The following is a 247,570-nucleotide window of genomic DNA, read 5'->3' on the forward strand; positions in this document are numbered from 1 at the left end:
TGGTTGCCAGCCAATGCAACCAAGGATGTTTAACAGCATTGCTGACTTCTAACCATCAGCTACACATTTTGGTTTGGGATGACCAAAAATGTCTCCAGATACTGCCATGTATCCTCTGAGGGGACAAAAAAAATAACCTCAACCTGAAAAACACTGCTCTATAGAAAGTCCTCAGATACAAAATAGTTGATAGACTTATACAGCAGCACCCAGCCAAAAAGCAGCTGCAAAACTAGAAGAAAATGGTGACTCCAGTGTCCCAGGCTTGTTGCCCATCCCATCACTGTTCTCTACCTCCATGGAAACTTGTCTCTCACAAGTTTCACCCGTGTCCCTCCTTTATTCTGAACTAGGACTTAGTCGTCAGTGTACATTCTCCCTCATGTTCTACTGAACGGTTGGCTGTGCTGTGCCTATATGATTTGTTTTATTCTCCTGGAGAGCTCTATGGGAATTCTGAGCCTGACTTGTCTCTCAAAGGGAGCAAGTCTGTATAGCATGAAATAGATTGGCAACAACCCTGTAATTACCCATGCAGGGTCATTTTTAACTTAAAGCCTTTATTAAGTGCAGAGCTGTTGGTGGGGCAGGATAAAGGTGGGACAAGGGAGTCGACAAGATTACTTCACCCAGCAGGGGGACACTTTTAGATTTTGTTATCCAGCTCCATTATATTTTTTTTCTTGTCCAGCATTTCTTGGAAATGGTTGCAACATGTACATTTTGTTAATTGATTTATTTAAACAGAACATTTCATTTGCATACAAATTTTTGATATGTCAGTGCTTGTCTCTTGATAAATTATAAAATGCCTGCCCCTCCCTCGTCTTTATTCACATCAGCATGTGAACTTGTTGATCCTTTCAATGAGTCACTGAAAGCAGGCACAGATTAACTTGAGCAGTGAACCACCTCCAGCATTTTGGGAATAGGGACAGGTGTAAAAAAAATTTTTTTTTTCGTATAGCCTAACAGAAAAAACTAATGCATATGCATAAATAATTACTCGATGAGGCAGAAAGCAATCAGTGCTTTAAAAAGAAACAGATGAAGCATGTGTTTTTCAGCATTCACGATTTTGGGCCCCATGATACTACAAAGAATTAGGTTTTCATCACAAGGGGGACAGGTGGTATGTAGCAGAAGGTGCCCTAAATTTAGGGTCAAAAAATGGGAGCTGAAACATGGTTCTTCCATTTTCTAACTGCATATATTTGAGTGTGTTACTTAACTTTTCTGAGCCTCTTTTCCTTGTACCTACAAGGAGATCCATAGTGCCTCAAAGGGAAGTTACACACAGCATGGCTTCTGCTAAGCCTTCAAACAAATATTATAATTTCTAGGGTTATTAATTAGTATGGCTATACTTTGTCCAATTCTTACCTTCACAGAGTCCTTTAATATAGTACCTGTAACCTACATAATAATACTATGATATAAGCATCATTATTCCCTTTTATAAAGAAACTGAAGCCCAGAGAGGGTAGTTGATTCGTCTAATGTTGTACACTTGTGTTCAACAGGCTCTATTGAACCTACTGGACACCAGGTTACTGAACACCAGCTTACTGAACTCAAAAGCATGCACAATTTCCATATCACCAGGCTACCATTTCACCATAGTCCCTATTTTATGTAAAAGGACAACATGTATGGTTGAACAAGCTGACATGGTACCTGCTCAAATATAGGAACTGATTTTTTAAAAATCAAGGAAAATAGTATCAATTTACCATATTTTAAAAACAAAAGAAAAAATAAATATAGGTTACTCTCAACAGAATTCTTTTCTTTTTAGTATTTTACTTAATGAATTATTTTTTTGATGGGTCTGGGATTTGAACTCATGGCTTCACACTTGCAAAACAAGTGCTCTACCACTTGAGCCACACCCCCAGTCCATTTTGCTTTGGTTATTTTAGAAATGGAGTATAGCAAACTATTTGCCTGAACTGGGCTAGAACCACGATCCTCCTGATCTCAGCCATGCGAGTAGCTAGGATTACAAGTGTGAGCCACCCGCACTCAGCTCAACAGAATTCTTTGTGTGTGTGTGTGTGTGTGTGTGTGGTACTCAGACTTGAGCTCAGGGCCTTCACCTTGAGCCACTCCTCCAGCCCTATTTTCGTGAAGGGTTTTCAAGATAGGGTCTCACAGAACTATTTGCTCAGGCTGGCTTTGAACCTTGATCCTCCTGATCTCTGCCTCCTAAGTAACTAGGATTACAGGTAAGTAACTAGGATTACAGGTGTGACCACTGGCGCCCAGCCAACAGAATTCTTAAGAAATGAAACAAAACTAACTTTGAATTTGAGACACACACAATAAAAACCAGACATGAGGATGCTTACAGAAATCCTACCCTTTCTTTGGGCTGGTGAGTCCCCACATGTGAGCAGAATAGGAACGTAAAACCTCAGGAGCTTTTCAAAGTTAATGTTTGGGCTCAGAACCCAGTAGCTGCTCTCCCAGGATGGAAAGAAAGAAAAGACCAGGTAATTACTGTATTCCAGAGTATGATAGAAGAGAAAGAATTAGTTAACTCTTCTCCAGAAATGAAAATACAAGACTAGAGTAGTGGCTCAAGTGGTAGAACACCTGCTTTGCAAGAGTGAAGTCATGAGTTCAAACCCCAGAACCACACAAAAAGAAAAAAAAGCAATGGAAATATTTTCTTTTTGACAGATGACAGCATGACAAATCAAGTGGAAATAATCTACTTTTATACTTCACATACAGAAACTTGTTCTTCTGGAAGAAACATGGAAACAGAGTCATGAAAACTACTGAAGATCACTTAAAAATTAAAGCAACTCTCTCACAAAGCTGCATATGTTTATCTTATTTAATTCTTAAGACATTAATGTGAAATACATGCTGTATCACTATTTTGTATGTGAGAAAATTGAGGTGCAATGAAGCCTGTATTTTTCCCAGGATGTCTCAAGAACTCATTTGTGTGGCTTTGTGATGAATATCTCCACCATGGGCGTGTACCCTCTGACCCCACGTGGGTCTGCTTTTTCCCTGAGCACACATTCACATCCCACTCAACATGTACTACATTTCTCTGCACATCTTGCCTCTTGCACACAGAGGAAGCACCAGCTGACACATCACCTAGCGCTGAAGGTAATTCTAGTAGCTCCATGACCTTTGAATTGATCAGCATTTCATAGTCAACTCTCAATTACCTATGAAAGGTTTGCACATCTCCTTGGCAATGATTGCCCGATACAGAGCAATTGTTCCCATTATGTAAGGAGAACCTCTCCTTGGCCTAATCAGAGACAGGAAGAATAATCAGAAGGGAAAAGAGGAAACATGGTAGCCTCCAAGGTCAAAGAGAAATTTGTTCTCTCTGGGTTTTGTATCACTGTCTTCCACTAAGATACATAATTGGGGTTACCTGAATCCCTAACCTTACAACTCTGCTGAAACCTGGGCATTAGCCTATTTTAATAGATGATGAAAATTATTCTCAAAGGTTAAGCAACTTGCCCCAGGCCATACAGCTAGTAGGTGCCAGAACCCTTCAACCTCACTCACCTTTGGTGAGGCACTCCCTTCCTAGTAAAACAAACAGCAGTATGAAATGAAGGGTAAATGCTCCTCTTTTAAAAGCATGATTAAATCAGTCAGAATTTTTGGCTCAATTATTGAGCCGTACACTTCATCAATGACCTAGGGTGAATGTTACACTTCATTCTTTTCCTTGTACCTAGTAGGTTGCAGGCCCCTGTCAATGTATGTGCTCATTGACCAAAGGATATGATTAGCTGAAGCACCATGGCCCTGCAAAGACAAGACCAAAATGGGAAAACATCCAGAAACATGAGTCATTGCAAGTCCAGCAGAAGAGACTTTTCCACTTCAGACCCAAGCTTAAATCTGTTACTTTGCTGATGTCAATAATCAAAGTTGCCATTTAAGCAGTGATTTCATTAACTCTAAAAAGAAGAAATTATTATTCCTATATTAAGTTGAGAAAACTAAGACTAATCAACTTGATCAAGAATTACAGAATAAGAATTAGAACCTGAGCCGGGTGCTGCTGGCTTACACCTGTAATCCTAGCTATTTAGGAGGCAAAGATCAGGAGGATAACTGTTCATAGCCAGCCCAGGCAAATAGTTTGTGAGACCCTATCTCAAAACCACCTAACACAAAACAGGTCTGGTGGAGTACCTCAAGTGATAGAGTACCTGCCTAGCATGTGTGAGGCCCTGAATTCAAACCCCAGTACCACCAAAAAAAAAAAAAAAGAGTAAGAAGCAGATTTCATTGCTAGGTCCTGCTCACTTACTAGTCTGCACCCCTCCTCCTGGACCTATAACAAAGAGCTGCTGGCATGTTCAGATCCTCCTTGATCCAGCATAAAAAATAGAAAGTCATAAGATAGCAATCTGAATGCACCAGGGGTCAGAAACCTTCACCACTCTACTTACTGCTCTGAATTTTCACACTTTGTCAGTCAACTTTCCAGAACTGTGACAAAATACCTGAGATAAACCACTTAAAAGAGGAAAGATTCATTTTGGCCCATGACTTCCAAGGTTTCCGTCCAAGATCACCTGGCTCCATTGCTGTAGGACTGAGGTAAAGCTGAAATATCACATGACAGAGCAGAGATGCTCACTTAATGGTAGCCAGGAAGCAGAGATAGAGACAGAAAAGTGTCAGGAAGCAGTTATACCCTTCAAAAGCACACTTCCAATGTTGCGCTTCCTCCAGCCACAACACACCTCCTCCGAGCCCTTTCGGGATGAACTCATCTATGGATTAACTCATTGATGAAGTCAGAGCCCTCATGATCAAATCACCCCTCAATAGCTCTACCAGCTGGGGAGCCAAGCCTTCAATACACTGAGCCTTTGGGGGAAAAATTCATTGGCAAACCACAACACTTTCCCTCAGATAAACAGAATGGTTAAATGCAAGAGCAAATCAGGATAGATGGCAAAATAACCAGTTAACAAGGGGAGAAAGTCCCAAGAGTCACTCAAAATCGTTCTGTGTACTACTAGCAACAGGAAGGCATTGGAAACTCAAGAGAAGTAGGAAATTGTTTCAGCCTGAATGACCAACCCAACTGTTTGTCACACCTAGACTTGCTCTGGCTAGAGCACTTTCTCATATAAGGCCTGGAAAAGGGTTTCTGGAAATCTTTGTTGAAAGATTTTATCTAGCATTAGGACCAGAGTGTCTAGATACTAGTACAAAAATCTATTCAGAGAAAGGGATGCTTAAGTTGTTTCTTCAAGAAACAAACTGAGTCAAGTCCTGATTCCTCAGCCAGACACTTATTACTGCTTCAGTTCCCCAATGGGCAAATACACAGGAGTCATCCATGCCCAAGTGATTTGTTACCCACAGAGGTTCTGATCCCAAACTCCCTCTGCTGAGCTGGGTAAACACAGCCCCTCCATCCTAATTAAGACTTGGCTAGAAATAGGAAGAACTTCCTAGGCCAGTGGCTCTCCAACCTGCACTAGTGCCACCTTGAGGGCTTGTGAAAGCTTGGGCTTTTGGGCCCCACTCATAGACATTTTTATTTAGTGGATCTAGGCAGAGCCTAAGAATTTGCATTCCTTACAAGCTCTTTGATGATACTGATGCTGCTGGTTGTCCACACCTTGAGAATCACTGTGATAGACTCACACTCAGGGCTTGTCCCCAGGATTCTACCTCTTCAGAAGCAGGAGGAGACAAGTTCAAAGAAAGGACACTTCTGAACTACACAAACCCAAGTAGACTGAAGAATGTATTTTTGGATTATCAATGTATCATTGAAGAAATCAGGGAGAGAATTTTAAAATTCCTAGAATCAAATAAAAATGAAAATAGCTTACCAGAACTTTTGAAATGCAGTGAAGTTGAAGACAGTCCTGAGAGGGAAGAGTATGGCTATGAGTGCCTACATTTAGAAAAAATCAGAAAGATCTCAAATAAAGAACCTAATGATGCACTTCAAGATGTTAGAAAGAGGAAGCCAAACCCTAAAATTAGTAGTTGAAAAGAAATAGTACAGATCAGGGTAAAAATTAATGAAAGGGAGATGAAAAGAATAATATAAAGGATCAATGAAACAGAGTTGGCTCTTTGAAAAGATAAATAAGATTAACAAATTCTTAGCCAAACTAACAGAAAGGAAGGAAGGAAGGAAAGAAGGGAGAGAGGGAGGGAGAGAAGGAAAGAAGGAAGGAGGAAAGGAGGACAAATTTACTGTGAGTTCTACCAAACCTTTGAAAAGGAACTAAGACCAACACTCCTCAAACTATTCCATAAATAGAGAGGGAAGGAATGCTTCCAAACTCAATCTACAAAGTCAGTATTACCCTGATACCAAAACCAGAGAAAATTACAAAATGAAGAAAACAATAGACTAATTTCCTTGAAGAAAATACACACATAAATCCTCAACAAAATACTTGAAAACTGAATTCAGCAACACATTAGACAGATCACATACCATGATTTAGTTGGTTTAATTGGAGGGATGCAAGGAAGGTGTAACATATACAAATCAAATAATACAGTATATTAATAGAATCAAGGACAAATATCACATGATCATTTAATAGATACAGAAAAGCCTTGGATGCAATTCAACATCTCTTCATTGCAAAAGCCCTGAGGAAACTAAGATAGAAGAAACATAGCTCACCATAGTAAAGGTAATGCCTGAATGGGGAAAAAACTGAAAGCCTTTCCCTTAAAATCAGGAATGAGACAGTGTATCCACTCTCTCCACTCTTATTCAATATAGAGTTTGAACTGTTAACCAGAGCAGTAAGGCTAGAAAAGGAAATAAAGGGGATACAAATAGGAAAGGAAGAAATAAAATTACCCAATTTGCAGATAATACAATCCTATATTTAAAAATCCCTAAAAACTCCACCAGGAAATTCTTAGATTGATAAATACTTTCAGCAAAGTAGTAATATACAAAATCAACATACAACAATCAGTAACTTTTATATATGTCAATAACAAACATGCTGAGAATGAAATAAGGAAAGCAATTAGGACTCACAATAGCCTCAAAAAAAATAAATAATTGTAGTCCTAATCAAAGAGGTAAAAGACCTCTACAATGAAAACTACAAAACACTGAAGAAAGAAATTATAGAAGATACTAGAAAATGGAAAGACCTGCCATGTTCATGGATAGGCAGAATTAATACTGTGAAAATGACCACATTACTGAAAGCAATCTACATGTTTACTATAGCCCCATCAAAATCCCAATGACATTCTTCACAGAAATATTTTTTAAAATTCTGAAATTCATATGGAAGCACACACACACATAAAAAACAATTAGCAAGTAATTCTGAGCAGAAGAGCATTCTAGATTACAGATTACACTACAGAACCATGGTAACAGAGTCAGCATGGTACTGGCACAAAAACAAGCATATATACCAGTGCAATAGAACAGAGGATCCAGAAATAAGCCCACACAGCTACCGCCATCTGATTTGGAGCTAATACACACAATTCAGTACTATTCAGCATCACAAAGAATGAAATTGTGTTGTCTGCAGGAAAATGGATGGAACTGGAGATCATCATACTAAGCAAAATAAGTCAGACTGAGAAAGACAAGTATTGCTTGTTTTCTCTTATATGCAGAATCTAGATTTTTAAAAAAATGACCAGGAAATAGAAGGGGGCTATTTAGGATAAGAAGAGGGACTGGCAGGATGGGGAAAGGAGACAAAAGAGGGCAATGGGGATGAATATGATTAAAATACATTATATACATGCATAAATGACATAATCAAACCCATCATTTTGTACAATTAATATGCACTACAAAAACATTTTTAAAGACAGAAAGAGCACTTCTACAAAAGACAAGCACAGCTGGCCAGTGCCTCCTTTTCCCACAGCCCTACTTGAGTGTTTTGAGGACTTCCAAAGGCCCAAGGGCCTCTTCTAACAGACAGACAGGCTAACTTGGGCCCATCTGTCATTGCAGCAGATACTTGGGAACAAAAATAAGCTGGGCTCCCCTCCAAAGGATGTTCCAAGCAGTAGAGAGGGAGCCTCCTTGCTCCTCCTCCAGAAACTGACTATCTTGATGACCCAATTACTGAGCTTGCCTTTTGTGGAGGAGTAGAGTTAAGCTTAGATTTAGATGAGCCATTCACAAAGATTATAGTCACCTTCCTTTGCCAAATGAACTATATTTTGCAAAAGTATTTACCATTGAGTAAAAGAATTGACACATCTACTGAAAATATTGTTATTGTTATAATCAAAAAAATTGTCCTCAGAGAATCAGGCACAAAAGTGATCAACACTCTGAACACAGCGACTGCTAATTATTTTCTTTCTTTTCCTGTGGTTTTGGAAAGTGCTTAAAACTATGTAAATTAGTGAGACTGGTGTGAGTTCTGTAATTCGTTAGAAGTATGTTGAAATAACTATTGATTGTTTTTCACCTCAAATGACATTCAGTTAAAGGAACACGTACAAGTCATCACTTCTTCCAGTCGGAACGGTCACTAGTAAAATTTTAGGAGTTGGGACACAGAATATTTTTAGCTTGGAAGATCTGTTCCAGGCTGGAATGCTTATGGAAAATGTCCTCAACATGGGGAATTCCTGCTCCAAATGCCTTGAGTGATTAACATAAGTAGCTTTGAGGGGAAAGGGAATAGCATCTCAATTCTGGCAGGACCCTGGTAGGGTCCTTTGGAAATTCCAAAGCAAGCCAAACCCAAGCAAGCCAGGTCTCTTCCATTCATGGCTGGTCTGGTTCCAGAGAAATGCCTTGGACTTGGAATAGCTCAGGCAAGGCTCTGTTCTAATTGACAATAAACCCAAGCCCATTTCTTCCTCTGCTGCTTCCAGGTCCCCAGGGAGAATGAGTCAGCTTCAGAGGCCTGGAGGTGTGGGTTGTGACTGAGGAGACCTGGAGGGTCCTGTCAAGAAGGGTTCCAATGCCCTGCTCTGCAATGTGAGCCTCTTCTTCCAGAATTCCCAAATGGAATGAAGGATTATGGGAAAGAAATGTACTTGCTGAAAGTATCCTGCTGAGCTTGTTAGAATCGCTTTATTTTACTGAGTTCACACATTAACCCCGTAAGGCAGGGATTACTGACCCCTCTACAATACATGGAGAAAACATGGTGCTAAGGAAGGTAAAGTCACCAGCCCAGCATTGCAAAGAACATTAGTGACAGACCCAGGAAAGGGACCACAATCTGTTTCACTTCATAGTAACCATTTTCTCCACCAGATCCCTACCTACAGGAAGGGGGAAATTCAAACCAGCCCCACCCTCTTTGATTTCTTTAAGCCATTCAAACACTGAGTAGAGAACATGTAGTGTGCAGGTTTTTCCTCAAGGTCAAGATGTGATTCCCAACACCAGGTCCTTGAGCAAGACGGTGAAAAAGTTGGTATTGGGTTGGCAGCCTTCCTATGTCCCAGTCCCCTCTCAGGCCTCATCTGCCACCAAGGGTCTGCACTACCCCCTCTCAGCTTCACTTTTGCTCCTGAGTTAAGAAGAATCCTGAGGTAGCCTCCCACCCAGGGTCATGAAGGCCATACCGTTCTACCAGTGCCCTCTTCTTTGTGTAAGCAACCATCCCGTGATCATCTTGGAGGCAGATTCTTCTTGCTTTAAAATTAACCCTTCTCCTAGAACCACCAAAACCTTCCAAGGCTTCCACTTATCAGGGTTCTATGTGTGAAAAGAGAGTAAAATTGTATCTGAATAAGTTAATTTGAACCAAATTACTTAAATGACAAATGGGTTTCAACCGTTCCAAGAGATAACTGTATTTTATTTATTATTTTATAAAGAAAAAGTTTTTTAGTTCACAGTTTTGAAGGTTCAAGACATGGAGCCTGCATTGACTCAGTTCTGGGCAGCAGGACATCACAGCAAACAGCAATGGCAGGAGCAAACAAGGGATTACATCCTGAGGCAGGGCAGAGAGGCCTGGGTGGGTCTTGATAACTACCACAGGGCACATCCCCAGTGACCTAAGGACCTGGACCAGGTTCCACCTCGGAGGTTCCACCACAACCTAATTGCAAGTGCTCCCCTGTGGACCAAGCCTTCCATTTCAATGGACCCTTGAATGGACACTCAAAGCACACCCAAACCACAGGAGGGGAGCACATTCAAACTATAGTCCCTGCAAATGGGGTTATTTGCAGGTTTTTGCTACTCTGACCAGAGCATCTACTAACAAACTTCATATGTACTTCTGATGACAGGTAGAAGAAAGTCTCTAGAAACACCAAGAAGCAGAGTCAAGAAATAACTGTAATTTAAAGGAAGAACTTGTAATGAATTTCAAACTATGTGGAGAGTTTTCCAAACTGGGGAGTTTTTTCCAGATTTATTCTTTCCTGATGTCACTTTTGACCATTACCCCATGAGTTAAAGGGCCGTCCAACCCTTGCTGTCCTCAATATGGAAGTTTGCCAGCATCTGACTTAACATCACCAGGTTTTGACTTTTAGTGAGCCTTTTGGCTACTATCGTTTCTTCTGATTTATAAAGATTTAATATTGCCAGGCACCAGTGGCTCAGGCCTGTAATCCTAGCTACTCAGGAGGCAGAGATCAGGAGGATTGTGGTTCAAAGCCAGCCTAGGCAAATAGTTGGTGAGATCCAATCTTGAGAAAGCCCATCAAAAAAGGGCTAGTGGAATGGCTCAAGGTTTAGGTCCTGATTTCAAATCCCAGTACCACAAAGAAAAAAAAAAGATTTAATATTTTCATCAATAATCTTCTACCTAGGAGCAGAATAATGCCAAGAAGACTCAGAGCATTAAGACCCACATGACTTCTCCAAGTTTTAGAAAAATTGAATGTTGTATTTTCCCTCAAAATGTTATTTAATTAGCCAGATATGGTGGTTCACACCTGTAATCCCAGCACTTAGGAGGATGAAGCAGGATGATAGTAAGTTCCAGCCCCAGCCCTTTTTGCTTTAGTTATTCTTTAGGTAGTGTCTTGTGGTTTTTACTTAGGGCCAGCCTTGAAACATGACCCTCCTAGCTGTACCTCCCACATAGCCGGGATGATAGCCATGAGTCACTACACCTGACTTCCTTGCTGAGATGGAGTCTGCCTAACTTTCTGCCTGTACTGGCCTCGAACCAAGGTCCTCCCAATCTCAGCCTTCCAAGTAGCTAGGATTATAGATGTGAGCTACCAATGCCCAGCTGGGCTTTTAATGTTTTTAATGTGAAGTAGTGAAGTATGCTTTATTCAGACATGCTACTTACTAAGGATTGCTAAGTAACTGAGAAATAGTCCTTTTTTTTTTTTTTGAACAATATAATGCATCTAGCTAGCTTAGCTGTACCAATGTGGTTCTGAGAAACAAAAATGTTAAACTAGATATTTATTTTCAAAGCATAAGTTACATAAAGTTCCTTTATTTAGTATGAAGGAAAAGATGGCATGTGTATTTACTTTCTAAAGCAGAATGGATGAAGAATCCCATAAGTGTGGAAAGTCAAGCTTGCTTCCTATGAAAGTTGGAAATAGGAGAGGAAAATATGAATAGTGGGAAGAGGAAAGAAGTAGGTGAGGACTTAGGAAACACTGCCCCTCCCCACTTCTATCACCTAGTCTACACTCTGCCCAAACACTGCACCAAAGGACACCTGCTGTGTGGGACAGGCCAGGCCAGTGCTGTCAGAGCAACGATTCTTGCAAACTGTTGCCCCGGAAGTCTTACCGTTACTACAGTTTCGTCAGTCACTTAGCTACTTCCCTGCCTCTTCTGTCCCTGGGCCTCTGCTCAGGCTACTTCCTTCTCCAGCCACTGCTCACCCAGCCCTCAGTCTTCCTCCACTTACTACATCTTACTTATTTCTCAAGGCCTGTTTCAAGTGTGACATTCTTGGTATTTCCCAAAGGATCACCTTCTTTCCCTCAGATTCTCTCTCTGTATTTACACAATGGGCCTTGTATTATAGGATTCGTGTTCTGTGCTTGTCACCCCATTACACACACACACACAAGAAAAGGAGTCATGGCGTGAGGTCCAACACAGAAGATATTCAATGCACATGTTTGTCAATGAAAGTGAGAAGAAACTTGTAGACAGGTACAGATGAATAGCCCTTTTTCCTCCTTATGGAAAGGGAAAGAAAGGTAGTTTTTAACTTCTCACCGCCCCCCAGGACTCATCCCCTGCCAAGCTTGGGATATGAAATTCAATGTCTTGTTCTTCGCTGAGTTGTGCTCTACTCAGAGATGAGAATACACCCACGCAGATGGTTGACAGCAGGTTTAGGCGATGACTCACCATGTGGAAGGAATCCTAGAAGACCAGAATCTGGGCCATCAGCACTGTTTGTCTCCCATTCTGATTTGCCTGGTGGCCTTGAAAATCAATCTCTATATTAAGACTTTCTATTCAGTCCAAAAAGTTAATGTGTTAGTAACTTCCGTCTGGAGACCTCCAACAACAGGGTATAGTGTCCTGGGGCTTCACCCTGCCCTCTGTGCAACGATGTAGAACAGTCTATTTTTGTTTAACCTCAATCAAAATGTGAATTTGGGTAGCCATTGGGAAAGGTTTTCCTTGCTACTTTTTTTTAAAATGTTGCCAGATGACAGCATTTTGATTTTACTAACTTAGTAGCTTGTGCTACAGCAAGGGTATTTTTTCCCACCTCCCAGTTCTACCCAAATACTGCTGCCAGGAATTTTCTTTGCACACCATCCCTGCCCACCAGGCATCAGGGGCCCAGCCTTCTGCACCTAGAGACAGTGCCCTGATGGCCTATATGAGGATGAGGAGTCCACCGGGCATTTGCCACGGGTGGGGCTGTTTCCAGGAGACCTTAGCTCACGTTCAGGGATGAAGTGAGGTAAAGGAGAGGCTTGCACTTAGCTCCAAGGTTTTGTCCTGGACATTGCCAGACAAGTGTTCCCAGACAGCCTCCTTCCTCGTTTCCCACTACCCTGTGCACCTTGTCAACCCAGGCCCCAACCAGGTAACTCTTATAGTTACCCTTTGTCAGGGCATGAACTCCAAGGGATCTTACTAATCCGTTTCATTACCTGAAGTCTATCTAGGAAGTGTAATCCTAAATAGAACCTGTTTTTTCTTCTTCAGTTTCTTCACTAAATAGTCTGAAGTCTTGTTGCCTATAACCTCTTGGTTTTCCCAGGAGCAGGACTGTTGGAAGCTCAAGAAGGGCTGGGGGATGGGACTCAGTGGTAGACTGTGTGCTCGGCATGTGTGAGAGTCCTTGGGTCCAATCTCTAGCGATCAATCAATCAATCAATCAATCAGTGGGAGACTTGATGACATGGAGAATCCTTCTCCAACCAGGGGTCCCCAGGGGCACCTACTGGATTAGTCAGATTTGAGAAAAGAGGAGGTTCCTATTTGTTTGGTTAGCTAGTTAGTTAGAGACAGGGTCTTGATCTGTAGTCTAGACTGGCCTTGAACTCTTGATCCTCCTGCCTCCACCTTCAAAATACTGCGACTACAGGCAAGCACCACCACACCCACTTGGAGCTTCCTCTTCAGCTAGCTGGCATATATACTTCTACCATGAAAATGTGCATACACACACACTTGAATCAGATTCCAAACTTTTCAGCCTCAGGACTATTTCTCACAAGTCCTTCCCTCGGTTACCTGACAATGAAAACCAGGGTAGCAAGATGGTACCACTTTCTTACAGAGTAGTGGTAAAACACCCAAAGTCTCATATCCGTGGGCTTGCACCTATAAATAAATGGGTTGATGCTACCCAGATGTCAGAAGGATGACATCTGCCCACCTACATCACAGCTTTCCTGGGGCCACACCATGGGTTCCTCAGCAGTTTATCTTCAACTCTCCTTCCACAGGAAAAGCTGTGCCCAGAGGTGCTATCCCATGCACCTCCGTGGGAACACTAGCTGATGCCCATTCTCCAAAGACCGGTTTCCTGGAGTAGAAGGAAGACTAACGGGTCTCTTCTCTGTTCATTTCTCTAACCTTACTTTATGTGACAAATTCACAATCCAAAGTTAAGAGAATAAATGTCATAGCTAAGTGTGGGGTTTTATTGTCATTATTATTAATTATTATTATTGGAGGTCTCAAAGATTGGAACTGAGGGCCTCATGATTGCTAGGCAGGTGTTCTACACCTTGAGCCACACCTCTAGCCCTTTTTGCCTTGAGGTAGTCCTTTTTTTTATGTTAAGATCCCTCTTTATGCCTGGGTCAGCCTGAGCCACAACCCTCCTACTTATACTTCCTGCGTAGCTAGCTGAGATGACAGGCAAGCACCACCACGACCAACTATTGGTTGAGAACCTTTTGCCTGGGGTGGCCTGGAACCATGATCTTCTCCATCTCCACCTCTCAAGTAGACAGGATTAAATACCCAGCTCCTGATTGTGGAATTTTAAAGTCAGAAAAGTCTGGGTTCAAATTGTGACTCTAACTTAACAAGGCTTTTGTCGGTGAGCTTTCTCATGTTTCTTTGGTTTTCTTGGCCTTCATGTCCTCAGGTGAATAATAGGGGCAATGTCTAGGCACTATGGAGCCAATACATGTCCCCAGCATATTAAGGACCCAAGAGCGGCAGTTGAGTCTTTGCTCCCATGGGTGAGGACTCTGCTGCACATGCATTTATGTGTGCATGATGCTCCCTGGAGTTCTCAGTACACCTCCAGGGCCCTTCTGCCCTAAAGGTCTGGAAAGATGTAAGTACACATGAGGACCTTTTAAGTCCAGTCGAAGCTGAAGTTAGACAGCTAGTGGGTGATTCCCAGAAGCAGGAATTACGTGTTTAATTTTGCCTAATTATAAATTTGGTTCAGGATGATTCTGGAGCTAGAGAAAAGGATACTTGTTTTTATTATTTTTTTTTCTGCATCAAGGATATATAATGATACATTGCCTACCTTATTTAAAGGAAAGACTTGGATTTGTGATCAAATAAACACCTGGGACTTTTTTTTTTTAAGAACTTTATTAATGTAAATTCATGTCAGGAAACACTAAGTAGAATTTCTGAGTATGTAATGGGGTATGCAGCTGGAACTAGAGTACTGCTATGCAGATAAGACACAATTAAAGTTAAGGATAGGATCTAAAGGGCTGGTGGAATGGTAGAGCACCTGACTAAGAAACATGAGGTCCTGAGTTCAAACCCCAGTACCACCAGAAAAAAAAAAAAAAAGGCTGGGCTCTAATTGTTACCATCAAAAGTCTTCTAGTATAAGTTCAGGGATTTTTACCATGAGAATCAGAGGTGAGCTCTGCAGGACTCACAACCCTCAAGAAATTGTACACGCAATTGGATTTGAATTTGTGGGCAATTTCTGGTTAAAAGTTCCAGAACTTTCTTCAGATTCTCAAAGGTCTCCAAAAGAAAAAGATTAGAAATTATAGATCGAGACTTCCCACCACTCAGGAGGCTGAGGCAGGAGGATTACAAATTCAAGACCAGTCAGGGCGATGGAGTAAGTTTGAGGTGAACCTGGGCTACAAGTTGAGACCCCATCTCAGATTAAAAAAAAAAAGGCCAATGCGCTGTTTAGTTGTAGCAATTTTTTATGGCATTCAACAAAAACAGACTATTTACAGTCATCTAATTCTAGGTTTCTCACGCTGATGTGGAGAAAGAACAAACTTAGTTCTTGGCTTGCTGAATTTAAAGATAGCCTGCTCTTTCTTTCCTCTGTAAACATGTGATTTTTCAATACATTTGGATTTCACACAGATTGCTCCCAAGGCTTGTGCCAAGATGAAAGTTCCCCTCGGTATTACAGTTGGGCTGCTCAGAGCCACACAGTAATTGATAGCCAGCCCGCTGTGTTGAGCCTCCTCCCCGTATGACTAACAGGAAGAGACATTTGGCAGCAACGGGGCCTTAATGAATGAAAAACGCAAAGCTTGCAGATCCCTCTGCCCTTAAGTCCCCCAGAGACCTGCTACAGACACATTTGCAAAAAGCCTGCCTTTCCCAGTTGCAATTTACTGTCCTTAGAGGTTCCTTGTAGGCCACCCAAAGTACACAGGCCTTATTAAAACAGATTTTATTGGCCAAGCAAATGTACTGATTTTTTATTACAAAATGGGAAAATTGATGAAATGAGAAGCTTTGATGGGAAGTGATAAATCACACATAATTGTTGGCTGTTTCAATCACACACAGGTCAGGACAGAGGAGAATTGATCTCTCTGTCCTCACATTGCTTCGCTGTGTGCCACCACAGTATCCAGGTTAGTTGTTCCCTTGCATGGGAACATTCTTCACAAAAATAGATGTGCACCGAGGGACAGGCAATAGCTAGTCATTACTTCTCTCTTGTAGACTTGAACTTACTGAGGCAGAGACTCATGAAATCTTATCATCCTATGTTGGATACACATTGTAGTACAAGTCCAGAATCCATTCTTCAAAACCTTTGAGGCCAGGTGTGTTTCAGAATTTCAATCTTGCGGGATTTAGAAGGCCGATATGGGGCTTACGTTCCACACCTAGGAAAGAATGGGGCAGCACACCAAATTCAAATATTGTATCTGTGCCAGCTTTCTGTCACTGTGACAAAATACCTAGACAATCAACTTAAAGGAGGAAAGATCTATTTTGGCTCATGGTTTCAGAGGTTTTAGCCTGTGGTCAGCTGGTTCTGTTGCTTTTGGACTTGTGGCAGGGGTACTGTTTGGAACCTCATATCAGGAGACAGAGATGCATGGTGGAGCAAAGCTGCTCACCTCATGGGGTCTGGGAAGAAAAGAGAAGAAGGGATGGGGTCCCAATATTCTCTTCAAGGACATGCCCCCAATGACCTATCTTCCTTCCATTGGCCCCACCTCCTCAAGGTTCCACCACCTCCCAGTAGCACCACAAGCTGGAGACCAAGACTTCAGCATATGGAACTTTGGGGAACCTCTAGGACCCAACACATAAAAGCATGCTTTCTTTCTACCAATATTATGGTCTTGATCATCCTTTCCCTCGTGGTCCCAAAGTGGCAGTGGGTACAGCAGCTCCAAGTATGTTATTCTCCTATACAGGCAGGCAGCCAGTAAAGGGTCAGGGTTTCTCTTCATGTCTTTCTGCTTCATTGTGGATAAAAATTCTTTTCTGAAAGGCCCAGGATTTCCCCCAGCTACCACTGCCCAGAACTGCCCAGACATCATCCAGTATGAATTCCAGGCAGATTTTCATAGACTGCACTTTAGAGGGATACATCTCAGTTTCCTACTGCCATGGCTGATCAAAAGCCAGAATTCTTAAGCAAGGGATACGGAAGGAAAGGCATTGAGTAAGGCGATGAAGGGAGACTAACCCCAAGATTGTACCAGAGGGTCAAAGCAGGGTCCTAACTCTTAGAGAAGAAACAGCAGAAATTATCTAAATGACATGTGATTACAGTATTAACCACACTGGGGTTCTAATCTCTAACTTTTGTCTAAGAAGCACCTATGGGGGTTGGTGGAGTGGCTCAAGTGGTAGAGCGCCTGCCTAGCAAGCGTGAGGCCCTGAGTTCAAACCCTAGCACTGCTAAGAAAAAGAAAAAGAAGAAGTGCCCATGAACATTGAAACTTAGACTCAGGTGTACAAACTAGTCTGTACAGACTAGTTTTTATTTGTTTACTCAATGCTGGTTAGCATCCTATCTTGGGATCACATATGAAGGCATTGGGTTTTTACTGTCTCAGAAACGTAAGGGAAGGAACGGAAGTGGAAGAAGTAGAAAGAAGACAATGGAAAAGGAGACAATAAAGAGGACTGTTGTCCTTTAGAGCAAATTATGGCCCTTGGGCCAAAATGTAGCCTGTTGCCTATTTTTATAAATAAAGATTTACTAGCACATAAGAATGCCCTCTGTTTTGCACGTTGTCCATGGTTGCTTGTGAGCTGTAACTGCAGTGTTGAGGGATTGCCCCAGAGACTCTGTGGCCTGCAAAGCCTGAACATTTGCTGTCTAACCCTTCACAGAAAAATTTGCTGAGCCCTAAACCAGGCCAAATCAAGGAAAGGTCCTGGAAATATGAAGAGTGTGTGTGTGTGTGTGTGTGTGTGTGTGTGTGTGCACCCACGCACATGAATGCATGCATGAACGTGAATCCAAAAACTGAGCACAAGAAACCCCATAATTAGGGTGAAAGCACTACAGATGAGGAAACTGCAAATCAGGGAGACTTGGTGGTCATCATAGATGTGTATCACAAAGCCAGAGCCTAGACGTGATATCTGGGATAAGCCTGCAAGGGAGTTCAATAGTTATGCTTCTCTGGTTTGAGGGAAACCAGGAGCCACTGAGGTGATTCCTGTCTCAAGTCAGGATTGTTTCGGCAAGTGACCAGAACCAGGCTGTCATGGGAGAGGTCAGAGCTCACCTGAGTCCCTGGGCTCAGCAGAGTCAGGGAAAGCACACCTGAGCCAGGAGCTGATTGATCCTAAGTCTTCCTTTTAGGGATAGTTACTTGAAACTGTAGATCTAGAATCATCACCCACACACACACATACACCTTTGTATTAAGAAATGTAAATGATATTCCAACCCCCTTTTCTCAAGAGTTCTCTTCTACCTGTTTAAATACAAGCCCACCCTGTGTTTATTGATGTAACATGACCCAAGACTGTATTTTAGGTACAGGTTTCCTGGTGGTCACTGGAAAGGCTGGCCCCTGGATATCAATATTAAAAATACTTGGAAATTGCTTTGTGGAACAGGTTTCCTGTGGACCTGAATCTTCCACGCAGGGTGAGGATTCTTACAGTTCCATCAGAGAGGTTACTCCCTTCTGGAGGCAGTGTCCTCACCTCTTCCTGTCCTGCAGCCCAGAGCTCATTTGAAAGCTGCTCCGGTCCTTGGAGATTTCGGTAAACTGAGTTTGAACTTCCAGAGTGGCAGTTTCCAAGAATTCCTGGCTTTTTGACTCCATGATCCCCTCTCTAGAATCTTACATCTGTTTCTATAATCTAGCTCTTGTCCTGTTAAGGGTCAAACCACGTCCCTTAAGGAGATGTATTGAAGTTCTAGCCCCAGCACCTCCAAATGTGACCTTATTTGGAAGGAATCAAGTTACCATGTAGTCACATTAAGATGAAGTCATTAGATTGGGCCCTAATCCAACATAACTGATGTCCTCATAAAAAGGGAAATTGAACACAAGACAGACACATGAGGGAAGGGAAAGTGAAGAGACATGGGGGGAGATGACTATCTATAAAGTAGAGAGTGCCTGAGGCTACCAGCTAGGAAGATCCTTCTCTAGAGTCTTCAGAGGGAGAATGGCCCTGCTGCTGCTTTGATTTCCCAGATTTCTAGCCTCCTGAACTATGACACATTCCCTTGTTCCAAACCATCTAGTTTCTAATACTTTGGTACAGCAACTCTAGGAAACTAACAGACACAATTCTGTTAGGCTAGGCTCAAAGTGCTGCCCTCTGCCAGTGAGGCACCAACGAATCTGCTGATGGCAGATGTGTTAGTTTTCTGTGGATGATAACAAAACACCTGAAATAATCAACTTAAAGGAGGAAATATTTATTTTGCCCAGGGTTTCAGAGATTTTACTCCATGGTTGCTTGGCCCTGTGGCTTTGGAAAGATCATGGTGAGCAATGCATGACAAAACAATGCAGCCAGGGAGCAGAGAGAGAGGGGAAGGGGCCAGAGTACCAATGTTCACTTCAAGGGCATGCCCCCCAATGACCTAAATTTCTCCCACCAGAACCTACTTCTTAAGGGTTCCTCCCCCCTCCCAAAAGGCTGTCAACCAAGTCTTTAGCACATGGGCCTTTGGGGAACATTTAAGATCCAAATTACCATGCCTCCTTGAGTTTACTACATCCAGCTGCCAAAAGCAGGGTCAGCATGAGCTCCACACTGAAGCTTCTGCCTTCCCCACTACAGTGTCAGATCCTAGGGTTTCAGTTACTACTTACATCTGCACCTACTGCTTTGTAACTGAAAACACAAAAAAGCACACCAAGAAGACCTAAGAGTCACAATGATGAGAAGAAAGACTGGGCCTTTCAGCACTCATGACTTCTGTCTGACACACTGGGAAACTTCCACAGCTTGTGTTCCTTTTTTTGTTTTTTATTTGTTGTTTTTTGGCAGTACTGCTGGGATTTGAACTCAGGGTTTCACAGAAGCTTACAAAGTAGGTACTCTGTCACTTGAGACACTCCCCAGCCCTTTTTTGTGTTGGGTAATTTTGAGATAGAGTCTTGCCAACTATTTACCAGGACTGGCCTTGAACGGCAATCCTCCTGATCTCTGCCTCCCGAGTAGCTAGGATTCCAGGCATGAGCCAACCAGCTCCCAGCCAGCCAGTGCTTCTTTATCTGTAAAATAAAGATAAGAATACTTAACTCATTATTATTATTATTTATTAGAACTGCACGAGCTTGGGCTAGGAGTGTAGCTCAAGTACTACAGTAAGTATTGCATGTCAGATGTTTACCATAATCCTTCTGGTGGGGCGAGGTGTGACTATCAGTTGGTGTCAGGAATTGTGTTTGGTTGCTGAAAACAGAAACTTGAAATAACAGTGCTATAAACAAAGTTCTCTCTCTCTCTCTCTCTCTCTCTCTCTCTCTCTCTTTCTCTCTTTTTCAGAGCATCAGTGGGCAGAATAGGCAGGAATATGTCTCAAAGCCATCAGGGACCCAGGTCCTTACCATTCTTTGCTTGGACCCCTCATGTAGCATCTTTCCTCTAGTCCTCTTCATGATGCAAAATAAAGCTTTCAACAAGCCTCAGTATCATTGTATGCTATGAGCTGCTGTTTTGTTTTGGTTTTGGTTACTGAGATTTGAACTCAGGGCTTTTCACTTCTAAGCAAGCACTCTACCACTTAAGCCACGCTGCCAGCCCTTTTTTGCTTTAGTTATTTTTCAACTAGGATCTCAGGTTTTTTTCCCCCAGGGTGGCTTAGGACCTCAATCCTTCTTTCTGTGGCCTTTTGCATAACTGAGATGGCAGGCATGCACCACCACTCCTGGCTTGGTGGTTGAGATAGACCTTTTTTTTTTTATTGTATTGTTTTTACATTTACTCACATGTGCATACATTGTTTGGGCCACCCTCCACACACACACCCTTTCTCCTGGGAATGGAGTCTAGATAACTTTTTGCTAAGGCTAACCTTGAACTGAGATCCTCCCAATCTCTGCCTCCTGAGTAGCCGGAATTACAGGCGTGATCCCCGTGTGCACAACTTGGTGGGCTTTTTTTAATGCCTGGAAGTACTCCTCTACTTATGATAGGGTTGCAACCTGACAAACCTATAGTCATAAGTCAAAAAGATCATAAGCCCAGAATGCATTTAATACACCGGACCCACTGAACACCCTAGCTTAGCAACAGGGTGCACTGGAGAGCATAGGTCATTTCTCTCATGACTGTCCAGGAACTTTGGCTGCCCAATATTGCCAGAGAGCTTCATGCTTCAAATCACCAGCCCGGGAGGATATGTGGGAGGTAAATGAAGACCATCTGCATGGTAAACGGAAGCCTGGGTCTGAACTGGCTCCACCACTCCCTCAAAGGTAGCCTATAGCCAGTCCCTCTTCTCCTGAAGCCAGGAGGGAACAGGAAATAACATTGAGTGATTAAAGAAGAAGACGTTTTCAACTTTGTATTCTCCATATCATTCTATCCTCACAACAGGAGGTCCAAATCTTCAAGGTACAGATGAGTAAACTGAGGATGAGGACGTTACTTAATTTTTCCAAGACCTATCAGCTAGAAAGGGACAGAGCCAACACAGAAGCTTAGGTCTGGCCCCTTCTGTGGCCTCAGCTTTTACCTGCTACCATGGACTAGCTCCCTTCCCCCTCACATGGGTCTCTGAGTGAGAAAAACATGATCCAACCCACTGCAAGATGAAGAAACTGAGGCCTAGGAAGGTCAACTGGCTGAGCCACAACCCAGGAGTTCCTTCCCCATGGTTGTGCGAAGCATCCTCTGTTCTGTTTTGTTTTGTTTTGTTTGTTCGTTTGTTTGTTTTTTGCAGTACTGGGGTTTGAATTCAGGGCCTACACTTTAAGCCACTCTACCAGTCCTTTTCTGTTTGGGGTTTTTTCGAGATAGGGTGTCACCAACTATTTGCTTGGGCTGGCTTTGTATCTCGATCCACCTGATCTCCGCCTCCTGAGTAGCTAGGATTCCAGGCATGAGCCACCGGCCCCCTCTCTTCTGTTTACTTTGAGGGCTGTTGTTGCCTCAAGAATCATTTCAGTTGCTGCTGATAATGACGCTGATGAAAAAGGGGTTTAGCGGTCAACTGTGTTGAGAAACGCAGCACAGGCATGGCAGCTCAGGCCTGTAATCTCAGCTACTCAGGAGGTGGAGTTGGAGAGGATCTCAGTTCAAGGCCAGCCCAGGCAAAACAATTAGTGAGACCCCATCTCAATCATCTAGCTGTGTGTGGTGGTATACAGCTATGTGGGTAGCATAGGTAGGAGGAGGATCCAGGTCCAAGTCCTGCTTAGGCAAAAATGGTAAGACCCTATTAGAAAAATAAATGAAAACAAAAAAGGATGGGGATGTGGATTAAGTGGTAGAGCACGAGACCTGCACCTGCCTAGCAAGTGCGAGGCCCTTAGCTTAAACCCCAGTATTGCCAAAAAAAAAAAAAAAAAAAAGCACGGCACACAACACCCCTTCTTTGCTATTTTCCATGTTACAAAATCACCACAAACATTTGGTTTAATTTTATTAAATCTGGCATGTTTAAAACATATTCCTTGGGCTGGCAGAGTGAATCAAGTGGTAGAGCACCTGCCTAGCAAACACAAGGTCCTGAGATTGAACTAACCAAAATAAACAAATAGATAGATTAAAATTTTAAAACCATATTCCTTGTTCCAGTAACTCTTATCTTTCATATCAGAAACCATCCACCAGCTCACCCCCTGTCCCCTCTGACACATATATTTCTGGTCATCTCCACATCCTCACTTGTCACCACCTTAGTTTAAGTCACTCTAGCCTTCTGGTTTGTCCCCTCCTCTAGTCCATCCCCCATACCCTAGCGAGGGTAATCTTAAAGTGTGATCCCTGTGTGGATCACAGGGTCCAGAATTGCTAAACTGGCCCCAATTTTTTCTGGAAAGATTCACACAGGAATCTTTTCAGCCCTTCCTCCGCATCATTAAATAACATTTCAGGAGATCTTTAGTTTGGACTGAGCACCTGTGTTAGGCCCAATGAACCAGCCAAAATGGAGTCAGTCGTGCTGAAGTTAAGGTCCTTATCTGGTCTTCTGAGAAATCAGGAGCGAGATGACACCCAATCCCCAAGCAGCCCGTCTGCGGCCCAAATGAGCAGGAAGTCCTGCTTCAACTTCTACAAGAAAAACAACTTCAAAACCACCAGTCCACTTCTTGCTCTGTTTCTGCTTCCTCAACCCTTTCTGGCTACAAAACCACGGTCTGCTCCGCTCAGCAGAACACTCTATTTTATGGAGTGTGGTGTTACTAAATTCTAGAAATGGGAAAAAAAAAAACTAAGTAAGATCTTCAAGTTTGTTGTAGTTTGGGGGTTTTCCCTATCTTTTTTAATTAGCATGCAATAATAGTACATAGGGGTTTTGATTTTTGATGGCATAAACCTCTCATCCTGCTTTTTTTTTTTTGGTGGTACTGAGGTTTGAACTCAGGGCTTTGTGCTTGCAGAGCAGGTGCTCTACCGCTTGAACCACATCTTCAGTCCATTTTGCTCTAGTTATTTTGGAGATGAGGGGCGGTCTCAAGAACTATTTTCCAGGGCTGACCTTGAACCTCAATTCCCCCCAATCTTGGGCTCCCAAGTAGCTAGGATTACATGAAACACTGACACCCAGCTCCCTCAGCCTGCATTGCACACTCCTTTCTACCTCTTCATCTGGCCAAGTCCTACTTATCCTTTCGGTTTCAACTGAAGATTCACTTCCCTCTACCCTGAACAGAGTGCCAGTTGTGTCCCCTGGTTGCAGGTTCTCACCCATTCCTTGAATTGCTGGAAATGTCTTGTTAAGTTAAACCTATAGGAAGCCATTGATTTGACTGCTCCCCCACTAGGGACAGGATCTAGATCCCTTGACTTCTGCTGAAGTTCCCATGAAGTCCCCACTGCCAACAAAAGCCCCACACATCCTAGCTCTAAAGAAACATTTGTAACAATGCTGGAATGTTCTTGATTTGACCATAGACGTATGTATGGGTATACTTAGGCTAACCTAACCCACATTAGAAAATTATTATTTCACCTGTCAAGACCAATCTTCTTATCTGGAGTTCAGAGCTTCCCAGAATCCTCCTGTCACTCCAAGTCAATAGTCCCTTTCTGTACTTAAGCCTCGAGAACGTTATTCCCTCCACAGAGAATGTGAGGCTCTGCCTCTTATCACACCAAAACATAAACACCCACCAAAGACAGCTCAAACTCAACCTCCCCTGTGGAACCTGCCTTGTCAAGGCCAACTCGAATCCCTTGCTCTTCTGATTACATTGAGAACTACTAAAAGTCTGCCCCGTAACACTGCATTTAGTGTTCCCAGTCTTCTTGTACCACTGCTGTGAAAAACGCTGTCAAACACTGGCCACTGTTTTCTCTCTGGCCTTTCTCATTTCTTATCTCACTTCAGCACAAAGTCAGACCTGAACTCACATCACAGAGAAGGAAGCAGGAAAAAAAAACAATACTAATCTCTGTGCTTTGTCTTCCAGAAGCCTGAGTTTCTGGGTGGATGGATATATATATATGTGTGTGTATATGAATGTGTATATGTATAAATAGATAAATGATATAGATGTAGATATAGAATATTAGGGTTTGGACTCAGGGCCTTGCACTTGCCAGGCAGGTGTGTTACCATCTGCCCCCAGCCTTAGATCATAAGCTGCTCGACAGAAGGGATTTCATAAAATCTCCTCTTGGCATCTCCCTCCTGTGGCACGATAAAGGTAAGTGAACAACTGAATAAACCATGTTCCCTAGAAGGAAAATCCAGATCTCCCACTGGGGTCTCCAAGAGGAATATATCCCCTCAGGCACCCAGTGATGCCTGACTCAGGTTACTGCCCACCGAACCTGAGAACACGGGACGCAATTTCACCCACTGTGAGGAGAAACAGGTACGTTAACACTGAACCTGAAGACCCCTGTAGCTGTAGGGGCAGACATGGTGAATGGACCTGTGGAGGACACCTCTCACATCCTCACAGTTGTGCCTTTGTTGTGGGCTTGGGTCATGAGGCTCTCTCCTGCACAGCTACTCTTGGGCAAGCCTCAGAGTGGCTATTTTTCTTAGAGTCACTGAAAGAAATGGACCAAGTCTCTTCACTGAGTGTTTCCTGTCATACTCTAACTGCTAGTACTGAGTAACTTTCCATCAGCTTACTGAAGGTCTTTATGTAGTTATCTAAGTACAGGGATAAAAGAAAAGCCAAAAAAAGGAGGGTCTTGGGCTGGGCCCCTGTGGTTCATGCCTGTAATCCTAACAATGTAGGGGGCAGAGATCAGGAGGATCGAGGTTCAAAGTCAGCCCGGGCAAACAGTTTGTGAGGCCCTATCTCGAAAAAGTTCATGAAAAAGGGCTGATGGAGTGGCCCAAGGGGTTAACCCTGAGTTCAAACACCAGTACCACAAAAAAAAAAAAAAAAAAAAGGAAGGGTCTTGGATTGGAATATATTAGTGCTTGTTTAAATAAATGATCTCAGCAAAATTTTTTTAAAAGTCCTGAGAAATCATAAATAGATACTCCATTAGAAAAGAGCATCTATTTGTGTAGTAACTGCGTGAAAAATCCTAAGGTATGAAATATTAAGAACATAAAACCTTAACTAGAAAGCAATGCCGTTTTTGGAAATCACATTAGTGCACATTTAGAGGAGGGGGCTTTGTGCTAACAAAGCAGTCACTCTACCACTTGAGCCACACTTCCAGTTCATTTTGCTCTGATTATTTTTGAAATGGGGTCTTTCCTGGACTGGCCTTGAACTATGATCCTCCCAATCTCAGCCTCCCAAGTAGCTAGGATTAAAAGTGTGAGCCACCAGCAATGAGCCAGTGTACTTATTTTAAACTTGTTGACTTCTTTTTTACTGGCCCCAAAATAGCTCACAATTATAATAAGATAATAATTATTTTTGTTTATTTATTTTTTTGTTTGTTTTACAGTACTGGGGTTTGAACTCAGGATCTATGCCTTGAGCCACTCTACCAGCTCTTTTTTGTGTGATGGGTTTTGGGGGGTTTTTTTGGCCCAGGCTGAATTTGAACCCCAATCCTCCTGATCTCTGCCTCCTGAGTAGCTAGGATTACAGGTGTGAGCCACTGGTGCCCAGCTAACATGAGATATACTTCTTCTTTTTTGGGGGAGAGGGCGTTATTGGGGTTTGAACTCAGGGCCTCATGCTTGCTAGGCAGGTGCTCTACTGCTTGAGCCACACCTCCAGCCCAAGATGATTTTTGTTTATTTTTTTGCAGTACTGGGGTTTGAACTCAAGGCCTTGAGCTTGCTAGGCAGGCACTCTACCACTTGAGCTACTCCTCCATTTTTGTTCATTCTTTCCTCATTGCCAACTTCAACACTTTGTCATGCAACTGACAGTGTGAAGATTACTTATCACTTAACTCAAAAGATGTACAGCAATTTCCAGGTCAATACAGCAAGGTTTTTCAATAAGGAGAGCTCTGATGTTAAATTCTCATAAAAGGAAAACCTACAGTGAAACAAGTGGCTTAAACTGCATTTTTAAACCAGGAGGGCTTAGAAGCCTGGGGTGAAGAGTTGCACTCAGGCCATCCTTGTCACAGCGAAACACTGGTCAGATCTTCACAAGGCGCTTATGGGGTCTCATTCCACACCCTTGAATCTCATTCCAATGTAGAACTGCTATCTCATTTTCTCTCAAGCTTCCTGATCTTGGCTCTTTGTGGATCTATAGGTCTAACAGTAGCCAGGTCTTTGGTGGCTTTGTCTTTGATGTTGTTCTGATCAGTATTTGTATCAGACAACTTGGAGGAAGGCCAAGGGGAGGGTGTATCCCATGATTTGAAGGAGGGCTTCCCCACAGAGACCAGGGCAGAGGAGCCAGAGAAGCCACAGAGGTCACTCACACGCTCAAGCAGACAAGCAGAGTTCCTGTCTGAGTCTTCTTCAGTAAATCTGGGCTCCCGTCCTTACCCCAGGGTTAGTAAGTTTGCATTTGAAATTGCCTCTAATGTAGCTATCTCATTTGTTTTGTAATTCAGCTTTGCTCCTCTCTATAGATTTCTTTCACCTCCTAAACCCCATCTCAGTGTCTCTCCCAGGAATACCTGCTGCCAGCTCAACTGTTTGACCACAATCCAGGTTTTCAGATATTGGGCAAGATCTGATACCCAGCTGGGACTCTAGTCACTGATTGAGCATAACCTCAACTGGGATTCAAACAAGCCCAATCATGCAAGAGTGCAATGGAGCAAAATTTTCAAATCTCTGAATGACACAAAGCTAAAAGAGATGGCGAAGACGATGAAGACTTTTCAAAGCTTTTAAGGCCGTGGAAGGCTGGGTTCGAGAACAACAGAGTGAAATTTAACAAGCCCTATGTTTGGATTCCAAACACCATCTCATAAATACAGATGAAGGAAAAAATGGCTTGACTATTTTATGTGAAAAGACCTTCGTGTTTTTGTTAATCACAAGTTCATTGTGATGTGACTTAGTTGCTCTAAACACTAATCCTCTTGTGGGCAAATTAATGGGATCGAGTCCAAATCACACAAGGCGATAATCCCACACTTTGAACTGCGTACTCACGTTACCTCCATTTTGCAAGAGGGTCCCTGGTAACCACAGACAACTCGGGGGGAAGCAGACCATGATGGAGAGGCCTGGGATCTCCACCACAAAATGACTTGCTGAGACAACTACCTAACTAGAGCAGTTACTCTACATCAATTCAAACTCTTTGGACAACTCATTGGGTTTAGTCAAAGAGGGACTATGAATCCTAATGACAGACAGGGTGGCCAGTGAGATGGGATTCCTAGGTATGGCTAAACTAGTTGTTTACCTTTGGCATCTTCTAAGATTCTTTGATTCCTATACAGTACTGGCTTTAAATATTTTGACTATCACCCCTAGAAACGGGACTGGCTCATAGAATCCAAGGCTACAATACGAGTGAGCTGAGTGTAAGGGTTAGAGCCAGAAAACAGAATGACTGCAGGAAAGCTGGCAGTATTGGTTTCCGGTTTCTCCCCTCTGCTCCGTTCTTCTTTGTCTGTTTGACATAGCTTTTTTTAGATTCTAGTCCACTTGCCCAGAGAACTGGCTTTCCCTCAGCCCCAGCTCTGAGTCCCCAGTAGAAGAAATTCTGCTTGGCATAACTTGGATTATAGCCCTGTCTCCATCAACTGTGGTCAGGGGCAAGGGTATCTTAGACAAGCATGGTTGCTTGAAACCCTTCCCTGTCACTTAAGAAGGGGCAGTTAATGAGATCATTCTGTGGCAAGCTAATACCCTAAGCTTTTTGCACCAGTTTCTTAGCCATTTTTTTTTTCCAGTACTGGACCTTGAAATCAGGGCCTTTACCTTGAGCTATTCCACCAGCCCTATTTTGTGAGTTTGGAGATAGGGTCTCTTGAACTATTTGCCCCGGCTGGCTTTGAACCTTGATCCTCCTGATCTCTGCCTCCTGAGTAGCTGGGATTATAGGCATGAGCCCCTGGAGCCCGGCTTCTTAGCCTTCTTGAATATCAAAGACCTCCCTGTGAAGCTGGAGAAACTGTATTTTCTTCTACACAAATAAACACACGGTTTTGTTTATGTTCCTAAGAGGTTCCAGAATCTTGGGATGTATCCATTGATCCCAGATTAAGAAACCTTGACCTAGAGAGGGAAATGCCTGTGGGAGAAAAATATGACTATCTGACGTCAAATAGCTGAAGAATTATTGGGGAAGAGAATTACATTAGGAAAATGCATGCACAGTAAAAAGAATAGAGTGCTATATGCAGATGTAAATGTGCTTCTCTCTCTACGTAGCATAATGAATTCTTACTTTTTTTGTGTGTTTTTCAATTATCCTATGAGGCACATACATGGTCACTTTTATAATCAGATAAAGCATTTTTTTTTTCCTTTGGTACTGGGTTTGAACTCAGGGCTTTCCACTTTCAAAGCAGGCGCTGTAATGCTTGAGCCACTCCTCCAGTCCAAAGACAAAGCATTTTTTTTTAAAGGAAAATAACTAAATTTCCAGCTGTCCCAAAGGAGACTTTAGAACAGTCACACAGATTTTGACTCCATGATACTGGATGTCATTGGAATGATAACACTGTCCCTGCCTCTATCCTTGTTCTCCTATAATCTGTCCTTAAAACAGAAACCAGTTATGCTAACACATAGATTAGAGCCGATCTCTCTTCTCAGAGAGCCAAAGTCCCTGTGATGGCCTCCAAGCCTCCACAGGACCAGGCCCCTGTTGGGCCTCCAACCTCATCTCCAACAACTTGCCCTCCCACTTATCTGACTCCTCTGAGCCCCTCCTCAAGTGTCTCCAGGTGGCACGTTCCCAGTGAGAACCACCCATTTTATTTGTTTAATAACTTTTTTATTAGGATATATTCATTATACAAGGGGGGGGGATTCATAGTGACAATCCCTCAGCCTCCCCCCACCCCACTTAAAGCAATTGCAAGAGGTTTTCTAGTTCTATTTTATATACGTATATGAAGTCCATCAACCACATACTGTCACCTTAATCTCCTTCCTTCACCCCTCCCCATTTTAGATCACAGCCCCCTTGCCCATCACCACTGCTGCTCTCTGTGATCCTCCTTACTCTCCTGGCTTTCTTTTTCCCACAGGATTTCTCACCAACACATTAGTGGAAGTCACTTTTTTTTTTTTAATTTTTTTTGAGATAGGATCTCTCTATGTAGCCCAGGCTGGCCTTGAACCTGAGATCCTCCTGCCTCAGTTTCCCAAGTGCTAGAGTTATAGGTGTGAGCCAGCACAAGCAGTTCTAAATCACTTTCTTATGTCCTTAGTTACTAGTCTTCTCCTCACGGGACTGTAAGAGGAATTTCTTCTTCTTCTTCTTCTTCTTTTTTTCGTAGCACTGGGGTTTGAACTCAGAGCCTCACACTTGCTGCTTGCTTGGCAGGCGCTCTTACTGCTTGAGCCATTCCACCAGGCCCCTATTTTTTCTTTCCTTTTTTTTTGTCTGATTTGCTTAATCCAAGCACCCAGAATGGTGTCTAGTTAACAGCAAACACTCAGTGGACATTTATTGGAGGGAGGGAGGGAATGAGGGAGGGAGAGAGGAAGGTTAAGAGGGAAGAATAGAGGAAAGGAAAAAGGGTAAGGGTGAAGACTTGAGGTGGCCACACAAAAATGGACATGGTTTCATAGGAAAGGAATTCCTGAAATGAGGGAGAAATTTGGGTTGGCCAACTTCAAAGATTTACTGCAAATCTAAGATTCTACAATGATAGGACTCTTCCCTTCTGAGATCATAACTCAGATTCTTACTTAATTCCAACTTATTTGTTTGTTTGCTTCTTTGTCCTTGAGATAGGGTTTCACTATGTTGTTCAAGCTAAGCTGGAACTTCCGAGCTCAAGAGATGCCTCCTGCCTCAGTGTCTCAGGTAGCTGGCACTACAGGTGCAGGTTGCCACTGCACTAGGCTTTACTTCAAGTTATTGTTTGTCAAGTGTGTTCCACAGGAAGCATTTGAGTGCAAGAAAGAGAAACCATTCGGGTGATATTAAATCAAAAGAGAGGTTTTCATTTAACACAAGAAATCTCATGGGCTCTCAGGGCAAGAATTCCAACATGGGCCCTGGAAAGGCTGAAACCAGATGGCTTCAGTCCTTTTGCTGCTTCTCTTTCCCTCAGCAGACATTTCATGTCTCCTTACTGGGGTGCTACAAGATCTACCAGCTCCGGGGCCCATCACTAACTATCTAGAGTCACTGGTCCAACTCCAAATTCCTCAAGAACAAATCTAATTGTTGGCACAGTCTATCAATTGTTTTCCCATAGATGAAGTGGTACTGTGAGCTGTCACCAGAGACAGCAGCAGCAGGCAATGAAACCATGACCAAAGAGTCCGCCCTGTTGGGCTTAGGAAGGGAGACCTTTCCCAGAGAAGCAGCACATGGATTGAACCAGCAAATTGGCCAGCACGCCAAGGCACCACCCACTGGAATCTAACTGCATTAGCATTCTGAACCATCTAATTGCATTTCCTAAGCAATTTCCTGTCTGGAAGAGGTTGCTGATTTCTTTGAAGCTAAAATAGTCACATCCCTCACTTATAAAAATAATGAACAGCTTTCTGAGAAACTTCTGAGGAAATTTTTCTACCACCTGGAAAAGCACAGCAAGAAGATTCATCACCCAGAAGAGGAGTGGCAGTGACTTTACCCTGGAACAGAGCTGACATGTTGCAAAATTCTGCACCATGATCACAGATGTACATACAATTGCTTTTTTTAATATCAGAAATAAGCTTTTTGAATTGCCATATAACAAAAATACAGAAATGAGCACAAATAATAAGTGTTCAGTTGTATGAAATTCCAGAAGCAAACATACCCATGTAATCAGCTCCCAGACAAAAATATCAACATTATCACCCTAGAAGATGCAGTGCCCCTCCCCACCAGGTCACCAGTCTCCTGACTTCCTAGATTAACTTTGCCTAAAATACCTGTTTAAGACTTTAGTCTAACTCTATTGGAATCAGCACAATGAATCCCCCTGTAAAAAATATATGGTAATAAAAATGAAAGTAAAATTAAAAAAAAATACTTTTGTCATTTTTTTTCTCTAAGGTTGACTATATTTTAATTTTTTTAATTTTTAAATACTTTTTTGGTTTTGAAAGTTTTAAAATATGCATTTTTAAAAATTATTTTTGGTGGTACTGGGATTTTGAACTGAGGGCCTTGCACTTGCTAGGTAGGCATCCTACCACTTGAGCCACTCCACCATCCCCAGTGGAGGTGTCTTCTATGGATCCAACAAAGATGAAGAAAATTGCAGACACCTCTCCTGGGGAGTCTGTTACCAATGCTGTGATCACAGTGCCAGATTACTTTGCACTCGGCATCAGACAACCACAGACGCTGAAACTATTGCTGGTCTCATGATACGTAGAATTATCCATGAGCCAACCAAGCTGCCATCACTTACCGCTTAGAGAGGAAGGTTGGAGCCGAGAGAACTGTGCTCATTTCTTAATTCAGGAGGTGGCACTTTTGATGTGTCAGTCCTCACAATTTAGAATGGGATCTTTGAGGCCAAATCTACAGTTGGAGACACCCACTTAGGAGGAGAAGACTCTGACAACTGAATGGCCAATCATTTTACTGCTGAGTTCAAACACAAGGATGAAGATCATCAATGAGGAGAGGATCTGATGTCTCCATATTGCTTGTGAACAAGCTAAGCCTACACTCTCCTCCAGCTCTCCGACCAGTATTGAAACTGATTCTGGTTATGAAGGAATCAACTTTATAACTCCATCACTTGTGCTTAACTTGAAAAATTGAGTGCTGACCCGTTCTGTGTCATTCTGGACCCTGTAGGAAAAAGTCCTTCGAGATGTCAAACCAGACAAGTCACAGATGCACAATATTGTCCTGGTGGGTGGTTCCACCCATATCCCCAAGATTTGGAAACTGCAGCAAGACTTCTCCCATGAAAAAGAGATGAATAAGAGTATTAACTCCGATGAAGCTGGTGTTATGGTGCAGGTGTCCAGGCAGCCATTCTACCTAGAGACAAGTCTGAAAATGTTCAAGATTTGCTGATCTTGGATGTCACTCCTCTTCCCCACGTACTGAAACTGCTGGAGGCATAACTACCTCATCAAATGCAACACTGTCACCCCCACCAAGTAGACGACTACCTTCACTTCCTACTTGGAAAACCAGCTGGGTCTGAGGCTGTACCACCCTCACTGTAATTTTAGTTTTAATTTTCCTAATGACTAGTCATTTTGAGCACATTTGTTTTCTTTTTCATTAAACTAATAGAAATTCTTTCACAGTTTTGGAGGTTGAAGTTCACCATCAAGGTCTGAGCCACGCTCCCTTTGAAGGTTCCAGGGGAGAATTGTTGCCTGCTTCATTCAGCTTTGGGTGGCTGCAGTCTTCCCTGTTTTGGCAGCACAAATCCAATGTCTGCCTAGGTCTTCAGTGGTTTCTTCCCTGTATCCCTCTGTTAAATCCCTTTCTTCCTTTTTCTGATAAAAACACTGTGATAGGATTTAGGGCTCACCCTAAGAACAGGATGATTTTAATTACTTGCCAATATTGTTTTTCTGAATGAGTTCACATTCACAAGTCTGGGGCTTAGGATTTGGACATGTATTTTGAAGGGCCACCATTCAGAGCACCATACAATGGTACACTTGGTGGTGGGAAGGAATTAGAGGTTGAAAGTGTGGTCTTCCTCAAGTGTGCACTTCTGTAAGTGACTGTGCACACTACCACATTCAAGAGCACACAAGCTGAGTAGCCCTTCTCCAATATGCTTGGGACTATAAGTGCTTCAGATTTGGAAGTTTCTTGAATTTGGGAATATTTGCAGACACTTTACTTTATTGAGTATCCTGACACAAAAAATCTGAAATGCTCCAAGATCTAAAACTATTTTTTGGTCCTGGGGATGGAGTCCAGGGCCTTGAGCAAGCTAAGCATACAAGCTACCACTGCACTGCACCCTCAGTCCTACAAAGTCTGAAACTTAGAATAGCTTACAGAAACAACAGTAAGGTGGCCCACTCTGTGAGTCCATCTTACAGGTACCTGGATCCCACAACAGAGTGGAAAGAGAATGTTCTCTGGATTAGTCACACCTGGATGGGAACTGACTCTGCCAGTTACTGGTTGTATGACCTTGGCAATTTTCCTTAGGCCAGTCTAGTCTCTTCATTTGTAACAGGCCAGTCATGATACTGACCTTGGAGTGTCCCTGGAAAATCAGAGTTATTGTCAAGCCTGTAACACAATGCCCAGGTGTCTCCTGAACACACAGAGCCAGGATGCCTGTATTCTTTGCTGGTGCTGTTTCAGCATTCAAGTCTTGGAGCTCCCCAGCTATGGGAGAGGCTGGCTTGGTCCCTTATGTCCTACCTTTGCCAGTCAATCTACTAAAGTTTCCAATTAACTAAGTCTCTTACTGACTCTGGGTAAGAATGTAGTGACCTTTCTAGACTGTTCCTTGGAGCCCCTGCTGTTCATAAGTCTCAGTTACTCCATTCAGCTCCATAAACCATAGAGTAAGTTTGTGAGGAGTAAAAAGGTGAATTCCCTAGTACTCACCCTTAGCACGGGGTCCCTGGTGACAAATTCAAGTTCAGGGCTCGTCCATTAAGCCAAGCAGCCCATCATTTGTCAAAGTGAGAAGATGCTCATACCTGGACCATTCCTGCAGTCCAGGACCATTGAGTTACAGGGCCCATTGCTCCTGACTCCAGACCCTGATATGCATTCCATCACTAGCTGCCCCATTCGGTCCTCAGCCCTCAACTCCTCAATAAGCTGACTCCTCATTTTCAATTCACTGCTGACACATAGCCATCAGAAGCCCAGCTCTGAGTCTCCTCATTGACTAGCTCAGAGACGTTTGAATTTGTCACCAGGGACCCAGTGCTAAGGGTGAGTACTCGGGAATTCACTACAGTCTTACCCAGAGTCAGTAAGAGACTGAGTTTATTGGAAACTTTAGTAGATTGACTGGCAAAGGTAGGACATAAGGGACCAGGCCAGCCTCTCCCATAGCTGGGGAGCTCCAAGACTTGAATGCTGAAACAGCACAAGCAAAGAATGCAGGCATCCTGGCTCTGTGTATTCAGGAGACACCTGGGCATTGTGTTACAGGCTTGACAATAACTCTGATTTTCCAGGGACACGTGGGATTCTAACAAATCACTTAATTTCTCTGAGCTCCCCTGGGAATCTCATTAAAATGCAGACCTCCAGTCATCTGCTGTGGCTGGGTCCCAGTTCCCCAGTGATGCCACCACTGCTCATCAGGAGACCACAATGAACGACAGGGAGCAAGCAACATTTGGGATTCAGATTCTCTGGTTTCCCCAACAGTTCTACACTCAGGATTTCCTGAAAATTATTCATGCAACTTCTTTTTCTTTTTTGCTGAAAGCTATCTTCTTCAGGTCACATAGCTTTAGGGCAAGCCAGATAGAATGGAGGAATTCTGGAGGCTGGGAAGCCCAAGATCAAAGCATGGTTAGATTCAGCAAAAGATAGAGCCTTCTCACTGTGTCCTTTCATGGTGGAAGGGCTTAAGCACATCTTTTGATGTGTTATCTACCGTGTTTCTTGTTAAGTATCCGTAAATATTTTGCTCATTTTAAAATATTGGACGTTTTCTTTTCCTTTTTTTTTTTTTTGCTATTGACTTTTTATAGTTGTTTATATGTTCTGGATTTGGTCATTTATCAGATGTGATTTGTTAATGTTTTTTCCTCAGTGTGGAGCTTAACCATTCAGTCTCTCAACAGTGTTTTTCAAAAAACAAATATCCTTAGTTTTGAGAAAGTCCAGTTTATCATTTTTTTCTTTTTTATCTCATGCTTTGAACGTCAAATCCTTTGGCACTTTGCCTAGCTTAGTGTCACACAGATTTTCTCCTATTTTCTTCTAGAAGACTTCTTTTATCAGTTCTACATTTTGGTTTGTGGTCTATTATAAGTTCATTTGCATATGTGGTACAAGGCACAAATCAAAGTTTTGTGTTGGTTTTTTTTTGTCCTTGGCTATCAATTATGGAAAAGACTGTCATTTCTCCTTTGAATTGTCTATGCACCTCTGTCAAAAATCAGTTTGTTACATGCCGGTGTGGAAGTTGAAGCAGGCTGCCAGTGGCTCATGCCTGTAATCCTAGCTACTCAGGAGGCAGAGATCAGAAGGATCAGTTTGAAGCCAGCCCAGGAAAGTAGTTTGCAAGACCCTATCTCAAAAACCCTACACAAAAAAGGGCTGTGGAGTGGCTCAAGCTGCAGGCTCTGAATTCAAGCCCCAGTACCGCAAAAAAAAAAAAAGAACAAAAAAAATCAGTTCAACAAGCTGGGCACCAGTGGTTCATGCCTATAATCCTAGCTACTCAGGAGGATGGTGGTTTGAAGCCACTTGAGCCACTCCACAGCCCTTTTTTGTGTAGGGTTTTTTGAGATAGGGTCTCGCAATCTATTTTCCCGGGCTGGCTTCGGAACTTGATCCTCCTGATCTCTGCCTCCTGAGTAACTAGGATTACAGATGTGAGCCACTGGTATCAGGCCCTACATGAATTTTAGAATCAGCTTGTCAATTTGGGAGGTGAAATGTTTTTGACTGAGATAAAGGAATATAGATTGGAAATGTCTTGAGTTTATAGATCGATCCAAGGGAAAATTAACAACTTAATAATACTGTTTTTGGAAAGGATACTGGGGTTTGAACTCAGGGCCTCATGCTTTCTAGGCAGGCACTCTATCACTTGAGCCACTTTTCCAGCCTCTGATATTATCTTGATTCACAAACTCAGCATATCTTACTCAGTCTTTTTAAAGTTGTCTCAACAATGTTGTCTCTTGAATGTATGGGTTTATAATTGCCAATAAATTTGAATACTTTTTGTCCAGTATCTCTTTTAAAAAATATTTTATTGGCGGTACTGGGGTTCGAACTCAGAACCTCCTGCTTGCTAGGCAGGTGCTCTACCACTTGAGCCACTTCACCAGCCTCTTTAAACATGTATAATATCCCCCACATACACACAGCTTTGGAGACTCCAATTGCACAAGTATTAGACTGCTAGAAGTGATCTTGCTTTCTTCAATCTCTGTTGATTTTTTTCCAGACTTCTTTCCCTCTCTGCTGCATCTTGCTGTGTATTTAAATCCAATAATCTGTGGTGTCTCATCTACTGTTCATTCACACATCACATTTTTCATGTCAGTCCTTTTCATCTTTAGAAGTGTGATTTAGGTCTTTTATTGCTGCTGTTGTTGTACTGGGGTTTGATCTCAGGGCCTCACACTTGCTAGGCGGATGTCCTACCTGTTGAACCACTCCACCAGCCTCCAGTCCTTTTTGCTTTTAGTTTGTTTTTCAGATAGCGTCTCCTGATAATTTCCTGTGGTCTTCCTGTCTCCATTTCCAGAGGATCTGGAATTATAGGCATGGACCACCACACCTTGTTTTTGAGATAGGATCTTGCTAACTTTTGTTCAGACTGACTTTGAACTGCAGTCTGTCTCTGCCTCCTGAATAGCTGGGATTATAGGCATGAGCCACCATAGCCAGCTTGATTTAGGTCTTTAAAATATATTCCATGTCTCTATTTCATTCCTCTAGCTTCCTGAACATCTGAGACCTAGATGCTTTTTGTTTTTTTTATAGTGTTGAAGATCAAAGCAAGGCTTCAAACATGCTAAGCAACTGCTCTACCACTGGGTTACACACACACACACACACATACACACACACACACACACACACACACACACACTCACACACATGAGATTGAGTTATAACAACTGTTCTAATGTTTTTGTCCACTAATTTTTTTCATCTGTGTCATTTTTAGATTGGTTTTGATTGATTTTTCTCATTTTTGGGTCATATTTACCTGTTTCTCTTTCATTTCTTTTTCTTTGTTTCAGTACTGGGATTTGAACTCAGGGCCTAAACCTTGGAGTCACTCTACCAGCCCTTTTTTGTGATGGATTTTTTTGAGATAGGGTCTCATGAACTACTTAACCTGAACTGGCTTCAAACCAAGATCTTCCTGATCTCTGCCTCCTGAGTAGCTAGGATTGTAGGATTACAGCTTCTCTTTAATTTCTGATTGGATATTAGACATTGTAAATTTTATATTGTTAGGTAAGGAGTATTTTTGTTTTCCTATAAATATACTGAGTTTGGGGCTGGAAGCATGGCTCAGGTGGTAGCATGTTTGCCTAGCAAGAGCAAGGCTCTGAGTTCAAACTTCAGAAACTTTGTTTCTAGAACATGTTTACTTTGAAAACTCTTGAACCTATGGGGTCTTTTTTCTTAAGTTTTCTTAGGGAAGACCTAATCTAGGGCTAGTTTTAACCACTACTGATATAAAATCTTCAGAGAACTTTACAATACCCTGTAAATTATGAGGCTGTCTGTTCTGGCTGGGGGAAGAGAAACTATTTGCAAGCGATGTAACTGGTAGTTTTCAACCCTTCTTGTCCTTTCCAGTGTTAGCCTCAGGTAGTTTCTTCACCTGTATCTACTGATCCAGTATTCAACTGAAAACTTGAGGGTGACTGCTTGAGTGGGGGGAGCCCTCTCTCTGGTGTTCTTTCCTGCCTGGCAATCTATCCTGCAAGCTCTAAGGGCATCAGCCACCCCAGTCCCCCAATTCCTTTCTCTCAACTCAGAGAGACCTCCTCACTCCCCATGCTGTGGCATAGAAAGTCCCTGCAGACATGTCTGGGGGGATTATCCTCGGTTCCTGACTCTAAGCATTACTGTCCTCCGTTTTTGTTTGTCCAATGTCACAAACATTGTTTCATATATTGTGTCATCCTTTCTTTAAAAGTTGTTTCTTCCTTTTTTTTTTTTTTAAGAGTATAAAGCAAGCACAAAGCTTATTGAAAGGATAGCAAAGCACCCTGACAGGTGGGACTTAGTGGAAGAGCTAAGCACAAAAGTTGTTTCTTTTACTCCATCTCGGTTGGAGCTGAAGCCTTGGATTGCCTACATCTTCTTCTTGGTTCTAGGAGTATTTCATTTATTTCAGTCACAAGTTCTCTGATAAACGTATGCATTAAAATACCTTCCAGGCAGAGATGTGGCTCAAGTGGGAGAGCACCTAACTAGCAAGCACAAAGCCCTGGTTCAAACCCCAGTATTGCAAAATAAAAGCCCTCAAAAACCCTCCTTCCGTTCTGTAACTATTTTTGCACTCTCCTAAAGATGGCTTTTGATGGCTAGATGTTCTCAATCTTAATATTGCCCAATATGTTGCTTTATTTAGTTTTTGAACTCAGGGCCTTGATCTTGCCAGGGAGCCAATGTACCTCTTGAGCCCAATATATCACTTTTTGTTCTAGGAATAGTGTTTTGTGTCTGCTTACCTTTCCCAAAGTTAAGAAGTCAGTTTTCTATGTTTTTGTTTTTAAAATATTCTACTTTTCTCACTTTAATCTTTGAAAATTTAAAAATTTTTTTGCAATGCTAGAGATTAAACTAAGGCTTTGCCATGCAAGGCAAATGCTGTACCACTGAGCTACACGGGTCCTCAGTTTAACTTTTAAATCTACAATCCATCTGACATTGATTATTTTTTTTTCAGTCTGGGACTTGAACTCAGGGCCTTCACCTTGAGCCACTCTACCAGCCCTTTTTTGTGAGGGGTTTTTTCGAGATAGAGTCTCGAACTATTTGCCCGGGCTGGCTTCAAAACGTGATCCACCTGATCTTTGCCTCCTCAGTAGCTAAGATTACAGGCGTGAGCCACCGATGCCCGACTATAGCTGTCATTTAAGAATCCAAACTTAACTTTGATAGAAGTCCACTTGTGGCTGGGCGGGGCATGGGATGAATTCAAATTACTTCCCCCACCCCAGTTTTTTTTAAATAAGGAAATTAGGTTTGGTGAGTCCTGGAGAAGAGATCGTGATTAGGATTCTGTTTATTTTGTGGAGTCAAGTGCAGATGGACTTACAGACTGGTTGTTCAGGAGAGGGCTGGGTTAGAGCTGGAAATGCAGCAGTGTCTGTGTACAATCACCAACTGACAGCTGCACACCCAAAGAAGTACAGGAGGAGCAGAGAGAAGAGGTCCTGGCCCAGGAAAAGAAGTCTGCAAGTTGGGAGCTTGTGGCTCACATATGTAATCCCAGCTACTCAGGAAGGAAGAGATAAGGAGGATCAGGGTTCAAAGCCAGCCCCAGGCAAATAGTTTGTGAGACCCTATCTTGAAAAAAACCCATCACAGAAAAAGAGCTGGTGGTAGAGAGCCCGTCTAGCAAGCATAAATGAGGCCCTGAGTTCAAACCCAGTGCCGCCAAAAAAAAAAAAGGCTGCAAAAAACCCCAAGAGCCAGGAAGTAGGTAGGAAGACTCGAAACTGTGCTGTCTCAAAGACCAGGTGACAGAGTGACTGAGAAACATGAAGACTGGAGAGTTCCGTGAGAATTAATGAGGTGGAGGTCACGGGCAGCCTGAGCAAGAATCAGAGAGCAATTGGGATGGCGCCAGAGTAAGCAGGGAACAGAGGGATGGGGAAGGAAGGACCTAGAGGTGCAATTAGCAGAAGTCTGCCTGTGAAAGGAGAGGGCAAAGGTCACAGCTCAAAGGAATATAGAAGCTACAGGATAGCCGGGAGCCTCTGGCTCACTCCTGTAATCCTAGCTACTCAGGAGGTCAGGAGGATCAAGGTTTGAAGCCAGCCTGGGCAAACAGTTTGTGAGGCCCTATCTCGAGCTCAAGGTGAAGCCCCGAGTTCAAGCCCCAGTACCTCCAAAAAAAGAAAAAAAAAAAACCCAGAAGCAGATACAGTATATAGAATAGTACATTGTTTTGTATTAGAAGAGAAATCCTCTATGTTAAAAAATTTAAAAGGTGACAGATAATTTAACTAAGTTTTTTTTTTTTGTGTGTGGGACTGGGGTTTGAGCTCAGGACTTCATGCTTGCAAAGTTGGCACCACCTGAGGCACAAATCCAGTTCATTTTCTCTGGTTATTTTAGAGATGGGTGTCTTGTGAACTATTTCTCCAGGCTGGCCTCCAACCTCGGTCCTCCCAATCACAGCCTCCCAAGTAACTATCATGAGCTACTGGCATCCAGCTTTTAAATTAGTTTTCAACTAAAACTAAAGTGAACTATGATGTGTTGACTATAATTCCTTTCTTAAATGCAATTATTTTAATTATTCAGTGGTTTATTCAGAAGACTGGTGCTAGTATTAGGGAAGAATTACTTACAGGGTCTGGCTGTATAGCCCAGGCCAGACTCGAGATCCTTCTGGGATTACAGGCATGCTCCATCACAAATAACTAATCAGCTGATGGTATGGAAATACATAACTAATCAGCAGATGCCTGTTATCAACAATTTCATGTCACATTCAGAACAGTAACTCTCTAAAAGACAACTGACCCCATCAGGAAGAAGCTGAATGTCAGCTTCCTAGTCACCGCTGCTAGAAACCCATTGAGCTGGACAGTGAGGGCAAACTGTACTTTTAAATAAGAGGATATGACCACAGACGTGACTGCTGATGCTCTGGATGAAGAACAGGTGGTCTAGATCAGGGGTGGAAATGACAAAGTTCCCCATGAAGCCTGGGTCTTGACGCATGGCTGTGTCTGCCTGCTACTGGGTAAGGGCCTCCCTGGTCCAGACCAAGGAAAACTGGAGAAAGAGCGCTCCTCCGCTGGGGTTGCCAAGCCTGCCCTGGGATGTCACGCTGAGCTTGGTTTCTGTAGGGCGTTCCTCTACCTGTTCCTGTTCCTGTGCTCCTGTGCCTCGTTGCCGGGGGCTCAAAAGAGCCAGCAGAATCTGCAGACTTGTTCACCTCTCCAGAGAAGAGATGACGATGGCAAAGAAGGTGAGAAACCTGGGGGTCACCCCAGCGTGTCCGGCCACCCAGACACCAGCAGCATTGTTGTCCTAAAGACACAGCCTAGCAAGAGAAAATCAGGGAGACCCTGAATTCAGTCCCCAGTACCTCCAAAACAACAAACAATTGTGAATATGCTCCACTTTTGGACAAGAGAATGAAGGAAGCCAAAGCCAGCACCAAGATGACTGGCAAGAGGCATAGGCTGTCCTCTGTCACAGCTTCTAATTCTAATTCGGAGTCCAGGGAAAAGTAAGAATTTTGGCTCCTGAGCTGTAAGTGATGCCTTAAGCCTCCCTGCCCAGAGCCTGCCCCTCTCTCACTCATTCTTTCTCACTCTCAATAAAACTCTACTTTGCAAAAAAAAAAAAATAAAAAAAAGAATTTCGCCAGATGTGATGTATGTCTATAATCCCAGCTTTCAGGAAGTAGAGGCAGGAGAGTCTCAAGTTGGAGTCCAGGCGAGCCTGAGCAACGCAGTGAGACCCTGTCTCCAAAAACAACAGAGGCGTGGCTCAAGTGGCAGAGTACCTGCTTTGCAATTGTGAAGCCCTGAGTTCAAACCCCAGTCCCACCAAGAAATAAACAAAAACAAACATACAAAAAAGTAAGAATTTTCAGAAGTAAAAAAATAAATAAGATCAAATCAGGACAAATAAATATAAAAGGGCACAAAAGTAATGATTCACTTCCACTAAAAAAGTATATGGGGTGTGTGTGTGTGTGTGTGTGTGTGTGTGTGTGTGGTATGGGGAGTTGAACTCAGAGCCTTGCTCATGCTAGGCCAGTGCTCTACCATTTGAGCTATGTCCCCAGCCCTTTTGTTTTTATTTCTGTTTTTGAATCAGGATCTGTCTGCCACCTGTACATGGACTGGCCTCAAATTCATATTTCTTCTGCCTCCACCTTCTGAGTAGCTGAGATAACAGATGTGAGCCACTGCACCTGGCCCACTACTTGCTTTTATAAATAAAGTGTTATTGGAACACACACAAAGGGTGATGAAAAGGATTACATTGAGCATAGTTATACAGAGGTCATGGGGTGAGGTTGTGGCCATGGTGCAGTGGGATGAAGTCTAACAAATGCAGGGCACGCAGGGAGGGCTGGCCTGTGATTGGAGGAAGGCCATTGCCTCTGTTCGCCGGGGGAGGAGTCAGAGCAGTGGGGATGGTAGATAAGTCTGAAGGGCTGATGGCAAGAGGCTGAAGGAGATTCAAGCTGAGCCCTTCGGTTTCCTGGGGACAAGGTAAGACAAGATCTCCAGTTGATGGGAAGGGGGAGGGGTAGAAAATTGGTAGTCTGAGGGTTTCAGAGTCATTGAAAGAATTACTCATAGAGGAGCTAATACAGAAACCTTAAAGCGACAGAGGTCAACATGAGAAGGGGATCAAGAACCAGTGTAAAGATCAGTCAGAGATGAATCAACATGGGTTGTAACACATTTGTACATGGAAGCAATGCTAAGAATATTTCTGTATAGCTATCCTTAACTCAACTAGCAAAAACGCTTTGATTCCTTATTATGCTTATGTCTTCTCTTCAACAAAATTAGAGATAAGGGGCAGAACAAGTTCTGCCTGGAAGTGAGGGGAGAAAAGGGGAAGAGGGTGGTGCAGTGGGGGAGGGGGGAGAAATGACCCAAACAATGTACGCACATGTGAATAAATGAATAATAAAAAATGTTTAAAAAAAGAATTACTCATAATAGCAAAAAAAAAAAAAAAAAAGAAAGAAAGAAAAAGAAAACCAGGAAACAATCCAAATGTCCATCAACTGATGACTAGATAAGCATAACGTGCTGTATGCTACAACAGCATATGGCTTAGCAATTAAAATGAAGTGGGCTGGAGAAGTGGTTCAAGTGGTAGTGTCTGTTTAGGAAACGTGAGGCCCTGAGTTCAAATCCCAGTGCCACCAAAAAGAGAAAAAATGAAATGAAGGACTAATACAACATGGATCAACCTTGAAAACATTATACATAATGAAAGAAGTCAGTCACAGATTGTGTGATCCTATTTCTGTGGAATGTGTGAAAGAAGTAAGTACACAGAAATATTAGTGGTTCAGAACCTCAGGAAAGAGGAAACAGGAGGGATTGCCAAGGAGAATGCAGTTTCTTTGGTGGGTTTTGAAAATTTTCTGAGCTATAAATTCTAGCTACTCAGGAGGCAAAGATCAGGAAGATCGTGGTTCAAAGCCAGTCCCAGGCAAATAGTGTGCTAGACCCTATCTTAAAAAAACCCATCACAAAAAAGGGCTGGTGGAGTGGCTCAGGGCATAGGCCCCGAGTTCAAACCCAGTACTGGCCCCCCCAAAAAAGAAAGAAAATTTTCTGAAGTTAGTTGTGAGTTGGACAATTTTGTGAATATCCTAAGATCACTTTATTTATTTATTTAAACTTTTTATATTTTGAGGTACTGGGGTTTGAACTCAGGGCCTACACTCTAGGCCACTCCACCAGCCCTTTTTCGTGCCCAACCTGGGCAAATAGATCCTCCTGATCTCTGCCTCCTGAGTAGCTAGGATTTCAGGTGTGAGCCACCAGTGCTTGGTCTAAAACTACTTTAAAAAGGCAAATATTGTGATATGTGAATTGTATCTTCATAAAGCTAATAGATTAGAAAGAAAAGAAAAATCAGGCTGGAGGAGTGGCTCAAGTGGTAAAGCACCTGCCTAGAAAGCATAAGGCCCTGAGTTCAAGCCACAGTATTGTCTAAAAACTGAAGAACATAGGCAAGTGAACTGTCCAGATAAAGAAAATAGGATTGCAATTACGATATAGTGTAAGAACTTCTGGAAATGTCACAATGTACCTCCAGTACAACGGTAATTGGACGATTAGAAGAAAAGAAAGGAAAATAGGATTGGCGATGCTAAGGTCTGAATGCCTTGTGTTCCCCCTAAAATTCACATGTTGAAACCTAACCACTTAGGTAGAGCTTTTGGGAGGTGGCAAGATTGGTACCCTTATACATGTGGCCTGAAAGAGCTTTCTCATCCCTTTTGCCATGTGAGGCCACAGAGAAGGCACCATCTAGGAGGAGCGGGCCTCACTAGAGATGGATCTGCTGTAACCTTAATCTTAGATGTCCCAGCTCTCAGAACTGTGAGCAATAAATCTCTGTAGTTTATAAATTATCCAGTCTGACGTCTTTTGTTATAGCATCCTGAATGGGCTAAGACACCAGGAGACATCTATGAAGTGAATGAGGCTTAGCTCAGGGCCTCTCCTTGCACAGACCCCTGAGAGAGTAGGGAGCTGCAGGGAGAGGTGGAGTGTCCTCGGTGGGAGGGGGATACCATGCTGTACTCATGCATATAAGGATTCTGGAAATCACCTACAGCTGTGAGAAGAAGGTTGCTTGCAGTTCCAAGACTTCAGTAATTTGTTTCCTCACTCTAGATCCATACTGATCCAAATTTTGTACTTATAATTGCATATTCCTTTTCTTTAAAAGAACTCCCCAAACCATAGGAACTTCAGGTTCCAGCAAACCAAGGCCTGCCTTTGCAGAGAGCTGAGGGTCTCCCCACAGTCACTGAATATCACTGTGTGACTTGCTCCAATGGCATGTAGCTGCTTGGGTGCAGAAGACAGCAAAGTTGGGTTTGTCCAGAGTTTGGGTTTTGTGAGCTGGGACTGTGTCACTGGAAACGTGGACTAAAGAATTTAGGTGGGTGGGCAGCGGAGGAAGGAGAGGTGGGAGAGAGCAGGAAAAAGCAGAGGTGTCAATTGACCACAAGAGCTGTTGAGAAGAAAAAAATGGTTGATGGGAGAAATTGAACAATCGAGCTGGAAGAAGTGTGGTTTAAGTTGGGATTAAGTGGTGTACTGAGGGTTACAAGAGTGATTATTTGAGGTGATCAGAAGGTCACAGAAGAAAATATGGTCATTTGGTTTAAGGAAAAGTCTAAACTCAGGAAGATCTCCAGCTGAGTGCTGGTGGCTCATGCCTCTAATCCTAGCTGCTCAGGAGGCAGATATCAGGAGGGTTGCGCGTGGTTCGAGACCAGCCCAGGCAAATAGTTCAGGAGACCCTATCTTGAAAACACCCATCACAGAAAAGGGCTGGTGGAATGACTCAAGTGGTAAAGCACCTGCTAGCAACTGTGAGACTCAGTTCAAACTCCAGTACCGCCAAAAAAAAAAAAAAAAAAAAACAGCTCCCAAAACTTGCACCATCTTTCCTTTGCTGGCTTCTATAACCTCACCCAGTATGACAGCTCTGTCTCACTGAGCTACTTCCAGCCTGAGGACCTGCACCATTAGCAGTTCTTCTGTCTGGAATACACTTCTCCTGGCTGAGCCAACTTCTGCCTATCCTGAGCTCAGATGAAAGTTTCTTCCTCAGGGAAGTCTTTCCCCACCAACCCCTACCCCTGCTTTCACAAACAAGACTCTGTTTTTCTTCTAAAGCATTTTTCAACCAAATCATAGATATTATGGGGTTAATTATCTGTAAAAAAAGGTTTTTTCCAGGAGAGATGGGGGCAGGATAGGTCTTGCTTATCCCAGATCCTCAGGGATTAGGAAATATTAGACATTCCATAAATATTTGTTGTATGAAAAAAAATCTAAGATATTCATGTGTAACAGTTGCCAGCATACTCTTTAATGCATAAAGACGCCAAAATGCCATGTACTGTAAGCAAATAATGCAAATTTCCTTTTTTAAAATACTGGGGGGTGTGAGTCAAGTGGTAGAGTAGCAAGCACAAGGCCCAGAATTCATACCCAAGTACCACCAAATAAGCAAACAAACCTGTATATTTATGGAGACATAGCTGTCTTCAAACTCACTTCAATGCTGATCTGCTGCCTAGAAATATGACTCTAAAATAACATAAAGATTTCTTACAGAAAAATGAGATAACTGAATGTCTTTTTTTTTTTTTGGTGGTGCTTGGGTTTGAACTCAGGGCCTCACACTTGTGAGGCAGGCACTCCACTGCTCCAACCACTTCAGCAGCCCTTTTTTTTTGTGATGGATATTTTTGAGATAGGATCTCACAACTATTTGCCCAGGCTGATTTCGAACCTTGATCCTCCTGATCTTTGCCTCCTGAGTAGCTAGGATTGGCTTAATTTTTAGTTTTAAAAGCAGTTTATGACAAAAATGGAGGGAGTGCCCCCTCTTTGTATGCCGGGACTTTTGTCTTGTAACCATCCCAGCACCTAATTTCTCACCACCACCTATAAGGTTTGCAAACAGGAACTGCTGAATACAAATACTGTGTTTAGAAGGAAATGCCCGAGGTGATGTTTCTCAGAAATGCTCATTTAGCTCTTCATATTTTTAGCATTTTACTATATATATATTATCTTCTAAAATTTGTTCTGAGGTTTTGTTCCAAATACACTGGAGAACATAGCATCATTACAGATCATGTTAAACTCAGGACCAGGTATTAATTGTAAAGCAAACGAGTAGGCGAGGAGAACTAGGGCACCCAGTAAGGTTTTCTTTCCTAGCCAACGTGTCCAGGGCAGATTTTAAGTAAATACAAAATCAAGGGGAGGGAACAGCCAAGAAATGGAGGGAGTGTGAGACTAACATGTCCCACAGATGGATCCAACCAAGTCCTTCGGCCGAACCGGGCGCTCCCAGCTCTCTGACAGGACTGCTCTGGGGGTTCCCCGTCACCGCCATCAGGCTGGTCGCCATGGCGCGTTCCCTCGTCCTCCGGGTCGGAGCCCTGCAGTGTGGCGCTGCGGGGACAGGGGGATCGCTGTTTCCCTGCGGCCCTTTTGCTTTTCGGGCTGTCAAGTACAGAAAAATGCCGAAACCCCCGATGTCGTGCACAGTATAACTCGGAAATGACACCCGGGCAGAGCCAAACCCGGAGCGATCGGGCTATCGTCCCTGCTCCCCGGCAGCCCGGGCGGCGCTGCGCTCCCGTAGGGCTCGGCCACCTTCCCGGGCGCGATCCTGCCGGGGGCCGCGGGGCGCCAAGGACCCCGCTTGGCGTGCGAACTACAGATCCCAGGGTGCCTCTCGGACGGCCGCTCGCTCGCTCGCTCGCTCGCTCCCTCCCTCGCTGGCTCCCTCCCTCTCTCCGCCGCCCTCCTCCCCGGCCCTGTTGTTTGGGCTGGAAGCGCTCCGCGGAGTTTCAGAGAAAGTCTGGGCGCAAAGCTGCGCCGGGCGCGCGGAGGAGGAGAGGGGAGGAGGACAGGGAGGGAGAGGGACCCCGAAGCACACAGAGGAGCGATCGGGGCCCGGGACAGCGCCGCCCAGGACCTGCCTCGCGCCCCGGACTGGGGGAGGCGACGGGGGAGGAGCGCTAGGGGACGGGACAGCGGGATCCTCCCTGGAGCTGGGCCGCCCTGCGCCTCGTTCCTTCGCCGCTCCCCGCCCTCCCCGGCGGCCGCCAGCGCAGACCCACCCTCCGGCAGGACCTGCGACGCCCCGCGCCTCGCCGCCGACTCGGCGGCTCCCTCGGTGGCTCGGGACTTGCCCTTGTGGCCGCTGGCCGCCGGAGCTTCGCAGCTTCTTTTCTCCTCCCCGCTTCTCCGGCGCCGGGAGCAGCGACCCGCCCTCTCCGGGGACAGGATCGCGCCGGGCGCACCGAAACCGAGAGCAGGCGAACCGGAGAGGGCACCGCGCGGGGGCATTGTGTGTGCGTGTTTGTGTGTGTGTGGCAGCGTTGTGTCGCCTTCGGAAAGCGCTCTGGGGAGGTCCTGTCCCTAGGAGGCGGAGCGCACGGGACCAAGCTCCGGCTCCGTGTCGGGGCAGAGTCCCGCGGAGCCCGGACGCTGCCGAGGCGGGCGCACTGCACGGAGGCCGGCGAGTTCTCGGCCCCCGCGGGCTGCGCTTCGGCTCTGGTCGGCGGACCGGCGTTGGAGAGGCTCGATCGCGCGCGGCCCGGCCGCCCCGTCCAGGAGACAGCGGGGTCCCGTCCACGGCGCGCCCCGCAGGCGCCGTCTGTGTCTGTGTCTGTCCCGCGCCCATCGTCCCTCGGTCGCCCGACCCCGAGCCCGACAGGCGCGCGCCATGAGCGGCGGCGAAGTGGTCTGCTCGGGATGGCTCCGCAAGTCCCCGCCGGAGAAGAAGTTGAAGCGTTATGTAAGTAGAGCTCGGCGACCTCCCCTCCGCCCCTCCACGGCCCTCGCGATCTCCGCGCGCGGGGCTGAAGGTGCCACTCATCCCCGTCCCTGACCTTTGGCCTCTTCCTTTCCCCGTTCCCCTTCCCCTTCCCCACCCTGCAGGCTCGGGACACAGTGTCCACTTGGCCGGGCAACTTTCTTCCTCCGAATTCCAGATGGCCTCGTCGCCCCGTGGCAGGGCCCTGGTTACCAGCCCAGTGCCTGCTGCGTATTTTTGTTATTCCTTTTTAGCAGGGGTGGGGTGCGATGGGGAAGAGGAGTCGCCTCCTTTATGTGTGTATCTCATTGGGATGGAGCCCACGGGCACCAACATTTCCCGCACTGGGAAAAAACACGGGGTGGTGGACCTCATCAGTCCTCCCTGCGGTCCGCGCTCCCTCGCCTTTGCCCCTCGAGGTGGGTTGCGGGAAGCGAACGTGAGCCTGGGAAGAGGGTGGTAGAGGCGAGCATCGCAAACGCGCGCCCAAGAGAAAGAAAAAAAGTTATTTCGCGCCCTACAGGCTGCTTAGCAGGGTTCACATTTTCGCGGTTTTGAATCCAGGGACATTTGGAATTTGGCCCCAGAGCACTGGCGGTTTGATTCGAGAGGAGGGCGCTGGGGGGAGCCTGGTGGCTGGAGTTTGGGCGCTGGGGACTTGCTGTCAAGCCTTGCGGGAGGGGACAACTGGAGCCAGCAGGGATTTCTGTTTTGTCATTCTTTTCCAGGGCACCAGAGTGGCTTAAATGCTATCTGTGTAATTGATACAAGACACTGGTTGTGTGTGAAACCGTTTTAACTGTTAGGAGAAACTCTTCCTTGAAAGAATCAACCTTGCTTTAGTGGAAATCTGTGTCCTCTTCAGGAGTCTGCGATCTGATTCCTCCTCCCCATCGGTTCTTTGTCACAGCTCCCTGCCAAGGAAAAAAAAAATGACACTTTTGTCCTGACATCTGCAGCAAATATTTTCCCAGTAAAATGTGTTTCCAAAAGCAAAAGCTGTACCCTCCTAAATAACATGTTTGCTACCTGTACTAAATAGGAAAACCTGTTTCTTGTTGAAGACTATCTACACCCAGTCCCCAGCTAAATTAATCCTGTTAGTCACTGTTTGCTTCATAAAGCAGAGCAAAGTGCAATATTTAACTCCACTCACAACTCACTGACTGGTGAGTTTCTGATTTACTTTCTGCCAGAATTTATTCTAGACAAGTAATTTCGTTGAAGGACATGATGCCACAAATCAGAAAGCTCTCCAGAGATTTTGAATCCTTCCAAATTCTGTCTCTCCATCTGTCATCATTTGCCTAACTATCTTGGTAAAGATGCTAACTGTATTCCAAAAATTTGAAAGTGGCAGTGGTTGTTTTTTTGTTATTGTTTGTTTTTCCCCAGTTTTAAGGAAAAGGTTGTGTGTGTGAGAGAGGGGGAAGGGAGATAGAGGTATTTGTCTTGAGAAACCACAGTTTAGGAAAGATAGAGACTAAGTGATTGGGTTGGAGGGGGCACTAAAGAATAAATAATATTTGCTGGCTAGCTAGTGCTAATAGAAGTTGGATGCACTCTTTCACATGTTTGTGGTTCATATAAAGACTGAGCACTGTACATGGGCACCAACTGTAAGGTCAGAAAATACAGTAAGAAAAAAACCCTGCATCCTGGGCTTGTAATACAATGTAATATTAACCAAGAAGAGAATCAATCAAGAAGATTAAAAGGATCCTAAACCATCAAGCATACAAACAGAAGGTCTATATGTGTATATATTTGCATATATATCATTTGATGATTACAGCAGTTTTCTGAGGTAGGTATTATGTGGTTCACAGCAGAGAAAACAGGCTAAATAACTCACATATATCAGAGATGGGATTTGAGCCCAGCATTGCCTGCCTGACAGCTGTAAGAGGTTAATGAGTCTTGTCTAGTTCATTGTGAATGTGGAGATTAGGTCATCTCATCTCTTAGGGTCCTTCAGACTGTAACTTTCTGAGTCTGAATATTAGTTGAGAATGCAAGGAAGAGGTGTGGTTCCATCCCTTACACAGGCTAAAGCCACATAAAACCCAGAGGGGAGGGGCAAGATGGCCGAGGAGTAGAACCTTTCTCCGTCCAACCCTGTGAATTCAGAGTCTGGCTAACAGAGGGGTCTCCATACACAAGAGCCAAAAGAAAGGAAGAGCACTGAGAATCACAAAACATAAGACCCAGTCTCTGTCCTCCAGAAGCTTTTTGGGACCACCAGACAAACGTGAAAAAAGCCAGCCAACAGTGCAAAGTGCTTTATACCTGCATGTCCAAGTTGAGCAGCGTGTATGTTCATAGCTGCTTCGAGGGACAAGCCTTGTGATCCCTGAACTGTGTTTGCAGCAGAGGAAGAATATGTCTTAACAGCTGGCAAGAAGCAAAGGCCTTTCTTTACACACCAGTCAAATAGGTGGAGACAGCCCAGGAAGACAGTGGGCAGGTGGCTGTCAGGATTGAGAGGCCAGGAGGAGGATGTGGAGTGCTGAAGTAAAGTGAGGCTTACCTTCATTTCATCTGTCATATTGGTTGCCCAGATTTTTGACTTTCTCAGATTATTGAGCTTTTGGCTTTGGTAATCAGTTTTGGTTGTTTCTGGAAAAGCACCACCTTTGACCATGGAAGAGAGACACATATATTGTAGGCCCCCAGTAGGCAAAAGGTGGTTTGCTAATGGCTTTTATTTTGAAATTTTTTTGTGTTGCTGTTGTGTGTTCTACCCCCTGAGCTACCTCCCTCCCCGTAATGGTTTTCTTTTCTTTTTTTTTCCGGCAGTACTGGAGTTTGAACTCAGGGCCTACACTTGGAGCCACTCCACCAGCCCTTCTTTTGTGATGGATTTTTTTTTTTTTTGTGAACTATTTGCCCTGGCTGGCTTTGAACTGTGATCCTCCTGATCTCTGCCTCCTTTTTTTTTTGGGTAGGACAGGGATTTGAACTCAAGGCTCACACTTGCTAGTCAGGTGCTTTACCACTTGAGCCACTCTCCTGCTCCCGATCTCTGCCTCCTGAGTAGCTAGGATTACAGGCTTGAGCCGGCACCCTGACCCATAATGGTTTTCAATGAATAGACTCACTGTGAAAAGATATCCTGGATGCGTGGTACTCCGGTTCTTAGATGAGACTAATGAGCACCATGATTGTGCTGGGAAAAACGTTGCCCATGGGATTTTGACAGTTGTCTTGCTGTGTATAGTAATTATAGGGTAGTCCAAATACTGGTTAAGATGATTGTTAAGGGCTTGTAAGTGACAGAAAAGTTGTTTCAGTTTTATCTTTGAAGTCATCTCAAGTTATGGCCCCCAACTAACTCCATTTACAGCTCCGAATTTTGTCTGCTTGCTCCCAGCCAACTGAGGCAGCTCTGCTTTCTTGGCCTCCTAGTGTGTTCATCTATGGAGACTGTCATTGATCTTCCTAGGGAGGGAAAGTGGCATACGCATACGATAAAGCAAAGTGAGGAAGATCTGTGAACAGATTTCCCCAGTCCTTTCTTCTCTTTTTTAGTGTTTTCTATATTTGCAAAAGGATAAGAACATCTTGCATATAGTTCCTTCTCTGAAGTTTTTAAAGTCTGCTGAAACTGGAAGTGAAGACTTGCATATGCTTTCTTCATCGTTGCTGTGTATTTTTTCAGTGTTCAGTGTTTTTTACTGTGTTGCTGTTTTCATTCTGTCATCTATTAAGCAGCTGTGTTTTTTTTTTTTAACTTTATTAAGGACTCATAGTGGAGTCATAGACAGCACTGTCTCTGGGATTACAGAAAACAACAAAACTGGATGTGTACACTCAATAGTGGTGGCAGATTATTTTTTAATTTAAACTTGACTTTTTATTTATTTTAAATGGATGTATGTTGGAATTTTTCTTTAATATATTTCCTTTTCTCATTTTCTCATTTTTACATTTACCTACATGTATATACACTGTTTGTAAACCTCCTCCCTCCTCCCCCTTCCCTCCTCTCCGCCCCTGCCTTCCAGACTTAAATCTGACTTGTAACTGGCATGTAACAATTGTACATATTTATGGGATATTTCAATACATGAGTGTAGTGTGATGATCAAATCAGGGTAGTGGGCATTTTCATCTTCAACATTTACCATTTCTTTTTGTTTGCAACTTTTGAACACCTGTCTTCTAGTTTCTTCTAAAATATAGAATGAATTTTGATAGGTGTTCAGAGTTATCTAAACAAGTAATGGTGGGTTTTCAGCAGCACTTGAAGTCTTCGCTGAAATGAAATGTAAGTCTGTAAACAAAGGGTTGCTTCAAGCCAGCTGGCTACCACCAGCTGGCTGCAGGAGGGGCTTCCCTGTGGCCTGCCTCAAGTCTGGGCTCCTACATGGCCTGGCTATCAGCACTGGGCAGGGAGGCCATCTCAGCAGGACCACCTGCCTGGGAGACCACAGCGAGGTGATCTGTTTGCTCATGCCGGCTGGCAGCAAGGCCTCAGCTCAGTGTTGGGTGAGTGATCTGTAACCCAGTTTGAGATCTGTCTGCTCTGCAGCTGTCAATGAATAGCGCAGACACCCCTGGTTCTGGAAATGGGCCTAGAAACAGAAATAGCCTTTCCCACTGGGTGGGCACCTGACATCTGACATAGAAAGGGGAGCCTGGGCCAGCGAGTATCAGCATCTCCTTGGCCCAAGGACAGCCCAGAACCCAGGCCAAGCATGAAGTCTCTGCTCAACTGTGTCACTGCAACAGAAGATTGTGATGTCTGGAAGCTCTTCCTGGCCATTTTGTGATGGCCAGGAGCAGTTGACAGATTCTGAAGCTTTTACTTACAATTTTGAAGGAGCGTAATTATTCTGTTGGAGGAAATTTTTGCTTGTTATCCCCATGTTAGGAAACATTCAGCTGAAATTTCTGTGTTTAAGTATGAGGAATCATTGTTTCTAGTAGCCAAGGTCTTTAACTAGCAATTACATTAAGCTTTTATAATAGCTAATGATAGTTAATTCTTCTGTTGTGCCTGGGCTTAATGATAAAGCACACAGCTCTCCAGGGAAAACTCGCTGAGTCCCTAAATAGGATTGTTGTCTTTGAGGGATTTGAACTTACCACTTGGAAGTTGTATCCATTTGGAGGGGAGTTTGTTATCAGTTTTTAACCTCAAATTGGGTCCTTTCTCTCTCTCAGAATTGTGGAACCAAAAGAGCAGTTGAGCAGTGGAGCAGTGGAAACTTTGATTTTTCACCAAGAACAGAAGTGGGAGATACACTGGCGAGTCAACTTCTCAGTCCTTGGGGGTCAGGATGTAGATACAGGGCACGGAGGTGAAGGGAAGGGCTAAGCTAATAAAGGAGAAAGAAGTTATGTCTTTCCTGGAAATAGGAAATAGGCAGAGATTTCCCTGTAATCTGTGTGCCTTCTCTTTTTTATGTTTTTTTTCAGTCGTTGCCATGGCACTTGTCAACTGTTATGGTACTGGAGGGTGTGCATTTAGCATGCAGATGAGATTATAATGAAGGTACAGGTTGTTTGGGGTCACTCTGGCAGCCATCTTAGATCCAGCCAGATTGACTAGCTCACCTTGAAGGGAGACTTCTGGCCTTCAGGCATCTTGTCTTCAAAGATAAACACGATTAGGGAAGGGTAAAAATTCAGCTAGGTCACCTAGGGAGTACTCAGGGTGATGAGTTTAGAATTATGCTGGTTTACATTTTATTTTTAAAATCATCTTTGAGCCAAGCATGGTGGGAACTCTTGTCTCCTAGTGAGACAGGAGAATCTCGAGTTCCACTGCAGCCTGGGTTATATAGCAAGACTGTCTCAAATGACGACCACCATGACGATGATGGCGTGATGTTTTGTGGGTACTTTGTGCCATGGTGGAAGGAAACTCATACTGAGTGTCAGGACCCAGACTGTCCTTGGCTCTGCCACTCCCCATGCATGTGATCACTTGACCAGAGCCTCAGTTTTCTTATCTGTAGAGTGGGGTAGGGAAGGGCAGGAGAGCTACAACCTAAACTCTCTTAGACATTGCCTTGAGCTCGAGGAGCAGATGGGGAGCTGCTCGGTGGGCTGTGTTTTGGGAACTGTATATTTTATTGTTCATCTTCAGTAGTTTAGGGAGTATGTCAGGAATTCTTTGGGGACGCTCCAGGGTTTCTGTTTGCAGAATGCAGACGCAGAGAGCACAGGACCTTTGGCTGCTGTGCTCCTGAGCTGAGTGCTATCCCTCCAGCATTCAGGGCAGTACCTAGCTCAGGGTAGAAACTCGGCAGGTTATCTGTTGTTTGAATAAATAAACAGGTATTTTGGGGAGCTTTTGTAATGCACCACGTGTGGAATGTAATGAACAGATCCAGTCCTTGCCCTCAAGGGGTTTCCAATCTGTTTGTGGAGACAAGCTATAAATCATGAGCATTTAAGTGACTTTACAAGAGCTCTGTTATAGGCCATACCTGATTAATTTCCAAATGAGGCATATGGATAATAATTGACCAGGTGTTCAGACTGAGAGCAAAGGGGGAAGAGGGCGGCCAGGGAAGACTTCACAAATGTATGTCTTGGAAGAATTGAGGTATGGCCACAGCAATAGGAAAATCCTAGGGGTAGGCTGGCTTCAAAGGAAGAAAGAGGATATCCTAGTAGAAAGAAGAACTTCAGAACAGTGCAGTTTCATGTGTGCAGTGAGAATGTCAGCTGTAACGTCTAGCTTGAAAGTTTTTCTTTCTACAATCAGTGATCTAATGCTCTTGGTGGACCTCTAAACCACAAGTGCGTTTTCTGCATCCAACTAGAAGTAAACAGAACAACCTGTTTGGTCACCTGGACTTATTAAAATTCCAAAGGACATGTGTTATTTAAGATTTCTTTATGTCTGTTTTGAGCTAAATAATTCATTCTGGCAAGCATTTCGTTTACAGCAGAGAGGGAGCATGTTCTGGTGGGAGGAAGAATAAAAGACCCTTTGATTCGTTTGCTTCTGAGTTCAGCAGGAGGACCAGCGCTGCCTTGGGCTAGCGTCTGATTTTGGACTTTGGAAGCCATCTTAGCCCAGCTGTGTGAGTGCCAGCCAGAGTTGGAGGGAAGAGAATGAGGCCATTGGATCACATGAAACCCCTTCTGACTGTTGATGGAGGGGTTTCTCTCATTTCACATTCCTTGCTTTGACGTGGTGTTTCACACCAAGTTAGAGCTCCATCTGAATTTGCTATTTGAACTTGGATCGAAGTCACAACAGTTCTGTGACTGCTTTTATCTCAGTCGCTCTGTGGATGAAGAACAGAAAACTTATCAAGTCACAAGTCTCTTTATTCCCCTCTCTTGGACTCCAGCACAAATACAATTAGCATTCTTCTTTATGTTACTCTGATGAGAAGTGGCCCACTGTACTGTGAATTTCCACATTTATTAAATAAGTAGTGTCTTCCCTTGCCAACCTGATAGCTACAGGGGACTTCATGAATTGTAGGTGGCAATTTAGGACAGTAGAATTGCTGGGAAAAGTCATTTTAGGAGCTGGAAGGCTTTGACCATTTCAGGCTTGTATGAGTGAGTGCCTAAAATAATACAAGAATGTCTTAAGTGGAAGAAAATCTTATATTTTAAACTACTCTTATTCTTGCTGAGCAAAAATAATCTCTAGTTGAAAAGTTGTCACTGCTGAATGCATAGAAAGTAAGACCTAACAGGCTTCTGACCTCTTACAGCCTGCTTTGTAAAAAGTTAAGACTTCATTGTAATGCATATTTGGTTGTTATCTCTGTTACTTGAGCTCTTGAAACTTTCTGATTACAGCTTGTGGCCGCCAAGCCCTGGCCTCCGTATTATCTGGAACAAAATTTTCCACGTGGTTGTTTTAGCACAGTTGCTATAGGCTGAACTGCGCCGTCCAGGTGCAAGCTTTGAAGGAACAGAGCTTCTGGAAGGAAGTGTGAGTTATCTGAAGTTTTTTCTGCCATCTACTTGTTCTTTTCCTTACCTCTTTGTCTGTATTTCAGAAATGTTTACCATATTTCTGGGCTGAGTTTTCTTTCCTTTTAATATACTGAAAAGAAGGCCAAATCTAAGAAGGATTTTTCTTATCATGCTGGTTTTTTTTTTTTTTTTTGCCCCCCTTCTCTGCTTTTTACTTTGAATTTATACTGGGCAATTCTCTAAGTTATGTGTTCTAAAAAAAAAATACCCTAAAAGGAAAAACCACACCAAAACAAATGGCCACATTGTTCCATGAATTAAGAACAATATACTGAGAGATCAGACATTGCAATGTAGAAAATCTGTTTTTGTTTTTTAAAGGAAGAAAAATACGAAACTTTGCTGTAACTGTCCTGTTCATTGTTTTCCTTTCCTCTTTTTATTTATTTTCTTTTGCTTTAACTCATGTAGTTTCAATTAAAAAAAAACAGTTTTATACATTCTTCTATAAGAGTACTGCATGTCGGGGGAAAGTCACAATTGCATGTTACTTTACTAGAAGAGAGTGGAGGCCGGTCCTTTGGTCTGAACAGGAAAATGTCAGGTGACACCAGGGTTTTGTAAACTTATCTTCATGGTGCCTAGTTAAGTTGAATTTATCATTGTTGCTTAGAGATATTTAGCCATTGTACGTGAAATAGCAGATAAGCATAATTTTAGTCAGGTAGCCTGTTTTCTGTGACATGGAAATAAGTATAGGGCAGTAGCATCAGGAGAATTTTGAGAACTCAACTTTCTTTTTATTGTTGTATTTAATGTACTGGTTTGCCTGTTGCTATAAATTGCATTTAAGTGGTTTTTGGTGGGACTGGAATTTGAACTCAGGGCTTCATATGTACAAAGCAGGCTCTCTACCACTTGAGCCACACCTCTAGTCCATTTTGCTGTGGTTATTTTGAAGATGGGGGGGTCTCTCAAATTATTTGCTGGGGCTGGCCTTGAACCTCGATCCTCCCAATCTCAGCCTCCCAAGTAGCTAGGATTACAGGCATGAGCCATTGGTGCCATGCCAACATGTAGTTTTGGTTTTTTCTTTGGTGGGACTGCGGTTTGAACTTGGGCTTGCAAAGCAGGCCTTCTATAGCCTGAGCCACACTTCCTTGTTAACATCAAGTTGGAGAAAAGCAAAAGTGCTCTTGCCCCACAGTTTCCTGTGCTCTGGCGTTAACTTGTGTCACTGTTGTGTGACAGTCACAAATAGGAATAATTCTCTGCTCAGCGTGCAGATTGTTTTTTTTTTTCTCCTGAAATGCAGTTTTCAGTTACTCCTGTATTGGGAAATGCGGTTAGGCCACTTTCTGACTAGCACAACTCCTCCCTGAGATGACTACTGATTGAAGAATTACACACCTGGCGTGCATTTGCAGCTCCACTCCATAACACAATCCCATAGGGGCCTTGGCCAGAGTCGTGGCAGCCATGATTCAAGTGCTGCTGGTTAGAGGGCTAACCCCTTGCTTACAGGTAGGGAGAGAAGTGCTTTAATCTTTGGCTTTTGGAAGACAAACCTTGGTAAAATGCCACATTCCATATTTTGGATTCCAGTGATGTTGTGTAGGGCTTGATGAAGGATGACCTCGTTCGGTTAGGGAGGTGTTATTTGAACCCTATACCTACCTTCTGGAAAAGTTATAATTGACCCCAAAGTTATGTGGGAGTATTTGGGCTTAATAAATTCTCCCTGACAATTTTAGGTTTTCGATGTTTGAAGTGTTGAGAGAAAAGGCAGAATGAAATATTGAACTCGGACCATCTGATCTATTAGGGGAGGTAATTCGTTCCTAGTGATAGGAATCACTCCTGGGTATGTAGGTCATTTATCCCCCAAAAAAGGTGTACAAAATTAAACTGGTGTTAGTGAACATTACTTTTTTCCTTTTCTGTGAGCAAATAGGGTCAAACAGAAAAGGCAAGTCTAATGTATTTTTAGGTGACTTTCATAATACCCATAGTATACACTGATCTATCTGCAGAAAAACTGTGGCTTCATTTATTGTTCTTTGGTGTTTGTAACAGAATGTTTATTTCCTGAGGACACATATGGCATTTGCACTAAAATGTACAGTGTGGTGCCTTGTACCATTTCTTGAAGACCGTGTAGGTCTTTGTGCCTGAAATGATCACTCTCATGCAGGGTCCTCAGCCTTTTTAACTTGAGTGTCCTCTGGCTTTTTCATCCAGGCTTACTGTCTAATTTACATTAGAAAAAATAGAGTCATATTGAATACCCTTTTTCTAGTTCGTCACTGTCTCCGCTAGTTGAGAAGCGTCTAACCTCATTTTATAGGGCATGAAAATGAGCCCCAGGGAGGCCAATTGATTTGGCCAAGGTCATACAACTTGGCCAGCTGCTCTGTCAGGGTCAGATGTCTCACCTCTCAGGGCAAAGCGTTCAGTCACTGTGCCTGCTGTGAGCCAGACACTGTGAAGAATTCCAGGGAAGAGGACCAAGGCGACACTGCCTTCACCTTCAAGAGTTTATATGCTGATAGCAAACGTGGGGTGTGCTCAACTGCAGATCAAATTGTGACTCATGGTGTATGAGGCAGAATCTAGGAGAATTCAGCACGGGGACATTGAGGGACTTGGTGAAAGTTTCACAAAGGTAGCCAGAGACATTTCATCAGGACCTGAAAGGATGGATTTGAATTTTACAGATGGGACTGGAACAAGACCAATCCCGTTTCTAGCCACTCCTGAGTTGGTGGTGTAGACATCACCACCCTCAGCTCATTATGGAGGATGGCTCGGATTTTTTGTCAACCTTTGTCATCTTTGTCATCTTTGCCTAAGCTATTGCCATCAACTTCCCCCAGTGATCTCCTTGTTATCAAATCTTAAGGGTCACATTTCAGTTCTTATTTTTCTTATTTTTACTTCTTATTTGAATTGTTGGGGGTACATTGAGGGAGAGGACCCATTCCTCTTCTTAACCATGCTCTTCCTGTGCCTGCCTGATACAGACTGTGCTCTGGAGTTCCTGAAGGTCCCAGTGCTCTCGCACCCACGGCCTCTCTTCTCCCATCTGTCAATGGTCCATCCATTGTGAGCCCCTAAACACCTTTGAAAATTTGATTTTAAAAGCCCTGGGTGTTCCGTTTTGTAGGCCTGGAATGAGAAGTACAAACATTGTTACTACCTTGGATACTTTCCGATCTTAACACCCAGTTAAATTTGAATTCTCTGTCAGCCTACTTCTCATTCCAGGCTTACGGATCTAATTGCATAGACCCCTAACTACTCAGGTGCCCCACAGTGACTCCAAGTTGGCATGCCCACAACCAGGCACCACCATCCCTCCTCTAGCATCCAGAGTCAGCGGGTTTGTGTGACTCTTCTCCCTCCCTCCTCTGTACACCCACTGCCAAACCCTGTCAGTTCTGCCTCCCCAATATCTCTTGACCTTGGCCCTTCTGCTGCCTTTCTTCTGGATTGCTGCATAGCCAGTGGATCTCTCTGCATCCGGTCTTGGCCCTGTGCAAACTACCTCTTGGACAAGGCAGCCAGGTGACCTTTTGGAAACAAATCTGATGACACTATATACCCCAGCTTGAAGTCCTTCTCTGTTCCTTTACTGTTAGCTGTGCTGGCTCTTCACCTTGTGGTCCAGGCATATCCATCCATCCAGGAGGATTTGTGCTGTGCTGGCCTTTTGTTGTTCACATCGGCTCTGAGAGCTGTCACTTGGGGCCTTTGCACGTGCCCTTTTCTTCTCTAGGAATTCTTGGCTCTCCCTTCTCTGTGTCCAGTCTCACTTCTGCTTATTCTCCCTTTGGGAGTCTCCCCTGGATTCCCACTGTAATGGCTACTTAAAAACTACTTTTGTTCAAAAGCACTCACTCTTTACTTGGACTCACATCTTAAGTACAAACTGGAGAGAAACTTGGCATGCCTGCCTCCATTTTGCATCTGTCTCTTTGGCTCTGATCCCTTCTCTCCTGCAGTCACCTTGGATTCTGGGAAGGAGTCGGGTGATAGATAAACATCTGTGACATGAATCAAGTCTACCCCCCAGGCAGCAGTGATTTCCTTGCACTGACAGGGCTCCACCTGACCAACCCTGAGATAATGAGAGACAGACCAGTTTGACCCAGACTGATTGACACGCTTCCTGCCCCTTCCCTGTGTAATCTGGAAACTCATGTCAGTATCCTGAAGATAAACTTGGGGCCACCAATCCCCTTTATCAGTACTTCCCCATGTGGCCATGATGAACAAATCTTTCCTCTTCCCCACTATCCACCTCTTTAATTGGCTTATTGGGACAGGTGGCCAAGGCTGGTCTGCTGGGATGCTGAACTGTCACTACCTCCACCATCACAGACACGATGTGCCTGAGCCTCTGTTTTGTCCTCCTGTGATGCTCATTATTCCTGTAGCATAGCACGTGCCACATTCGATTACATTTGCTTCTTTAGGTTCGTTTCCCTTTAGGTGATGGGGCCAACGTCGTGACTTTTATGAGCTCCAGGTACTTTTGATTCATGCTTTTATGGGATTGTTCTGCATGGGTTTCCCAACTGTGTTTCATACTTTTTCACTTAAAAAAAAGAAAGAAAGCCAGGCATGGTGGCACATGCCTGTGTTCCCAGAGCTGGGGAGGCTGGGGCAGGAGTAGTGGGAGGTTGAGACAAGCCCAGGACAAGACCCTATCTCAAAAAATAAATAAATAAATAAATAAATAAATAAATAAGTTTGTTTCAGGGGCTAGGGATGCAGCTCAGTGGTAGAGTGCTAGCCTACTATGCATAAGGGTCTGAGTTCCATCTCCAGCGCTGTAAAAGAAAAGATCATTGTTTCACAACTGTGCAAAATATAGCTCTATTTGGTAGTATAAAAAATATATTCAAAACTGGATTTATTGTTATATATTCATTATTAGTTTCATTTTTTATTCTCATTTTAAGGGAAATTAATACTAAAACAGCTTTGCGTGCTCCCCAAAGTATCAAGGGCCCCAGGCCCCTTTTGAAAGTCTAATGGCTCTGTTAGATGAACAGAAATACTTGGGAGCTGGAGGCTGGTGGCTCACGCCTGTAATCCTAGCTACTCAGGAGGCAGAGATCACGAGGATCGTGGTTCGAAGCCAGCCTGGGCAAATAGTTCATGAGACCCTATCTCGAAAATATCTTTCACAAAAATGCCTGCCGGAGTGGCTCAAGGTATAGGCCCTGAGTTCAAATCCCAGTACTGGAAAAAAAAAAAAGACTTGGGAGATAAAGTTGACAGCACACGTCAGCTGAAAGGTTAGGCCTGGGAAAGGTGAGAAGATCACTCAGTTGTTTTGTTCTGTTATGTGGCACTTTTGCAATGGGTTAGATAGCTAACTATTAAAATTTTGTAGCTTAGTTCCTGGGAGTGGAAAAATTTATGAAAAAAATTGAAATGTACACTTGAGAAGTATATATTTAGCATATATATTAAAGAGCAGAATTGTCAAACTTGGCAGCACTGGGATTTGAACTCAGGACCTCAGGCTTACAAGGCGGGTGCTCTTACTACATGAGCCACTCCGGCAGTCCTTTACTTGTGAAGAGTTTTAGTGAGATAGAGTCTTGCAAACTGTTTGCCTGGGGCTGACTTTGAACCATGTCCTCCTGATCTCTGCTCCTGAGTAGCTAGGATTACGGGTGTGAGCCACCTGTGCTCTGCCACTGTGAGACTTTTTGATGTCAAAAGTGCGTTCCACTAGAGAGCTTCCTGTGAAATGCTCAAGGACTAAAATAATAAATCAATGACTTTTATATCTTAAAAAAAAAAAAGTGTGTTCCATGAGCTGTTTTACCAATCTACAGATTTCTCCGTGATGTTTCTGTGGTTTTCCCTGAGGGTGTGAGACGTTTCTGGTGCCAGTGGGGAGACTCCAATGTCACTATGCATCCTGTGTTGCCTGGGACAGTCCCACAGCAAGGAATTGGTCCAAAATACTGAGTGGCACAGTTGGGAAACCCCCACATAGAGCTCTCCTTATGAAGTCTGGCTCTTAGGTCTGTATTACCCGCTTCATTTATTTCCCTATTTACACTAAAAGCCACAATTCCTGTGCACGTTTGAGTTGTAGCACTGGAACCAGCATTTTGGTTTCTGACTTCAGTGCCTTTGAGAAAACCGTCACTCAGATGGCTGCGCTGTTGAGCAGCAGAGGTTATGGAAGGTTTAGGTGATGGGCAGAATCTCTCCCCAAAGATCTGCTGTTTCAATCATTACCCAAGTGCTCATTTTGCTCTTGCTCTCCCGGCCAGAGCACAACCCATTGTTGTCTGGGGGGTGGGGGGTGCTGAGTCACTTATTCATGCTTTTTATTACCTCTTGGCTGGAATATCACCATTCATTGTTCGTAAGCCGCCCAGCTTGTTTACTTTTTATAAATTACATGTAATCAAGTCCTCTTGCAGGTCTGGCTTCTGTAATTGGCAGTCCCCACAGAGCCGGGCTGACGGGTCTGTGATTGTGCTGATTCTCACATCGGGTGTGTGTTCTGCCCTGCAAGCTTTCTCCCCTCTTTCATCCTTATTTTAAAGGAAGGTCAAGAGAGAGCTGTCTCTGTACCTTTGCTCCCCAGTGAGCTAAAGGACGGATGGATTTATAGCTGGGAAGAGTCCTTGTTGTCCTTGGTTTGGGAAAAATGAAGGGTTTAGTGTCATGGTCCTAAAACTCCAGTGTGCACAGCATCACCTGGGTTACTTCTAAATGAAAGTTCTTCATTTTCTTTTCTTTTCTGATATTTTTAGTAGCATTTTTTTAAAAGCTTGAACCCTACTGATTCTGATGTAGGCGTGTTCAGATTGTACTTGGGGAAATCCTGGGTTGGACATAGAGGGGAAAAAGAGAAAAGAAAATCCAATAGAAACAAAAACTTACCAATGATTGGATTGGGAAAGCACCAAACTCAGAAAATAACCTTGCTCTCTTCTGGAGATGTGGGGAGTATGTGGGATGGTTAACAAGACAGGTGTTTAGTTTTTCCTGGCAGTGATTGACATCAAACTGGCCCCTAAAGAGGATGACAAAAGTAAGAGAAGCTTAAGAAAGGTCAGGCCGTGGGACAGTACCTCTGCATCACTGAGAAGCTCAAAAGACTGTTGAGTCAAAGAAGGTGTTAAGTAGGTATCAATTTGAAAAAGAATGTGCGTTCTCAAACCAAGATGAGGAGGAGAGATGAAGGAGGACTGTTCTTCACCAGAGGTTCTGGTTATTCTAGTTACTGAATGTGAAAGGTTATTATTAATGTAGAGTCCAGGTTTCCTGGAATGGTTCAAAATTCATTGCCCTTTAGAATACACTTTCTGCTTGTCCTAATTTTTGGTTCATTTAAAGATGTGACTGACTGGTAAAAGGGCACCAAGGTAGTTCTGTTTGATTACAGAAGCTGGATCTTTTGTGTTTTAGCCCTTTGATCACACTGTTTGTGTGATTAATCTGAAGTCCACACTTGAGAGTGAGAAAGACAGACTATTCTAGAAAATCATTCCAGTAGACCAGATGGGAATGGTTACTCAACCATAGGAGTTTCTTTCCAACTATGCATCTACTGAACTCTGATTTTTTTTTTTTTTTTTAGAAGGCTTCCTTTTCTTTTTGGACATAGTATTTCCTTAGAGGAACGTCAGTGTTCGATGCAACTGCCTGGCAGAGAGAACTTGATGAAAAAAAAAGAAAAGAAGAATTTGAGAGTTAGGTATGGGGAGACGATGGCTGCTGTCAGCTCTTGTTGAACCAGTGCCCTTCTTTCTTTACGCTAATATCTCTTCATCAAAGCAGTCATGTTTCCACAAAAAGTCCTTCTGAACTTTTTACCATAACAGTGTCATGCTACCTCGCCTGCTAATCCTCCCTCTCTTCCTCCCTCCCTTTTGCTGGCGTCCCTCTTCTCTTCCTTCCCTTCATGTGTGTCCTCAGGAGTGCTTTAGCCTTGTTATATCCTGCCCATCTCATCTGCCCACAAGGTCTCACAGAATCTTCCTATCTGCTTCATAAGTGTAGAGGATCATTATTGTCATTATGTCAAGTCACTGCCCCACCCGTGTTGCACTGAGAGTCCCAGGAAGCTTGGTGGCAGATCTCTGCTCCTGAAGCAAAAGGAAGGATTGTTGCTGTGAGCTGGTAGCCACATAGATCCAACCTCCTCCGTCCATTCTGGGACTCTTGTGGCTTCCATCCTGCCCTAGGAAGTGTGGGCACAAGACTTGCTTTCTTCTCTCAGGTGACTTTATTCCCTTGCTTTTTTTAAAACTGTATGCTTGGTGGATCTCTTTCTTTTTAGCCTCCATAATATTCCTAATTATTCAGATGTTTTTTCTGGGATGTGTTCTAACCCATGTACCATTTAATGTAGTGGTAGCTGTTTGGATGAATGCTTAAATTTGTTGGAAACAAGTCTCAGTGGTCTTAGGGAGAGTTAACCTTAAGAAGTTACTCAAGTGCAACATAAAAAAATGCTGCTTATAAGTATTTTAGCTGTTTTCATTTTTGGGTTTAGCACATGGGTTATAAATTATTAGGTTAGCAGATTTATTGCTCTTTGCATAAGTTACTAAAGAAGAATTTCTTTAACATTGAACTATAATAAACATATTTAGTCTTACAATATTTTTACATTTACTTGTATTTGAATAGAAGACATACATACATTGACTTAAAATTCATAGTATATTGGTACTCGGATTTTTTTTTTGTTTTCGGCCATAATTTTTAATACTCCCAGTATACTTAAATCTTTAATATCTATTTATCCTAGTGACTCTTAAGCAGCTAAAAGATACTCTTATATTTTTTAGCATATGTAGTTTTTTGACTTGGAAAATAAGTTATTTGTTGAAAAACTCATGTTCTTACTAAGAAAAATTAGAATATGGATATTGAAATATTTTTCATCTTTAAAACAAGTTCTGGCCTTCCAAGCACTCCTGTCTGATTTCACATAGAACCTCTCTCCCTCTCTCTCTCTCTCTTTTTTTTTTTCTTTTTTTGGTGGTACTGGGGTTTGAGCTCAGTACTTTGTACCTGCTAGGCTCTACCACTTGAGCCACTCCACCAGCTCTTTTTTGTGATGGGTTTTTTCGAGATTGGGTCTCATGAACTATTTGTCTCAGCTGGTCTTGGACCTGATCCTTCTGATCTCTGCCTCCTGAGTAGCTAGGATTACAGGCATGAGCCACCAACACCCTGGTCTTGTGTTTTTAAACCATACGTTCTCAAAGGAGAATACATTTTCTTCGTGAGATATTATTTGAAACACTTAAAAGGACTCAAGGAAAATAAAGCCCAGTTTTTCTTACAGTGATAAAAGAGAAAAAGCATTATTGATCTTCTTACTTTTATTGTTTGTTTGTTGAGACAGGGTCTTACTATAGAGTCCAGGCTGGCATCCAACTAGGTTCCCTGTATAGCATAGACCAGCCTCCAAATAGAGATCTGTTTGACTCACCTCCCAAGTGCTGGGATTACAATCATGGTCTGCCATCATGTCTGGCTTTCTTCCCCTTTTAATGAGAAAAATGGGGTCTGTAGGGAATTTAAGCCTAAGACATACTCTGAATGCCACACTATTTGGTACTAGCTGGCAGAAGCAAAGGAGAAAGATAGGACTAGAACACAGCTTCTGGGTGCCCAACCGGCCACATCTCATTCCACTTTTAGCAGGCTGCTGTGACTTCTAAAATTCAAACCCTTGCACATCGGAAGAGCCTTTTAGGTGCACCTCCAAACAGAGGCAGTATTGTAAATTCATCTCAATAGCTCTGTCTCTTTAATTTTTTCTTTCAATTGTGGTTTAAAACAACAACAACCGCATAACACAGAGTTGTCAGTGGTCACCATTTTCTAAGTGTGGACTTCAGTGGTTGTAAAGTACATGCTCCCTCGTTTCTCCACCCAGTGTCTAGCTGGTACATCAGAAGGGGCTTTGCACAAATACATTTCAGGAAGGTGCGCCTCACCTGAACTTGATCTCTCTTGGGAGTAGGAAGTTAATTACTTGGGGTTTGCTCACCTGATCCACACGGATGATCTTACTGTAGTGTACATTGGAAATCCCACACCCTTTCTGGCCCTGAGGAAAAATTCCTTTCTGGTCCTTGATTCGGTACTCTGTTTAATCGTGAGCATCTGAGCATGAGTCACCTGGGTAAGTGTGTAATCTCATTTATACCTTCCCTCCAACTCCCCTTGAAATTTAAGATACTAGATCCCAGTTTCCTGTGTGAGGTCTGGGGATTTGGGGACTGGAAGGTGTTGAGATTTGTTTTTTTTTTTTTTTTTTTTGAACCCGTGCTTTGTCTTCTGCAGAAAATGAAGCCGTATGGCCTAAGTTCTAAAATTCAGACTATGTCTGGAATGTCTGTGTGGATGAGAAACAAGCAAATGCTTTTCAGGGGGCAGGGAGAAAGAGGAGTGAAAGAAAACTTTAAGAAAGTACAGACCAAAGATGAACTGCTAGTTGTTTTGTGATTTCACTGTGTACATAAAAGGCAAACTTGATGAATAAGGGTAGTTACTGATAAAATTACTGAACTCTGGCTCTGTGCAATGTTAAAGTACTGCTTGCATTTCTTCCTTTGAAGAAGGAAACATTTCATTGGGAAATTATTTTAAAAAACAGTGCAGTCCTTGTAAATTGCCTTGGAGTCTTTGGGGGTACTTGCAAATGCCATAAATCATTAATGCTTGATATTTGAGAAATATGGGAGTGGCTTAACATCTGAATAAAAATCTGATTCCATTTTTAACCACTCCATACATTTGAGCGAAGGCATTCTCCCTCAGTGCTTATTTTAAGTTGACAGTTGCTCAGCCAGCAGGCAGTACTGTCACTTAGCAAGTGTTTGGCACGCCTGTTGTAACCTGCACAGGTTCAATTCACACCAGGAAAGGGAGGGAGGGGTTACGGCCACTCTAGCCTCATTAGCATATTTTGAATAACTGTATTTGAGTGTTTGCCAGCTAAGCGAGGCCTTTGGAGGCCTGCCAAAGGAGCAGTGGGAATTTCTGAGAGATTTGAGCCTGTAATCATTTTGGTTTTTCTTCTTGGAGGAGATTTTAGAAGATGCTATTTAGGATACTTTGCTTATTCTCCCAAGAAAACAACCTGTTTGTTTTTAAATTCTGCAGGAATTTTGGATCTTTTCCACCACTTTTGTATATATATTTAAAAACAGTACCAAAGGAGATGTCTCAGAAACACCTTGGTAATCTGTCCTGGGTGAATTTGAGTTCCTACCCCGCCTGTTTTTTTCTTTCTGCAGAATTAGTTCTGAAACCCTTTCTGAGAGCCAAGCCAGAGAAAAAACCGTGGGAACCAGAGTGGTTACACCAGGACAGACAGGATACACCAGGCTCCCTGTAGAGTAAAGTCCTTACTAGAGTAAACTCCTTTCTGCTCAGGTCAGAAGGATGCTAGGTTTGTGGGCTGGGATCTGTATCTGTCCAGAGATAATTTTTTGACTGTCATCACAGTCAAACACAACTTTGGGTGCTAAAAACAGGGAGAAGTCAATGGAAGGAAGGCTTCTCATATATTTTCATTTGGTGGGTTTTGTTTTTGTTTTCTTTCTTTTTTGGCACTATGGGGGTTTGAACTCATGGCCTTTTTATACTTACTAGGCAAGTGTTCTACCACTCAGTCTGCAGGGTTTTTAGGGTGAGAAAATGAGGCAAAAAATGCTTCGTTCTCTAGTTTTCACCATGGGTGACAAGGCAAACAGTACCAAAATCATCAGAGAGCTTTTTCAAAGACTATTCACCTTGATTTTTTTTTTTTTGTAGTACTGGGGTTTGAACTCAGGGTCTACACCTTAAACTACTCCATCAGCCCCTTTTTTGTGATGGGATTTTTCAAGATAGGGTTTCTTGAACTATTTGCCTGGGCTGGCTTAGAACCTCAATCATCCTGATCTCTGCCTCTTGAGTAGCCAGGATTACAGGCATGAGCCACCAGCACCCAGCTCACCTTGATTTTTTTTTCTCCTGTTTACCTGTTGTAGTAAATGATATGTAGGAATGACCATATAGTGAGGCAGCATTTGAATCTATACCACACAATGGTGGTTTCCATCCTTACTGTCAGTGTGTAGCCCTGCCTTGAGCCTACTCTTCTGTTTGTTTGTTTGTTTGTTTTATCTTGGACTGAGGATCAAATCCAGGTCTTGTGCATGCTAGGCACACCCCCAGCCCTCTTGCCTCCTCTCTGGGATGAAAAGGTACTGCTAGTGGCACCAGCTCTGACCCTCCTACAAATATTTTGACATGAAGCTAGGCATGGTGTTACCCAGAGCCCTGGATGCTGAGGCAGGAGGATTGATGGCCACTTGGAGGCTACAGTGAGACCTGTCTCAAAAGAAGGTTTTGAAATGATATATTAAATATGCATTTAATAGGATTACCAAGAAGGGGGTTCTCCTGCTCCTTCTGGGCTTTTTCTTCTTCTTTTATCGCTTTGAAGGTGGTCTTAAAACTTGCTATTTTAAAAATATATAGAGTATTAGAAATAGGAAAGAAAAAATTTGATCACTGCTAATTTTTGAAAAAAAATTTTTTAAATTGAGTACCTAGGAGAGAACTCTGCTATGCTAAACCAAGCCCAACATTTTCAATAGCTTTATATATGTACATATAAATAATCTTCATTTTATGTACATTTATATATAAGTAAATTTATAAATATAATATGAATTATATTTATATATGTCAATCGTGTTTGTGTGTCATATGCTCTTAAATTTCTAGATTGGAGTTATTAAATGTCACCTCTCTTGTTGAACTTCAGTGATTTACTTGTAATACCGTCGTTGTTATGCAATTCATATTATTGACATGACCACACTTACACAGCATTTCTATTTTTATTTTTTTTTGCACTGCTGGGGTTTGAACTCAGCACTTGCTAGGCAGGCACTCTACAGCTTGAGCCACACCTCCAGCCCCTCACAACTTTGGTTGTTCATAAGTTGTTTTCACCATTTGATTTATAACTGACTATTTAAAAGAAAAATTTACAGACATTGTAATCTTCCCCAAGCAATGTAGTTTAGTAAATACCTCTGAATGTTACTTTGGTAATTTCATTTTTATTAGGAAATATGAAATATTGTGGAGCTTCTCTTGGGTAAGTTGTGTTTTGGGAATAATCACAGAAGGTTCCCAGTTTCTCCACTTACTGTGTCTTCAACATATATGAAGGTAGTAGATATAAAATGTATTTTTCAAACAAGTACATGCATGAAATGAAACAATTTGTTCAGGTCGTAAAACAACACTAGTGAAACTTTTCTGGCTCTTGGCCCATATCTAAGCTGATAGTGTGTGCATGGGGGAGACGATCTTAGTGACTGATAATCAAAACGTGTTAATATTATCAGGCCCAAATATGAGCTATTCAGTAGGAATACCAGATTTTAGAAAACACTAAATGAAATTTAAATACTGGCTTTTGTGTCCCTCTAATTAAGTTTAGTGACTCACTGGTTGATATTGGTGGAGACACAGATAACTTTCTTTTATTGGTCTTGTACTTTCTATGCATTAGTTCTAAAGCACCATAAGAAGAGTGAATGGAGAGGCTGCCTTCAGGTGTAGTAAGGTTTAACTCAGGGAGCCCTTGTCCCAGCTTGTCCTACTCTCAGCTTGCTCCCCAGCTCCTTGGCTTATTTACATATTGTATAATCCAGACTGGCTTGTCCTGTTTGGTCGGTTTGTTATAAACTGCAGAGCTGAGTGAACGCGTGATAACATTTTCAATGGTATTAGGAGTTGAACAGTCCTGGAGGAGTTGTCACTGGAGAAGGAAATGAGGGGTTCCCTCAGCTTCCCAGTTTCCATGCAAAGTCATAGGCACTTGAGATCCACTCATGTGACAAAAATTTCAAAGTGTCTCACATACCAAAAAGAAAAGGTGGACGTTTTAGCAATGATTTATTTTAGTGTAGCAGGATAAAGTAGGGAGAAATTTAAAAAGAGAAAGGAAAAAAAAAAGTACCTCCTGCTACAAGTGCAGGGGTGGGAGACAAGCTCAAACATGGTGGCCCTTTTGTGGATTTTGCATGCTTTGAGTTGAGAAATACATGCCATCAAAGTCAAGTCTAGCAACCATAATCGTTAGGCAGTGTTCTGCCTGGCCAAGATGGAGATATGATCTAGGCTACCCGAAACACAGGAACAATTGGTAAGTTTTAGGGCATCCTTTTGCCATCTTTCTGTCTCTCTACCCATTCAAAGAGCTTCTCAACATCTTCAGGTAGCCTGTATGCCTCCCAGTTCTTACAACTTAACATCTAAATGCAGGTGGTGGCAAGGAGCTAGCTGCTCTGGGTTTGTTTTTTGTTGTTGTTTTGTTTGTTACTTTTATTTTTTCCAGGTTTTAGTTTCTGGGTGTAATGTCTAAAGACTATTAATTCTAATTTTCCTGACTCCTCATCTGTCTGTCCTGCCTCACAGTGACAGTGGTCAGATTCCTCATTGACTGCTTCCCTTGGTTTCCGTTTCTCTGAGTCACAGGAAATAAACATGGAACTATAGTAATGCCTGGTCGGATGACCACTGCTTCCAGGGGACACTGAAAATATCATCTACTGACTTATGTCCATTAAGGACTGTTAGAGGCAAAAGCAACGCACAAAACCAGTTGTTTTTTCACCTGCCTGTGCCCACTGCAAAAGCAGTGAGGGCAGAACATGTCCTGCCATCCTTTTACCTCGGTGTTTAAGAGAACATTCCCCTGTGCTTTTGTTATGACTGCTTCTAATGCTGCGTGGTACTATGGTCCCCCAGTTGTAGGGTTCCTGGATTTCCAAAAGCATCCTGCCTGCTTGACTTCATGAAAGATGTGTCTTCTTTTGTGAGTGCTCTAGGGCTGTGTGGCCTGCTGTGTCCTTATAGCCATTTGTCATCAGGCCAGCCAGTGTGGCATCCAGTGATGGGTATGGAGGTCTTTTCCTCTCCATCCAGGCCCTTGTGAGAGCTGCAGGCCCATGCCAGAGAGAGGCTGCTGAACTCAAGTTGGGATGGTGACCTCCCTTGTACATCCTACAGGCTCTCTCCACCTGCTTCAGCCACCAGGGAAACCTAACTTAGAAGATCTCAATTTAGAAGCAACCTACTTTTTTTTCCCCCCTCATGAGTCACTTTTTGAAATATCCTAAAAGAGCCTCACATTTCTGTAGGTCAGACAGGTTGCGGCCTGCATGACTTTATGGCATTTTTGGTTTATAACGACTTTAGAGTGTAGAAGAGGAAATGACTGGAACAGTCTGGCCTTCCTGGCTTGAAGATGGGAGATTCCTTTGTCTAAGTGGCCTCATCACTGTCCTACACTCAAATAAAGAATCATGTTTCTTATTAAACCCTATGCAGATCATATTGCTTAAAAAAACCAGAATTCAAGAATTGGGACACTTTTTTTTAGTTTACATTCTTTTGATTCTGATTTATTTTACATCATTTTCCCTGTTTTAAATTTGCTTTTATTGTTTAAGATCAAAACCAGTTTTTTCTATTCAAACTTTATTCTTGAATTAAAGGTGTCTACATCCTTGTAGTTACCATAGTTTTGGGGGTTAAGTGTTGAACTTTACGCAGACCTTTGGAGGACAGAATGGAAAATAAAATTCGGATTAGGATAAGAAATTGTACTGGACATTTTACAAACAGCAGCAACAGCAGGAGGTGAATGACTGACTGGCTTCACAGACTCCTTTTCTGTAACTTCCTTTTCCCAAAACCCTTGCCTTCCCTCATGCTAAAAAAGAGTTTTCTTGCAAGTTGCTTTTTTTCAGAATTCTGCTGCTTGCTGTTCATGAGAATTTTTTTCACATGACAGAATTTTGTTTTTCACGTGACTTCTTGTAGCAATTTGGGTCTTACTGAAAAGACTTTTTAAAAAGTGCATTGGTAAATGTTATTGGTAATAAACTAAAAGGAAAATTTAATATGGACCTCTACACAATTTAGTTATCGTGACTAAGAGAAGTCAAATGTATTATCCACCGTAACTAAAATTAGATTACTCCAGGAGAAATATCAGTTCTTATTAAAGATGCTTGAGTGCTTATTTCAAGTTTCAAAACTGACATTTTTCATCTCCAACGTTATGTAGTCTTAAGATTTCTCTGTCAGGCCAACACAAGGTGATGTTCTTGACCAAGCCAGCTCAATGCCGTGGCATCACTGTTTCTTTGGGAATAGTTGAGCAAAGAGATAATTCAAGTTTTTGGCTGGGATGTAGTTTAGTGGTGTGTGTGTGAGGCCCTGGGTTTGATCCTCAATGTCACCAAAACCAATTTTTTTTTTTCAGGTTTTTAGAGGGACTTCTAGTGCCATATGAAATCCTCAGACATGCAAAGAACTGTAGATACATTTTAAGAAATAACTTTACTGCATCTTTTAGTCTGATAGGTAAAAATTAATCTTATTTTTTATTTTCTGTAATACTGGGGTTTGAACTCAGGGTCTACACCTGGAGCCTACTCCACCAGCCCTTTTTTGTGCAGGGTATTTTCTACATAGGGTCTTGCAAACTGTTTTCCCTGGCTGGCTTTGAACCATGGATCCTCCTGATCTTTGTCTCCTGAGCAGCTGGGATTACAGGCGTGAGCCACTGGTGCCTGGTTTATATATATGGTTGTTGTTGTTTTTTTCAGACAGGGTCTCACTATGTAGTCCATGGTGACCTTAAATTCACAATCCTGCTTCAGCCTCATGAGTGCTGGCGTTAGAGATTGTTGCTATTTAAACAGCATGATGATGCATTCTTTATCCTGTTGTTCTTTTTAAGAAATGATTCAGAAATGCCAAGAACACGTTGCTCAGTAGCTCACTGACTGACCAGGACGATTCGTTATTCACTGTACTTGTTTGTTCTGTAAATCTAACAGTGGCCTTTGACCAAAAGCAATAAAATGTTACCTGACTTGGTGTATCTGTCAGGATTCTCGGTTGTGAGCAACAGAAATATCTGACTAATTTAGTCAGAGAGGGAGTTTATTAAGGAGATGAGATAGCTTACAGTCTCTCTGGGAGGGCTGAGAACCTGTCTTGGAAGCTTGTCTGGCAGGAGTAATGCCTCTGGACTGGTCCAGGGAGCATCACAGCTAACTCATGGGCCATCACCACAGGCCCTCACATCTTGTATTATTAACACCAGTGACACAAGACACTGAACCCTGTCACTGCGGCCTATGGAACCTGCATGCACTACCCCAATCTCTGACACAGGTTTCTGTCTAGTTATTGTTTCTGGTATGAGCTTGAGATACAAAATTTGGGTGAAGTTACTTGGTGGAGCCAGAGCACCTTACCACGGGCCTATACTTTGGAGCAGTGAGCTGTAATTTTTAGCTTTTGTAGTATTTGGGGGGGGGTGGTGGAAATCAATGATTTTTTAAACATAGGAGGGGGAGTTAAGATGGTAGACAACACAAAAGAATCATACTACCATATGTGGTATGTTGGAGGTGGAGGTAGAAGGATAAAAAAGTGGGATGAAGATTACTTTCTTACAATATGTAAAATATCTGAGCTACAGTTAGGAGAAAAAAGTATCCTAACTATAAAACCCTATACTTCCTCTGTGTTCTTGTGACAGCAATGTCCACAGACGTAATAAGAGCAGACACTGTACTGAAGAAATGTTATTGCTGGATAGTTTCTTGTTTTTTTAAAATTTCATCTCCAGTCTATACAACCCTCTTAAAAAGTAGACATTATTGCCCTCATTTTTTACAGGGAAGGAAAGAGATGCTAAGAATGACTTCCCCCAGATTTCTCAGCCAGAATCTGATGGTACCGGGATTCAGGTCCACTTGTCTGCTTCAGAAAACAACCTCTGTTCTTGCAGTGGTGCCAGCAAGAAAGATTTCTACAGAAACCTTGTAGAGGAACACAGATGACCTCCCTGATTTCAGCTGGACATTTTTGAGGGTGCTCTGTGTCAAGTTCCTTAGTAATCTGTTACTTTTCATTTGTCATGAGTTGTGAAACCCTGCTAGGTCCAGGAAGGTGACAGGGGCCAGTGCTATGGATTCTGGAGCATAGATGGAATAGGTTCCTGGATACTTTGGGCATCAGTGAGGTCCAGAAGACGTGAGAGGTGACAGGACCTAACAGAGCACTCGTTTAGTAGGCAGGTCAGGAAGGGAGGAGCCAGCAAAAGATTGATTACATTTTACTCAGTAGAAGGAAAACCAGAATAGGAACCTGTTAGGGGAGCTGACGAGCCAAAAGTGGAGCGGGTAGGGAATAGACCATTGGAGTGAACTGGGCTTGTGTAATTTAAAATTGCAAAGCTAGGGGTGTAGCTCAATGGTTAAGTGTTTGCCTGATATACATGAGGTCCTGGGTTTGATCCCCACTACTGCAAAAAAGGAAAGAGTATATTCTCTGACCAGTTCTCTTTAAATCTGCCAAGAGGTCCAGTGATAAAAACCCTATGTTTTTTGGAGTCACATACTCAATCTATATGTGCAATGTTATCTTTAAACTTTCAGTTTTCCAAAGCAGAAGCTTTTCCTTTTTTATGACGCTTTGGTTTTGGTCTTGGGGACCACACCTCTGTAGTGAGCTGTCTAGAGGGACGAGGGTGTTTCCTGAATCCCACTCTAGAGTCACATCTGTTACTTTAGAGGCCACCATCCCTTGAGAATAACAGAGCTGTTACTCTGCATGTGAGCACATTGAAGTCAGTCTGCCACTGTTCTTCCTATGCCTGTGGCCTTGTGAGCTCTTCAACCATTTATGCTTTTTTTTTTTTTTTTGGCAAATCAAAAGAGCCTAATGTTACCTTCAAGGATCATTGCAATTAAACTTCAAAAAAGATGGTGATTAAAATTTATCTGTTTACAAGTTTGCTAATTCCTCCCTTTTAAGAATGTCTTTATAGTATTCGGACACAAGCATAAAAATAGATAGTCAGCGCTCCATCTCCATGTGGTCTCTATCCTTGGATTCAGCCAATCAGATTGAAAATATTCAAAAAATATGTGTCAATACTGAACATGTACAGATGTTTGTCTTGTCACCCACTAAATACTATCGTGTAACTATTCACAAAACACGTTAGTTATTAAAACGTAATCTAAAGGTGGTTTAGAATATATGGAAAGATGTGGTAGGTTATGTGAACATCTCATGTAAGGAACTTAAGCATCCACAATTTTTATTTACATATTCGTGTATACACACACACACACACACACACACACACACAAACATACATTGCATATACTTTTGTTGTTGTTGTTTGGTGGGACTGGTGTTTGAACTCTGGGCTTCATGGTCGCAAAGCAGGTGCTCTACTGCTTGAGCCACACCTCCAGTCCATTTTGCTTTGGTTATTTTAGAGATAGGTTCTCACGAACTACTTGCCCAGGCTGATCCTCCCAATTACTGCCTTTCCAAGTAGCTAGGATTACAGGTGTGAGCCACTGGAGCCTGGCAAGCATCCACAATTTTTGAAGGTAGAGCAAGTCCTAGAACCCATCCCACAAAGATAGTCAGGTACAACTGTAGTTGCAAGTGCATTCCTGAATGGGTTATGGAAACTATGCTGAAACTTAGTTTATAATTGCCTTTTATTTTCTTTTGGCAGTACTGGTGTTTGAACTCGACCTCACACTTGCTAAGCCCACTTGAGCTACTCCACGAGCCCTGGGACTTATTTTAGTGTCTGTAGGGCTAGATGTCCAGATCAGAGTCTGTCTGAGCACATGGACTTTTTCCTGATTTTCGGTGCCTCCTGATCACATCCCTGCCTTGCTGCTGTCCTGGGGTGATGAGGCTTTCCCTTCTCCCTGTCCTGTTTCATCAAGCCGCAGCTCCAGCCCGTGTTGACTTGTCCTATCCACACCTTGTGCCAAAGCCTTCTCCCCACTTACTGGCCTGAAGATCTGTAAAAGAGACAGAAGAAGGAGAGACAAAAATAAAACCCCTTCCCATATGTCCTTTGAGATGTTTCTGTTCCTCCTCCCTCCCACTCCAGTGACTGAATTGAGATTCAATTCCAATTGATTTGATTGATTGAATGGAGGAAGTGGGGGGGGAAATGACACCTAGATTTCTGATGTTTTCTCCCTTTTCTGCTCATCACATTCCCTCCCCCTCAAACATCCTCACTCTCCTCTTTCTCACCCTTCAGCACTTTCTTCTGCGTTAGACAACTCCAGACGGATAAAAGCCATGTCAGTGGTGGTCTCTGCTGGATGCTCTCCCCCACCCCCAGCCTTGCACAGAGCCTGACATACAGAAGACACTGAGCATATGCCTGCTTGGGGCTCAGTGTTGCTCGAAGGCAGAGCTTATGTTTAGCACGTGTGAGACCCTGGCTTTGGTTTCTAGCACCACCCAAAAAAGAAAATGGAGGGAGGGAGGAGAGGGAGAGAAAGGAAGAAGAAAACAAAACTAAAAAAAATTGGGTTTTTTTCTTAGAGAATGAGTAAGGTGCAGAAGGGGAGTGGGGAGTGGGCCATCTCTACTCTCTCTGTCTTTAACAACAACCTTACCCTGGTACCCACATATGCCCCAGTCACTAATCGGACAGCAGCCAGAAGACAGCCTCCACAATAGGGTGCTGAATACATTTTTGCATGGAGCATTTTTCTGGGTATCGACTAGTGTCTGTCAGCATTGTATACTTAAGAAAGCTTTTGAGGGCTGGCCGAATAAGGTAACACAGTGGAAGATGTTGTTTCTATGGGAAAACACATTCTAGGTTCAAAGGAATCAGTTGCACACAACTTTGGATGACAACCTTTCCATTAGTTGGGGATCTCCATTGCATGCTCTTACTTTCAGGCTTTTATTCACACTAATATAAAAAGGAACAGTGAGTCATTTCTTTGCAGAATGACAAGAGCTAGAAGTCTTTTCTTCTGAGATTATAAATTAGTACACTAAAGTGAGTTTCATTCATCCAGCAAACAGTGTACTTATAGAGGGGCTGGCACATGCTGGGCTTTGTAGGAAGGATTCACACGTGAATAAAGAAGGAGTCTCTCCTGAAGAGGTCATGGTCAGATGTTCTTCTAAATAAGAACTGAACTCACAAAGTCTACAAGGTCACTCCAGTTCTGATATGCAGTAATTCTGTGATTTTTTAATTCCTGTATTCATTTGCCGATTTTTCTTGTCATATGTGATTCTGTTACCAAATTTATTTTTAGATGATAATGAAGGAAAGCATATTGACATTCATGAGTAACGGTTAGCACCCATAACACCACTCTTGTATCATTTAAGTAGTTACAAACTTGTCCTTTTTATAAGGATGTAAAATCTAGGAATATAAAGGATTTTCTTCTAGCTTTTTATAAAAAGAAGAGAACCACATACATGAAGAAACTGACATAAAAACAGAACAACAGAGACGTCTTACATACTCCACACGGACTTGGCTCTAAAAGTATAAGTATTTTATATGGACAGTATTTATGAGTGCTGAAATACATGTTTTTGTTTGCTTTCTGTGAATCTTTTCCTGTGGTTTGCAAACTTTTTGCAACAATTGTGATTTCACCGTCACAGGTGCTGGCACATGGACACACAGTGTTTCCTCAGGTGAGTAAGGTTATTCCAGCCATGTATGTTTCTTTCTCGAGATCACTTACCCCAAATCCCCCCACCCCCAATGTACCTCGATATAATATTTGAACAAAACATAGTTTTGCTGGGCACTGGTGGCTCACGCCTGTAAACCTAGTTACTTGTGAGGCTGAGACTGGGAGGATCACAGTTCGAGGCCAGCCTGGACAAAAACCTCATCTCCAAAATCACCAGAGCAAAATAGACTGGAGGTGTGGCTCCAGTGGTAGAATGCCTGCTTTACAAGAGAAAAGCCCTGAGTTCAAACCCCAGTCCCACCAAACACCACCACCACCACCACCACCAAAAAATAGTTAGTTTCTGGAATGTGGGAAATCTGAATGTTTATGTAGAAAATTCTGAAGGCATTTATAAAATATACTTAGAAGTCCATGAAGTAAAACAAGTCATTTTTGAGCTTTCTGAATTATGTGATTTGGGTTGTGTGGAAATAGTCATTTTCTACCTTCAGACTAGAAAAATTATCTGGCAGTTTGAACCACAAACTCTTTCTTGGTGGATCTCTTTTATTTTTAATTCAAGTCAGCAATTCAAATAATACATTAACTATTTCTGGCAGGTGAAGTAATGACTGCTTCCTGTCAGGACCTAGAGAGAAACAGTTACTATTTCTATGGGGGAGAATTCCATTCAGTGATTATTATGTCTTAACCTATGAATCCTGGAATCAGTACTTAAATTTGAATTTCCTTCTCAATAGTAACTACTCATAACCAAAAACTTTATTGCCTTGTACTGAGTTTATTATTCAGAATTTTAGCAGTTTCTTTCAATGTAAAAAATAACTTTTATTTGGAAACTGGTCCCCATAATTATGGGAAATAAAAACCCTATATATGACGAGTACTTCACTTTTAGTGAAAGAACAATCCATAAATTATTTAGTAATTCTCTTCAGTGATCCTTTATTCTTTACAGTTCTTTTTTTGATACAGAGTGATAACTCATGTAGGTGTTCATAGAAGGTTTCTACTGACAAGAAAGAGACCTGTAATGGGGCACCAGTGCTCATGCCTGTAGTCTTAGCTACTTGGGAGTCTGAGATTGGAGAGATGGAGGTTTGAGGCCAGCCCAGGCAAATGGTTCGAGAGAACCCATCTCCAAAATAACTAGAGCAAAATGGCTGGAGCTGTGGTTCAAGCAGCAGAGCTCCAGTTTTGTAAGTGCAAAGCCCTGAGTTCAAACCCCAGTCCCACCAAAAAAAAAAAAAAAAAAGAGAGACCCTAATCTAAAGTTGTTAAGAATCTTGAGTTATTAAAACCAACTGGTTGTATATGAACCTGTTTTAATTAATACTTATTGTTTTGTCACTAAAGAAATTAAAAATAGAGGCACTTTCACACGTATATTAGAAGATTTAGAAGATTGTTTTTAAGTAAAGTTTCTGTTTTGGGGAAAATCGCATTATTGGAAAGTAATGGATCAAATTTAAAACAAGGGAAATGCTTTTCTTTATAACTGGTGCATAATGGCTACACAATAAATACTAGCTTTCTTTTATGTCAGATTTAGAAAGTTAAGACTGTTTAACAAACTGCAGTGGCAGTGCTTGACTTGTAGTCAGATACATAAAGATGGGACATTCACTGGTGAGATTTTTTTTGTTCTTTCATGTGCAGTTGTATGATCTTTCTCTAGTATGGTATTTTTCACTTTCCTTTTCCTTCACTTTTGAAAATGAACATTTAATTTAGCTAGATTTTATTTATCATTATTTGGGTGGTGCTGGGGTTTGAACTTGGGGCCCTGTGCTTGCTAGGTAAGTGCTTTACCACTTGAGCTACTCCCCTGGCCTTACTGTGCTTTACTGAATTCCATAAAGTCTACCTTTTAATAGCACGTGTGATGGTTAATCTTAATTGTCAACTTGATTGAGAAGCTAAAGCCGCCTCTGGGTGTGTCTGATGGCGTTTCCAGAGACAATTAAAGCATGAGGGCTAATCAATACATTAATCCCTTGATGGATTCATAATCCAGTGGCATTATTGGAAAGTGCTGAGTGGTAGGAGGTGACCGGCTGAAGGGAGCAGGTCACTTGGGGTGTGTCCTGGCCTCTTCCTCTCTGCCCCCTTTCTCTGCTTCCTGGCCACCATGATGTGAGTCGTTCTCTCCAGTAGGCCCTCCCCAACAGGATAGGCTGACAGCTCTAAAACCATGAACCAAAATACAAAACTCCTTCCTTTAAGTTGTTTCTATCAAGTATTTGGTCACAATGACGAAAAAGTAGTACAGTGCACGATTCAGTGGGTTTTTAGGTGTATTTAAGGAATTATGCAACCACTACCATTAATTCCAATAAATCCCATAATCATTAATAGTCACTTCGTTTATCTTCCCAAGCCACCCTTCCCCAGCCTCAGGCAACCACTGATCTTCTTTCTGTTTGTATGGATTGCCTGTTCTGGATATTTCGTATCATGGAATTGTATATTCTATGGCCTTTTGTGACTGCCATCTTTCCACTGGCATAATATTTTTAAAGTCCGTCTGTGTGTAGCATGTACAATGACTTCATTCTTGTAATCCCAGCACTTGGGAGGCTGAGACAGAATCATGAGTTCTAGGCCAGGCCTGGGGTACAGAGCACGTTCTAGGCTGTCCTGTGCTACATAGTGAGACTGTGTCTCAAAAACCAAATCAAAACCCCAAACTCCATTCCTTGTTATTGCTGACTACTATTCCAGTGTATGTATGCATTACAATTTGTCTATCCCAAATGAATTAAACTGATTTTTGAATTGAAAATTTCAGAGTCCTCAAGGCCATCTGTCATTTTCCCAAGTTCATTTCTCTTATCTTTCTCTCTTCTATGCCCCATGTGTCACGGCTGGGTCTTCACTGTACTATTTCCTTCTTCAAACACAATCTCAGATGCTACCCTTTTTTTTTTTTTTTTTTGCCCTCAATCCATTAGTAATAAGTAGTGTCCTTTCTTTCAAATTCTCACTGTATTTTGTCCCCACAATTTCATACGGAGTGTGTCTGTGGCACCGAAGATCAACCTTGCTAGGCAAGGGCTCTACTACTGAACCACATCCCCAAACACACATGATTTTGTGTCTTTATGTCCTTGTCTCTTATTTCAGATTCTAATCAATGAAACAGGGACTTTTCTGTGGTACTAGAAAGGCCATCAGTAGCTTTTAAGTTAGTGAATGAGGTTAGTGGAGATCACCTGCATCACAAAAGAAAGCTGCAGTGTAAGTTATTATTTCTAGTTGAGGTGTCACAGAAGTATATCTCAGGAATCAAGGGCAATAATGACATTGGGGGGGGGGAAATAGTTTTTTCATTGCTAGTGATCTAGGTATGTGACACATGGCTGGAATCCAAAGAATGTTCCTTGAACTGGATCTGGTATCCGATAGCAGGACTGAGGAAATTTCAGTATCTTTGGAAAGGAAATTCTATACTTTTTCATAAATAGAATCCCAAGATTAAAAAGGGAGAGGGTAATAGCACATATTGATCAAATGCGGAAAATAATATGGCAAGGCCCAAAGAAGTTGCTTTTCACTTTTGTATTACTCCCTTCCAGAGTAGTAAATCCCAGTTATCACCCAAGCCTCATAAATTCTCCACTCAGTACAAGGGCTGAGGTTACCTCTTCTGATTTTCTGAAGCCATTATTTGAACCAACTTTAAGTCCCAGGTAGAATTGCAAGTTCAGATGAGGTCAGACAGAGGCAGGGAGCCTTGGGCAGGTCAGCAGCTTTTGGGGTTCTCCTAGTTTCTTTTTTTTGGTCTGTGGTGTTTTGGGGATGATGGCTATGATTGTATAAAACTTACATGTTTTAACAGTTTGAAAACTTGTCTCAGCAGGAATTATGAAAGGTTCATAACTTTTTTTATCTTCCTCATTGGCACTACTCTTAAGTTACTACAGATAATGCTTAATTTCAATAAACATATGTGACTTAAAGTATTTTAATTACAAGAGGTCTTTGTAATTGATGGTAAATTCCAATGGAGAATTTTCTTCATATTTTTTGCAGTTCTCAAGATTTTCTCCTCTTTGTTATAACTTACAACGTTTTTATTTTATTTTTCTTTGCCTAAACTCACCCAGTTTTAATGTGTACTTCCCTCACCTGAACTTTTGTTTGCTATGACACCAGGCTTTCTACTGAATATTTAAGTTCTTTTTCTACCACTTTGTCTATAGAGAGAAAAGACACTATTTTCCCACTTGATAGACTCATTGTAATATAAAAATCAATGTAGCATGAAAATCTCTTGTTGCTCTTATAATACCCTCAATAATAAAAGATGAAAAAGAAAAGTTTAGTGGTGTTTGCCCTTCACAAACTCATTTGTGAAGAAAGAACATAATGTAGACATGATTTCCTGATAACTGCTTTCAGTGACCAGAATCTGATATTGTCACCTGAGAACCTGAGACTGCTTCCTGTTTCCGAAGGAATGTCTGGATGTGCAGTCTGTGTGATTAACCTGGATACTGCCACCGCAGACAAGCTACTTGACCTGTGCATGCCATCATGACGGCTTGAAAACTGGCTTCACGTTAGTGAAAAGCTTAGAGAAATCATAGCAGCCTATGATTTCCTAATGAATAATAAATAATAATGAATATGATTACCTAATGAATAAGAGTTGTTATCGTAGAGTTGACTGAATCTAAAGGAGACACATCTAACAGCTAGAGCCATATTCCAGAGCTCACCAAAACGGAGTGTACTCCCTCCTTCCCCCTGTAGGCATTTACACAGAAATTAAACAGGATGACTGCCACCTTAGGTGATAATCAGAAACATTGATTAGACACCTGGTGGGGTGTAGAAAGGACACAAAGTTAGGTTATTTGAAGAACATTTCATAAGAAGACTATAAAGATGGAAGGTGTAGTGATAATACAAGAACAGGTAGGCAAGGAAGGAATATGACCAAGCCACAAGAAATGGCTGCCTTGCAGGAGATGAGGTCTCCATCAAGGGACAAGGCCAAGGCTGTACACTGAGAGCATACTGGGATGCAGCCAGGGTGTCAGTCCCTGACCTCAGGCTCATCTTTTCATCTCTTGCCATTGTTCCCCTTTGGCCAAGCCCATCTAAAGCTGGAGACGAAAGAATGGTCCAGCCCTTAGAAGTTCAGCCTCATCAGGCTCAGAGCAAGGTAGAACTTGGTGCAGAGTAGGCCTGGAGGGGAAGGTGGAAACTGCCAGCACAGATGTCTTCTTGAATGAGACATCTCTATCATACCTTGGAGCTATAGAACTTATTTCTAGGGAGAATCATTGACCCCCCCCCCCAGATAACTGAAGTTACCCAGTTCAAGCATTCTGAAAATGTATGCTTTATTTTCATTCAACATCTGATTTAATATTAGTTATGGAGAACAAAATCTTACTTCAAGAAGCATCTTTCTGATTTTTTTTTGACACAGGGTCTCTCACTGTGTTACCCAGGCTGGCCTCCTAAGTCCTGGGTGTGTAGGCTTGAGCTACCACACCCTGCTCTTCATGGAGCATCTTGTTCTATTGAACAACTCTAGTAGGAAAGTTTTTCGGACGTTGACATTGGCCTTCCTGTGACATCTTGTGCTTACTGCTTCTTTATTTTGTAACTACACAGAATGAGGCTTCTCTCTTGCTTTTTGTCTTTTGTCTCTATTATGGTTTTGTTGTTGTTTGCTGGTTTAACAGGCATTTATTTATTCGGCAAATATTTATTGAATGACGGGACTTGTTCTTGGTGTTGAGTGCTGAGCTGTGAACAAGGCAGAGACATCCTAGTGGGTAAGGACTGTCACTGAGCCAACAAATGAATGCATAATGTGATGTCTGTTGGTGATAACTGCTAAGGCTAAGAGCAGTTACGCGTGGTCACAAGAGAAAACTGTGGTTGAAATTGGGTTTCAATTCATTATGAGTCAACCAAGCAATGCAGTTGCCAAAAAGTCTAATTCCAGCCTAGGCTGTGTGAGTAGCCTGCCAGTCCTGGAGGGTTCCAGTTCATGCTTGGGAGAGACATTGGCAAGCTGGAACTCATTCAGGGGATGTCCCCATTATAGCCTTGTAGCAGTTGAAGAAAGCCATCATATTCCCACGGAATGTTCTCAAGGCTAAACCTTCCCAGTTTTGTCAACAGTTTCTCATGGGTGTGATTTTATCATCCTAGTCTTTCTGCAGATAATTAATTTCCTCCTAAAATGCTGCTCCCAGAATTTAACTTGTTTCTCCAGCTATGGTTTCCTCTTGGGTAGTGCCTACTTGACTGTTTCTTCCTTGTATCTGCTTGCTTCACTTCAGCTATGTGAGTTGAGGATTGCATTTCCTTAAAAAAAAAATCCAAACAGCTGTGTTCCTGTCAGTTCTTCATTGTTGAAGTACTAGTAAACCAGGTCTCAAGCACTTCTGTTTGTGTACTTGACATGTATCCTAAAATACAGTGCCTAATCTTTAGCTCTATTAAAATGTCAATTCATTGTCATTCACTAAGATCCTTTTAATATTGTCTTTCATCTAACTTGGTGTCATTTGCAAAATTTATAAGCATGTTCTCAAACTTCATTTGTATGATTTGCTTTTTTTTGTAAAAAAGCAAAATGACACCAGACCATTCCTTCAGGTGACAGCAGCTCAATATTCATCCTCTTTTTGGATGGCATTGCAAATAATTGAGGCACCCGTTTCTTCCTTTTATCCAAACATCATGAAGAAATGAAGATGCTTCATGGTCTCCTCATGGCATTTCCATCTGATACTAGAATGATCAAAAAGTACAGTAGAAATAACTTACCATGGCATTTAAATCCAATAGGCAGTTGCCATCCCCCCTTCCTAAGTCATTACAGTCTATCTACTTCAAAACCCAAGGTAGAATTTTGATTCACTTGGTACCAAGGTTGCTTGTCTGTGGTTTGCCCTCTGGGTGTTTAATTCTTTTCATGTCTTCTGGATCCTCTGTCTTCATGTGCAGAGAACTTGCTTCGGAAGTGGTTCCTTGGTCTCTTAGGATGAGGGGTGGCTACAATTTGAAGTGGTCTCTGTTCCCTCTTTTCGGGATGGCTGTCCTTTCCAGTTCCAGGTTTCTTCTGTGATCAAAACTAAAACACTGAGGTAAAATAGAATTTCTGACTTCAGTGAAAGTTAGATCAGCTTTTTCCCCAGGATTTTAATCTTGCTTCTGATAACACTTGAAAGTAGAAGACTGGGACTATGTGTCCCAGTGTCTCTGCTGCTGCTCCCGACTGTCCCTGGGTTCTGTCCAGCCTTCCTGACTCCCTGCAGTAGTGACCTCTCCTTTGTATTCAAAGGAGTGTGTGTATTTACACACTCAGTTGTGTGCGCAAAGCACCAGTGCATGCTTTTGGTTTGTTTTTTAATTTGTGATTAAAAAACACGATTGCAGTGTTTTCTTTTAGACACCTCCTTACTTATTAGCTAGAATGGAGACAGAGTTTTGAGCTGATTCTACCCAGGAATATTTTTGTTTTCCAAGGAGTTTGGTGTCCTGTTTTATAGGATTTCCTAGATTAAATATATAACATTTTAAGTGCTCAAAAAACATCTGAGAGCCCATACCCTTTGCTGACAGTCAGTGCGACTTTCAAAGGCAGGGCCACTAAAGCAGTCACTTGCCTACTCCAAAGATGTCCCCAGCGAGAATGTGGTCGAACATTCTCATTGTGGTTGAAACCTCTGAAGTCAGGTGACTTAACTGAGGGTTTGCACTGGGTGTGAGTGCTAGATATGCTTATGCAATTGGCAGATTAGTGTATTGCCAAGTATAAAGAGAGCTGTCTAACACTCTCGTGCTTTTTTGTGTGCTGCTGAGGAAAGGCTAAAATCCCATCTGGTCTACAGTATCACAAGAATCTTACCTGAGTTCATAAACAGAGAACGTTCAAGTTTTCTAGGTTGGCATTTGCTTGAGTGTGTGCTGTGTGGAATTTCACAGCAGGTGTTTTCCTGCTGTTTGACTACAACTGGCTTTCAGTTGACTAACAAAGTAGCTGCCATACTATGCTTACTATCTGTGGCTATCCCCGGGGTCCAGTGGACATCATTGTCCAGCTGAGGTTGGTCCTCAAGTACTCACTCAGTAGTCTTAGCTTCAGTGAGTACTCGGCTTGGTTTATACTGTGCTCCCAGAGGGACTCACCTTCAACAGCGTCTTGGTTTGCAGGAGAAATTGTGTGACTTCCCTGGATACATCCCAGATTAACCTCGGAAGCACACGGCTCCCACGGTCCTCATTGCTCTGATCCCTGGCCCTTCTGTACTCTCTCCCTGCAAAGAGATTCCAGAAATGACTCAGCCAGCCAGCAGTGACAGTGGTCCCTGGAACACTGTTGGTCTTCTTAGCTGGGCGCTTGCTCAGAGTATTCCTTACAAGGGTGAAGTGATGACTGCTCGGCAAAAGAACAGCTATCATCATTTCCCAGATCAGAACCACATTTTAATGTGACCAGACTTTCCAATGAATTGATCTGTTCAAAAACTTTCCAAGGAGCCAGGTGCTGGTCGTCACGCCTGTAATCCTCGCTACTCAGGAGGCAGAAATCAGGAGGATCGAGGTTCGAAGCCAACCCGGGCAAATAGTTTGTGAGACCCTATCTCGAAAATACCCACTACAAAAAGGGCTGGTGGAGTGGCTCAAGGTATAGGCCCTGAATTCAAGTACTGCAAAAAAAGCAAAACGAAAGAAACCTCTCCAAGGAAGGATCCTTAGTAATACCTGCAGATAAAATTCTGTTTTGATTCCATTTGAGGAACCTGTGAGTTTCTGTACCCCTTGCTGCTTCTTGCCCCCTAAGCGCTTGCCATTCTGGTGGTCTGGGGACAGTTTTGTCTCTTTTGCTAGGTGGTAGCCCCAGGAAGATAGGAGCGTTTGCTAGTGGACTTGCCTCCCAACCCTGATCATTCAGTGTTAGGAAGTCAGGAAAAGGAAAGAACTGAGATTAGGCCCTATTGCTTTCTGCGTTGCCTTTGACCTTTGAAGACCCTTGTATTGCCTGTCTGAGAATAAGAAGTTAGCAAATATTTTAGGAAATGGCCATGACTTTTCTGAATATGACAAATTGTTTAGCGTCCTGAGCTTATTACTCTGCAGTGGGTCTTCTCAACCCTGGCACCATTAATGTGTGGCCTGTGTGATTCTTTGTTGTGGGAGCTGGCCTGTGCGGGAAAGGATGCTGAGTTAGTAGAATCCTTGGTTTCTACCCACTGAATGCCAGAGGCACACTCCACTCCCAGCTGTGCCAACCCAAAATGTCTCCAGACATTGCCAGATGTCCCCTGGGAAAAAGTAAGCACCCCCAGGTAAGAAGCATAGCTCTGCAGGTGTTTATGTTTGGGATCAGGGCAGACCAGAGTAAGTAGCAAATGATGGAAAGTTGGCTTTGAAAGGTTAGAAGCCATCCAGTATACGGTGCCCCTCAACCCATCCCTTTGCCTTCCCAACTATGGTTTTGCCTGAAGAAACTGTGACCCAGGGGAATTAGTGAATATAAAAAAGGAAAAAAAAAAATACCAGTATGTGAGGACCGTGTGGTTGTTTGTGTATAGATGAACTTGTGTCTACTTCCAGGTAACTCAGAGTACATAAACTTATACACATAGATAAGGAAGTAATGACTAACTGATGTTCAGTACCATTAAAAGAATGTAAGATGTACAGTAAACATTTTTCAGATTTGTTTTTTTTGGTGGTATTGAGATTTGAACTCCGGGCCTCACTTGCTAGACAGTTGCTCTACAGTTGAACCACACTCCATCCCCCATTTTTCAGATTCAAAAGAGTAAGGCCAACTTGCTAGAATGTGGCTTGGTTCTGGTACAGCCCTTGGGAGCTGTGGGAGCTTCAAATGAGCTTTTTTTAAGTACATGTCCCAAGAAAGACAGGGAAGAGTATCTGAAGTAACAATAATTGTCCTTTTTTCAAAAAACAAGTTGCTTTTCCTATCTAGAAAATAAGGAGTAATAGAAAAATATCCGATGGGCTCTTCCTACTGTAGGTGGTTATGTTTTATAATGGCGTTTTGTATCTTACTAAGATTGCTCACCTAAAGGCAAGAACACCAAATTAAATATTAGCTGCTTGTGGTTATTTTAAGACTCAACTCAATAACCAAGAGAATTTGGTTCTCACATTTTGTACCTTTTTGATTATAAACAACTTTAAACAGGTTTCCATTGTACTTCATCAAAAATTATAGAGGCTGGGCACACTGGCTGCGTTGACTGAAGTGTGGCAATTCAGAATTTCTCATGCATGGAAGCCTTTTCTGTTTTGATTCCTATCATTCTCAGTCTTTTCAGAGATTCTACTGAAGGACTGTCCTCAGTGAGGCCACCAAGAAAATGGCTGGACACTGAGCCACCAAGGCCACGCATTCCCTGCTGTTTGAGGTAGAGTAAAATCTGACAAGTTTTTTTTTTTCATGACTTCTGGTGAAGAGTGTAATATTTAGAGTCAGTCAAATAGTTCTTTATCCTGTTTGGTTTTGTTTAACCCTCATCTCATATACTCACATCTGACAATGAAAAAATGCTTCTGAAAAGTTGTGAATAAATCCCTTTTTAATAAATCAAGTAATATAAAAAGCCATCAGGTGAATTTGTGTGAGTTTAATTTACCCTAATGTTTTGATGACTTAATAGACACAATGATGACAATAATACTTTGATTTACCTCGTTTTATAAGGTTTTAAAAAAAAATACTAAACTTGACACAGTTTCTCAATTAGAAAAAAAACAAACTTGTAACCATGTGTGTTGGTGATTCATTGAAAATTACTAACTGAAAACCTGCCATTGTGCTTCTATAATTTGAAGTCCCTTAGCAGGGAGACATTTTTCTCAGGACAAATCTTTTGGAGAACCTCATGAAGTCAATTTTTCTGACAAGAATGCCTTATGGAACTTTTTAGAACATTGCAAGTATTATGCTGATTTATCTAAAACAATGTATTCTGAGTTGAATAACTGTAGAGTCCTGGCAGACATGAGCAAGTCAGATGTCTTGGCACAGTCTTGGGGCAGAGGGGACTTTCCCACTCCCTTTTGTGATCCCCCATCATAATACGTGGGAGTTTTATGAAATTGCTTCTGTTACACTGAAACTCTTTTCGTGCTGTACGTGCTGGCCCATGAACACAGACTGTACATCTGTATATGCCTAAATGAAATGCAAAAGAAAAATGGGATCCAAGAAATTTCATAAGCTCGCAGTGGTGGTTGTTGAAGCCATGTTCAAGTGCTCCAAATGTTCCTTAACTTTTTAGTCAGATGAGTGGGACTGGGCACAGAGCTGTTCCCAGAAACGATAGCACAGGACATGGTGACAGAGTTTCCAGGCCAGCTCTGCGATTATTTAATCCATCACGTACTGACATGCTTTGCAGTACAGGGCAATGATAGGTAGCACAATAACACTATTTGATGATACTCAACTAATATCCAATGCTAGAAATTAAAATGGGGGAAAAATCTGAAATGAATAAGGAATTAGGTTTTATTTCTCTTCAAAGGTGGCTTTTGAGGAAAACTGGTTTTAAAGTGACTTGGCGGGTGGCCCTCCAGGTGGATCTGAAGTGCTGCTTAGCAATTTGATCATCCTGTGTACAATATACATTCTGGTTCTTTTGCTTTGTTTTTTTAATTATGAAAATCCTATGCCTTGGTCTTTCTTTTTCTTAACATTCATACATTAGTAATTAAACTCTTTATGCTTAACAACTAGTAAGTTCCCTTGGAACTCATGAAGAAAATAAATGTGTGTTATTTTGACTCATGACAAAAACATTGGTTTTTGGGGGGTGGGGGAGTAGACTGGAACTTCCAAAGTAGTCTCTCTCTTTCCCCTCCCTTCCTCCCTTTCCTTCATCTCTCTCTCTCCCTCCTTCATTTTTCTGGCTAGGTCTCTCCTGTTCTTTCCCTGTCTGAGTGTCTCTGAATCACCTTTTCAGTTTCGGGTTTCACACAGAGCTCACACCTCTCCCAGCCTAGCCTTTCTGACCTTGACCTCTGGCCTGAGACCAGCTCCACACTGCCAGAGCCTGCAGGTGACCAGTCCAGGGTCTCATTAGAGACCAAACAGGCAGACTGTCTGAGGGACCATGGCCTCCTAGCAGAATTATTTGCGATTGGCCTGTCTCAGGTCCTGATGGCTGGCAGTGAAAGCAGAAATGCTGTGGACCGCATCCCCCAAACCTGACGGGTTTTGAAGGTAGGAGTCCTATTAGAGAAAGAAGACCCAGCAGCCATTGTAGACCACGCTTCTCCATCTCTGCTTCCTTCACTGGGCTGGTGATGGGAGGGAGGAGGAGAACTACTTACTTGTATATAACCCACCAAGCAAAGAGGCAAATTGAAAAGGTTTTATTAAGGTATTTTTGTTTGTGTGTCAAAGTCATAAAATTCAAAGAACAGACAGAATAATAACATTTAATGTTGGAGGAGGACTTAGAAATCACTAAGTGCGACTTTTTCATTTAGTTAATTAATTAGTTTTTGTGGTACTGGGGTTTGAACTCAGGGCTTCACAGTTGCTAGGCAGGCGCTCTACCACTCGAACCACTCCATCAGTCACGTTTTCATTTTAGAGTGGAGGAATCCTAAGGTGTTAGGGTTTCCCACCCGCCAGTCCTGAATTGTTTCCTGAAGACAGTCCATCAGGGTCTTGTCACTTCCACTCCCTCTGTCCCCTATCAGGTTGGTGCTGATTTTACACAACCATGCGCTGAGACTCTAGACTCTTTCAGTCAACAAAGACTGGAAATGAAGGCAGAGGTGGTCCACTGTACCATTTCAGAATTCATTCTGCCACCACCACAGGGAGAATTAGTACTATTTATTAAGCAGGGCAATTAGGAGGAGCTGTGGAGAGGAGAAGAAATTTATGGCAGGGTTTAGTAGTACAGTATTACGTTCCATCATCAAAGGATGCCCATTCTGGACCATGCTTTGAAGGGCTGACACGAGATTCCAGGGTGCTTCCTTCCATTGGAGGTCTTCCACCGACTCTAGTTGAGACAGAACAGATCGTTTAACTCCTGGTCCTCAGTTTTCTCCTCCAGAAAATGAGAACATTGAATCTTCAACCCTGTCCCCTATACATTCTGTGAGTCCCAGTTTCATTATACCCTTAAAATTTTAATCATTGGACTTCTGATTCCTTCTACTCTTTTTTATTTTAAAATATTCTTGGCCAGGGGTTGGGGATTTAGCTCAGTGGAAGAGCGCTTGCCTGGCAAGTGCAAGGCCCTGAGTTCAGTCCCCAGCACTGAAAAAAAAAAAAAAAAGACAAAAAAAAATATTCTTGGCCAAGATGCATATACAAATTAGTTTATATGCTGATGTGATAGGTAACTTATCACTTCATTTCCATAGGCTAGAGAGACTGGAACTGTATAATGGTCTATTACTTCTGTTTTAAAGTAAAACAACACCCCAAACTTATATAAAATAATTTGAATTATCATATACTTTATAATAACTTTAGCCAGTATGTCTGGTCAAAGTAGAACACAGCTGCTTTAGAAAATTTGAAGAGACTAAGGTTAAGTTAGATGATTATCATGAAGGAACTTTTGACTCTGCAAAGGAATTTAACCTCAGAATTCTTTATAATGGTAAGTTTCTCTAGTGCATTTAAAATATTATGTGACTTGCAGATGTTTGGTTTATACATACCAGAAATACATAGTTCTGTATATTTATGGTTCATAGTTCTTTGCACCAGTACTCAGTGTATGAAACATCAAATATGCTTTTTATTAATGAATTGGGGAAATTTTCTATGGCTTGGAAGTTGTTTGAGCATTGTGTTGGAATTTTACTGACTTGCCTTTCCACCCTCCCCATGCTCTTTCCAATAGTCTAAGCTGCATTCATTTCTAAAAGGCTAAATTAAAATATGAGAGCTCTTTTCTAGTTGTTATATCAGCTTCTGTTTGGGGGACAAACCTGTGATTAAGAAGGCAGGCCACTGTCTGTAGTCGATGGAACACAGACCTGTACAAACAGATGGAGGTGGAAATGCCAGCATGTCCATCACACTAGTGTAGGCAGGTTACCTGAGCCCTTAGAATCTGTTTTCCATCTGTAGCAATTTTAGGAATAATCACAATAACACTTGTATCACATGATAGACGAGAACATTTGTCATTTTGACAGGGCTGACACAAAGTAGGTACTCAGTGCAGTTAGCTCTGGCCTTTTGCCTCCGATCCAGAGTGGCCTCAGAGCAGCAGCAAAACCATGGCCCTGGGGTGTTGCCCTTGAGTGTTCCAGGTGTGGGGGAGCTGACTGCCACGGGTCTCCAGCCCCTGACCTGTGCAGTTGACCTAACTGATCATGCCTCCGTTTCCTGCTTTGTAAACGGACACTAATAAATAGCATTTACCTGTTTGGATTGTTGGCTGTTGAGCAACCTTTATGTTAAGCAAAGTGCTAAGAACAATCCCTGGCACCTACACAGCACATCTGGGTGTTTGCTCCAGTTTGTTACGGAAGGATCTCTTTGTTGTTAGAGTGCCGTGTGGACTGGTCTTTCAAACGCATGGGATGGCCTAATCCTTGAGTGGAGGAAGCACTTGCTTCTGAAACACACTTGGCCTGCTTTCAGAGAAGCAGCTCTGGTCTTGGAAGCCTGCTGGAGTCTTTCATCTTTTCCCCTCTCCTGCGTGTCCACTCTGGCTGGCTTCGTTATTAATGTGGAGCAGTTGAAGTCACTGACTTGGGCGCAGGCCAGGCAGCATTGCTGAGGTCATATATTACTTTCCTAGACTCTGGTCATCAGCAGGATGGTGGAAGTCAGAGGGACGGGGAGCGGCCTCTCTTGCAGCCCACGTGAAAGGTGTGTTTGTTTTCTTTCTTCATCGTGCTTATTCAAATATATCAGAATCCTGTCCAGCGATTCTCTCCTCCATCCCTTATGCAGCTGACTGGCCTTTTGCTTACTCTCTGGCTAGGCCAGGCTGATGCTGTTTTTGTCTTGCATCTCTTCCTTATTGTTTCACTGTTGGAGGGCGTTCTTCAATTTACTAAATATCTACTTAAGCCAGGTAGAATTTCTCAATGAAACGATTTCTGTAGGCTTTTATCATACACTAGGACAGGTGGTGATTATTCAGTCTGTATTGTTGTTTTTATATGTAAATGCACCAAGGCCCTGGAGAAAGTACTCATGGAAATGTCACAAGAAGTGTGTGACCTCAGGAATGGCGCAGCTGAAGAGCATTCTTTTCTGCTCTGCTTTTGTAGTTGGAGCTTGAGAAACTGTGTTTTGGAAAAACCAGTGGAATTTTATCAGGCATGTTTTCCTGAAACTCCCTGCCTTTTCTTTTTCCTGGAATATTTCTTTCAAAGTCCTGTTTGGCTGGGTTGAAGAGTTCCATCGTTTAAAGACACAGAGCTGGCCTCGCTGGGGCTGTCCTGATGATCTGTTGGCTTTGTGAAAGAAGGTATTGTTTGTCATGGGATCCTATGACTTGGGACAGTGGTCTGTTGGCTTGAGCACTTAAATGTGTGGCCCTCAGACCCTGTGTTGCCTCATGACTCGTAAGAGCCAGAGAAGATAACATTCCCATATTTAACTGAATTCTGGCTTCTTTCCTCATTTTGGGGGTGTTCTGTGCTTTTAGTCATTTCCATCGTGAAGTGAAACCTGACTTTAGCTGCTGCTAAACTGTACATTCATGGATTTCTTTTGAATTTAGCAGTCATTTTCTGCTATCTTCTCAGTTGAAAGCAGTGATTGTACATCGTAATTGCTATGAACGTTTTTCTTCTATAGGCTGTGTCACGGGTGTTTGAGGGCTCCACACACTCCCTCCTCCAGTTTTCCTGTCAATGGAGTGGACGATAGCTGTGTGCTACAATGAGTCTGCACCCTCTTTCCAGAGACACCATATTTCAGTGTTGGGGTACCCGCTGATCCTTCTGAAACATCCCCCATCAGATCATTAGGACTGGATGTGCTGGTTAGGGTGGGAATTCCTGTGATTTCTATACATGATTCGAACACAGAATAGTCTACAACCACATCTGCACGCTTTTAAAGAACACAGTGAAAGGAGAAGGCTGTACTTTGTCGAGTGTCGTGATGTTCTGTATACCAAGTTCTTTTTAAAATATGCATTTGAGTGCTGGGCATGGTGGTGCATTCCTGTAATCCGATCACTTAAGAGGCAGAAGCAGGAGAATCCATAGTTCCAGGCCAGCCTGGTGAGTTCCAGACCATTTCTTAAAAAGCTAAAAAAGGGCAGACAGCTTGTCTAGCAAGCACAAGACCTGAGTTCTACTAACTCCAGTACTGCCAAAAAAATTAAATATATAAAAAAGGCCAAAAAAAAGAGTTAAAAACAAAAATACATACTTAGACTGGGTGTGTAGCCCAGGCAGAGCTCTTACCTCATATGCCAGACCCTGCATTTCATCCCCAGCACTGACAAAAATAGCAACAACGCAGTAATAACAAAAATTTATATTGTTATGTTATAGAAATAATTGTTCTTCTCTTTCTCCTCCCTCCCTTCCTTCTTCCATTGCACCTTGGACTTTGCACATGCTAGACAAGTACTCCACAACTTGAGCTACACCCCCCACCCTAGTTGTTTCTTTCTTTTTTTTTTTTTGAGGTGCTAGGACTTGAACTCAGGGCCTCACACTTGCTAGGCAGGCACTCTTCCACATGAGCCACTCCGCCAGCCTGACCCTTGTTGCTTCTTGAGGCAGGGTCTCATTATGGTGCCCAAAGCTGGCCTTGAACTCAAAATCCTCCAGCCTCAGCCTCCCAAGTCCAATGCTTGGGATGATAGGTGTGCACCACTGAAGACAATGAAAATTTCTTGTTACTCTACCACTCAGAGCAAACTTGCTTTGAAAACGTTGACGTATTTACTTCCAGATTAATTTCCTACGTATATTAGTATATATATCCTTTTTATAAGAGCCTTTATGAACTTTTGATTTTTTTATGTGTGTGATACTGGGGTTTGAAGTTATGGCCTCAGGCTTGCTAGGCAGTTGCTCTACCACTTGAGGCACTCCACCAGCCTCACTATAAACTTGAAATCTGCTTTTTTAAAACGTAATATGCCAGGCACCAGTGGCTCACGCCTGTAATCCTCACTACTCAGGAGGCAGAAATCAGGAGTATCGTGGTTTGAAGCCTGACTGGGAAAATAGTGCCAGAGATCCTATCTCAAAAAAACCCCATTACAAGAAAAGGGCTGGCGAAGTGGCTCAAGGTGTAGGCCCTGAGTTCAAATCCCAGTACTGCAAAAAACCATATATGTGAGCACATTTTCCACACTCCAAAATATTCTTCAAAAGTATGATTTTTAAGAGCTGTAAGGTTTTGTATCCATTACAGTTCTATTCTAGAAAAAGTTAAAGAAAAATATCAGTAAAATTAACAAGCCCATTTTGAAGCTGTCTCCTTCCCTAACTTCAAAAATAATTGCTTGCAAAGAGTAATTGAGAACAAACCAATTTTGTGTTTAGTCTTATTTATTCTTTGCTACATTTTTGCAACAAAATGAAGATATTCCTTATGTAATCCTTGGTGTAGCAACAATTAATTATAATCATTAATTTTAATTGGCTATTATTCATAGCCATTAAATCGGTGAAGTTTTCAAAAACTCAGCCTTTATTCCCATCTTAGAAAAAAAGAGAGAACCTAACTTTGGAACAATTTGAAATAAGGTCAAAGATACTTTGCAACTAAATTTTGGGTCGTCTACCATGATCAGTTGTTGGCATTGGATGTAATTTCTGAGTGAACTTGACTTTCCCTAAGCCCCCAGGCTGTATAGAACAAGAAAGGCCTTGTTGGTGGTCAGGGAAATGAAGCCAGATGGTCCCCATTTTGGGTGGCAAGCCCCCAGCAGAGGTGGATGCTATGCCCGACAAACAGGGGGCAAGAGTCTCTCCCCTTCCTGCAGAGAAAAGTGCTTCTCTTCTGCTGACGGCTTATGCCACTGCTTTGCAAATTCTCCATTGGGTATAGATGTGTCCAGACTGTTAGCTTCTAATGGACAGGCAGGGGAGGCGATGGTGGATGGGTTGGCAGCCACCAGGGCTGTCTGATGAAATCCACTTTTTGGCATTCTCCAGCTCTTTCAAAGGAATCTGGGTAAGTCATTTAACCTCGTGTCATTGGTTTACTTGGCTCCTAATGGGTAGTAGTAATTAAACTGAAGACATCAGTCAGTGGATCTCAGTGGCAGGTTTTTGGGTTTTTTTGCCTTTTTTTTTTTTTAAAGTGGTCCTGGGGTTTAGGGGTTTGAACTCAGGGTTTTCACTTACAAGGCAGGTGCTCTGCCACTTGAGCCACTCTTCCAACCCTAGTCAGTTTCCAGTTTGAAAACTGAGACCCAGAGTCACAGAACCATCTCTTAAGTACCACCCTAGAATTGACAACTAACCTTGCTGTAGTTTGTCCTTGACACAAGGGAGTTGATTTGGAAAAGAGAACGTATTTAAGAGTCCCGTGTCCCTGACTTGATACATCTTTGGGTCAGTCCTTTGGGCCTATTTCATAACTTTTCTAAACTTCATCTGTAAAAGTGACCATAATAATTGCTTTAACAACAAATAAGAGCTTGTGTTTTATAAGAGCACAGCCCAGAGTAAGCCTTTACTGGATATTAGTTACTGTGATAATGACAGATTGTGTCAAGTAATCTGACCCCACTGTCTAGGTTTATGATTGATTATTGGCTTTCTATAGTCTTGGGCCAAAGTTGCCTTCCTTTCTGAATTAATTACAACCTTGTGCTCTGAACTAAACTTAAAAATGCAAACCTTTATTAAAAGATGCCCCAAAAGACAGTGACTTAAGCAAGTAGAAAGGTTTAGATGCTTTTTATCTGTTTCTCTGTCAGAACAATCCAGGTGACCTAGCCTGGTTCATTTAGAATGGAACCTCACTAGGTACATTTCTTCTGCTGTGTTTCTCTGCCAGTCTGAGAGTGCTGCCTCCATCCTAACAAAGATGGCTCACCCCGATTTCATTTCAGCCCAAGAGAAGGGGCACGGTCTAGAAGTTGAACTGATCATTTTCACTTACATCAGTTTGTCCAGATGAGAGCCACGTGACCACAGCTAGCTGCAAGAGAGCCTGAGAAACTGGCACGCTGGCCATTATGGTACAGCTTCTGTTAGCAATAGAACAGGGAGGCGTGCCAATCAGCCTGCCACCTGTCTTCGCAAATAAAGCTGTATGGGAGCACAGCCATGCCCGTTGGTTTCTGAGTAGTGTCTGTTTCCTTTCACATTACAATGGAAGAATTGTAGTTGCTACAGAGACCATGTGGCCCACAAAGCCTAAGGTACATACTACCTGTAGCTTAGCAGAAGTATGCTGACGTGTGCTGTAGAAAATGGGGAAGTGAATGTAAGAGGAGTAACCCCACATAGTCTGTGCCATGGTTTGCAGCATGGTAAGTGGTGTGGGTCGCTGCCCTGGAAATGCAGTCAGGACTTTGTGCTACGAAGAGCAGTGGTCCACGGAAGATGAGTTGGTAATGTCTGTGACTGGTCAAGAAACAATGTTCAGGGGTAGATCTAAGAGCCAGGTATGAAGTAATGGTGCAGTGGAGGTGGTGGGAGGGGGAGGATGAATTGTGAAAGGATGCAGAAGGTTGCTCACTCATGTGATCTTCCACCTTTGAAGTAGGGTGGAGTGCCACACCTCAAGAACTTCCCCTCCTTCCTGCAGCCCACTGCTCCTGACTCTTCACTTGCCTTTGACTCTTACATCGTTCGCTGCCTTAGTGCACGTCTGAGCTCCTCCACCCATGACTTCTTATTGGTCTACCAACCTGGAGTCACAGCCTTCTCTGACATCATTTCCTATAAGTGTGACTCTTGTGTTACTGCCCTAAGAACTTTCAGCATTCCCTGTTACCTGCTCAGTGAAAATCAAGTTCCTTGGTTTGTCACTTAAGTAAGGTCCTGCTAGGACGGACTGCTTGGTCCTGTCTTCATTTCCTGTTCTGTTTTCCTCCACAGTATTACACACACACTGGACTCCATCTCCATGTATTTTTTCTTGTTGTCTCCTCTGTCACACTCTGCCCAAAGACCTTGGGGATCTGGGATTACAGCTGACACCTGATAGGCACATTCATAACGAGGGCAGAGAAGGATGCTGACTGACTTCACTTGGGTTCCTCTCCTCCCCAGGTGGGCCCCTTCCTTCAACCTGAGGGTGAGCTCTCCTTCCTTGAACGCTCATGATGCTTGGTTTCTATCTCTTGTGGCCTTGACCCATTTTTGCATGGGATCGTAGTTATTCTGTTTTTATTTCGGATCTTGCAGACTGGATCTGGGGCCAGGTTCAGATCTGGCTGAGCTGGGTAGCCTAAGTGCTCAGGAGCTGTCTCTTTGGTCACTGTTACAGTGATGTCAGCCACAGAGTGTCATCTACAAATTAGTGTCCCTTTCTAAAAGTGGACCTGACCACCTGAAGGGATTTAAATGCAAATGGAAATAGAGTGCCAATAAATGTTAAATGATGCTGGTTAAGATCTTCTAAGCTCAGAGTAATTTTTAGATAGTTTTTAAATGAGCAGAAACTACATTTTAAACTGTTTTCTTATGACCTGAAAGAATATTTGCATTCTTATTTGAAAGTTTTAAACAGTTCCTTAAAAAGCCACAGCTTAGCCAGAAATGAGACTAGACTGAACTGTGGTGAGGCGTGAGGAACAGCACACAGACAAGAGCCCCTGTGAGTGTGGAACTGAGTCCCTTGTAGGAAGGTCACTCTGTAGGGACGCTACCCAGGTCACTCTAGGAGCGGGATCAGGGCATTTTCTACAGCAGGCTGCCAGGGACGTACCTGAGCTCACAAAGGTCAGTTGACAATCACTCAAGTTACACCCACAGATGGGACTATGCTCACGGCTCCATCTTTCCACAGTTGGTAATCAAGGGTAAGAAGAGCTTTTATTCTTACAGAAATGATTTACCCTACGGGTGCCAGCCGTTTTTCTTCCTCCATTTTTGTAACTGAGTGTAGGATGAGGAGACCAATAGACATAATGAAGCATTGCTTATGCTGGCAAAGGCCTCCCATCATTCACTCATCTCCCACTAATTAAACCTAGTGAGCTTGGCGACAGCGCTGGGATGGATGAGAGTGAATTTCAAATGTATATTCAGACCTTCTCAGAGGATCAGTAAGAAATAGACCACCCAGGCAAGTGGCAGGTCCCCTATGAGTCCAGTAGCCCATTTTAAGTCGTACAGTATTGCATCCAGCCCCTCTGATGGAAGGATGTCTGTCAGGTGAGGAGGGAAAGCAAAGGGGCCGCTTTCTTTCCTTGTGGTTTTGTGTATTTTGTGTATTTTGAAGTAAGACAAGCCGGGCACTGGTGGCTCACACCTGTAATTCTAGCTACTCAGGAGGCAGAGATCAAGAGGATTGAGATTTGAAGCCAGCCTAGGTAGATAGTTCATGATACCTTATTGAAAAAAGTCCATACACACAAACACACACATAAAAAAGGCTGGTGGAGTGGCTCAAGGTGTAGGCCCTGAGTTCAAACTCCAGTACCACAAAAAAAATTAGACAATTTATTCTGAAGTTTTTCTCAAGCTTAAGTTAAGATAAAAACCACTACCAACACATGAAAGTTTATACTCTTTTTCTTCTCACTCTACTCACTGTTCTCTATCCAGTGTCTGACTGAGTATTCAACAGCCAGCCAGTGCTCAGTAGTATTGCTGAATGAATGAATGATGGGTTCTGGCACTTCAGTGTCAGAGCTTTCTAGAAGATGAAAGGATTGCTAAGCAGTATGATTTTTTTTTTTTAAGATATAAAGACAAAAGACTCTTATCTTGCTCTGCCAACCCCTCCTGTTAATACCTCTTTGGCATTTCTCCTGGATTTAGAAGTTTGGAAGGAGTGAGGATGTGTGGCCTCATATTACTGAAAGGAAAACTCCAGTGTTGTGTAACAGCTTTTCATGATAAACAGAATATTAAACATAGCCAGAATGAGTTCATTTTGAATTAATAGCCCAGTATTTTGCAGTGCTGAGTTGTGGTACAGCACCATGGAATTGTAGAATCGAAGTAAAAAAGTTTCACCCAGAAAGCTGCTTCGTGGTGACTTGCAGTTGGATTTCCTTCAGAGGTTTATATAAGTTTGGCTCTTCAGCTAATGGTGCATTAATGGCATTTGTGAGCAAATCAAATATTATTTATATCCTATAATTTTGGGCTAGTAATATTTCTGTTCCAGGTATATAAGAGGGAGAACAGAGGAAAAAACCCCAGAGTGAGACCATTGTGTGAGGAGCAGATTTCGTTTAAGGATGCGCTGTGGTGCACATTTAGACTTTGCACCATTCAGACTGCGGTTGATCCACTGTACCATCCCTTACCATCCTTGGCCTTGTGCGGAGGGCGGGGGAGGAAAGACTCAAACCTCCAAGTCTATGTTTCTTCATCTGGAAACTGGGAGTAATAGCAGTGCTTTACTGAAAGGCACATTAAGGATTTTTTTTTTTTTTTTTGGTGGCACTGAGGTTTGAACTCAGGGCCTCACACTTGCTAGGAAGGTGCTCTACCCCTTGAGCCACTCCGCCAGCCCTTCATTAAGGGGATAATTCATGTAAAATATTCAGAGTGGTGGTACACGAAGTAAGCACAGATACCAGCTATAATAAAGCCTTGTGCTGCTGGAACAAAGGCCTCAGAACAGTGACTCAAAGGAGATGGAACCAAGTGTACTTTGCTCCTCTCACAAGAGGGACGTTCCAGGCTTCGCAAGGCAGCCAGTACCCCTTGGAGAATGTCAGGGACCCAGGTTCCTCCCCCCCATTGCTTCTCCCTGCATCTCAGAGCCATCTATGTGATCAAACCATGGTCATGGCACACCTGTGTGCCATGAAGGAGAGGAGTATGAAGGCCACATGCCCAGCATCCCCAGGCCAGACCCCGAAAAGACACACATCCCTGCCACTCACGTTGGGGAATGTCACGTGGCCACAGCCGGCTGCCAGAGGGGCTGGGAAGTGTCACTTGTGGTTGGATGGCCACGATCCCAGTTACAGCCCATTCACTGTGGAGGAAGGGAAGATAGATGTGGGGAGCAACTGATACTCCCTATCCTCTCTACACGGTGCCTAATAAATGCAGGTTTTCTACTGAAAATAGTATCTCCAATAAGGATCTAAATATCCTTATTCTAGGGCAAGAGGAATTAGAGCTGCTTCTGGGTGGAACTTGGATCTCGCATGAATGCTCAGGTTTTCTTCTTTTTTGGGGAGGGGAGTATCTTTTACGTATTGGACCTTGAATCCAGGTAAACCTTGAGGGAGAGAAGAACAGAGGCATACAAAATTGGTAGAAGGGCCGGGAGAGTGATCTAAGGACTGATGCTGCTGAGGGATGAAACTTTCCCTCTTAGCCAGCCACTCTGGCAGACGAGAAAGGTCTGCTTCTCCTCACTGTGTATCTGCAGCCTCCCAGCTTCTCTCAATTACTCACAAAATAGGTAATAGGTTACTATGAACTTAGTTCCCCCACCGTGCTGCAGAGAACTAGCACTTACTACTTCTGTGTTTGGGTACCAGTTATCCAACCCCCCCACTATCCTCCCACTATCCCCCCACCATCTGCTCTCTGTGCACACCCCCTGCAGTGATCACTGTTACAAAACCTAGTTGATTTTTTTTTAAACATCTATACGGAGAACACATGGTATTTGTCTTTCTGTGCCTGCCTTATGTTGTCCAGTTCCACCCACTTTGCTGCAAATGTTAGAATATCATTCTTTTTTATGGCTGAAAAATATTCCATTGTGTACACCAGTGATACTAGTACACTACACTCTCTTTGTCCATTCATCCATTGATGGACAACTAGATCGATCCCACATCTTAGCTACTGTGAATTGTGTGGCCACACACAAAGTAAAAGAATGAAAACATTTATCATCCTGGCGTAATCAGTACATATTTACACATCTAAATCAAATATCAGAATATCACAGTATACTTCAGAAGTATGTGTTCATCTTTTTTTTGGGGGGGTGGCTGTCGTGTAGCTCAAGTGGTAGAACACTTACCTAGCAAGTAGGCCCTGAGTGCAAACCTGTTACCACCCCCAAAAAATAGTTTTTTGGAAGAAGACAGAATGCTAACTACACTGATTTGATCATTACACACTGTGTACATGCATTAAATTATTATCACAGAGAGTCTATAAATACAATTAAAATGATAATTTTTAAAAATAAAACTTTTCACTTTGAAAAGAGAAAGGCCTGCTCTGTAAATGAACCTTATCCCCTTATCTGAGTAGCAAGGACACGGTACACTAGCTTCTAAGGTCACACTTTGCTTCAAAGTGCAGAGGGGAGGAGGACAGGACATCGAGCCCACAGCCTGACTTAGATCAGCCTCGTTCTGTGTAAAGGAGAAAATTACACACAAGGTCACTGCGATGACCTCTGACTTGCCACTGTCACCAAAGCCAAAACCCAGACAAAATACAGGAGTTCCTGCTTCTTAGGAACTCCTAAAAACAAAATCAAGTGCTGAGTAAGCAACTTTTCCCAACAGAAGAAATGCACAAATTCTTAAGTGCCACAGCAGATATTAAGTGACTCTAAAATTACCCCAGCTGCTTCTCTCTTGTATACTCAGCAATTTGGAAGAGCCTGCTGCTGGTGGGGTGCGTCTGTAATCCTAGCTACTCAGGAAGCTTGTGGACTTGAGACCAGCCTGGCCAAATAGTTCTTGAGACTCTCCATCTTCAAAATAACCAGAGCAAAGAAGCCACAGCAAAATGACTGGAGGGTGGGTCAAGCAGTAGAGTTCTTGCTTTGTAAGTGAGAAGTCCTGAATTCAAACCCCAGTCCCATCCCCCCCCCAAAAATCACAAAAACCAGTTAGAAGTAGTCAAATGATGTCTTGAGCTGTTGCAAGGCATTTTTTTAAAATCTGCAATTTTATGCTTGCCAAGTAACACATACTGGGTGCTTTTGTGTGAAATAATACTCGTGTTTGCACTGGGGCTTGAACTCAGGACCTCACACTTGCTAGGCAGGTGCCCTACTCCTTGAGCAGGCCAGCCCTGTTTTGTGTTGGGTATTTTTAAGATAGGGTCTCTTTGCCCAGGGTTGGCTTTGAATGGTGATCCCCTGTTCTCTGCTTCCTGAATAGCAAGGATTACAGGTGTGAGCCATTTGACGGCTGTGTTTCTGTTTTCATAAGTAACCCATTGCCTGACTGGTGAGAATGGCTGCAGTTCTGTTTAACAGATGGTCCCAAGTTAACAGGGAACACAGGAGAAGTAAGGTGGCTTCTTAAGTTTTATTTCTTCCCTCACTTCAAATAGCAGCAATAATTAACAGGATATACTTTGAACCAAATTTTATCTAAATGCTTACTTGTAAGAAGTAACTTCTAAGGAATGGAATTTGTAGATTGATCTATTTTGTCTTGGTTGAGTCAAAAGCCAGTGTCGATGGTTTCAATTCCTACTGTCGGGTTGCTTTTATCAAAATGACTGCTGCCTTGTTGAAATAGAGCTTTTGATTTTCAAGGGAGTTAAATTGTGGCAAACCTACAAAAACTTACTTTAAAAGTTTTGAGACCTCAAGAAGTTGGTGATGATAGCATTGTTATTTTCTGTGAGCTGGTCCTTGACCTGTGACCATGAAAAATACAGATTAATGGTGCGTGTCCGTGTTATCTGCAGGGGTCTTGAGCTGGTTTTTAATACACTGCTTTTCTTTTGTTTCTGACATTGAAGGGACTTTGAAGAAAAGGATATTTCCTTTTTTTTTTTTTTTCTTTATTTTGGTGGCTATGGGGTTTGAACTCAGGGCTTCACACTAACCAGGCAGGTGCTCTACCACTTGAGCCACTCAGCCAGCACTGGCTTGTGTTGATTTTTCCAGATAGGGTCTCATGAACTGTTTGCCCAAGGCTGGTTTTGAACCTTGATCCTCCTGATCTCTACCTCCTGAGTAGCTAGGATTATAGTCGAGAGCCACCCGTGCCTGACTGATGTTTCCTTTTTAATTATTGTATATTAATTGTGCATTGTTATATTTCCATACATGCCTATAATTACTTTGATCAAATTCACCCCTCTGTTGCTCTTTCTTTAGCATGCAGGTGCTGTCATATGTCAGTGTACAAATGAAAATAACAGAAGTGAGTCTAACGGATAAAGATGAATATCCTGAGTTTTTAAATTGTGAAATATAAGGCTGTTGAAGATTTTTTTATTATTATTTCTCATTAGTGATAATTGCATCTGATTCCTGTCTGTGAGCTGAATAGCCTCACGGCTTCTCAAACCACCTACAATTCTTTAACTTTTGCATTTTCTTTACCTCTACTTCTCCAGTGGCTGCAATGATTGAAGTTTTGGGATATTCATGGGCTATGGGTTGTAAGCCTACTTATCTAGAATCTTATGTTTTTTTTCTACTGCCTGAATTTGAAATGAAAAGGAATGGACTGGCCCCTATGAAATAATAAAATAATATACGAGGAGAGAGCTGATTTTATGTAAGAAGGTTCTTCCTATTTTTTAAAGATTGTTTAAAGAAAGAAGAAAACAAGACAGACCTTGTGTACCCTTCAAAGCCTAAAATACTTACTTGTTGGCCCTTTGCAAAAAAGGTTGCTGTGCCCAGTCATAGACGCAGTGGTTAAGGCCTGGGCTCTCATGCCAGGCTGCATTGGTTCACATCTTGGCTTTACCATTTCCAGTATGACTTGGGCAAATTACTTAATCTCTCTGTGACTCGTTTTCTCATCTATAAATGGGAATAATTACAGCCTACCTCATAGGGCTGTGGTGAGGATTAAGTTAATGTATAAAGTGCTTAGAACAATGTCTAGTAGTTAATGAGTACTCAATAAATCTTAATAATTGTTATTATTATGGTAGAAAAAGTCTTGAAAGATGATCTAAACTAGTTCTTGCTTTTAACTGGTGAATATCTTAAATTATCCAAGACCATTTTCAGATTTCTCCATCGAGAAGAGAGGACATTTTCTTTTTAAGGCTTCCTGCTTTACTAAAAAAAAAAGTCAAGATGGACCCATACTCAACTGTAAAAAATGCTTGAAATCATAAAAAGAAATACAGCCACAGCTGCTTTTTAAGTTAAAAAAAAAAGGACAGTTAAAACTCATTTGTTCAATGCCATTAAAAAAAAATGCAAACATGAAAGTCCTTTGATGTACTTAAGTCAGGCATAAGAAGAAATGATGTGGAAATAAGAGATGGAGAGAGAAGACACTGTTAGAGGGAGAAGGAAGAAGATATAAGGAGGAAGAGGAAGTGGGGGGAAGGAGAAGAAGGGGAGAAGAGGAGAAAGATTCAGATCAAAAGGGTGGCTGAAAGTTGGTCACGGATGGCCTGTGTTGACAGCCCTTCTTCTCTTGGGAATATACCTTGACTTCTGTGTGCGTCAGAAGGAATGAGTGACTCCTTTTGTTTCTTTATTTTCCACTGTAGAAATTCCAGCATCAGATGAAGTAGCATTTACTGAACATACCTTATATACAAGAAACCCTATCACATATCTATATAAAGCCATCATATTTTATATATCTATTTTAAGATAAGATGTTCTAGTTCCTTTAGCCACATGTCTCAATCACCATCATTGGCGTCATGAAACATTTGATGAGTTTCTGACACCTCTGCTTGTTCTACTTGCCCTTTCAAGTAGGGAAAGAACAAACTTATTTACAGAATGTTTTTAAAAAAAGGTTTAATGAAGTATAAATCATTCTCTTTTTCCTTGTTTCTTTTCCTCTGGTTGTGTGTCCTGTTGATGGATATTAGACTGGAGTGAGGAGTGACCAAGGATGGGTATTTGATGTCAGGGGACTGGAGTAATGGCCTGCCTGGCGATTGCACAGGGAAGCCACGATTGATGACCTCATGTTATTAGCGGATGGAGATGTTATCGAGGACAAGATTGCAGAAGCTTTTAAGCCTGTGCAGCTCCTAGGATCTGATCCTAAAAGCTTCTAATTGCCATCGTCCAGAGGGACTGGGTTAGCAGTAGTGATGGCCCAGTCTGCTAAAACACATCATATGACCGAGTTAGGGCAGAATCCCACTTCTTAGGATTGTTGAGGTCAAGTCAGGATTTTCAGATCAACTTGAATTTTCCTTCAGAGCAATTAAGCATTCTGAAAGCAATCGTATAAGAAAACTCGTGGAACCATAAACAGACATAGCAAGGTGTTTATTTTTTAGTTTGTCTTCCTCCACTAGAGTTTAAATTTGCTCAGGTAGGCAAATTGTTGTTGATTTAACTACTCATCTCTCCAGCTGCTAGAAAAAATATTTTAGGTTAGTGACTGAATGAATAGATGATATCTAGTTAGTCATTTGTCCTATAAAATATCCTCCTTAGACGCAGATAAGTTGCCAGTTGAGGTTATTTTTCATGTGTTTTGTGCTAAGAAGAGTATTTTAAATGTTGAATGACATTTGTTTAATAAATATACAGTTGTGTACATAAAAGGGAAGTTGAACTAAAAATGCTTGTTTCCATGGATTCATATTTTTGTGACTTTCATGGTGCACAAAAGATTCTTACTTGCAAGTAACCCAGGCAGTTAAGGCCTCCAGTTGTAACTCTTCAACCCCCAAAAAAGGTTTGAGAGAGCTTTGAAAAGTTTTTTATTCCCTTTATTCTAAGAAAATATATAATAGCTACAAAATTTTGAAATAGTATTTTTCAAATAGAAGTGAATTACAAAACACGGTATTACTCCCTCCTTTAAAGACTGCCTCCCACAATCCCTTTCTTCAGACCTGGATGTTGCACAATGAAGGGTAAACTGAGGAGGAAGAAGGCATGGCGTACAGGGATTGGTGGGCCATCTGGAGAGCCCTGTGAAAGGCAGTATGAGAGTCACGTGCCAGGCTTGTGGACACCCATTCCTGAGTGGAGAAGGGTAGGGGGTCGACCCCAGCAGAGACGACCCAGGGAAAGAGGGGGTTAATGCATCAAGAAGTGTAATGGGAGACCTAGGAGCAGTTGAAGATCTGATAAAGGCAATCAGGGAGGTGCAAAGGAGACTTCATGAGAACTTGACCCAAGCATTCTCCTTGGTGGTGACAATGACACCGGACAAGCAGAAAAATAAATGTGATCCTATCCCCTACTTGGGACTGTAAAAGAAGACACATCCATAGTCGGGGTAGTGCAAATGCTTTTTTATTAATTTTAAACTCATTGGTGTAACTTTTATTCTTTTTAAATAAGTTTTATTAGGATATAATTCATGCTATGGGGGGGTTTCGTAGTGACAATTCCAATTATACTAACATTGCACATTAGTTGCATCGCCCCCATCATCTCTCCCCCTCAGCCTCCTCCCCACCCCACTTAAAGCAATTGCAAGAGGTTTTCTAGTCCTGTTTCATACAGGTGTATGAAGTCCATCAGCCACGTACCCTCACCTTCATCTCCTTGGTTCACGCTCCCCCTCCCACTGGTGCAACTGTGGAATGAGAAAAGAGGACAGTGAGCTGCTTGTAGAACAGAATGTAAATGTGATCACCTTTGATAATGGGACCTGCGGTGAGTGGACAGAGGAGAGATGAGGAACAAGGTTCCCAGACAGCAGATGGAAGAAACAGTGGCTTAAGTGTGTGGCGAAGAGTCTGTCTTCTGCTAAGGGGGAAGTGAGTTACAAAGACCAGGCTTTAAAAGATAATGTCTAAAGGTGATAGTGTGTGGATAAACATAATGTTTGGAAATAGGGTTTTTTTTTTTTTTTAGTATACTTAGGATAAACTAAATTCATCTGAGATGTTTCAAATGGATACTTTAATGAAGGGACTGCCTTTGGTTAGGTGGCAGTCTTTACTCTTAATGAGAGACCAAGGAAGACCTAAATAACGAATGCTTTAAAAGGTATACACAAGGGGCACCTGGGGACACTGTGGTCACAGATGGAGACAGCCACTGCTGGAAGGAGGGGAATAAGTGTGCCCACCGTTCCCTAAAAAGACAGGGCCAGAGGAGAAGTGGAATGGGGTGAGGTGAAGTGGAGAGGGGTCAACCACAGCTAACCAGGAGGGGAGGCAGGTGACACCAAGAGGGACCCAAACCAGGGCTTTAGAGTAGAGCTGGGGTGAGGATCCTACAATGGCATTTATCGGGCTGTCTGATAAGCTCTCTGTACAGTTGAAGTTTTAACCTCCTGAATGTATGAGTTTGATAGAAAATATTACGGTAAATATTTGCATTTGGCACCTACTATTTTATTTAACGTTCTAAGAGCTCGGTAGATAGTACTGACTCGGATAATCTCTGCCTTCAATTTGCTTGAAGTCTGGCTGGAAAGATAAAGTGCTAAACCCACCAGCAGAAGCTATAATAAATATGATTACCAATTGCAACCGATGCTGTCAGTTTAATTCATTAATAAGTGACCTGCACTGATTTTTACAATGTAATTAGTTATCTGGGAGCGGGAACAATTTTTTCCCGAGTAGCTCAGTTTGCTCTGTTTAACTATAAATAACACTCCTTGCTGCAAATCACAAATCCAAATGGAACAGCTGTTGCTTCGCTGTTTTGTTCTTTGTCACTCATTTTAGTGAATAATTTGAACTGACTCCGGAACATGAAATTAGAAATATAAACATGCTCTAAGAATTGTGTCACAGTGTCTAGTGTATTTAAAACTTGAGTGGTGATATCATTCTCTAAGTATAGGAAAGTTTAAGAAAGTGAATTATTTGAGCTATTTTATCCTCCAGAAATAATTTGGCAGCAAAACAGACAAGGGACAAAAATTAACCCAAGGCTCTATATCCAACAGGGACTGGGGGAATCCCCCTCCCTCCTCCTGACATAAGCTTGGGAACAGAGCAGATCTTTTGGGAGTCCTTCCTTGAGATCTGCTTTTCTGGGCAATGCCAGAGACGCACAGGAGTTTTCATCTGTTCCTGGGATCTTGTTCAACAGTAAATGAACAGAGGAAGAAGGGGTCAGCTCTCTTCCTCCCACCTACTTTCATACCATTGTCAGCAGTTGGAGAACAGAAAACTTCGAGGTCTTTCCTCCTAGGTCCTGGGCACGGGCTCATTAAAATAAACCTTTCAGCACTTGACCTGCCCAGATCTGGGATCATCATTTGTTCCCTCTGAGCAAATGCCTCTCTCGGGAATGCTGCAGGTGGAAGATGCACCATGAACAGGGGAGGCTCGTCGCTTCTAGAACCTGCCAAAGGATCACAGTGCACTTCCACAAAAGGCATGAAAATGGGAATTAAGTGTGGTTCACTTGGGTGCCCCCTGGGTGTTTTTTGTTTTAGGGGTAGTTTTTGTTTGTTGGTAGGACTGGGATTTGAACTCAGGGCTGTACGGCTTGAGCTCCAGACCTTTTTTTTTTTTTTTTTTGACAATACTGGGGTTTAAACTCAGGGCTTTGCAACCAGTAGGCAGGTTCTGTGACCACTCAAGCCACTCTCCAGTCCTTTTTTGTTATGGGTGTTTTCAAGATAGAGTCTCATGAACTATTTGCCTGGGGCTGATGAGCTAGGATTACAGGAGTGAGCCACCCAGCGCAGGCCAAGCTTTTTGTTAAGTTGGGGTCTCACCACCTTTTTTCCTAAGTGTGGGCCACCATGCCCAGCCTAAGAGGCTCCTCGATGTGTTCTTAAATGTGGGAGAAAACCCAGAATTGCCTCTAGAGATCATTTTATTTATAGTCATCGTGTGAGTATGCTTTCTGGTTGCATTAAAAACGATGGAAGAGCTACACTGAATCACTGAAGACCAGAAACTGTCCAGTACTTGGGTCTGCCCTTCAGGGATCATTCTCCCCATGTCTTGTTCTGTGGCTGTCTTGCAAATGTGTGTCACTAGCCACAGGGGAGGAGTCGGTGACAGCGTCCGTCTTCTTACATTTGAAGAGTTCCAGGTATTAGTGGGAAACTCTAGTATGAGAGAAGAAGAGTCATCTGTGGCTGGTGATATCACAGACGAAACCCACACCTGTTTGTAGACGGAAAGTTAAGCATGCTTTGCGGGAGGAGTCATGCAGCCACGCCTGCCATCCCCAACCAGTGTCCTTTTCACTTTACCTGCTCCTTGCAGCCCTGTGGACTGGAATCCTGAGATTTCCAGCGATGTCTTTATGGAAATGACTTTGCTTTAGTTATTCAAGTCTAGGACATCTGAAAGCCAAAAATAAAGGGGCCAGCCTAGAAACCAGCAGTCAGTCAATTATTGTCTCCTCAGATATCTAGCAAGCCGTGTGGTGACTAGATAGAATCTAGAGATACGGGCTTCTCCTTTAAGTTAATGATTAAAAGTCCAAAGGTGCACAAGGAAATAGTTCACCTGCCTAAGTTGATACAAAAATTTTGTGTCTAAGTCACACTTGCTTGGAATAGGAATTCATGAGTGACTTTTCAGTTCATGAGTGACTGATTGGGAAAGTTCAAAGTTGCTGCATTGTGCTCTGTGCTTTTTTGTTCTGCTGTGTTTTTGTTCATTTTCCTGGATTTTTGCGATGCCTCCCTCTCTTAAACTTTCTGTGTTCATAAGCACTCCACAAGGGGGCAGACAAAAGAATGGAGCAGAAAGGAAAGCCATGGCCACACACCGAGTTCATCACAGCTGATGCCACATTTGCTCTTCTTCCTGGACACCTTGGGGAACGTTTTTCTACTTAGTTGTGTTTCATATAATACCCTCTGAAGTAGATTTCAGTTTGCTTTCTTTCTACGCTTACAGTGTATGCCTATTAATAATTCTTCAACTCATTGTCATAATATTTCTTGGGTATTTCTCGTATGTCCAGCACTAAACCACTTAGTAATGAGCACTTAGCGATTGTTCATTGATGGCTATTTGATTACTCCTATAAGGTCTCTTTTACAAGGTGCATCAAGACCATTCACTCATTCAGTACTTCACTCGTTGGCTCTAGAGTCCCTACGTCTGTATGGTGTGTGCGTTAGGTTTTGAGAATGGAGCCGTGATGAACAAGAGGCACAAATGGTCACCTGTACCAGCCCAGTAAGCCATTTGGTGTGAATAGGGGGTCACGAGGAAACAGATGAGCTTTTCGATAGTGACCCTGCTCTGATCATTTCTTTTCAAAGTCCTCATAATGACTAGAACACCGCCATGCAGTTACAGTGGGGACTTGAGCAGTGAGAAAACAAGCCTGTCTTTTTAGACTGGGCCGGCCAGGAGGCCAGCAGAGATGTGTGGGGTTTTTTGTTTATTTATTTATTTATTTATTTATTTATTTTACTTTTCAATTCTCCCTTTGTTTTTGCTCCACTAAGAGCTGAATCCAGTTAAAAATTGATTTTCCTCCACCAGCCTGGGGTTACATAATCTTTAAAAGTGAAGATGTCATGGTTTTGCCTTTTCATGGTCAATTATTCAACAAAATAACCAGGTAGTGGTTTTGTTGATTTATTTTATTTTTTTTAAGTTTAGTTGTTTCTCCTCAACTTCCTCTCTTTATTTTTGGAATAAACTGTTCTTTATTCAGTTATAGATGACTATAACTAGGTTGTTTTTTAATGTATGAAGTGTAAGCCTGTTTTTATTCATTTATTGCATTTATTGCAGTATTGGGGATTGAACTCAGGACCTTGCACTTGCCAGGCGTGCCCTCTGCCACTTAGCCACACCCCCGGCCTTAGCATACAAATTTAAATGGCTCTGGAATAAAGCTATTTATTCAGAGACTGTGTTCTGGCTACAATACTAACCTAATTTTAAGCATCACGAGATCTTTTCTCTGGAGTAGTTGGACTGGGATCAGGCTGTATGTACGTATGGAAATCCCACTGAACCTCATTAATACGTACGATCGATGCATGTGAATAATCCTAGCTGCTTGGAAGGCTGAGATCTGGAGGATTGTGATACGAGGCCAGCCTGGGCAAACAGTTCACAAGACCTCATCTCAATCAACAAAAGCTGGGTGCAGTGACGGGGCCTGTTATCCCAGCTACTCTGGGAAACATGAAACAGGAGGAATGGGGTCCAGGCTGGCCTGAGCAAAAAGTGAGACCCCATCTCCAAAATAACAAGAGCAAAAAGTGGTAGGGGACTTGCAAACCCCAGTACTGCCGCCACCCCACCCCACAAAGAGCACACTAAAATACGCTTTTTTTTTCTGGAGTAAATTCTTCATGTGTTAGACTTAATAAGTCATTCTGCACGGTGTGAAATTGCAGTTGTTAGTAAGTAAAGTCATACTTGGGAGGCAGAGGCAGGAGGTACACAGTTTGAGGCCAGCGTGAGCTACATAGCAAGAGCCTGTCTCACAAAACTAAGGGATGGGATGCAGCTCAGTGATGGTGTTTGCCTGCCTAGCATGTGCAAAGTTCTGGGTTCAGTCCCTAGCTGGAAAATCAAATAACATAGAAATAGGTTGTTCTTGCTGCATTTTGTTGAATTTCAGAAAGCACTCAAGTAAAGACTCCATGTTCTACTTTATCAACGCAGCACGTCAGTAAGACTTGGAAAAAGTTGCAGTGCATAAAAAAAATTAATGAATTAATATTTTAAGCCTGCCTCAAAAAGTTAGAAGTATAGGGCTGGTGGAGTGGCTCATGGGGTAGAGCACCTGCCTAACAAGTGTGAAGCCTGCATTCAAACCCCAGTGCCACCAAAAAAATAATAAGTGTGACTCATGACCTCAAAGAGACGTTCATCCTTTACTGTAAGCTTAGCTACTTAAAAGTATGTATGTACATGAATAAAAATTAGAGTAGAAGATGAAAAAATACACCTGTGGGTGGTTATGAGACTATGTATAATAAATTTCCCCTGACTTTGTGTGGGGCTGGCAGAGTGGCTCAAGTGGTAGAGCGCCTCCCTAGCACGTACACGGTACTGAGTTCAAACCTCAGTACCAATTCCCCCCCCAAAAGAAAAGCAAACTTGATAAAGAAAATGTCATGCCACTTATAGAGTTTTATTCTGGAGATTTCTTTTAGATGTTGGACAACCTTCGGAAATGTAGACTGCACCCCAGTACTTTAATAAGAGCCACAGATGTTTGAAGATCATTGCGTACAAGTATGGGACTAAGTGTGTCATTACAGGTTTTCCTTTTTTTTAAAGATTTTTTTAAAATTAAAGACAGGATAAAGTTTAAACCACCCCTACCTAAAAGTTACTATCAAAGTCTGATTTCTAGATCGCAATGATAAACCGACTCCTTGGATCTTTGATAATCCCTGTTCATGTGAGCATTGTAAGTCTTATCAGGATTATTTCCCATGTTTGATTTTCACTTTTTAAGAAGAGACTGAGAATCTGGATTGTGGTTTCAGCATGCCTGCGCTGGCGTACCGGATGGAGTGTGGGGACATTTGTGTGCATGTTACCTTGTACTTGACTTCCATCTGCGATCATGGGTCAGTATCTGTAGTCTGAAGCCCTGTAATCAAATGTCAGAGAGGCTCCATCGTTTTCCTTTCCTTCTTGCCTTACCCACCCCGCATCCACCCCTCCTTCCCTGCAGTTGTGAGTTTCAGTGGTGCAGCGTGGGACGTCCCAGTGACGTCTCTGAAAACTCAGAGTCAATCCCCTGCACGCCAAGCTCAAGGTCTATATTTAGAAGACAGTGTAGATCCTGTATTTTTTAAATGCTGTAAACATGTTTATGGGGGTATTTTTAGCTTTTTACAGACTCTTGTCAACTTCCAAGTTGGCAAGTCAGACGCAGCCGTTTGTCATCTGTACCTCAGAAGCCAGCACTGTGTGAATGGCTCTGACTTCCAGGGTTTGTGACACATTTAAGGCAGATGAGGGTATAACTGCACATGGCCAATCTAGTTCAGCGATTGTATTACTGTAGGGTGTATTTGCTGGTGCTGGTGGTGGTCGTTTTATTTTTATGAACTATAGACTGCTGCGCCAGCTGTACTTGGGGTTGAAGAGTGACTGGCAGCTGCCACATGGTACTGCCATTCCTCTGGCAGAGGTACTTTGCTCTTTCCCAGCCCTCTCTTCTGACCCTCAGGCATTAAATCATACACATACAAATTGTTCCAGGCCCTGTTGTTTTCAGTGCATTCTACTACTTCCTGCTGGCCAAAGCTTATGAGGCTGGGGTGGTGGGAAGAGAAAACTGGACTTTTAGAATGACCACACTAGCACTTGGGGTTTTTTCAGAGGTAAATGGTCAATAGCTTTTCTTACATGGTGATGTCATTAGCTGCTGGTGGTGCGAATGCAAAACCCCGTTCCCTAAAGAAGCATGTTTTGTGGAAAGGGTGACACTCCCACCCCACCCCTGGGATGGTGATGGGGGCTGGGAGTCAGCGTGTCACCTTCTGCACTTGGCCTGAACGGTGGTTTACATTTGCGTGAGAGATCCTGACTTCACTGTCTGTGGAGTCGTTTTTGGGCTTGCTTTGTTCTCCTCTTTGCATGAGGTTATCTGTCTTGCATGTTGGCCTTAATGTGTTTTAGTCAGTGGCTCCAGAATGCATAATTCACCTCTTTGAAAGGATGCCTTCCCAGGGAAATGCTTTGTTGTCATATGTCTTCATTCTGGAAGCTTTAAACTGAGTTTTTCGTTCAGAAGAAAATGCTACCAAGCATTGTTCTTTATTACATAAAATTTAATTATGGCCGCTTAGAACTTGTTTTGATGATACTTCAGTGCTTTCCTCTTTCATGTGAAAGTGTTGTTTTTGAACTGTGATCCTTATTGCAACATAGCCGTGTTCTATTTTATTATAAGTTGTAAATTCATGTTCGATAAGAAGCTTAGGAGAGAAAATCGAAATGTTTGTATGTTTTGCTGAAAACTCAAAACACCGGTCCCGTCCCAGAAATGTTTATTTTGGATGGAACAGGTGCACAAGAAGTAGAATTCAGGAGCTCCTGGTCGCTGTTTTTGTTTAATGAGCAGAGGTAGAGTTAGCAAGAGTTTGTGGCAGAACCATTGCAGCAATAAGAAGACCAGTGTTGGTCATCATTATGACTGATGACCAAGTTAGCATCACATCACCAGCAGCACCAGAAGACATTCATCTATTTGTTTATTCATTAAGGTGACAGTTGTCACACCCTTCTGCCACCAACTTGTTGCTTGCTGTGAACACGCTAGGTCAGTTACGAGGCACAGGGGGGAAGGAAACAGATGCACAGAGGACTGACTGAAGTGCAGTACTGTGATGGAGAGATGCACACTGGGGACACTCAGGAGTTGTCAGCTTGACCTGGCCTAGGTGATGGGGGAGCCAGGAGGGAAGCTGTGGCCAGCATTCCACAAGATTCCACTTACTACAAGTGAAAAACTGAGTTCCTTGTCATGATTTCTTGGAAATTTTGCAAACCATGCGAGAAGAGAATCTTTAAAATGCTACTCTAAGCATTTAACTGACTGTGTGACTCACGAATGAGAATGTGTCATAATTTACTTACTCAATTGCCTACTGCAGTCAGCTGTGCTGGTTTGCCTGGGATGGGAGTTGGGCTGGGTTCCTGGAAGGCCCTGCGCGTTCTGTGGAGTATTTAGACGGATTCACGTATTTACCAGTGAAACAGTGCTGTGTTGAGTATTTTGGTGGCTGGTGTTTAGCAGCATTTTGCATATTTCCACAGGCAAGATTCCTAGCATTGGAATTAGTGACCCTCTAGCTATGGGCGTGTTTGTGGCTCTTTGTTGCACTCTGGCCACATCCAGCTAGATTGGTAGAACTCTAGACATCCACCTCACCTGTGCCTTCTCAGGTTCTTGGGAGACGAGACCTTCTCCACCATCTGTGAGTCTCATTCCAAATCTCAACTGGCCACATTACATGTAACCCAGTGACCTTTCGTCTAGGCCAGAAATGGGCCAAAAGCAGCTCTCCCAGGTGGAGTGGAGGCCCTGACCCCTCTTTCCTGTACCCCCCATCCTGATCTGAGCTCACAGACTCTTAGCACACATGCTGGTGAGAAAAAGGTAAGATCTGATCTCCAGTGGAAAGCCAGGCCAGGCTGGCTTTGCTTCCCAGGCCGCGTTGAGCTGGACTGCCACCCAGGCCTCCTCAAGTCACAAAGTGGCATTTTTATCTTGGATCAACTCCCAGCCCAACTCTTGTCTCCCTTCAGCCTCCTTCTGGTCAGGGTAACTAAGGAAGCCTGAAAACCCCCACAGTTAGAGTGTGGACAGCAGCCCCCACCATTAGGACTGTGACAAGAGAAATGGAATGGTACCCACAAGTGAAATGCACACGGCTGCCCCACAATGCTGATGGAGAGCTAGTGACACAAGGGGAGCTGCTTTCCTGCGGAATGTTGGTGACTTGGTTTCCCTGGTTGGGGTCCAAGGCAGACCAACCAAACCAAATTGATCTCTGTAGTAAGAAGCATTAGAGTGAAATCCTGCCTTCAGGGCTCTTAACCTGTGCGGTAGGGGTTCATGGGAAAGCTTCCAGCAAATTCTCAAAGCACCTGCCTCAGAAAAAGCTTAAGAACTGCTCCGTGTATATTGATACTGAGGAGTTTTTGTCATTGCTGTTTTGTTTTATATAGAATTTATCCCCAGTTTAGCAATGATGTCAACAAGTAACTTATCTGCACTGTTATTGAAAACTTAAATTCCCTGAAATTTTCCCCAGCTACTGCAGCGTTTGAGTTAAATTTTCTTTTGTTTCCTTCTTCTTTTTTGTTTTTCCTCTTTTTTGAAATTGTTTCATTTCTGGCTAACCTGTTTTCATCCAGCCAATGTATGTCAACCCTGATTATTTAAAAAGTGTGGAACAGATGGAAGTCTGGGTCTAGCCATTGTTCTGCATTATTTTCGGTGTATTCTTTTGTTTATATTACTAAGCTAAAGTTAGCACAGCTCGCACAACGCTAGAAAATGGTGACAATAGTTTGAAAACAGGAAATTTTAGCCTTGTGTGTGTTTGGAACAGATGCTCATAATGATAGAGCGAGTGGAGTGGAAACTTCCACCCGCCTGTTTTTTCCTTATTTTGCTCTGTGAGCAAAGATGGTGCTTCCTGGAAAACAGCTTGAGTATTTGAAAGCACACAGGTTTCTCTTGTCCCTGCTCCTTGGTTACTTTGTTTTTCTTTATTTCATTTACCCTAGTAAGGTTATTAGGGGAAGTTAATATCTTAACAAGGTAATTCCCACAGTGCTTATTTTAGGTATTTAAATGTCTAACTTTGTACCCACTAACTGGCATGGCTTTTAAAAAAACCTGAAGCATTATAACTACTAGACCTTAAGGGAAGAGCAGAAGCACGCTTTTCTATTTTAAGTGTTCCAGCTTGCCTTGTCTGTTTGTTTTTAACCACCTAAATTCCAGTCTTTAAAACAAAGTTGCTATACTTTATTTGTGTAAGCTCTTTCCTTCCAAATGTATTGTGGAATTTGTATTTATTTACTTATTTGCTTGTTTATTTATTGGCAGGAGTGGGGTTTGAACTCAGAACTTCCCACTGACAGAGCAGGTGCTCTACCACTTGACCACACCTCTAGTCCATTTGCTCTGGTTATTTTGGAGATGGGGCTCTCAAGAACTATTTGCAAGGGCTGGCCTCTTTCTGCGATCTTCCCCATCTCAACCTCTCAAGTAGCTAGGATTACAGGCATGAGCCACTAGAGGCACCCGGCTGGCATTCTGTATTTTAAAGAAAGGTTAAAATCATTCACTAACTGCATAGTAATAAGAAAGCAGCATTTTCATATCTCCGTAAGTGTTATGTTTTGTTTTTGTGCACATCGTAACTAGATTTAAGAAAAAATTATTTGGCTTTGTTTTTTAAAGCATTTTAGGCATAAACTTTTTAAACATTTTAAGTTATACAAGTGATGAATGGAAGCTCCTTGAAAAAAATCAGTGGTACCAAAGCACATAAAATAAAAATGTGAAACTTTTCTGGCCTTTTTATTTCTCCTGAATACCTATTGTCATAACAGTTATCAGTGTTCTCCAAACAGTCTGTTTTATGTGTACAGACACACACATATGACTCTATTTAGTCAAATAGAGTTATTTCATGTATACGCTTTCCTTTTTCGTTTAGCAATAGCTTGTGGGCATTTTTTTAATCATTACTCTATTTATGAAATTTAGATTAAAACCTACCTTATAAAAAAATAGTATTTTCAGCCAAGCACCAATGACTCACGCCTGTAATCCTAGCTACTCAGGAGGCAGAGATCAGGCAGATCACAGTTTAAAGCCAGCCTTGGCAAATAGTTCATGACACCCTATTTCAAAAAAAAAAAAAAAAATCACAAAAAAGGGCTGGTGGAGTGGCTCAAGGTGAAGGCCGTGAGTTCAAAACCCAGTACTGCAAAAAAAAAGGTAGCATTTTCACCTTATGAGACATATACCTCCCACCCTGACAACTTTCAGAGTTCTGAGATTAATACATAAAATTTGAATTCTACCAAAGAACTGACAGTTAAGTCTTTTCCTAAGACATTTCAAAATGGAGACATTGCAATTTGCAGAGCTCTTCCTTCCCCCACACTTTTCTCAGGTGGTGAGAGGCTGTGGTGGTGTTTCATGGTGGGCTTGGCTCAGGAGGCAGGAGGTGCTGCTCTTTTCAGCTTATCAGTCTGAGAGTTCTTGGGGGGGGTGGGACTGGGGTTTGAACTCAAGGGTCACGCTTGTAAAGCAGGTGCTCTACCACTTTAGTCATCATTGTGATCATTCTGGTGACAGAGAACTTTAAAAACATCTTTGCAAGGCTTTAAGCATGTACAGTGTGTGAAATGCTGCCACGGGTACCCGGCTGACCAGGCACTTGATGTGTAGATGGGAGAATACTCCATGGGCATTTGGAAATGTAATCTAGACAATCTGTCCTTCGGTGATGCAAGAGACACCATAGGTCACAAATTGATTCACAGCCCGGTGTTGAAGGTCTGTGAACGTAGGGGGAGGCAGGAAGTTCAGAAAGGATTTCGAAGAATAGTCTGGGTTTGAAATGGTTCAGAGATGCTCTCCAGGGTTTAACTATCACGAGCCTAAGTAGGAAGATCTGAACGGCTCTGGCACAGCAGAGAAAGAATTAGACATGAACTTGAAAGTATCTGATTTTTGTTGTTGTTTGGTTTTGAAATTCTGTTGTAAACAGCAGAATTCTACAATTGATTGGGCCTGTGGCTCTCAACCTTGGTGTCAATCAGAACCACCTCAGAGGTACCCACGCTAAAGATGCCAGCCTGTCCTCGCCCCATCCAGTAAGATGTGATGGGTTAAGTGAACTTAACTCAGTATTTCTAGTGTGCGGTTGGGCTACCTGCGGGAGTGCTCTGAGCCCTGCTCTCTGCCTGTCCTTATTTCAGCTATTTCCTCAACAACTTGCCTTCCAGGAAGGGGACAGGGTAGGGATCAGGTGGTCTAGGCAAATGTCACCCAGGTATCGATCCATCAGTGGCCGCACAGAGAACTCAGAAAGCAAGTGAGTTGTGGCAAAATGATTCTCTTTGAACCTAACTCGCTCACTGTTTAGCTAGTTAGGCTTACTCTGTGAAACTATTAACAGTATCATAACAGGTAATGGTTTGGGACAAATTTAGGTTGAAATTTTGTTCCTACCCACCAAATGATGAGACTGCATCTGTACTTCCTTGTTGGTATATGTACCCCAAACCATACGGTGTGTGATAAGCCCATTTTAAGACACAGGTAGCTACAAGGGCTGGGGACACAGCTCAAGAGGTAGAGTGCAAGTGCAAGACCTCAAGTTCTAACCCTGGTGCAAAAAGAATAAGAATGGTTTTAATAAAAATGGTTCTTTTAAGGTGAAGTTCAAAACTACCTCTTGTATCTAGAGAGTTTCAAACACAAATTATTCTTTAGACAGCTCTGTTGTCGCCTGACAGTTCTTGAACAGGCTGGCCAGATTGCAGACAAGTCAGCATCCCTGTGACCGCAGTGTGAGAACTTGCGTGTTTTTATCCTGGTTTGCAAGGCCTTTTGACCTTCACAGACATGGATGAAGCACCCCCGTGGGGCTGGGCAGCAGGAGAAGAAAGAGAACGGCATGGCTGCCAGCCTCAAGAAATTCAGATGTAGGGATGTCGGCCACTTCACTAGGAAGGAGAGGGAATGTTGCCCTTGGAGCCATTCAGGGACAGTGTCCAGAGAGGGCAGGGCTGAATGTGGAACGGACACATGTGCTAAGGGCAGCTTGTACCAGGGGCAGAGGCAGGACAGAGCGGAGTGTTAGGGGAGAGCAAGCTTTGAGGGGTGCTTGGATGGAAGAAGGGCAAGAAGTGAGGCTGGGGACTGAAGGTGACAGTTTGTGAGCCCTGCCAGAGAGTTTGGGCTTTACCCTCCGGGCAGAGGGATCAGATCTTATCGGCTTCATCGAAATGTGGATGAAGTCATGCTACCACATCATTTATTTATTCAACTTAAAACTAGAGTGGCTTGCATATAGGAAATGGCAGTGAAACACGTAGTTCTTAACTGTGCCAACTTCTTTTTTTTATTGTTGTGCTGGGGGTACACTGTGGCATTTACAAAAGTTCTCATACGATATCAAATATATCAGACTTGAATTCACCCCCTCCATCCTTCTCCTTTACCCTCCCTCCCCTACTCCTGGAACAGTTTCAACAGGTCTCATTTTTCCATTTACACACATGGTACACAGTATTTGCAACCATATTCACCCTCCCACTGTACCAACCCCCTAGATAGGACCTGTTCTGCCCTCCTGTTCTCTGATTTTTTAAAAGAAAAAAAAAATGACATTTTTGTTTGTTTAAGATCGCCATACAGGGAGTCTCCTTGTGACATTTCCATATCTATGTGATTATAACCCAATTTGGTTCATGTCGTCTGTTTGTCTCCTTTCTGCCTTAGTCCCCCTCTGACGGTGGCTTCACAGGTTTAAACATTCTGTGTTCACTCCTGTGCGGAAAGTGGGTCACCCATGTCACCTTCTTCACTTCGTGCGAGCTCCACCTTCATTCCCTGCTCCTAATGGAAGTCCCATAGTTCAGATGCTCTTTGACGTGAGTTTTGTTTGAAACAGCTTTGTGTTTGGTTTTGGAGCCTTCTGGAACACTTGTCCTTTTTGTCTGTCGCTGCTCGCAGAACTGGTGAGGCAGTGGTGCGTTCTCTCTGGGGCTACCAAGGCAGCACGGATAAAAATAGGACCAACTTGAAGAATCCCAGCTATTTTCAGATAACAAAGACTGATTTATGTGGGCCCGCTTTGTGCTGTGACACAACACAGAGGAGCTTTTGTGCTGTGATTAGCACGGGTGCTGATGTCAGACCTCTCGTCAAGCAGCAAGCTTTATTCTGTGTCTAAATTGTGCTTTGTACCGTAATCCAGAGCCCCATTGTGTCTTATTAAAGTGTGTGGTGTTTGTAATTGCTTTGCTTTTCTAGGTTCATCCGTGCCAGATTCAATGAGAGTGACTCACTTTGTGACTGAGACAAACATTCACATTTGGACCCTGTTGAAAATAAATAAATGAGAAGCAGGTGCTTCTTGGCTAACTTCTGCGTCTTCATGCTGTAATTTCCTGCCATCTGGGCGTGCATCTTCTGGGGTGTCTGCCCAGCCCCTGTGATTGTCACCCCACTGAGGCTAGTGCACCTCAATTCATGGTACTCATTTATCAGCTATTTCAGTCTCTAAGGACCTTTTGGATTTCAGTGATGTGATTTCAGCAGGGAAGCAGGGGATAGGGTTGGGGAGGCACAGTCAGTCAGAACACAGTGACACAAACTGCAGTAAGAAGACACGATCCTGTCTTTAATGGTTTGTCCTTACCCCGAGCTGTCCCCATGTGTTTGGCTACTGTTTTCTTAGCTCTGGACACATGCATGTCCAGTTTGGGAGTCTTTTTTTTTTTTTTTTCAAGTGGAAGAGGTTTTCTAAGTTCGTCTTTTTTATTTTGGCCGATAAATAGCGAATTGAATATTCCCCAAGACTTTGCGACTTTATTCTCTTGGGGAAAGTCTATTTATTTACTGCACAGATGCTTCCAGGTACAAGGCACTGTGCTGTACATTGGCTATATAATGACAAATAAAGCAGCCGTGTTTGTTTTCTTCCTGGACTTTTCGGTCTGGTTAGTGGTTGGGTGTAAAACAAGTAAACATAAAGAAAAATTGAGGGGTAGGGGGAATGAAGGAGAGTGATGGAGGGGGAATTCAAGTATGATATATTGATATATTGCAAGAACCTGTGTAAATGCCACCATGTACCCCACCCAGCACAACAATAAGAAAAAGAAAAAGTGATAGAGTGCCTTATCTCTATCAAGTGCTAGAGTGTTTGAGCCCTGAGTTCAAACCCCAGTATTACCAAAAACAAAGCAAAAAAAAAAAGAAAAAGTGAATCGCAGTCGTACAGAAGTCACTACATGGTAATAGGACTCCTAGCACTGTACCCTACTTTTCCTTGGGTTGGGTTGAGGGTGGGCAGGGAAAGGGAGGCCTGAAGCTCAGAGCTGACCAGGCAAAATGAGTGAAGGGATGGATGACAATAACAGATCAAGGATGGACAAAGGAAAGAGCACGAGGAACGTCCCTGAAGCTGGAAAGAGTGTGGCCTCCTATAAGCCTTATTATCAGAAGAGAGGTGACGACTGACAAGAGAGAAAACTGCACTTAACAGCTTAGAGCTGAGCTGGGCGATCCCAGCAGTGCAGCTGTGCGGTGGGGACAGGTGACCCACTCCATCCATGCACCCAGCAGCCTTCGAGGGCCTCACTGAAACACAGCAGAGAGGCTGTGCCTACATTACTTAGTCTGAATCATTGGGGAGTGAATGGGTGAATTATGTTCAATGAATTATGCAGTAAGGCATTTTAGAAAGATTTTCTTGCAAGACATTAAAATTTTAAAACTCATATCTGTATTTAAAGCCAGGCCCTCTGCTATCTGGAGAAATCACTAACTGAAAGACAGAATTCCCTGATGGCCCTAGATAAAGAACACAAGGGTTTGTTTTCTTTTCCCTTCCTTCTCCATTAGATTTTCAGGCTCACTGCTTGATAAGAAAGTAGTCCTACAGGTTTTGTTTTTTGTTCTTTGTTTTTGGTGGTACTGGGGTTTGAACTCAGGGCCTCACATTTGCTAGGCAGACGCTCTACCACTTGAGCCACTTTACCAGCCATCTCTTGAGTTTTTTGAGACAGGACCTCACTCTGTAGCCCAGGAGGGCCTCAAACTGTGACCCTCCTGCTTCTGCCTCCCAAGTGCTGTCACCTTAGGTGTGTGCCATCACACTGGGCAAAGGGGCCTAATTTTACAGAGTTGACATTCATTGACTTTGAAGTAAACAGATGTGTACTAAGTGAAGGCACTTTTATAATCCCGTGCTAAATTCATGAAGTCTAACACCAGGGCTTTTCAAGTTACAAGACATCTGTAGAAATCTCACTCTGCCTTCCCCTCCTGGATACCAGTTCTTTCCTTTTTCTGTTGAGCTGTGGTCAGATTGAGAGTTTAATTGATTTACTGGTGATATTAAAGAACTGCATAACATTCTTAAATCTTTGCAAGTTTTCTAGTAAATTTCTTGTCAAAAGGATCGCAAGCGTTTCCATAAAGGAATGTCTGTCTGCTTAGTAATATCTCTGCAGGTAGGAAGCAAGCCATGAGTTCTCCTTCTTTCTAGGCAAGAAGGCAGAAAAGCTGCTAAGCCATTTTCTCCACCCCACTTGAGAGAGAGAGCGAAAGAGAGGAAAGGAGGGAGGGAAGGAACCCTGTGGTTTAAAATATGTATGACTGTTAGAAAGAAGCTTCATTATGTGTATTTTGTTTGTTTGTTGTGGTGCTGGAGTTTGAACTCAGAACCTTGAGTTTCCTAGGCAGGTGCTCTACCATTTGAGCACGCCCCCGGACCTTTTATACTTCAGTTATTTTGCAGATAGGGTCTCATGTTTTCCCCCCAGGGACCAGCCTCAGACCTCCTCCTCCTACCTGTACCTCCCACCTAGTTGGGATTACAGCTGTGCTTCACCACTCCCTCATGTATGTTCTTTTTAGCATGATATTAAGGCATGACAAAGCTTCTCTAATACTAAGTGGGTATTTGGCTTGTTTCCAGGCGTGGAAGAGGAGATGGTTTGTGCTGCGCAGTGGCCGTTTGACTGGTGACCCGGATGTCTTGGAATACTACAAAAATGATCATGCCAAGAAGCCTATCCGAATCATCGATTTAAATTTGTGTCAACAAGTTGATGCTGGATTGACATTTAACAAAAAAGAGTTTGAAAACAGCTACATTTTTGATATCAACACTATTGACCGGATTTTCTATTTGGTGGCAGACAGTGAAGAGGAGATGAACAAGTGGGTCCGTTGTATTTGTGACATATGTGGGTTTAATCCTACAGAAGAAGGTAAGTTGAGGACTCTGTCATTCAGCTTCAGTTCTTGTTTTGCTACATTTTTAGAAATGTCGTGAAAGTCTTTGTTATTTCAGTTACACACTATAATGTTTTATTTTACAACAGGAACTTGACATTCGGGAAGGGAAACTTTTCACAGGTGTCCCCGGGCAGTACTGGGGCGTGAACCCAGGGCCTCGCACTTGCTAGGCAAATGCTCTTCCACTTGACCCACATCATTAGCGCTTTTTGCTTTAGTTTACTTTTCAGATAGGGTCTTGCATTTTTGCCTGGGGCTGGCCTCCCGCAGTTCTATCTACCCGTCCTACCTCTGCCTCCTGTGCAGTTGAGATTACAGGTGTATGCCACCATGCCCAGCTTGTTTGAGATAGGGCCTTGCCCACTTCCCCTCCCCCAGGGTTGACCTCAAACCACCATACTCTCATCTCTGCATTCTGCACAGCTGGGATTACAGATGTGTTCTACCATACCTGCCCAGCCCTCTTTTTAGAGGTTTTAGAGAGAGAGAGAGAGAGAGAGAGAGAGAGAGAGAGAGAGAGACACTTAACCACTCCACAGTGTATAAACAATTGTCCTGAGGACGAAGGTGACAAGAGGACATATTTAAGAGCATTTATTGAGTTCTGATATAAGTATTAAATTGAACCATTAAGCACTGTGGATATTTAACTATTTTTGACCTATTACAGATAGGAAATCTTTTTTGTTTCAGCTCAGTTCTTTAGATTAAGTTTTGAAGTTGTGAAATAACCAGGGTGATTATCAGCACCTATGAAAAGCAAATGAGAACTAGTCACAAAACACAATGAGTAAGTCAAACAATGAGTTTACTTTTTTAGCACAGGTCCTAAGAAGAGCATGAGGGAATGGCAGGGACTCAAGGTTTGGGTAAGAGGAGTAAAGAAAAGGTGTCTAAGCGGAGGTCACTGTAGGCTGCAGAGGAAGTCCTGTTTCTGTGTCCATGAAAGGAGGGGTACAGAGCCCTCAGGCTTAGGGGATTGGGAAAGAAGGGACTCTGAGATGGAATAGAATTTTACTTGACTGAGCAGAACTGTGAATGGAAAAGGCAAGAGGACAGCTGCTGATAGATGTTGAATGAGGATCAGATTTGGGGTTCCCATCCTAGAAACAGCTGAGTGGTTAGAGGGCTCAAGACGAGCTTTGTAAAGGCAAGTCTTCTTCAAAGACTTTCTTACAGCAATTGGATTGCTTACTCCCTGTCTACTTGTCTACTTTGGTTCTTTTTTAAACACCTGCTCAGAACCTGCATAGAGAACTTCAATACAAATTCAGGTTTACAGAGTCAAGAATCCGAAATAGAGGCAAACTGGGGTCTTTGACTTTACCGTCTTCGCAATCATGGAGTAGTCCATGCTTATGTGTGGCAGATACGTTTCAAGACCCCCAGTGGATGTTTGAACCCCAGGACAGTACCGAGCCCTGTTTGTACTATTTTTTTCCTATGCTTACATGCCGATTAGAGAACTTAATTTATAAATTAGGCACAATAAAGGATTAGCAACTAACAAAATAGAACACTGTGATAAGTAAGAAATTGCCACCATAACTACTCTTTAACTTTGGAGCCATGATTAAACATAAGCACTGTAATACTAGGGCATCGTGACAGTTGCTCTGACAGTCAGGACAGCTGCCATGTGACTCGAAGGCTGGTAACATACACAGGCACATGTACTGGACAAAGGGAGGATTTGTGTCCCAGGCAGGATGGGATGTGGATTGAAACTGGCTGGTGGAGTGACTCAAGTGGTAGATTGCCTACCTTGGAGGGGAAAGGCACTGAGTTCAAACCTCAATACCATAAAAAAAAGAAAAAAGGGATTTGGATTGAAGCAAAACTGTGGCCATCGCTTGGGTGGGGACAGCCGGGGGTGGGAGAAAGCATGCCCATAGGTGCAGCCCTGAAAGGGCAGTGCCATCCAACTCAGCTAAGGCAGGTGGGGGAGTTGTGAACTAGAGATCTTCCCCAAAGCTCTGGTGGTGAAGGGCCTCGAGATTGTGTCATGGTGAGCACTGGTGGCTCACACCTGTAATCCCAGCTACTCAAGGAGGCAGAGATCAGGAAGATCGCAGTTCAAAGCCAGCCTAGGCAACCCATCACAAAAAAGGACTGGTGGAGTGGCTCAAGGTAGGCCTTGAGTTCAAGCCCCCATACCAGAGAGAGAGAAATTGTGTCACAGGAAATAAAGTTTTAGCTTTGTGAAGTTTGTACCTGTGTTCACAGAGTCAAAAGTTCAAGCCACAAATGGCATAGCTATCTTCTTAAGGGAGCAGTGACAAGTGTCAGACCATCGTGTTGGATTTTCCATTTAAGTAATTTGTCATCTCCTAGTCATTTTGCTGCTTCTGCTGTTCCTTTCATGGCTGCCTTTTCCATTTTGAAATTGTTCTGGGGGATGGAAGAGCAGGCTTCTCTGCTGGTTGCTTGTGGAGATGGAGCTGATGTGCTAGGTAGGAGGTGTTCCTCTCTTGTTCTTTTTATAATCCTAAATCTCTTTAACACATTAGATGAGACCCTCTCTTAGAGTCAAGGAATGTGAATTTCTCCTTTTTGGAAGTCCATTCAAGAGTGGATAGAGTTGAGAGCCCCCAACCTAAGAATTTCTAATACTTGTATTCAAGATTAATTTTTCAAGTTTTAAGGTACAGACTCTGCTCTGTTTGGCCATCTTAAAACAGTTCTTACCATCAAGAAGGTGAGTGAGCACCCAGTCAAGTCTGGGAGGAAGAGCTTGGTCTGCTTTAGGAAATGGATTCATCAGTTCATCCAATTACTTGAGTTTGCTGGCATTGTACAAAGCTGTCGCAGTCATTTAACACATAATGTTAGGTGACTAGTTAGGGAGACAAATGCCAAACCTCCCATACACGGAACTGAGCATCTAATGCGAAATGACTCAGAAGAATATCCAAAATAGTGCCATCACCAGCAAGTAGAACTGTGGAAGTCCATAAACACAGTTGTCGACTTCATAGAGGTTAATCTACTAGAAGGCAAATAAATAATCCAGTAATTAATGCCTGTGATGAGCATCTTGCTAAAGAAAAAAATATATACAAGTATAGATGGCAGTCACACTTGATTTAGTCTTAAGAGGGTCATGAAAAATCTAGGTAGCTTCAAATGGGTCTGTGGCCATCACTGATAATGTATTGAGACTTTAGTGGTATATTTTCATTGATTTTAGAATGTAGAGTCACTGGATCACCATGTCTCTTTTCACTTTATAAGCCTACCAGCGTAGGAGGGAAGACGTTTTAAAACTTGAAAGATAGCAGGGCATTGGTGGCTCATGCCTGTACTGTAATCCCAGTTACTCAGGAAGCAGCGATCAGGAGGATCACAGTGCGAGACCAGCCTGGGGAATAGCTCCCAAGACCCTATCTCGAAAAAACCCAACAAAAAAAAGTGCTGCAGAGTGGCTCAAGTAGTGGAACACCTACCTAGCAAGCGTGAGGCTCTGAGTTCAAACCCCAGTACATCCAAACTTGAAAGCTACAGTGACATTTTCTGTGGCAAAACTCCCAGATCCTTATGAACAGATCAGAATTATATTTGGATTGAATGAAACTCTTAATTGTGACCTTTTTATCATCACAGTATACATACGAGGTAGAAGGTTCTGTAAGATCTTTCATAAAACGATTATTCAGATTTGATATGCATAGTTTATGTGTTGGTTACAAGGACAGCTGTGGTAATCACAGATCCTTTTTATCTGCTCATTTAAACAAATCCCTCATGAGTAATTTGCCTGTGCTTTCTACGTTTAGTTCATGAGCTAGATAAATGCAACTGCACTTATATTTCAGATTCTATTATTTACGTTTTTTCACAATTTCTTTCTGGCCATACTCCCAAAGTAGTCAGTTAGAAATATCTTACCATTCTGTATTGAAGTATACATTGAGTTTCTTGGAATAAATCTATAAAAAGTGAATAATTCTTTATTATGTAGCATTAGAGAGCCAAAAATATTATATTGTACTTTGTTATTTTGATTTACAGTACTAATAGTGAAGATTCCCAAAGATTTTTCATTTGCTCTACTCTATGCATTTCTAGTAGCTAAGATTGCAAAATGCCTTAAAGAAAAATAGCCTAGCATGGGCAGAATCCTGGGTTTGAATCCCAGTACAAGAAAGAGAGAGAGAGAGAGAGAGAGAGAGAGAGAGAGAGAGAGAGAGAGAGAGAGAACTAAAGATTTGTGTCAAATACTGAACAGCAGAGAGCTGTTAGTAACTATTGGAGCCATAGTCAGACAGTTTTTTTGTGACAAGGTAAGAATCAAAATGTTTTTTGCTCTGTCTTTAACTTTCCCTGTTTTGTGCTCTCTTGCTTGCAAGCAGACCTCACCACCATCACTCAGCAGTAGCAGGTACTTCTGTCTTTCCCAGATCTGTCCCCTGAGCCCCGCACTCCTTCCATTTCAGTAGGCTGAATGTGCTCCCACTCTTGGCTTGAAAATTGGCTTATACCAGGAGGTGATTTTTTCACTCTGCAAGTTTCAAGCCAGATGTGGGAAGAAGTAGACTGTGCTTGGAGATCCAGTCTGAGAAAATAACTCTCCCCAGCCCCTGGGAGAATAACTAGTTTTACCCTGAAAACAAAAGGCAAGGGGAAAAATCTGACCCGTGTTTTGATTCCAGGAACCTCTCAAAATATCCTTACCGTGTTATTTCCGCTGCCCCCAATGACCACGGCTATTATTGAATCCCCAGAACGCTGGCAGACTGTGTCTGTTTTTAAATTCTAGCTTGTTGAACTGTGTGTAGGTCTGGTGATGCTTTTCGTTAGTGGATTGGAGGATAGGAACTAATTTCTTTTGTTTTTCTTGGAAATGTGTGGACTTATTTTTGTTTCTACAACACCAAGTTGGAAGCTATTAAATTTGCCAAACAAGTGCTGGGAAGCCCAGGACAAGGGCAGGAGGAAGCTCGCTCGCCTCTAGAAAAGCCGCTGGGTCAATTTTAGGATGCAAGATGAAAACACTGCCTGGGTTGCTTTTCTCAAAATGCCCAGATTATAGTGGTTTAATTGAGAAAAAAAAAAAGTATAGTTCTCTGTCTGACAGTCTTCCTTTTCCTAGGTAAACTAACATTTAAGAATAGATAGGTGGCTTACACCTGTAATCCTAGCTACTCAGAAGGAAGAAATCAGGAGGATCACGGTTCAAGGCCAGCCTGGGCAAATAGTTTGAAAATACCCAACACAAAAAATGGATGACAGAGTGCCTAGCGAGTGTGAGGCCCTGAGTTCAATCCCTAGTACCTCCAAAACACACACACACACACACACACACACACTTCCCTTCCTGTAAATCAGTCTTTGTAAATCAGAGACTTTTAAATTTCTTTTTACTTCCTTTTTTTTCTCTTTTTAACTAGTGTGTATTAATTGTACGAGAGTTTCATTGTGGTATTTCCATACATGCATATAATGTACTTTGATCGGATTCCCCCCACCACCACTCTTTCTTACCTTCCTTCCCCCCTTTTAAAACAATTTTTAGAGTTTCATTATTCTTGTCTTCCTGCATTTGAGTGAGGTACATTGATCACATTCACCTCTCTGCTTCGACCCTCTCCTTTCACCCTCCTGCCTTCTGCTGGTTGCCACCTCCTAACAGTGTGTCTTCTCCCACCTCCATTTACACTCTTGTCATTCTTTTTTAAGTATAGATTCCACATATGAGAGAGAATATTCAACATTTGCCTTTCTCAGTCTGGCTTTTTTCACTTAGATGATTTCCTATTTTCCTACAAATGACATAATTTCATTCTTCTTTATAGCTGAATAATACTTCCTTGTGTACATATTTTCTTGGGCTTTGTTTGTTTGGCGGTACTGGAGTTTGAACTCAGGGCCTTGTGCTTTCTAGGCAGGTGCTCTACCACTTGAGCCACTCCACCAGATTCAATTTTTTTTTTTTTTATCATTCATTAGTGGATGGATGCATAGGCTGATTCCACAGCTTGGTTCTTGTGACCATTGCTGCTGTAAACATGAGTGTTCAGGTGAACGCTGACTTAACATTCCTTCACATGCGTGCTTAGCAGTGATACTGTAGGTTCATATGGCAGTTCTATTTTTAGTTTTTTGAGGAACCTCCATACTGATTTCCATAGTGACTGCTCTAATTTTCGTTCCCACCAACAGTGTGTAAGAGTTCCTTTTCCCCGCATCCTCGCCCAAGTTTGTTGTTTGTTTTCTTGATGACTGCCTTTCTGACTGGGGTGAGATAGAATCTCGACATCATTTTGATTCTCATTCTTTGCTTCTTTTTATTGAGGCATAAATTACTACTGTGAAAGGCATAGATCTTGATTTATTCAGTATAGTCTTATATTTCCATCTATGCCTGTACTTAAAACACAGGTATCTTTGAAGCTGCCCTTCAAATTAAGATACGAAACGCTTGCACTCCCCCCAAAGTTCTCTCATGCCTGTTCCAGCAAAGCACCCACCTAAATGTAGGGTTTTTTTCTTTTATCTTCCTTCTATTGCCATAGATTGATTTTGCCTATTCTTTTTTTGGGGGTGGTGAGACAGTACAGGGGTTTGAACTCAGGGCCTCATACTTTTTAGGCAGGCATTCTACCATTTGAGTCACTTCGCCAGCCCTTTTTCACATTGGGTATTTATTTTAAGATGGGGATCTCTTTTTTTTTTTTTCTGCCTGGGCTGGCTTTGAACTGCCATCCTCCTGAGCTGTGCCTCCTGAGTAGCTGGGATTACAGGCCTGAGCCACCAGCCTATTTTGTGGATTCTCAAACTCCATATAAATGAAACCATTGGATCTGGCTTCTTTCTTCCAACCCTAAGTCCCCGAGATTCAGTCGTGTTGTAGCATATAACAGCTCTGCAGCCCATGCTCTTTCATGTGCTTATGTCACTTGTATGGACGTCTTCTGATGTTGAGGGATGTTTGCATTGATGCTGGTTTTTAGCTAATGTAAATAAAGGTATGGTAAATATTCTTATGTGTCCTCCAGTGGCCATCAGAGCTTAGTTCTTTTGGGTGTATTCCCATGAGTGGAATGGCTGCCTCATGGGCTGTATGTAACTTTCCTCGCTTAGTAGTGTCACTCTCCAAAGTCATTGAACCAGCTGCTTCCCTCCCGCAGTGAATGAGAGATTCGGTCACCCACTCTCAGTGACATTTGGCATTGCCTGTGCTCTTCAGCCCTTCTAGTGGGTGGTTGTAAGTCACACCTTCCTGAGACCTAATTCAACCAGAGGGTGACTTTGTGTTTTGTGTTATTACACATTTTTCAATCTTGATTCATTGGATGGCCTGTGGTGGGACCCAGACCCAGTGTTCTAAAATATCCAAGTGATTCTGATGCCGTCATACCTCTGGATAAAAATGTCAGCGCTTGTCAGCATTGCCTAGGGACTGACGTCTGCAAGAATGCTTGCAGTCTCATTGAGAGAGCCGTGACAGACAGACTTCCTAGTTGAAATACACGACACATATTCAGGGGTCTTCAGTAGCTGATTGAATAAGTTGAATAAGTGTTGCCTCACTGACAGCTCCTAACACTGCTGCTCGCTTGTAGGTTTCCCTTTCTCGATTGTTCTTCCACAAAAAGTGGGGCTGTCAGAAGTGAGAAGATGGTCACGTTACCATTCATGGTAATGACTGCTCTTTGGAGACTTTTACTGGCTAAGTTAGACATGAATCCAATGCTTCTCTTTACAGAAAGAAGAAGTTGACCACACAGCAGGTAAATCAGTGGAAACAATAGATCAGCGTGACCTTGCCCCATTACCTTGTGAACATAGGGGAACACTCTTGAAGTAGAAGTTTTGGAAATTCTCTTCTCTCAGCAGATAAAGCCCATCTTCAGATCTGAAACATGAGCACCGCCCCACTTCTATTCTTGCAGGTCAAGACCAGTAAGTTAGTGTTTGCAAAATCAGAGAACTTACCCCTTCAACTTTGTGGCATTCTCCTTTACCAACAAGGAAGAGCAGAATTCTTTCTTAGGGCTTAAACTCTTCTGCCATTCCATTTTGTGTTATGAAAGACTAATTATCTTAGATGTTCAGAGACGTTTTCTACACTCCTAATTCGAGGGCCACTGAACATCAAGCATGATGGCTCCACCCAGGATAAAACTGTACATTAGGCGAGGAGTCTTGGGCCAGTTTGTTACTTGTGGGTTTCATCAAATCGTGAGCCCCTGCTTGTTCACAGGAAGGCCTTCCTTAGCAGTACTTACTAGCTTTCTAAGTAAATTTCCCTTAGAAGTTTGCTCCAGTAGCTTATTAGGCCTTGAATGGATGTTAATTATAACTCTTCATGCCTTCTGAATTAAAAAATGGTGAATTATTTTACATGCACAAGCAAACCCTAAGCCATTGCTTGCTTCTTAGAAACTCGAGCAAGGCAGAAAGCAGAGTGCTCTGTTCTATGACTTGTGGCATACCTTAGGCATAAATCCGGTCAATGAGGTGGAACAGATGGGTCAGTTCTTTGTTTTTTGGGGTTTTTTTTAGCAGCTGTTTAGCTTCAGGCAGAAATGTTAAGTTAGAGACGATTTAGGAACAATAAAATGATTTTTCTCTAGTTCTCTTTTTTAAATTATTTGTCTTTTTTTTTGTGATATGGGATTTGCACTCAGGACCTCACACTTGCTAGGCATCCCAGCTCTTTTCTCTAGTTCTTGCCTCTTAGAAATACATATAAGTTTTGACATATTAGGAACAAATGAAACAAACCTTTGACTCCCAGGCCTCCTTTCAGAAAATTGAGGAGCTTATAGACTTAAAGAGGTTCAAGTTTTTTCATCATTCAGAGGTAGGAGAAAGGGGCCATCAAAAAGAAGATGGTATTGTGTTAATAAAACAAGGTCACAGGTGCCACTTAACGTGCACCACTCAACTCAAGTTTAGAAAAAATACTGAAGGAAAAGTATATCTATAATAGCTGTCACCTGGAATCGTTAGTTTAGGAATTACAGAGGAAAGCTGGGATATGATTTTATACAGTGGAGTATCTCCAGAGTTTACTTTCATTTTGGTTTGATTAGAACTAAAAACTGATTATCCAGTTTTACCACGCCTGCACCGTAGAGGAAGTACATGCAATTCCTCTGTGAGTAAATGCAGCCTGTAATTACATTAACTATGTTCTGATCTTTTTTTCCTTCTCAGTGTTTCATGTATTTATTTCTTAAGTTTGTCTTTAAAAAGCAGATATCTTTCATGGTTTTCTTATCTCCGCAGGATTGCTCTGAGTCACTAATTGATATGCAGCATTTTAAATCCCCTTTAAATAAATCTCTGTATATTTGCAACTGACTCAAAAGAGTAAAAACAGTCTGGCATCAGTGGCTAACACCTGTAATCATAGCTACTCAGAAGGCAAAGATCAGGATTGAGGTTCGAAGCCAGCCCAGGCAAATAGTTCTCCAGACCCTATCTTGTAAAAACCCATCACAAAAAGACCTGGAGGAGTGTCTCAAGCAGTTGAGTGCCTGCCTAGCACAAGAGTAAAGCCTTGAGTTCAAACTCCAGTACCATCAAAAAAAAAAGTAAAACATTTCATAGGTATGTTAGCATCACTTTATAGTCAGCATCTACTAGACAAGTATTTATGAGAAACCACTTCTGTTATATAAATGTTCGAAAAATATTTTTATATTCTTACCGTCCTCTGTTCTCACCTTCCATTAATAAGAAAGAATTAACTCCTGACAGAAGGTGTTAGATTTTACTAGGTAAGTCTGCGTGAAGACATTTCATAGAGCATCACAGTGATTAAAAATTTAGAAATTAGCTCACCTTCTATTCACTTAGGCAAAATATTCAAATTAAAATTGATTTTCAAGCCTCATTAGCATCTAGCAGGACTCCCAGAGTTCTGGAGAAGCAAAATCTGAAGAGTGCCTGCAAGCAGTGAGTCTTCCAGATTTGGGAGCACCCCTCACTTTAACTTCTTAAACAGACAGAAAGTGCTGAGTTTCTGCCCTGCGACTGAAAAGTTTTCTTCAGCAAATGCTACACCTAAGACACAGGAAGCATACCAGTTTTGATCCTTTCTTCTTTGCCATTGGAACACACCGTCATACACAGGCTTCCCAGTTAGAATATCATCTCTGCGACACGGGAAGAACTGCAAAATGAGCTGAATAAACTTTGCTGTGCACCATTCTATTATAGTTAAATTCATAGAGCAGTGTCTGAAGCATGCAAATTTATTTTAAATATCTATCAGAACACAGAACTAACATTTTGCCTATCTGATAAATTGGCCAAATGACCTGCATTTCATCCTATTTGAAGGAATGTGAGTTCCTGTATCTTTTTTAGCATCTTTTACGTAGTGTTTTATTATGAAAAATCTCAGTTTCAACCCAGCCTTTTCTATTCTAATATAAACAGGAAACAAATTTGTTTATTCGTGTATGAGTGTATGACCTTTTCTAGGTTATTTCTAGCCTATATGTCTAACCAGAATAACTGAACATAGTCCTATATGTGATCATGTCAGTAATTACAGAGGAATTTTTATTTCTAGATTTTTAACTTATTTTCAAGTAACTTCCTTCTACACAATTTAGCTATTTTTTTCCCCCTTAACGCTAGGGGTGGATCCCAGGGCGTTGGGCATGCCAGGCAAGTGCTCCACCACTGAGCTACATCCCCAGTACAATTCAGCTATTTTTATATGTCTTCTCAGAACATAGTTAGTGGCTTAATAAATTACTTCTTCACTTTCTGCCTTTTCATGAAAATCCTGTAAAAGTTTATTCAACGACAGATGAGGTTATGAGGTAGACCTTAAGAAAGCCCTGTCCCTGTTCACAAACGGAATCCATCTTCACCAGTTCCAAACTAGAAATATTCCTCCCTAGTCTGGTGAGAAGTAGAAAGAAAATAACAAAGAGCAAAATAACCATCACACACTTTATTATCACTGGGGGAAAAATCCGTCTCTTCTGCTGAGATTGTAAAACACCTTCATTCCGTAAAAGGTAAGGTCAACAGTGGCTTTTTCATGCCCCTGGGCTGGAAGAAGAGTCCTGCTCTTTAGCTACCTATGACAAGAACCACTTACTGCATGTACAAAGGTCACCATGTAGGTGGTGCAGCCAGGGTCTTGTTATGTTGCCCTGGCTGGCCTCAAACTCCTAGGTTTCAGTGACCCTCCATCTCAGCCTCCTGAGTAGCCGGGGCTGCAGGCATGTGCCACCACATCCGACAGCAGGTGTTGGAGTGTGTTTTAATTGACAGTGTCCATCATTCTGTTTTTGTATATTCGAACAGTTTATTTCTTGCTGGGCATGGGTGGCTTATGCCTGTAATCCTAGCTACTCCAGAGATAAGATCAAGAGGGTCTTGGTTTGAGGCCAGACCAGGCATATAGTTCTGGAGACCCTATCTTGACAAAACCCAACAGAAAGAGCTAATGAAGCAGCTCGTGTGGTATAGAGCACCTGCCTAGCAAACATGAATCCCTGAGTTCAATCCCCAGTACTACCAAAAAAAAAAAAAAAAAAAAAAACCCAAAACCAAAAACAACCCAGAATTGATCTCCAGACTTTAAAGTAGTTTTGTCTAACAAAACAGTTCTTCTAGTGTGACAGACAATGACAGTCAAACTTTGGTCTGCAGATCCCAGCAAGCCACTCGGCAGCTCCTCGCAAGCACCCTCTGATTTGCCTTTCGCTGTGAACACAGCACCGCCCTCCACCCAGGTGGATCCCTCCTCTGCTGCTCTACCTCCTTCATACCAGCTCATCAGCCTCCCACCACACCCAGAATCTCTTGGCCTCCAGGAAGATCCCCAAGACTACCTCTTGCTGATCAACTGTCAAAGCAAGAAGCCTGAACCTACCAGGTAAATGGTACATGACTCTGCATGTGTGTGCGTGTGTGGGTATGTGTGTTTTAAATTCCACCTTTGAATTTTTTTAACCTTGACTTGAAGACTTAAAGGAACCATCCATATAAGATTACGGTGTAGTGCTATCTTTCAGGTTATACCCTTATTAGTGAGTTCTGATATTCAGGAGGTGCTGCTGAAGAAACACAGTCTCTGCTGTCTTTGGCAGTGAGCACTGGTGCCTACAAGGCTCCTTTGGAAATCTGGCTACTGTTCCATAGTCTTTGTTACAGACTCACAGTATTACTTGCTTAACAGATTTCACTGATTTATAAATGGTGACCTTGCTCCATTTCTTATGTGATTGTAAACCAGCCAAGGGTCATCTTTTGTTTCTGAAGAAGGAGAGGAATACCTACTACTAGAAGATTTTGAAAGCAAAACGATTCCATTGCAGTGAGTGTGTTGTAGTTTTGGATCTGTGTGAGAAATTAATCATTCAGGTAAAATCCCAATACGGCAAGTTCTACGGAATGTACAAATTGGCTTTTAGGGAAATTTGATGAAATGGATTATACTGCTAAAAGCTATGAAACTTTGAAATTCTCACATCTAACAAGCAAGCAGTGCTACCCCAAACCTTGACTTCACAAATTTTTTATTTTGTATATATATATATATATATATTTTTTTTTTTAATTTATTTTTTTTGTGGTGGGGTGCTGAGGTTTGAACTCAGGGCCTCATGCTTGCTAGGGAGGTGCTCTATCACTTGCGCCACACCTCCAGCCCTGGTTTGTGCTGGGTATTTTCAAGATAGAGTCTCTTGAACTATTTGCCTAGGCTGGCCTCAAACCATCATCCTCCTGATCTCTGCCTCCTGAGTAGCTAAGTTTACAGGTGTGAGTCACGAGCACCTGGTGACTTCACAGATCTTGAAGTAGGAAGCAGTATATGGAGTGCAGTGCAGTGCTTGACAGAGGGGCCGCAAACCTTCCCCAAAGCCTTGGTACCCTGCTCTCTCCCTCCCCACTTCCACATCCATCTGCTCTGTTGAGCTTGAAGATATTTTAATTTGGTCATCTTTGACATTTGATATTGAGTGGTTGAAAGGTTTAAAGCCACAGAAAAGTTGGAGGGCAGCTGTTTCACTATTTAAAGAAGCAGCAGGAAAATGAAGATCCATAGCCCTGTCTCTGTCATTAGCAGCTATGTGATCATGGTTAATATCATCAACTGGGTGTGCTTATTTGCAGTATAAAAGTGGGGGTGAGTTGCATATTAGACAGGAAGAAATGTTTCTGAACAGTGTTAAGCCTTATTACTTACATGACAAAGAAGTTTTTTGGTGTTTTTTTGGTGGCATTGGGGTTTGAACTCAGGGCTTCATGCTTGCTAAGTAGGCATTCTTATTACTTGAGCCACTCTGCCAGCCTCCCAAAAGCTTTTTAATGTAAAAAGTGATTATTAGTGGATAAAACCAGACAAAGCGCTTGTTACAATTTTTAATGTAGAGTTTAAGGTACACAAAATGGTTTCTGTGAACCATTCCCCAAAATGATGGAAACATTTCAGAAATATTGTAAAGATGGTTTTCTCTATATTTGCTGTAATGGGATTTTACCTGTGAGAGCAAGAAAAATTTATAAATCAATACTAGCTTTAATGCCAAATTCTCACTTGATTGTGCTTGTTTGCTGTGAGTATTGAAAATGATACACTTGCAACTCTGTTACCTGTGCTACTAATAAAATTTTATTTTATAAAGATTTTCTGTTACCTTCCAATATCATCTAAGGGACAGGTCTTCAGCACATTTTGCTTTCATGTTGGTGTCTCTCACTGATTTTACTGGTATCCCCTCTTCCCCGTTACAGTAGAGATTGTGTTCCAGATTCCTTCCTAGATACATTTTGCAGACATGACAGCAAAGAAATAGCAAATATGTATGAAGTACTCACTGTATGCTTCTTATGCTAGATGCTATGAAGATACAAACTAGTTGTGTAAGACACATTCTTCGCAGATACAGTCTCCTTTGGAGTTTGTACACAAGGCTTGTTCAGAAGCCAAAGACAGGGAGCATAGATTACTTCTAGATGGACACAGAATGACACTCGCCTTGCAAACTCTTGTCTTGCAAGACTCAGCTCAGACATGTGCTCCTCCAGGAAGTGCACCCTCGCACTCATAGGTTGGGTTAGATGTCTCTGTGGGTTTTTAGTCTACTGGTTGTGCCCCACGTCTGTTTTATCATAGTATTGCAAATAACTTGATCACTTCCCTTATTCCTCACTGAACTGTAAGCTAGTCAGAGCAAGAAGCCCTACTGATTACTCATTGCACCTCCTGCTTGTCCTAGCTGCTGTATTTGACCTAAATAAAGCATAAATTTTAGAGTATGCATGGGTGCATGAGAAATACCACCAAGAGACAGTGCAAGTGTTTTTCAGAGCTTCTTAGGAGGAATAAGACCTGAACTACACAGGAGAATATCACTTCTAATTTGGAGGAAAATTCCCTGAGGGAAAGGAGAGATGAGAATGGGCATTTCGGGAAGAAGAAAATGAGCAGAGCCTGCTAGGGAAAGGGTTCTATTTGAGAGGCAGTAGGACACAGGTGGAGCCAGGTTGTTAGGAACTCTGTGGGCCTACTAGATTTTTCTCTGAGTAAGTGAATAATATAAAACCGTGTTGGGAAGATAATGGTCCAATGAGTAGATTTGAAGAGGAAGACACTAGAGAGTTCATTTAGAAGGGTTTAGTATTACAGATGTCACCAGAGACACAGACCTGAATTAGTTGGGGACAGACGGTGGCCATAGGAACAGAAGGAAATAGACATGGATAGGAAGGACCTGGGCTCGATGCGTAAGTGGCGATGAGGGTAAAAGAGGAAATCAGGCCTATTGAATTTTGAGTCTTGAAAATCTAGATTAAAGTGATTTCTTTCAGTACAAATCAAGAAAGAATTAATTTGAGAAGTAAGTTGAGTTAGGTTTGGGACTCATGAATGAGGTCATACAGGGATAATCAAGTAAAAACATTAGTTTGAAAATATGGGATTCAAGAGTTTGGTGAGAAGGGGAAGACAGGAGAAAGGAGAATTCTCCAGGGGCATTAAAGGACTAAACTCTTGGCCATTCCTAGGAGGAAAGGGAGGAGGAAGGAGCCAGTCACTACACCAATAATAAGTGCAAAAGGAAAAATCAGGACAGCACAGTCTGGATCCTCTGATATGAGAAGGGACAGTTTTTCAGTGAGTAAATGCCAGGCACAGTGCTAGATGGTATTGAGAAGTTGGGGAAGAAAAGCCCTTCAAAAAGCCTATCACAAGTTATTTTCAAAATACTAAATTTCTATATGACTTTGAATAACACCTGTAGGTAATGCAGGTATCTCATGTGTCATTAAGGAAGTCAGAATGTGCTTATACTGTTAGCTTCATTTGGCTTATACTGAAATTTTGTGATAACCTCAAGAGGCAGAGACTCAAAACATACCCAAAGCAAAATGTCTCAAATGAGATTTTTAAGGTTAATTGTGCTTTTGAGTTGTTAACTCTATGTCATGTATTTTGATTCTCTTTATAATGTTGGCTAAATATTTGTCAGAGAAAATTAGTGGAAGAGAAGATACATAAAACCTGTTTAGTTGTCACCCCATGTAGGTCTCTGTTATACAGAACAACAGATTTGCCACTGGCAGGTTAAGCTGCGGTGGGTGAACTTTATCACTGAACTTGTGCCAGGTCCTTCAGGCTCCTGATGGGAAGTGCTTTTCCTGTGTCTATACCTTCCTTCTTCATGCTCCTTCCCCAGAGTGTGTGATGTCTTAATTCTTACAGGGACTGTGGTTTTTATGTGTGGGTTTCATAGGTAGAGTTGGGTTGTGGGCAGGTACCAGACAGGAAGTAGGGAGAAGGCTTCGGTGGTTTTGTGGTGGTGGCGGTTTTGTTGTCTGATACATAATCATATAAAAAAAAAACCGTAAAGAATATTTGTGCTTTAAATCTTCTGGATCACACACACAAAAAAATTAATGAAAAACACACATTTTGATTGCTAAGCTATGTTGTCAAAACTGTGTTCCTCTGTCTTGACTATGTCTTATTTTGTTATTAACAATTTTCATTTAGAACCCATGCTGATTCTGCAAAATCCACTTCCTCTGAAACAGACTGCAATGGTAATGTCCCTTCTCTTAAAAATACTGCTTCCTCCCAGAGTAAACATGGAGTGAACGGCTTTCTCCACCAGCAGATGGTGTATGACTCGCCACCGTCAAGGGCCACATCTGTCTCTGTAGACTGCAGCCTTTACAACCTGCCCAGGAGCTATTCCCATGATGTCTTGCCAAAGGAGTCCCCATCCAGTACTGAAGCAGATGGGGAACTCTACGTTTTCAATACCCCGTCTGGGACGTCCAGTATAGATGCTCAAATGAGACACGTATCTATTAGTTACGACATTCCTCCAACACCTGGCAATACTTACCAGATTCCACGGACATTTCCAGAAAGCACCTTGGGACAGACATCAAAGCTGGACACTATTCCAGACATCCCTCCACCTCGGCCACCAAAACCACATCCAATTCATGACCGATCTCCTGCAGAAATGTGTAGCATCCCACGCACGGCCTCAGACACTGACAGTAGTTACTGCATCCCTACAGCAGGGATGTCACCTTCACGTAGCAATACCATTTCCACAGTGGATCTGAACAAGTTGCGAAAAGGTCAGCTCTATTCAGCTTCTCCTCGGTTAGAGACCAATGAGCAGAAGAGTGGTCTTCTGAAATAATTGTGCTTTTCAGTGTAGCGTGATGTTAAAAGGCTTTCCCTTTTTTCTTCAGCTCTGCAGTTCCCCCTCGTGTAGTCAAGATACCAGAGTCTCAATAGACCCCTGAGAGGGTGTGTGTGCGTGTGCACATGTGTGTGCGTGTGTCCATATGCGCTGTTGGAAGGGAGAGAGAGTTTCTCATCCTGAAGAAGTACGGCCTTAGTGACACCTTCCTGCCTCAGGCGGTGTGCACCTCTCTTTCCCACTTTCTGTGTTCCCTGGGTGGGCGGGCTGTCTGTTGGGACGGAGGAGCAGGAAATGTTACAGCCACAAAGCTACCTTTTCCTGCATTGTGTGCCATTATGGCCACTTCTGTGTCACATCTCCTAGGCTCTGTTTCCTTTCTTCCTATTTAAGTAATATTAGCATTTTGTCTAATAGGTGACAGTTCCCTTCCAGTGAAGCTTTTTGTTTGGTTGATTTTATTTACTTTTCAAGCACTGACTCTCTCTCCTTATCACTAATCATTTTAGATCTCACTGGACTTTTATTCTATCATTCTCTTAAGAGCCTCAGGTAAAGACCTTGAGAGAAGAAAAAAAATGAGCTGGCTTATTTTCTGAGACGCTAAAAGTTCTAAAAATAGAAAAGCCAAAGTTTTTAATGCACAGGTTCTAGAAACTATGTTCTAAAATTTGTGTATTTTGTGGTAGCTGTCTGGCTATCTTCAAGAAGATAAGGATTTAATATATCATAAAAAAAGCTATATCATTACTTATTTAACCATTTATTACCAATTTCTTACTCCCTTTTTTTTAAAGTGACTATATGACCTTTTTATAAGTGAGGGAAATATAAATCAGGCCCAATGTCGCACAAAAGGTGAGAAAATGCAGGTACCATTTTCTCTTCTCCATTTGTCAGTAACCCATCTCATCATAGGCTTAGACATCTACTCTTATGGTCAGAAATTGGTGTTGGTGAGCTTACAAGGATGCCTGCATTTTCCAGGGGTTTTATGTGCCAGTTCAAAATACTGTTCTGTGAGCATTTTTGAAATTGATGCATGCGCGTGTGCAAAGAGAGCAAGAAGTAGGCCAGTCCTCACTATCCTGAGTGCTCACAAAATGGAGAGAGATGTTGACAGTTTGTTCTTTATTCTAGATGCTAGCTCTCAAGACTGCTACGATATTCCACGCACATTTCCCAGTGACAGATCTAGTTCACTTGAAGGCTTCCATAACCACTTTGTAAGTATAATCCATCCTGGCATTGTCAAGAGTATTTCAAAAATCTTCCTGCTTGGTACCCTGGGGCTAACTGAGATGGTGATCCACGTGAATGAATGTGACTCGTGTTTTTGTGTTCGACGGTAGTTTTGTTTATTAAGAGAAATGTATGTGTGTTTTAGAAAATCAAAAGCGTGTTGACAGTGGGAAGTGTGTCAAGTGAAGAACTGGATGAAAACTACGTCCCAATGAATCCCAACTCGCCACCACAGCAACAGTCCAGCAGTTTCACAGAACCAATTCAGGAGGCAAATTATGTGCCAATGACTCCAGGGACATTCGATTTTTCTTCATTTGGAATGCAAGTTCCTCCTCCTGCTCATATGGGCTTCAGGTCCAGCCCAAAGACCCCTCCCAGAAGGCCAGTTCCTGTTGCAGACTGTGAACCGCCCCCAGTGGATAGGAACCTGAAGCCAGACAGAAAAGGTAAGAGGGTGGGAAGTTAGATTTGCATTTACCTGTCACTAAACCAAAATCTGCTTGGAGACTAGAAATTCTGAAACATCCTATTTACCTGGGTCGTCAAGAACAGCAGTACTGCTTTTCATAGATAGCCAAGTGAGAGTTAGTCTCCTGCCTCTAGAGGAGAGTTTGCAAGCTAAAATCCCCAGAGGGATAGGCAGCCACAGGGAAGAATTAGAAACTGGAACGCTCTTGTCCCTCTAACTGGATCACCGAACTCTCCAGGTCGGTGCAATCTTTTGTTTTGGCTGCAATCTTTTATTTTGTTTCGGCTGCAATCATCTTTTGTTGACTGGTGAAGCTGTGGGCACGTGATCTGTCAAGAGAAGGCAGGACGACTGCAGGTGTGGTTCAAGTGGTAGAGCGCCTGCTTTGCAAGCATGAAGCCCTGAGTTCAAACCCCAGTCCCACCGAGAAAAGGGAGAGAGAGAAAAGACAGAAATCAGGGTTTTATCTGTATCATCTCTTGACTTTTAAAGTTCTGTCAACTAGTTTATTTCTCTTAATTGCAGACCAAATCCCTTGCTTGTACAAACTAGATATGGCTTTCAGTTGTTGTTTTGTAACCTCTAGAGTATATAGTATCAAATCAGATTTCAGATTATTAATCAGTTGATATAATTATTCAAGAAAGAGAATCCCTGTATAATTTATTTACCCATTTAACACCTTTTTAAAAATTATTCTGCTTGGCTAGGGAATAAATAAATGCTTCTAGTCTATTCTCTTCCTAGTCTATTTTTTTATACCTGACTTTATAAGTGGCATTAAATTCTGAGGTAACACGGTTTGTTAAGATTGCTCTTAAAAGGATTGGAGGTGTGACTCAAGCGGTAGAGCACCTGCCTGGCAAGTGCAAGGCCCTGAGTTCAAACCTCAGTACCACCCAAAAAAAAAAAAGAGTTCTCGTAAAGGAAACTTTTCAGCCACATTGGATAGTGGGTATTATCCATTTAGTTTTTAAAATTTGGTTTGTTACTTATACTCAGGCAACCTATTAATGTTAGTGTGACTTAGTCTTGACAACCAAATAAGTCAGCATACGTGTGATTGGGGTGCTGTTTCTGGCTTATGGCCGGGATGTCAGTGCATCTGAAAAGTCTTGTGCTGTATGCAGGGTTGTTTTCTTTGCAGTACTGGAGCTTGAACTCAGGGCCTACATCTTCAGCCACTCCACCAGCCCTTTTTTGTGTTAAGTATTTCCAAGATAGGGCCTCACAAACTGCCCTGGCTGGCTTCAAACCACGATCCTCCTGATCTCTGCCTCCTGAGTAGCTAGGATTACAGGCGTGAGCCACCGGCACCTGGCCATATGCAACTTTTTAAGAACGGATAATATATATGTAAATTTCTCATTAACCTGGGCTTAGGTCATTAACTGTAGATCTAATTAAGTTTCAGGCATGGGAAAGATAGCTTGAGGCCCAGACTATCTTAAGAAAAGGGGTTGGTTTTGTTTTTAAGTAAGTAAGGGTGTATGTGTGCTAACGCAAGACCAAAACTGGAAACTGAGGCAGCTCTATGGGGTGGTTACCATGTCCTCTCTGCGCTTGTTTCCTGGGAAGTCTTTGCCTCTGCTTTGTTTTCTCTTTTTCTTTGTTTTCTCTTCTTCCCTGTAGCCTCTCCTTAAACAGGCTCTGCTGCCTGAGAGCTTTGGCCTACGGCGCCCCCTGTGGCCTCGATTCCCCTCCTGGCTCCTTTTGTGCACCCGTGCAGTTTCTGCAGCTGTCATTGACTTGTGTCAGGTTGCTTAGAGATTATTTGATTGGTCCAATTTGTCTTTCCACCCAGGCCACATACTGGATTGTAGGCCATCCCACAGATGACTCCTAGGGCAAGTGTCCATCATTGGTCCCTTGGTTGAAAAGATCATCTGCCACTCAGACTGCCCACGTGGCAGCAGGACCACACTCAGGGTGTTTATCTCCGAGAGAGCAGAGTGGGAGCACCACGGGCTTTTTATTTCATAGTGTTGTCTTTTGTTTCTCTTTGTCTTGGTTGTCTCTGTTGCACACATCATTAGTCATTTTCTTTGCATACAATATACAAAAAATATATTTGACATGTCTACGTATATAATTAGGCCATACATCAGTGAAAGATACAAGTGTCACACACTCTGAAATATTGAAACAGCTTTCAAAATGTTAACTGGCACTTTTTTATTTTTCTGTGTTAGTAGTTGTCTACTTTTTACCCTCTAAACTTAGCAGTTTTATATCTCGAGGTCCCCTATAAATGTGGAGGCAGTCTGATCTGGGAAAGGGTACTAAGCTCTAATTCTGATGTACCTTGTGTGTCATATTCTTATATATATCTGACAAGGACTGTATCTTAAATACTACATACGTGGACCATTATACCTTCCTATGAATGCAGTCAAAGTCTAAGTAGCTCAGTACATGAAGAATGAAGTGTCTTTATTCTTTGAATCAACCTGAAGTGACTTTATGGTAGAACAGAACAAAGTGGGCTCTTCTGGAGATTGTGTTCTTTCTGTTAAAAACTAACCAAATTGGAGGTGTGGGGGTGCGACTTTGCAGTAGAGTGCTAGTCTAGCAGGCATGAGGCCCTGGCTTCGATCCCCAGCACCTCAAAAAGAAAAGAAAAAAATAATTAACCAAACTTGAGGGAAAGGAGAGCTGTGAGTGTACACCAGTGATAAGAGTGCTTGCCCAGCCTGTGCAAGACACTGAGTTCAATCCCCTGCACTGCAGAAATAAATGAACAATTAATTAAAACTAAACTTAACCAAACTGTTCAGAGACCATCCTGAGCTCATGAGCTAGATTATTTGGCTTATTTGCTTAAATATGAGATGAACTAAAAAAGAGCACCCAGATTAAATACCCATATAGCTTTTGGTGAAACCAAGAGCAGTTTTAGCAAAATAGTAAAGAGATTACTTAAAATCATAGTGTTAAAAATGGCTTTACTTTTCTTTAGTGCTATTATGCTTTTTCAATATATATGACACAAGAAAGGAGGCATACGAAGGTATTTAGTGTGACAGGAAATTTTGTCACCTATCTTTGGAAAGATATAAGTATTCAAGAAAAACACAGTTTAAAATCTAAATTCGGATCTCAGAATCAAGTTTGCTCTTAAAATTTAAACTATAAAATAAATTCCTTATTTGGTCATAAGATTCATAGCATAAAATGGGTATTTTAATTTCAGATTCTGTGACATCAAATGACTTAATCTTTTATTCCAGTTTTTTTATTATCTAAAACTCACAATAAGAAAATCTAATTCTGTCAAATAAAGCTTGATTAGTTTCCAAAGCCCCAGATAACTGGTTCCACACCTGTGTAACAGGTTTTTGTGTGTCGTCTCTCAAAGGGTCTACAACAGATGAGTGACATTCTAGTCTTGTTTATGTCCCCCGTGTAAGACGTCAGCTGCTGTAGTTTGGCTTATGAACGGGTTTTTGAAATACTTAGTAATCCAAGCTGCATAGAGACACTGAATGTTGCCACCTAATATATTACCAGGAACCCCTTGCCTGTCACCTAGTTTGTGGTAGCTGTATTTTCACCATACTGTTTCTGTCACTATATTGTTTTTGAACCAAATTTTACGTATATTAACAGAAGAGAAATTTTTTGTGGCAAGACTGGGGCTTGAACTCAGGGCTTCACTCTTGCAAAGCAGGTGCTCTACTGCTTGAGCCACACCTCCAGTCCATTTTGTTCTGGTTATTTTGGAGATGGGGGTTCTCACAAATTATTTGCCCAGGTTGGCCTCAAAATGAGATCCTCCTGATCTCAGCCTCCCATCTATTACAGTTTAAAGGAAATAAGTGTGGAGTACATTTTTGTTTAATGTGTGGAGGGTTTTCCCTAAGAACCCTTGATCTTCATTTATGATTGTAATTTATAGTATTATGTTCCTCTGCATGCAGTGAGGCCAAACCAATATGAACATTTTTCAATACTCTGCCTACATTTTCAGTTGGAATTCGTGGAGGATAATAATCTTTTGCTGGGCGCCAGTGGCTCACGCCTTTAATCCTAGCTACTCAAGAAGCAGAGATGAGGAGGATCATGGTTCAAAGCCAGCCCCGGCAAATAGTCCATGAGACCCTATCTCAAAAAAGTCTATCACAAAAAAAGGGCTGGTTGGAGTGGCTCCAACCTACCTAGCAAGCGTGAGGCTCTGAGTTCAAACTCCAGTAGTGCCAAAAGAAAAATAAATTAAAAATTTGCAAATAATTTTTGGAATTACTTTTCTTCCATCTCAGTTGTGACCATGCTTACTGAAAGAGCGTAATCTATAAAACTTTTGGAAGAAGAACTACCGTAGGCTAAGTTAAATGTGTAATAATGCAGAAAATAAAATTTCTGTGTCAAGTAGAATTTATGTGAGCATTGCCTATTAGAATATTAGTAATGTGTACGAGCTTTTCCGAAAGAATTGCACCTGCTGCTCTGAACCATGACCCTCGTGTACCTGCCTTGATAGCATTTGAGGTGACCAACTTGGGAAATTACATTATTTCCTTTTTCCTTTTAAAGAACGAGGAAAACATGTTTGAGGTTGAACACTAGAGGAGTGACCTTCGCTCACTTAGTCTTAGGTCTAAGTGCTTACCAGTTACAGGACAGTTGCTAGGCCTGATGTCTCCAACTCAAGGAAGGAGGAAGTCGCTTTCCTGAGAAAGCTCAAGGTCTAGGTGTAGCAGATGAGGTAGAAAAGTAAACACGTGATCGTAATTACTGGGAAGAGGCCACAGTTGAGGTAAAGTCTTGGCACTGTCAGAGCAGCGTCTCTGAGGCAGTGTGACAATTAAGCAGGTCAGAGAGCAGGGTGGCACAGGAGCGTCTAGCTTGAGTCAACATCCTGCTTAGATCCTCTCACAGAGAGGGGACCCGAGGCTGCCTCAGAGTTATGAGCAGGTGGGTGGCTGGGAGGGAGGGAAGAAGGTACAGAAAGGAAGGAAAGAATGCCAAACACCTCGCAGTGATCCCGAGCGTGTCGTGATCTACCTGCTGATGACATTGAACTTTATTCTGAATGCACAATTAAAAGGTTTTATGCAGACAAGTAACATAATTGGGTTGCCTCTAGACAGCTCATTGTGATTAAAGAATATGGTACAGAAAATAATTGTACTCTTTCATGGAAAATGATATAAAAATCACACCTTTTTCATCTCCCTTAGAGAGCTTTGCCCAGTTTTCCAAATCCAGGGTTCTGGAAGTCTGGGACATTGCGAACAACATGACAAAAGTCCTCTTCCATCCCTCAACTTGAGGGACTTGGAGTGATGTTTAGAAGGTTTGGGGGCACTAGAAGGTAAGTGGAGGTCACATCCAATAAGTGGTGAGTTCCTCACTTTCAGAGAAACAAGGCCGGTAGGTCAAGTGCACCTCAGATACACGGTTGTTTCCTCCCCCCCTTATTTTCTGGGGTGAATGCCTGCAGCTCATCCAGGCCTTCCATCTGGAAGGCATCCTGCTCTGTGCAGAAGGGCAGCGGGGCTGCATTGAGGCTCCTTTTGCCTGGAGGTCCCTGTTTGCAGGAGAGAATGTCTGTGTGGCAAAAGGTTAGTTCAAGAAGAATTAATTTAGAAGGCAACACACATGTACAGGAAAGCAATGCAAGTCAGCTCCCGGTATAGCTATCCTTATCTCAACTAGCAAAAACCCTTGTTCCTTCCTATTATTGCTTATACTCTCTCTTCAACAAAATTAGAAATAAGGGCAAAATAGTTTCTGCCTGGTAGAAGGGCAGGGAGGGGGTGGGGGAAGGCGGGAGAAATGACTCAAACATTGTATGCACATATGAATAAAAGAAAAAATGAAAATAAATAAGTAAAATAAAAAAGAGTGTGCGATTGCAAGGCTGTTTTCTTCTGCATACTTATGTATGTTACTTTACACATTTTCTGGCAGTATTGGAATTTGAACTCAGGGCCGCTTGAGCCTCCAGCCTCCATCTGACTGTTTCTGATGGGCTTGGGCAGTGTCCTCCTTCAGGAGGGCACGTGGTGTGAGAGCAAAGCAAAGGAGGCCATGGGTCAAGTGCAGATGTTTTCTAGGTAAAAGTGTGCTGATTACTTTCTCTTAATAAGCTATCATAATAGATTCCTGTTTGAGGTTATAATTCAGTGTGTCATCCCTGTTTTAGGACTTTGGTCCTAAAATCAGCCTTAAGCTTTTCACGGAACAGAAAATACATGTTAACTGTTGTAAATGCACTTTTAAAATCTCAGTTAAAATATCATACTGTTCTACATCATATTTTTCTGTGAAGAAAACCAAGGAATGTTCTGAAAACAGAGTGCCTCTTTACTCTCCTGGAGAAAAGGTAGAGATGGGGCAGAATTTTAGTGAAAGGCTCCCTGACCTCATGCATCTGCTTTTGGCTAACATGTGTGTCCTTGGGCCACTTTGAGAACTACTCACCCCACATTGTACATGACCTCACACACAGTCACTTACACTTAACTTTTGTTTTCATTATGATCAACAAGAATATGCTAGTGATAAAGATCAGAGAAATGCAATGATTTTACCTATGTATTTAGCATGTCACATACTTAAGATGCAATTGCAAAGACTTAACTACACACAGGAGCAAAACAATACACATAGAATGACAATAGTAAGGATTCCAGGCTGGCCTATGGATGTGGAACTGAGAGCGCAAACCCTTTACATGGATTCAAAGGACTCTACTTCTGTTGCCACCAGTCATCTGTGTGGCTCTGGGCTGGCCCCAGCTGCTCAGTGGTAGCATGAAAATCTGTTTTAATCATGCCATTCTTGCAAGGTAACTGGTGCATGAGAAACTCACAATAGAGGCTCACAAGTAACGGGAAGCGGTGTGCTGTTTCTCAGGTTGGCCCAATGGACTTTATTGTCATTTCAGTTTTTTGTTGAAAGAAAGACACAAATAAAGCAAGGACAGATAATGACAGTGAAAATGGAGGGAAGGGCTGACATTTTAAAGTTGTGAGTGACAGCACAGAGAGAAGAGAATGGACAGTGCACAGTTGAAAAGAGTGACATGAAAGACACCTGCAGCCTGTTCTCGTGGCACCTTCCATTTTCCATGATTTCTCCATATTGCTAATACGGATTCCATGTTCCTGTCTGTAAAAATCATTTAGCATCTTCACATGTAATTCATGGAGTAGAACTTGAAAGTAGCAGGGTATTACCTTGTATTTTTTTCACATAACAGCCATTAATACCTCGCTTTTTCAGGGCCTACACATTTGAGCCACTCCACCAGCCCTTTTTTGTGAAGGTTTTTTTTTTTTTCTTTTCAAGATAGGGTCTCACAAACTTGCCTGGGCTGGCTTTGAACCACAGTCCTCCTGAGTAGCTAGGATTAGAGGTATGAGCCACCAGTGCCCAGCTACCTCTCATGCTTGTTCTGTCTTTTGTATCTCAAAGAACTTTCTCCTAGCTGAGGAAGACTAAAACAAGATAGGCATTGGGTTTCTCTTTTGTTATTTTTTATCTATTAAGGTTGTGTTCTCTTCCTTCCCAAACAATTGGTTTGTTCTTGCCTTGTTTTTCTTCTCTAAGTACAAGTTTTAAAAGAGTCTCCTTGTTTTTCATGAGCTGGGATCGTTCTGGACTGTGGCCATCAGCCAGCATTCATTCACTCAGACGTCAGTAACTTTCAGATTGACCTTCATTACCTTCTCCTTGCATCTTAGCACTTCTTGTTTTGACTTTCTTGCCGGCATATTGACATATCATTGGCATTGTAAAACCAAATTCAGTTGGTCAAGTGAGATGGACTCTTGAAATACAGCCCTGAGGTTTTGTACCTAAGGATCCAGGAAATGGCACCATTGTCACTGCTGTTGGAGGTGGGAAATGGCCCTGGTTTGCAGGAGCAATGATCAGGTCAATTTGAAGTACTAGAAGAACAATTAGAGATGATGCATAAGGGAGGTGAAGTATTTCTAAAGAAAAAGTGAGGAACAATAACTGGATAGACAGGGCAGTCATTGAGCCACAAATGTGGGCAAGATGCTAGGGGTGCAAAGTTGAGACACACACAGTAAAGACTGGGAAATAACCACAGTGAAAAGTTGGGATGAAGCTAACGGACTGATGAAAGTCAGCCTTTCGGAAAAGGAGCGGGGAAGACAGCCACCGAGTAAACACCAAACTGAAAATACCTTGTTAGCTTTTTATAATTATTAAATGTTGCATTGCTCATGTGTCAACTATAGTGGGATTCAAGTAGATGCAGTGCCCCAAGCCTCATCTCTATATTTGGAGTAAGTAATATCAGCTCTGCACATAAGCACAGTAACAAGCACCTTTCTCCTCTCTGACTGACCTTGTGACTATGTAATAGAATGCGCTAAGATCTCAAATTGAACCGCAAACACTACATTTTCTAAGATGCTCTATACCACAAAAGGAATCGAGGTAAAGACCATGTGGCCTGTGATTCAGGAGCATCGCTCTAGCATGTGGGGGGGCAGAGGAAGGCTTCATTCTGCTGTGACTAGTGTTGTGACCTCAACAAGTCACTTAAGCTGCTTTCTTTCTCCAGGGTATCTCATCATAAAATGAAGAAGGTGGATTTGATCCAAGAGTATTTTTCTAGTAGTAAAACCTATCCCCTGCCTCTTGCTTTTTTGAAGGGTAGTGCACTGTTCAGAGGAGTTTAAAAAACTTACGTGTGGTTGGCGGAATGGCTGACATGGTAGAGCTCCTGCCTAGCAACCATGAGGCCCTGAGTTCAAACCCCAGTACCAAAGAAGTGTGCTGATGCCATGGGTCCTGGATGGCGTCAGGGCTTAGGGATCGATTTTGCCCAAAATTTGAGTACTCAGATTTTAAGCTTGTCTTTCTTATTTTTAATAATACTTTTTCAATGTATTAATTATCTAACTTAGAAAATTGGTTAGAGAGTTTTCATTGTTTAGAACCTATTGAGTCACATTTTATGAAATTTTGACTTCAGTAAATAAGATGCTAGATATCAGCCATGAACCAACAATTTCCAAGAAAAAACTCAGTGCCATTGGAAACAGGGTACTTGAGCTGATTCTGTCATCCAGGCTGCCAACAGGCAAAGTGTGTGACAACAGCTGAGAGTCCGCCTGACACCCCTCATGGGACTGTCAAGTAGTTGCAGGTGGCAGAGAAGAAATGACAGGAAAATGATGGCAACTGGATTTATGTTTTCCAGTACTTAAACTGAAGCTAGATAATGAGTAGTGCCACCGTGTAAATATCTAGCTCTTGTAAGATAAAGTCACTAGGCAGGTGCTGAATATCCACGGGAAATAAGTCACCACCGAGCATTTGGTCTGGATTAGTAAATATTGTAAGTTCCACCTGCTTCTCCATAGGGCCCTCGGTCTGGAGGTGCAGGATCACATCTGTCCCAACTTAGGACAGTATTATTATGGGGAAGTCTGTAGTGCTTTCTCATGAGACACTGGACTTCAAACAAGATGTAATTGAGATCTGCCTGGGGGGTTATATCATTTTTATTTGATCCAGTTTTCTAAGACATGTTAGAAGAAGAACTAACATGGACCTGCTTTTCTCTCCTTCCCTCAAATGCAGACGGTTAACCAGGCTGGTTGACACACTAGAGCGCTGCTGTCCTCCTAGCTTTCTGCTTCTGCCTGCGGCTTCCTCCCTCCCCTGTGCTGAGCCATGAGTCGGGTGTGGCAAGATGGGACTATTTTCCACAAACGTTTTTTGTTTCTGCTTTTGAGGTGTAACATTTCCGCACAGGATTTTAGTTGCTTTTTTTTTTTTTTTAATAGAATCCATTTTCCCATTACAAAATAACATTATATTAAGAGAGTCTTCTTTTTACCAATTAGGTCAAAGTCCTAAAATTTTAAGACCCAAACCCCATGGTTTAGAGCGAACTGATTCACAAACCATAGGTGACTTTGCTACAAGAAGAAAGGGTATGTACTTTAGTACCGCATGCTGTGTGGGGCACTGGGAATTTATTTATTTTGTAATGTTTTTTCATAAGAAGCAAAAAAAAAAAAAAAAAAAACTCAACTTAAATGATGTAAATACAGTTTCCCAGCATGTTAATTTCTCAAGTGACCGTTTCCCATGGGACACATGAGTATATCATGACAGCAGGCTGCATGTTGAATATTCGCTAATGTGTCATTGTCTGTCTTTTGCATTGGTCCCTTAACTTTTTAGACAGTAGTAAATTGTTGTGAGTTGCTCGTGAGCCCCAGTTGTCTCTTGTATTTCTGTTCTGTTTTGAGGCAGGATAGAAAACAATTTCCATGTCTTAATTATCCATTGCTTAGAAATTGGTAGCTAAACCCCTATTAGCCTTTTTGGTGTCAAAAACAAGAAGCATTAAATAAATACCATCAGTCAGCACAATATCCTGCAGATATCTAGTTTGAATATAGTGATAAGAAAAATTATTTTAATGTGAATTTAATAAATTTGAGTTGACAAAGGTACTAAATTATAGACCTGTGACTGTGTAGTTCTTTAAAGTGACTACCTGTTTTGCAGTTTCACGGTAACTATAGCACAGCTGACTAAAATTACACATTTATGACAGAGACTAAAGAAACCTGGAAAAATGAACATTTGTTTTTTAGAGTGGCAGAATGGAATAAAATTAAGATATTTATCCAAGAGGTTTAAGCGGTCTTCTAAGACATAATTAATGCTAACAAATTGTATTGTTTTAGCTTTTTTTGCTCACTTCCTACATTTCTGGAAAGTAGTGGTACATATTGGCATAATTGTCAACAAAAGTAATATGATAATATGTGAAACCCCTTAAAAATGTAAAAGCATTAGCATTACTTAATTTTATTTAGTTGAGTAAAGGATTCCTTAATTAAATTAAGCTAAATTCGTTTCTCAGCCTTTTGGCTAAGATCAAGTGTAAATTAAGCTAAAAATAGGAAGTGATTGTTTAAGGCAGTTACGGCCTTTTCTTAGAGGAGAGGTTGAGTCTAGAATATGATTACTCTTTGGTTTTGTTTGTTTCAAGACTAAGTATATATTATTTTAAAAGATTTGCTCATTAAGCCTTTTGATTTTATCATAGTTTTTTGTTTTGGGTTTTAACAAAGTTTTATTTCCAATTCCTCTCTGTATCATTCTAGATACATAGATAGATTAGACAGATAGATAGATGATAGATACATGATCGATGATAGAGACATGATAGATGATAGATAGATAGATGATAGATACATGTATAGCAGATTCTTCAATATTGAAGGATAGTAATATTTTTTCACATAGATAATTAAATTTCCATCTGAAGGATGAAATTAGTAAAAGCGTGAATAATGAAACAAGAAAAGTATAACTCAATCAACTGTAAAGGAATTCACGACTCTTTCTCATTCTCATTTAGTTTATATCCATAAAATATTTATTTAACCTTCTGAAGCAACACGTTGTCATAGAGCTTTAGCCTTTGTGTGAACAATCAAGAGACATTATCTAATTTAGCTTTCCCCCTGTGATAGCCATGAACCTTGCTCACTGCATGTGTGAGGCTAGCTGATCTCAGGTGCCCCTGGCTGTCAAACAGAAGTTGAGAAATAAAGGATCTTGTCAAAGTACTGTACACCAAAAGTTCCTTTTCTCTTTTTCTTTGCAGCCAAGCCAGCACCTTTAGAGATAAAACCTTTGCCAGAGTGGGAAGAATTGCAAGCTCCAGTGAGATCCCCTATCACTCGGAGTTTTGCTCGAGAGTAAGTTAACCTTATTTAAATACATTCAAATACAAGACTATCTAGACTTGTTCGTTGTCAAAGAACATATCGAAAAGAATGGTTATCAAAGGATGGTCTGGAGAAGCCCCCCTTTCAGACTCTCTTCATTAAGACAGTACGATGTGGGCTGTGAGCTTGGCTCCAGTAAGGCCCTAAGTTCAATCCTCAGCACCGCCAGAAACAAAACAGAGAAAGGGAGATACTAAGATGTTATTTGTCTTTTCCATTCTCCCATCTGTACAAGTGCAAGGTCATGTGAGCTTTTACAATGTGTGATATCATCACGTGACAACCAATAGCCTGTGTATTTGTATAATCTTGTGTTTTAAAAAATGCTTCTATTTTGGTTTCTAATGAAAAAAATTGGTTGTTGGGGTTCTCAGTCATTTTTTAGAGTGGGATCACAAGATCAAAAAATTTCTGAAGACTGCTGATCTGGATGCTAGTTTCTTGGGAGGCTGGTTTAACTGAGATTTATTTAATTTAAATCTTTATACAAAAGTGAGAATAATTTGTGAAGTTACAAACTTGTGCATAACATGTGTTTGTGTTACAGCTATACATGTAGGTAGTTTTCTTTTTTAAAAAAGGAGTTCTCAAATCTTGCTTTTTAAATCTATGACTTTCTATTTACCCAAAAAGTACTAGAAATACTTTTTTTTTGCTTATATTACACAAGATAATTTGGTGTCAGTTGTATGTTTATAATGCAGCTGTATTAGTTGTGTGCATGAATGTGTGTAATAAAATGTGTTATAGTAAATAATTAGAGATAATATAAAATAAATGAGTATTTCAGAAAGAGTGCACACTTTCACTCGTTTTGTGATCTTAGACATTTCCATCGAGGTCTATGTTTTTTAACAATAATTTCTGTCTCTAGTTCCTCCAGGTTTCCCTTGTCCCCTCGACCAGATTCAGTGCACAGCACGACATCAAGCAGCGACTCACACGACAGTGAAGAGAATTATGTGCCCATGAACCCCAGCCTGTCTGGTGAAGACCCAGTGCGTAAAGTCTTTGTCTTAACTTCTCCTTTCCTGAACAGCCTTTGAAATCATTCAGGCTCGCTCTTCCAGCTTATAAACATCACCCTCACGTCTTTTTTTCCTCTATACTTAAAGAAAAACAGTCAAAGACAGCTTTTTTAAATAGTATCATCTTTACAGGGTTAAATTGTAATATCATTCTTACTTGTAAACTGGTCAGAAAACAAAAAGATTTTTGTGTTAGCTTTCTGTTACCATAACAAATACCTGAGATGGTCAACTTATAAGGAGAAAAGGTTTATTTTTGGCCCATGGTTTTGGAGATCCCAGTCCATGATTTGTTGGCCCAATGTTCTGGGCTGGTGGGTGCACATCGTAGTAGGAGTAAGTAGTAGAGAAAAACCAACTCACCTTCTGTCAGGGAAGCAAAATAGAACAAGGAAGAGGAGCAGGAGTCCCCAATCCCCTTTAAGGGCACACCCCCAATGTAGGAAAGACTTCTTCCCACTGAGCCTTACCTCCTACAGGTTCTATCTCCCCCCAGTAGTGCCTTTGAGGGACATTTCAGAAACTAGAGCAGTTTTACAGAAACTTTCTGGTTATATTTCATTTAAACTATAATTCATTTTTTATACTTTTCCAGAAAATATTGAGAGCATGGAATATTGCAGTTCTTGAGGCCCATGTCTTGGGAATCTTATGGTGAAATTGTCTTCTGAGGAAGGTCTTTGGTAATCTTTCAGTGACATACCCTTGGGGTTAAAAATTAATAAGGATCTGCTACAAACATAATTTGGGTCAGGTTGTCTATATTACCACAGGATGATAGCTTTGTAATAGTATAAGCATTTTGTTTCCCAGAATCAGGTAGCTGGTAGAGTGGCTCAAGTGGTAGAGCACCTGTCTAGCAAGCCTAGCATGTGAGAGGCCCTAAGTTCAAGCCCCAGTACCATCATCCCCCCAAAAAAATATCTCCCAGAAATTAGGTAGTTGGCAGAAAATTGTTCCTATGTTTAAGTGTACAAATCAACTTTTAAAAATATTTTGATATTGCTTTTCCTTACCTCAGATTTAGTGCCTGTTCTGTTATTTTTATTGCAGTAGATAAGACTATCAGTTGGATTAGGTTTACCTCTGAGAAACAGAAAATAAATAACAGTGACTTAAGACAAAAGTTTCTTTCTCGTGCAAATATCTGGAGAGAGGCAGTCCAGAGCTGTGGTGGCAGCTCTATTCCAGTGTCTCTTCTAGGATTCAAACCGCTTCCAGCTCTGCAGTCTGTGACAACCTCTGACATGCTCATAAAACAAGATGATACTCTAGCCAACAGGTTCACGTGCCAGGCTTCGGGTGGAGGAAAGGAGAAGCAGCAAAGGGCTAAACCCAGGCTCCTCATAAAGAGAGGGCCCCTGGAAAATGCCACAGTCAGACCCGTAGCCCAAGCTCAGCCTGTGTGGACACACTTAGACACATAGCTTTTCTTCAGAGGGACAGGGGCCCCATCCCATCTAGACAGAGTAGGCACGGGGGACAACCTGGTAGGCAAGTGTCTGGTGTCAGACTTTGACATTTTAGTGGCCTTTAAAACAATCCTAATTAGTGATAGAATTGGGTTTTATATAAATGAATTTTTTTTTCCTTAGTAGACAGTAGGCAGAACCAGGTTCCTCATAACTGTTCGTCAGGAAACCTAAATAAGTGACAAGAAAAGCTTGATTTGGTGCTTATCCTGGTTACCTTGAAAAATTATGAAACTTAAAGTATTCAAAAATGAAGAATAAAAAATACTTAGGTCAGCACTGAATTAGGATACAGTGTTTTCACTGACAATTTGTTGACTTCCTTTTGTGTTCAGTATTTCTAAACTCAATGAATGTTCCCTTATTTGTTATCCTCATGGAAGACAGACTTGAGTCTAAGTAAATCCTAAGTACTACATGAGAGTGGATATTTTCACATTTAGGTCTCTGGACAAATGTTTTTCTAATTATAAAAATAACTAGTGTGTTTGGTTCTTTTGCCCCAAATTGTAAATGACCTTAAATATCTTGGAAAGGCCAGTAATAGGAAAGTTTGAATGTATCATTTATTGAGTAAGAGTGAAGGGAAAAGAAGAAAAGTACAATCAGATGTCAAAGGAAATTGAAATAAAAAAATATATACCTTATGACAGTAAGCCAAAAAGGGTGGGGTTTTTTTTGTTGGGGAGAGGGGAAGTGGGGTTTGAACTCAGAGCTTTACACTTGCAAAGCAGGCATTCTGTGGCTTGAACCACACCTCCAGTCTGTTTTGCTGTGGTTCTTTAGAGATGCTGGCCTCATAAACTATTTGCCCAGGCTGGCCTCACAGTAAGATCCTCCTGACCTCAGTCTCAAGTAGTTGGATTACAGGTGTGAACCCCTGGCACCTGGCAGGTAGACTAAAATCACTAGCTGGTGAATTTCTAAAATACTTAGGTCCAATGTGTCAGAAATAAGCAAAAGTGAAACTACATATATATCATGCACAATAGAAAATAAAAATGAAACCCATTAAAGATTGTTCTAAAAGGTAGGAGAGGGGAAATAAGCAAGAGTAATAGCAAGACCGATTGGGATTATAAATTTTTGATTTAATTTAATTTTTGAGTTAGCATGCATTGATAACGAGGGAATTTCGTCGTGATAATTCTGCACATGTGCACAGCGTGCTTGGAGCGAGTTCGCCCCTCCATCGTGTCCTCATCGCGCTCCTCTTCTTCCTCTTCCCTTTTTGCAAACGGGGTTTGGTGGGCTTCTTTATGCTGCTTCATACAGAAGGGGTGCATTTGATACAGGTATGCATGTCGTGATGAAACCTCCTTGTACAATTAATACACGCAAATAAAAAAGGCATAAAACCAACTGTGCCCTTTCCAGCTCCTCAACTGCAAGGACTGAGTGTGCTCCACCCCCTGCCCCATAGGAAGGAGTCCCATTTTACAGCCATGTTCACCAATCCTCTTTGATTTTGGAACTTAATGCATGGACAGAATCTCTTGGAAGTTCACAGGATATAATGTGTGGCTCAGTTGATGCGATCAGTGTAAAAAATAAAATCATCCCAGAGAAGTTGAGACAGAATCCGACCGGAAGATTAAATTCTGTAAACTAAAAATTTGAGGCACATGGTCCTGGATCACGAGGTAGGCAGTGTGTACCAAAACCATGAATTGGCGATAACAATTTTTCCTGTGTGTGAATGTCATGTCACACATTCATCAAGGGAACGCTTAATGTGTCACCTAAAATGTGACTGCGCCATCACTAGACAAATGTGACTGTAATAACAGCAACAAGTACCTTAAGTGATTTTTAGATACTTTTAAAGAATTTTAGAAAAATCTATTACTACTATTTTATTTTGTTACTTAACTCACAGAGCACTTACAATAACTCCAAGAATCTTCAAATATCTCTAAAAACTGTTTTGGGAAAATACTGGGTGAAAGTCTAGCACACAGAGACGGGTGTTGCCAGTTGAGATTAAATCAGAAACAAACAGACTTCCTTTTTTAACCCAAATCTTAACACCACTTAAAACAAACAAAAAATTCCAGTTCCAGAACTGACAGTTCTGAGAAATTCCTCTTTAGGACCAGTTTATTGGAATGCAGTGTGCAGGCCACAGAATATGGATTCTTTGTACAGCTTTGTGACACTGTCAGCGCTTGTGGCATTTCCAGCCAGGGGAGTGCACAGTGCGGTTTCTTTCATTGGTCATTGGTCACCTTTAAACGTAGAATATTAACCACAGTCAGCTGGGTTTTTTTACAAAGTGAAGTATGGAGTCATTCATAGAAAAGAAAATTCCATTGATTTCCGTTTCTTCATGAATTAGGAACATGGGGGGATTGCCATGTGTATTCATTGAGCACCAGAACTTTCTTGTGTTTTGGGAGATGGGGCAGGACTGGAGTTTGAACTCAGGGCTTCATACTTGCAAAGCAAGCGCTCTACTGCTTAAGCCACACCTCCAGTCTATTTTGCTCCGGTTATTTTGGAGATGGGAGGTCTCATGAACTATTTGCCTGGGCTAGCCTCGAACCGAGACTCTCCTGAACTCAGCCTCCCAAGTAGTAGGATCGCAGGCTACTCTTTTGTACTCTTGTGCCCTGTCTGTTACTTTCAATATTTTCATTATTTTATTTGCAGTGGTTGATAAGTTTGATTTGCAGGTCTGTTGCCCTAGATAAGCCATCACACAATGTGTGCTTAGGTGTGTGTGCACTGATGCACACTGCACACCTGGGGACATGAAATCAGCCATGCCACCAGGCCATGAGCCCGGGCACAGAGCTGCACTGGCCCAGGAAAGGGAACAAGCCCTGCTGCCACGTGAGGGACAAGACTGTTTTCCATAGATGTCCTTTCTCTAAAACACAGCTTTCTCCTAAACCTGAGCAACAAGAAACGAAGTAGCAACAGAAAAGAACTAACAGAGCCTGATCTAGTGATAGTCAGATGGGTTTGATCCTCAGGATAGGGAACATTGTAAAGCTGGCTGTGTCATTCTGGTTTTCTTGAAGCAGTATGAATGATGTGGGGTCACGGGTGGAAATCCCTAACGAGGACCCGGTCTTGCTGATGGGAAGTCAGTCAGGCTTCTGGATGGGGAGAAATGAACAAGCCATAAATGTGTTGGAGTACATAGAGAAAACCATCCTAACTCGAGCAGAAGGTAAAAGTAGGACAGAAATTTATGCCCTCTCTCTCCCCTTTTTATTTGGCTTTGAACTTCCTGCCAACCTGCTTTTCTATTTTCCTGCCTCAAGCTTTTTTGGTTGTTGTTTCTCACTGTCATCTCTTCCTTTTTTCTTTATTTTATTCTACACTTGTCTTACCATGCAATTCCTTTAAGAAGGGAGGGCTCGGGCTAAGAGAAGGCAGAAGAAATTAGCCGTAAATTCGAGATGATTAAAATAGACTTTGCAAAGGAGTCCTAGCACTTCACTAGGAATATTTCCTTACATACTTTGTTAACGTACTTACTCAAACGAATTTTTGTGTAAAACCCTTAAAATTAAATGTAGAAAGATATTTAATTTAATTTGAAAGCAAGAGCCATGGTGATCCTATACTTTAAAAATGTAATTGAGTACTATATACATATATATGTAATTTTTGGTTTTATTGGGACACAACTTCACTATGTAGCTGTGTGTAGTTTGGCCTGAAATGTGTGCTTTCCAGCCTTAGTCTCCCCAGAGCTAGGATTACAGTTATGTGCTACCTCACCCAGCCATGTGTAATTTTAAGAACGTTTAGGTCCAGATTTCACTCCAGTTGTGGCTTGTTGTCTGAGTCTTGGTTTAGTCATAATCAACATTACTTTTTTTTTAAAGTCCTGAATATTAATTTAATTTTCAAAGTAGACATTTCTTCAAGCTATGTCCTGTTGGAAACAAGTATTTAGGCTTCAGTAGATGCAAAAAAGATGAGTAATAAGTGCTGAGCACGGTGGACAGCTCCAGATACTCAAGAGGCTGAGCAGGAGGGTCACTTGAGCCCAGGAGTTCAAAACCAGCCTGAACAACATAGCAAGAGACCCCGTCTCAAAGAAAAAAGAGAGCTGAGGAGTGTGTCTCGTGAATGTTTGACCTGGTTTCCTTGTACTGTGCTTTCAGAATCTTTTTGGCAGTAACAGCCTTGATGGAGGAAGCAGTCCAATGGTCAAGCCCAAAGGAGACAAGCAAGTGGAGTACCTCGATCTGGATTTAGATTCCGGGAAGTCCACACCACCGCGCAAAGTGAGTGCAGCCCGGTTCTGTAGGAACAGTTAGCTCATGCTTAAAATTTAAAGGGCCGTCGCCTTTGGGGAAATGTCATGGTGTTTAATTTAAATTTAGTGAAGCCCACGATTCATGTTTTATGTTTCTTTAGTTAGTTGATGAATTAGCTTATTTAGTTACTGGCACTAGGAGTCGATCCCAGGGCCTTGCAGGTGCTCGGCGAGGGTTCTGCCCGAGTCACATCCCAGCCCAGGTCTGTTGTTTAACGTTCCTGTATTTCGCCCAGCAGCAGGATGGTCAGACGAGTAAATTTCCTTTCTAGTGGTATGGAGACCAAGTGCTTTGTTCAGTTTTAGTGGCTGCTGGTGAAATGATTCCTTAATAAATGCTAGGTCATCCATCCGTGCCGTCCCTCTTTGGAATGTCAGCTCATTCTCAGAACACGAGTTTTGTGGCGGCCACAGTGCTTTCCGTCCCACTGTCATCTGGCTTTTGCCATCCAGTAGAAAGCTGGACCGCAGTCCAGTTGCACCTCCTCTGTACAGGTCTTCTGGCTCTTCTGTCTGCCAGTCTTTAAGCCTTTTTTCTGTGTCTTGGCTGTTTGGTATGTTCACACCAATGTGTCTAGACACAGATTTCTTCTTATTTATTTATCCTGCTTGGTAGAAGTTGTGCTGCTTTTCTGGATTCTTTTTTTTTTTATACCTTCAGCCCTGCACTTACTTTATAATTCTCTCCTTTGAGGTTTCTGATCAGGCATGTGTTAGAACTTCTCACTTTTATTTTCCATAATTCTTGCCAAAATGATAGTTTTTTAAATGATATATTTTTTTTACTTTATCATTTCTCTGTGTTTCATTAACTTGTTTTCTAAGAATGAAAGCAAAATGAACCGGGTATTTGCTGTCTTTGTTTTCTATGAATTTCATCTGTGAGGGAAGCACTAGTTTGGGTAAATTTTTGTTGTTGTTGTTGTTTTTGCTAGGCAGGCACTCTACTCCTTGAGCCACTCTGTCAGCGCTGGATAATTCTTTATAATAATTTTACTGAAATTTTAAATTACAGTATTTTACGTTTAAGGGAAAACGGTGAATACTTAGGGAAAGGCAGCATGGTTGAGTAATGCCATTTTTGTGACCCGGTAGAGTTTCAAGGATATTCGCAGCACACACACTCCTCACTCCTTTCCTTTTGTTCTCTTCCTTGCCTCTTAGCAAAAGAGCAGTGGCTCTGGCAGCAGTGTGGCCGATGAGAGGGTAGATTATGTTGTGGTGGACCAGCAGAAGACCCTGGCACTGAAGAGCACGCGGGAAGCCTGGACAGACGGGCGACAGTCCACAGAGTCTGACACACCAACCAAGAGTGTAAAATGAGATGCCAGCTCTGCCACTTTGAACAAACAGGGGCAGAACGGGAAAGCTGACTCCTGTCTGAAGATGGCTGGACACTTGTCCTCTAGGAAGATCCTAAGTGAGCAGAGTTGAAGTCAAAGAATGTTTTAGACATCAGCAGCAATTTAGGCTGTCCACGGTGCTTTGTGGTTTCTGAACAACTCGAAGCATGTAAATAACATGGGAAAATAGCATCGTTTACTCCCAAAGAAACATATTTGTCTCCTAGTTAACACAATAGTAGTATTACTGTATCTATGCACTTTGTCATTTAAGACATTGGTTTTGATAATTCCAGTGTACCTTCGCGGGATTCCTTTGGGAGTTCTGTTTTTTTCCTTCACACTACTCTACATAACAATACTAAGTTAACTAAGCTACTCTGAGATCTGGAAATTGCTATTGAAGTGAAGTCTAACAACAATCACGAGAAGTAGATTCACAAGTTAGCTTTCTACCTGAAGCCCTGGGTGGTCACCGTTAGCATAAACAACACAGTTTCCTTGGACTCGTTTCTTCATTGCCTTCCAAAATTCTGAAGATGATGTATATACCGGTGTCAGGTCCTAGTTCCCTCTGGTTCATGTACATTGAATTTCTAATGATGGGACTTTGTTATAATTTGTTAATGGCAGTGTTTTTGGTTCATTGAGTGAAGATTCTGCAGGGTGGAATCTTGCACCTTTGAACGACTGAATATAATTACACTATCAAGTAAGCCTGCAAATCATGGAGGTAGGCAGTGATAATGTACCCTACCAGTTCTTTACAGGTATTAAACGTTACTTGCAGAAGGTAGATTCTATGACTAATCAGGTACGCTCCAGGCACTAGTGTGCCAGTGCACTGTCAGGTTTGGACAGTGAGCTTTAGTTGTGTTCTTGTCAGAACTGATGTTGGTTTCCAGTTTGGAATTAATGAAGCAGTTGACACTCACTTAGTTACAGAGACATACTGTGATTTTTAATTAGACAGCAATTCATATTTGTACTCCAAGAACAGAATTCTCTCTTAAGACACCATAGTGCCCTTCCTATGATTTTTTTTTTTTTACTTATACCCTTCTTGGCCTTATATTTAAATCCCTATGCAATTAGTGTTTTATATCTGCATTTTTTAAAAATAAATACATGTTATATTAGTAATTCTAATATGTAGCACCTGCAGTTAAAAAATTAAGAATTTTGTACTGTGATTTATATTCACTGCCCCAATTCACAAAATATTGGAGCCTTGCTATAATGTGAAATCTTACAGTCATTGACCTTGTCCAGCAAGATTTCTGGAACCATCAGAGGAATTGTATAATTCTGTCCCACCTCTCCCATGACCCTGTGACACAGATATCAAGACTATGACTTATAGTGAGGCTACAGTTAGATTCATCTGTCTTGGTTTTGCCACATAATTTAGAAAGCAGGTATAGTTGCTTTGGTTTTTTTTTTTTAACCTAAGTTACATACAATCTTTTATGTATTGATTTGAGACTTACTAATAACAGCTTTCGGAGGGGATGTAGAGATAGGGATGACCCCAGCTGAGGCACGACCACCTCCAGTCCAACCTCCAGCTGTTGCCTGAATACACAAGCGTGCCCTGACTCTGGCCCATTGGGCATAGTGCCATGCCTCACCAACGTCCTAGGTTTCTTTCCCCAATCTCCAAACTAAGTGTCATGAAAAGACTGTTGTAGACTAGTAACATTTAATGCTTTTTAATGTTTGCTTCTTTTAAAACAAAAACTAAAACCCAAAACCGAATTTTGAGGTGACTTTTTAAATAAAAAAAGATTGTTTGAGTTTAGTGTGCAAGTTATTTTATAATAACACAAAAAAACCTAAAATCATGGAAATGTGCGTAAGCTGTCAAAACACACTGTAGAATTGTGTAACAGTACTAAATTCTGTTACCTGGAGGATGAACAGATTTGAGGTTTAAAACCAATGAATATATGATTAATTCAGAAATAAAACCTTTCTTTAAAACTCTCAGGAGGGTTCAAAGCAATTATGAATATTTTTAGTTATCCTCTCCTTTTAAGAAGTTACCATTTTTCACTATAATTTGTAGAAATTTTCACATTTTGCTGAATAATTTAAAAAGTGAGGGTCTGGTGGGGGATGTAATTCAGTGGTAGAGAGTACACTGTGCATGCATGAGGCCCTGAATCTAATCCCCAGCACCAAAGCGACAAAAAAATTGAGTTAGAAAGACAGTTTGGGGGTAAGCGGGCTAGGTGGCACAAATAATGTATACACATGTAAGTAAATGTAAAAATGATAAAATTTAGAAAAAAGCAGTTTAGAAAACTGAATTACATTAAGTACTGAATAACAAGCTAAATTAAAAAACAGTTACCTAGACAGGAATATTTTCCAAATATTTTTCAGCAGTAAAATTTTTACAATTCTTATGTTACTCATACATACAGCCTGAAAAGTTATTTTATCAGTATAAATGCATTTTGAATTTCCATTTATGTTTACTTATCTTTAGCTCATTACTTTGAATAGCAAGATTACTGAATTAGTTCTGAACACTGCAAATGTGGAGTAAGAGATGGTTGATGAGACTTTAGCAGCTGATTTATCTCTATGCCTCATTTTATTTGTGTACTATCAAGAAAATTTTGATTGCTAGACATCAGTGGCTCACGACTATAGTCCTATCTACTCAGGAGGCAGAGAGCAGGAGGGTCAAGGTTCAAAGCCAGCCCCAGGCAAATAGTTCAGGAGAACCTCTTGAAAAACTAATCACAAAAAAAAAAGAGTTGGCAGAGTAGCTCAAGTGGTACAACACCTGTCTAACAAATGTGAGGCCCTGAGTTCAAACCCCAATGCCCCCTGCCCCCTATTTTTTTTGATTTACACAAATATAAGTGCAAATGACTACAGGTTTTAAACTCAAATCCCTGGAGATTCATTGATTAGAGATAGCTGAAATTTTGTTCCAAGGTCTACACAAAGGCCTTGATCTTGGTTGCAGAAGTTAATACAAAAAGCAGTCTCCACTGAGGTAAAAGCATATGCAACACATTGGAATTTGTTTTTATTGAGTTTTGAAATAAGCCCTTAAACCAAGTTTAAATCAAATCCTTTTAACTCACCCTAACTCATCTCCAAGAAGCTAGATTTGACTAAACGGGATGAGAACCAGTAAACGACATGATTGTTAGGATATTATAAGTCAGAAACCTTTTCCTCCCATGCTCAGTGTTCTCTTCCTTTAATCCTTATTTTGCAATACTGTAAGATCTTGTGAAGACTTGAATGCCTTTCAGAAAGTCAGAATTCAGGGGGTGCCGGTGGCTCACACTGTACTTCTAGCTTCTTCGAAGGCACCGATCAGGAGGATCAAAGGATAAGGCCAGGCTGGGCAAATAGTTTGTGAAACCCTATCTCAAAAATACCCAATAAAAAAAGATCTGGTGAAATGGTTCAAGTGCTAGAGCACCTGTTCATCAAGTGTGAGACCCTGAGTTCCCCGGTACCACAAAAAAAAAAAAAATTTCAAAATTCAATCTTAAAGAATTTGAACCACAGAAGGTATTCAGTAAGCTATAAAAGATGTTTTTAATATACACTACATCTCTTCTGTGAGCATTTTTGAGAATGCTATAAAGGTAGTCTGAGTGTATATATATATAATATTTAACCACAGACCTATCTGATACAGAAATTCTGCTGTGCTTACACATTAAGGTCATAATTGCTTCTGGACTTTGTATATTTCATCAGTGGGGCTTACAATCTTCCTATTCATAAATGTACTTAAACTGGAAACTGAACACTAGTGTTTGGTTTTTTGTTTGGTTTGGTTTTTGGTGTTTTGGGTTTTTTTGTTTTTGGGGGTTTTTTGGGGGGGTTGTTTTAGTGGGACTGGGGTTTGAACTCAGGGCTTCATGGTCACAAAGCATGTGCTCTATCACTTGAGGCACACCTCCAATCCAGTTTGTTCTGGTTATTTTAAAGATAAGTCTCATGAATTATTTGTCCTCACTGGCCTCAAACCTTGATCTTCAAGATCTCAGTCTCCCAAATAGCTAGGATTACAGGCATGGGCACCAGCATCCTGCTTGGGTTTTGGTGTTTTGAGACAGGCTGTCGCTGAATGCACAGTCCTCCTGCCTTGGTCTTCCAAGTGTTGGGACTACTGGCGTGACCACCATCCCCAGTTTGTTTTGCTTTTTCTATTATTGGGCAGTTGTCTGCTTTCCCCCGATATCTCATTAAAATGTTAACTTCTTTGTGTTTGTACACTCTGCCATAGACGGATTCTAATTCTTGGGTGTTCCCAAACACTCATAGCGCTTAGGCATTAGAGCTGGGTGCCAGTGGCTCACGCCTGTAATCCTAGCTACTCAGGAGACAGAGATCAGGAGGAATGTGGTTCGAAGCCAGCCATGGCAAGTAGTTCATGAGACTCTATCTCAAAAATATCCAACACAGACAGGGTAGCAGAGTGCCTCAAGGCAGCAAAAAAGCACCTGCCTAGCAAGCTTGAGGCCCTGAGTTCAAACTCTAGTATGAACAAAGCTTAGGCATGGGTATTTTGATGACTACAAGCCTTCGGAGCTTTACAAACAATGAGGTAGGCTGACACTCATCACTGACACTTATCGCTGACTTGGATCATTGTGGTAGGTCTTGTCTTCCAGTCTCAGTAATGGGTCCCTGAGAGGACTGTACAAATGACCAGGTAAGCTGGATACAGAGAGAAAAACGGAGCGATATATCCTATGATAACAGTTATAGTCAGTAGCATCTCGTATCACTTGCAAGTTTTTATGCAATTTTAAAAACTGAACCATGAGATTACAAAGCCTGATGTAAATAAATATTGTGGGATGGGGGACTTGATGTGATGAAAGCCAGTGGCAGGCGACTGAGCCTGGGTTTAGCCTGTCCAACTGTGTTGACATATTACGATACTTTGAAGTAGCTTAGTGTGTCTTCTCATCCTACTTTTCTTTAGGCTCAGTTTAACCTATAATGAGATTCAACAAACTAACTAAGGGATTAACCCAGTTCCTTCTTTCTTTATATAAAAACGACATACTGTTTTGTGAATCCTGATAACCTAGATGGATGGTAATCGTCCCAAATTTCAACAGCAAAATCTCATGCATAAATTTACTTCTCCCTTTTTGCACATCTTCTTTTGTAAAGATCCAGTTATAAACACTTTCTGCTACCAAATAAAACTTTTCAAGACCTGTAAATGTAAATAGACCACTTGGATACTGAGATCCAAAGAATATCTAAGGACATATAAATGCATACTTCCTTCCCTTCCCAAGAGTCTTATCTGGATCAGAAATCCAGTTCTCCTAAACTGGCCTTCCCAGGCCCAGAGATCTCCCTCGCTCACTCGGCTGTGTTATGATCTGCTTAACTTAATAGGAAACCCTTCTGAGACTTGCAAGTGTCACCTTGCAGTACAGCAGGGCTGCCAGCATTTTATTAAGACAAAGGCCTGCAAACAACCTTTACCATCAGGCACTGCCTTGTTTCTGTAAAATATGACTTGGGTGGGGAATGATTCTGCTCACGTGTTATTTCTCTGTGAGTTCAGACACCCCTGATATTTCATAAAATCGTAGAAATTGGAATAAGTCAGCCTTCAGCTCCCTCAGCCCACCATTTTGGAACTCTGACTCCCATTAAGTCTTTGGGGAAGGTGAGCTTGACATCATTCCTATCTCTTCTATCTGTCACCTTGTGACCAGTGAAACAAACGGATGTCTGCATGTAACTTCTTTGGGTTAAACAGCTGTACCCTCTGATGTAGAAACTGTAGTTTTGTTTGAGGGAGTTTTTTGAGAATAACTTGGCAATTCCGTGGCTATTTTTGCACACTTAAAAGCTGGGTAAGGTCAGGCACAGATGGCTTACACCTATAATCCTACCTACTCGGGAGGCTAGCTACTTGGAAAAGATCACAGTTCAAGGCCAGCATAGGCAAATAGTTCCTGAGACTCCCCGCCACACACGTACAGATACACACACCATCTCCAAAATAAGGAGAGCAAAATGGACTGGGGACCTGACTCAAGCGGTAGAGTCCCTGCTTTGCAAGTGGGAAGCCCTGAGTTCAAACTCAGTCCCAACAACAACAAAAAACTGGGTCAGTAATTCGCATTTTATCAACTTAAGATCAGATAATACTCCTCCCTTAGATTCCCTGATTTTACATCATATAAAATTCTTTAAAGAAAGAAAATGAATGCCTCTAGAAGATGTGGTTCCACACTTCATTAGGAAAGACTTCATCACTCATTGTTCTTTTTGGTCATCAAGTCTTAGGTCAATGCGTCTCCTCTGGTTTTGGGATCTTTGGCCAGAACATTTGGAGAACACTATGTGTGGGACGTACATTGTGGTATAGAAGATCCAAAAATCAAATAAATCCCCCCAAAGCTCACTTTATCAAATGTGGTGTTGTGACGATTAATTTTGTGTCAACTTTTGTGGCTGTGGCACCCACGTGATCGGCCAACCCTGGTGTAACATGGTGCTGTGAAAATGGTAGGTCTGGCTAGCTTTTAAATGGATTTTAAGGAAAACACATTACCTTGCTAATGTGGTGGACCTCGTGCAATCAGTTGAAAGCCTGTAGAACAAAAACAGATTCTCCCAAAGAACATGAAATTCTACCTTCACACTATAACATTAGATTTCGGGGTCTAACTCAGAGGTGGAATGCTTGCCTAGCAGTTATAAAAGCCCTGGTTCAATCTCCAGCATGGTAAAAAACAAGTAAAAAAGACTGTACCATTAATCCTGCTGGTCTAACCTAGAAATTTCTAACTTGCCAGTTCTCACTGTCCTACGGTCTTCATTAAAATAAAGTAAATCTCTCTTCTTTCTCTTTCCCCCTCTCCCTCCCTCTTGTCTCTTCCCCCTTCCTTCTCCTATATGTATGTATATATTTATCTGACATTTTAGGTGTGCGTATATATATATATATGTGTGTGTGTGTGTGTGTGTGTGTATGTGTGTATATATATATATATGCACATATATATTATGGTTCTCTTTAAATTAATTAATATGTGTGAAATAACAGATGACACCAGAAAGTAAATAAATAATTCTAAGCTATACATATTGGGCACATTGAGCAAAGGACACATTATTTCATTCATTTCGAGTACCTCTTATATGTGTGCCAAGCAATAATCTTGAAATTTAACTCAAATTGTCTTTGCTCCAAATTTTTTTCTCTTTGAAAATTAAAGTCTTGGTAAATTTACTGACAGTGAACCACATTTCCACTTCTGCTGGCCAGAACTTTCTTCTAGGAATCATTAGTTGACATCTGCAATGATGGAAATCCATATGCTAAGAACACAGAGATGAATGGATTCTCACTGAGGAGGGCACTGGATCCCATTAGGAACAGAATTTCATTTTCTGTTCTAACTTTTTTTTTTGTTTTTGGTGGTAGTGGGGTTTGAAGTCAGTGCTTTGCTGATTTAAGAGTCAGGTGCTCTACCACTAGGAACCACACCTCCAGCCCCATGTAGTCTTGACCACCCTTGTGACATGATGTGACCCTGACATATATTTAGTTGTCCCTGCTTTAAATTTCCCTTTTATACAGAGAACATTGCCTTCTGTAACTCTGACTATTTTCAATAAGCTTTATAAGCCAGGTGCCGGTGGCCCACGCCTATAATCCTTACTACTCAGGAGGCAGAGCTCAGGAGGATCGTGGTTGGAGGCAAGCCCAGTCAAATAGCTTGAGAAATCCTATCTTGAAGAAAACCCTTTACACAAAAAAAGGGCTGGTGGAGTGGCTCAATGTATAGGATCTGAATTCAAACCCCAATTTGCAAAAAAAAACTTTATAAAAATAATGAATTTGAAAGTTGCTTATTTCAATCCTTCAGCAAAACAGCCATTCTGACATTCTAAGGAGAAGAAAATAGCTAGTATAGTCCTAGATTTTTATTCTGCTGGATCAAAAGCCTAATCATTTCACAAAGATAGCTGCTGCACATGTGACTTCATACCAGGGGCTGTGGGAAAAGGAGAAATCTCCCATCTCCATCCTTACAAATTAACACAATAATTATGTATTAACAATATATAATATTACAATATACAATATTATTAATAATTATGTAAATTAATACAATAATAAATAAATAATGCTAAGTTTCCAACAATGAACCACCAAAGCAAAGATAGTCAGTGTTGTAGTCAAGTTCCATAGAGGTGGAGATTGAGCTGGAATCGGGTGGGCGCAAGTAGGAGTCACCCCAAGGGAGAACAAAACGAACAATGTATTTACTAGCTTGTGACTTAGTTGTTTATGGGACGAGGGATATAAGGAGACAAGATAACATGAAGAGCTATGTATTGGGTGCAGAATTGTGAATATTTTATTAGTTATCTAATGCTGCCTAACAGAACAAAAGTAGTGTCTTTAAAAAATGACAATAGTCAGCATTGTCATAGTTTCTGTGGTCAGGAAGTCAGAAGTATCTAGGTTGGATAGTTCTGGCTCAGTGAAACTGCAGGCAAATCAGCTGAGACGTCAGCCATCTAGGGCTGAATGATCTGTTCCTGGTGGTTCACTTCCATGGCAGGAAGGGTAGTGCTCCCTGTTGGTGGGAGCCTCAGTTTCTCTTCACGTGGACTTCACAGAGCTGCTGCAGCATCACTACAGCAAGGTGACTGGCTTCCTCCAGAGCTAATGAGCCTAGAAACCACACAGACACTGCAATGACCTTTCATGACCAGCCTTGGAGGTCACACACTGTCATTTCTGATGTACTTTAATGGATGGTACAGTCCACCCCTTGGTTCACCGTAGGAGGAACGTTACGATGTCATGAATGCAAGGAAGTGAGGACCACTGGGATTATCTCAGAGCTAGTTATCACAAAGGCAGTTAAGAGTCAAGAGATAAGGCCAAGGATGCAGGACTTCGACAACCAAGTAGAACCCAAGTGAATGGAAATTAAGAGCTTCAAGATGTCAGGAGACACTCCAAAGCACAGAAACAGTGGGCCACAAGAAGAAAACAGTACTCAGCTTTGGTCTAGGAGTCTAGCTGTGTGTTCCTACAAATTGTGGTTATGGGAGCTGTTTTGTTTATATTCTTACACAATCCTCCTAATACTAGGATGGTTATTACCTGCAGCCTTCAATTCAACCAATTGATTTCCTCCAATTCAGTCACCCAGAGGTGATATGGCGCCTTCCTTCCTCAAGAGTCACCATGTATTTTTTCATACCCGGCTTCTGTGGTGGTGTATTTGTCCTCTGAGACTGCCAGGACAAAGTAGTACAGACTGGGTGCCTTGAACAGCAGATATCTATGTCACAGTTTTGGGGGTTACAAGTCCAAGATCAAGGTATTGGTCAGCAGGTTTTGTTCTTCAGAGGCCTTTTTTTTTTGTGTGTGGCACTGGGATTTGAACCCAGGGCCTCATGCTTGCTAGGCAGGTGCTTTTACCACTTAAGCCACTCCACCAGCCCTGAGGCTGTTTATTTTGACTGGTAGATGGCCATTTCCTCATTGTGTCTTCACATGGGCCGTGTGTGTGTGTGTGTGCGCGCACGCGTGTGCGCGCGTACCCCTGGCATCTTCTTACGAGGACACAAATCAGATAGAGATCACCTATATGACTCATTTAATTACCTCTTTAAAACGTTTATTTCCAAAAACAGTCACATTTTGAGACAGTGAGAGTTATGACTTCAAACTGAATTGGGGGAGGGTCACACAATTTAATCCCCCAACAGAGGACTATGTTTATATCTCATCTACCTGGCTCTGTACACTTTAGGATAAAAACTGTCTTATCCAGTAGTACATCAGTCACATTCCTGGCAAGAAAGTCTGGCAGTTGAAGAGTTAAATGAGGGTCTTCTGCATTGGTGGGTTAAGGGAACAAGAACAATAGTTAACCCTGAGCAACAGTGAGACGCCATTGCCACTTCTAGAAAGAACTAAGGGGCTGGGGGAAGGAGCTGTGTGTGGTGAAGCTGCACCAAAAATAGTCTTGGGAGGACATGACCACTACCATTCATATGAGCACGGAGGGAGCTAGGGTACTTTTCTTGTCATTGACTAAGACAAATCAGCAACCAGAAAAGTCATACATAGGGCTCAGCCTCCCAGGCACAGAGTGGACAGACAGTTCAGGCAGAACAAACAGAAATCCCTTCACAATCATATTTATCACTGTATCAACCTCTATTCAATTAGCAAACCTTTAGGAACCAGCATAAGGAAATAAAGAGTGTGGAAGACTGGTTTGCCTATCTGCTGATCTGACCTTCTTCTAGCCTGCCCTTTTGTACTTCAAAAGCCATAAAGATAAAAACTATAATTCCCAGACTCCTTTGCAGTCTTTGACTTTCCACAAGTCAGATTCATGGCATTCAGTAGAGAGAGCTAGAACTCAATACTGTTAAATCCTGCAGTGTGTCTTTAGTAGATGGAGCGAAAGATTCTGCTCCTTGGTCCACAGCTAAGGTGGTGTATCTTGCAGCCAACAGCTCTGGCGGTAGCTTCCTGTAGCCCCGTGGTGCCATGGGTCAACAGATTCCTGATTGTTCTATGTCTGGCCATTCTGTGACATTGCTCTGAGAATCATTCCCAAAGACCCCTCACACCTGCCAGTGAGCGTAAACTGTTAATTCTCTGTATTGCCTTCCTTCACGTTACTAATGTGGTTTATGAAGCCTTCTGTATTCTCGACTTTTTTCTGCTCCCACAAAAAACTGTAATTAAAGAAAATATGAAGAGGTTAGAGGGAAAATGCCTGCAAACAACGTAACTTCCCGGTCTTCCTGAATGTGATTTTTGCCTTAACCACTGTCAAAAATATTGTGTGGGTACAGGATTGCACAAAGATCAGGATCACAGTTTGAGGCCAGCCCAGGCAAATAGTTTGCAAGACTCTATCTTGAAAATACCCAACACAAAATGGGCTGGCAAAGTGGCTCAAGTGGTAGAGCACCTGCTTAGTAAGCATGAGGCCCTCAGTTCAAACCCCACTATCATCAAGAAGGAAGAAGAAAGAAAGGAAGAAGGAAGTATTCACACCTATAATCCTACTTGGAGGTCGAGATTGCCTGAGCAAATAGTTCATAAGACCCCATTTCCAAAATAACCACAGCAAAAGAGCAAAATGAACTGGAGGTATGGCTTCTTTTTTTTTTTTTTTTTTTTGGTAGTACTAAGATATTCATTCAGCCAGGCAAACAGAGCCCCCAGTCCTTTATGCTTTACTTTATTTTTCAGATGGTGTCTCATGCTTTTGCCCAGGACTGGCCTCTGACTATTATCCTCCCCCTCTGCCTCCTACATAGGTGAGAATACAGGCCTATGCCAGTACTCCCAGACTTAGACTTATAATTTATTATAGGGATATCACAACTAATGCAGTGTAATATTCTTACAGGGGAAGGAAAATACACAAATGGGATGGATACTTAATTCACGGCCTTGTAACTCTGAGAGAAGTGGGGAAAATGTTCTTTAAATAAATGGTGGTGGATTAAATGGATATCGGTATGAATAAAAGAAGAAAATTGACCTCCAGCTCACATGCTAAACAACTGTCAATACCTAGTGAATGTAGGTACAGTTGTGAAAGGCAGAATAATAACAAAGTTTTATAAACTTATCATGATTTGGAATAAGAAGATTTCTTGAAGCCGGGAGCCTGTGGCTCACGCCTGTAATCCTAGCTATGCAGGAGGCAGAGATCAGGAGGATTGCCATACTAAGCCAGCCCAGGCAAGTTCTTGAGACCTATCTCAAAAACACCCATCCAAAAAAGGGCTGGTGGAGTGACTCAAGGTGTAGGCCCTGAGTTCAAGTTCCAGGAACAAAAAAAAGAAGGAGAAGAAGATTTTTCGAAGAAGAAAAAAATGATTAATAAAAATAAAATACTGGTCATTCTCACCTAAAGGTGACCCACTGTGGGTCTGTTGAAGGTGTATTCTTTTCATAATAATCTTTACTATCATTTTCACTAAAATTTTTTTATAAAATAGCATACTGATGAATTAGATTATATCAAAAAATTTTGAATCTATTTATTATTGACACCATTAAGAGAATCAAAGACAAAACACGCTTTTTGCAAACCAGATAGATGACAGAGGGGGTTATAACCTGACTGTAGTTAGAATTCCTACAAATCTACCGGAAAATTACATAGTCAAAAAAGAGTAAGATACAAGGGAAATGAATGGAATTTTCACAAAAACCTACAAAAAAGCTCAAATAGATATGGTAATGGCTCTGCCTTCCCAGTGAATGGTAAAATGAAATTAAACCACAGTGATATACAAATGGGATGAATAAAAAAAATTTAAACTGTCAATCAGACAAAACAAAGCAAAAAAAAATCCAAGTTATTAATAAGAATTGGCAGTCATTTGTTTAAAACATATTATAATAATCTACATTTTGCACACACTCTCTACATCTTTTTTCTAAATTTCATGTATTAGTTTAAATAAGATCACAGAATAATTTTTCCTTACAAGGCATTTTTCTACACAACATTTTGAATAAAAATCACAATCACATGGTTCAAAACATAAAAAACACACGTACAGCAATGCACTTGTAAGGAAGTTAATTTATAGGTGAGATTTTTAAGATTAGGGTCACCTTGATTCTGCTTGTTTTTCCCTCTGAGATTGGGTTTGTGAATTTCCAGCAGCTGAGGTTGTTAGTTGGTGGACAGCGCCCCCTTGTGCATGAAACTGGATCTTCACAGAAAGTCTGACAAGTGGAATCAATTTATGACTACAGCTATGGAATTGCAATTGTAAACGTTTCTTGAATCCAAATGTGCCTTCAATAAGATGGTGATGACCCTCTCTAAAGAATTAGTGCTTTACTTTAAACCATCAAGGTGTCTACACACCTGCCTTTGTAATCGCATAAACGCATTCTCACACCTGTAACATTCTGTTTGATCAGAACAGGAGTTAGTGTGTTGTTTTCCACATATAATGCAAGTCACTATTTCAGGTACACGAGTGGTCTTTAATGTATTTGTAGGGTTATGGAGCCATCACCAAAATCAATTTTGTAACATTTTTACCAGCCCAGAAAGAAACTAATCATTAGCAGTCAATATCCATTTGCTCAATAATCTTTCCTGCACAATAACTTTTCCTTTTCTAGACATTTAACATAATCAGAATCATGTAACATATGGTACGACCTTTTGTAACTGGGTTTTTTTTTAAAGCATCATGTGCACAATTCCCTTTGCCTATGCCCCACACCATCACCAAAAGCAACCTAACCACAGAGACAGCCAGCATGTCTGAGGGCTCCTCACATCCACAAGTCACCAGAAGCCGTTACCTCATCACCTCCAGTTCTTTACACCCCTCACCCCCAAAGGTTCATCCCATCGGCTACCAGTTCCCCAATTCTTTCTTTTCTGGTTCTCTGAAAAACTTTATTTCAACTTTCTTCCCAAATTGCCATGACTAAAATGGGCTCTCAAGAAGCCACCTCTACCCCACTCTCAAGTGGTGCTATTTTCCTTTCATACTAGGGGCTGTAAGAGTAGGAAGTGAGTCCCCTCCTTCTCTTCCTGAACTGCTCTGAGCAAGTTACCCTGCCGCCTCCCAAAACCCAGGGCATTAGGACACCACCCACCTTATTGCTTCTAGCAACTTCTGTTCACCGTCCCCCTTCAGAGGTCACCCCTCCCTTCCCTGTGGCCCCATGTCTTTCCTGTTCTCTTCTTTCTTTTTTTTTTTTTCTTGGCAGCACTGGGATTTGAACTCAGGGCCTCACCCTTACTAGGCAGGTGCTCTTACCACTTGTGCCACTCTTCCAGACCTTTCCTGTTCTCTAGTCCTTTCAATTTTCCAGGGGCTCCAACATCCTCCAGGGCAGTGCACACAAAGTACCAGCCTCTGTCCATCTCCAATGACCTTGTCCCTCACCTACTTGGACCATTCACTGTCAGGTTTCCTCCTGACCCCTTGGGATTGGACCAACTCATCAAATGAACAGTTGGCAGAATTTCCTTTATTCTTACTACTCCTAGTAAGGTTTAGAACCATATCCCATGTTGGAAGACACAACTTTGGGCTTCTGATGCTTTTTGTGTGCATTAGCTGAATAATTTCACTTCATTAGAGTTTTTAAAGAGTGTGCAATTTGCTTAAGATCTGACTCCCTGTTTTTGGGAGGGGGCTGTGATACTGGATTGCTGATCTTGAGTTCGTGTCCAGAAGAAATCAATGATTGAAGATGCCACCCCAGTAGTTAAGAGTAAAGCAAGCATAGTTTATTGAAAGGATAGCAAAGCTCCTGCATGCATGGGAGGGGCTTAGGAAAAGTTAAGTCAAGGAATGGCTGAAGTCTAGGAGATGATACAGGGCTCTGCCTGATGTAGGTCCGCTGTTCTACCTTGAAACTAGGTTGATTGGATGTCATCTGGTCACCCCACCCTTATCAAACTGGACATTCCAGGAGGGTCTGCTCAGCTCATCCTGGCCTTGACCTCCACCCCCAACCCCATTTACACTTCGTAGCTACCTTTTGTTATCTTGGTGGGAGGTTTGCTATTTTACTTTCCCAAGGACCTGCTTCTCATGTCTTTAGGTGTTTGTTTTCAAAGATGCCTCCCTGTCTCCCTTACCTAAGATAAAGGCAGTTACATTTTACCATCTTGGTGAGAAGCCTGTTGTTTTACTTCTTTGAGAAGCCTTCTCCTCATGTCTCCTTAGACGGTTACTTTTAAAGATGCCTTCTTGTCTCCCTTGTCTAAGTCACTTCTGTTCTTTCCTCCCCTCACAGCTAGAGCAGAGAAGAGATGGAGAAAAGCTGGAGAGTGGGTCAGGCAGCACATAGCAAGCCTAGGCTCCTCACTTGATCTCAGAGAGAAGTCACACTAATGGCAGAGAGATGGGGAATAACCAGGAATAGAAATGCAGATGCTCTTTGACTTACGATCTGGCCACATTCCCAATGAACACATCACAAGTTGAAAATATTATAAATCAAAATGCATTTAATACACTGAGCGTTCTAAGCATAGCTTCACCTACCCTACCTTAAACGTGCTCAGAGCACATAGCATCTAACACAGCCTGTTTTATGGTGAAGTGGGATGTATTGCATGCAGTGCAGTGCTCTGTAGGGCTCTGCTTGTTCACCCTCACGATGGCATGGCTGACGGCCAGCTTTGGCCAGCTGCTGCCCAGCATTAAACAAGACTTCGAAGTGCATTATCACTAGCCCAGGAAAAGCACAAAACTCACAAGTCAAAATATGGTTTCTACTGAACACATACCACTTTTGCACCATTACCAAATCAAAACCTTGGAAAGTCAGCTGCGACTAGTGGACATGACTGTAATCCTAGCCCTCTGAAGACTGAGGCAGGAAGATTGCAAGTTGTAGGCATCCTGGGCTGCAAAGTGAGACTGTGTCTCAAATAACCAAAAGGCAGTCAAGCCATTGCATGTCACAAGGGACCATCTGTATATTCATCTTCACAAACATTTGTTCTCTAATGCATGTTGACTGTGGGGGATCCTTGTTAACATATATACATTTTTTTTTTTGGTGGAACTGGGGTTTGAACTCAGGGTCTCACACTTGCAAAGCAGGCACTCTACTGCTTGAGCCATACCTCCAGCCCATTTTGCTCTGGCTATTTTGGAGATGGGGGGGTCTCGTAAACGATTTGCCTGGGCTGGTCTCAAACTAAGATCCTCCTGATCTCAGCCTCCCAAGTAGTTAGGATTACAGGCATGAGCCACCAGCACCCTGCCTTGTTAATAATTTTTATGACTTCTGCTTAGATAATGAACATTCCTCCATTGCTGAAATCCATCCTCTTCTCTTTCCTTCTACTACATCCTTGGTTTGTTTTGCCTCTTTCCTCTCTGGAGCACTGCTCTAACCTCTTAGCTTCCCTGTCTCTAGTGAGTTCCACATCCAGCCCCTCTTGTGCCTTCCACACCCACCGTCTCTCTTCATGCACGGTGCTGCCAAGTGAACCTCCACACAGAGGCTCCCGTAGCTCTCATAATACAAACAATTTGCTCACCGCCTTCTTCCTCACACCTTCAACTCAGGGGGTTCTCACCCATTGTTGCCCATGGGCAAAAACAAATTTTAAGTTGATATGTTATTTATTTCTGAATAATAACAATTGCAAAAAATGTCATGTGTAAAGTAAATGTAAGATCCTTTGAGTAAAGCTGGGCAGGGTGGTGTACACCTATAATCCCAGAACTCGGGACACCGAGGCAGTAGGATCTCAAGTTTGAGGCCAGCCTGGACTACAAATGAGAGACACTGTCTCAAAAGAAAAATCATCTGAGTAAGTTATATGTAACATATGTTGGTATACATATATACGTATATATACACATTAAGAGTCATCATTAACACTTTTGAAAAAATTAATCAGCACACTCAAGACTTTGAAGTCACTATGAAGTATTAATTTTTAAATAATATGATATAAAAAACCATGGAAACAAAATCCTTTAAGACTATTTCAGAGCATACCTATGTTGATAACTTGTTTTCTTCAGAAGCAGTCACCTGCCAGGCACTGGCCGCTCATGCCTGTAATCCTAGCTACTTGGGAGGCTGAGATCTGGAGGATCAAGGTTCAAGGCCAGCCCAGGCTAATAGTTCACAAGACCCAGTCTCCAAAACAACCAGAGCAAAATAGACTGAAAGTGTGGCTCAAGTGGCAGAGCGCCTGCTTTGCAAGAGGGAAGCCCTGACTTCAAACCCTAGCCCTCTCCCCATTCCCTCCAAAACAAAAAAAAAAACTCCCCTGATTTGTCAGTCTTTCTTGTGATATCATAGGCCTTAAGAAGTTTTTTTCTTTTTTTAATTTTAAGAGCCAACATTCTCATTGGCAAATGGAACTGGAAGAGAAAAATGCCCTTGAGAGCTCCAAAACTACTTGGGAATGTGTTCGGTAACATATTTCCAACAATCTATTACAGTAATTCAATGGGATTCATACTAGACTTCATAGGTTAACCTAAGGTTTTCAGATAATGCTACATCGATGAATTATTGCCACAATCAGGAATCTACTAATTAATGTGATCTCCCAGGTGACTCATGTACACATCAAAGTTTGAGAGGAAGTGAACTATAAAACTATAACATTTCAGAATGATAAGCTTTTCTTATTTTGAAAAAATAAAACAGGTTTATTTGCTGGGTATGGTGATGCATGTCTATAATCCCAACACTTGAGAGGCTGAGGCAGGAAGATCACAGAGGGAGACCTTCTCTCAAAAAAGTAAAGCAAAAAACAAAAGAGAAAAAAATCCACACAGGTTTACTGAGATATAATGTGTATGTATGAAACTGCATATGTATACATCGTGGAAATCACCATGTACTGACTTTCCTTTAAAGATAAAATTGTATCCAATGCAGAGGCAAAGAAAAAAAAACAGTACAGTTAAATTTCGTGCTGAAGAGACATTCATAAAAACAATTTCTACAGTTACATAATAATCCTTCACTTACATTTCTTTTTTGGGTGGGACTGGGGTTTGAACTTAGGGTTTTTCACTTGCAAAGCAAGCGCTCTACCATGTGAGTCACACCTATATATTTATAATAAGTGTTTTTTATACCTGCATTATAAATTTATAACAGCATTTTATTTTAAGTTAGTTTCTAAGTTATAAATATTTTTAATAATGAGTATATATAATATATTAAATACTATATAACACTGTATATTTAGAAATATAAATATTTACTAGATTTTTGTATTATGAAGATTCACTGTAGCATATTTTGTAAATATGAACTTATATATGAGATGTGTATTTATTTTGTATTTTATTTATTTCTTTTGGTGGCACTGGAGTTTGAACTCAGGACCTCACACTTGTGAGGCAGGTACTCTACCACTTAAGCCACTCGATCGGCCCTTTTAACATGATGGTTTTTTCCAAAAATCATATGTTCTCCCTCATATGTGGACATTAGATCAAGGGCAAACACAACAAGGGGATTGGACTTTGAGCACATGATAAAAGCGAGAGCACACAAGGGAGGGGTGAGGATAGGTAAGACACCTAAAAAACTAGCTAGCATTTGTTGCCCTTAACGCAGAGAAACTAAAGCAGATACCTTAAAAGCAACTGAGGCCAATAGGAAAAGGGGACCAGGAACTAGAGAAAAGGTTAGATCAAAAAGAATTAACCTAGAAGGTAACACCCACGCACAGGAAATCAATGTGAGTCAATGCCCTGTATAGCTATCCTTATCTCAACCAGCAAAACCCCTTGTTCCTTCCTATTATTGCTTATACTCTCTCTACAACAAAATTAGAAATAAGGGCAAAATAGTTTCTGCTGGGTATTGGGGCGGGGGGAGGGAGGGGGCGGAGTGGGTGGTAAGGGAGGGGGTGGGGGCAGGGGGGAGAAATGAACCAAGCCTTGTATGCACATATGAATAATAAAAGAAAAATGAAAAAAAAAATGATGGTTTTTTTCTAGATATTATTCCAGGTTGGCTTTGAACCTTGATCCTCCTGATCTCTGCCTCCTGAGTAGCTAGGATTACAGGTGTGAGTCACTGGTGACTGACTGAGTTATGTCTCTATTAATAAATACATTATATGCAATATGCTATAGCTACCATAATCATATATAATACATATAGCATGTATTAATATATTTTGTTGTATCTTTATATTTATGAATATATGTATATGCAAATATACTATGTATATATGATATAAAATACTGTTACAATGAATTATTAAAATATGATTATTATAAATATTCTTATAGTAATAGTTACTTTTTGATTAACTATGGTATGTTTTCTAATGAAATGAGAATATTCATGAATTTAATGCAATAGCTTTTTGGTATATTTATGAATTTAAAGCAATAGCTTTTTGGTACAGTAAACAAATCCAAGGTCTGACTTCAACACAAAAGGTCAACAGAGTTCTCACTGGCTGTAAAATTTTCAAGACACTTGATAATCATTACATCAACCAGAAAACACAATAATTTGCTTATATGCACAGACTATTTCAGAAGGTAAATCAATGAAGTTTTTCAGTTATCAGATCTGTACCTCTTTTGCAAAAAGAAATGTAAAATACCAATCAAGTTAGAAAATACTCTCAACTTCCATCTGTTGGAAATTAAAATATATTAATTTTGTTAGACTGTGATGCATTCATTTCATCTGTTGGGAAATTATCACTGTAATCATCCAAATCATCTGAAATGATTAAGATGTCTGTATTCATTGTCTCTTAATAGCTAACAAATTGCCTGAAAATTCAGCAGCTTCCAACCACAATATGCATTTATTTTCTCACAGTTTCTGTGGGTCTGGAATTTAGAAGCAGCATAGCTGGTGGTTCTGGTTGGAGGGCTCCCCTGAGATTGTAGCCATGACGTCAGCCAGGGGCTGCAGTCATCTGAAGGCTCAACCAGGGCTGGTGTAAACTCGCTCTGTTCCCACCATCACTCCCACACAAGGCTGTTGCAGTACCTGACCCCATGGGTCCCTCCTTTGGTCTGCTAATGTCCTACGTTGTGGTATCTAGATAAAAAGCAACCAGAAGACCAAAAGTCATATGTTTTCTCTCATATGCGGACTTTAGATCTAGGGCAAATGCAGCAATGTGGTTGGACTTGGTCACATGACAAGGGGAGAGCACATATAGGAGATATGGGGATAGGTAGAAAACCCAAAACATGAAAGCGTTGATGTCCCCACTCCAGAGGAACTAATACAGAAACCTTAAAGCGACAGAGGTCAACATGAGAAGGGCATCAGGAACCAGTGTAAAGATCAGTTAGAGATGAATCAACTTGGGTTGTAACACATTTGTACATGAAAGCAATGCTAGGAATCTCTCTATCCTTAACTCAACTAGCAAAAACGCTTTGTCCTCCTTATTATGCTTATGTCTTTTCTTCAACAAAATTAGTGATAAGGGCAGAACAGGACCCACCTGGAACTGAGGGGGGGAGGGGAGGAGAGGCTGGGGGAGGGGGACGGGGTGGGGAGGAGAAATGACCCAAACAATGTATGCACATGTGAATAAATGAATAATTAAAAAAAAAAAAGCAACCAGAATATTCCTATGGTTTTCCTACTATTGTATTTACAATGCAAACAATTCAATATGAGACAAAAACCTGTAAAGGCTTGAATTATAAAGTAAACATTTGCCAGGTGCCAGTGGCTCACGCTTATAGTTTGGGAGGCTAAGATTGGGAGGATCTCAGTTGGAGGCCAGCCAGGTCAAATAGTTCCTGAGACCCTATCTCTAAAATAAGCACAGCAAAATGGACTGGAGGTGTGATTCAAGGAGTGGAGCACCTGCTTTGCAAGCATGAAGCCGCCCTGAGTTCAAACCTTAGTCCCACCAAATTTAATTAATTAGTTAAAAAAATTAAATAAACCTTCTGTAACAGGTCATACCATTGTTTAGGAAAAGTTGGCTTAGTCCAAACCAAAATTCGTTGAAACCCAGTAAAGTAGGTCCCAGACTTGAGTCTGGTTACTTGTCTTAGTCCACTTGGGCAGTTACAATAAAAAGCATTAGGCTTGTAATTTAAAAACAACAGAACTTTATTGCTCACAGTTCTTGGGAAATCCAAGATCAAGTTGTCAGGAGAGTCAGTGTCTAGTAAGGTCCTTTCTTCATAGATGGCACCTTTTACGTGTCCTCAAATGCCAGAAGGGACAAATCAGGTGTCTCTGGCCTCTTTGTTTTTTTTTTTTGGTAAGACTGGGATTTTGAATTTGGCTTTGTGCTTGCAAAGAAGGCACTCTTGCCAGGGGCCAGTGGCTCATGCTTGTAATCCTCGCTACTCAGGAGGCAGAGATCAGGAGGATCGAAGTTTGAAGCCAGTCTGGCCAAATAGTTCACAAGACCCTATCTCGGAAAAAAACCCACCACAAGAAAGGGCTGGTGGAGTGGCTCAAGGTCTAGGCCCTGAGTTCAAACCCCAGTACTGAAAAAAAAAAAAAAAGCAAGCACTGTACTGCTTGAATCACACCTCCAATCTATGTTGGACTGGTTATTTTGGAGATGGGGGCGTCTCATAAACTATTTGCCCAGGTTGATCTCAAACTGCAATCCTCCTAATCTCAGCCTCCCAAGTAGCTAGGATTACAGGTATGAGCCATCTGTGCCTGGCTCCTCTAGCCTCTTTTATAAGGACATTTATCCTATTCATAAGGGCAGAGCCTTCAGGACCTAATCACCTTCCCTAAGCCCTGCCTCCTAACACCACTACAGGGTTAAATTTGAACACATGAAGGGGAGAAGGTGCAGACATTCAGACTATAGCAACACTTCAGGAAGAATTCCATAAAATTAACCTAAAACAGCAATGAGATAGCTAAAAAGGCAAACACAGGTTTGCTTTGAACTCTTATTTAACTCTTTATTTTTAGAGACACTGGTATGCATTTTTATCTTATACTATAGGTGACGTTGTTAGATTACAAATTCTTAAAAAGGCTTTTAATAGATTCAGATATTTATTATCTGATTTGACTCCTTCAACTGTTCAAAGTCAATTAAGGCAATCCCCACATAAAACTAAATTACTATTAAGACTCAGCCTGGGTTTTTCAAAACTCTAAAAAACATTGAGTAGAATAAATTTGGTGGGTCTACTTTTGGTGCAGTGTTTAGGTTCCATGAGGACTAACATGACATGCACTGGCCCTATTTGTTATAACATACTCAAGTTATAATTTTATTTTTATTCTCCATCTACCTATGTCCCAATATCCTGATAATTAATTTTTTGATATTTCCAAAGGTTTTCATCTCTCCATCAAACAACACTGAGAAGTTAACAAGTTCTAGCTATGGTCCCATTCAGCAGAAACTTCAAGAAAGTTGTAAAGGATTAAAACCAACACACTTGATTTTGAATTCATAAGTGCCAAGTCATTACAGAGAAGAAACACACAGTCACATTTTTCTTTTGTGAAAGTGGATACTTATCCAATAATATCCCCAAGTGTGAGGAGTTGTTTTATCAGAATTCAAACAAGCTTACCAGGTATTTGAATACACTCGTTTTTGTTATTTTTAAACTGCTTGGGTTTCTGTGGTAGCTGGCCAGATCTGATTCCCAGGAGCTCAGTATTGCCTGGTAAAACAGAGGACTTTATTGTGTGCACCCAGATAAGCATGTGTCACCCAGCCAAGGAGGCTCTGCATCTTCTTGTCCTTAACAGTAGGCCTCGGTGCCTGGGCCTCTTCTGCACGCTGCCTTGCAGCACAGTTGACATGCCTCTGTCGTTGTGCTTGATTTTTCACTAATTTCTCTTTTGAGTCTGTGGGTTTTTTCCCTTATCATTCCTGTGCTTAAATTTCTCCCTCACGAAAGAGCTAGGAACACAGCTTCTATTCCTTGTCCTTTGTAATTGTGTGGCTTGAAGCTGGAACAATAGATCTTAGAGGCTGCTGGGAACTCCAGCTCTCAGTGGGGAGGCAAAGGTTTGCTCCACAGGCCCAAGTCTTTCCTCAAGTTTCTGGTAGCTGAACTCGGTCACTAGTAACAACACCTTGTTATTAGTGAGAAAGAGGGCTTTCCTCCCTTTAACACTGGTCACTTCACATCCTTCCACCTGTCACTGAAGAAGAGGAAGCTACGGTCTCTAATTCAGACCTTTCCCTTCCCCATTTTTTTTCTTTTGTGGTACTGGGGTGAACCCAGGCCTTCATGAATGCTAGGCAAACACTGAACCACTGCACTACACCCAAGCCCTCTTCCTTACTCCTAAAAATCTCAGAGGCCATAAACACCAGGGCCAGTTCTCAAGCTAACATCAGGCATACATGATTGTTTTTTCTCCTCTAAGACTTAAAAAAAATGATGATTCCCAGCTGGGAGCTTAGCTTTTCCTACTTATTTCAACCTAGTAAAAGTCATCTTAAAATTATGTCAGACATAGTGTTAGGTAAAATGTAGTGGAGGCCTTTGGTTCAGACTGAGCTCCAGCCCTCAGCCTAACAGACCAAACCAAAAAGGAGATAGTCATGCTGGAGCTCCACTACATGAAGCCAAAACCACGCTCTTTCATCTTCTGGGAGATCAGGAGAAAGAGATGAGAGTCAAACCCCCAAACTGGCCGGTTTTAGCTGATAGGATAAAGAAATGCTCTGAGATTAAACTTTACAAGTAACTTTGAAACAGCCAATCTACTTTTTGCTGTCTTGTTTCTAATTTCCTTTCTCTCTCTCTTTTTTTTTTGGTGGTACTGGGGTTTGAACTCAGGGCCTCAAGCTTGCTAGGCAGATGCTCTCACACTTGAGCCACTCCACCAGCTTTCTGTTTCTGATTTCTTCAGTCCTTTTCTGTCTATAAAACTTGGCTCCTTGGAATACTCATTCTGTTTTATGGAATTATATGCTCCCCAATTCCAGAATAAATTAATAAATAACTCCCCACTGAGAGCTGGTGCTTCCAGCAGGCTGTAAGGTCCCAGCTCCAAGCCACACAATTACAAAGACAAAGAATAGCAGCTGTGTTCCTAGCTCTTTTGTGAGGGAGAAATTTAAGCACAGGAATGAAAAGCAAACTTTAATCAGTAAAATTAAAATTTAATAAAATTTTTTTTTGTTAAATTTTTAAAGTAGTTATAATTTTGTCCTTTGACAACAGGAAGTAATAATTTGATACAGTTTTGATACAAGTTTATTTCAGTATATAAAGCACTATGGCTCCCTTGGGAATTGATGAAACATAATTATGAATTAAGTATATTTTAATCAAACATCATTTGCCTAGAAATTTATCTATTCAACAGAAATTTTAACAGAAAATTGAATTTTGGGTACTTTAGAAGTAGCAGTTTTGTTTTTCATTGAAGGTTACCTGCTCCATGTTTAAAAAAAAATCATTTTGTATCTTTGTTTCTAGGGTTTTTTTTTTCCCCCTTCTTGTTCTCAGTTAGTTTTAAATAATCATAGCCTCAAGGCCAGAACAGTGCAAAGGAAAACAACTAAACATTTTTTTATTTTAATTTTTTTTATTAGGATATATCTGTTGTACAGAGTGGATTCATTGTGACAATTCCAAATAGGCTTACATTGTACATTGGTTAGATCACCCTCACCATCTCTCCCCTTCAACCCCCTCCTTGCCCAACTTAAAGCAATTGCAAGAGGTTGAAAACTAAACCTTTTATTACTGTGTAGTCTAGTGTCTTGTCACAGGGCTTACACAAGACAGCAGTTTATTTCTCCTGTAAGTGAAGCATGAGAAATTGCATGATCCCAGCTGCCACGGTGGCTCACTCTTGTAATCCTAGCTACTCAGGTGGTGATCAGGAGGATCACAGTTCAAAACCAGCCCTGGGCAAATAGTTTGAGTGTCCTTAAAGGGCTGGTGCAGTGGCTTAAATGGTAGAACACCTGCCTAACAAGCATGAGGCCCTGAGTTCAAATCCCAGTACATCTGAAAAAAAAATTCCATGATCCTTTACCACATGACCATGCCTGACTGCAAGGGAAGATGGGAAATGAAGTCTTTATTCAAGATGGCCACATGCCTGGCTGAAAGGAGGACATACTAGACAAGGGTTGGTGGACAGCAGTCTGTCATCACACAGACTTTCTTGGATATAGAAATTATAGAAGTAGCTTCTTCCACAATTTTATTTATTTACGTATGCATACATATGTATATACAAAATACACACAAATGCATTACACACAGAGTCAGCCTTCTGTATCTCCCAGCTCTGCATCCCAGCCTTCCACCACTTTCAAATCAAAAACATTCAGAGGCAAACGTTTTGTTGTTGCTAATATATACCGTGTAGTTAAGTTGATGAGGATGGTGTGTCTGTACTGAACATGTACAGACTTTCTCCCTTGTCTGTACATGTCTAACCAGCACCGTAAAATAACTATTAACATTATATTAGGTATAATAAGTAGTCTAGGAGATGACTTAAATATGGTTGGATGCGACTAGGCTATATGCAAGTTCCACTTCATTTTATGTAAGGACTTGAGCATTTGCAGATTTTGGTACCTGCAGGGTATCCTGGAATCTATCCCAGTGGCTAAAAAGGGCCAAATGCATCCATGTATGTAAATCTTGCACAACTTATTTAACTTTTCACTGAAAATAACCTCAAGGTATTTGCATATGGCAAGATAACATTACCATTACATAGAAGCAAGCAGAATTAGTAAGATAAATTGGGTGATTTTTTTTTCCTTTTGAAGGACCACATATACAAACCAACTACATATGACAATAGAAATTTGATCTGTGGCCCCTGTAGCAACCAGTCTGAAATGCTGTCTTAGTCAATTTGCCCTGCTATAAAAAATTACTGTACAGTGGGTAGCTTATAAACAACAGAAATTCATTGCTCATTGTTTGGGAGGCTGAGAAGTCCAAGATCAAGCACATGTGGTGTTTGGTGAGGACCCACTTTCTTATTTATTTATTTATTGTAGGAGTGTGGTTCAAACTCAGGGCTTCATGCTTGCAAAGCAGGGGCTCTACTGCTTGAGTCACACCTCCAGTCCATTTTGTTCTGGTTATTTTGGAGATGGGATCTCACAAACTACTTGCCCAGGTTGGCTTTGAACCGCAATTCTCCTGATCTCAGCCTCCCAAGTAGCTAGGATTACAGGTGTGAGCAATTAGCACTAGCTCACTTCCTTGTTCAGAATGAAGTCACAAATGCTTACCCAAACCAGTCACCCAAGATGCCTATGTCCACCTCCTGGCTTCTTCATGTCAATAATCTCTAATCAGAGCATGATACCATATAAACAGCTTCTTACTCCTCTCTCTGCCACTTGTCACCACTGGTGATTGTAGCTAACTCCACTGCTATGGCCAGCTTTGAATAAACAGCCTGTTTTCATTTGAATAACTTTCATTTATTTCTTACTTTTAAAAAATTGTCAGCTCTGAGGTATAGCTTTTATCTTTTACTCTTATGTCATTTGATCTCACTGATTTGTTGTACTACATATTGGCTGGGAGAGTCAACACTGCAAAACACCTGGACTAGCACTTGATACACAGCATGCAACTGACAAACATTAGTCAACATCAACTATCACCACCATCAAAATCATCAGAATCCAAATCCTCTTTCATCTAGACTCTTACTACTTTGTGTACCTTGTATCTTTGTGAGTTCAAAATCAGCATTCACCGCTGGAGGTGTGGCTCAAGTGATAGAGCGCATTTCTAGCAAGCTTGAGGCCCTGAGTTCAAACCCCTGTATCAGCAACCTCTCCCCCTGCAAAATCAGCATTCCAGGATAAGTGTATGCTTTATTTTTCTACCCTGAAGATTGTGTATAGTGTGTGTGTGCAAAATTAGCTAAAACTGTGTTAATTAAAATTGCATGACTTCTTTCTCTTTCCATCATGTCTTATAGTGCTTGCGTTGGCCATGAAACCACGTCCTTCAGACCAATTGTGGCAGCAGTGGCTGTGCTGAAGGCTTGTGTGGTCTCTGATCAAAAGATTCCCAAATTCTTTGTGTACTGCATGGAAGCATCCCAGGAGAACTCCTGGATATAGTAAGGGAGGTAAAAGAGTTCATTGAAGATAAGGGGAAAGGGATCACAAAAGCAATGTTGGCCCCATCTGGCCAGGTGGCACAGGTAGGTTGGAGAAGCAGGAAGCAGAGAGGGAGTTCTCTCTGTGTCAAGGCTTTTAAACTGCAGATAACCTAGCGGAGGGGAAAAACTTGGGCGGTTCCTGAGTGCCAATATTCAGTGAGTGGGGAAGGGTTTGGGTGGTCCCAGGCTAGGGTGGGGATTGGGCCAGGGTGTGATGGATAGTCATGTTTTTAATCTAAGGGATAATGGAGGGCGTAATGACCTTACAACAGCAAAGGTTACCCTTGGGCTTAAATAAGCAGTTTAGCATGAAAGGTGAATAAGTTGCATTGTGTCCAAAGTGTCCAGGCATCTTTCCCAGCTGGATTCACCCCTGCATCTCTGCATCCTCTCATCCCCGCCCCAGCTCTCCGTGAGAGTGCTTAGGTCATCCCCCTGGGCTGCTCCTGGCAGGTGGTGACAACATGCTCGTGACACTTGGGACTCCTCTAATGAGAGACTTTGGCATGAGGGTGTCCCATCAGCCTGGTCATACATTTCTTACAGCTCTACTATCAACTGAAATCCCTTCTTAATAGCCAGTCTTGTTATGCCTTCCCTCGTCACTCTCCTGCTCCCTCCTGCTATCCTTAACTTGCATTTCTCTCAATAAATCTCTTCCCTGCCTCGCCCACCCTGTTTTAGTGTCTATTTCTACAAGAACATGGAGGCAATATATAAATAAAACACAAATCAGCTGTAATGTATCATTGCAATTCCCACCTAAAGGTTCTGACTTGGAGTCAAAGTGCTTAAGATATACTTCTTTTACAAAAGAAATTACAGTATTATAAATAACTATAAATTATGAGTTTAACTATAAACTCAGAATTAAAATTCATTCTGTTTCCAAATATGGTTCACCAATTCTTATTACTGAAAGTACTGTAAAAGAAGAAAATTGGATGGTAGGCAATTTGAGGTTTACACTACTAAATACAGGGATTACAAAAGTAGTAAGAGCAAGCACAGTGTCTTACAAATCCTAATTACCAAGCTCTCTGTTCTGTAATTCCTTACTCTCTTACAAAACAGTACATGGATGCCTCTGCAATAGTTTGGATATCATTTGTGCCCTGAAAGTTCAGTGTTGGAAGCCAGTTACCAGTGTGTGGTGTTGAGGTGGTGGGACCTTTACGAGATGGGACTAGGACGGGTGGTTGATTGGGTCATGACTGCCATTGTGAAGGGATTAATATGGTACCTGGAGTGGGTTGGGTCTCAAAGGAGTGGATTAGTCCCCACAAGAGCAAGTCCGTGTAAAAGACCAAACCCAGACCTCCCTATTCACTTGCCTCCTATCTCAGCATGAGACAATGAGTGTAGGCTCTCTTATGCACTCCTGTCATGTAATACCATCTGCCATTTTGTGCCATGGTTACAAGGTCTTGATCTTGGGCATTTTAGCCTTCAAAACTACGAGTTAAATAAATCTCTTTTCCTTCCTTATAAATTATCCAGCCTCAGGGATTTTGTGATAGTGACAAAATGGACTAAGACAAATTATTTTTTAAATTTCTGTTCTTTTTTATGTCTGAATGTGAGACTTCTAAAATCTCCACTTCCACTAGCTAGATGCTGAAGTGACCTGACTTCCTATGGCAAACCAAAAACTGTGGGGGTTTTTGCTCTTACAGAATGATGGATTTCATTATGACAGTTCCATGCTCCTACACAATGTACTTTAATCACCCCCATCATTCTCCCACCTCCCCTTCTCCTTCCCCCCAAAATAATCTCCCACTTGGGTTCTAGTGTTTTTGCTTGTTTATTCATTTGTATTTAGGCTCTAGATTGTGTATATTAGAGAAAATAGGTGCTATGCATCTCTCAGAACTTATCTCTTTGTGTGTGTGTGTTTGGTGCTGGGTCTTGAACTCGGGGCTTCGTGCTTTCCAGGCAGGTGCTCTACTACTTGAGTCACTTTACCAGCCCTTTCTAAGCTTATCTTGCTGAACGTGATGATCTCTAGTTCCATCCATTTTCCTGAAAATGACATAATTTTATTCTTCTTATTGAGTATTATGGCTCAATAATACTCATTGTGTGTATATGCCACATTTCCTTTATCCATTCACTTGTTGATGGGCACCTAAGTGGATTCTATCCTGGGCTATTGTGAATTGTGTACAATAAACATTATTGCAGATGCCTCTATTGTACGCTGACTTACATTCCCTTGGTTAGATGTCCAAGAGTGGTACAGCAGGTTCATACATAGTTCTATTTTTAAGTTTTTGAGGAAACTTCATACTGATTTCCAGAGTGGCTGCACTAATTTACATCACCACTAACATTGTATAAGGATTTCTAGACTGCCCCACATCCTCTCCACCATTTGTTGTCTGTTTTCATTTTGCTCTGGTTATTTTGGAGATGGGGTCTCACAAGCTGTCTTCCTGAGTTGGCCTTGAACTGCTACCTTCCCAATCTCTGCCTCTTAAGTAGCTAGGATTACATGCATGTGCCACCAGTGTAGGGCTTATTGTTTATTCTCTGATGACAGTTGTTCTGACTGGGGTAAGGTAGAACCTCAATGTCATTTTCATTTGTTTTTCCTTTATCACGAAGGATTTTACATAATTCTTCAGTTGTCTTTGGCCTTTTGCACTTCTTTTGAAAACTTCAATTCATTTGCCCATTTATTGATTGGGTTATTTGTTCTTTTGCTATGTAGTTGAAATTTTTATATATTCTAGATATTAACCCCTTGCCAGATGTGTATCTTGCAAAGATTTTCTCCCATTCTGTAAGCTATCTCTTCACTCCGATCATGGTTTCCTTTGATGTGCTGAATCTTTTAAATTTGATGTAATGGCATTTGTCATTTCTTGCTCTTATTTCCTAAGCTTCTGGAGGTCTAGTCAGGAAATAGCTGCTTGTGCTAATATCTTGAAGTGATTTTCCTATTTTTTTCCTCTAGTAGTTTCAGAGTTTCAGGTCTAACATTAAGGTCTTTGATCCCATTTTAATTGCTTTTTGTACAGTGTGAGAGATAGGGGTCTACTTTCAGTCTTCTACATGTGCATATCCAGTTTGCCTTGCACTATTTGTAAAAGAGGCTGTCTTTTCTCCAGTGTATGTTTTTGGCACTTTTGTTACCAAGAAGATGGCTGTGACTATGTGGGCTTATTTCTGGGTCTTCTATTATAATATAATAGAATATATTCCATTGGTCTCTGTGTCTGTTTTTGTGTCAGTACCATGTCATCTTTATTTCCCTGGCTCTGTAGTAAAATATGAAATCAGGTATTATTCTTTTCACTCAGAATTTGTCTACTAAGGGTGCTTCCATATGAATTTTAGAATTGTTCTTCTATTTCTATGAGGAATGGCATTGGGATTTTGATGGGGATTGCATTGAATCTGTAGATTGCTTTTGGTAGTATAGTCATTTTCACAACATTAATTCTGCTTTCAGCAGTACAGCCATGTTCACAGTATTAATTCTGCTGACCCATGAGCGTGGGAGGTCTTCCATCTTCTATTGTCTTCTTCAATTTCTGAAGTCTTTCATCTCCTTGATTAAGTTTATTCCTAGCATTTTTTTTCAGTTTATTGTGAGTGGGATTATTTTCCTAATTTCTTTTTCAGCATGTTTTTTTGTTGGAATATGGAAAAACTAGTGATTTTTCTATGTTGTTTTTGTATACTGATACTTTACTGAAGGTGTTTATCAGGTCTAAAAGTTTTCTAGTGGAATTTATAAAGAGTTTTAAGTAGAATAATATATGCAAATGGGGATAATTTTACTTCTTCTTTTTTTATTTGTACCCTTTTTCTTTCTTTCTCTTGCCTTATTGCTATGGCTAAGAATTCAAACACTATATTGAATAAAAGTGAGAAAAATTCCTGATATTAGGGGAACTATTTTCAGTTTTTCCTCATTCAGTACAATGTTGAATATAGGTTTGTTAGATATAGGTTTATTATGTTGAAATGTACTCCTTCTCTTTCTTCAGGGCTTTTGCCTGAAGGGATGTTGGATTTTGTTAAAGGCTTTTTTTCTGTGTCTATTGAGATAATCATAAGACTCTTGCCCCTGATTCTATTTATGTGCTGACTTACATTTATTGATTTCCATATTTTGATGCATCCTTGCATCCCTGGAATGAAATCAGCTTCATCATTGTGTATGATCTTTTTAATGTGTTAATTCAATTTGTAAGTATTTTATTAAGATTTTTTGGGCTGGATTCCAGTGGCTCACACCTGCAATCCTACCTACTTGAGAGGTTGAGATTGGGAGGATCAAGGTAAGAGACCACTCCAGGCAAACAGTTCACAAGACCTCATCTCCAAAATAACCAGAGCAAAATGGGATAGAGGTTTGGCTCAAGTGGTCTATAGTTTTCTTTGTTCTGTTCTGTCTTTATTTGGTTTTTTGTTTGTTTGGTGGGACTGGGGTTTGAACTCAGGGCTTCATGCTTGCATAGCAGGTGCTCTACTGCTTAAGCCACACCTCCAACCCATTTTGCTCTGATTATTTTTGGAGTTGAGGTCTGGTCTTAAACTGCTATCTTCCCAGTCTCAGCCTTTCAAGTAGGGAGGATGACAGACATGAGCCACTAGTGCCCTTATCTGGTTTTGGTGTTAGAGTAATACTGGCTTCATAGAATGAGTTTAGTAGCATTCTTCCACTTCCACTTAGACCCTGAAGTGACCTGGCTTTCTACAGCAGAAGCAAAAGTTGTGTTTTGTTTTGTTTTTCTTTTGAGACAGGGTCTGGGTATGTAGCCCAGGCTGGTTTCAAACTCACAATCTTCTGCCTCATCCTCCTGTGTGCTGGGATAATAAGTGTATACCACCACATACAGCTTAGCTCCTCACTTGAGAACACAATTCAGTCATGAATGAAAATAGAAAAATGAGACTATTGAAAAAATGAGGGTAGGGGGATAAAGAAGGATGATGGAGGGGGCGAATTTAACTAAGATATAGTGTAAGCACATTTGTAAATGTCACAATATACCCCCAGTACAACAATAATATAATTTTAAAAGAACACAGTTCAGTGGGTCTACTGACTGATAACAGTCAAGGGTTTCCCCTTACATACCCTCTGTGGCACTTACTGTATAAGGAAGATCAAGTTCCACACTTGTGAAGATCATCTACTTTAAATCAGAAACCAAAAAGAATTTTTTAGAACTTATACATGTGAACTCAGGGCTTTGCTTTTGCAAAGCAGGTGCTCTACTGCTTGAGCCACACCTCCAGCTCATTTTGCTCTGGTTGTTTTGGAAATGGGGTCTGGAGAATTATTTCAGACTGGCCTTGAACCGTGATCCCCATGATCTCCGTCTCCCAAGTGGGTAGGACTACAGGCGTGAGGTACCAGTGCCCAGCCTAATTCATTTCTTTTGTGATTAATTTTTATAGAATGATATCCACATGCCTAAGTGTAAAAGATCACATTTTCAAACGACTGAGAGCTCCAGTTCTCACAAAAACATATTTCCAATAAAACTTAACTGAACAAATGCCACATGAAATTGAGTTTAAAATTGGTGTTTCTGAAGAAAATTGAAACATGAGTGAAACTGAAAGGATCATAGTGCTTGAATGGCACCCTTCATAGGTTTTTCTATAAAGACAATTTACTTTCTGTGACATAAACAGACCATAAACATATGCAGGAGATGCCAGCACCCACTCACTCTTCTAAAAGAATCTGTTTCCAGTTTCTGCTCAAGACATGGGCTATGCTTGCATTCAGTGGCCCAATCTCTGCTCACACATCATAAATCTGGAGTGGGCACCTGATCTAAACTGATCTCATCTGTCTCCCAGTCTTAGGCACTGGTAACCTATGAGCTATTAAAACACACAGACAAATGGAGGTGAGATAAAGTTTTGTTAATCTTAAGCACTATTTCCGAGAACTAGGTTTTTTGCTTTTGTTTCTTTCTTGTTTGTTTTGGCAGTACTGGGATTTGAATTCAGGGCCTCGCACTTGGTAGGTAAGTGCTCTACTCAAGCCTTTTCTTTTTTCTTTGCTCCTACATTTATTGTTTCCTTCCTACTTACTCTGGGTTTGTTTTTGCTTTTATTTTTTACAGATTTTTGAGGTGGAAACCTAGATTTAAGAATTTGCCCTTTTTAGAATATGAGCATTGAGTGCTAGAATTCCCCTCTAAGCACAGCTCTGCCTGTTCCACAAATTTTGACAGATTGTATTTTTTCATTCAGTTTAATACATTTCAAAAAATTTTTATTGGGATGTCCTATTTGGCCCATGGACTATTTCAAAGTGTGTAATTCAGTTTTGAGATGTTCTTTGAAACTTTTGCCTACTGGCTTCAAGTTTGATTCCATCATGTTTGGATAATACACATTGAATGATTTTAGTTCTTTTAAAATTGTTGAAGCTTATCTTGCTATAGTTTCTGTGGTTTTTTGAAAAGAATGTGTATTCTTCTGTTGTCACTTGCAGTATTTGACAAATGTCCTGTAGATCCTGTTGGGTCATGGTGTGGCTGAGTTCTTCTATATCCTTGCTGATTTTCTACCTTGTGGCAATTATTGAGGGATCCTGTAGCCCCACATACTTAAGGGTTTGTTATGTCTCATTTTAGTTCTGTCACTTTTTTTCTACACGCATTTTGCCTCTGTTGTTTGGTACAGACACATTTGGAATTGCTGTTTTCTTGGTGGACTTAAACTTTCATCGTTACATAATTTTCCCCTTTGTCTCTGGTAATTTTCTTTGCTCTGTAGTCTACTTTACCTCATAGTGATATAACCATTCCGGTATTGTTTTAAGCAATGTTTGCATGAGAAATATCTTTGTATATCCTTACTTTTTAGTAACCCCCATTTCTTATTCTTTTTTTTTTTTTTGTGGCACTGGGGTTTGAACTCATGAGCCTCATCTTGCTAGGCAGGTGCTTTATTACTTAAGAGTCTCTACCACCAACCCAAATCTCTTTTTTTGGTGGTATTGGATTTTGAACTCAGGGCCTCACACTTGCACTCTACCACTTGAGCCACTGTGCCAGCCCTTTTTTGTGATGGGCTTTTTTCAAGGTAGGGTCTCTCAAACTATTTTCCCCAGATTGGCTTTGAACCTCGATCCTCCTGATCTCTGCCTCCTGAGTAGCTAGGATTACAGGTGTGAGCCACTGGCACCTGGCTCCTTCCTTCCTTCCTATCATTTTTATGTTTACTCACATGTGTAAACATTGTTTGGGACACCTTCCCTCCTCCAAATTTCTTAACTGTAGTTTTAATTATAATTAATGCTTCCAAAAACACTTCAAGAATGATAGTTAGAATTTAACTTTAGAGGGAAAACAAAGCAAAAAGCCCCAAAATACTTGTATCATACTATTTGCATTCCTAAAAAATGGCTGGTGGACTGGCTTGAGTGGGAGAGCACCTACTTAGCAAGTGTGTGGCCAAATTAAAAAAAAAAAAAAAAAGAACAGGGTTAATGCTTCTCTTGAACTAAAATCTCCACACACTGAAAATGACCTAGAAGGGAGGAAAGCTCTGAAAAGGATAAAAACACGATGTAATGCTTGGCATTGGGTATGGGAAATTACCCTTTTTAGATACTCACAAACCCAATTGTTGGGTCTGGGAACCTGCAGGACAGATGAGTGAGTATCCCACCCCCCACGGAGAGCATCATGAGCCCTGCACCCTGAGAAGGAGTTATAAATCTGCATTCCTGTTCCCTAAACAGGAGATACAGGGTCTTATAAATCTGCCATGGAGCTGATAAACAAAATGCTCTCAAGGTTGTCCCCCTCCCACACCCCATTAAGGGGCAAACAGATCCACTCATCTAAGAGAGCCCACATGTGAAAATCCACAGCCAATAGAAAAAACCCACCTAACTGATAGATACCCTAACCCAGAGATAAAAGCATCCATAAAAAGCCCCAGTCTTCACCTGAGCAGGGAGCCACCGGTTTCTGGGCTCCTCTGTACTGCTCCAGCTGCAGCCTTTCCTTTCTCTCTGATAAATCCTACTTCATGTACTGCTGGCTTTGGCTCAGTCAACCAGCTGCCTCACCAGCCAGTTCTCTGGCCTGTGAAGGGAAGAACCTTGGACCACATTTCACACAAGGCAGGCAACACAATGTTTTACTGTTGCCACAGCATTTTGAGGCTTTCACAAAATAAAATGAGTTTGCAATGAAGAGAGTGGTAACATTGTTACATCCATCTGTCCTTGATAAAACTTAACTCCTCTTACCATTCACCGCCATGACTGCTGAGGAGTCCTGCTTCTTTGCAATCTTTTATCATGAGGCAACATTTCTTTGTTCCATGGTTTGGTACAGCACATGCAATTCTAACACTAAATCTAGCAACACTAAATCTAGGAATTTTTGGAGTATACAATGTGTATTTGTGTAATTTGAGATAGAACACTAAGGATTTTACATTACAGCACTCTGATGCTGGGAATATGGCTAAAGTACTAATTCCTTCTCTTGTGTTCTCACTACCATTTTAAGTACTTTTAAAAAAACTAGCCTCCTCTTCCAACTAGACCCTGACCCTTAGGTCTATGATTCACCAGGATAAAAATACCTAACACTTGAGCCCAGAGCTCCCTATATGTCAGGCACTACATCAAGCATCTTCCATCCATTAAGATGTTCTTGACATCATACAAGAACATTATCTTAGTATAAAGCTGAAATAAATTAATAATAAAAGATGAGAAAACTCCATAGACAAGTGGCTCACTCCTGTAATCCTAGCTACTTGGAGGCAGAGATCAGGAGGATCATGGTTCAAAGCAAGTCCAAGCAAGTAGTTCCTGAGACACTATCTTGAAAATACCCACATAAAAATAGGGTTGACAGAGTGGCTCATGTGGTAGAATGCCTGCCCTGGCAAGTGTGAAGCCCAAAGTTCAAACCCCAGTACCATTAAAAAAAAAAACCAGAAAACTGCTTTCAAATACATGTAACTTGTGTGCATTCACACTAAATTCCAGAGCTTGCCTTGGAGTTGAGTTTTGTTTAACTCCACAAATTATTCTTAGCACTACATTAATTCTGTAAGTACGATCAATTCCAGAAGTAGCAGTTTTAGCTTTTGAAAAACAAGTCTTTGTGATTTAGCCCCAAGGTGAGTACTGCCATCTGCCTAACACAGCTCATTCCTCCATGGCCCAGACATCCTGCTTTTTCTGTGGCTCCTCCTAGCCCCCCTCTAGTTCTATACCCTACCCAACCTCTCTTTCTCTGTCCCTTATGTTAGGTTAGTTGATTTGAACATTTGTTTTCTCTTTCTAGCTTCTTCTAAGCATCTTTCTCCTATAATTTTCTCTTTCAAACGCTCATATGAGAAAATAACATATAAATGCACATGTTAAAAAGACAATTGTGGGAATGTAAATTAATCCAGCCACTAAGGAAACCAGCATAGAGTTTCCTCAGAAAATTAAAAGTAGGACTCCCATATGATCCAGTCATATCACTTATGGGCATAGACCCCCCAAAGTCAAAGTCAGCTTACGCTGTATACCCATGTTTAGTGCAACACTATTCACAATAGCCAAATTAAGGAATCAGTTTTGGTGCCAATCAATGGATGAATGGATAAAGAAAATGTGGTATATACATACAATAGAATTTTACTCAGCCATTAAGGAATTATGTAGTTTGCTGGGAAATGAATGGAACTGGCGATCACATTAAGAGATATGAACTAGTCTTACAAAGACAAGTGTCATGTGTTTTCCCTTATTTGTGGAAGCTAGGGGAAACAAAACAAGGTCATGAAAGTAGAAGAGGGAGGTGAAAGAAGAAGGGGGAGGGTAAGAAAGAGTAATAGTGGGGTGAATATGACAAAAGTGTATGTATGTATAGAAGTGTCATGATATATTATGTACAATTTAACACATGCCAATCAAATATTAATAACAAAAGACAATTGTTATTTTGGAATCAATATCTATATTTATTGTTTTCCTTAATTAGTTATCACTCAAGATCTTCATGTATATCTTTGTATATTTTATACATTTACATATTTTAGGGTTTACAAACCAACCCAAGAATTCTATTTAGAACTGTAAAGAATGAAGAAATGGGTCATTCTCATTTGCTCTCTCTAGATAGAACCTGCTTTCAGTCTATTAAAGTATATTCCTTTCCTAATAAACTTTACCATCAATTTGACAAAAAAAGAATGAAGAAATACTCTATTAAATAAATGTTATATTCTTTCTACCTAATGATGTAAATATTTTTCAATATATTTATTTGACAAGTATTTACTGTGAATATGTCAGGTACCACACTAGACACTGCCTTCTTACCCTTCTACACAATATTTTTTAGTAAAAAATTTTTTAAAAATTAAAAATAAATTTTCTTACAACAGGGAGATGTTGGTTAAAGGATATAAAGCTTCAGCCATTCAGGATGAATAAATTGTGCAGATCGAATGTGCAGTAGTTACTATAGTTAATAATCTAATACTGTATATTTGAAATTTGCTAAAAGAGTTCATCTTAAATATTTTTAACATGCACACAAGATAACTAAGAGGTGATGGACAGGTTAATCAGTTTGGTTGTGGTAATTATTTCCCAAAATATCTCTATAGGAAAATATCACAACACACACCTTAAATACATACTTTTTTTTTTTTTTTTGCAGTGCTGGAATTGAACTCAGGGTCTTGTGGTAAGAGTGCTCTACCTCTGAGCTACATCGCCAGCCCATACAATTTTTTTTGTCAATAACATCTCATAAAGCTAGAAAAAATTTAAGGTTTTCACAATACAATAAAATGTATGTCTATTTTAGGAAAAGAAATGCAGACAAAAGTTCGGCTAAACAGACGAACGACAATCATTTTCATTTCTTCCACGGATATACTCTCAAATAGCAGTTTCAAACTGCTAAAAAATGTTTCAGGTAACACTTTACAATGAACATTCTTCTACATTAGTGGTTGTTAAAGGTTAATAGTTCATTTTGTGGGCGTATAATAGATAGATCATACCTTTGATGTTGGAATCTTGGCTTTTTGCAACTGCTTAGGAAGACTATGAGGAAGATGGGTACCTAACTGCATACATAGATAAGCATTTTTTATAGTCGCACATGTATTTCTAAGGGAGGGCTTTTTCCCTATCAACTCTGATTAAAGAATTATCGTTTGATTAGTTAAAACACTTGCAACATATTTGTGATATATATTCAAAGGAGTCCTTTCTGTCTGTAGTTAGACGTTTGACTCAAACTCTTGAAAAGTCTCCTTTAACAAACACTGATCGAATCCCGGGCGTGGGAATGAGAGAGGCCTTGCGTGGGAGGGATGAGCAGAGACTGCAGCGTGGGCACGTGTTACCAAGGAGGACACACAGGGACCTCCGGCTGCCTCCGGGGCGGCCCAGGGCAGGGACAAAACAGGAACTTGCTCTTGGTCATCTCTTGTCTTCAGCTGTTTTTTCATTTCTATTAGCATACACCCATCGAACAGGGGGGATTCATTGTGCCAATTCCGAACAGCCTCACCTGGTACATTGGCCAGATCGCCCACCATCTTCCCCCTAGCCCCTCACCTGTCTTCACCTGTAGATATTCCTGCTTCGCAATCACGTTGTCTAATTCGCTCAGCTTCTGGTGTATTAATTCAGAACCAACATCATCTAACTCTGTACCTAGGGGGAGCAGAGAAGGACGGCTGACGTAGATAACGTGCACAGACTTAAAACACAGACGCATTCGTTCTTAAGACAGCAAAACAGCGTGAGACGTCACTTGGGGTAATCCAAACGTCACGCCTTACAGCGAGGGTGGCAGAGGTGTGACGGCCGAGCACGGCTGGACCTTCACGTTCAGGCAACGCAAAACCTAGCTAAGTGCGCAGCACGTTCCGCAGTTCCCAGCCAGGCCCACAAGACTCGGCGGCGGCGGGGTCGCCGGCGGGGTCGCCGGCGGCGGCGGCGGAGGCGCCGGGCCGTTAGGAACGCGTGTAGCACGGCACTCACGTCACGCCAAGGAGCCGACGCGCTCCCTCCAGGCCCCGCCCACTCGGCGCGAGAGCCGGCTTAGAGGTCCGAAGGAGGAGGGGCTAAGGAGAAGAGGAGGAGCACGCGCATGCGCACTTAGGCTCTAAAGACACCCATTCTCCGCTCCAGAGCCCGCTGGAGATACGAAAGAGGCGGGGCTAAGGAGAAGAGGAGGAGCATGCGCACGCGCACTTGGGTGCAGCCTAAGCCAACTAGCAATCTCGCGAGGGTTGAAAGTCGGTGGCGTAGGTAGTTGTCCTGGATGCTGGGGAGATAGATGCTATCGTCCAGAGGAAGAGCAGGCGAAGTGACTTCTCCGCCTCGGTCTCTCTTTCGCTTTCCTTTCTCCTCCCCCAACTCTCCGCCCTCCTCTAAGTCAGCCCGCCCTCTCTGACCTCAGTGACCCGCTGGCCCCGCCCACCCTCGCCGACGTGATTCCCGCCGTGAGGTAAGCGCCGGTCGAATCCCGAGTCCCGCGGAAGCGGAGGACGGCGAAAGGGACGCTGCTGGGGCCGGGCCGAGGCCCGTCGCGAAGCCGCGGCGCGGGAGAGCTTCCGGGTGGGTCTCGCTCCTCCATCAGCCCACTGCGACGCAGTCACCGAGGCCTAGGCCGCCTCCATCCCTGCCGCCCGGCCTCTGGCTGCAGCGGTGACGCAGACGGAACATCATGTCGTCCACGGCCGAGCCTCCGCCGCCCCCGCCTCCCGAGAGCACGCCTTCCAAGCCCGCAGCCTCGGCGGCCGGCGGCGGGAGCAGCGGCAGCAGCAACAAAGGCGGCCCCGAGGGCGTCGCGGCCCAGGCGGCTGCGTGTGCAGCCGGCGCCGGCCCCGCGGACACCGAGATGGAGGTGAGCGCGGGGCGCGGGGATCGCGGGTTCGGACGCGGCGCCCTTCCATCTCGCATCGGAAGCCGGCCGCGAACGCGTCGGGTCCCCGCGCTGTCCCCACTCTGGGCGCTCTCGTGCGTCACCTCCCCACGCGGCCGCATGCACCGCGTTTTGGCCCCGTTCGCGAACCTTGCCAAATTCTTGATGCCTTTATTCACCAGATGTTCCTGATTACTCTGGCCGAGGGGGGCTCTCCCCCCACTAGATTCCCATCGTCTCCTCCTGCCCTTGTGTTTAGGTTTCAGTTCCCACCAAACTTCGGGAAGACGCGCAGATGCTGCCTAGGGGTGGGGTGCAGGCGGGGTGGGGGCGCATCCCAGGGCTGGTGGCTCCCCGGCGGGGCGGCATCTGTCGGTTCTGGGCGGAGACAATGGCGAGGGCTGGAAGGCCGAGTGCGCAGTGGGGATGAGCGGGGCGCAGCTGCTTCTGCACTGCTCCCCTGGGAGGGAAGCGGCCGTGACAGTGGGGGCAGCTGTCTTGGATCCCCACCTAATTTGGAGGGGAGGGCGTGTGGATGGGATCGGGGCGGCTGGTGGACTTCTAGTCAGCGTAGTGCGCTTCCTCTTTTTGGACTTTGGCCTTTAAGAAAAAAATTGGTACATCTTGGCTGTTGAACCTTGTAGGGCCTGGGTTGGCCAGGGAATGATGGTGACAGGGCTGTGTGGGTACAGAGATGGAGGAGCAGCCAGGCAGGTCTCTCTGGAACGTAGTGATGCTTCCAGTCTTTATTCTTGGCCTTCGATCTGCTTTGAGATTTTGTAGTCCCAGTCCTAAGCTTTCTGGGGTTTGTCATCCTTAGAGTGAAGGTAATACAGCCCCCCAAAATGAGCCTTAATGCAGACTTATCGCAATAGGGAAGCCTTTGGCTCAGTGCTTTTATTTGGGCGGCTTGGGTGAAGTAGCGTGGTATCTAGTCTTCAAAGTAACTTTGGCTGCTAAGAGTAGGGTTTCAGTGGAATACTCTCGGTATTCTGCAGTTTTCAGTGACTTGAGATTTGTTTTGAATTGAAATGTATTCAGTGTTGCCACCCCTCCTCCCCCCAAGGCTGTAAGGGTTCTTTTGAATTACTAGGACTGTTTAACTTGGGTTCCTTCTCCAGGCTTAAGGGGATCTGAAAACCCGTGACATTAAAAACAATTGTGTGTAAATGGACAGTTCCCTTCAAAGAGGTGGGTAGATGCACCTCTGCTTCCCAAAGGGTCTGCTATTCAAATTTGCCTTGCTTAAATGTCAGAAAGGAGAGTAATTTAAAGCGAAAGCTTTGACTTGCTATTTTTAAGTTAAGGTTTAATATGAGTATGAGTGTGTAACTGCCATATGAAGTCAGTGGTATTTTGGAAGTCTTCTGATGAGTGGAGCCTGTGATAGAGCTCAGGTCTCCTCCACGGTGAGCTTTCCCCACACATTCTGCCCTGTCGTGTACTTTTTTTTTTTTTTTTTTTTTTTTTTTTGTGGTGCTGGAGTTTGAACTCAGGGCCTTGAGCTTGCTAGACAGGCGCTGTACCACTTGAGCCACTCTCCCAACCTCTGTCATATACTTTCAAAACTTGCTTGGAAATTTCACTTACTGAAGAACGAGTTATTTTTATCTCAGTACAGGAATATCAATAATTTTATTTCTTAATTATTTTTGGCAGCACTGGGGTTTGAAATCAGGGCCTTTAGCTTGCTAGGCAGGCACTCTAATCTCTGGAGTCACTCCACCAGCTCTTTTATTTCTTATGAATTCATCCTATTCACTCCTTTTGTTTTTTTCTGTTCACTTTATAGTGAGTTTTTGTTTTGTTTTTGATCTTTTAAGATAAATTTACCCATAGTCTGTTCTTATTAACTGAGTTACTGAGATTCATTGATTAGCAAGTAGGTTTGAGCACATGCATAAGATATCTGATGATCTTAGTCTGTGCAGTTGGAAAAAAAGGTATTTTTAAATGCCTCTTATTTGAAAGTAGAATTTAAGGTGAGTTTTTCCAAAATCAGAAAATCCAGCATTTGGAAGTTTTTTCTGACAAAACTGATTTTCTCAGAAATAGTAGTTAACCTTCCTGTGCATTTCATTAACTTTTTCTTGTTGCTTCTAGTAGTAATAGGTTAAGAAGCAATCTTAGTTTTTAGCTATTGCTGTCTCTGGCAGTATTCAGCTTATTTTCATTCATCCATATCTATTTATTGAACTGGCAGACAGCACATTATATGCTAATAATTGTAAACTATGGAAGAAATAGTGGCTACTGTTGGAAAGCACGTTTTATTTTTGTACTGTGTATTTACCTTTAGTGGTTTTCTAGCAGGAATTTTGTAAATTGGACTAGGGCTGTGGCTTTGTCACTTTTGCATGTGGTAACCAGAGAGCTTAAGAGTTCACTGGTGCTTGAAGTCTTAACAATGTTAGACTTGAATTTAGGTCTTAAGCCCTTGCTCTAGTACTGCAGCAGAACCTCCCCCCCAAACTTTTTAATCACTATTATAGCTTTGTAATAGTATGTGTTGACAAGCACAGATTTGTACATCATTAATGAAAATTTTCTTTGTTCTTATTTTTTTTTATGAATGAGTGGAATTTTTCAGTGTAAAAAATTATTGCTAATTTTTGTTTGTAGTACATGAATGCCAGGATGAATATATTTGTAAGAATAGAATATTACTAGTTTAGGAATCAGACTGTAGTTACTAGTATTGTTTAGGCTACATGATACATTTTAAGCAGTACTCTGGATGATGGAAGTAGAGTGACTACTACCTTCCATGTGTACACTCGTGCACATGCAGTAGATCGATGCAATTTTAGGGAAGAAAGGGAAACTTTTCACATTTCATACTACTTAATTTGGTTTCATAAATCCATTAGAAAAGATACATATTTGCCCATATGACTTGTATTGAAAGAACGTAAGGTGATTTTGATGATTTTTTGTTTTAATCTTAACTGTAGTTATAGAGTTTACATAATTGGGTCAAATGGGTTGTTATCCCCATAGTATTTTATTCTCTCCATATCAGCTTTCCAGTCTGGTGAGACATTTAAGTGTCTAGGGAGTTTGGAGCGGTAATACATTATTTACAGTGTGTTTTATTCAGAAATCGGTATGTAATGGTGAGTGGACTATTCTTGAACAATTCCACGTTTTTTTCCTTCCTACCAGGAAGTATTTGATGATGCATCTCCTGGGAAACAGAAAGAAATCCAAGAACCAGATCCTACCTATGAAGAAAAAATGGTATGTTCTAGATATGTGAATAGTCTATAAAGAAACTGTTTCTAAGATTAAATGTACTAAATATGTTTAGTTTTTATAGCATACAAGTTGATATCTACTTAAAACTTGTATAATGTGGGGGTTATAATTTATTTGTGTAAAGCAAATAGAAATAGTCAAATTTATATAATGTGATGTAATTACCCAATTATGTTAACCACATCTTTAAGATTTTAGCACCCAAAGTGAGGTGAAGACCTGGGAAGTAGTTATTTTCTGTATGCGTAGCAATGTGCTCTGGTGGTTTTAAGGAATAAGTGCTGTGCTCCTTGCCCACAGCATTCTTACATTCCTGTTTTTTTACTCTTGTCCATCCTTATTTCTTCCCTTTTTCCCTTCCTCCTTCCTGATAGGTAAGTGTTCTACTACTGAGCCATACTCCCAAGCTCACGTGTGCATCTTTGCAAAAAGAAAATACGACATTATACTTCATACCTTAAAGACCTGAATCATGTCCCGTATCTTCTAAGCAGTGGTAACCATGACTTGACTTAACCAGTAATACATACAAAGAGCTTTAAATTTAAATTCAGTTTTAATGCTAATAAAAATGGCTGACAATGCTTACTTTGTATCAGATTCTTTTCTTAGTGCTTTGTATGGATTAAGTTATATTGAAATCTCTTTTTTGTTGGTGCAGTACTGGAGCTTGCACTCAAGGTCTACACCTTGAGCCACTTCACCAGCCCTTTTTGTGATAGGTATTTTCGAGATAGGGTCTTGAGAACTATTTGCCCTGGCTGGCTTTGAACCTCTGTCCTCCTGTTTAGCTAGGATTACAGATGTGAGCCACTGGTACCCAGCAAAATTATATTGAAATCTTAAAAAGTGAAAATGTTTTAATTAATAACACTGGTGCATAGTATGTTCCTTAAATGTACTTTTGTTTTTCTGGTGGTACTGGGGTTTGAACTGCCTGCCTGGATAGGCAAGTGCTCGTCATTGCAAGTATTTTTGAATCTTTTAAATAGCTTCAGAATCCTAAAGTTGTGATACATATTTTTGTATACATTTAAGCGTGTCCATACAGAAGTGGAGGAGTGGCCCAAGAGGTAGAATGCCTGCCTAGCAAGCCTGAGGCCCTGAGTTCAAACCCCAACATAATGTATAATATATATGCCAACACAATATAAATTATAATTTAAGATAGGATTTCTATTTCATATGTCATATAAATGCCTTTTATTTTGTTGTCAAACTTATTTTTAAAAATATATTTGTAGTGCTACTTTTTTGGGGGGTGGGTGGTACTGGGGTTTGAATTAAGAGCTTCACACTTGTTAGGGAGGTGCTCTGCCACTTGAGCTACTCTGTTAGCCCTTATTGTGTTGGGTGTTTTTGAGATTAGGGTCTCTTGAACTGTTGTCCGGGCTGGCCTTGAACTGAGACCCTCCTGATCTCTCAAGTAGCTAGGATTATAGGCTACTTGAGAGTACACTCATACTTTTGTCTTGCAAGTCTACCCTTGTATGCTTCGCTTGTCTTTTCCCCATCACCCTAGTTCTGTATTCTTGTATTATTGAGTGGATTGTTTTGTGGACTTCTTTATTTTCCTTAAGATTTGTCTCTTCCAGATTTCTCTCATGTTTTTACAGAATAGTATCTCTTACACAAATGCAGCTCTAATCAGGGCTTTTAGTGGTTCTTTACAGTGCTTTCATTCTTCATAAAGCCTTTATTGGAACTCTTTATTTCTCCCAAGTTTTTTAGTTTCCCTGCTTCATTTCCTTTTGTGACATCATGACTTTCATTTGGTTTTTCTTATAAGCCAGCTCCCTTCTCATCTGCTAGTTCCTAACTGTAGCTGAGTCCCACTCTCCACTCTTCATTCTTAAATAAATCCAGGATGCTGAGCACTAACTACTTCAGAAAACTAAACTGTAGTGCTGATTGGTGCTATACAGATTTATGATTCTTATTCTCTTGAGCGTTAAGTTTTTATTGCCCAACAATCCTATTTAGCCATTTTAACATTTGACTACTTTAATGAATCTTTCTTACTCAGTTTCTGCTACACCCTTGTTTTCAGTCTGCTTCCACAAAAAAAAATTCAGGCCTATCTTTATGTGCTTTCTATTTCCAAATGTGTGTATAGTCTCTGTTGTCTGTCTTATGTCACTTCCTCCTGTCTCAGAGAAAGAAGTTAGTCCAAGTTTATTTTTGCAATCTCCAGTTGATTTCTTTCAGGTCTCTGTAGCTGTTTTAAACATTTCTGCTTTTTAAGATCTGTTAGTTTTTTTATTCTTTCACCTTTTAAAATCTCAAGTCATTTTTATTTTAACCTTCTCATTCCCTCAGACATCAAGGTACCCTCCTAATAACAACATTAGTTTTAGTTGCTGAGTTCGTCATACGGGAGGTATGTTGAAACTGCTCTCTAAAGTTTTGATAAAATGTGTGTTAAAATTTTTTGCAGCAAACTGACCGAGCAAATAGATTTGAGTATTTATTAAAGCAGACAGAGCTGTTTGCACATTTCATTCAGCCTGCTGCTCAGAAGACTCCAACCTCACCTTTGAAGATGAAACCAGGGCGTCCACGAATAAAAAAGGATGAGAAACAGAACTTGCTCTCAGTTGGCGAGTGAGTAATAAGTTTACACTTCATAGTTCAACCAAATTTATTTTTGATAATTAGAAACATAAAATCATTTAAAAATTACTCTATTGTAGTTTGGATCCAGTTGGCTTAGCAGGATGTAGCCATAAGTGTATTAAGTATTTCATAACAGGTATAATACCTTGTATTTTATACTTTATGGATCTTAACAGCTACATTGAGTATGGAATTTAGAGACGGCCATTCCTTAGGGAAATTACACATGCAGAGGTTAACCATCAACTCCTAGAAGTAGGTAGAATAATCCTGGGTTACACTTGGATCTGATTTGGGTTTGTTCTTGTCTCCAAACCATATACATACTTAGGGGTGTTATTTTATTTGAAGTATGTGCTGGTGGATGGAAAATTGTGATAACCTATGCCATGGTAGTTGAGGATTTTTGTTAGATTCTTTGTTGTCTTCCTATAAATTGAGTTGTCAAACTATATGCCATTCTTGGGCAGTTATTGACAATAACTTGTAACTTGATGGAATTTGTAAATTCTTTTGTGCTAATTGAACAAGATGTTTAATTAATAATAGATTTAGAGCAGTTCTGGCTCCCTGAAATGACTATAATTTCCACTGAGAAGTGGAATATAATTATATATAAGGTTGTCTAAAGGAAGAGATTATAAATTGATGTTAAGTTCACTAAACATGATGTTCGTCTGGAGGGGCTTGTCATCATAGCATAATTCTTGATTTTATTTGGGGTATTCTGCTTTTCTAGTATATCTTGTTACCCATTGTGTATAAACAAAGTGCTGTTTTAATACTTATAAAACTTTTAAGAGACAACTTTGCACTTTGGATGTATTTAAATTGTTTCATATGTGAGAAGCTCCCAGCTACTTGAACATACCAGTGTCATGCTAGAAATGATGGAGAGGGAGAGTATAGTATTGTTATGGAATGAGCAGTAGATTATGAAAAGAAGTACTTCGTTATTTCAGTAAAGATAGACTGTAGGAAATACATAATAAATTCTTCAGTTTGATCTACTTATTAAATGGTGTTATCAGGGAGAAAGAATCTTAGATTTCTTTACTCTTCAAACCACCAGAAATGAAAAGCTAATTATGTAAAGTAATTAGGGTGATAGTATAGTCCTAAATATAAGGATATAATGCATTTTCATTGAGTTATTCCTGGTAGTATTCAGTGATGCCTCAATTTTAAGCCATAAAATGCCTTTCAGCTTTAATCTTAGGTTTTACAACCATAATAACTTTTTTTTATTTAATTACGTTTTGAGGACTTTTTGAACTCAGGACCTCATACTTGCTAGGTGGGAGCTGTACCTGTTACTTGAGCCACTCCGCCAGATCTGTTTTGTGTTGTACATTTTTGAGATAGGGTCTCATGAATTATTTGCCCAGGCTGTCCTCGACCCTTGATCCTCCTGTCCTAGTAGCTAAGATTACAGGTGTGAGCCACTGGCCCCTGGCACGAAGGAGATTTTTTTTAGAAATCTTGACGTTAACTCCCTGTTTATGGAAAATAATTGGGGTGGAGTAGAACTTTGCATTATGTTTCATAGATAGAATGCAGAGTTATCCAGGAAACACAAAGATACTCTGCTTAAAAGCATATATAACAAGCAAGAAGTCCTTTGAGTACTGCCTTGGCCTGAATTTCTGAGGAATGCACCTTTATTTTGGAAGGGTACTTCTTTTCTGTTACTGGCCATGAACTTGGGTTTGGTGCTGTTTATTTATTTGTTCATTTGTGTTTGTTTCTAAATTTTTTTGTGGTGTTGGGGCTTGAACCCAGGGCCTTTTGTATACAAAGTAATACATCTGAGCTACATACCCAACCCTAGGCTTAATCTGGATGCAGATTATTGTTTTAGAATCCTGGTCAGTCAGTCACTTGCTATTATGTTGAAAGAATGTTGAAATAGTCGCCGGTAGTTAAACTCAAAGCTATTTTCATTCTGACAGCTACCGACACCGCAGAACAGAGCAAGAGGAGGATGAAGAACTGTTAACAGAAAGCTCCAAAGCAACCAATGTTTGTACTCGGTTTGAAGACTCTCCGTCATGTATGTTGAAATACACCTAACTGGTTTTTAAAATGAGCCTGCTTTGACATATTCTGTGGTTAATGTTTCGGATTGTCTTGGTTATAATTTATAAAGGGACTCACTAGTAATCTTGGGTATTTACTCATGAATAAGCTTCAGGTTTTTAAAATTCATTCATTGGTAGTACTGGGATGCTGGGAAAGTACTCTATCACTTGAGTCACATTCTATGCCTTTTGCTTCAGTCATTTTTCAGATAGAGCCTCACACTTTTGCCCAGAGCCATGGTCCTTCATACCTCTTAACCTCCATGCCTCCCCACTGTGGCATGTGTCACAATATGTCACTTCTTTTTGAGATAGGGTCTCGTGAGCTCTTTTTGCCTGGGCTGGCCTTGAACTGTGATCTTCCCATTTTAGACATATTTTTAAGATCTGTTTTTTGAGACAGGGTCTCATTGTAGCCCATGTTGGCCTCAAACTTTTGATCTTTGTGCCTCGGTTTCCCAAGTGCTGGGAGTATGGGTGTAGTGTACCACCGTGCCCGACCAGAGGTTTTTTCCTTTTTTCGTCCTCCAAATTGGTTCTATTTTTTTTTTCTTTTTGATAACAGTAGTGCTATATTTCCAGGTGTATAGAATGCCATTGAGTTTATTGTCCTAAGGAACATGTAAAACTGGGAAGTTTTGCTTAAATTTGTTTAAAAAAAAAAACCCCTAAACACTCATGAAGAATTTTGCTTGCTCATCTCCTGATACTAATTTGTTTTAATTTTTTGTTTGCTTATTTTGCTTGTTTTTTTTTTCTTTTGCAGTATCAGGGTTTGAACTTAGGGCTTCACATTTGCTAGGCAGTCTGTCTACTGCTTGAGCCGCTTCACCAGCCCTGTTTTAATTTTTTGGGAAATGTATTTGTTACTAGTTGTTTTCAAAAGAAAGCATATTTAACCAGGTTAAGTTTTATTTAAATACAATTTTTTTTTTTTTTTTTTTTGTGATACTGAGATTTGAACTTAAGGCCTCATGCTTGCTAGGTAGGTGCTCTACCACTTGACCCATTCCTCCAGCTCCCTACTTATATGTAATCTTGATTTCTAATGGCATTAGAGACTGCTGTAGTCATAACTGAAGGCAAGCATTTTTTCCCTCCTGATTCCTCTGATTACTTCTTGCCTGGTTTATGTGAACTCTGAGGTAATTGAACTTTAGTCAGACTCATACCTGCTTAGAAATTCAGCAGTCCATTGAAAGACTCGCCTCACTTTTGTTTTAACCCTGGGCATACCCAGTTTCCATTTCTTTTCAAAGCTAGAACCCAGAGCCAGATGTATGACATAATGATGGAAAGAAAATTGAATTAGTTCTCTCCTCTTCCCTCCATTGTAATTCACCCAGCACTGGCTACTATTTCATCCTTAACTGGTGATTTGCCCTGGGAGGAGTGGCGGAATAAGTAGTATATCCTGGAAGAGATGTTGTCTCTATGGAACACGGACTTCGGTAAAAATGCTTTGGTATCATTAAAAAGCATCTGTTAAGATTGGGATATGGGTAACAGGAACTGAATGATTTGATGAGCTTTGGATGCCTATAGTGAGTTCCTGCACTGGGTTATCTGACGAATCCATATGCTCCTACTCCATCCTGTACCTCATCAACTACCTATAATGACTTGGAACTTGCAGAATTCCTACAATACAATAATCTAGAGAAGAAGTACAGCTAGTAAACACCCCCACTTAAAGCTCTGAGTATTAGAGGAAGGGGCTGTGTTCCTTGTCTTTGATGTGTGTTCTTTCTGTTGTTCTAGATGTGAAATGGGGTAAGCTGAGAGATTACCAGGTCCGAGGACTGAATTGGCTCATTTCTTTGTATGAGAATGGCATCAATGGTATCCTTGCAGATGAAATGGTGCGTGTTCGGTAGTTTTTTTATTTTTTTGAGGGCTTTGTTTTGTAATTTAAGATACTATGTACATTGAATTTGTAGAAGTTAAGACCATGTAACAGCTCTGCTGATTACAATCTAGGACTGTTAGCAATTCACTTTCCTGCCAGCTGCTATAAGCAGCTAGCTTTAGTTGCATAAATGAGGACGCTTCACTGAGGGGAATAATCTATGAAACTGGAATAAGTTTTAGAATAATACATTTTGAGAAACATGGTTGTTTGTTTTCCTTTTGTAGTGCAGTAGTTTGACTATTTCTCTCCACTTTTATGAAAAACAGTGGGCTTATTGAATTTGTATCATCTGTAAACGTTGATGTTTTCCAGGGTAGCACCATACACATAAAACTTGTATACTGCTTACTAGTTACGTACTTAAGGTTTAAAAAGATTCCTTATAGTGCTAATATTCTAGACCGAACAAAGGATGGAGTCAAAAGAAATGTATTTTAATTCTAGCTCTGCGAAGTTTCACTTTCTGGGCCTTACGAGGGTGATAATAGTAACCTTCCTTATAGACTTGTGAAGGCTATGTGACAAGACACTTGAAAACTTAAGTTCTAGTCACATTAGTTGTCATCAGTGCAACATTTCTTTTGAAAGTTCCTGTGTATGTATTGGGAGGTATAAATAGGGGTCACTGTTTTTGGTTTTCACTGCTGTATAGTTATTCTGAACTTTTTCAGGGTCTGGGAAAGACTCTTCAAACAATTTCTCTTCTTGGGTACATGAAACACTATAGAAACATTCCTGGTCCTCATATGGTCTTGGTTCCTAAGTCTACATTACACAACTGGATGAGTGAATTCAAGAGATGGGTACCAACACTTCGATCTGTTTGTTTGATAGGAGATAAAGAACAGAGAGTAAGTTCATAGTATTTCATTACTTTTTTGATATTAAAGGAATTTGAATTTGGGCTTGGGGCGAGGAATAGCTGAAGCAAGGATAAAAGAGATAAGGATCTTCAGAAGTATTATTAATTTGCAAAGGATTTAAAAAATTTCTTGTTTTTTTTGGTGTACAAGAATCATACTGGGGAGAAGTCATTAAAGACCAGGAGTCTGTAAGAATGTAGTTTGTTTCTCCCCTTTCTGGAAGCGAGTGTATAAAATCAAAGGTTCTTTAGCAAATATTACCTTGCCTTTAAAAGAGGTTTTGAATGGGTGGGGTGGTGGGAAATTTAAGAGATAGATTTTTAGATTAGTATATAGCGTTAATAGAAAATAGCAGTTTTTTAAAATGATATTGAGTCAATTACAGTAATATAGTGAACTGTTATGACACATATCAAAGTAAGTTAAAATGTTGATTACTTGACAAGATCCTTTTGGGAAGAAGACACAGAACTAATGCTTATTAAGAATATAAGTTTTTCCTTAAAAAAATATATATATATAAGTTTTACATAAGGAAACTCCCTGAATAGCTATTGTAACCAAACAAAAATGTCTTCTTTTTTTTTTTTTTTTTTTTTTTTTCAAAATTGGAGAACAGGAGGGCAGAATAGGTCCTTTCTGGGGGGGTTGCTACCAGTGAGAGGGGGGAGAATGTGGGGGAAGGGTGTAAGTGTGACTATGGTGCAAATATTGTGTACCATATGTATGTAAATGAAAAATGAGACTTATTCCAGGAATGATGGGAGTGGGAATGAAGGAGAATGATTGGGGGGGGGCGGTGTATTCAAGTATGATATATTGTAAGATTTTTGCAAATGCCACCATATACCCCCAGCACAACAATAAAAAAGAGATAAGTAAAAGACAGTAAAATTTGAATTTGAGAAAAACAATCAGAAAAACAAAAAAAAGAATACAAGTTCTAACCAAGCACTGGTGGCCCATACTTGTAATCCTAGCTGCTTGAGAGGCTGAGATCAGGAAGATCAGAGTTCAAAGCCAGCCTGGGAGAATAACTTGAGAGACCCCCCATCTCCAAAATAACCAAAGCAAATGGACTACAGGAATGGCTCAAGTGATAGAGAGCCTGCTTTGCAAGCACTAAGACCTGTGTTCAAACCCCAGTCTCACCAAAAAAAAAAAAAAAAGTAGAATATAACATTCTGGTTTGGGAGCTTTTTCATAATGTATTAAATGACTTTGTATTTATTCATCTACTAGTGAAGAATGTTATGTTTCTTTTCTCCCTTTGTAGATACTTTGGGTATTTTAAGTTACTAAATTGTTTTTTGCTTTAGGACCTAATTACCTAATCATTCTTTTCCTTACATGTAAAGTGAGACTAATAGCAGCAGTATGTTACTATATCCATAACTGAAAGGAATGAAAATGTCTGCAAACTGTCCTTCAGAGTCAGTGTGTCTGTTTGTCCCTCTCATATTTTCTTTTTTTGAGACAAGGTCTTGCTATGTCACCCCAGCTGGCCAAAGTGCTGGGATTATAGCCATGCACCACCATGCCCAGCTTGTTCCTTTCCTTACGTTAAAGTCCTGTCTTCTAAGAATTTCAAGACCTATTGGAATTGTAGAAAGAAGACGCTTAGATTACTGAATTTTATGCTGATTAGCTTTGACAAGTGTTTTAACTTAATGACTCTGACACTTAAATGATTGCTGAAGTCATTTTAGTGGTAAGAAAACTAGTTTTAGATGCTTGTGTGATACAGCTACTCTTAACCTTTTAAAATACGCATTAAGTTACTTGTCAAATTTAATGTATAGTTTCTTATTGATGTCATTTTTTTCTCTTGCTACCCAGGCTGCTTTTGTAAGGGACGTTTTATTACCAGGAGAATGGGATGTATGCGTAACGTCTTATGAAATGCTTATTAAAGAGAAGTCTGTGTTCAAAAAGTTTAACTGGAGGTACTTAGTTATAGATGAAGCTCACAGGATCAAAAATGAAAAATCCAAGGTAATTTGGTATTTAGATGTGAAAATTGTGCCTGTATTTAAAAATTTGATGCATGTCAGAATGTTTTAATGGTACTGTTTGATTCTTTCAGTTGTCAGAAATAGTGAGGGAATTCAAGACTACAAATCGACTCTTACTAACTGGAACACCTCTTCAGAACAATTTGCATGAATTGTGGTCACTTCTTAATTTTTTGTTACCAGATGTATTTAATTCAGCTGATGTAAGTATTGTGATTGTGTTCTCACTGATAATGTCTTGTTTAATGCCGGATTTTATTTTTTGTGCTACTGGGGTTTGAACTCAGGGCCTTGCACTTGATAGGCAAGCGTTCTCTCACTTGAGCCATGGCTCCCTTTTTTTCTTTGGCTTACTTTTAGATAGAGACCTGCCTTGACCTTGATCTTCCTTCCTATGTCCTCCTTCCTATTTCTAACCACAGGCATGCCCCACCACACCTGACTTCTTTGTTGAGATACGGTTTTGCTAACTTTTTGCCTTGGCTGTCCTTGAACTCAGTCTTCCCAGTCTGCCTCTCATATAGCTAATATTACAGGTGTGAGTCACTGCACCCAGCATAATGCCATATATTTTTATGATAGGATTAGTCTGCCTTTCAGCACTGCTTGAGATAATCTTTGATTTTTCATGCTCATGTGTAATTAGTCTGGTCTTTATTTATTTTGGTAGTGCTGGAGTTTGAACTCAGGGCTTCTCAGGCAGATGCTCTATTAGTTGAACCATACCTCTGACCCATTCTGATCTTAACCTACTAAGTTGATTGTTCTTACTCTTATTGTTGATCATATTAGTCTAACTTTGTTTTAAGTTGACTGCTTCTTTTTCAAGCATTCTCACACGAATTCCCAATGATGTGAGCTTGCCTGTTTTTAATCATATTATTGTTGTACTGGGGGTGCATTGTGACATTTAGAAAAGTTCTTACAATATATGATAGTTGAATTCACCCCCTCCATCATTCTCCTTTATCCACTTTCCCCCTCATTCCTGGAATAGTTTCAACAGGTCTCATTTTTCCATTTTCACGTACCTTTGTTTTAAGGTTCCGCGATGGCTTTGGAATGTAGTGAAATCTGTCTAACCTTGATGAACAAACAGAACCTAGCCTTTACCTTTAAAGATTAGTTGCATAATAGAAGTGGTAGCAATGGTTAACTATTAGTTGTACCTGGGAATGTAATTTGTGTATCAAGAGTCTGTGTTACTATAATTGGAGGTTTTGGTTGGATGAGAATGGTTTTTTTGGTGGGACTGGGGTTTGAACTCAGTGCTTTGAGTTGGCAAAGCAGGTGCTTGAGCCGTGCCTTCAGTCCATTTTGCTTTGGTTATTTTAGAGTTGAGGGTCTTGCACACTATTTCTCCAAGCTGGCCTTATACCTCCATCCTCCTGATCTTAGCCTACTAAGTAGATAGGATTACAGGTGGGAGCCACTGTTGCCTACCCCAGAGTTAATTTTTGATCCTTCATTCCAACATGTACAGTGTGTTTTTGGGGAGCTTTGAAGAGCTCCGTGTTCATACATTTCTGTAAGTTCTAAAAAGACATTAATTTTGCCTTTTGTTGAGGGTTATTTTAAAATAATAGAGAAATTTTTGTTGTACAAAGATATTTAATGAAATTTGCAAGTTTTAGTTCTGTTTGTAAATATTTTAATGTTTTAGAGATTTTTTTTTTCTTACTACATTTATGATCTGTTAAAGCCTTTTTAAAATACAATTATTTACTCAAAGACAAAACAAATGTATAATCCATACCTTCAAAAGGTAAGGGTAGGAAATTGTCCTTATTTGAATCCTACCCAAGTACGGAGGAAATGTGTTTTATCTCATTGTCACTAATGGTAATTAAAATGTTGCTCTGGAAACCTTGTATTGAGTATTCTAATTATTTCTGATAAATTTGCTTTTGGACTCTTTACTTTGAAAACTATGTTTTTGAGAAAAACTGTTTAGGAATATTGTTCTTAAACTCCTTGTCCTATAATTAATCAGTAACAGTGAAGTAAAAAATAGCAGCTTGAACTAAATGGTTTTGTGGATCACATCTCACTAATTGTAGAGATTATTTTTATCTGGTATTAATGGGACATTTGTCATTAATGCTATTTCTGGCCTTAAGATTTTTTCATTTCCGTTCAACTAGGACTTTGATTCCTGGTTTGATACAAATAACTGCCTTGGAGATCAGAAGCTAGTTGAGAGGCTTCACATGGTAAGTATTTGCAGTAGTGTTAAAGCCGATTTCTAAATGGGAAAAGTAGAGATTTAAATTGATAGATTATATTCCTGTTAGCAGGAAGCATAATGACTATAGAATCAGGTATGTTTGAGTTTTGCCACCTGTCCTATCTTAGAATGGGGGCAAAGAAAGTGATGTGTGGTGGTTAGAACCTAGGATGGAATTTTAACTTGATGAGGGAATCTCTTAAGAATTAAACAAGGTGGGACTTGGGGCATAGCTTAAAGTGGTAGAGCACCTACCTGGCAAACAGAAGGCCCTGAGTTCAAAGCCCAGTACTGACAAAAACAAAACTAAAAGAAAAAGGAAAAATAAGTCTAAAAAGTATGGAGGAAAATAGAATTAGTGACTAATATAGACAGCTTTATTGAGAGTGGTTTTTTGGTGGGACTGGGTTTTGAACTCAATGCTTTTGAGTAGACAAAGCAGGTGCTTGAGCCACGCCTTCAGTCTATTTTGGTTTGGTTATTTTGGAGTTGACTAAAGCCTAGTTTTATTTAAATTCCATAGAACAATCTTAATAAGTTTACTTCTGAAAAGACTAATGATACATCTATTGTTTTTAAATTTTTTTTTAAATTTTTTTTGTTTTTTGGCAGTAATGGAGTTTAAACATAGGGCCTTCAAATTTGCTAGGCAGGTGCTCTTCTGCCTGAGCCACTCTGCCAGCCCTTTTTTATGTTTAATATTTCCAAGGTAGGATCTCAACAAAATACTTGCCCAGAGCTGCCTCAAACTATGATCCTTCTGATCTCAGCCTCCCAGAGTAGCTAGAATTACAGGCGTGAGCCACTGGTGCCTGGCTTACTGTTTTTAAATCTAGTGTCAGTATACACAGTAAACAATGTCAATATTGCGTTGTGAGCTAAGATAATATGGTTTGTCTTCTGTGGGTTTTTTGGGTGGTACTGGGGCTTCATGCTTGCTTGATGGGCACTCTAGTGCTTGAGCCACTCCACCAGCCCTGGTTGTTTTTTGTTTTGTTTTGTTTTGATGTATAGCTTTGTTAGTTCCTATGAAAGTTCACAAGTAAAAGTTGGTAGATTGAGAAAATTATCTAACAAACCTGAGATTAAGATTTTCTAGTCAGCAGGATTAAGCAGGACCTTATAAGCATCTCATATAAGGAGGCCCTTCATGAACCTAACTCTGGAACTTTGAACATCTGGGTAATTCTGTGGGAGTGAGAAGAGGAGAGGTGTCCTGTGTATGACAGTACGTTTGGTAGGATCCCTAGCATTTCTTACCAGATGCTAGTGGTAATGTCCCTCCATTGTGACAACGAAAATATCTCTAAACATTGTAAATGCCCTTTGGGAAGCTGAATTACACCCTTCTTCCTTTTCCATATAACATAACCTTTTCAGCTTCTATTTATTTCACTTTGTGTGTGTGTGGATGGATGGATAGATGGAACTGGGGGATTTGAACTCAGGGCCCCACACTTGCTAGGCAGGAGCTCTACCACTTGAGCCACTCTCTCAACATAGGTATTTCCAACATAGGGTCTCTCAGTCTATTTGCCTGGCTTTGACTCTTGATCCTCCTGAATAACTAGTATTACAGGCATTTGCTACCAGTGCCTGGCTCTTCCTTCTGTATGTATTGAGCTTTTGTATGATGGTATTACTTATTTCATGGTCAGTTTTTCTCTATACATTGTGTTGCTTCTAGTTTATCTTGGCTCATTGTTTTTGGTACATCTAGAATCTCCTTGCTTGACTTAACTAATACCCAATCTTAAGACTTGGTGATATATATCACCCTCATTGACCATCCAGGCTGAGGCTGGTCTGCTGCTCTTTGGTGTGTTCCATCTTTAGTAATCTGAGCGTTCTAACATGATAGAACTTTGCATAGGGGGTTGAAATGACTTAAAAGTTTTGTCCTTACTGGATCATAAACACAAAAGCAGGAAACAAGCCATATTTCTACACCTAGAACAGTGTGTGGCTTTAATGAATATTTTCTTTGTGAATTATAAAGTGCTTTTAAATTCTTTTGTATTAGCCAGGCACTGGTTCATGCCTGTAAACCTAGCTATTTTGAGATTGAGAGGATAGCAATTTGAAGCCAGCCTGAGCAAATAGTTCACAAGACCCCCATCTCCAGTATAACTAGAGCAAAATGAACTAGAGGCATGGCTTATGTGGTAGAGTGCCTGCTTTGCAAGTACAAAGCCCTGAGTTCAAACCACAGTCCCACCAAAAAAACCTTGTTTTTTGAGATTTTTGTTAAATATTTGAAAGTGATAATCTAGAAGCCTGTGTTTCAATTTAGATAACATTGCAGTATTTAGACACTCTGTTAGATTTACTTATTTAATCAGGATCCTAGAGTGTTGATGTAATTGTGGGTATGGAAAATGGGCAGAGGAACTTGATTTTCCTTGCTGCTTTTACCCCTTATCCCTCTGCTCCTGACTTTTCTTTAATGAATACATAGACACATGTTGGTAAAGCAAACTAAAAAACAACCCACGCAGCAGTCTCCCAGTTTGGCAGCTCTGTTTTATTTTGTTCAGAGACAGGTTTGAAAATGCTTTATTAAGTCACAGAGAAGAGATGGAATAACTGCCTATCTAGCTTGTCTTGGTTTGTTTTGCTTTTAAGTACTGGGAATTGAACCCAGGGCCTCACACCTGCTAGGCAAGTACTGTACCACTTGAGCTATGTCCCCAGTCTTTTGTTTTTGAGGTAGGGTTTCTCTAACTGCCCAGGTTGGCCTTGAACTTTCTATTCTTACTCTCCTGACTCTTCCTAAGTAGCTGGGCTATCCAGTAATGCCCTCTCCTCTCCAAAAATTAAAAAAGCCAGTCCAAGTAGTAGGCTTGTCCTGAGCTTTACTCTAAAATTCCACTACAGGACCTGTGATGAAAGTGACCCGAACGAGGTAACTCTTCCTTGATTTATCGGTTACCTGATGCAGGTGACACATTGCCCCTTATTTTCTAAAAGTATCCCGTCACAGTAACCCACATTTTAATAATCTCAGAATTTATGGGTTGGCTGTGTGGTTTTTCGCTGGTTTTTCCTGTGTTTGTCCAGCTGCACTTAGCTGGGCAGCTCTAGAAGAGAGGTGTGGGACCGAAGGACTTGACTCACTTGTTTGGCAGTTGCTGGCTTTGACTAGGGCCGTTACTTACACAAGTGATACTGAAGATTTTTCTCACCAATTTTAGATTTACTTTGTGATGTGGTCAGTATTTTTATAAGCCAGTATAATTAGAACAAAGAAAGATACAAATAAAGAAAAGGTATTTTTAGCTTTGTAAGTATTGTAAAACTTAATTATTTTATGAAAAGGAAGGAAGTACTGCATACAACATGGATATTCTCCCAGCATTATGTTGAATGAAAGAAACCAGTTATAAGTAGATTTAGTGAAAGAATCCATGTATATAAAGTTAAAAATAACAGGCAAAACTAATCTATGGTATTTAAAAATAAGACTTGCTTACCCTTGGGGATGAAAGGGTACATAGTGACTGAAGGGATACAAGAAGAATTTTTAGGATATTCTCTTTATCTAGGTGAAGGTTACATGGGTATCTTAACTTTATGAAAATCAGATCATCTACATACTTACTGATTTGTGTATTTTGCATATGTCTGCGTCCATAACTTACATAGTGAATTTAAAAGGTAATCATGAAGAGCTCTTACTGTAGTCTAGCCATTTCTTAGGCTATGGCAGGCAGTATATGTTCATGTACTAGTTTTAAACCTAATAGGCAGTGAATGGAAGGATCAGGAAAACGTACTGGTGATTATAGTGGTTTTTGAGAGTATAGCAAGTGTATAGTCATTGTGTTTTACTGAATGAAATTGTATGATTACTCTGTGGGAGCCCAGTAGTAATGAGTCAAGTATTTGGAGTGGAAGTCTTAAAGTCACTTGGTATTTAAGCACAGGAACTTCTTTCCCATGTTTTTAATAGACAATTTAAAGATTTTGAAATAATACCCATGTAACAAAGTCACCTGTTCCTGTTTTACTCTTTCTAAGGTTTTGCGTCCGTTCCTCCTTCGCCGAATTAAGGCTGATGTTGAAAAGAGTTTGCCTCCAAAGAAGGAAGTAAAAATCTATGTGGGTCTTAGCAAAATGCAGAGGGAATGGTATGTGTTCTGAGATGACTGTATTCTGTTCTTCTCTAGTTTTCACTGGTCTAGTATTTTATCGTCCTCATTTGTGTCTTTGTGGAGTTCCTGTTTGCTGCATTGACCTCTTTATCACATTCACACCCAATGTATTGAATCTCCAGGAGGGGAAGTACAGTACATTTATGCTTAGGAGTCCAAACCGCGGACTTGGGATTTAGTTTATCACGGATTTATGTAGAACCTTCTACTTGCTTCCTCATTTTATTTTTTAATTAGCAGACACTACTGAGAGAGTTTCATGTTGATAATTCATAGATGTATATACAGTATACTTTGAACAAGCTTACTTCTCCACAGGGATTTTTATTTTATTATTATTTTTAGTTTTAGTTTTTTGGTGGGACTGGGGTTTGAAGTCAAGGCTTCTCGCTTGCAAAGCCAAAACAAAACCGTAAATGCTTTTAGCTGCATTTATTTACTTTAAAAGGCTCTCCATACTGAACTGAGGTTTTATTTTAGGCAGATAAAATAACTTTTTGTGAAATGATGATGATGATACATGCAAGCTATTTTTAAATACATCTCCCCTCCTCCTTTTCAGATCTTAAGGCTCTTAACCAAGTGCTATACTAGCTTCCTGGTATGTGGCATAGTCACACCTCACTTAACATGGAATAAGTTCTCAGAAATGCATCCTTAGGCAATTTTTTGTCATGCATATGTCTTGTAAAACTTGTTGATGCTATATCTACTTTCTTCCTACGATAGCGTTTCATAAGTTACTATTAGAAATATTTGGAGGTTGAGGTGGGGAAGGGGATTAAGTATGTAAATTGACAGGGATTGGTCCAGAAACATTCCATTTCCGCCACCCCTCCCCCCTCTTTTTTGGTAGTATTGGGGTTTGAACTCAGGGCTTTGTGCTTTGTAGGCTAGCACTCTACTGTGCTTGAGCTAAGCCTCCATCCCTTTTTGCTGATTAATTTGGAGATAGGGTCTCACTTTTTGCCCAAGCCAGCCTGGATTGTGATCCTCCTATTTTAAGGTTTCTGCCATCACTGGGATGACAGATGTGCACCACCACCTCCAGCCTTTTTCCATTGAGATGGAATCTTGCAGACTATTTTTGCCAGGGCAGACCTGGAGCCACTAACCTCCCAAGTAGCTAAGATTATAGGCGTGGTTTACCAGCTCCTGGCCTGAGCCCTCTTAATAAAATACTTTTCTTCTCAATAGGTATACACGGATATTAATGAAGGATATAGACATACTAAACTCAGCAGGGAAGATGGACAAAATGAGGTTATTGAATATCTTGATGCAGTTGAGGAAATGCTGTAATCATCCATATCTCTTTGATGGAGCTGAACCTGGTCCACCTTATACAACAGATATGCATCTAGTTACCAACAGTGGCAAAATGGTGGTGTTAGACAAGTTGCTCCCTAAATTAAAAGAACAAGGTGTGTATGTTACAGGTATCAAATTGGGAAGCAATGAAAAGCTGTAACATTCTAATGTTAAAGGAGCACAACACTTTGAAATGACTGTTCTGACAGTTTAAAATTCAAGTATGGAACATAAAACTTTGCTATCTCAACTAAGCTCTCCCTTTCCTAATTTTTTTGAGTGTCTTAGAAGGTGATAAGTAGTAAGAGCAGCCACAGTCCTTGGATTTGGAGACAAGTTCCTGTTTTATATGTTTTCCCAGCACTCAAATGCTCCTCCTGTCCACACACACTTCCCAGATCCCTTTTTTTAGATACTGCTTTTGTATTCATGGTATTGTTTTTCATTTATTTATGTAGCTTAAAAAATTTAATTATCATTTACATGGGTTCAAAACACTTCTGTTTATATCATGTTGATGTTTTACGTGAAGATGGTTTTGCTTGTATGTGAATAGGTATATTTGCATGACTGTAGAGAATCTAGTGTGAAGATGGCTTAAGCAATGACAGCCAGTGCAAAACTTGCTTAATCAGTGGTACACCTACTTTCTTCCTCTCGCCATTTGAAGCATGTCCTAGACACTGTAGCAGTTCATAAATTATTCATGGTGTAGCTCTTCAAGGTCAACCTACCTACAGATGCTAGAGATTCCATAATATTAAGTATACAGTTAGCATTCGGAATTTGTCATTTGTGTGGTAGGTATGATTTTAGTAGGAGAGAGAATTGTGCTAGTTAGTATATTACTCTCCTTCAATAATGACTGTCAGAATGTATTGTAAGAGTTGTCAACAAATGGGTTTACTTTCTCTTTTCACTTTTGACTTTTTGTTCCTTGAAAGCTAAATAATTAAAGAAATTGAAATGATAGGAGTGGCAGGAACTCGGTAGGAATGTTGACAAAGACTGTATTAAACTAGGAAAGTGGAGATGGGAACATACTTAAGCATTTGGGTGTATGGTGTGTGATAGTGAGATTGTCAGCCTCAGGTTCTCAGGCAGGGTCACATTAGAATCAGTTTTTCAGAATGATCCCTTTGTATTCATATGCTCTAGCATATGAATTCTCATGTAGCTGGCTAAAGAAATGAAAGGCAGTAAAATCATTTGAATCATGGCATATTTGTGAAGGACTTTCATAATATCCCTTTCAAAGTAGGTGTGCCTTTCAAAATGTGTGCCCCTTTCAAAACAGGATGCACATTTTATGGTCCTTCAAGTTGGAGTATGTCTTCAGAACTGGAGGAGACTAGGAGTGTCTGGTGTGTGTTAGATGATGCATTTTGAAAGAGTTGTGGGGCAATGGGAGATTATTTTTAAAAATGTGTGTGGTAACAAGCTAATGATTCTCTCAGACCACAGATGCAGAGACAGTAGTCCTTTTGTTTACATTGGTGTACTGTACAATATATTTGTTTCCTATATGTGCCATGATAGAAAAGAGATGGGGAATGACTGATTCAGATAGTTAATGTCATTTTTTTCCCCTTGTGACCAAATAAGTAACTTGGAATTAAGGGGTAATTTTTAGTCTTAGTTTTGTCTAGCCTTAAAATGTGAAGTTTTCTACATTTAAAGTGTCTGATAATAGGCTTTTAAACTCGTGAACAGGTTCACGAGTGCTAATCTTCAGTCAGATGACAAGAGTCTTGGACATTTTGGAAGATTACTGCATGTGGAGAAATTATGAGTACTGCAGGTTGGATGGGCAGACACCCCATGATGAGAGACAAGTGAGTACAGTTCTGGGCAGGGAAGACAGAAGAAAAATCAAAGTAAAGTAATTTTCTAAGTTGAGAATGGTGTTATGCACCTGTAGTCCCAGCTAGTTGGGAGCTGTAGGCAGTAAGTAGGATTACTTGACCCTGTCTTAGGAAACAAAACAAAAAATTGACACTTGTTTTATTTTCTATCCATAGGACTCGATCAATGCATACAATGAACCAAACAGCACAAAGTTTGTTTTCATGTTAAGCACACGTGCTGGTGGTCTTGGCATCAACCTTGCTACTGCTGATGTAGTCATTTTATATGACTCAGATTGGAATCCCCAAGTAGATCTTCAGGCTATGGTGAGAGATAGCAGATAAATACATTCTATGCTTAAAAGTTGTTTTAGTTAGGGCAAGCTAATTTTACAAATGTCAATGAGTTAACCTACTAGAATTTTATTTTCTTTGGTGGTTTCTAATGATTCATTGAGGGTATTTTCTATTTAAGTTAGGTTATGTCCATCTTAGGCCTCTGCCTTGTCATAAGACCCTGGAATCTGCTATATTCTCTATATCCTGATGGCATAAAGAGGGGTAGAGAAGGGAGTTAAGGGTAACTCAGAAGATTTTTAATGGATCAGACCTGAAAGAGTTTACACATTGATGGGCCAGAACTGTAGTTAGCTTAATTGACTGAAAGAATTTGTAAATGAGAGTATAGTTGTGTTGTAGGAGGAAAGGGAAATGAGTTTGATGGAAACTAGCCTCTCTGCCACATGGAATGCTTCAAACTCATGCCCTTTTTTCTGAGTACCTGGTCAGATCAGAAAGGTAATTAGAGAAAATTTATGATCTGTGGATTAATGTAAAGCATACAGATTCTGAAGTTTGATTCTGCTAACAACTTGATCCATGATACTGCTTCTTAAAATCTTTCCATTGGTCTCTTTCATCCTGTTCTCTTCTCTTTGTAAAGGTGGCTAGGGAAAATTGTAAGTCATTAGGAATATGGTTTGTGAATTTATCAGAAGCTAAACAAGAAATAGTATTCAGCTTAACTTGATTACTTGTATTTGTAATGTTTGTGAAGTTCATTTTATTGTCATGTCACTTCTTTCCCTAAAAAATGGAAATTGAGATGTAATCTAGGTTAAAAAGACATTTTGAATTTAAACCTAAGAAGACAAGATTTTAGAACAACACTTACAAATTTAAAAATTAGAGTTTTGTTTATAATGTCTGGAGACATTTCACGTGAATATTTCTAACAGATTCAGCAACTATGATAACGTCTTAAAAGTTTCTCTGGTGATACAACCAATTGATTTAATTGAAACCAAGAATTTAAGAAATATTAGTGTAATAGGAATCAATTTTTCCTGTGGGTGGTATTGCATACTTTAAAAACTGTAACTAAAGAATATTTTATGTTTGTTTCTCAGTGAATACATTCGTGTATTATTTGACTTTTTAATTGTATTCAAAATAACATGGTAATTCACTTAGGACCGAGCACATAGAATTGGACAAACAAAGACTGTCAGAGTGTTCCGCTTTATAACAGATAACACTGTAGAAGAAAGAATAGTGGAACGTGCTGAGATGAAACTCAGACTGGATTCAATAGTCATTCAACAAGGTGAGGCTTAGAACTTTTAATTTAAGTTGGATTGATTAAACCTGTTACTATTTTGGGGTGAGATTCTTGTTATAAGCATCTTTTGAGTCAAGTTGGCACCTAACAGAGATGGCTTGTATTCCAGAGATACTAAATTTTAGTTTTGTTGTTAAGAAGAATGGCTTTAAGCTTAGGAAAGTTGGTTAAAATATTGACTCTGCCAGTTAGCAGTTCTCTTCCACTACCTGAGTTTGTTACACTAATTAAATAGGAATAAAAGTAACTAATGCTTAAGATTTTTAAGGATTAAATGGAATAATGCATACAAAGTATGATATTCAGCATGATACATATTAAGTGTTAATTATGAGTCATAGGTACTATTGATTAATCTGGGGCATACTCGGGAAATTAAAGTCAGAATCAGAAACTCTGATTCCCTTTTATTTATTTATTTTTCCTTATTTGCAACTATTCACTGAGTACTCCCAACATGCTAGGTACTGTTCTTGATGCTGAGAATACAGTGATGAGTGGTTCAAAGTATTCTTTTTTTTGTCTTTTTGGCGTCACTGGCGTTTGAACTCAGGGCCTCAGCTTGTCTACCTGTTGAGCCAACTCCCCAGTGGGACAAGGCTTTTACTTTGAAGGAATTTTACAGTTTAGTGGGATGAAGACTGAGTAAACATTCTATAAATAGGACTAGAGAGTGAATGGGATTTTACTTTGAATTGATTCTAGAACAGCTTTTAAGTATGGCATAATTTTGATGTGTGTATTTTAGAAGACACAAGTTACAGGATTGGCCACATTTCCTACCAATTGACCTTCGTTAATTTGTTAGTGTTGAATTTCTTCTGTGCTCAAAATACATTTTCATCAGTTTTCAGTTTTTCAGATCAGTATGTTTTCAGAAAGTGATGCTACTTCAGTTGACAGAGCAGTGGTTTTTTTAAAACTCACTTTTCTAAGAAGAAGCTGAGTATCTATAACATCTTTCTGCTCATCAAAAATAAGTTCTGTGTTTATAATGCTCACTTAATGTTGAAATTTGAGTTTCCTGTAATTATTTCCAAACATCCCAAGTACTACATTTACCTCACAAAAGGAAATATTTCGTTAGCCAATACATAGTAGGTGACATTACAGAATATGTAAGCTTTAGAAATATTTCAAAGCTTATCCAGCTGAAAATTGGGCATTAAATTTAATGTAAAGTGATAATGGTTGCATGTGAATTAACAGTAAGCAAATGATTGATGCTTGAAGTAAAATTATAAAGTATCACATCTAACACTAGTAAAATATAGTCTGTTTTGGTTAATAACATTCAACATAATCTTCTTTCAGGGAGGCTCGTAGATCAGAATCTAAACAAAATTGGAAAAGATGAAATGCTTCAAATGATCCGACATGGAGCCACACATGTATTTGCCTCCAAGGAAAGTGAAATCACAGATGAGGATATTGATGGTATTTTGGAAAGAGGTGCAAAGAAGGTAAGGTGCAGACTAACTAATAATGCTTTTCAATGTGAAATGGCTTAGACCAGAACTGTTCGGGGAAAATACTTGTGTGAATTATAGATAATCTTATTTCAGTAAAAGTAAGTTTTTATATACTGTAAAGTCTTGATTTGTTTTGACTACAAGTCTCTGGGGGGTTTTTTGTTCTCAATCCAGTAAGGTGTTTCCTTTTTCCCCAGACTGCAGAAATGAATGAGAAGCTCTCCAAGATGGGTGAAAGCTCACTGAGAAATTTCACAATGGACACGGAGTCCAGCGTTTATAACTTTGAAGGAGAAGACTACAGAGAAAAACAAAAGGTATGTCCGAATGAGGTTTTGGTTACAGGAAAGCTTTATTTTACTGAAAACTTGAAATCTTATGTTAGTTTGTAATGCCTTGGGATTTTTGTCTCAGTCATTTTTGTTCAGTCACATCTAAATTTTTTCATTATTTAAAATGTAATTTTTTTTTAAGTTGGTAAGCTCTGAAATGTTTTTAACGTTTATGCAGTGATTATTGTATTATTATGGTAAGTTGTCTTACATGAAGTGAATATAGTTTGGAATATTTGAAAATGAAAATGGCAAGAAAAAAGGCACAAGGTGATTGTGCTTTTAAAAACAACTGTTTGGAAAAAATTAGAAGGAACAATTTTCTTAATTTCATAGATAACACAGAAATTGGAAAAAGCCTGGAGAAAAGAAAAAAATTCTACCTCTCATTTTCCTTATTACCATTGAGACATGCCTGTCCTCACAAGCTTTTCTAGGTTAACTGTCTACATTTTTCTCCTAATTTGGGCTGTAGCATTTATTCTGTAGTGTTTCCCTTACCAGACAGAATTATCCATTTTATAAGAAATACTTACGCTGTGGACTAGACACAGTATTGAACAAAATACCACAGAGACTGCTGTTACTACCGTCCAGGATTTTGTCAAAATCCTTTCAACATCACTCCTTTTCTGCTTTTTTGTGGTACTAGATTTGAATTCAGGCTCTTGCTAGGCGGGTGCTCTACCACTTGAGCCACACATGCTTCCCTTATCCTCTAGCCCTTTTTTTGCTTTAGTTATTTTTCTGGTAGGGTCTTGTGTCTTTGCCTAGGGTGGCCTGGACCTCCATGCTTGTCAAGTGACTAGGATGACAGACACATGCCACCACCCCTAGCATTTTCTTTTTGTTGAGATGGAGGTCTCTAATTTTTTGTCCAGGTTGGCTTGGAACCGTGATCCTTCCGATCTCTGAGTAGCTGGGATTACAGGTGTAAGCCACTACACCCGCCTATAGCTGTCACTCTTAGTGATGGTTTGTTACATGTGTACTAAATATTGGTGACTTGAATTGTTTTCCACATACTAGATTGCATTCACAGAGTGGATTGAACCACCCAAACGAGAAAGAAAGGCCAACTATGCTGTCGATGCATATTTCAGGGAAGCTCTTCGTGTCAGTGAGCCTAAAGCACCCAAGGTGAGTTGATGTCTAAAAACCTTAGAAATGCAAATTACGTTTTTTATGATTTCTTATAGAGCACCCCCTTCGGTTTTTGGTTCTTCAAATTTTTAAAAATAATTTTGAATTTGACTAATGTCAGTTCAGTTTTATTGAAAGTTATGCTTATGAAATGACTGGTAGGGGCTGGATTTTCTTTTAAATGAGCAATGCTACTGTTTTTCCTTAGGCTCCTCGACCTCCCAAACAGCCCAATGTTCAGGACTTTCAGTTCTTCCCTCCTCGTTTGTTTGAATTACTGGAGAAAGAGATTCTGTATTACAGAAAAACTATTGGCTACAAGGTAACGGAGATTCTCCACTTCATGTTCTCTCCTGTTTGAAACCATGAGGAGTATAGACACTAATTATAGTACTTGTAACTCATTTGAGCCTAGTGGAAAAGAATTGTACTTGCTCTATTCCAGTTGTAGATGTCTAGTATATGAACTTTTGACTTGGATTAAAAAGAAAAAAATTCATGACTAGTCTTTTTAAAACGTACTACATATGGAATACCAGTGTGTCTTTTGTGGTTGGATTGAATTTAGGAAATACCCATCACATGCACTTTAAGAGTTACTGGTTGATCACATGAACATATCTTTCAGGTTCCTCGAAGTCCTGACTTACCTAATGCAGCACAGGCACAGAAAGAAGAGCAGCTTAAAATTGATGAAGCAGAGCCTCTTAATGATGAAGAGTTAGAGGAGAAAGAGAAGCTTCTGACACAGGTGCAGCCTCCAGTCAATGCAGCTAATGTGACAGAGTGTGCTTGGGGCAGACAAACACAAAGTACAAGCTTCTACTTCTGGATAGAACAGTTACGGTGTTGAGGGTGTAGCTCGGTGCTAGAGTGCTCGCTTAGCAGGCGCTAAGTTTGATCCCCAGCACTGTGAAGGAGAAAAAGGATAATTGAAGATGGTAAAACATGAATAAATGCTGCATTTTGATTGTTACACTTGTTGATGTAGTTGAGAAGATTATAGATTTACGCTTGGTAGAGGGGATGTTCTTTTGAACACCTTGTTTTCAGTAATTCCATTTTTCTCGTGTATCTTCCCCATTGCTGCCAAGTTATCTTCCCAATTACAAATGTCTGCTTGGACTTTTTAAACATCCTTTGGGGGTAAATTCAAGGTCCTTGAGAATCCGGCCTTTCACCAGCTTTGTTTCCCTTCCATTTTCTCAGTTGGTCATCATTGCTCTTCTGCTTATGTTATTCACTGTTTTTGGCAACTCAGTAATTCTTGAATGTTAAATGTAAGAAAGTCACCTTTTCTTGCAGTACTCTTATTCTTGCCCATTAGAATTAATTCTTTGGGTGTCTTAGTAATATATAATGTGAGAAATAATATATATAATATATAATGTGAGAAAGTGATTATCCATGTACGTGAAGTTAACCCCTCTATAAAGAGCTTAAGAAAGGTAAACTTGTAGCAGTTGGAGTTGTCTGTACAGAAACAACAGGCACACAGGTAAAGTACAATAGCATTGTTTCCAAGTTTAATGTGATTATAAATATGTTTATTGCTGTGCAGGGATTTACTAATTGGAATAAGAGAGATTTTAACCAGTTTATCAAAGCTAATGAGAAGTGGGGTCGTGATGATATTGAAAATATAGCAAGAGAGGTAGAAGGAAAAACTCCAGAAGAAGTCATTGAATACTCAGGTAAGCTTTTACTGTTTTAACACACACACACACACACACACACACACACACACACACACACACACACACACACACATATGTTGTTAGGCTTTCAGAGTTTTAATTGTTGGAAGCTCCCTGTTTTCTTACTACAAATTAATGTTTTGAGGACTGAGGGTGTGGCTCAAGTAGTAAAGCGCCTGGTTTGCATGTGCAAAGCTGTGAGTTCAAACCTCAGTTCCACAGGAAAAAAAACCCAATGTTTTGATTAGTTACATTTTTTTTTTTGAGGTGCTAGTGTTTGAACTCAGGGCCTCACGCTTGCTAGGCAGGTGCTTTGCCACTTGAGCCATTCTGCCAGCCCTGTTTTGTGAAGGGTTTTTTTCAAGCTAGGGTCTTGAGAACTATTTGCCTGGGCTGGTTTTTAATCCACATCCTCCTGATCTTTGCCTCCTTAATAGCCAGGATTACAGGTGTGAACCACCGGTGCCTGCTCTGGTCAGCTAATTTTGCCACAACTTGGAGCTTATTTTATGCTTTTTAAAACAAACTAGAAAATGACCCCTTCCCTAAAATAAGACAGACTTGATTTTTTTTTTTTTTAACTCTAGCTTGCTGTAGCCACGAAAGTCAGAATAGGTCCCTGAATAATTGTGCATTAAGTTTTAATCTCATTTCCCTCCATTAGTAGTTCTCAAGTATTAGTGCGCTTATCTTTTCTGAAGTCAGTTGTATTATCAGGATGAATCTGTAGTTATGCTGTGGTGAGTCTACTTAGAACTTTAAAATGGCAGATTTAAGAGTTGGAAGATAAGTCTCCCAGTTTCCTGCCTTCTCACAGTTAAGGAAGCTGAGAAATTATAAGAGACTTGTTTACTTTCTAATACTAAACGTAGGATAAATGGAAATGTTTCTTAATCCTTAGCAAGTAAATACACATATTTTTATTTTTCCTCTTCCTCCATTCATTCCATGTGTCCACCGTTTACTACAGCTGTGTTCTGGGAAAGATGCAATGAGCTTCAGGATATAGAAAAGATCATGGCCCAGATTGAAAGGGGAGAGGCAAGAATTCAAAGAAGAATAAGTATCAAAAAAGCCCTTGATACGAAGGTACTGTATATGTTTTTTTCTTTTTAAAATTTTTATTAGCATAAATTTTATGAGTTTGGTGTGCTATTTACATACATGTATATAATATGTTTTGATCAAGCTCACCTCACTTACATTACTCTTTCTTAACCCCACTGCCTCCTTACCTTTTTTAACAGTTTTCAATAGGTTTCATTAATGCTGTTTTCATACCTATATATAATATATTCCTGTCATATTCAAGCCCTCCAGGCTTCCAGGGGAAGCCTCCACCTGTCAAATAACCCCCTTTTACAATAATGTCAAATTTTTTAGGTCTACATTCCACATAAGCAAAAACAGGTGATATTTGTCTCTCTTGAGTGTGGCTTATCTCACGTAACATGATGATCTCCAGTTCCACCCATTTTCCTGCAAAGAAATACATGTACCACATTTTCTTTATGGCTGAGGAACACTCCATTGAGTAGTAGTATTATCCACCTTTTCTTTATCCAGCCATCAGTTGTGTACCTAGACTTATTCCATAGCTTGGCTATTGTGAAAAGTGCTGTTATAGACTTGGGTGTGCAGGTGTCTCTCTTGTATGTTAATTTAAATTCCTTCAGATCCATACCCAGGAGTGGAGTAGCCGGGTCACATGGCAGTTCTGTTTTAATTTCTTGAGGAAATTAAGAAATTTTGATGGCAGTAATGGTTGTACTCGTTTGCATTCTCACCAACAGTGTATAGGGTTCCTTTTTTTGGTACTGTGTGTATTAATAAATAATGGTAGTTAGTATCTGTGAATTTGATTAAGTAATTACTTTAAAGGAAAAGAAATGAGGCTTTAAAATTTTAACATATTTCTTCAAAGAAAAATCAAACATTATTATCCTGTGAACATAATTTATCTGAGGACTAGCGTGACATCTGGGTGAAGGGCACTGGGGCTGGCTTCCTAAAAGGACAATGTCTGAGTTTGTATTTCTCTTTACTACATTATAATAAAAATATAAAAAGATCTTATAGGACAAAGTACAGTTGAGGTTCTCTGAATAGAAAATTCTTTTAATATAATATAGCTAATTTAATTATAAAGCTGAGTTTGACGTGGGTTATATAGAAATTGTATTTTATGTGACTCTGACTTTTATAGATTGGACGGTACAAAGCACCTTTTCATCAGCTGAGAATATCATATGGTACTAACAAAGGAAAAAACTATACTGAAGAAGAGGATCGTTTTCTTATTTGTATGCTTCACAAACTTGGATTTGACAAGGAAAATGTTTATGATGAATTGCGGCAGTGTATTCGCAACTCCCCTCAGTTCAGATTTGATTGGTTTCTTAAGTCCAGAACTGCAATGGTGAGTGTTCAAGGGTTTTTTTTTTTATAATATAGCAGAGTTCAGAATAAATACATTCTTTAATTTTAACTTTTAAGAAAATCTTTTTAAGTAGATTTTTGCTGATTTCAGAGATTGGGTCATTTTCTTAGAAAATTATTCATGTCCACACCTTGAAAACTTACTGTATAAGTAACTTAAAAGTTCGTTGGTTCCGTCCTTTAATGTCATATGCTTTTTAACATTGCAATGTGTAGTAGGACTAGTTTTTTTTTTTTCTTCTCATTTTTAGGATATAGTTGTTGTAGGGGGGATTCCTGTGACAATTCTGAGTAACCTTACATTGTACATTGGTTATATTCGCACCACCAACTCCCTCCTTGCCCACCTTAAAAACAACTGCAAGAGGTTTCATCATTCTATTTTGTATATGTATATGAAGTCCATCAACCATATTCCCTTACCTTTTCCACTCACCCTTTCCCCTCCCCAAGTAACCCCCACACTGTACCTATTTTATAGTCCTGCTTTTGTTATTAATATGATTAGTTTTTTATATTAATTTTTTTCAGTTTCTGAGCAGAAAGAAATCTCATCAGTTTCAACTTCTGAATATGATAATGACTTTTTTGGTTCTGCAAATAGGTATCTCTAGAGAAAAGTGCTCTGCATTCAGACATCTGTGCACCAGACTGCTGAATCTGGGTTGCTTTTAAAAGGCTGAATGTAGTAAGACACTTGCTTTTTGTACAGATTTACTGCTAGATTTTTGTTTTATCTCCGAAGTGTGGCGGTTTCTGACTGAGGAGCTCCATTTCTAACACTATAAAATGAGAATTGAGAAAAGCTTATCTTTGATTGGTTGCTTCTTTCCCTCTTTATTTATTTCAGTTCCTTCAAACTTTAAAACTTCCAGCATATTTAAAAAATACCTAGTTTTAGGTTTGGATCAGCAAATCTTAAATATCTTGATAGTTAGATTTCTCATTGTATTTGAAGTATATTATCAAACATGGAGCTATTCTGAAGGTAAAAAGCACTGTATAAATATGTAATTAGATTAAATATAGATTCATATATATTATATATATAGTATGTGTGTGTATGTATGTATGTATATATGTGTCCCTTTGTGACTGGAAATGAGGCACAGCCCCTGCCCACACCATAGCACATCAGTAAACGTTGCTGGTATTGTATGCTGCAGTAAACCTGTTAAGGGAAACACTCTTGGACGTTGTTTATTACATTCTATTTCTATGTATCATTGCAAATATTTCTAAGCCTTGAATGGTGTTTTCTATAGCATATTTAGAATTATTTTATTGTGGTTGTTTGTGACTATAAGAACAAAATAAAACCTCTTTTGCTCTGTAGGGAATGCAGCTGCCCACCAACAATGATTCAGAAGGACTTTTCCTTCAGTGTTACCTTCTGCTCCTACAATACACTTTAAATCCTGTCTGAAGGCATGTAGATTGCTAGAGAGGAGAGTTAGAACTCATCAGAGACTTCCATGACTATTTTTCTAAAATTGGAATTGTTGTATTTCTACTACCAAAATACAGTGTTTTACTACTATAATTCTAGTGTTAATGCTTTTAAGGGAAAATATTATCTTCAGCCTTTATACTAGTAGGTCTTTGAAGAATGAAGCAGAAATCTCAAGTTCTTGTGTGTATGTGTGTGCATGTGTGGTTTTTCCTTAGAGCATGGATTGTGTATGAAAATAAGCTTTTGCTTGTTTTTATTTAGTCTATTGGGGTTATACGTATGACTTTATTAGTACAACATACTAATGTTGCATTAATTAGACATTGAAATCCTGACATACAGATGGCAGGTGCAAATTTACCATGTATTTATAATGCAGGAGCTCCAGAGGAGGTGTAATACCTTAATTACCTTGATTGAAAGAGAAAACATGGAACTAGAAGAAAAGGAAAAGGCAGAGAAAAAGAAACGAGGACCAAAGCCTTCCGTAAGTATTTGAATATGTAAACATTTTCAGGTTCTGTAAATTTCATTTTTTCTTCTTATGTGCTTGGACATTGCTGACTGTCATTGGTGTGTTAGGGTTTTTTTGTTTTTGTTTTGTAAACATACAATTGAGTCCCTTAAAAGGTTGCACTGTATAGGGAAAATCATCATCCATTGGGAATTGTGCCATTTTGGAGACCTGTATCCTGTAAATAGCAAGAGTGTATGTACACTGGGAATTCAAGCAATAATTTTAGGATTATTTTTTCCTAATGTTCCTACTCTTTTTTTGTGTGTTCTCAAGGTATATTTGGAAAACAGTGGCTTTACAACCTGTAGGATTACTTTTTAAGCTTTGATTTACTATCCCATTTTTGTCTTAGAATGTGAAGGCAAGCATTTTAAGCAGAAAACTATTTAATAATAGTAAAATTAATTAGAGATTTGTTTTGAAAAATTTATTTTGTAACCTAGGGGAAAAATTTGTATTTGTTGTACTTATTGCTATTAGCAGTTACTATTAAAGTGTATAACAAGTCTGAATATATTTTATGTTTGTATTAGTCTTGTCATGAGAAGTAATTCTTGTGTTTGTTTGTAGACACAGAAACGTAAGATGGATGGAGCACCTGATGGCCGAGGAAGAAAAAAGAAGCTGAAGCTATGAATGCATATTTGTTTCATAATCACTAACTTTAAACCAGTAGTTCTTTAATTTACGGGTCTTCATAAGATGTACTGTACAATGCTCAATTGTTATGTCATTCAAAGACATCAGGTTCATCTGTTTTCTGAGCTAGAAACATAGTATGTAGTTTCACTTTTTTAAATGCAACAGCTGTGCTGAAATTTTTTTATCATTAACACTTAAAGTAATAAAATAGGCTTCATTTATTAATAAATGTTTCATTTGATTTATTTTTCTATTATCGTTCCATTTGTGAAGTTTGTGACTTTGTTTATCAGCTATGATTTCTACACTTGTATGGCTTAAAAACAAGCAAACAAGTAAAAAAAATTGCAAATAACATTTGTCCCTTCAGTCTTCACTTAGTTGTGTAATTGTTTTAATTCACTTTGCCTTTGCAGAAATTTTGGGTATTTTCTTTGTAGTGGTATTGAGTCTCATCTGGAATGATTATGTAAATTGCATTCCCCTTATTACAGAATGGGGGAAAAGGCACAACAAAATATAATTTCTATGCATATTTCTGTTATGCTTTCTGTTTCTGTAGTTGGTTCTGAAGTGAATATGCCCTGTTCTGTTGGACGAATGGCCTTTTAGTTGTATAGCCAAAGACATTTAGTATTTTCTGGTTCCTTAAGGTGTTAACCATTTTGTAAAAGGAATATTATTATTTTTTTTAAGTATTTGGTAAATATTTTGACAAATGACATTCTGAAGCAGCCACAATTTAGAAAGATAATGTCAGACCTAAGGTGATTTTTTTTTGTTGTTGTTTTTTAATTTTCAAAGACCCTGCCAAAATAAGGTGTGAATTTGTCATACTGTTACAATTGGTAAGAGAATGTATTTCCTCCCAGTTTATAGTATTTTTGAGTTTTTAGAGTAAATGAAAATTTTATTTTATTATATTTTAAAATAATTTCTAAGTGTTAGCAAGCAAGACTGAGTATAATTCTAGTTTTTATTTTCTATGGAACAGACTTGATAACTGGAGACCCTGAAGCAGGAATTCCCAAGCTGTAGTGTCAGGATCTTAGCTGTACCAGAGGCCTTTATGTGCTACACATAATTTGTATAAAGTTTTATATGTGCTAATTGGGTACATAAACAGTTCTCCATTTTTCTAAGGGAATGAGATAAATGTAGCATCGTGAATAAATATAACTTTTATAACCCTTAAAGTGGTCTTTTCTGTCCATTTCTTTAATTTTTTCCCCATTTAATTTTTTACTTTTCCTTAGGACATGATCTCTTTCCCTTTACTTAGATTTCTTCCTCTGAAATTTCTAACCATTTTTCATCTGCTCACATGTAATTGAAAATTCTGATTCCGATAGTATTACTAATACCGCAGGGTTTTCTGAGATGTGGAAATTGCTGCCATTAATGTCAAGCAAAATTCTTTTATGGCAAGTTAGTTGTAATTTGAATTCATCCCATGCCCCGCCCAGCCACAAGTGGACTTCTATCAAAGTTAAGTTTGGATTCTTAAATGAGAGCTGTAGGTGGGCATCGGTGGCTCATGCCTGTAATCTTAGCTACTGAGGAGGCAAAGATCAGGTGGATCACGTTTTGAAGCCAGCCCGGGCAAATAGTTCGTGAGACCCTATCTCAGAAACATAACCAAAAAAAAGGGCTGGTGGAGTGACTCAAGGTGTAGGCCCTGAGTTCAAGCCCCAGTACTGCAAAAAATTTTTTAAAAAGCTGCAACCTTGTTTTGGAGAAAAATATTTTTCAAAATGTGAGGCTGAAAAAACTTCACAGAGGTCACAAACCTGAGTTCCTAAAAGGAAGATAAATTGGGAGGAGTGTACAGTGGAGATGCAAGCTGAGTCAAGTATAGTGTCAGCTCTGAGAGCTCCAAGATTGAAATGAAGAAAGGGCATAAAGGAGAAGCTTGAGTACAAAGCCAGGAAGTCGATACCCCAGTGTAGCATTGCAGGATCTTCAGTGCTAGAGATATTTGTGTCCCGGGCTGAATTTGTATATCACTATTGCATATTTGTGTAGAATGAAAGACATTTTTATTACGCTAGTTAAGCAAAGGTTGAACTGTAACTGTCCATCCGTCTTAAAAGAGGAATTGATGGTGAAGATACACTCAGAATGGAAACCCACACCCCAAACTGGTAAAATGGTGCCTAAAGCAGTCCTGACCGAGGGCCTGTGTTTACATAGGTGATGCAGAGTCACAGAACCTGTTAGAACATTTCATTTACTTCATGGTAAGATGATATGTATCATCGTTGGGAAGGTAATGTGGTCATTACCTTAGGTGTCATTGTTATTTTAAGTGTTAATGTTAAAACCTGACAGAAGAGAGAAAGGAAAGTTATCCAATAATATTTTTTAAAAATTTAGGGACTTTAAAGTGTTGGTTAATTCACCAATCATGGCATATGCCTGTAATCTCAGCATTGGGGATGCTCAGGCAAGAGCATCAAGAGTTCAAGGCCAACCTGACTACATATGCACAATGCTGTCTCAAAAGTGCTTAAATTTATAGAAGTGCTTACAAGTATTTATTATGTGTTAAAATTCTAATTTACATAGGAATTCTGAACTAATCGGTCCTTATTTTAGCATGGTTGTATTTATGGGTACCTAAATGCTGATCTTGCAGGATTCCAGAGTCTCTAGGTAGATGTGGTAAATGATAGCAAAAAGTAAGAAACTGGTCAGCGTGCGTTAGTATTTGACAGAAAACAACCTACCAGCTTGTTGATGTGTTCCAAATAACTTTTCTCAGAATCCTGGATAGTAAGTAGTGTTTCGTGCTTACTGTATTTTAAACATAGTTATGCTTATTTTTTTCCTTTAGCGCTCTGCATGTCTTGGAAGTAGACAGGCCCACGTGTAACATTTTAAGAACATTTGTAACTCCCAATGCTGAGAGTCTGCTGCCCTTAAACCTGTTCAGTATTTCTGTTTCTATGGAGTGATCAATTGAGTAGGTACACTAGAGCTGTAGGATTTGCAAAAGTGTGAAGAGGGTCGATTGGGTACAAATTGATGCACTTATTTTAGCTGCAAAGCACAGGTGTTCATTACCACTTGAAAGGAAGGAGCAGGTTATTTTGCTTGTTTTTTTGTGATACTCAAAACTCACGGCCTATGCCTTAAGCCACTCCACCAGCTCTTTTTGTGATGGGTAGTTTTGAGATAGTGTCTCTCGAACTATTTGCCTGGACTGGCTTTGAGAGCTTGTTTGGAGGTTCTAGCAGGGGAGCGCAGCTACTCGGATATCCTTGCCGGAAGAATGGTCAAGAACGGTCCTCCTCTATCAGGGATGGTCTTCGACCGAGCGCGCAGCTTCGGGAGGGACGCACGTGGAGCGGTGAGGGAGGAAGGGGACACCCGCCTAGCCAGCCAGATCAGCCGGATCAACCCTGGCGATCAATGGGGTGACAGATGTCACAGCCAGATCGCCCTCACATCCCCGGACTGGCTTTGAACTGCAATCCTGATCTCTGCCCTCTAAGTAGCTAGGATTACAGGCCAGAGCCACTGGTGCCTGACTTGGGATTTGCACTCAGAACCCTGAACTCGCTAGGCATACACTCTACCATTGGGCCACTCCTCCAAACATTTTTGCTTTAGACTATTTTTCAGATAAGGCCTTGCTTTTTTGTCTAGGGCTAGCTTTAGACCTTTATCCTTTTACCTGTGTTTCTCACTTTGCTGAGATTACAGGAGCCTGCCCCACATCCGTCTCATTGAGATGGGGTCTCACTGAGTTAATTGATTTCTGCCTCCTGAGGAACTGGCATTGTAGGGTGCATCACCATTCCCGGGCAGGCGCAGCATGTGTGACCAGGATGTACATCCTAATCTTTCAGCGTGTCTGGATCTCAAATACTGATGCCTGGACCATAAGCAAGCAGAAAAGGTGGTTTTAGGACAGAAGTGAACACAGTGGAAGCTGCCACCTAACTGCTTCTGTTTCACCAGCAGCCGCTGACTGATTTGTGCAGCCGAGGTTTAGGCAGCAGGCAGAGGTTGCTGGTGAGACGACAGCAGAAGCAGTTAGGTGGCATTGTTCCCACTATGCTCACTTCTGACCTAAAACCACCTTTTCTGCTTACGGCTCAGGCATCACTCAGCAGAGGTTGCACTTTTTTTTTGAAAAAAATTCAAATCCTAGTAATCCTACAGTGAGTGACATGCTCTGAACACCTGGGCACGTGGTAGTAACATAGGCTTGGCTTGGGCCAGATCTGCTGAATTAGTATTGTAGCAAGATCCTCAGAGGTGATTCATACGCACAGTAAATTTGAAAAGCCCTGCTTTAGAATATTTTGCCAAAGAAAAAGGAAACCTCGACGCTATGTAGCAGACATTGCTGTCAGATTAACATGACGTCAGGTAATTTTTTCTTTTTTTAAAGAGACCAGGTCTTAGCTATGTTGTTAAGATAGGTGGCCTTGAACTGGAGTCAAGTGATCCTTTTGGCTCAGCCTCCCAAATAGCTGAGTGTACAGGCGCACACCACCCCACCGCAGCTGTGGAATAATTGAAGAGTCATTCAACAGTGTTTCCACATGGGGTAGACGTTCTCTAGCATGAACAGCAGCACCCACACCTGGAAACTTAGTAAAAATACATGCTCTTGGAGCTGGGAGTGTGGCTTAGTGGTGGAGACCGTGCTGGGTGTATTCATTCCAGGCCCTGGATCCAGTCTCCACCAAAAATTTTCAGTCACTGCGTGGCCCAGCAATTTACATCTTAAGCTCTAATTCTTCAGGCTGACTAGAGTTTGGATTAGTGAGTTGGAGCCTGTCTCTCTCCTCTCTCTCTCTATATATGTATATATGTTTGGATGAATGGTTTCCATTCTTTTGAATGGAATAGATGCTATAGAACTTGCTTTTTTCTACTCTTAGTTATAAATCCAATGTATCAGGCTGGGTTGGACTGGGGAGTGGCTCAAGTGGTAGAGGACTTGCCTAGCAAGCATGAGTGAGACCCTAAGTTCAAACCCCAGTACTACTACCAAAAGGAAAAAGAAGGTCTGAGCACATGAGTGATTCTGAATAATGAAAGAAATGGCAGAGCATCATTTTTGCAGTGAATTGAAGGCTTTTGACCTGTAAGTCACTCCCATTACAGGTGTGATTATGCACAAATGGTTAAAGTAGATGTGATGATAGTGAGTGGCTTTTTTTCCTCATTCAGAGAAAGGACCATTTTTAATAATATCCAAACGTAATTCTGAGCACAGCCTGCTATGTCACTTTCAAGACGGGGTAGATCTGCTTTGAAGTCAGGAACTGTTGCACAGGTGGCAGTATCTGCTTTCTTCTTTCCTTTGAAGGTGGTCTATCCACATGGTTTACACTGTCCAACAAGACAAGCTCAAGTTGGCAGAGAAGGCTGTAGGCTGTTGGGTAGCTGTTTGGTAGATTCAGCAGGTAGCGCAGACTTCTGAGGGGGCATCATTGCTGTGTAATGGAGTTACTGTCTGCTTGCTATTAACATTGTTAAAGATGAATTATTTTTCTCATTTTAGGCCCCAACCTAATGTGAATGTGTCAGGAATATGGCATAGCTCTAGGGTAAGAGACCACACGTACACCCCCAAATGGGTATGGTGGTGTTCTGAGAATCCATACCAATAATTTCTAGTTCTGTTTGCTCATGCATGTTTGCTCATGCACTGAGGCCAGCTTTTCCAGAACAGTTTAAGTTGCTGTTTTGATATGCGTGCTCCTGTTTTTATTACCATTTACATCTTGAGATTGAGCTGGGAACTCAGGTTGGCTCTTTTTGCATTTCAAAGTTTGTCCTCTAACTGAGAATGTGGACTGATGATATTCTCAGCTCCTCTTTCCAGACCTCTTGTTTGCTTTCTGTCTTGTTGGACAGTGTAAATAGTGTGGATAGACCACTCTTCAATTGTCACCTTTGAAGGAAAGAAGATCTGATTTGAGGAAGGTCACAAAGTATGAGAAGGTCATGGATGGGAAGTTTGAGACTGTTGTTACAATGTGTTGCAGGACCTAGCCTGAAAGAGGGCAGCAGAGGACAAGCTGAAACCCTGGCTCCTGGCTGTTGAACTAGACGAAAGGCTTCCTTTGGTCTGTGGCTGTTTAACCAAGTATCAAATTCACATCACCAAATTTTCTAATTTGAGTCTCTGCTTGTGCTTTATCCTACAGATGATATGACATGTTTGGTATTAGCTTTTAAACTCCAGTATTATAAAAAGAATGATCCATCAGTTTTTCCTTGACTAGAGCACAAACTTTTGGGTTTAAGAATTAGGATTAAATCAGTTTCATAAAATTCAGCATATCTTATTGACCAGCCATGTTGTCTATACATAGCAATGTTATTTCCGGCTCATAATTCCACAGTGTATTATACGGTTTCAGTAGAGTGGGAGGTTAACCCATGAACAGGAATTACATACCAGGGTCTTGGATCAACAGAGCAGTCAGAAGTAAGGAAGAAGCCTTATTCCTTATTTTCTGATCATATTTGCAAACATACCCATCTGTGCTCAGGGACATCTCAGCATTGCAACTGACAGTCACTTAAATTTCCAGCAGAGGATCTGGGTGGTTTCTAATTCTGCAGCATTCAAGGGGTGTGTGTGTGTGTGTGTGTCTCTAGGGTGCCAGTGGTTAATACTGCATGTCATCTATCTCCAATATGCCAGTGTTTCCCAAACTTAATGCTGGAGGCTTTGGGATTTGAACATGGTAAACACTACATTGACAAGCCTATTAATAATACTTGCAAAGTCATACTACTCAACACTTTTTCTTACTATATGCAAGCGTAGATAGCACAAGGGTGCTTTTAGGTATATAACAGATTGTGGGTACATTGGGAAAGGAGTAGGGATAAGTACAGATTATTTCTTTACCCTAAATTGTGGTAAACTCTTATTTTGTCTAACTCCTCAGTCATTGAAGGTTCTAGGATGTGAATACATACTTGATAATGATAGAAACTTCTTTTTCATCCAAACCCAATCCTATCCTGAAAACTGAACTCACTATGAAATGGGAGATGAAACTCCAGTGCTGTGCTGGGCAGTGGCTAGCTGGTCACTCCCTGAGAGGCTCAATGTGAAGGTGACGTCTAGAAGGAAGGTGTACAGACATCTCCCAGAAAGACAGAGGTATGTGGATTGGTGGGGAAAGGGCAGCCCACAGACAACAGCAATCTCTTCCCAGACCTCAATTACAGTGAACACCCCGATTCCTTATCAGACACGCTGGAAGTTCTACCTCTTCCCCTTGTATCAAAAAGCCCAGAGAGTTGTAAGGAATAAGCACCTTCTAGAGACCACTGGTATTTCTCCATGGTGGTGTTTGAGTTTTTCCCAAGCTTCTGCATCTCATGCACACTGGTGGGCTTCTCTGAGGCAGAAGCCAGGCTTACTTGAGTGAGACATGACCAGCTGCTCTGGAAGCAAATCTCCGTCCCCAAGTTCACTACCACCCTCCTTGCACATGCTGGTTGGGTCTGTGGACTCAGAGCAGAGGGAGGAAGAAGGTAGATGATAGGGGTTTACTGGCTTTCCCTTGTGAATAGGTTGGGATTTGCAGACTATCCCTTTGTAGGGGCTGTCTGGTCATACCTGCTTTGCAAGGATTGACTTTTTTTCTTTTCAACACTTTTTAATCCTACATGAATATGTCTGTTTTCTCAGAATATTTTCCAGTTGTAAAAAGGTCTTTTCTTTGGTATTGTTTTTGGTTTCTGTTTCCTGCCTCCTTTTCTGGGAGCCAATTTGAGGCAATTAATGATACTCCTGACACACAGAATTGTAAGTGTTGGAGACGCTGTGCTATATGCTTCCTTCTAACTTTGCAGTCATCAGACATTAGAGCAAGTTCCTTCAAAGTCAGACAGAATATCTTCACAGCAGATCTAGCCTTTCAAAAACTTAGCATTGATATCCCCATTGGACCTGGACAATCCTGGGATCTGGTACTTGGCAAGAGAACTAAGTTGTTGCAGTGACATTGAAGGTACAAATTGAATGCCATCCTTGAAGCTGTGACTCTAAAGGGCTGCAGACTCCATCTCCATAGGATGGCAGTGTCACAAAGGATGGTGTGGTACAAAGGTGAGCCACAGCTCAGACGGCAATGCTACCAGCCCACCACCGATGGCCAGAGAGCCCAGGAAATGAAAGATGTAGGAGACAACCAGCACACAGAGTTATGTGGGATTGGACAAGTTAAAAAAATAATTAGCAGTACTGGGGTTTGAGCTCAGGGTTTCACACTTGCTAGGCACACCTCTAGCCCTTATGGTAAAGTTCTTCCTCCTCCTCCTCCCTTTCCCTCCCCTCCCCACAAATCTCAGCAAGCACTCTACTACTGGCCTACAGCCTTAGCCCTTGGATTTCCCACTGATTCTCATTTTCTCCAGATCTTTGAGGCCTTTCTCTGACATCATTGAAGGTCACCCCAGCATTCTGTTGACATCAGCAGCAGATTCAATAGGCCACCTCTCAGAACACTCTGGACACTGGGATGGTAGCATTCTTTTCTCATCAGGTCTGGCCTCTAAGTCCAGGGCCTCCAGTGTGGTTGGAGTTTCCCGTCTCTAAAATGCATTTTATTTGCCTGCCATGTAACAAACACACCTCCTCCCGCCTGTGATACTTCAGATTTTGAATGTCCTCCAAAGGTGTATGTGTTAAAGGCTTGGTCCCCTTCCCTAAAGGTGGTGGAACCTTTAGGAGGTGGAGCATAATGGTTACTGGGGCTGTACCCTTGAAGAGGATATTGGAATTCTGGATTCTTCCCCTCTCTTTGCTTCCTGGTGCCATGAGGTGAATACATGTCTGCCAAATGCATCCCACTGTGATGTTCTGGGTCTCCACAGGCCCATAGCCAATCAGGACTCCATAAGATAAAACAAACCTTTCCTCTTTATAAATTGATTATATCTCGGGTATTTTGTTACAGTGATGGAAAGCTTACACCCTGCCTCTGCCTGCCCAGTTTTTGGTTCACTGTACAGATATTTATGGAACTATACTACAGGGATTTTGTGCACTCCTTTTGTGAGTTTGTTCTCTGTCTGGCATTTCAATAATTCTAAGACTTCCTCGTCCTGCTTGCAGATGTCACTGTACAGCCCTATCTAGGTCATTACAGATGCAGCATAAGAACAATGCAAACACTGAGTTAAATTTTCTTTCCTTTTATATTTTTATCCCACTGATCATTTCATAAAAATGTGAAGAATACTATCAGCCCTGCTATGAGCAGCAAGTGGACCATGAAAAGAATGTGAAGCAGTATTTATTTTATTATATTTTTTATATTTTTATTAGCATATGTTAGTTATACAGAGGCATTTCATTGGAGAAGCAAAATTTAAATAAATCCTTTCCTTGCTGGCTAAACATTCAGGATTGAAATGTCAAGTTCAGATATTCCATCGCACCCTCTGCTTCTCCCCTTGTAGGGCTAAATGTGAACCAAGTGTGAAATTAATAAAGAACACGATCCCTGATTGGCCACGGTTTTTGATGGTTTCTGCCTTAAGACTGTACCCTGGACCCTCACAATGAAGAGTCTTGAAGTGTCACCAAGCTGCATCACTGGGACCATGAGCAGTACAATCTCCCCGGGTCTTAGGGCCCCTGGACACTGAATTTGATGTTAGGCAGCTTAGTCACTGGTTCTGTGAAGGCAATAATTACACTCATGGTTTTACTGTGTATAGGTCATAAAGACTGTCAGCCTGACGCCCACACCTGCAATCTTAGCTACTTGGGAGGCAGAGATCAGGAGGATTGCAGTTCAAAGCCAGCCCTGGGCAAATTGTTCACGAGACCCTATCTCAAAAAAAACTCACCACAAAAAGGGCTGATGGAGTGGCTAAAGTGGTAGAGCTTTTGTCTAGCAAGTGTGGGGCACTGAATTCAAACCCCAGTACTGCAAAAAAAAAAAGAGAAATAATCTGAGGTTAAAACACTGGGCAAAAATAATTCATTAAAGCTTCAAAGAAGGAAGTTCCGTCTTATATTTATTACTTTAAAAAAATTCAAATATTTTGAATATACTTACCATTCCTACTCAAATATATGATGTTTCAATTTTAAGAAGCATTTATGGAATGAAGAAAAGAACGCTACTTAGAATGTGGTTGACCACGTAAACTCATTTCCAAGAAGTATAATATTGTTGATGAAAGTCTGCTCCCAATAATAGAGATGATTTAATTTAAAATTTGGAAAATGCGTGACTGACTGACTATAAAGACTTTCCACTGTGTGTCTAGAGTAATAATAGATTCTTACTTTGTATAGTAAGACATTTTATGGGATTAAAAATAGTAGTGGCTCTATCAAACAGATTCTCATTTCTAAGATGGGATGAGTCCAACTTAATCCTTACATTTTGACTCAGAAGAATTGCTGCTCAGTGTCCTCTCGTGAATTAATTCCCAGCACCGAGACTTGACATGGCTTAGGAGTGCTGACAGTAGAGAGTCATTAAAACCTGATTGTCTCATCTTTGATCTTACTCGAAGCCTCTCTGGACAATTCAACAAAGGCTCCAAAAGCAGTATTGCTTTTTTGGGGGCGCCAAGTAGAAGTCTGGAACTCTTTTATTTTCCTCATAAATTGCACCATACACTCAATTTAGCACACATGCCTTTTCTGTTTCTCCTGCACCAGAAGAGAAGGAAGAAAAAAACAGCCATGAGTCAGCCTACTAATGACATACATCAGAGCTGACCTACAGAATTCAAAGTATCTCTGATCCCCCTAAACAAAACACTTGCAGAAGACTATTACTTTCCTTTATGTTTTAAGACAAGAAGTAAAAAGCTCAAGGGACAGAATAAAAAACAGGTTATCAGCCAGATGCAGTAATGTGTGCCTGTAATCCCAGCTACTCAGGAAGCTGAGGCTAGAGGATCGCTTGAGTCCAGGAGTCTGAGATCAGCCTGGCAACATAGCAAGACACTGTTCTAAACAAAACAAAACAACAAGTTATATTCTTGAACTTTGAGCTTCTTAGATGGCATATACACTGCATATATATATAAAATATATACATATTATATATATTATACTCTTGTTTTGCAGAGTTCCTTTTAGCTAATAAAGCACTACTTCCAGTTATTCAGCAAGACAAAAATCTGGAATCTTTTTTTTTTTTTTTTTTTTGGTGCATTGGGTTTTGAACTCAGGGCTTCACACTTGCTAGGTAGGTGCTCTACTGACTGAGCCATACCTCCAGCCCCGATATCAGTTTTAGTTTGAGACATTGGTTTAAGTTGCATGTATTTATAAAATACCAATTTATTACATGCTGTGTGTTATACAAAAGTCAGAAGATTGTCTATGAAGATTGTCTGTGCCTCACTAGGGCGTTTCCAAGTCTGTTGCATCTTTGCTATAGCAAGAGGTTTCCTTGTAGTGATGGTGATAACAGTCTTTGTGTGGTAGCTTGTTTGAAGAATGGCTGCCTTAGTCTCTCCCACCCAGGTGGCACAGCCTTTGTAATGCTACTTTGCTGTCATCCCAAGAAGATATCACTTTGCTTATAGCCCTGTGTGGTGCTGTGTCAGATTGTGGTTTTCAAAAATATCCTTAGCTCTCTATCTAGTTCCTTGCGTTCTTCCAGACCTTTGCCACTCCCTACTAAATGTTGAATCTATTTCCCTTCTCCTTAAAACTTCTTTTGTGGCAGTCTTGATGATA

The 247,570-nt window shown here is 41.2% G+C and overlaps 3 protein-coding genes, 1 long non-coding RNA gene and 1 pseudogene across 11 annotated transcripts; 3 read left to right on the top strand and 2 right to left on the bottom strand.

Annotated features, from left to right (window-relative positions):
- Window positions 1–15,527: 15,527 nt before the first annotated feature.
- Window positions 15,528–20,713, bottom strand: LOC141410717 (uncharacterized). Its single transcript, XR_012435506.1, has 3 exons — window positions 20,647–20,713; window positions 20,209–20,310; window positions 15,528–16,482 (listed from the first exon to the last, which is right to left on the bottom strand). It is a non-coding gene; the product is annotated as an uncharacterized lncRNA (long non-coding RNA).
- A 4,299-nt stretch (window positions 20,714–25,012) lies between these two features.
- Window positions 25,013–41,658, top strand: LOC109693390 (heat shock cognate 71 kDa protein-like; annotated as a pseudogene).
- Window positions 41,659–46,009: 4,351 nt separating this feature from the next.
- Window positions 46,010–48,714, bottom strand: LOC141411040 (uncharacterized). Its single transcript, XM_074042810.1, has 2 exons — window positions 47,954–48,714; window positions 46,010–47,279 (listed from the first exon to the last, which is right to left on the bottom strand). The coding sequence occupies exons 1-2, from the start codon at window positions 48,712–48,714 to the stop codon at window positions 47,039–47,041; spliced, it is 1,002 nt and encodes a 333-aa protein (XP_073898911.1). The 3' UTR covers window positions 46,010–47,038.
- On the top strand, window positions 48,435–164,558 carry Gab1 (GRB2 associated binding protein 1). Of its 8 annotated transcripts, none has more exons than XM_020174683.2 (12): window positions 48,435–48,633; window positions 124,214–124,508; window positions 136,165–136,390; window positions 136,751–136,831; window positions 140,513–141,114; window positions 142,323–142,408; window positions 142,570–142,873; window positions 152,733–152,822; window positions 154,517–154,610; window positions 155,515–155,638; window positions 161,265–161,387; window positions 162,584–164,558. In XM_020174683.2, the coding sequence occupies exons 1-12, from the start codon at window positions 48,562–48,564 to the stop codon at window positions 162,740–162,742; spliced, it is 2,256 nt and encodes a 751-aa protein (XP_020030272.2). In that variant the 5' UTR covers window positions 48,435–48,561; the 3' UTR covers window positions 162,743–164,558. The 8 variants fall into 8 exon arrangements, with proteins under 8 accessions (XP_020030272.2, XP_020030274.2, XP_020030273.2 ...); XM_074041207.1 differs by lacking the exon at window positions 48,435–48,633 and adding an exon at window positions 53,172–64,813; XM_074041208.1 differs by lacking the exon at window positions 48,435–48,633 and adding an exon at window positions 88,646–93,018.
- Window positions 164,559–201,619: 37,061 nt separating this feature from the next.
- On the top strand, window positions 201,620–237,062 carry Smarca5 (SNF2 related chromatin remodeling ATPase 5). Its single transcript, XM_020174689.2, has 24 exons — window positions 201,620–202,248; window positions 205,432–205,506; window positions 207,962–208,128; window positions 210,093–210,193; window positions 211,983–212,083; window positions 212,805–212,984; window positions 214,836–214,991; window positions 215,083–215,214; window positions 217,156–217,224; window positions 221,259–221,368; window positions 222,590–222,816; window positions 224,417–224,538; window positions 224,725–224,877; window positions 226,024–226,156; window positions 227,486–227,634; window positions 227,841–227,960; window positions 229,005–229,115; window positions 229,327–229,440; window positions 229,747–229,869; window positions 230,680–230,812; window positions 231,786–231,904; window positions 233,022–233,234; window positions 235,087–235,194; window positions 235,795–237,062. The coding sequence occupies exons 1-24, from the start codon at window positions 202,069–202,071 to the stop codon at window positions 235,858–235,860; spliced, it is 3,162 nt and encodes a 1,053-aa protein (XP_020030278.2). The 5' UTR covers window positions 201,620–202,068; the 3' UTR covers window positions 235,861–237,062.
- The last annotated feature ends 10,508 nt before the right edge of the window (window positions 237,063–247,570 follow it).

This window comes from Castor canadensis, chromosome 9 (assembly GCF_047511655.1).
Source record: "Castor canadensis chromosome 9, mCasCan1.hap1v2, whole genome shotgun sequence".
In the NCBI taxonomy this organism is placed as follows: Eukaryota; Metazoa; Chordata; class Mammalia; order Rodentia; family Castoridae; genus Castor; species Castor canadensis.

Excerpts from the sequence above, each read along its gene's own strand:
- Gab1 (XM_074041206.1), top strand. The coding sequence starts at position 52,915 with ATGAAATGTAAGTCTGTAAACAAAGGGTTGCTTCAAGCCAGCTGGCTA. Across the intron at positions 53,143-124,213 it reads AGGCCTCAGCTCAGTGTTGG|GCGTGGAAGAGGAGATGGTT; the intron begins GTGAGTGATCTG and ends GCTTGTTTCCAG. Across the intron at positions 136,391-140,512 it reads AAGAAGCCTGAACCTACCAG|AACCCATGCTGATTCTGCAA; the intron begins GTAAATGGTACA and ends ATTTTCATTTAG.
- Smarca5 (XM_020174689.2), top strand. The coding sequence starts at position 202,069 with ATGTCGTCCACGGCCGAGCCTCCGCCGCCCCCGCCTCCCGAGAGCACG. Across the intron at positions 202,249-205,431 it reads CCGCGGACACCGAGATGGAG|GAAGTATTTGATGATGCATC; the intron begins GTGAGCGCGGGG and ends CCTTCCTACCAG. Across the intron at positions 212,084-212,804 it reads GTATCCTTGCAGATGAAATG|GGTCTGGGAAAGACTCTTCA; the intron begins GTGCGTGTTCGG and ends GAACTTTTTCAG.
- LOC141411040 (XM_074042810.1), bottom strand. The coding sequence starts at position 48,714 with ATGAGTGGCACCTTCAGCCCCGCGCGCGGAGATCGCGAGGGCCGTGGA. Across the intron at positions 47,280-47,953 it reads GTCGCAGGTCCTGCCGGAGG|CGCCACACTGCAGGGCTCCG; the intron begins GTGGGTCTGCGC and ends CTGTCCCCGCAG.